Source organism: Rhodamnia argentea, chromosome 8 (assembly GCF_020921035.1).
Source record: "Rhodamnia argentea isolate NSW1041297 chromosome 8, ASM2092103v1, whole genome shotgun sequence".
Classification (NCBI taxonomy): Eukaryota; Viridiplantae; Streptophyta; class Magnoliopsida; order Myrtales; family Myrtaceae; genus Rhodamnia; species Rhodamnia argentea.
In genome coordinates, this window is record NC_063157.1 from 21520958 (window position 1) to 21782865 (window position 261908).

Below are 261908 nucleotides of genomic sequence, written 5' to 3' on the forward strand. Positions count from 1 at the left end.
GAGATGAGGTTGGAAAGTCGTTCTCTATCCCTACCTTTCTAATTCTTTTCATAACGAACTCATGTTCATAAAGCCCCTTGTTTAGGACACACTCAAAAAGACATGAGACCAACCATCTTACCATATCTTTTTCCGAATCACCTTTGTTTTGACACTTTTGTCCCCCCACCAAGAATTATATATCATGTTTAAAACTTTTCGTAAACCTCAGTTTTCGACCAAAAAAAAAAAAAGATAAATAGGGAGCCGAATAATTCTATTTAAAGCCCTATTTCTTTCAGAAGTTAATATATAAATTTTGTCCGAGCCGATCTTTTGTTAAAAAAAAAAAAAAAGCGAGAATGATTACTAGTTTAGCAATACTAATATGAAAGAATGAGGGAGAAACCCAATGAGGAAGAAACCCTCAAGGGCAGGACGGTCAATTCCCGTGAACCCAGAAATATGCCGCCTTGCCACGATTGGCAAGCAACAGAAGCTTCGTCAAAGCAAATGACATATATGAGGATCCGGGAAGAGAAGGGACAAGATGCGAGCTCCAATCAAACAGTGAACGAGAACCCGGTTCTCTCTGCTAATCTCTCCGGCCTGGTTTTCGGGGCGGACCTTCTGTAAGTCTCTTGGCTTCTGATCAGATTGTGGAAGACGAAAGAGATAGGAGGAGGAGATGGACTGCTCAATATGCAGCTCATACCCGGTGATCATAAGGCCGCCGAGGAACACAATCTGCGGGAGTTGCTCGGAAGGGATCAAGACCGCGTTTAGCTTGATGGGCTCTTTCGAAGGCGGCGATGATCATGAAGCGGAGACGGCCGGATTGGAGAGCAACCACCGCAATCCCAAGTCTATGGTCTCTCCCACCACCAAAAGCAAGGCAAGTTCTTTTCTGCTCCGTTTCTAACAGCTTCAAATTATGCGGCAAATAGCTTGGCCCTCTTGTCTTGATCATGTTGCGTCTGCAGCGATTCACTGATTAAACTCTATTTAAGAAAGCTATAATTCATCCACAGTTATAGCTCAGTTATTTTCCTGTCAGGATGATAATTGCCCCCAGGCTTAAACTTCCTCTGTCTTTCCGCAAGCTCCATGAGACTTGTTTTGTTATGAAGTCTCTTTCATGGGTTCAAATATCGCTACTTAGTTATATTTTAATGAATAGAACGTCTTTTTCAACCCAAAGAAATTAATTTTTTTCCACGAATACCATTTCAATCACATGTCGAAGTTCAGCGGAAAAAAGGGTCAATTCGGTTTGGAGTTAGTTCCAAAAGTACATGCCCAATAGTCAGGCCCTGTGCATATCCTAATGGGATTAAGCCTAACGTTTTGTTTGAGCCTCCCTGGAGCTGCCGAACTAGGCAGGCGTCAAATTTATTCATAGCCCGTCCATTCATCAAGTTGAGATTTTGATGCCCTTCCATCAATAACAACATCTGCCATAAGAAATTGCGATTTAGTACTCTGTTTCTGAAACGAACTCTAACTTGATGATCTAAATCAACAGGGACTAGCAGATCTTATTGAATGGATGAAGCGCACAAAGAAGGTGGAGGATGAACTCTCCCAGAAGATCTCTTTCTTGGCCGGCTCTCTCGTTTCTGCTTTCCAAGAACAAATTCACACTGACCTCAAGATTAAGCCTTCCAATGGTCCTCCAATTTCTGCTCATAGAGCCATCTTGGTAGACTCTCTCTCTCTCAAAGAAGCAAACATGTGTGAAGTGTTCTGCAATTTTCAAAGATGTGGTCTTGAGTTCTCAACTGTAATTCTTGCCAAACTTAGGGGGTTTTCAATGCTTGACAAATAGTATTGTTCTACTTATAGGCAGCTAGATCACAAATCTTCAAGAACATGCTGGACTCGGACTCGTGCAAGTCCTCGCCGAGCGACACCGTGACCATCCCCGAGCTGACCCACGAAGAGCTTGAATCGCTCCTGGAGTTCCTCTACAGAGGTAGCCTCGCCCCCGAAAAGATGGACAAGCACATCTACTCGTTGATGCTCGCGAGCCACAAGTACGAGATCCCGTACCTGCAAGAGTCTTGCCAACGGCGCATGCTCGAGAACCTGAACGCTTCCAACGCGCTTGTCATCCTGGAGATCTTGGACGTTTGCTCCCACCAGAAGTTGAAGGACATCGCTTTGGGCTTCGTTGTCAAGAACATCGATGACATAGCTTTCTCAGCGAAGTACGAGGCCTTTTGCTCCAAGAACCCGCATTTGAGTGTACAGATCACGAGGGCATCTTTGATTGATGCAAGGGATAGGAGGAGAACTTGAGATCATTGTTGAATCAAATCTAGTTGGATGGAATTGTATTTGTCCATATGCTAATCTTTCTGTGATTTTGTACAGTGATTTATTCGCACATAGAGTGAATTGCGCGTGTAAAACATGAAGATCGCCCCATGTTAACAGGCACATAGCATAACGGAGTGTGCTAATGGAAAGACCTTCGGAAAATCAAGCAAGTTAAACTCCACAATTAAATCAAGAGAAGTTTGTTCATTGAATTTAGGAAACCGCACAAATTAACAAACATTCTTGTTTCTTTCTATTCAAACATGTTTAGGGGCGGCAAGTCAAGGCCGTTTAGTGTCACAGTAAGATATGATTGTATTGTCAAATAACATTCTTGCTTTGTCCAACAATCCATCGTCATTCCCCATCACCATGAAAGAGTACAAAGCTCCGGTTCTTCTGCTCTGACGAAACCTTGGAATCCCAGAAACAAATGGAGCTGAAACCTCTGTTGCTCCTGTGCGATTGTGTGCCTGTGAGAGAGATGGGAGGGAGTGACTTATGTCACAGGGGAGGCGGTTCCATTTTCAGCTGTGATCCCCATGGATAGCATCACTGTGGGCGTGACCACACTGTTCAAAGCGGCGAACTTGAGAGGGATGAGCTACCATTGTATATATACAAAGTGGAGAAACGAGAAGAAGATCATGTATCATGGTGGAGATTTGGCTAATTTTATTGCGTGCCTGTGCGATTGTTCTGCTTTTTTGTTGTCTCTCATTAGTCTTTTGCTCCGATTTTTTTTCTTATCCTCTTTTTAATGGGAGAGCAGGGGTTTTTCGCAGATTTTGGGCTATGCCGAGATTAGCATGAGTTCTCCAACTCTGGATTCAGCTCTCACTTTCATATTTGCCATCCTTTTCCGGTCCCGAAACAAAACTTCTCTATCAATACTCCTTGTCTTTGGTTCATCGAATGACATTTTCCCATCCCAATATTTTTCCTTGTAAATTGATCTGTGTTCTGGTCGTTCGTCATGATTCTCCCGATTTTGTGATCTCATGACTTTGCTCATTTTGTCTTTCCCCAAGCTTATGCTTTTAACTGGCTCCATTTTTGCAAATCCTGATTAAAATCTGGTCAACCATCGAATTTGGACGACTAAGGCATGTGGCAAGTGTCAATGGTTGTTTGTTCATTCTCTTCTAATGTAGTTTACGTTGTAACTGACTTGTTGGACAAAGTGTTAATAGTTGTGCAAAACAGCTCAGGGTGCGCATGAAATCACTTCTGTCCAGGAAATCAACTTGTGATCAGAAATTGATTTCTCTACTTCTCCTCAAAAGTAGAAGTTGATTTTTCTACTTCTATTCCGGATTGACTTCTGATCGGAAAAATTCGTTTAGTAACGGTTGAAAATTTCTATTTTTGAAACATTATTAACAAAATTTTCGGCGACGATGGTCGACGGCGGCGGTGGTGGTTGGCGGCAATGGCGGTCGGCGGCGGCGGCGATGGTTGGTGGCGACGGCTACGGCGGCGGTCGGTGGCCGGCGGCCGCGGCGGAGGTGGTCGGTGGCCGGCGACGGTGGGTAGCCAGCCGGTTGGGCGGTGGTGGGCGGCCGGCTGTCCCGACGGCGGTGGAGGTCGCGGTGGTGGTGGGCGACGGTGGGTAGCGGCGGCGACGGCGGTGGGTGGCGGCGGTGGTAGTGGGCGGTGGCGGCAGCCGGTGGTGGTAGTGGGCGGTAGCGGCGGCCGGCGGCGGCCTGCGACGGCGACGGTCGGCGGCGGCAATCGGCGGTGGGTGGGCGGTGACCGACGAAGGCGGGTGAGGTCCAAGAAGTGATTCTAGAGCCGAGAAGTTAAAATTTTTTACTTCTCAAAATTGGCCGAAAATCTTGTCAGAAGTAGAAAATCTTGCCATAAGTGAAAAATTCTATCAGAAGTTAATTTTTTTACCAAACGGATTTCTACTTCGATCGGGTTTTTATCAAACACATTTCTCTACCATATGGGCTTACGGCAGAGAAATCAGAAATCAGAAGTGATTTCATGCGCACCCTCAATTGCCTAAAGGCTAAAGATGGAGCTTGTGTTGAGAATTCATATCTTCCCATCCAATTGTTGATTGTTTTTATTGTCTATAAAGGATGGAGAAGGTTTCACTGAGCAGAAGAAGCAGTCAGGCTAAGATCATGGGGACTGTACTGTTGATTTCCAGGTCACATAGCATATAAATAGGAAAAGTCCTAAAAAATAATAATAATATTTGTGTCTGTTTTTAACTACACTTGGCCGAACTTTGACGGGACATAACTTTTATGTCCAACCTTCCATTAACTCGATTTTTGTATTTATGGGCAGCTCATGACAACACTATTATGTTTTTAATTAAATTTGGCCTTTGCATAGTATGATTGGAAGCTTTAAATCTCACGAGGTCAAGTATTTCATAGCATATAAATAGGAAAAATCCTAAAAATAATATTTATATATGTTTTTAATTAAATTTGACCAAACTTTGACGGACATAACTTTTACGTCCGACCTTTCATTGATTCGATTTTTGTATCTACGAGAAGCTCATGACCTGAATGTTTCAAAATTGCAGTTCGATAAAAAAAAAACGTGTGGAGATCACGAATTTTCCAGAGTGGGACCGAATGGAGGATTATGATATTAATAAGCTGTCAGTTCTTGTCTTCAGCTAGCAAGTCGCTCTCTTCTCTTCGACATGTTAATGGGACAAAATCATGTGAAATTCGAGCAACTTGACTAATCATCAAAATTATTTATGGTTAATAGAGGCAATTGAATTTTTACTGAATAAAATATCTTGACCCTCCATTTGTCCAATTATTTAAAATCCGTGATTTTAAAATTTTTTTTAAAGAAATCGAACTGCATTTATTTAAACAATTGAATCACGGCCTTCCCATTGGTAGAAAAATCGAATGTATGGAAGATTTAATGGAAAAGTTCCGTACATGCACATATATACATATATAAATTTCCCCAAATTTGGCCGAATCTTGACCGTTTATAACGTTTCTGTTTAACCTTCCGTTCATTTGATTTTTGTACCAAGGGAAAGGTCATGATCCAATTATTTGAAAAATGCTGTTCAACTTTAAAAAAAAAAAAATTATAAGGATCACGGACCTAATGGAGGGTCAAGATACTTTGGTCGGTAGAAATCCAATTTCCGCTATTAACCCTAAAAAATTTGGACGATTAGATTTCAATGGCAATCAGGCAATCAACAAAAGTTTTATCATAACTAATTGTTCAATTCTAATTTAATGTCTGCAATTTTTAGAATATATATACACACACACACGTGCGGGTCCAACTGGCAATTCGTCTTCGTAAGCCCGAGGAGTGAGGTGGACAAATGACAAAATTGAGGTCCAAATTAGCGATGCCCAAACCACAATCAGCTCAACCCAAAGCTCTCGGCCTCGGCCAGCTGCCTGTCACACATGTAACGCGTGTGAGGACGGGCTGGATTGCCCGTAACAAACATCGGGCGGTAGCTTGAAATTTTTTAGGGACAAGTCTGTTGGAGGTCAGGCGGGCGCGAGGGAGGTCTCATGCGGTGTCGAATTTCGCTCCCAACGGCTGTAGAGATAAAGGGAGAACAGCTCGCGAAGGAGAGATCGCAACCATGAGGGAGAGGCCGGGGAGCTCGCTTTTACCTATCAACGAAAGATTCGAGGAAGAACATTAGGGCCCCAATGGGAAGGTCATAATTGATTCTCGTACGTCGATGCGTGCTCGATGCAAACAACTTAGTCAAAATTGGCCATTTTTATTGGGAACTCGATGGAGCATATCTGTTTTTTTTTTTTTTTTTTTTTGTCAACAACAGTGAACAGAAGGATCAAAAGACTCTGAAATTAGGGTCCTTGTTAGATTAAATCCCAACACTTTATTTTTTTTCCTTGGCCAGAGTTTTGTTTATATTGTAAATGGACCAGATGGTGCAGCCACCATGCTGGTTTTGTTGCTCATTAGATAACATGAAATAAAATGACCGAGATCTCCGATTTTCTCTACCTAGATTACAGACATCAGTGTTCGAATCTTCCAAATGAGGTTGAAGTTCAAAATAATTGTGGGAGGTAGATACTTCTACGATATATACTTTCATGCCAAATATATATGGTATCTTTCAAGTCCAGAGACCAAGTGATGCACGTATTCTTCATACCAAATAATAGTGGTCCAAATCTTATCTTGAAATCTCCATATGGACCATTCGCGTACGTAGGGTTTTCTTTGCTTGATTTGATGTTTGAATATAAAGTTGGAATACAGGCAAGAAAAGAGCAGATATTACATTATGTTCTCTAGATTCCTATCGCACCGAGGACAAACAAGATCGAAAGGAAGTAAAAAAACACCTATCTAAATGCTAAGTAAACATGAACCACCGAAACATCAAGCGGAGCATGTATTTTGTTTCTCCTAAAAGAGAAGGGTAATTGGTGCCATAGCGGATCATGACAAGGTCCCAAAACACTCAACAGTACATCACAATCGAAATCCGCCTGATTTCCAATTCGTGGCTGAACTTGAATTTGGGATTGGAAGAAAAGGAGAAAGCAAAACCACAATAGTCTCTCATTATAGTTGAGAGAGAGAGAGAGAGAGAGAGAGAGAGAGAGAGAGAGTAGTACTGGGATATGGGAAGGATCCAGTTGGGGAAGAGAGAATTTTGAAATTGGAACAAGAAGGAGGTAAGGTCATTATTTTTGACTCCATGATTTTTCAATTAATGAGTGATTTATAAAAAAACACGCAGTGATGGTGTGTAGATCTACGGAAAGAAATAACTGGCAAAACTGTCGGACCGTCGGGGAAGCATTTCTCATGTTCATTTATGCATACATTAGGAAATTCTTAAATTATAAATGAACATATAAGCTTTGCGAAAGGAAGTACCTGTGATCTTAACGTCTTCCTTAATCCACACGGTTACCACTTTTTATTTACCCAAAAGGCATGGATCAAAATTCAGCAAGCTCGAGCAATAATCGGTACATTTCGATTATGATGGGCGTAGTCTTCCCATTTTGGTGAGATTCCATCATGTTTTCCTTCCCGACCGAATCAAGGTTGTTGATTCAGACAGACTCCTTTGTGAGTGGCGGCAGGTTTCTGCTGTATGGTACCGGAATCAAGCTATTGGTTTTGCTTGTCAGCTTCAGGGATATCTCTTCCTAAGCTTCATTTGATGAAACCTTCGGTTAGTTGATACTCTAGGTTTGACTAATGTTCTTACTGGGGAGTGATGATAGTGCTCCTCAATTTCTAATACTGAGGTCGCTCATGGAGTTCGTCTACAAATGGAGCCTTGAAAAATGGACAAGCACATCTACTTGACGACGCTTGCAAGCCACAAGTACAAAATCCCATGTTTGCTTGAGCCTTGCGGACGGCATACGCTCAAGAATCTGAACGTTTCCAGCGCGCTCGGCATCTTGGAGATCTCGGACGTTTGCTCAAACCAGATGTTGAAGGGTGCTGCGCTGAGCTTGTTGTCAAGGACATCGATGATACAGCTTCCTCGGCTAAAGATGTCGTCTTTGATTGATACAAGGGATGGGAGGAGAACAGGAGATAATTGTTGAACCAAAAGTAGTTGGATGGAATTGTATTTCAATCTTTCTTCAATTTTGTGACGTATTTGTAAATTGCGCATGCAGCACGGAAAGAGCGTGTTGGCCTAAAAAATCAAGTAGGTTAAACTGATCAATTATATCGAGAGAAGTTTGTGCACCGAATTTATGAAAGAGCGCAAATTAACTTATTGACAACTAGCACTTCTGTTTCTTTTTTAGGTTAACTAGTACATTCGTGTCACATCTATTTCGAATTAATTTCCGTGCCACATTTACCTACAAGATGCGATACAAATATATCGAATTGGAAATTTTTATGACATAAAAATTAATTAGGAGTAAATTTAACATGGGTGCTGCCCTGAGTCAGTTTGATGTTTTCAGTGACATTAGCCCTTCTTTCTATGGGGAGTAAGTCAGCGCTTTTTTGGTGCGACAGTAAGTGGGGACATTAAGGTAAGACAGATGATCAAGTAACATTGCTCTTCATTTGTCCGACGATCCATCGTCATTCTCCATCAGCATCACCCATTAAAGTACAAGCACGGGTTCTTCTGCTCTGATGGAGACCTTGGGATCTCAGAAATAATTGGGACAGAAACCTCTGTTGCGCTCTGTGTGTTTGTGTGCCTGTGAATGTGGTCTGAGAGAGGTGGGAAGGAGAGACTGGTTGTCACAGGGAGGCCCATTACCCATCACCCATTAAAGTACAAGCCCCGGTTCTTCTGCTCCGATGAAACCTTGGAATCCCAGAAACCATTGGCAACTATAACCTTCGTGGTTTGTGCGTTTGGGTGTCTCGGAGTCTGCGAGTGTGGAGAGACAGAGAGACAGAGAGATGGGAGGGAGAGAGTGGTGTCGAAGGGAGGTGGTTCCATTTTCAGCCGTGATCGCCGCGGACAGCATCTCGGTGGGCGTGACCACACTGTTCAAGTCGGCCAGCTCGAGAGGGATGAGCACCCACGTCTTCCTCGTCTATTCTTACGCATTTGCTTCTCTTCTTCTCCTCCCGGCTCGTTTCTTCTCTCTCAAGTATGCACCCCCCTCTCTCTCTGCTGGATATGTACAAAGTGCAAAACCAAGAAGAATGATCATGAATTGTGGTGAGATTCGGTTGATTTTGGTTGTGTGCCTTTGCAGATCAAGAGAGCTTCCGCCTCTCAGCTTGGCCATACTTGCCAAAATTGGCCTTCTTGGGCTCGTTGGGTATGCACAGTTCAATAACTTTACTCATGCCAAATCTTAGTGCAAAGTTTCTTTTCTCTTTACTTTTGAATAGCTTACTATGTGTTTCAACATCCTGTCTCCGCCGGTGAGCCACGTTTAGGCCTGGGTGGGTCACATACAGTAATCTAGTGTCGCCTTGATTATTGTACATCAGATATGTCTCCGCTTACGCATCGCCCTTGTCTATGCTGTTACTAACACTAGATTAGCGCTAATTTGTTCTAGTAATTGTAGAGAGAAATATGAATTGGTTGTGCTGCTTCACTGCTGTCTCTTATTGTTCTCATGCTGCGGTTTTTTCTTGTTCTCTTTTTATTGGGAAAGCAGAGGTTCTTCACAGATTTTCGGCTATGCTGGGGTTAGCATGAGTTCTCCAGCTCTCGGTTCAGCCATCAGCAACCTCACTCCAGCTCTCACTTTCATATTTGCCATCCTTTTCAGGTCCAAATAGTTCGCTATATTTCAATAGTAATTCTCTGTGGTTCCTTGAATGACATTTTCCCCGATTCTCGTGAGGAGATTGTTGTTCTGGTACGTCCTCATGATTCTCCTGGTTTTGTGATCTCATGACTTTGCTTATTTTGTCCTTCGACAAGCTTCTGTTGTTAATTGGCTCCATATTTTGGAAATCTGCAGTAAACCTTGCTAATGATCGAAGTTGGACGATTAAGGCATGTGGCAAGAGTCACTGGTTGTTTATTAGTCGTATTCTTATATAATTTACGTAGCAATGCTGACTTGTCAGACAAAGTATTAATAGTACTGTAAAACAGCTTAGTTGCGTAAAGGCTAAAGCTGGAGCTTGTGTAACAGAGTTCATGTCTTTCCATTCATCTTTGCTTGTTTTTCTTTCTAAAAAGGATGGAGGAGGTGTCATTGAACAAAAGAAGCAGTCAGGCCAAGATAGTCGGGACCGTACTGTCAATTTGCGGCACATCTGTCATCACTCTTTATAGAGGTCCCCTAGTTATCTTCACTCCAAAACCTTCTCTCTCACTTTATCCACTTATGCAAGGATCGAACTCGAACTGGGTTGTTGGGGGGATTCTCCTCACTGCTGATTATATTTTGCTCACTTTGTGGTACATTCTTCTGGTATAGTATACATGTTTTCATCTTGTTTTGCTAGTGCTGTTATCAGGACTTGAGTTGAAAATGATCGGAAATTCAACAATTGATCCTGCAGAAACAGATAATGAAGGAGTATCCGGCAGAACTGACTGTAATCTTCTTTTACAACGTGGTCGTGAGCTTCATGACTGCCATTGTCTGTTTAGTAATGGAACATGATATGAGTGCATGGAGAGTGCAGGGTATAGAACTGGCCTCGGTAATATGCTCGGTGAGGAAACAAAGCAACAAACTTTATCGCGCTTCATTAATGAAAATTGTGCCGATGCTGATGTTCCCTCCTCTTTGCTTTGCTTTGCTTATAGGGCCTCTTTAATCGATGCTTAACCAACATCGTTCACACATGGGCAATCCGGTTGAAAGGGCCTTTCTATGTGGCGATGTTCAAGCCGTTGTTGATTCCCGTGGCTGTTGCCATGGGTGTCTTCTTTCTTGGAGACAAACTTCATCTCGGAAGGTAAGATACAGCAGGAAAACATCGAGCACTACATTATCTTGAATGCCAAAAGAAAGATTAAACATGATGACCAATCAATGTGGCTTAAGACGTACTGCATGCGTATAATATGCAAAAAAAGCTTTTTTTTATTCTAATTGGACACCGAGATAACCTAATTACGTTCTCATACTATGTATGCCTTGGATGACAATTGCTTTTGTCTTCTATGAATTCGCAGTCTTATAGGAGCGACCATACTGTCCATTGGATTTTATATTGTAATGTGGGGGAAGGCAAAAGAGGAAGTGGTTGAGGAGTCTGTAGAGAGTCGGTTGGAATCACCGTCCTTTGAAAAAGTCCCCCTACTGCAATGACCGCTAACACATATGAAGTGTAGAACAAATTTCTTGAGATGGATTGCAGATAGGTACTGCTTGGAAGCTTTGTGAAAAGGATTCCTCGCCCTCAATAAGCCTGGAGGCGTCCGTGTCGTACTTATCAATCATTGATCTGAGTTAGAGGATCAAACAGTGATTGCTTGTCGATCGCGAAAAACCCAGATTGCTTGTTCAAACCATTGATAGGCGTGTATGAAAGGTGTTGCTCCAAGCACAAAACCGAGCTGTGGCGTGCAAGAATAACACGTCTCTTGCTTTCAATATGGTCCATTTTGATGTCTACGAGTTTCTAGCCGGAAGTCACAGAAATATGTTGCTTTGTCTGAATAAATGCTGCTTTAAATGTATTTCAAGATGAGCTAAGTGCACATACACACAGTTGCCAAAAGTTTTTTTGGTACTGTTAACTCCATTTAACGAAATCTGTTGGGTATGGCTTCCAATGGGTTCAATTTGAACGGTCGACCAAAAAAATAAATAAAAATAGCTGCACATAGATTATCCATGTCAGATATTTTCATCCCAAATAAGACAGAATCATTAGCGTCATCAAATAACAATGGACATAATTACGCCTTAATTTTATTTTCCCTTTTCACAATAGATGGATAAAAAATGGGCATATTAAGTTGTCATTTTAAATACTGAACTTAGCATATAACAATTTACATCAAATTAAGTCTAATTTGTCATTTGAGCAAAATGAAGGACTGTATTGAATAATTTTTTTAATATAAAAGTTTAGAGATGATATTGCATATTTGATCAAAATTCAGGCACTGCTTTTTGTGTCAATTTTTTCTTTAGATTGTTACTCGACAATTGCTCATTCGCAAAAATGTCAATAAAAGAATCTGTGGGATGCACGGGCTTCTTGTCATGAGCTCTTGTCTGGCACGCAGCCATAAGCATAATGACAGCAACATGGGCTCTTGTCCCACTTTTTTTGGTTTTTTTCAATATTTTGAGATTCACGGGCTAAATAATGAACAAAACAACAACGTGATTGCACCGGACATTACTCAGAAAAGGATCTACTATACTAATCAAGTTCAGATTTTGATTCCCTTCCATCAATAATTATGCCTGTACTAAGGGATTTGCGATTTAATATTCTATCTCTGAAATTCTAATTTGAGTATCTAAATCAATGGAGACTAGCGAATTTTATTGAGTGGATGAAAATTGGGTGATCGGTTCTCAATCCGGTCCCATCTCGAAAAATCGAGCTGAGATGTTTTAGAAATGTTACGAAATCCGAAAATCCGAAAATCCGCGTTCCTTTCCAGTGAATTTTCGGGCAATGGGAACAACGACGCTGTCATACACCGGGACCCAGAAGATCACGCTGATGACATCGAATGTGGAGAGGGACGCCGGTGGGATGGTGAAGGAACCGACAGTGGTATCCATCATCATGCCTTGCTCCACGAACATTGTGGACATCTGTGCGTAAACAGCGGAGAACACGATTCCAGTGGCCCAGATGGGGAACATGCGGATTAGAATCTTGAGCTCCTCCACTTGTGTCACCGTACACAGCCTCCACGAGTTGTAATCCCCATTTTTTGCCTCTGCATCTGAGAGTACAGCAGCTTTGTCGAGACATCTGCAAGCGACATCAAGTTTGAGAATCATCCCCATTCTTGTATTCAAGTTGACCACAGTCAAATAGCGAGCATAGTGGTCAGAAATCAACAGAAGCATGCAAAACTTTACCAGGAACAAATCATGCATAACTCATAATACTAGCGGCAGCTACCAAGAGTAAACGCTCAAGTGTCTTCATCATCTACTCAGGCAGCACCAACAGAGTTGACAGACAAGGAGACTTATCCTATCCTAACAATCTCAAATATGTCTCTATGAGATAATGATGAAAAGATCTTCGCAAAAATCAAATTATGTTAAGCTACTCAATTACATCAAGAAAAGTTTGTGCAGCTAATTTAGGAAACTGAACAAACTAGAGGACTCATTGACAACTAATCGTGACCCAATAAGGATAGAGGTGTCAATATGGGTTCAAAACCCATATTTGATCCTATATGGGTTATTCAAATTATACGTGGATTTGGAGAATACTTGGCACGCTGATGTGTCACCCCTGTCTAAAACACACTCTCTCAGCTTGTATAAAGATGAAATGAAAAGGGTAAAGGGATAGTGGACGGTGATTAGACACTTTGAACGCTAAAAGATTGGTAATATGTCTTAATCATATTCCTCACGTGGAAACTTCCCCCTTTTAATATATAAATGTCCTTATCTTCACGAAACAAAAAGGAAAAAGAAAAGAAAAAATCGAGGGTCCATATTGAGTCGATCCTTCGTACCGACCATCTTATAGCGTTCAAAGTGTCTAATCACCGTCCACTGTCCCTTCACCCTTTTCATTTCATCTCGATACAAGCTGAGCTGAGAGAGTGTGTTTGTGTTTTTCAGACAGGGACTGCCACATCCGCGTGCCCAATATTCTCCAAATCTCTTTCAGTTGAAAGAGTAGCAAACACTTTGACCAAAGAAAGAAAGTTCTTGCTTTCCTGTGATCTTTTCCTCGTCTCTTTGTTCTTTGTGATCCTCCTGAACCTTTCGACGATGAGCACTCAACACTCGATTCTGACCACCTCGCGGGAGAGTGTTGAGAAACTTGCGGCGATCCAAAAGCCGAATGCGAGAAATGGCTGCGTTTTAGGACTCGAGACGAAAGGTTCGGTCTTGGTTGAAGCAGGGGAACAGAAGACCCGACCCGACCCGTTGTCACTCCTACGAGCGGCCACACTGTCCATCAGGTTCTATGTTGTAATGTGGAGGAAGGCAAAAGAGGAAATAGTTGAGGAATTTGCAGAGAGCCGGATGGAATCACCGTCCTCTCAAAAAGTTCCCCTGCTGCGATGACCGTCAGCAGAGCACAATTCTACAGATGGATTGAAGATGGGTGCTCCTTGGAAAGTTTGTGAAAAGGATTCCTCACCCTCAGTAAGCCTGCACAAATAGGTGCCGGTGTTGGATCGCATTTACCATTGATCTGAGTCTAAAGGGGTCAAATCACGAATGGCCTGTTAATCCTAGAAACCGGATTGCTTGATCAAACCATGGAGAGGTGTGGATGAAGGGCGTCCGTCCAAGCACAAAACCGAGCCGTGACTGCAAGAATAGTAAGTCCTTTGCTTCCAACATATGATCCAACTTGATGCTTGCAAGTCGGCCTAATATCCAAAAAAACCCTAAACTTTAGTCCCAGTCCTAATTTGGCCGAAAACTTTTTCTTATCTCATGAAAAATCCATAACTTTCACTTTTGTCCCAAATCTACCACCGTTAACTTTTCATCCAAAATGGCCGTTAGCAATCCCACGTAGTGTTTCCACGTCATTACTAAAATTCAACTCAGCAAGCTAACACGGATAAATCTTGTGCAACACGACGTCTTCTTGGATGAGTAATTAGTTTGGCTTTTAATTCCTCTTTCTCTTCGTTTCATCTCGTCTCCCCCTTCAATCGCGCTGGGATTCTCCATGGCGCTCACCCCTCCATCCCTCGCACTTGGTGTCCCTCATCTTTGGCGCTCCTCCACTCGAGAGGCTTAGAGGCCTTCATCTCTCGTGCTCGAAGTCCGTCATCCCTTGCACTCGTAGGCTCGATACGCTCGGACATCTTGCACTCGGAGTCCTCTATCTCTTGCACTCCTAGGCTCGAGATGCTCTAACATCTCGCGCTTGAAGGTTAGGTCTTCCATTATCCTCCTATTTAACGTTTTGTAAATGGGTAAGTGAAAGCCAAATTGTTGGGCATTGTGATCGCTTTTATTTTCAAAGGCAACTTGAAGCTTTTCTATTACTTTGTTGTACTTTTCATCGACTTTTCTATTGAAAGGTGAACCATCAGAAGAAATTTGATTAATGTCTAGTCATTTTCCGGTGTGACTTTGCAAGCTCTAATCCTTGTTGGTCTCACTGGAATTGGACTTGTCCCTTATATAAAGAGCATTAATAAAGCCTTTTTGTTGCTCAAATCAAACTAATTGAACTTTATGAGATGTGAATATGACTCTTTATTGTATTTTTAGTAGATAATGAATTTGTTGGAAAGATAACTATGAGTTGAAGATTATTTTTCATGAAAAGTTCATACCATGCAAAACATGATGAGCTAAGAATACCTTTTCTTTTGTATTCAAATGGAAAATGTGAAGCAATGTCTTGACTTGGATAACATTGGTATTAGGATCTCTATATGGGCCTGTAATGAGGCAATACGTGTGCTTACCTTTCAGTTTTCATGAATTCTTTTTTAATTATTTATTTTTAAATTGAAGTATTACTAGCTTGAATCAAAAGCAATGGTGATTTTTTATTCAATTCTTAACCCTATGTTCATCACTGTGTTTTCAGTTTTCATTTTAACACACTATTTTTTAACAGAATGGAAGAGACGGTGATGATAGTTCATCAAAATGGAGGAATGATAGTCCTTCATCAGTAGAACTAAGAATATCAGATGAAGACTCAGGTTTTGATACCGAACCTGTAAGTGGCCCTGACGATGATAATTTTGAAGAAGCCAATGTCACGACAAGGCCAATGGTTAATAGGTATGATCCTATGTGTGACCATGATGAGAAAATATTAAATCTAGACATGAGATTTGAATCTCGTGAACAGTTCAAGAACGATGTGAAAAAAATATGTAGTGATTAACAGATTCAATATTTCTTGGCAAAAGAGTGAAGAGAAAAGAATGAGAGCGAAGAGCGTAGAAGGATGTGGTTGGAGGTTGTACGGTGTATGGATTCAGAATAGGAAAACTTTTATCATAAGGGGAGTTGGAGACCCACGTAGCTGTAATCGAAACCTAACTAATAAGCAAGCTCTTGCTACATGGCTTGCTCATGAGTACATGCCTAAGATTAGGGCTAGGCTAACTTACTCGGCTGCAAAAATGTGAGCAGATGCAAGAGAAAAGTTTGCTCTAATATTGGATAGAAAAAAATGTTATAGAGCCATATCAAAAGCTCTTAATCTTATAAGGGGCCCGATAGAGGAGCAATATGACATGTTGAAATCATATTTGGCGGAGCTCAAGAGAGTTAGCAAGGATGGAACATTTGAGATAGAAGTTAATCCAACAACTAAAGTATTTGAGAGGTTTTATGTGCGGTTTATCGAGTTGAAACACGGATTTTTAGCGGGATGTGGGTGTGTTATAAGCTTGGATGGGTGCTTTCTTAAGACTGGATTAAAGGGTCTGTTGTTATGTGCTGTTGGACGAGATGAAAACAATCAAATGTTTCCAATAGTTTGGGCAGTTGTGGAAGTTGAATCCGAGGCATCTTGGACTTGGTTTCTCACCCTAGGCACAAGCAAAGGTTGAATTTTTATCAATGATCAACAAAAGATAATATCTCACCTTTTGTCTTTGTTGATTATTAAGTAACATTAGTGCAATCATTGACGATACTCATTTGCTTTTTATTGGCTAATTTTGGTTACAGAGACCAGTGAATGCAGCCTCATGGCTATCTCCACAAGCAGAGCATCGAAATTGTGCAAGACACATATATGCCAATTGGAAAAAATTGCACAAAGGGGATGCTCTTAAGCATCTCTTTTGGAGGGCTGTGAGATGTACATTTGAAGCTGATTTTGACGTCGCAATGGCAGATTTGAAGATGGAGTGCCCTAAAAGTTACGAAGACTTCATGAGGTTCATCAAGATAAGAACCAAATATGATGCGGTTGATAAGAACTTAAGCGAGACCTTCAATGGATACATTTGCATACCAAGAGAAAAACCCATACTTCAAATAAGAATGATGTTAATGGAGTGGATGGCAGAGAGAAGTCAGTTAATGGTTGATCAAATAGATCCTATTTGCCCGAGGATTAGAATAAAGTTGGAGAAGATTAAACTAGAATCCAGGCATTTTATTACTAGAGTAGCAATGAGGAGCAAATTTTAGGTTCAAGTGTATGACAATAACTTTGTGGTTGGCTTGGATAGAAAAACTTATGCTTGTAGGGAATGGGATATCTCCGGAATACCATGTAAACTTTGATGAAGTTAGATATCGATGATTATGTTGATGATTGATTTAAGAAGGATGCTTATCAAAGATGCTACCAATGTCCCTTCCCATACATGAATGGAAAAAGAATGTGGCCCCAAGTCAGTGGTGAGCTAATCAAACCTCCACCTTATAGAAGAAAAAGGGGGAGAGAGAAGAAAAACATAATCAAGGATAAGGATGAACGAAATAGCAATGGTAAGAACTAGCTGAAAGTTGGAATCCAAATGCAATGTATAAACTGCCTTCATTATGGGCATAACAAGAGGACATGCAAGAATCCTTCAACATCAAGGCCACCCAAAATAAGTCTTAGTTGAAGGTTTGTGTAAATTTTAATAAGAATTTTTTTTTTTTTTGAGTTATCATGATTGGTAACATTAGTATTTCTTGTTTTTTTCATTTGCAAGAAAAAGAGGAAGACCAAAGAAGGCTATTGGTGTTCAGACCAATGCACATGCCAATGTACAATCTAATAGCGACTCTGCCATCATTATTAGGAAGGAGATGGCACAAGTTAGTGCCTTTTTTATGCATATATTATTTTCACAATAAGTGTATATTGTGAATAACGTGTCTTTATGTTCATTTTATATCATCAGGTACGACAAGGTTATGGACTTTTTATTTCTGAAGACTCTGAAAATTCATATTTAAGGGTAATCTCTTTGTCTAATGATTTATATGTATGTTGAGAAGAACTGCAAGTTTACTTTTTACATTTTTTTTCCACTTTAGATGCTTGGTAGTGATAAAGTTATTCACATTGGAGGTCCATCAATAGCAAGAGATGTTCAAGTTTCAGCGAGCCTATCTTCAATTGGTATCTCAGAACCTCCACGCACTCAAGAATCTGGAATCGGTGGAGTGTGAAGTTGTGGATCGGGAAATGCTAGTGCTGCTGTTAGATTAGAGGATGTTGAGTTGTAAACTGAAAAGGGCAGTTTTTGTGGTGTTTCTATGTGCATTTGGCTATGTATTATCTGTTTGGAGATTTACCGACATAGTTTTTATTTGGGATGTTTTCTTAATGTACTGTATTGAGTCGTGCACAAGACTGAACTCCTTTTGCTAGATGTTTGGAGTACCTTATGAATGAATTGACCACTATAAGTGGATTTTTGAAACTCCTTTGTGAAACATGGACCACTTTGCAAACACAGGACCAGCAGATGATGAAGCAGACAAAGAAGTTACCAACCTCATTTCATATCTTCATGCCTTCATTTGTTATCTATAAACATTCCGAATTCTGTCTTTTACTTCGATCATCTTAGAGCCCATTGTAATTCAAGTTGCAGTTGTGTTCGACGTGCGAATGTAGTCAGAGAACTACACTCTGATTGACGGCAAAAAAGATGCGTTCTTACATGAGAAGCAAGCTCGAAGCAAGATATTTTTCAGAACGACTATCTATACATACAAAGCATATCCCATTTCGTGGAATTGAGCCGGAAGATTCTACAACGTGCAGTGGGTTGGGTTCGATGAGGCATCAAGATATTGGTCAAATAGTTTCTATTGAAATGACAAATATTGAATCATCACAGCTTACTAATGCTATAGCTGATCCTATCGACCATACACATCATTAACACAATCAAAGCTGCTATTAGTACAAGTATAACTCTAACATATGTCTTCTCCTGCGCTTGCATTCTGATAGTTTTAATCTGTAAGCCGTTGTCTAACTAATTCTCCACAATTTGCAACCTCTCCTTCAAGACCTCATTATCATTCATCACTTGGCAAATGACTTCTTTCTCTTGCAATGTCAGATAAGGACCGATCCATTAAAAAAAACCAACAATCATCAACCTCTGAAAACAAGGTAATACTTTTTAACAGGTTTAGATTCAACATTTTTCAAATTGCTTAAGTAATAACTAAGAATGTCTTTACCTCTGATGTATATCACTGCATCAAGCAGTTATAAATTACTTTTCCATGTTGAATAGCGAAATGGCCTCCTGGCAAGATTTCTTGGGGTCTACGAGTGCGAGGTAGACGGTTGTTTGTCGTTGTTGCATGCATGGAACGTCACATTCGTCGCTTACAAATTGACTCGATGCTCCGCCGCCACTGTTAGAACCTCCATTCTACATTAAAATAGAAGCAAACTAAAAATATAAGACCCAATCATCACAGAAATGCTTATTTCAGAGCTGAACCTTAATTTTAACAGATTTACAACCTCTTAACTTGAATCTAACATCATTTGCATGAGATCCACTTCGCACAAAGCTCTCAATGCTGACTAGCATTGGTTTTCTCCATAAAGTCACTCTTTGCCTGCACATCTGGACGATTAACCTCGAGTGCCAGACAGTAAAAGCATGGATTTTGATATCCACCTCCACCGCAAAGCCTCAATACTTACAGTATACTTAATTATCTTTTTTAGGACAAAGACAAATAAGAATTAAGTCAAATACATTCAAACAAGCATTAATCGTATATCATAACACTAACAATCAATCTTGTGTAGTTTTCGCAGGTACTGGTAGTTTTCGAGAATCAAATGGGGAGTTTTCAAGAATTAATCTCGATTAATTGCAACCAACGATGCCACAAATTCCAAGGATTTCAGGGAATCAACCTGGTATTTTTGACAGTATTTAAAGTCTCTGACCAACAAATTTCAAAATCTCCCATTAACAAATGGGAAATGTCTGAGCGCGAGATTGAAGACTACCCATCTACAAAACGTTAAATAGGAGGATAATGGAAGACCTGACCTTCAAGCACGAGATGTTAGAGCATCTCTAGCCTAGGAGCATATAAGATAGAGGACTCCAAGCGCGAGATGTCCGAGCGTGTCGTGCCTACAAGCACAAGAGATGACGAACTTCGAGCGCGAGAGATGGAGGCCTCTAAGCGTCTCAAGCCTAGGATCATAAAAGATGAAGGACGCCAAGCGCAAGAGATCGAGGAGTGAGCACCATGGAGAATCCTAGCGAGATTGAAACGAAGAGAAAGAGGAATTAAAAGTTCAAACCTAATTGATCATCTAAGAAGACATCGTTTTGCACAGGATTTATCCAGGTCAGCTTGCCGAGTTGAATTTTACTAATGACGTGGAAATGCCACGTGGGATCGCTAATGGCCATTTTGGATGAAAAGTTCATGGAGGTAGTTTTGGAATAAAAGTGAAATTTTTGGACTTTTCATGAGACAAGAAAAAGTTTGGAGTAAAATTGGGACTGGACCTAAAATTTAAGATTTTTTTTTGGTATTGTGCCTATGCAAGTCTGTAGTCAGTAGTTACAGGATATGTGGCTTTTCATTTGAATGGATGCCGCCATAAATGTGTTTCGAGGTGACAAAAGATGATGACGATGTGGCATGAATGCACATATAATAGTTTCTGTGAAGATGCTCTCTCACATTATGCTATGAATGATTGATGTGCGGTTCTCCCCTTGAATGAAACGCAAATAAAAAGAAATATGTCTCGCTAACCAAAGAATTCATTTTTTGCTCACAAAATTTTTCTTTTTTTTATTTTTGATTATTCAGAAAAATTTTATTTTTCCTTTAAGTGTAATAATTTCCAAAGTAAAATTGAGAGGCTGACACGTGGCGGCTTCTTCTAGGATTAATCAGTTGTTGTTCTTAAGGAAAAGATGTCGTTAATCAATTTTATTCATTAATGGGTTTTTATTCATTCTCAATCCGTAGCGTTATTACTCTTTTTCCATTTTTTTTCGTGGGCAAAAGTAGTTGAGATCTTCAAGATCTATTAGTCTTAATTTAATATTTAGAGGAGGATGAAATTGCATGTAGAAAACATTTCTTTTCTTACATCTCTCTAAGAACTATTTAATCATGTGTAATCAGCATTATGCAATTTCTTTTCTTAATTAAAACAAATTTTAAATTCCTCGCCTCCACCTTCAATTTGCCTTCTCATCGTGTTTGAATTTTGTAGGTGAAAATGACGAGATCCTTTGTTGCTAGAATCCAGGCGGTCAAAGAATCCAAGCCAATAGGCATGCGACCGTAGTGCCTTCTCATTCATTTTCTGACAATTATTTTGTTATCATTTTTTTTTTCGAGCACTAGTAAAATTAGACGTGAAAAATGTTTTCTAAATCATCCATTTTTCAATAATTTGGGCTTACAACTTATTATCTTCTTGTTTTTTTCCATTTAGAAAACATGGTTGCTGGCGGGCGCCATCACTATTTAGTGTCAGAGTAAGTGCATGATGCATTATTCGCTGAGAATGACAAAAAAAAAACGAGTCTTGGTTTGTCCAGCCATCCATCAATCGTTCACAATCATCTGGTTCTTCTGCTCCTTTGGAAACCTTGAAATCCCAGAAACCATTGGAACTGAAACCTGTGTGTTTTGTGCGTTCGGGCGTCTCTGTGCCTCTGTGAGTGAGAGAGAGAGAGAGAGATGGGGGAGAGATGATGTTACAGATGCAGGTTCCCCAGTTCTCGTTCCCAACCGAGCCAAGAAGCAGAAGAAGGTTTGAAACTTCTAGTGCTCCCAAAGACTAAAAGAAATTGTTTGAAGAGATTTTTGTCGGATACCCAACCAGTAATGAAAGCAGCCCACGAGCTTTTTGTCCCCCGTTTCGCCATTGTGATCAGTCAAATCTCTCCCTGGGCTAAGTGACTAACAGGAACGACAAGGCGATTGTAGACATTCAGAGGAGGAGTAGCATCATGCTCCTCCATGTTGCTTTGTAAATATACCAAAGCGATCCGCCCGTTTCTGTCAGTATTCTTTCGAGGAAATGATGAGAGTTTGATTTTCTTGAAAAGGATGGGCTCCACCAGCAGTGGCCCGTTCAGCCACTCGAGCACTGACTCTCTGATGAGGTGACCTTAGGAAGTAGAAACCTCAGATGCAGAAGACATAACTGAAACTGAAGTGAAGCGTCTCTTTTTGTTTCCTTGTTTGCCGTGCGTGCGTGAGAGAGAGATGGCAAGGAGGAGCTGTGAGTGGTACGTGGAGGTGCTTCCGTTTATAGCAATGGTGGGGATAGACAGCATAGTTGTGGGAGTCTACACGATGTTCAAAGCAGCCACGTTGAGAGGGTTGAGCCACCATGTCTTCCTTGTCTATGCTTATGCTCTCTCTGCTCTTCTTCTTCTTCCTGCTCCCTTCATGTCCTATAGGTATCTCTCTCTCTCTCTCTCCCCTGTCGATTGTATCCAAATCTAATCTTCTTGAGGAGCTATCATCAGCTGAGTTTTTGTTCTTGGTTTCTCTGCTCAGATCAAGAGCACTTCCTCCTCTCAGCTTGGCCATACTAGCCAAAATTGGTCTTCTTGGCCTCATTGGGTAATTGTCTGTACAAGTTTGATATTGATCTTGTGCCAAGTTAGTAGAGGAAAAACGAGGCGAAGCCAACAAATGGGTGTCCCATTTTTCCTTGAGACGACCTTGAATTGGATGCTTTGCTTCTTTGCCTTTTCAGTTGTAAATTTGCTTTCTGGGTGCTTTTCTTTTTTGGGGGCAGAGCAGGGGTTTAGCACAGATCATGGGCTATGCTGGGATTAGTTTGAGTTCTCCAACGCTTGGTTCAGCCCTCAGCAATCTCACTCCAGCTCTCACTTTTATACTCGCCATCCTTTTCAGGTTCTCCTTCTCCCTTGTATTGATTGTGGAATATCTGGTTAATTGTGATTGAGATTTTGCTAATCAATTCAGGACAGTAGTTGATTACGATCATCTAAGATAGACTAGCAGATTAGCAATAGGGCTCTTCATAATTGACATTTTCTCTAACTGCTTGCAACTTTTCTTTTATGCCTTCATTTTGCTTACTTTAAGATCTCCAGTACTGTCGTTAATTAGAAGAGTGTATGTGCAGCATATTTGATACTTCCTGACTGAACCATTTTTTTTTTGTCCATGTTCTACAATTGATACCCGTGACTAGAATACCATTGATTCAGCAATAAGAGCTGTGCAGCATGTTAGCGAATTAGACTTCTGCATTATGCTGCTGCATCCCCCGAGACCATGTAAATTACTCCATGCTGGTAATATTGTCTACTAAGTTAACTTCTCACTTAAACACGATATGTATTTGTTCTTTTCCTTAACAAATAGGATGGAGAAAGTATCACTGAAGAGAAAAGGCAGTCAGGCCAAGATCATTGGGACCGCTCTGTCCATATCTGGTGCATTTGTTGTCACTCTCTATAAGGGTCCTCCAATAATTAGCACGGCTTTGAAATGGCCTCTCTCATTTGATCCGCTTCTGAGCGCGTCAAGCTCGAACTGGCTCCTGGGAGGGATATTTCTCATGGCCGAATACATTCTTGTGCCATTGTACTACATTGTTCTGGTACACACTACGCTACTATACAACGTTAATTTTCCTAGTGCTAGAGAAATGACTTAGGCCAATCAAAATGAGCGCCGAAACATGAACATGCAGGCACAGGTAATGGAGGACTATCCAGCTGAACTGACTGTGACCTTCTTTCATAATATGTGCGGGTGCTTCATTGCTGCAGTCGTTGCTCTAGTTGCAGAACATGACACTAATGCTTGGAGAGTAAGCGATATAGGACTCGCCTCTGTAATATGCTCGGTAAAAGAATGACTATACATGAACTAGCCCCATGTTAACTTGATCGAGAACAGTCAATCTTAACTATTATAGAGTGTTGTATGTCTTTACGCCCCTCGGCCTTGTGCATCTTTAGGGACTTTTCACGCAGTGCTTGCGCAACTGTGTTCACACCTGGGCGATCCGCCTGAAAGGTCCCTTCTATGTTGCGATGTTCAAGCCGGCATCCGTCGTCATCGCCATCATAATGGGCTTCTTCTTTCTTGGTGATGCGATTCATCTTGGAAGGTATTAGATGTACTTTGGAAAAATTTACTCTTCAAGTATGTGTTAATGTTCCATTTTCCCACCAACCAGTCCTTTTACGCCCATTATCGCTTATCATCGACACGCTTAGCTCTGCGTTATGCGAAGCGGTAAGCTAATCCTGCTTCTGTTTTTCATTCACTGTGCTGCCAATGCTTTCAACACGAACATTTTCTTCCATGTGCCGGGAATTCACAGTCTCATCGGAGCGATGGTAATATCCATCGGATTCTATACCGTAATGTGGGGGAAGGCGAAAGAGGAGACAAATGAAGAGCCCCAAGAGGGCGCCACGCAATGCCCGCCATCTCAGAAAGTTCCTCTACTCCCAAAACATCAAAGCCACTGAAGCAGTGTGACTGTACTGATTGTTCTCCATTTTGAGTTTCACTGGTACTAAAGCAGGAAGCTCTGCGTAAATGGTTCACAAGGCTTGCTCACTTGCCTAATTACATTCTTGTGCTATGTACGCCGAGGATGACTATTGCTTTTGTCTGCTATGAATTCGCAGTCTCATAAGTGCGACCATACTGTCCATTGGGTTCTGTATCGTAATGTGGGGGAAGGCAAAAGAGGAAGTGGTTGAGGAGTCTGTAGAGAGTGGGTTCGAATCACCGTCCTTTCAAGAAGTCCCTCTACTGCGATGACCGCTAACACAGATCAAGTGAAGAGCAAATTTCTTGAGATGGATTGAAGATAGGTGCTGCTTGGAAGCTTTGTGGAAAGGATTCCTCGCCCTCAGTAAGCCTGGACAAGTTGGTGTCCGTGTCGTGCTTATCATTGGTCTGAGTCCAAGGATCAAACAGTGATTTCCGGTCGATCCCCGAGAAACCAGATTGCTTGTTCAAACCATTGATAGGTGTGGTTGAAAGGCGTCGCTCCAAGCACTAAACCGAGCTGTGGCGTGCAAGAATAACTAGTATCTTGCTTCCGGTATGGTCCATTTTGAAGCGCAGAAGTCTCTAGCCAGTAGTTACAGAAATATAATGCTTTGCTTTGTCTGATAAATGCTGCTTTAACTGCATTTCAAGATGAACTAAGTGCACATTCGCCTAGTTGCCAAAAGTTTTTTGTTGGTACTGTTACTTCATCTAATGAAATCTGTTGATATGGCTTTCAATCCGTCGGGTTTGAACGGTGGACCAAAAAAAAAAAAAAAAAGAGCTACGCATAAATTATCCATGTAAGATATTTCATCTCAAATCAAAATATAATCATTCACGCCATCAAATAATGATGGGCACGACTACGCCCTAATCTTAGTTTCCTTTTCTAAAATGGATGGACATATTAACTCATTATTTTAAATGTCCAACTTAGCATGTAAGAATTTACGTCATCAGATTACATCTTATTTATTATTTGAACAAAATGAGTGATCACCTTGGACATTCAACTCGCACATCACACTGAATAAATTAAAAGTTTAGAGATGACATTGTATATTTGATAAAAAAAAAATCTGTCAAATATTTAATCAAAATTCAGGGATTACTTTTTTGTTGTCTTTTCTTGGATTATTACTTGACAATTATTTATTCACAAAAATGTCAATAAAAGAATCACTGGCTTCTTGTCAGGAGCTTTTGTCTGGTGCCCATAAGCTTAATGACCTAACAGCATCATGAACTCTTGTCCTACCTTTTTAATATTTTGTGATTCCCGGGGCTAAATAATGAACAAATCAACAACGTGATTGATCTTTATCTGACCAAAAAAAAAAAAAAAAACAACGTGATTGCACCGGATATTGTTCAGAAAAGCACTATCATACTAATCATGTTCAGATTTTGATTCCCTTCCATCAATAGTGACATCTGAGCTAAGGGATTTGCGATTAAATATTCTGCTCCTGAAATTGATATCTAAATCAACGGAGACTAGCAGATCTTATTGAATGGATGAAAGTTGGGTGATCAATTCCTGGTTTGGTCCCACTTCGGAATCGGATCAAAGGGACCGGTTCCTAATTTCCAGAACCGGTTCCTAGTTTTCCGAATCAGAGGTGTGAAACGAGTAGGTCGGGTCCGGTCGGTTTTGGGTCGGTATGAATATGGTCTATCCTATATTGACCCATTTAAGCCGTTTTAACCTATTTGCATACAGTACAAATTTAACAACCCATATCCGATCCAACACATTCTCGATCCGTATTACTTAAATACTTTTATATCTAACCAAATTACAGAATATTTGTTTCTTGTAGTTATTAAGAAAAATGATATTGCTAAAAAAACTCTCATGCAATTAATTTTTTTAATTTTAAAATTTTTTAAAAAATAATTTTTTATTAGTAAAAAATAGTATTTACTTTTTAAAAATAAAAAATTATTATTTATTTTTTACTACGGCGGCCAGAGTTAGAGGCTCGACGACGAGTGACGGTGGTAGTGGGAGGCAACCATTGGCGAGGGAGCGTAGGTGTCGGCGGTCGGTGGTGGCTGGCGGAGGTCACGGCGGGGGCGGCGGTGTTCGACAGTTGGTGGCGACGGTGGAGGCATGATTGGGAATGAGTATAGAAAGCAATTCGCAATGGAGAGAGAGAGAGAGAGAGAGGCGGCGAGAACGAAAAATTGCTAAAGTGAGAAAGATATTGATGTCGAGAAATTTCTAATTCTAAAAGAGAAGTAATTTTTTATTTTTTTACTTCTAAAAGTGGGTCGAAAATAACTTATGAAGTAAAAGATTACTTCATAAATAGAAAAATGAAGTTATGTAACCAAACGAATTTCAGCTTTAGAAATTACGTTACTAAATGAATTTCCGCTCTATAAGTGTTATCATACACGCCATTACTTTGCCTTCACTATTTACATTGCCATATGGAGCCATTCAATTGACTCGAAAAGACAATAAAAGGGCCATTCAGCCTTTTCTCATTATTTTCTAGATATTGGAACATTTCATGGGAGTCCTTAAATCTATTTAAGGCTCCATTTATTTCATGAAAAATATTTTTCTGGAAAACATTTTTCTCAATTTTCGGTGTTTGTGAGGGTAGAAAATGAGTGATCAATGAAAAGTATTTTCCGATCGATAGAAAAAACTTTTTAAAATTAAAGAAAATGATTTCCTCATCTTAAAGAAATGGAAATCATTTTCCCCCTGCATCTTAGCCCGTGGGTGCGTAAGTTACTGACATTGAAAAAAAAAATCTCTCCTCATCCGTATTCTCTCTCTTCAGTCCACGTTCTCTCTCCTCCATCCCAAAACGAAGCAAATACAAGGATGAACGATAGTCCTTGGTTGGAGAAGAGCGTTCTACACGTCCATCCCTAAAGATGACGACGATGCCAAGACCTTCTCCCGCAAGTTCCCGCGGATCAACCATGGCGGCAGCACCGGCAATAGCCCCAAAATCTCCTCCAAATTCGGGTTCTTCTCCGATCCCTCCCCCCTGCGCTCCCGGTCTTAGCCGCAGCCGCAGCCGAGCCCCCTCCTCTGCTGTCGGACCTCTGTGGCCACGCTGGCCTCGTCCGGGCCCAGCAGCCCGAGGCACCGGTGTAAGACGGCTCCGAAGAGGAGCGGTGGCGGCGAGCACCAGAGCAACGGCCCCGACATTGTTCAATTTCGCGAATCCATGGCTGTTGTTGCAGATGAGATGTGAAATTTGCTTGCAGAGCATGAAAACAGGGCAAGGGATCGCCATTTTCATGGCGGAGTGCGCTCACACCTTCCATTGCCCTTAAAAAAAATAAAAAAATTTAACAAAAAAATCGAAAAAAAGTAAAAAGATAATTAAAAAATAAAAAAATTATATATGTGTGGTTTCCTCCGTAGCCATGTAATTATGCCACAAAAAAAATCGAAAAATTAGAAAAATTTGTGTCATGGAAATTGATTTTCCTTATTAAACGACGGAAAATATTTTTCAATTCGTTTTCAGCTTTCGGCCAAACACCAGAAAATATTGTTATTTTCTTAGAAAACGACTTCCTAGAAAACATTTTTCAGAAATACTTCATTTTCCGTGAAACAAACAGAGCTTAAAAGATGTTGTGAATCAAATTTTTTGTCGACTGACATGTTTTATTCTTGATCCAATATTTTGGTACTCTTTCATTTTCTTTTTTCTTTTTTTGGCGGGCGAAAGTAGTTGTGATCTTCAAGATCTGTTCGTCTTAATTTATCAAAGCTGAAAAAATAAATAAATAAATAAACAAAGTGATTGGAAGCACTCAAAACTAAGTAATGAAATTTCCACAAATACAATCACATTGTAACATTATTTGGAGTATTACTTTAACTTCAATCCAAACAGTTTGTTGAGGCAATCCGAGCTTAAGATATGCGAAAAAGGCATTAATACTTACATTTCTTTCCTTACATATCTTTAAGAATCGTTTAATTCATGTGCAATCACCATTCCAATCTACCAGTAAATAAAAGAATTTGTGCCAACATAGGTTCCCAGTTCTTTGTCCCTTCTTGAGATCGAGAAAAAGAACAAGGTTAAACATTCTAGTGAATGTTTTATCGTCCCCGAAGGTCAGACAGTGACGACGCAAATAATTATCCTTCATGAAGAAAAGTCGTCTAACTCAACTTTATTAATATGTGTGAAATAAATGACCAGTCATGGTCAGAAGTGGTTGAAGTTTGAAAAAGTTGTTCTCGGTTGTTGAAAAGTTGATGTAAAAGTTTGAAATTTAACGGTTATGAAAACATATGTCATTGGCTAATTATCGCAAGCGATACAAGTAATTATTTTTAAGAAAATATTTTTTAAATTATTTATTTTTCGTAAAAGAAATGCACCCAGAAAAAAAAATTGTTAAAAAGCTTTTGTCCGATACCCAGTCAATAATGAAAGGAAAGCAACTCTCTCCCCTGGGCTAAGCGACGAACGGAAGCGACGAGGTGATTCATGATTGTAAGTATTCAGAAGAGGAGGTCCATACTAAAAAACGAGGACGAATCCTTCTTGTTATTTTGTAAATAAACCAAAGCGATCTGATCGTTTCTGTCGTTATTCTTTTGAACAATGATGAGAGTTTCATTCTATTGAAAAGAATAGGCTCCACCGCCAACCGTGGCCAGTCCAGCCACACGAGCAATGCCTCTCTGATGAGGAGACCTTAGAAAAGTAGAAACCTCGGATGCAGAGGATATAACTGAAGCTGAAGTGAAGCGTCTCTTTTCGTTTCCTTGTTTGCTGTGCGTGCCTGCGAGAGAGAGAGAGAGAGAGAGAGAGAGATGGCAAGGAGAAGATGTGACTGGTATATGGAGGTGCTTCCATTCATAGCATTGGTTGGGATAGACAGCATGTGTGGGGGTGTACACACTGTTCAAAGCAGCCACCTTGAGAGGGTTGAGCCACCATGTCTTCCTTGTTTATGCTTATGCTCTCTCTGCTCTTCTTCTTCTTCCTGCTCCCTTCATGTCCAATAGGTCTCTCTCTCTCTCTCTCTCTCTCAAGTGGGTACAAGCCTAATCTTCGTGAGGACTGAGGAGCTATCATCAGCTGAGTTTTGTTCTTGGTTTCTCTGTCCAGATCAGGAGCACTTCCTCCTCTCAGCTTGGCCATACTAGCCAAAATTGGTCTTCTTGGCCTCATTGGGTAATTGTCTGTACAAGTTTGGTATTGATCTTGTGGCCGAGTTTGCGCAGGAAAAGACGAGGCAAAGCCAAGAAATGGGTGTCCCATTTTCTCTTGAGACCTTCTTGAATTGGCTGCGCTGATTTGCTTTGTTTTGCTTCTTTGCCTTCTCAGTTGCAAATTTGCTTTTTGGGTGCTTTTCTTTTTGGGGGAAGAGCAGGTGTTTATCACAGATCGTGGGCTATACCGGGATTAGTTTCAGTTCTCCAGCGCTTAGTTCAGCCCTCAGCAATCTCACTCCGGCTTTCACCTTCATACTCACCATCCTTTTCAGGTTCTCCTTCCCCCTTGTGACGATTGTGTAATGCCTGATTAGTTGGGATTGAGATTTTGTTCATCAGTTCAGGATACTAGTCGACTCCGATTATCCAATATAGACCAGCAGATTAGCAATACAGCTCTTCATAATTGGCATTTTCTCTTACTGCTTGCAACTTTTGTTGTAGACAATAACATGTCTGGTCTATGTCATTGGTTCGCTTACTTCGAGATCTCGAGTACTGTTGTTAATTAGAGGAGTGTAAGTGTGACATATTCGATACTTCCTGATTGAACCATGTTTACTGTCAATGTTCCACAATTTGATACCCGTGACTAGACAACCGTTGATTCAGCAATAAGAGCAGTGCAGCATGTTAGTGAATTAGACTTCTGCATTATGCTGCTGCATCCCCCGACCAAGACTATGTAAACTACTTTATACTGGTAATATTTTCTACTAAGTTAATTCTTACCTAAACATGATATGTATTTGTTCATTTCCTTACCGAAAAGGATGGAGAAAGTATCACTGAAGAGAAAAAGCAGTCAGGCCAAGATCATTGGGACCATTCTGTCAATATCCGGTGCATTTGTTGTCACTCTCTATAAGGGTCCTCCAATTATTAGCATGGCTTTGAAATCGCCTCTCTCATTCGTTCCGCTTTTGAGCACATCAAGCTCAAACTGGCTCCTGGGAGGGATATTTCTCATGGCCGAATACATTCTTATTCCATCGTACTACATTGTTCTGGTACACGCTTTGTCACTGCACAACTTTAATTTTTCCCAGTGCTAGAGAAATGACTTTGTCTAATCCAAATGAGCGTCAAGACATGAACATGCAGGCACAGATAATGGAGGACTATCCAGCTGAACTGACCGTGACCTTCTTGCATGGTATAGTTGGGAGCTTCATTGCTGCAATCGTCGCTTTGGTTGCAGAACATGACACTAACGCTTGGAAAGTGAGCGACATAGGACTTGCCTCTGTAATATGCTCGGTAAGAGAATGACCATACATAAACCAGTCCCATGTTAACTTGATCAAGAACAATCAATCTCAACTTTTATAAAGTGTTGTATGTTTTTACGCCCCTCGGCCTTGGGCATCTTTAGGGACTTTTCGCGCAGTGCCTGCGCAACTGTGTTCACACCTGGGTGATCCGCCTGAAAGGTCCCTTCTATGTTGCGATGTTCAAGCCGGCGTCGATCGTCATCGCCGTGTTAATGGGCTTCTTCTTTCTTGGCGATGCGCTTCATCTCGGAAGGTATTAGATGTACTTGGAAAAATTTTACTGTTCAAGCATGCGTTAATGTTCCATTTTCCCACCAACCGTCCTCCTATGCGCATTATCGTTTATCATCGACGCGCTTAGCTCTGCATTACGCGAAACGGTAAGCTAATCCCGCTTCTGTTTTTCATTTCATTGTGCTGCCAATGCTTTCGACACACGAACATTTTCTTCCACGTGCCGGGAATTCAGAGTCTCATCAGAGCGATGATAATATCCGTCGGATTCTACACTGTAATATGGGGGAAGACGAAGGAGGAGACAAATGAAGAGTCCCAAGAGAGAGCCACGCAATCCCCGCCATCTCAGAAAGTTCCTCTACTGCCGAAACATCAAAGCCATTGAAGCAGTGTGACTATACTGCTTGCTCTCCATTTTGATTTTTACTGGTACTAAAGCAGGAAGCTGTGTGTAAACGGTTCACAAGGCTTGCTCACTTGCCTTGACTATTTATGTATCCAGAGTGACTGCAAGTTTTCACTTGATTAACAAAGACAAAACAAAAGGGCAAGTCTGCTTTTTCATTTGTTTTTTAATGTAATGTTTTATGGGAAATTTTCGAGTAATTCCAAAAATCGTTGCAATTCCAAAATAACACGAGACTGTACGTGTAATTCATTGAGATAGAATTTCATGTCGATCGTTCGCCTCGAAATTAAGTGAGGAAAATATTAATCTAGTTTCACCCATTTTTTTTTTCTCACTATTATGATGAACCCCCCCGAATTTGTTCCACTCAGTAAATTAATTTTAGAAAAGTATATGGTTTTATCTCCATGGACAAAATGAAAAATAGTTTCATGGGCTGGGCCTTAAGGTGCAGAAAGATGGGCCTCTTGAGAGTTGAGAGTCTTGGCGGCCCAACGGAAACTCCCTCTACCGCTCTTTCATTTCTTTGTTGTTCACATTTTATTTTACTCGTATCTTTTCGGTGGATTGGGGAAAAACCCTAATTTGGGCTATATAAGCTCAGCTCTGCAGCTGAAGCAGGATCAGAGAGAGCTAAAACCTCCATTGTTACACACGCACGCACAGGGAGAGAGAGAGAGAGAGAGAGAGAAGGGATGGGGAAGGTGTCGAAGGGCTCGAGGAAGGGCAAGAAGGCGTGGAGAGCCAACATTAGCACGGAGGACATCCACGACTTCTTCGAGAAGTCCACGAAGGACGCTCTCTCCGGCGGATCTCTCGCCGCCGTCCCTAGCGAGTCTCTCTTCTTCGTCGATAAGGCCAGAGGTATTGCAACGAGCTCTATCCCTCTCTCTCTGTGTCTCTGTGGTGTTCAGCATGTTTCTGTGCTGTGTCTGCTTTTCTGTCATTTTTGTACGCCTAATGCTTTGCTGATGGTGCTTCGTTGGGTGCCTCCTACGGGGTGATGTGAACTTGGCTTTGGTTTCTTCTTCATGAGCATGAAGAATCCCTTTGCAGTGGCATTGGGTTAATTGCTTCGGCATATACATTTGGTCTATCTGATTTGAGCTACGATTTAACTACGCCCTTGTGTGGATGAGACGGTTATATGGTGATGATTCGTGCATCTCTGGGAGATTATGGTTAGACCATTTGCAGGTCGTCATCGTTTGTGATCTTATTTGGAAAAAGGTGAAGTGCAGGTGTCCTCACAACTTATCTCGAGTGGAGTAAATTCCAGCAGTTTGCCGTGACAGTAGTACACATCTTTCGTTTGATAGCATAATCTCGCTTGGGCTCTGTGCATAATAAGCCGATGCTCTGGATATCTGTTTAATGAAGGAAGCATGGTAATGTGCACGGAGATTGAGAATTTGGGTCCACATGTCTGCTCTCCCTGATGCCTCCAAGGCTCTGATTTGAGGGCCTGGTTACGACCTATATTTTGAAACCATATGATTTATTAAAAAAATCATATCTTGCAACTCAATTATTGATCTAATTTTTTTTTGGGTCAAATTATTGATCTAATTTTATCTTGTCATTTTTTTAGCATATAGTAGAATCATATTGAGTAGAAACCTTGGTAGAGATTTCTCTCTCACATTCCTTTATAATGAAGTGTGATTTGTGCTTTCATTGTGTCACAGCTGTTTGCTCCTGCTGAACTAACAGTGACTTCTTATAATCCGTTGGGTAGATATATCAACTGTGTTATCTGTGTACAATAAGCCGATGCTCTGGATATTTTTCATGAAGGAAGCATGGTAATGTGCACAGAGAATGAATCTTTGGGTCCACATGTCTGCTCTCTCTGATGTCTGATTTGAGGGCCTGGTTGTGACCCACATTCAGATTAATGTTTGGATAATGTAATTGGATGAAAGAGTAATTAAAGTCTTCATCTTGAAAGAGTCACTAAAGAGGGTACTTTGTCCTGTGTTTTTCCTTTAGATCTTTCGGTAAAGCGTAAAATTGAGAAGCAAAGGGAAAAGGTACTTCGGACTGACAGTGTTCTTCAGAAGAACCCCTTTGTCCAAGCAGTCCCCTCTACTGTCAGTAAGAAATCCAGAAAGAAAAGAAAAGAAGTTGTGAACAATGGTGGTCAAGGTGATAACGAGGTGAGCTAATTTTTGGAGATGTTTCATTAACGGTGAATGAGGGCTGACCGTCTTCTTAATTTTACTTTTAATAGGATGCTTCTGTCTCAGTTTCTGGTATGGTTGACTTGTGGGCAGGTATGGTGCTCTGTACTTCTAACTATGGTATTTCCAACAGGTTGTTCATTCAAGACATGTGTGATGTAATGTTCGTTCAATGCTTTTGCAGATAAATTTGATGGCAAGCTCAAGAAGGTAATAACTGAATTTCTTTTGTACCTGCTTTGCTCTTAACTGCTCCTAAAACCTTAAGTAACAATTTCTTGGAATTTTTCATTTTTTTATCCAATCCTGACTGGATTTAATTATGATCTTTACTCCCTTTTAACAGAAACCCAAGCATTCAATTATTCCAGCTGTAGAAGTTGAGCCTCCCGGCTGTTCATTCAATCCATCCTTTGAGAGCCACCAGGTACGTATGTGTGTGGGTATATATTTATATTGCATTCAGCCAATAAATTTGATGTGTGTAGCGTCACCTCTTATTTGGTATGTTACTTTTATCTAGGATTCTCTGGCATGTGCTGTTGCAGACGAGATGCAGAAAGTCTATAAACATGAGTTGGGTCCTGAACCTGTTCCATTAACCGTGCAAGGTGAAGTTATTGATGAGGAAGATGTAAGTTTATTATTTTTGAGATCCAATTGTTTCTCTACTTTAATATGTCATGTTATACCTCTGTGGAACTCTATTAACTTTTTTTTTAATGCCCCAGATGTATTTCTTGGAGGCTGATAATGGGGGTGATGATGATTCAAGCTTGGAAAATCTGGATGGTGATGAGAATAAAGCAACCGAGAATAGGTGATTTTCTTTTCACAATTTATAACTTCTCAGTTGTTGACATCAGAGTGATTGTACAAGGAAATAGCAGATAGGAGTTTTAGAATGAAGTACGCGTCTCTTTACTTGCGTTCTCCGGTTATCTTTATTGTTCATGCTATAGTAATGTCTGCTTCTGTTAGATTGGCATTAGCCAGAAAATTTCATCTTTAGTTGGCTGGTGTGTGGGGTATGAATCGCTCTTAGTTGAAATCATGCAATTGCAGGTCATCCAAATCAAAGCCTGTGACACGTGTTGAACTGAATCGGAGAGCAAGACGTAAGGACTTGCTGAAGAAGGAAGCAGAAACAAAGAAGATTGATCAACTGTCCAAGGAAATAGACAGGTATGATAATACTGCTTTCCAGTACTTTATGCATGAGCCCCAGCAAATTTATGTCTCAGCGAACCTTACTAACAATGGCATCTTTCTTTAGCACAGCTTACCAGATATTATTCAAGAAATTGCGAAAGAGGATGAGGAGAAGCAAAGACGGCATCTCCGACGTGTTGTTGCTCAGCAAGAAAGAGAAAAGTTGCGTCCACCACGCCTGGGAAAGCACAAGTATGTGCATGATTTTCTACACTGAATGTTATCTTATGTGTTTACATGAAGCTCCTGATGACAATTCTCTTTTGCTTTCCCCTTTCAAACTACCAATGGTGGAAATGTTCTAGGAAATGCGTGCTGTCTCAGTAGTTTGTGGAACTTATGTTAATTCAAAGATATGCAATCCAAAGTTTGACTATTTTGATAAATATATCGACTTCTCTTCTTGATCTAGTTGTGGAAATTCTATCTGTTTCAATTGGTGCCAGTTTTTTTATATTTCTTCTCAGAGTATGTAATCAGTTCTTGTTTCTTGGTATCAGATGTGATAACTTTAAACCTTCTCTACAGATTTGAACCAGCACCTATGCAAGTACTGTTGTCTGAAGAAATCACCGGTTCCCTCCGCCAGCTGAAAGTAAGAGAGTTTTCGCCCCTTTTTAACCTTTTAGTGCTTCGTATTTTTCTGTGACAGAGATATGAATATGGATAGCTAAGTTTTCCTCATTCTGGTTGTAATGAAGGGTTGTAGCACTCTAGCAAAGGATCGATTTAAAAGCCTCGAGAAAAGGGGACTGGTTGTTCCAACAGCCAGAAACAGAAGGTTAGTGATTCTTTTTGAGTGGACTGAACGTTTGGTCTGTATTGTCAAATGTAGTTGCAGTCCATTTAAAGTTCTTTCTTTGGGTTACGTGGAGGTTTGCTTAGTTCTTTCTTTGAGTTATAGAGAGGAAGGTTTGCGTGGTTTAATTCATTTGCAATTCTTTCTTGTTCTAATATATGCTGTCAAGGAAATATGCCTTGTGTTATTTTTTCCACATTGTGATATACTGTTTATGTGCATTAACAGTATGAGGCGGTGCCATGATCCAAGCCACAGCATATGATTTAGATACCTGTTAATTTGATTGGCTTTTATTATATATAATTTGTCTTTAGCTTGTATAAAGAGGAAGGAAGAGCAAGGTTTCCCTTGGTAGTGATATACTTTTGATTCCTTATAATTACACTCCTGAAGTGATCATTGATTGTACATGGTGAATGTATTTCTATTGGCAGAAGCCGAAGGTGAGCAGTGAGCCGATCTCCATCTAGCAGGAGAAGCTTCTGTCTTGGGACGGTGGACCAAACCTGAGGACAAAGCCTGCGTCTCGCTTTGAGCTTGAGTACAGAGCCATCACCGATGTTAACCTTCTCTTTTTGGGGTAGGTGAAGATGTTTTAAGTTTCTAATTTTGTTTAGATCAATCTGCATATTGTATAGTAATGTATTTAATATGAATTGAAATCATTATCCATCTTAATAACAAAAAATTTCCCATTAATGCTTCATTTGTGTTCTATTAAGGAAGCACCCCGCTGTCGAGAATAATCAGTATGATTCCGGTGGTTGAGCAATCAACGGTTCGGGTTTTTGTATTCCTATCTTTTGGACAATTAACGGGTCGGGTTGTTGGGTTAGGTATTTGACATCTTATTATCAGAATTTTGATCAATTCAAATTATTCCCGGATGGTCCGGTCGGAAACCAAATCACTTGTGCTTCATAGTAGGCTAGTAGCACGAATAGCTTGGTGTAAATAAAACTAAAATCGGCACCAAAAACAGCAAATGATGCGAGACGAGACGAGACGAGACTGAGCCTGCTTCATCAGATAGATTTAGTGGATTTACGATGACGAAGTTGTCAAAGAAAACCCAAATAAAAAAAAGGAAAAGAAACAATGATATTTGAAAAATTCAGAAAAACTTTCAAAAAATTGCAAAAACTGTGCACTTTAGTATTGATCGCATCACGTAAGGTGATCGACATGCAAATTCGCAATTTTGCGATTCTTTTCGATCAAGAATGACTACATTGACAAAAAAAAAAATTATGATTGAATTCATATCTCTTTAACCCTAAAAAAAAAATCGATGCCCCTGTAATTGATTTGCGGTGCTTTTTGGTAATTTTTTTTTATCGTCCTCTTAGCCTAATGCTGGATGTCATATCTTCATAAAGTATTCTCAATTCTAGAACTTTCAAATTTGGTGTACTGAGTGTTTTTTGTTTTTTGTCGTATTAGTGTACTAAGTTTATTCTCTCTTTTTTCCACCTTTTGTCATCCAAATTTTCCGCCACCATAATTACTAAAAAAAAATTTAGAAAAAAAGGACGATGACTTTATCCAGTTTCGAAGATAAACGGGTCAAATTCATCTTGACGAACCGGCATTTGAATTTTCCACATGTCCGGGTCAATGCGATTAGGTCACTAATAGAGACCAAAACATGAAAGTGATGGAAGTCAATTTCACTAAAATTCCAAAAAAGCAAGCGACTTGTCTAATGTCCTGTTAATCCCCACTATCCCACTTGTGGCTTCATGTTCCCCCCTAGGCTGGTGCTGCTCGGATGCCATGAGAATCTTCCGCAAAACCCCCCAAAAGCTTTCCCTTTCACCCGATCAACAACTTGCTCGACGCTTTTATGTACAACCCTCGGGGTTGGATATTACCGAGTTTATTACAAAACAAGACATATGATCATAAAATAAAAAAAAATAGATTAATATCACGAAAAGCCTAAACTGGAACAATTATGACAAATTTACCCTCAAATTAATTTTTTTGACCATCAAAAATACTAAATTAAGATACATGTGATAAGTTTGCCATCCGTTAATTTTCCGTTACATTTAACCGTCAAAATGTTGAGCTAGAAAACACGTGCCAACTGACTGGTACATCAATTTGGAAATTTTACCCTCTATTTGTCATATATATATATATATATATATATATATATCACTTTGGAGGTTTTCACAGTATTAGCCTAATTTGGTAAAAACTAACAGAGATCGAGGTTTTTAATGATTCAAAAATTAGTTTGAATTAAATTTATCACGATTGTACCAGTTTAAAAAAAATTTATGGTGATAAAATTAATTTAGAATAAATTTATCACATGCGCACGGAGATTTTTCATAATATTAATTAAAGAAAATAGAATCAAAGGGGGGAATTTCAAGAAAACGAGTCAAAATCCAAATGGTGAAAATGCCAGCCCGGCGCATTCCGCCGTATCTGGGGTAGGGATACCCTCAGTTCTTGTCTTCTGTGGGACCCTTTTGATGATTTTGATGTTTTTTGGCTCACCAAGACCTTTCGATCTTGGATGTCGGGACTGGTACAATAACGAGGTATTCCTGTCCCTTATTATTATTATTATTATTATTTCTCTCTTCTTGTTTTTTTTTTTTTTGGCTTATGGTCCACGAGCTACAAATTATGGCACGCTATTCTAAGCACTTTCCTTTGTCCTTTTCTTCTCTAATATTTTATTGAAGTGGTCCAACATTAGGGATAAATCAAATTCACGAGTGGATCAAGACCCATTTGATTCACACCCCCCTCTCGCGTAATTGAAAATCGCCTCGTGTTTTATAGCGTTAGAGCGACTCGATGAAAATTATCGGCGTCTGAATACCCTGTCGATCCGACAACAAAGTATCGTAGGTATCTGCCCGTGTCGATAGCGCAGATCAGATTGGTTGCTTATACCGTAACAATCCGAATAACCTTAACAATAAGATCATCCGGTAGATACGTTACAAAAGGAAGAATTCAATTAACATGGAAGCCTCCCGAAGACCAACCTCGTATGTCATGACGCCACGCGCGGCTGTGGGAGGGGAGTCCAAAAAAGCTGGCTCGACTGGGACCCGCATGAAATAAAAGAAAGGGTCCAACTTTCCACACGTGCCTTTTTCCCAAGGGAGGGGGGGGTCGACACGCGCGTCGAAGGCCACCGCTGCACTGACACGTGTGCCGAGCCTTGCAGTCCAACTGTCTGGTTGACCGAAGTCAAAACAATCTGATCCGCTACTCCCCGAGCGTGCACCCCCGATGCACCTGATAATATCTCATTTAATGGGGAGTGGGGATTGATTTTCTCATCTCGATTGGAGCAATTCCTTTATCGGATGACCAAGTTTCATCCTTTACGCTCAACAAAAATCGATTACTCGCTTACTTCGTCCTACGAAAAATTTCAATATCGCAAAACAGCTCAAATTAATAAATTTTCCCTTAAATATTAAATTAATATCACAAAGAATCCTAAACCGATACATCAATAACAATAGGTTAAACTTATTACGGATATGCTAATTTTGAGTTTTCCGTAATATTAATCCTAAACAAATAAATTCATAATTTTGCTGTTTTGTTATAGCTATGCTATATTAATGATCTTTTTTTATGATGCTAAATGTACACGACTTTTTCAAAACGCTAAGTATTGTGCTATACGGCTCGTTTACGAAGTTAGTAGACTAGCCGATACGAAGAGGTCTTTTTTTTTTTTTTTAATATCAAGTATTGACTGTTTCATAATTGTGAAAGAGTCGCTTTATTTAGGTACTGACTTTGCCAACTGGTAAATACAGTGCGGGGCATCTTCTTCCTATTTAAACTGCCTGCAACTCCAACCCACACCACAGCTTGCCATTTCTCTAGTCTCTCTCAATCTCAAGCTCAAGCTCAAGCTCAAGCTCTTTCTCTCCCCTTTTCACTACTCTCTCTCTCTCTCTCTCTCTCTCTCTCTAGGCTTCGCTTAGTCTAGAACTGGCTCACACTCGACCGCCAGCTCTGGAGGAGATTAAGCCCGCGAACCGGACGGCGGTCCGCGACCTTTACGAGGCCCTTCGACTCCGCGACTGTGACGCCGTCCACCGCATCCTCGCTCCCGACCTCGAGTGGTGGTTCCATGGCCCCCCCTCCCAGCAGTTCTTGATGCGCCTCCTCACTGGCGCCTCCCCCTCCGCCGCTGCATCCGACGACACCTTCCTCTTCGTCCCCGACTCCATCACCCCCTTCGGCCCCACCGTGCTCGCCGAGGGCTTCGACACCGCCCGCTCCATCTTCTGGGTCCACGCCTGGACGGTCTCCGCCGATGGGATAGTCACCCAGGTGAGGGAATACTTCAACACCTCGCTCACCGTCACGCGCTTCGGCGACTCCCCGCCCTCAGATCCTTCGACGGCCAAGATCAACTCGCTGCACTGCCAGTCGCTGTGGGAGAGCAGCGTGTCGAGCCGGGTCGGGAAGTCCGTGCCGGGTCTGGTTCTCGCCATATAACCAATCTCGCTCGCCGTATGTGTGGTGCAGCCGTTACTACAGTAGTGGAATAAAGGTTGCACGCGCTAGTGGTTGGCGACTGGCTCCCGGTGAACGGGCCAAAGTCTGGCCTAGGGCTACGAGGATGTGAGTCCTAAGGTCGTGTTCGTTTGTGTTTCTGTTTTGACTCTGTCGTTTTTTTTTTTAATTTTTTGGGTCAGAAACTCTGTCGTTTTGGTTTGTATTGTTTAGTGTTTGTAAAAAGAAGTGAAATGACGGGTCGACCCAGTTGGCGTTGGTCCCATCCTGTTGATGTGCATGTAATGTGGGGTTGCTCCTTCACAATAATAAGAATCTATTGTGCGTTTGATTGTCCTATGAATTTGACTTTGTCGGCTCATGCACAGTATTCATCATCCCATATTTGTGCGGGAGTGGCCCTCTTCGTTTCAATAATTCATGCTAATATAGCAAAAAACATGTTAATTCAAACTTTCTTTATGAGAAAATAGCATGCATGTAACACAAATTTTATAAAGTAGAATTCACTAGACGATTGATTAAACGTTGGTCATCTCGAGCGCGCAGTGGTCTTTCTTGATTAAGCAGAAAAAGGGACATGTAAAGGATAGTAAAATGCATAAATCGGGGAATTAGGGACCGAAAGCAATCGAATTTTAGATATAAAACTCCGAATTCATCTGAATGGGTACGACCGTCATCTTTTTTTTTTGTCAAAATAACATTTCATTCATTTTCTCGATCGACATACAAGAGAGAAATATCTCAGTTTAAATAGCACAACTTCAAACCCATATAAATTCCAAACAACTTCCAAACAGAACAAGTTTCAAATAATAAGAGAAATCATTAGAAAAACGTTATATGTCACACGCTCAAAAAAACACACCTATAACTTTTTTACACCAAAATCGACAGCCGATCACCGAATTCATTTTCAGTAATGAGCACATATCGAGAACTCCAGGTGATGCTACGGCTTTGCCTTTCGGCAGTGCACACCTATATTTAGCATCCCCAACACTATCATCGAGTAGTGTGAAAAGGTTAAACGACCTTAGATCTAACATCTATAAGAGCGAAACCTTCACGAAACTCCTCTAATCTTCTTCAAAACTGAACTTGTTCACCAACGAAATTCAAGGAAAATGAAACTCCGAAAACATACACACAAAAATCACAAATCTATACTAGATCGGGATAGAAATCTTCTCGAATCGGGAGAAAGAAAATTTCAAATATAGACTAAATCGGAAGAAAAATAGGTCCCAAACAGGAGGAAAACGAGAAAAAGTAGAGAAGCAAAGCACACTGAGAAGAAGGAGAGGGGGGAGGGAGAGGGAGAGAGAGGTCTCTCCCTCAAATATGATTGTGGTAGCTAGGAACCCCCAGGGTGGAGAAGGGGGAGAGAGAGGAATTTTTATTTATTTATTTATTGATGGTCATCTTTGAAAGGTGAGATAATGACATAAATGATTTTTCAACTTTGGATAAATGTACAGTGTGGCCTCTAAACTTTTAATTTATTCAATGTGATCCTCAAATTTTGTTTTAAGGTGCAATACGATCTCTAAACTTATAATTTATTTCATATGATCACTAAACTTTTGGTGCATATTCAATTTGATCCCCGAACTATATAAAACTATACAAAAAATCCAAGGAACACATTGAACAATAAAGACGACATTGCACATTGAGATAAAGTTCAAGAACCATATTGAACAAAATAAAAATTCAAGGACCGCATTGCAGGTTATGTCAAAAATTTAGATACCGTTTATCTCATTTTCCCTGAAAAGGTCTAACGTAAGGTTATGTTGAATTTCAAATGAACTGTATCGTCGGCGCCTATTATTTTGTTCGCATTAATCTTTCGTAGTCGTTTTAATTGCGTTCATTCACATCACAGGAAAGAGCAATTCCTGACCTTAGCTGATATTTAAAAAAAAAAAAAAGAGGTTGAGATGACGTGTAATGTATTCTCATAAGAACACATTTTGCATGGACAAAATCACATCAATTATATAACGAGATAAGAGCGTTGGAGGCATATGTCATTGTCTAACTTGTATTCGAGAAAACAATACATCTGCTTTGGGATGACATTTACTTGTGTCAAGCATATGGGGACCGTAGAGAATCATCCTCATCTTACTAAAATAGAAATTCCCTATTTATAAAAGACGAGAAAAATCATTGTAATGTGGAGAATGATGATATACATGAGCTGAGTCGAGTCGAGTCTAGTCGAATCGAAAATGAAGGCAATTAGTTTCTTTGTGAAGTTTGACGGCCCCCGCAACCTCACAAGAAGTCACGCGGAGATTTTGATTGATCGCAAAAGTTATTTATAAAGATGGTTTTAGATGATGGAGGGATGAACATATGAGTAGTTAAGATCAACATTTGAAATCACCATAAATTTATGAATAGAGGGATCAAGAAGAATCAATATCATGTCACTACAATAAAATCTTTCGATTATAAAGACGTGAAAATCGTTGTGGGGGGCGGCAGCGAGGGCTCACAGCCCTCGCCATTGGTGGTTCCCTTTTTTTTAAATTTTTTATTGTTTTGATTCTTTTTTAAGGCTATTTTCTGTTTAATTTTAATTTTTTTTAAAAAATAATTATTTTTAAGTTGAACAATCCACGTGGACGCCACGTGGGTTGTTTTTTAAAAAAATTGACACGTAACATTAAAAATTTAATAAAAAATACCACGTGTACTATTGGCCGGAATTAGCACATAAATAATCAATTTTGGCCGGAATTGGTACTTCGGTGATTGTTTTTTCTTCGATTTGGCACTTAAGTGATCCGAAAAATATATATATTGCCACTAAAGTGAGCGTCGTACACAAATATTGACACTCTTACTGTACTTTTGCCCTTAAAATATTATTCGCTCATGACTATAGGGACAATGAAGAATCATCCTCATCTTCCTAAAGCATATATTTTCATCTATAAAGGACGAGAAAATCTTTGTCATATGAGAAATGGTAAGGTAGACAAGTGAGTTGAAAACGATAACAGTTAATTTCTTTGAGAAAGTTGACGGCGGCCATAGCCTTACAAGAAATTACACACAAAGTTTTGATTGATCGGATAAATCGCTTACAGAGATGGCTCTAGATGATGCCGTAATGAGCACGCGAGTCAATAAGAACTATCCATGGACTCGCTATCGATTTCTTAGACTCCGGTTTCAAAAATCTAGATCTCAATACCTTGCTTGCCCGCCATGGCACATCTATTTCTTTCTTTCTTTCGCGAACAGTCGATAAAATAGAAATTTCGAAGATTAAATCGACACTTACATGTATAGTGTGAGTGAAATTGGAGACTAAAACAGTGTGAGTGAAAGATCTCCGGTTGGAAGAAAGAAACTGCGTTCTTGGTGGGCATAAGGAGACATCAAGTGTAACAACAAAAGGAAAAGGAAAAGGAAAAGGAAAGAAAAGCTCATGATCTCTGACACTGGGTACGTAGATGAAGCCTTGAATGCGTATTAAGTGATTCTCTTGACACGTCCAACATCGACGTGGAACCTCATGAAGATGATACATTCCAGTTTCTGCATGATTCTTCTAACCCTTTCATCTGAAAAGACAGAGACGTTGCAGAGGTAGATTCTTCGAGGTTTTGAACCCTAGTTGTAGGCACGGAGACCAAGAAGAACGAGACTTACGTTGTCCGACAAGACGAAAAATGTCCTTTAAAGACGAGACTTCTCAGCTGGATTCATGTAATGGCAGATATAAAAGAAGACTCAGAACATGAATTCTTGAATCGTTCTCGTGGAACAGGTAAGGCCCGTAAGGGTTGATGATTGAGAGAGCGACGAGCACGAGAAGAGCACAGCTGGTCCGCCTGCACATGCACAGAGAAAGGTGTACGTGATACGTGCATGTCAAATGAATTATTTGCGGCGTTCGCGACCTAAACACAATTTATGAATGTTAGTTCAGTCCTAAATCTTTACGCGAAGTTCCAATATAGTGCTTTACGGCCCTATTTTTGCTTAAAATCGATGTGAGGATCTAACCATCACTGGCCATCGGCGATTTTTGACAAAAATTAGCCTAAAGTCATGCAAAGGTTTTGTGATTCAATCGGCAGAATTTAAAAATTTTAGGTAAAATTTTGAAAAAGGGCTTCAAGTATCTTTATTTTCTCAAAAAAGGGCTTAAAGTAGACGTCATTTCAAATAAAAACCTAAAGTGCCCTATTTATTTCAAAAAGGGCCTTAGTAGGGGTATTTTCATTTTTTTATATTTTCGAATTTTTTTCCCATTGTCCTTTCCTTTTTCTCTTTTTTTTCCCATTTTCCTTTTCTCGTTTTTCCCTTTCCTCCATTGCAGGACGTCCCCGGCTTCTTCTTCTTGTTCCACCTCCAGCAACTCCAATTCTTATTTTGAGCAACAGAGGAATCCATGGAGTCCGCCATCTCTCTCTACACTCTCTCCTCCTCCTTCTCCTTCCTCCTCCTCCTCTTTCACCAACCTCACCTTCTCCTCTCTGAGCAAGTCTACGTCAACAACAAGCATGACGACACCACCAATGACAACTTCCCCGAGGGCTTCGCCTGCAACGGCCTCCGGAACTCCTGCCGCTCTTACGTCCCCTTCCTCGATCCACCCCCTTCTACGCCTCCCTCCTCTCCATCTGCTACCTCCTCAACTCGCAGCTGACCACAACCTCCACGACAAGAATAAGAAGGCCCTCCAGTTCATCGAGGACGTCACGGCTGCCGATGAGGTCTAGAGGCGGGTCCTCACCAAGATCCTCTGCTGCAATGCTCGCGTCGAGTACGTGCGTCGCTACGGCCTCGAAGGCCAGATCGATCGCGAGTCCTACAAGAAAACCATGCCCGTGATCACCTGACCTCCAGCCAGACATCGCTCGTATCATCCGGCAAGAAGTCTCCGATCCTCTACTCTCACCTCATTTTGGAGTTCCTTGCCGAGCACAGAACATGGCAGTTTTCTTCCCGGATCTTCATTTTTCCAACGGGCATGGGCCACTTTTTCAAGTCAAATGGACAAAAATGGATGATTCTTGCTTCTCGTCGAATGTTTGCCATGTCGTCGCCAAGTTGAGACAATTCTTGATTTGGTGCAGTTCAGGGATGTCCAAAGGAGAGAGCAAGATGATGCCCACCATCGAAGAGAAGCTAAGGCCGGCGATGGGTGGGAGAGGGGAGAGGAAAAAGAAAATAAAAGTAAAACAGAAAAATAAAAAAAAAAAAGAATAAATTTTAAAATGTAAAAGACGAAAGTATTTCTGTCCAGACCCTTCTTTGAAATAAATAAGATATGTTAGACCTTTATTTGAAACAAGATCCACTTCAAATTCTTTTTTTGAGAAATTGAGAATACTTTGAACTCTTTTTTGAAAATTTTTCAAAAGTTTAGAACCGATTGTAATCGTTAGTTTACTAAGCATTATCCTTCTGAAATAAGCATCGTGAGTTCTTGGGTCTACCAGTTCAGCCCAAAATTACTGGCATTTGCGTCCAGCAGTGATGTTTGTAATTCAAAATTCCCAGCAGTTCCATCAAACCATAATAGTAAAGTTTAAGAATTTTCTTAATTAAATTCGCAAAGTGTTTTCCTTCCCGATTGTAATGTCAACATCAACCTTTTTGGGAGCAACTATCCGTCTGCTAAGTGTGTCTCAGCTTCCTTAAAATCTGTTGGAGAGATTGCTGTCGGCTCGTCTAATCAGCCATTAAACGACAAGCAAAGCATGCGTATAATCGGCTGTCGTATTGCCTATATTCAAGCCCGTCATAGCACTTTCCATTTCATCACACTTTCTCGGAAGCATGAAGGAAATTATTCTTTGGGATGTTTTGGTATATCCCCCAGTTTTTTTTTTTCCCGAACAGAAGATGGTTAATTGAAAACTCAAACATGAGAAAGAAATTACAAATATTCAAATGTTTTAGTCTACGCCCTGGACTTGACCTTATGAAAAGATGGAGTCTTGATAATCATATGATTAGCAGCTTAGATGTAATATTACCCCGTGCTAATGATTTGGAGAATTCTAATCTCAGTTAAATATAAAGAGATTTCAGCTTTGTCTAATCGGTTAATCTTGAATTAATTCTTAGACTCTGTTTGTTTTTCGAAAAATGAATGATTTGAAAAGAAAAAATTCGGAAATGATCGCTTGTATAACTTACAGAATTTAAAAAAATAAAAAAAATTCTATTTTCCATGAATATGTTTAAATATAAATTATTGTCGGCGATGGAATTTTTTTTATTTACTAATTGCTCCAAGCTGCATAAACAATCATCTGTAGAAAGCTACTAAGGTTTTCGGCCATTGCCTTCAGTAGCACATAGGAAAGATTCAACTAATTTCACTTTGGTGCCCCTATACGATTTCAAGGTCGTCTTAGGAATAGAGTTCTTAGATATCAAACCAAAGCTGTACTTAATCGGTGGCAGCATTCATAGCAGATGAAATAGCTATCTATTATTTTACAAGAACCATGGCATGAGGTTTTCAAAAGAAAAATTAGTAAGTGAATTGACTGAATGAGCTATAAGTCCTGAGAGAGAGAGAGAGAGAGAGAGAGAGAGAGAGAGAGAGAGAGAGAGAGAGAGAGAGAGAGAGAGAGAGAGAGAGCCTATCTCTCTCCCCCTCTCTCTCCTTATGTACCTCTCGAGTATTATCCTGATAATGAATAGAATCTTTCTTTCGATAATTTTTTTTTTAGAAAACTATTTTCTAAATCATTCATTTTCATTGAAATAAGATGAGCCTTAATGGAGGCGTGGAAATTTTCGTCATTACAAGCTCCTTGTTGCAATGTTGATGTTTATCTGCAATTGTAAGGGTTGAGTCATGTTGTTAAGAGATAAGTGCGGTTTCATCGTGTCGTTAAGAGATAAGTGAGGTTTCGCTTAATCGCGTTACGATGGTCATGGAAGATGTGTCCATTGATGGTTGTCCGAGAAAATGAGTCTCATATGGCATCATTTGCAATGGAGAAATGACCTAGCCAAAAAACGCAATGATTTTGGAGTTTGCACACTTTTGGATATTTCGTTACCATTACTTAGCTAATGCATTCATATCGAGTAAAATCACTTTGTTACGAAATATAATTAGATAATGAAATGAGACTATCGATAAATGTGACTTAATTACTCCAATTCCATAAGATCTTGACATGACCATTCCACACACACCATTGGCAGTACGAGGAGAATGGATGTTAACATAATTGACTTTTTTTCTTTGTAAATTGTAAAGAGTGTTCATATCTGTGTCGGATTAGCCGTGCAATATAGGACATCTAGCGTCCTTGTCGGCAATCTCCGATCAAAATTAGTCGGAATGACTAAATTGATAAATCGTCAAAATGCTTAAAATTAAATTAATCAATTGAAAAGTTTATGATTGAATTGACACAAACACAATAGATGACATCAAAGGAATCCATTCACACATGAGAACTCAAAATTCAAGATTCGATCCATGTCTTGTCTGGGCTTTACTAGCTTGAAAGGGTTCCATTAGGATCTTCTTTGCTCCGAGATTCTCTAAGGAAGGATAATATAATCTAAGGGTGATCGATTTCAAGGTGGGTCGATTTTCACCCTGAAAATGGAAACGGAACGAATCGGCGTTTTTCTTCTTAGCGTCCCGCGCGATCCCATTTTGAAAGAGAAAAAGAAAAGACGATCTGATTTCATGAAGACGGAGATAACTATGGGATCGGGATATGCATAACGACTTCAATTCGGTGCAAGATGTGTCCTTGCTTGGATTTGCAACTTGGTCGTTTGTTATATAATAGGATCTTCGTTTGTTGTATCGACTAGATAGGGTTTTCGGTTTTTTAATGCTATATATATATATATATTGATTTGATTGGATGGCCTGAATAAATAGTCATACCTGGAATCAAAATCGGATTGATATTCATCAAACATTTTAGGAAAACGAAAACTGGATTGGCACTTGCACGAATATCTCAAAATCGACCGGTTCAGTCTGATGCCATCAAGATTCTTTCGCTTGCTCCTAATACAAGTTTTTTTTTGGGTCGAAGCCCCTAATATGAGGTCACTTGCACAAGTGATGACAAGATGAGATTCGAGCAAATCTTGCATGCTCTACTGTGCTGTACCTTCCAGCAGATTTCCTTTCCCATCTCTAGAAAATCAAGTAAAACGGGGATAAAAAAACCAAAAAAGAATGGATTTTTGACGAAATCGATCGCTATTTTCTACTCTATTCCTTCCAATTTGCTTCTATGGGGAAATCAATCCCTTCGGCGACGCGGCTCCAAGGCTTAGCGAGAATCGTCTCATCGTCAGACAAACTCCACCTGCCGAGACAAGCGAAACCCATTTCAAGAATCCGGGTCTCAACCCCAGAAGCGTCGAGACCCGGCGGCGGTGGGGTCCGAACCGACCCGAAGAAGATGGAGAGTCGCGCGAAGAGCTTGGAGCAGGAGGGGAGCGATCGGGTGCCGCTGGGTCAGGTAGTGTACGATTGCGCCAGGAGGTGGTTTCAAGACACATTGAGAGAGGCCAAGGCTGGTGATGGTGCTATGCAGGTCTTAGTTGGCCAGATGTACAACTCTGGCTATGGCGTGCCTAGAGACCCTCGAAAGGTTCCTCTGGATTTTCTGTTTTCATTTCGTATGATCATTTGGTTCTTTTCAATGGTGTGGATACCAGATAGATTGCAACTGTCTGCACTGCAGAATGTGAGCTCTCATTTGTATGCAATTGTTGTCTGGACATGTCATTTTACGTTCTTGAATTCAATGTGTTTATTGAGTGTTTGATTATGCAGTTTGCAAGTTTTGCCTTTTCCTGTCAAAGGTTATGTTTTTCTTTCCACATATGTTTTTACCATAGGATGTATGCTGTCTACATTTTTGCCCGACTGTGTATATGGGGATTGGTGATTACCTAGAGGTCCTACGATAGTTTGAGACCCAATTACTAATTAGCAGGGAGCAACCATTGTTAATGTAGACTTGATCGGGCCTCGTGTTGGTCAATCTCGATCCATATTGTCTTCTTAAAATCTCACGAACTTATTTGAAATTGTGTTTGGCCTTTTGATTTAATCAACAAGGGTCGTGCTTGGATTAATAAAGCATCAAAGGTTCGATCTTCAGTTTGGAAAGTAAGCGATAAACAGCCAGGTACTGATACTTTGGCTCACTCACTCCTTCCTTTTTCTCTGCATATACACATGGCAGGGGCTCGATCATTACTGTTGTTTTTGAACAATTTTTTCAGGTTACAATGCAAGTGACTCTGATTCCAGTGAGATGGACGGCAACAAAAAATAGATTTAGGGTGAGTAACAGTAATCATTTTTCACCTCATATGCCTATTGATTCATAATCATATGCAATTTTGATTCCTATTCATTGCTGATATACATTGGTACTGTTGAAATAGCATTGAATCTTTCATGTGCTGTTGGTCTGCATGAGACAAGACAAGCTTCTTTTTGTCTTCAAATACGTTTTCATAAGCTTTAAGTTTGTTTTTCCTTGCACTGTCCTGAGAATAAGACACATTACACAGTGTTATACCGTTTCTTTTCATGCTTTTGCACTTCCTTATGGTCTAGCTCTGATATTTTACTAAACTAAGGCATATTAATGCATTTCAACTAAATGACTCAAATCAAAATGACTTGATGCATGCTTCCAAATGACAATTTCAGTACTCATTTGAGAACAGGGCTACCACAGATTCAGGGTATTTCATATCTCATATGCCTTTTAATACTAAAGACATCTAACTTAGTCGTATAATACTCCTCTATCTGTCATCTTTTTGACCTCCTCAGAACTAATATGCAAAGGATAGGTGGACGGTTTTGTTAGGAAGTCATGGTAGTTGTACAAGGCAAACAGACAACACCTCTTTTCCTTCGAAATTGTGCACCTTCTTGTTTCCAAGTTGAAAAGGTCCTTTATGCTTATAGACAAAAGGGAAACAGAAAATTGAATGACTAGTTATCCAGAGCATTTCTGTTTTGGATGTGGTGCCCTCCCTTTTTTCTCTTCTTAGTTGCATGGTGCAACAAGCATCAGTTCAATTGATGAAAAATCAAACTTCTTTGTACCTGTATGTAACACATGGTTTCATCATGTCACTGAAGCATTACAGATCGTGTTCGCCAGAAAGAAACTTAGACATCACCTTTGAAACTGCACTTGTTTTGCTTTATCCTTCCCTTGTATTGTTTCCCTAATGACCATTGCATGATCTTTTTGTCGTATCTCTGTTTCTTTATTTCATTTTGCCCACATATGCTGCATCTTGTTCGGTTGCCTTTGCCACATTTTCCTAGTTTCTGGTTTCTTACTCTTGAGCAACACAGACAAAGCAAGACTGTCACTCTTTTTACTATGCGGGCAGACTTGGACTCTCTCCTTCCCGCTACTTAGACATGTCTATTGATCTCAAAGGTCCTTTGACTCCTCTCCTCTTCTGTTTGCATGCAGCCTATGAACTGCATCTGCTTTTTGTGGATACAAGCATCTGTTCGTGCTGCATTGGCTATGTAATCATCCTGTTGATGTTCAACAAAGACCGACCATGAATTGAATAGAATCAATTGCACAATGATTTGTGCTTCCTCTTTAACGTGGTATACTAATGTAGCTGAGGAAGTACGTTTGCTGAGAGAATGCTATCCTCCATCTTCATGTCAATGCGAAGAGCAATGTTTTCAAGGATGCTTCCTTTTTAAGTAAAACTAGGACTTCATTAAACATAGTTAAACATGACATATCCAAAACGGAGCACCATTGTTCACCGAATGACATAAGATAGTATTGCCACCTGAATCAGTATTGTCTTAAAGTAATTTGACAAGGAGGCACATAAAAAACAACAAGATTGTCCGCTAAATCCATGCCCAAGTTTGCCAAAGCATCAGCACAGCAGTTAGCCTCCCTGGACACATCGGACCTCCCTGTCAAACTCCTGCATCAAGGATGCTTTGTTTTTATGAGAACATTAGCTAGATGAGTCTTTAAAACATTCATTCATTTGACAGGATATCATATTCATGAAATTGATGATAATGCTTTAAATTTAATTACGTGGATAATTTGCCAGCACCTTTTTTTATGGTTCGTTCGAGATGCAAGACAGCCTCTCTGGAAAATTCGGGATAGGCTCTGCGCATCAAACGCTCAGCCGCTGCAATGCGGGGAGCCTTATGCATTGGGATGCCATTTTATTAAACGTGGCACATGGGAAAACATAAACCAGAATCACTAGGTCTCTCTTTCTCTTAACATGAGCCCGTCTTCATGTAGCGTATGAAGGACCAGCAAAAGTATAGATAGATTGATTGCATATGCATTTATACTCAAAATTCTGTTCGAAGGTAGCAACACTCTCTTCTGAGTGAATCTCAGGATACGCTACATTTGCCAGGTTTTCTTTTGCTTACGGTTTTGTTGATCATTTTTTATCTTTCCCTTGTCGTGATATACTTTCTCTTACAAGTTTTCTCTTAGTAGAATTTCCCTTAACAAAATTCGAGGCCGGCACCTTGCATGCTTTCACCATGTAATGGTTTCCTTTTCCTTGCGCATTGACTTTGAAGCCCTGTGATTTTCTAAGGATCCATTCTCGCCTTTATCAATGTTTAGTCATAGCTACACCTTCATAACCTCATCGAGCAAATAGAGTTTCATCTATTAGATCTTTCACTAATCCCAGATTTGTCGATTTGGTTAGGCTGTTCTACAATTTGCACTAGTGTTCAAATTAGCGTATATATACAACAGATGAGAAAGCATTTTCTTCTCTATATGAACCGAAAAGCTTTGAATAGATTGTAGTCCCAGTACTTCAACACTTCGCCAGCTGAATTTCCCATGAATGGCAAGAGGTTGAATCAGATTTGGTAAGCATCATCTCCCCTCTCGTCTATTCTTCCTCCATTCCCATGGCTCCTCAGGGTTTGAAGAAGCCCACAAGCCTACGCGCTTTGCCCGTGCATTCTTCTCCCACTGCTCACGCAACATTCAAGCTACAGAATTCATATAACACATAATTGGGTACAGCAATGCGAAGAATCAGTAGGCTACCTTTGCAAACTCTGCACGTTGGTCGTAGGCTGTGTAATGCCACGCCATCCCTTTCTTTAGCATCAACTCCTGTGCTTGGAGATGGAAAAGATTGAGGAATTGTAGAGGAAAAAGTGAAACTGAGAATGGAGTGCAAATACAAAGCGGCTCAACAACATGTAGGTACGTAAGCACTAGAAGCCATTGTCGATATTGTAAATATGCATTGCTATTCCTGCTCAATGGGCGGGCTTTGGCTTGTACAGCCTGAACTGCCCCAAAGCATTAAGCTGTGGTTCAGGTTCAGCTGTCAGCCAAAGTCCAACCATGAAGTGACGTTTCAGTCTAGAAAGCAAAAGAAAAGAGATCGATTGAGTGTAAAGTCAGTTTGATTAATCAGTCTTTGTCCAAGTATATCCAGTTATCTAATTCGTCTTGCTCCCCGCCTTTGCCTGGTCAAAGTTCCTGACTGATTACACGTAGGCTGTTGAACATACTTTTCAAAAAGTCGAGGCGAGGGGGAAGTAGGGTTTACCTGTACAAAGATGCCGTTGCAGTAAATATCTCCAACACACCGGCCATATCGATCTTCTCCATACACGTGAACTCTCAAACACTTACCTTCAACAATCTTTACAAGCTCGTCCTTAGCCTCTTTGCCGTATGGCATCAAACCCTCTGGAGCATCTATCCCCCTGCTTCATAAGGCAATTGTTCTTGGATGAATAAAGAGAAAATTTGCCAATCGGAATGCATCGAATACCTGTCTTTACCTGAGCCGAATTCGGTACTTCCGAGCAAGGACTTCCTCATTCCGAACATTTAATACCCTGCAGATAGACAACTATGATCAACCAGCGAATTACTCATGCAGGGATAGAAGAAACGTGACAGACGATGAGTGTGACTGTTCATAAGCAATCAGGATAACACACCGATATCCTGCGTCCACAATACTTTTGTGCAGTGCATCTGCACGAGTGTAGTCCCTCTGACCACGGGCTTCTGATCTTTCGATGGCCGCGATCTGGACGTCTTGTGGGACCAAGCACGATTCTCTCGGATCAGAAGTGCTAACGTACACGGTAATGGTGTCACCATCTGCCACAGCTCTTGCATCCACCTGGTCAAAGTTTACTGAAGACATTCAGAAGATTGTATGACAGATGTATTTGTTGTGAACTTCACTCTGAGTCTAGAGATCATCTCTTCATGGATCATATGAAAACTAAGGAACATTGGACTGATGCTTATAGGCGACGTGGTGTTATTAGGTCTGTCTAGAGTTGGAATTGGATATCTTGTCTAGCATACAATGTGATGTGTCGTATAGATTTAATGATGTTAAGCTAGCAAATTTTGTGTTGCCTTGATACTTGGAGGTCTGTAGGAACAAGAACTTGTTATAGTTGTAGCATATGATACTGATGTTACACTTATAGCTGCTGGTGCTATGTTGTAGCAGCTCTTCTGCTCTTTCAAGTTTATCAATGAAACGCTTGCTCGCATAGCAGAAAAAGAAGATATTCCGAAGATGCTACAGAGCAAATACATAGCAAGAAATTATGGAGTGTTGAGGAAGTTTTGGATTCATAACTGGAAGGGTGTGAAACTCAAACACCACTCCTTGAGGTAATACCACTGGAACTTCGGCTGTGGTCTCAACCAGGGTATGAGCAAGAGGTAGGCCATAGAAAGCCAACAAACCCTACCAAATCAGATGAAGTACAACAGCCAAAAATTAGGAAAAGGGTTAAAAACAATCAGCTCCTTCATTCCCCTGAGATAAATGGGAGTATAAAGCTAATGAAAAATCCAAGATTTTCACTTATTTTTGGCTGATTTACCTCAACATCAGCCTTCTGGTGTCTCTTCAGGGTCTGGACAACTAGACTTGATGCTTCTTCAGGTGTTCTCGGAGGGGGATTTGATTCTCTCCATGCTACTAGTAGCTTTCTATACCTTCATTTTCATTGAACCATTGCAGCAACAACAATAAAAATTTGAGCTTTGAGATTATGATATCGAAAGCTAATTTCTTCAGGACAGAGCAGAATCGCATTCCGAGAAAGTTAAGTACTGTGGCTGTAAAGTGAATCAATTTACCAATTAGCTTGAGCTTTCCTTGAAGAAGCCACATGGTTGCTTAGCCCCTCAGGAACCTTCAAACGCTCAACAGTATAAAAAGAGGAAAGAGAGAAGGAGAAAAAAAGGGAGAAATTCCACAGATTTCATCTCACTCCAATCTCAACCCCGAAATGACGGCGACCCGTCACCATTATCAGGGAAAAGAACTTGCCTTGGAGGTGATTTCGAAGTTGAACAGATCTTGGGCAAGAGCCGAGACTCCGACGGTCGCGGCGGAGACGCCGTGAGGGCCAAGAGAGTCGGAGTCTCCGGCGGCGGACGGCTTACAACAATGGCCGTATAGGAATCTGAGGGCGTTTCCCATCCGGGGCCTTCAAGCTCTGACAATTTGAAGACTGGCGACGATGGAGAAGGACGAAAGGAGAAGCTCAGAGAGAGGGAGAGAGGTGAATTTTGCAGAGAATAATCTTTTGATTGATGACGTTGGCTTTTCTCCTCCTCCGGGGAGAAAGAAATTACTTTCGAGCTTAATAGACGGGGAAAGAAAAGAGACCAATGAGAAGAAAGTGGACACGTGTCTCTCTCTTATTTGTTGGCGGAGTGCAATGGAGATGACTTCACCCTTTGATGATGGAGTGAAATTGAAAGGAGCCCTCGTGCGATTATGTTTCGGAGCCCGGTTCTCTTGAAAGGCACAAATTTTAGCTCTAAGTTCCATTTTGGTCCGAGTGTTTGTTTTTCATAAAATGATATCAATTTTGAACCGAGTTTCATTTCTGGCCCAAACTTCTTCTTCTTCTTCTTCTTCTTCTTTTAAATCTCGTAAGAAAGCACGAATTTTAACTCTGGTCTCATTTATGGCTTGAGCTTTTTTTGTCTAGTAAAAGAAAAAAACACAAACTTTAAGTCAGTACCAAATTTGGCACTTGTCAAGCTTTCGTCCAATAATGTCGTGAAAATTTGACGTGTTATTTCATGTGTATTTGACAGAAAAAAATTACCAAAAAAGTCATACGCATATTGCAATTGTGCCAATTTGGTTCTAAACCTTTTTTGTGCCAATTCAATTCTAAACATTTTGCATTTTTCCAATTCAATCCTTCCGGTTAACTTTGAACGACCAACGCCGACATGGCAATTTTTAATAATACTTTAATATTCTTTCAAATTTATTTAAATTTTTTTTCCTTCTTGTTCTTCCTCTAATCGATCGGCAACCGGCCAAAAGCGAGAGCCAACGAGGTCGACCTCGCCTAGCCACAACGAGGCTGAGCCTTGCCATGATCTTGCTAGAGTGGACATTAATCCTTGAAATGATCTTGCCACTCATTTGTGTCTTAATCAAGCCTTGGCCGTGTTAATACGTGCAAATTTATTTCGGGCTTAATCTATCGTGAGTAAAATTGGTCCTGTGTTGACAGACATCTCACAGGCGATCTTTGTGGCAATAGACCGCATTTTTGAATAGGAATATGTTTGAAAAGTGTCCCTAGTGAACTTAATAAGCATCATTAAATATGCTTTGAATTTACAAATTTATAATGTTTAAGATAATTAGCCTTCACAAAAGTTTGAAAAGGTTTTTGGGCTCGCCTTTGCATGATGTGGTGACTACAGTCTCATGGGCCGAGTCATGATGTTGGGCCTTGGTTAGAATGTGGGCCCATTTGAATTCTGTTATTTAGATTAAAAATCCCATTGAAGCCGTATTCCATATTATTTTTTTATGGCAAAAGATCATGCAAAGATCCAATGAGCAAGTCCGCCATCGAGATTTAGGTTACGGGGTATTATCGGCTAGTGCGAGCCCAACCGCTCTTCGATGTCTGTATATTCGGTCTCCGAGACCCCCCGGGGGCTCTTCGTTGTCGGTCTATTCACTTGAGTCGTCTAGAAATGATCTAATAGCTTTGATCAATTAAGGTTCGAGTTTACGTGACGATTTTCATGCGTCCTGTTTGGGCACAGGCATGTCTATCAAAGTTTGGAGCAGTGCATTCCATTGCCAATGTAATTCATCTACCCCAGATGCCATTCGTATCCCATGAGAAACCAAAAGAAAAAAAGAAGGCAAGACCTCTGTTGCAAAGCAGAATTAGTCATCCTTCCACATGACACTCGGTTCTCTTTCACTTGCAGTTCTGTTGATCATTGTTAATCTTTCCCTAGCCAATATTTACTCTCTCTTCCATGTTTTCTCTTAGTATATTTACCATCCCCGAAATCCTAGACCGGCACCTTTCACGCTTTCAATATGTGACGGCGCCCTTTCGACGCATTGAGCGGCTTTGGATCCCCGCGATTTTCTTAGGATTCATTTTCAGCATTTTATCAATGTTTAGTCATAGCTACACCTTCCACAACCCCCTGGAACAAGCAGAGCTTAGTACATTAGATCCTTCACTGATCTTATATGATGATTTGGCTAAGGCTGTCCGAGGTTTTGCAGTAGATTTGCATACATTACGACAGATGATAAAGCATATTGATCGTATCATTCGGAAAGATATGAGTATCCCAGTGCATCAATGCTTGGCCAGCTGCATTTCCCCAGGATGGCGAAAGGCTGAATCATATTCGGGTGAAGTCATCTCCCCTCTCGTTTATTCTTCCTCCATTCCCATGGCTCCTCAGGGTTTGGTGAAGCCCACAAGCCTACGCGCTTTGCCCGTGCATTCTTCTCCCACTGCTCATGCAAACGTTCAAGGCACAGACTTCGTATCACATATAATCGGGTGCAGCAATACAAATAATCAGCAGGCTACCTTTGCAAGCTCTGCGCGTTGGTCGTATGCTGCGTAATGCCATGCCATCCCTTTCTTGAGCATCAACTCCTGTGGTTGGAGATGGAAATGAATGACGAATTGTATATGAAAAAGAGGAGCTGACATTAGAGTGTGATTACAGAAGCGGCTCAACAAAATGCTGGTGGTATGTAATCTCTAGAAGCCATTGTTGATATGGTAAATTTGCATTTGCTATTCTAGCTCAATGGGCGGGCTTTGGCTCGTCCAGCCTGACCTCCCCAAAAGCATGAAGCTATGGTTCAGTTTGGCTGTCTGCCCAAGTCCAATGATGAAATGAAGTTTCAGTTTAGAAAACAAAAGAAAATATTGATTGAGCATAAAGCCAGTTTGATCCATTAGTCTTTGTCCAAGCATGTTTGACTCGTCTTTCTCGCCTCAGCCTGATTAAATTTCCTCACTGATGACTCGTAGGCCTTTGAACATACTTGTAAAAAGGTCGAGGCTAGGGAGAACTCGGGTTTACCTGTACAAAGTTGCCATTGCAGTATATATCTCCTACGCTCCGGCTGTATCGATCTTCTCCATACACAAGAACTCTCAAACACTTTCCTTCAACAATCTTTACAAGCTCGTCCTTAGCCTCTTTGCCGTATGGCATCAAACCCTCTGGAGCATCTATCCCCCTGCTTCATAAGGCAATTGTTCTTGGATGAATAAAGAGAAAATTTGCCAATTGGAATGCATCAAATACCTGTCTTTACCTGAGCCGAATTCGGTACTTCCGAGCAAGGACTTCCTCATTTTGAACATTTAATACCCTACAGATAGGCAGCTATGATCAACTAGTGAATTACACTTGCAGGGATAGAAGAAATGTGACAGACGACGAAGGTGACTGTTCATAAGCGAGCAGGATAACACACCGATATCCAGCGTCGACAATACTTTTGTGCAGTGCATCTGCACGATTGTAGTCCCTCTGAGCACGGGCTTCTGATCTTTCGAGGGCCGCAATCTGGACGTCTTGTGGGACCAAGCACGATTCTCTCGGATCAGAAGTGCTAACGTACACGGTAATGGTGTCGCCATCTGCCACAGCCCTTGCATCCACCTGGTCAAAGTTTACTGACGACATTCAGAAGATTGTATGACAGCTGTATTTGTTGTGAACTTCACTCTGAGTCTAGAGATCATTTCTTCATGGACCGTGTGAAAGCTAAGGAACTTTGGGCTGATGCTTATAGGCGACGTGGTGTTATTAGATCTGCCCAGAGTTGGAATTGGATTTCTTGTCTTAGAATACAAAGTGAAGCGTTGTATAGATTTAATGATGTTAAGCTAGCAAATTTTGTGTTGCCTTGATACTTGAAGGTATGTAGGAACTGGGAACTTGTTATAGTTGTTGTACTTGCAGCTGATGATACTGATGCTACACGTGGAGCTGCCGGTGCCATGTAGTAGCATCTCTGCAGCTCTTTTAAGTTAGTCAATGAAATGCTTCCTTGAATAGGAAAAATATTGAAGATATTCAGAAGATGCTACAGAGCAAATGCATAGAAAGAGGTTATGGGGTGTTGAGGAAGTTTTGGGTTCATAACTGGAAGTGTGTGAAACTCAAACATCACTCCTTGAGGCAATGCCACTGGAACTTCGGCTGTGACCTCAACCAGGGTGTGAGGAAGAGGTAGGCCATAGAAAGCCAACAAACCCTACCACATCAGATGAAGTGCAACAGCCAAAAATTAGTAAAGGTCAAAATAAAAAATCAGCTCCTCCATATGGGAGTGAAAAGCTTATGAAAAAATTCAAGATTTTCACTTATTTTTGGTTGATTTACCTCAACATCAGCCTTCTGGTGATTCTTCAGGGTCTGGAGAACAAGCCTTGATGCTTCTTCGGGTGTTTTTGGAGGAGGATGTGATTCCCTCCATGCCACTAGTAGCTTTCTATACCTTCATTTTATTAAACCATTGCAATAACAATCATAAAAATTTGAACTTCAAGATTATGAAATCAAGCTAATTTCTTCAGGACAGAGCAGAATCCCGTTTCAAGAAACTAGTAATGCAAGTGTAAAGTAAAACAGTTTACCAACTAGCCTGAGCTTTCCTGGAAGAAACCACATGGTTGCTTAGCCCCTCAGGAACCTTCATTCAGACACTCAACAGTATAAGTGAAAAAAAAAAACAACAGGAGGAAAAAGTCGCACAAATTTTCATCTTGGTCCAATCTCAACCCCGAAATGAGAGTGACCAATCACCATTATCAGGGAAAAGAGCTTGCCTTGGAGGTGATTTCGAAGTTGAGCAGATCTTGGGCAAGAGCCGAGACGCCGACGGTCGCGGCGGAGACGCCGTGAGGGCCGAGGGAGTCGGAGTCGCCGAAGACGGACGGCTGCCAACAATGGGCGTACAGGAACCTGAGGGCCTTCCCCAAAAGATTCATCTCCGATAGCTTCAAGTGTGACGAGGATGGAGAAGGAAGAAAGAAAGAAGCGGAGAGAGGAGTCGGATTTGGTGGAAGAACTGCTGATCGGCAGCGCGTTGACGTTGACGTTGACTACTCGCTGCTTCGGGATGAAGAAATTTGCGAGCAGAGCGAGGATAAAATATTGGCTACAGACCAGGTATTGCTGATCTGGTCCCCATGTCCACCCATCATGCCACACGTGTCCGGAACGGCCCCACCAGAATGAGAAGAAAGTGGACACGTGTCTCGTTGTTGTTTGCTGGTAATGTGCGACTTTTACCAAAGTTTGTCCAGCTTGACTACGAGGAAGATGCTTCTTTCATGATATTTATCTTATCAGATTGAGTGGAACACAATCATGCCGCCCTCAATTTTGCTCTTCTTTTTAATCCCTTTAGTTTGCGAAAGAGGGTGCAGCTTGTCCGAACGCCAAGGGATAAAGCTGCCCACGAGGAAGAGTCGGGCCGCCCATTCTCCCGTAGTTGTAGTGGCCGAAAGAGGGTGCAGCTTGTCCGAACACCAAGGGAGGAAGATGCCCACGAGGAGGAGTTGGGCTGCCCGTTCTCCCGTAGTTGGGATTGCCGACAGAGGATGCAGCATGTCCGAACGCCATGGGAGGAAGCTGGCGAGAAGAAGCCGATGGCATTGTGGCAACACCCCGATGCATGGACCGCGAAGAGCAGGAATATGGCGAGGCGTCTGGTAGTAGCCATTGGATCGTGAATGATGTGGCGATGGGTCGTGAAGGATGTGGGGATGCTGGAGGTGACGCTGCTTAAATAGTACCAATGTGTTGTTTTTTTTATTCCTATTTTGAACACTTGAGATCATCAACACTTAATTTTCACTTAATTTGACAAAAAAGAACTACCCATATGCTGTGTTTTATAGGAGCAATAAGAAGAAAGGAAAGGAATTCTAAAGCCCCATTCTAGTTTGGATTACAAAAAAAAAAAAAAAACAGAAGACATTGGATTGAAATGTTGTCCAAGCTAGGAAATTTATACAACTTAAGAAAGTTTCTCTTGACATTTATAGAATTAATTCTATGTGCCATTAAAATAAGATAAAATTTCAAAAGGTCCCTAAAATAAGGGTATTTTCTAAAAGGCTCGTGCTTTTTCCACTCCCCTTATGGCTTTAACGCTCCTTTTTGTATATGTTTTGACAATCCTATCATTTGTGTGTCGCCCACCAATCCGATACAGTTTTATATGATTTTTTTTTTCAGTTTATTGTTTTATTTAGTTTATTTTTTTTCTTGCGGGTCCCACCTTGCTCCTTTTCTTCTTCTTCTTCTTCCTCCTTCCCACGTCTCCCACTCGTCTCTTTTTTTTTTTTTTTTTATCCTGCACGATGTTAGCTACAACGCGTCCCTCTCCTTCCCAAAACCCCGAATAGCTTTGCCACTTTACCATGTTGTCCCAAATAGGATAAACGGAAGGAACAAACACACAAAATAACATGTGTTTCACTAATTTGCTTCCAAGTCATGAGATGGCACCCTAAGAGCCATTTGGCGTGGATGCAAAGATCTGAGATAAAAACTGGGACGAAATATCCAATGATGCATCATCATCCGTGTTCAATAGTCAATCCCGACATGTTCGGTGTGGTTCAATGTCACATGCCTTCCTGTAAGTACACAACCTTATGTTCATGAAATAAACAAAGGAGCAAGCAAATGTCAAGTGTTCAACATATTTATAAAGCAAGTAAACATCCCTCACATGATTTTGATATCGGCAAAGACTATAGTGGACAGGATTGATGGCTGTAAGGGTGACAATCTAATGTCCATAGAGTCAGACGAGCGCCGATATGCACAGTGGATGCTAATTACATGTTGAGTTTCTCCAAAAGTAGCATACGTTTGTTTCACTAGTTTTTGAAGTAAGGTTCTTTCTTGGGTGATACAATATGAGGTAGAGTTGATTGTTCCTCTCGCATTTGCGTGTCTTTTGCTTTAAAAATAATGTGGTTTGCTGTGCCGGAACCAACAAGCAAAGGGGGCATCAATTCACTATTGCAGTTCGTACTTACAAGCCTCCCGAAGTTTACAAGGCAAAGATTCTAACGTAAGTTGATGAGGTTATCAAGAAAAAGGCAGGGAAGAAAACAATGTAAGTGTGCTCATCAAATTTACAGTTTGCTACGTTAAGGGAGTTTGGTGGCTTGTGACCATCAAATTTTTTGCAGTTAATCGCCTAGTCCATAATAGAATTGACAATCACATTTCTATTGGGTTTTTGTTGTTTTCTCTAATGTTGTTTTCCCCATTTTCTAGTAGAGAAAAATTGTGCTCCTTTTATAGCTATTAACAACCGAATTCATGGTTGTGGATAGATCCATCTAGTATATATGGGAAAGCTCCAACAAATTGATTCAAGTTGTCCTCTAAATAGAGCATGTTCTTGAGAGGTTTTGTCTCTCATATTTCTTGATTTTCCTGCATCTCCTTTATCTAGATAATAATCATGATTTTGGAACCTTTTTCCATCTTCGAAATCTGAAGATGCTTGTAGCTAAAAGCTGAAGACTGGTGTTTTTTTTTTTTGCTGGTCTTGTTGTCATAGTTGACAATGGGATTTTATTGTAAATGACATAGATATGAAAACCCAAAGTCAGAATTTTTTCTCACAAAACATTCAAATGCATCGATAAGTTGAAAGCCTTCTATGAGTCACCAGAAAAAGCAAGAAAAGAGGAGCCAAATCTTGCACTAAAATATCTAAATACATCAAAATGATATTGCTATTACATACCACAAATTGCAATAGTAATAAATTGCATATGCAATAACATAAAAGAATATTCCATTCAACTGCTCGGCTCCCCTCAAGAAAATCCACCGTGCCTATATTTCATCACCATGAATTCTAATGGTCCTTGAATGCATGTTTGATCCGAGATCTTCGCCTTTTGATTTACATGTGCGACTATTATGACCATAACACCTACAAGTACCACATCTCTTCCCCTTTTCAATAATCTCAAATGCCGAAGGATCACATCTTGTAGAAGTTGCTTCCCCTTTAGTTTTTGAATTAGAAGGATGACCTTTATGAGATGTAACTAGGGGCTCATATAAAATAGCATCACTTGCTCGAACAAAATGCTCAATTTGCTTTCGAACAACTTCCTTTTTGGAAAGTGGCCATTGTTGATACTTCCTTTCCAACTCGTGAAGTAGTTGCTTAAATGAATCTCCTTCATTGTTTTGAGTAATATCACTATCCAAAAAGGACCTTATATCCAGCCTCCATTGTGGATTAATTGCATCAAGAGATAAACCATCGGAAAATCGTAATCTTATCTCGTGGGCACATGGAAGTCGCATGGATTGCACAAAATGCCTGGTACAAGCAGTTAGCAATCACATTTTGCTTGTAAAGCTTGTCTAAAGCAAATACAGCCACACGAGTAATCAAGTTCCTAAAAAGAGGAATATGAAAATGATGAGAAACTCTTACCTTTTTGCTTGATAATTTGCTTCTAATTTCTTGATACTGATTTTCAATTGTAAGGCATATTTTCTTTTCCACCTCAACTAAATCCCTCATTGAAACTTGTACGTAGATATGCTTTCAAAGTCGAATGTGCCCCTTCAGCTCTTGAAGTAACACAGTTTCCAAAATGCATGTGCAAGTCTATCCAAGTGGTCACAAAAAGCTCTTTGAAAGGAAGCCATGTATTTTTTATGTAGTTAATAACCGATGGCTTGTCCTTACATCGATATTCGAATTGCTAAACATTATCCTCATATTCCACTTCAATCTTGGAGTTCAAAACTTTGGAACAATCAGACATAAAAGAATCCCAATGTGTTCCTTCTTCAAACTGAGATTTACATTTTGCCACAATATTTTTCTCAATATGCCAAACACACCATAAGTTCGCACTTCTAGGAAAGAAGAATCAAACCGCATTCATCAATGCCAATTCCCTATCGGTGATAATAGCTTAAGGTTGACAACCACTATCCAAAATGTTACTCAACATTGTCAAAGCTCAAATATAATCTCCTTCTTCCTCCTTTCTCAAAAAGACAAAGCATGAATAGAAAGAAATATTAAAACAGGAAACTCCAATTATATCCAACAAAGGCATTTTGTATCTATTAGTCTTGTAAGTACAATCCATTACGAAGACACTTGATAAACTCTTTGTTAGTGCCATGGAAATAGGATGGGAGAAAAATAAATATATCAAGTGACCCTCAGCATCATGTTTAAAATTGAAGATGAATCCACCTGTACTAAGCTCATTCAATAAGGCTTGGACCATACTGCGACCATTCGGATATTCGGGACGTAACTTCGCTTTCATGTTGTAGACAATTTTAGCTATAACTTGAACATTGGGATTACTTTGTCTCAAGGAAGAACGGATTTGGCGAGGAGGTATACCGGCCTTAGACATCTCTTTCACACGCAAAGCTTCAACCTTAGAAAAGCGACGATAAGTAGGATGTCCCGACATATCATAGGGATCATGATTGTGTGATGCATTCACTATTCTGAGTGACCATGATCCATTCTTCTTTTTATAACGACGGACGTCAAAAGGATAATTAATCAAACGAGATCCAGTCTTTCGTATCTGACGTGCAACATAAATATTACGTTGATCATGATAACTACCTCCCCTATCGCATCATAGAAGAACATATTTGTCTCTCTTTGACCTTTTAATAGAGATGACATAACCTTGAGCAAGAAGATGGCTCCGCACACTACTCAAAAGATCTTCTCGAGTTAGAAAATTACTGGGTAAAGTTTCAAATGAACTTATTGCAATGATCAATTGCTCTTCTCCATTCAAATTTTCATCGTCAATAGATACATTCGAGCAATTTCGATCCTCTTGAATATTACCTGTTTAAAATCAAGTGGATGCCTAATTAAAATAGATACTATTTCCTTTGTATTATAACAGTAAACTATCTACGCCTACTCATAATAACACAACATTTAATTACCAACAAAGCACGAGTGAGTGAAACAATGGGTTAAACAAGTACAAATTAGTCTAACAAAAGTGCGATTACAAAATGGTTGTTGAGAAATCAAGTTCAACTCTACGCACAACTATAATCTAGGGCTAAAAGCAACAATTGCAACACATGGGAAAAAACAAATGTGGCATTATCCTCATAGTGTTCCAAGAAGTTAATCTATAAAAGTACAAATTTTGTTTCAACACTTGCACACGACACTGAAAAATGAAATAAGATTAAACCACTAATTCAAATCCCACTTCTTATTATCTGTCGTAACACAACTTGCCTAATATTACCTTCGTGCTTCTCAATATTACCTTCGTTCGGAGAAAAGGGGGTCGTTGGAGAGGTCATTGGTTAGCCCAATGCCGGTGCCGGCGAAATTGTGGAGGACGGGATTGACATAATAAAGTCGGGGTTTTTGGAAGGAGAGGGAGGTGTCGGAGCGAACGTTGTGCATGAGAAAAAAAAAAGAGACGAGTGGGAGGCGTGGAAAGGAGGAAGAAGAAGAAGAAGAAGAAAAGGAGGAAGGCGGGATCCGCAAGGAAAAAAAAGAAACGAAATAAAAGAATTAATAAAAAAAATCATGTAAAATTGTATCAGATTTGGTGGGTCACACATAAAGGATAGAATGGTCAAAACACACAAAAAAATGAATGTTAAAGCCATAAGGGAAGTGGAAAAGCGTGAGCCTAAATGAAACATCTAAATTTGGAACCGATCTTCTATGCTAAGGGCAAATAGGTGTAAGAGTACATAAACAATTTGCAAGTATAATACTTGAAGAACAAAATAGGAAAGCGGCTATTCAGCTGAAAAAACTACCTCATCTTTTGTTAGTCAAGGTTTGTAAAGCGTTTCCTCTCCAACAGTACTCACCTAAATTCAACACGTTGTTGGTTTAAGCAGCTAGAAACAAAGCGCAACAAGAAAAAAATGTTCCTTTTGTTCTCTTACCGTGAATCCCTTGTCGTCATGAGCTGGATAGATATACGTATCCTTTGGGAGCGAAAAGATCTAGTCAACAATAACAGCCTCCAACTTAGTGTAAAACAAGATGGCCCAAAAAAAAAAAAAAAACAAATGGAGAGAGAGAGAGAGAGAGAGAGAGAGAGAGAGAGAGAGAGAGAGAGAGAGAGAGAGAGAGAGAGAGAGAGAGAGAGAGAGAGAGAGACTTTGGCTTAGTTAAGACATAACCATTTCAAATTAAGACATAACTTGTCTCTACGTTGACAATGAGTGGGATTTTCTATTTCAAGTTTTCTTCCATAAAATATATTTAAAAAGAGAATATCATTTTTGATTTTCTTTTTGCCGTTTCATTCTAGGACGCGAAATCATTTTTCTTAGGTATTACATTTTTTACTTCATGTCAATTTGGGAAGCTTAAAATAATTATTGACTAAGAATTATGAGACTGGGAGAAAAAAATTACATAGCCAGCTCCTCATTTTTAGAAATAAATTTGGCTCTTAGGGAAAAAATATTAATTTGGTGCATAGTGATATATGCGAATTCAATTGCAAGTTAACACGTGTGATAGAAGGTATTTTATTACCTTTGTGCATGATTGCGGTAGGTATTTATATGTTTATCTTCTAAGATCAAAAGATGAAGTGTTTATCACGTTTAAGAAATATAAGGTTGAAGTGGAAAATCCATTAGAAAGAAAAATTAAAGTTCTACGTTTAGATAGAGGTGGAGAATAGTTCCTCAATGGTTTTTCAACCTTTTGTGAAGAACATGGTACTATTTGTTAAGTTTCTGCACCATACGCTTGACAATAAAATGGTTTGACTAAAAGAAAGAATATAATTTTAGGAGAAATGTTTAATTGTATGATTTTGAATTCAAAAATGCCAATTAATCTTTGGGGAGAAACATTACTTACTGCATGTTACATTCATAATAGAATATTATTCAAGAGAAATAACATTAGTCCTTATGAATCATTAAAATGTAGAAAATCAAACTTGTCATACCTTAAAGTGTGGGAGTGTTTGGCATACTATAGAGTATCTAAATTTAAGAGGACAAAACTTGGTCCTAGAGCTATCAAAGGTACTTTTAGTGGATATGCTGAAAATAATAAAGCTTATATGGTTCTTAATTTAGAGTCTCAATGTTATAGTAGAACCGAGATATGTTGCAGTTTTTTAGATTTTGAAATTATTGAGAATAATATTAAGATACAAGATACGAATAATTCAAAACCTATATAAACACAAGGAGATTCTCATGAGAAAGGAATTAATGATTCTAAAGACATGACCGAACCTAGGAGAAGCATTAGAGCAAAAAAATTAAAAGATTTAGGTCTAGACTTTACTACTTAAGTTTTCCTTGTTGAAGGAGACAGAGATAATAACGTGACAAATAAATACTATTCGGTATTGAATCTAGAAGATGATCATAAAAGTTTGGACCTAAATCTTTTATTGGGTATGCTGAAAATAATAAAGCTTATATGGTTCTTGATTTAGAGTCCAGTGTCATAGTAGAACCGAGATATGTTGCATTTTTTTAGAACATATGTTCTACATATTTTGAAATTAATGTGAATAATATCCAAATACAAGATATGAACAATTCAAAACCTGTAGAAACACGAGGAGATTCTCATGAGAAAGGAACTAATTGCCTAAAGACATGACCGAACCTAGGAGAAGCACTAGAGTAAAAAAATTAAAAGATTTAGGTCCAGACTTTACTACTTAAGTTTTCCTTATTGAAGGAAGGAAACAGAGATAATAATGTGTTAAATAAATACCCTTTAGCATTGAATCTAGAAGATGATGCTAAAAGTTTTAGTGATGTTATGTCTTCTAGAGATGCTTCCTTTTGGAAAGAAACTATAAATGATGAAATGGGCTCAATTATGTCCAATCCTACTTGGGAAAGGATCTAAACCTATTGGGTACAAATAGATTTTCAGAAGAAAATGTGATTTTGATGGTTTTGTAGAAATGAGTTTGAGAGGGTAAAACTTGTGAAGCTATCACATTGATAGGAAACGTTTTGGGTTGATATTGACTTGATTCTACATAATTTTTCAAATAATTAAGGAACAAAATTTCTTGAAAATAGAAGGAATTATGCCATTGGAACGAGTTTTTGGTAATTCATCATGATCATTTCAATTTTTTTGAAAGGGAATATCCAAGCTTTTAAGGCTAAATTAGTAGCCAATTGTTATAGGCAAAAAGAAGGAATAAATTATTTTGATACATATGCTCCTGTAGAATGTAACATCTATTCAAATTCTTTTTGCTTTAGCATCAATTTATGATATTTGTATTCATCAAATGGATGTTAAAACTACCTTTTGAAATGGAGATTTAAATAAGGAAATTAACATGAAATAACCAGAGGTTTTTGTTCTTTTTTAAAATAAAGGGAAATCATGTAAATTAGTTAAATCTCTTATGGGCTTAAGCAGGCACCTAACCAGTGGTATGAAAAATTTGATTCGGTCATATTGTCAAACGGTTTCAAACACAATAGCAATGATAAGTGTATTTATTGTAAATTCACTAAAGACTATGGTGTTTTAATTTGGTGATACGTTGATGATATGTTTATCTTTGGAACCAATATGATTGGAATCAATGAGATTAGAAGTATCTAACTTTCATATTTAAAATAAAAGACTTGGGTGAAGTAGATACTATGTTGGAAATTAAAGTTAAAAAAAAAAATAGTGGGGTTATTCTTTGAGCCAAAGTGATTACGTTGAAAAGATGTTAAATACATTTAAATATCTTGATTTAAAAAAAATGAGTACTCCTTTTGATACCAATATTAAATTAAATTATAATACTGGTATAGCAGTGACATAACTTGAATATGCGAGTGCTATAGGGTCTTTAAGGCATGTGATGCATTGTACTAGACCTAATATTGTATTTTCCGTGGGTAAGTTGAGTGGATATACTAGTAATCCAAATATGGAACATTGGAATACTATCGCCATAATTTTTGGTTATCTTAAGAAAGCTAAAATTTTTGGATTGTTCTATAATAATTATCCGGTTATATTAGAAGGATACACTCATTCTAGTTGGTTTACAAGTGTGAGAGATAAACATTTCATTTTTGGATGAATATTCACATTAGGTGGATGTGTTGTATCTTGGGCAAGCAAGAAACAAATATGCATAACTCACTTCACAATGGAATCCAAATTTATTGCTTTAGCAATAACTAGGAAAGAGGCTGAATAGACAATAAATTTGTTGTTGGACATCAAATTATTACTTAGTCCTATGCCTCCTATTTCTATTCAATGTGATAGACAAGCCACTTTGGCAATGACTTCTAATAGCACTTATAATGGTAAGTCTAGACATATCAATCTAAGACATGAGTACGTGAGATAATTGATTCGGGATGGTACCATAACAATTTTCTATATGAGTTCAAGTAAGAATCTGGCCAATCCCTTTACAAAAGTTCCACCAAGAGATGTGGTAAAGATGATCTCAAAAGAAATGGGGCTGAAATTGTTTGACTAAAATCACCAGTAATAGTAACACAACCTAATATTAGTAAATCACTAGTTAAAAGGTTTAATGATAAATTACTAAAAGTTGTTGTTTAATACTAACACTAGCCCGACATGAGAAGTTAGTATCATCTGTTACGTTATTGGAGGCTGAGTTATACTTTTAATGAAATATACGAATTAGTAACGCGTTTATTAGTAATAGGAGCACATGGTAAATGTTTCACTCACATGGGCTTAGAAGTGGTGCCATTTCTTACAAAAGTTAGGGTTGCTTTTTAGAGAGCTCATGAAATCGAAACAAGCATAATGCCACAATGGTGCTAAGTAAATTATAGAACTTCTCATTGAAACAAGAGATTAGTATATATGGAGTATATCCAATTCTATTATGTAAAGTAACAAGTTTAAAGCTACAACTACTTATAACTTTGATAGAGTTTTGAAATACTTGCGCTAAATAAAGGTTAACTCAAAAGAGACCTTTTATGCATGTATATTAATCTCATGGAAATTTTGGCCGTATTCAACTTTTATTTAGAAATCTTCTTCTACAAATAAAGTGGGGGATTGTTGATGTTTGTTTGTCAAACAAACAAAATGTTGCATTTTCCTTATCCCACATAAGAAAGATGAGAGATTGTGAGACACTTTATAAGTGAAAAGTTATTCTAGTCTTTCAAATGAAGAAATGGCCACACCCCACTATACAAGTGAGCGGGTGCATGAATAATTGCGCAATTTCGTGCACTTTGCACGCTTGAGCAGTCATGAGTTAGAATTGGCACTAATCAACTATTAGTTTTTATTTATTAAATTTTAAATTTAATAATTATATAAAAAAAAATAACTGTTGCGTCTAGCAAAATAGTGCGACTCTTCACAAAAGAGTTGTAGTTAATTTCTATTATTATTTTTAATCTAGTATTTTTTTAATAATGTCTAATAGTTATTAGGGGCTCTTACAACCTTCGAAAAGGTATTCGAATTTACAATTTCGGAGGAAATGAAGAGGTGTGTCCAAATTAACAATTTTTGGACATGAAGAGTTGTGTTCGAATTTACCGTTTTTAAAAATGAAGAGTTTTGTTATGTTATATTCATTAGTTTCACCACAGCTTCCATTTTCGTTTCTTTTCATAGATATACACACATCTTTTTCAATTGTTTTTCCTTTGAGTTCTTAGATAAATATTAAAATTGCTATCTAATATTTTCGGTTAAGACTTTGTTGTATCCTAAGATTTTTTCCGATAATCACTAGCAATTTTGTGAGACAAATAATTGAAAGTGAATTCACGCCTCAAAGTCCGATTCCATTCCTTCTCATTTGTTCATCATATTTTCCACCTGAAAATAGGTCTAGCTTTTACAAAGGTGGATGAGGAAGTTGTCCATGAGGTGGGCATACCCGCCAAGGGGTGAGCGAAAGCCGAAGCCGCTGTGGTTGTTGTGACAAGCAACTGTTCTTCAAATGAACCAAGCTTTGCGCCATTAAACCGCTTCAAGCTCTCTCTCTCTCTCTCTCTCTCCCTAGCTCTTATTCGGTGAGGGTGGAATCTTCTACTGGATATAACCCTAGTTTAAGAGTGAGTCAGTATAAACCTTGTATCTCGATTTCTCTTTTTCCCTTTTACGCTCTATCTATATGTGGTTGTGAAAATGCCCTTGATGAGTTTCTGTGAAGGAATGGTCCATTCTTTGATCATGTGTTGCAAGTCTGGAACGAGAGAGAGAGAGAGAGAGAGAGAGAGAGAGAGAGAGAGAGAGAGAGAGAGAGAGAGAGAGAGAGAGAGAGAGAGAGAGAGAGAGAGAAGCAGTAATCTCTTGTTCCTGACATTACAAGGAGCTCAAGAAAGGTCCTCATGGGCATGTGAAAAAAATATCTGAGTTCTTAAATTCAGCATTAAGTTTGTGACGAGGCTGAATTAGTTGTAGAAAAGTGTAGCCCAAAGTTCGGATCGTTCCTTGGTAGAGGAGTGACTGGAGATTGGAAGAACTATTCGACTCCGGAAATGGTGGAACGCTTGGCAAATGGGTCGGAGCTGGTTTTAAAGTCGAGATCACTTGCCGCATACCCGAATTATTATCCGTTGATCGACTTGATGAGGGGGAAATAAAGAATAAAAGGGAAAAGTACACTTTTAGTGTTAAAAGTTGTGTACAAAGATCACTTTAGTACCAAAAGTTTCAATCAGATTACTTTAGTGTCGGGTTTTTTTAAAAACGATCGTTTTAGTGCCAAGTCCGATTTTCGCCGGAAATCTGATGTGCCATTATTTTATTATTATTTGAAGGCGATGTGGCACCGATGATGTCCAGTCAGCAAATTAAAAAAAGGTAAAAATTAAAAAATACTAAAAATAAAAATAAAAAGTTAATTAGCTTACAAAAATAAAAAAAATACAAATTGTTTTTTCAAAATAATTTGAAAAATTAGGTTAAAATTTTTTTAAAAAAAGTAAAAACTCATTAAAAAAAAAAAAGGTGAACGTTTGAAGGTAGCGAGGGCTTACACGGTCCTCACGGGGCTCGGCGACCCTCGGGGGCCATGCCCCACCATAGCCGGCGGCGAGAGCTTAGCCCTCACCGCTTGGTTCTCCACCAGAATTTTTTTTTAAGTTTAAGGTTTTTTTTTTTAAATTTAGCTTATTTTTAATTTTATTTTAAATAAAGTTTGTATTTTAAATGAATTTAATTTTTAGCTAATTCTTAAATTTGAATTTGTTTTATTTTAATTTATTTTAAAGCGCAGAAGTCCACGTGGCAACCCACGTGGATTTATTTATTTTTTAAAATGTCATTTTTTATTAAAAAATAATTATTAATGACACGTGAAAATTTTGGCCGAAAATTCTCGCCGAAGGCACCAAAGTGATCCTTTTATCTCTAACTTGGCACTAAAATGATCCGATTGAAACTTTTGGCACCAAAGTGATCTTCGTGCACAACTTTTGACACTAAAAGTATACTTTTCCCAGAATAAAATTTGCCTACGTCTCTTGATGTTAGTTCATCCTCATCGTCACCAATGAAAAGGACTGACGCAAATCAATAATATGTTTCTGGGGATATCGAGCAGATACATGTGACGCTGACGCAAATTGGTACATATCAACATCTTTCCATGCCAGACGAGGGACAAATCCAAAAGCGAATTTATTATGGACCTCAGATCTCCAGGTAACAAAACTCGTCTGTTTCCAGCAAAAGCACGCAACTGATATCTTAGGATTCTCCAATATACAAAAGGGTCAGAAGAAAGAAAAATCCTCTGCGGTTCTTGCTGGCCTGGTCAAGAACGGCTCCGTAAGGACATACCCACAAAACAAAAATCATCCTTTGCTACCTCCATTGGTTTTTGCTCTCCGCACAATGTCTGGTCCTGCTCCTGTCTCATCTTCCGCAAGCCTCAAGATAGGGATCGTTGGCTTCGGCACTTTCGGCCAGTTCCTGGCGCTGGCCATGATCAAGCAAGGCCACTCCCTGAGAGCGACTTCGAGGACCGATTATTCTCAGCTGTGTGCTGATCTGGGCATCACGTTCTTCAGGTACGTGCTCATGTTTGACGATAATGCACAAATGCAGTACGTCATGCGAGTTTTCAGTTTTCAGATTTCTGCAGATAATGCAAGCGCCTAATGAATTGGGATGTCCTATTGCAGCGACGTGGCTGCATTTCTTGGAGCAGAAAATGATGTGATACTGTTATGCACATCGATCCTGTCTCTCTCCCAAGTTCTAAAGTCAATGCCGTTCCATTCGCTGAAGAAGCCAGCGCTATTCGTCGATGTACTGTCGGTCAAAGAGCATGCAAGAGACACTCTCTTACAAGTAATAAGAGCTAGCCTACACATTTGGTCATGCCTGTTCATACATGACAAATTTCCAGTGTGGAAACACCAAATGCATGCGCATATCACCGTACTCAGTTATATGGCTGCAATTTTGTAGGTACTTCCAGAAGATTCAGATGTGCTGTGCACTCATCCGATGTTCGGGCCAGAGAGTGGTAAAGATGGGTGGAGAGATCTTAACTTCATGTATGAGAGAGTTCGAGTGAGGGACGAGAAAACATGCTCAAGCTTCCTCAAGATTTTCGAAATCGAGGTACCCTCTAAAGCATAACCTCGGCAAGCTGTATACTTGAGCATGAATAAGAAGAATTTCAAACATTGCATCATTGCCTTCACAGTCTTACTGTGAAATACACTCCAGTTAGATAGACTAGTAGTGAACTAAGTTTATTCTCCTCTGTGTCCTTAATACTGCCCAACCAGCAAATTTCTAGAACCGATTGCTTGTCAAACCCTACGGATATTTCGGCAGACCAACGTGAGGCATATCTTCCAATTACAGAATGAATATGTATTCTTTGTGAATGTCAGGGGTGTAGGATGCTTGAAATGTCTTGCACAGAGCATGATGAGCTGGCAGCTAAGAGTCAATTTATCACCCACGCTATTGGCAGGTATTTCCTAATCCCAACTTCCAAGTTATTCCCAAACTCCAACTGACTGATTATCTTACAATAAGAACTGATGTTTTTGTACTTGGATAGAATCTTGTCGGACATGGACATCAAATCGACACCGATAGATACAAAGAGTTTCGAAGCTCTTGTTCAACTGGTAACGTCAACAAGTGAATTCTTGTTGTTGGTTTTTTCCTTTTTTGTCTTTTCAAATGAACCTATCGTAAAAGTGCATCATCTGTAAGGAAATAGAAGATATCCAAAATGAGAGCAGCAGACTGAAAAAGTTTTAAGTTTGGATTTTTGTATTTCCAAGTCCTCTTTTTTCTCTATTAGCTCCACCAATAAAATACAGTTGTCTTTTGATACGACATGCTGACAGTTTTCATAACCGCAGAGGAAGAACATGGAGTGCGATAGTTTTGATCTGTTCAGTGGGTTGTACATCCACAACAGGTTTGCGAAGCAAGAGGTAAGGAGCTGATGCATTTCACTCGGAAATGATTCATCTCAAGTTTCAGTTTGATCCTACTTCTGAAGCAGGAAATTACTTCTTACCTGAGATCATTAACGAAAATAAATTTTCCCAATGCAGCTAAAGAACCTAGAGTTTGCCTTTGAGAAGTTGAAACACAAGCTGCCGAAGAGGAATGATGAGGAACAGGAAGTAAACCAGTAGTGCATGGTGAACAACATCAATATCACCTTTATCCCAAACTAGTTGGGGTCGGCGGAGTGCATGGTGAAGAACAGCCGCTGATAAATTTCTTTTTCACTACAAATTTACTGCTTATCGGAACAGTTTCTTAGCTGTAGAAACTGTCAAAAAGGTGCCCCTCAATTCACTCCAGAGAGAGATTATACTGAGAGATATATTGCCAGATTTCTACTTCTGGAGAAATACCAGCTCCACACTTTTTTCAGTACCAAACATTCTAGGCCTGGTGTCAAAACTGTGTAATGTGTACAGATGCAGTCTTTGCATTATCCTCATATGTGATGAATATTTGAAAGAATATGACTTGGCAATTTACAGTTGGGCAAGAGAAGAAAAATATCAACTATCACTGTAAATGAATGAGCATTTTCTCTTCCACCAGCTTGCAAAATATAAAGTTCAGAAGACGGCAACAGCAGAGCATCAAGTTATCACCTCACTTGTTCTTGATTTCGTCACTGCCCGCCTCTTCTGTTATGTTGCACTGCAGTGTAGCTGTGTTAGGCGAATCAGGTGTCTGATAAGAAGGCTCTGTACTCTTCCTGCTCTGCAGGCCCGTAAAACGAGCAAGATCGACCCATTGCTGCAGTATTCAAGCAAAAACCACACGTTTAACACGGTCTGTAAAAATAAAACAGTCCAATGGCATTATTATATTGATGGTGGAAGTGGCTAAAGAGCAAAGCTAACAGGGAGAACATACGAAGGATAAAAGATGCAACAGTCATGATCGCAGTAAACTGAAGAACCCAATTTTGTGATGGAGAAAACAGAGATCATCTACATCTAAAACCCCTCCTAGGAGTTCCAATAGAGCACAAATTGCTAGGCTTGTTATAAAAACAAGCTTTAGTATGTCTGTGGCTGCCCAATTTTATACCCAGAGAAATAAAAAGGGAAAATTATCCTAGTTACTTGGTTGGCAGCAAATACATTGATAAGATGTGGGTTTGCGCTGAACTAACCTGAGTTCCCCAGTAAGAGTTGATAGTCCGTGCTATAAAAGAGAGCATATTCACAAGCAAAGTTTGGGAAGCAAATTCCTCTGATACCCGATGCTCCACGATCCCAGCAATAATCTGCTTAACATGGGTTTTTATTGTTAAAATCAAAAGAATACGAAGAGAAGCTTATATTGAACGGAATATAGTACATTGCTTTTATTTCACTATTCAAGAGTGCCCGGCACTTGTTGCTATTTGCAGTTGCTTCAGGCTAGATTACCTCTTATTATTGGGAAATGCAGCACAAAGCTAAACAATGACAGAAGTTGAGGACATATGAAGCATGCAAACTAAACTACTGGTTTTGGTCGTAACCTCTCTGTTGAGCATGTCAGCAGCATAACATGCTTCCTGTACTTTACATCACGTAAATGTCAATATCTATCAACGTAAAATGATAGAAATCAGTGTGCCCTCTAAATTAGTTCATAAGTTGTATTTCTCTTCACATTAAAGCACTTGATATTGGATATTCAATTAATATTTAGATTGTCCAGCGTTCGTTTCTACATCACATAACTCTCATGTGCCAAGTGCACTACTCATAATGTCTATTCATGTAAAACAATAATAACAAACGTGTATCTGGATGTGTTATTCAGATACATTATAAGATAATCTGCATACAACTAGTTGCACGGGGGTGGAGTTCATGTTCAGTCAAATAAAGTGGAAATTTCTAGCTGGCAAAGACAACTTTGAAGTTCAAGACATAGCAGTTGCACTTTCAATTATGGTTGAATGCTAAGTGGCAGTGAGATTATTAACCTACATGTCAACCATTTACAGACCAACTAAGAACAGAATATGGAAGCCTGGGCAAACTAAAGGTGTGAACCTTGTGAAGGTTGATAACCAATTAATGCTCCAAAAGCCGATTTTCCCTCTAAGCAGTCCCAAAAAGAAATGAGTGAAAACATGGGTCTATTAGAGTGGTTTTAACCTAGAGCGAGCTACCACTGACCTGATACCGGAGATTTGCTGAGGTTCCAAGAAAGCATCCATAGACAATTGCTGTTTTCAAAATTGGCGATCTTTTGTTTTGATGTCCTGCAGCTAGAGCAGGATTAAGGTATCTCCGGAGTGCATACAAAATGTTTGAGGCTGCCACAGTCCCAATACTTGAAATAAATCCCACTGTGCCAAGTTTTAAACCACCAAAAAGTACTGATGCAATCCGATGGCTCACATTCCAGTCCTTCCCAGCAAGGTCCTTTTGAAATGCATTAGCTGGAATAGACCCCAAGATACCTCGCAAAGGATCCATGCTATCTGGCATATTCATTTCATCGGCAAATGAAAGAAAGGAAATAGTTGGGGCAGGAAGCCACACAGTGAAGAAATCAACAACTGATCCTCTCAAAGTGTCAGTGATAACATAGTCTAGCTCTTCAAAGAAATTCTCTTTCCGTCTCTCATACTGCGCTAAAAGTGTGGTGGTAATTGATATAGCTTCCTCTATAGCTAATCTATGCAAGAACTTGGGGTCCGCCAATAGTCTCTCCCTAAAGCCCTGCATCAAAGTCACCTACCACTATTAACTCATTGTGGTGAAGAATAAGGATAATTGTAACTATTTACGATAGTGACACAGTACAAATGAACAACAAGACAATCATACCATAATGTAAATATATCCACTATAGTGTAAGACCATCACAAATCTTACGTTGTGACACTGGAGAAACAATCTAAGAGAACAGTCTACCTGAAAACGGTGAGTGAGCTCCGCAATTAGAGGATATTGCTCTAAATCGAAAAAGTTCTGCAAGACCTCCGGTGATACTAGACCAAGATCCAGACCTTTCTGAAGATCCTGATGGCAATATCATAGCAACACCATCAGAAAGCAAGGTCTTTCATAATGCTGAGACACTCATGCGCAAACACTTAAGAATTTGAAATTGTCGAAAAATATCTAGTTAAAGCCAATTACTAAGTACCAGTACAACCTTGAAAACATCAGGCATAGTTAAGTCTAAATCATTTTTAGAAAAAAAGTACTAAAACTAGGACTACACCAAAGTTAACCAGTTACTATTCAGTACAGTCAATAAAAAAGTCGAGACAACTAAGTACACTGGGACTATCAATGGTGACAAATTGGCTCAACATTTTATGAGGGAACCATTACCTGGGCATTCTACTTTTACAGAATAGGTTAGAAATTGCAACCGTTTAGCACAATAGCATTAAGCCATCTCATTTGAGTGGGAATTCTATTAGAATGTCATCATCGTCCCCACAACATTCTCGTTCCAGTTTGTCCATCTATTTTACGAGCGTGAAATCATCCATACTTATTCAAATAGTCCCAAGAGGACAAATGATCCTTCTTCCACCTTCTTTTGAGGATAAGGAGAAAAACCCCATGAAGATTCAAATGATGTGCTCCGAAATAGGATATCAAAAACTAGTGCTTGAAAATGATTCCAGTGCTTTGTCTGAAAATTGTACTTAACCTGAAAGCAGCACGCATCTAGAAGACCCCAAAACAATACACATACGCTGCTCAGACAAATTCAAATGCTCATAGAAAAAGCAAACCTGGGGTAAGGCATCTCGCTGCCTGCCTGCCGCATTCATTACTCGGGCAATTTCAGCACGGTCAAAACAATTTCTGCTGCAGGGTCTAGCAGCTGAATACCACAGAAAGTCTGCAAAAGGGACTTCTCCTTCTCTTCGTATGTACTGCCTTTCCGGGTCCAGTAATATAACAACTTGGTTTTTCTTTTGCATCTTCCTCGAAATTCTTGCCGGCAGTCCGGTCCCTCTTGATCCATATGTAACGTGACTTGCCCCAGTCATTACAACCAGAACTCCATTGGATCCCACGTCTCCAATTGCTTGTAAAATTATTTGGGACATGCTATATTCTTCAAGCACTCGTGCCTGAGCAGATAGATAAGAGCTTGGACCAAAAGGGACTCCTTGATTTGGAAAATTCATGTCGATCGATGATCTATGTGAAGTGAAACCTGTAATGAAGCCTGAACCAGCAGGAGGCGCATATAATTTACGCTCAGCCTTAGAAAGTCCGCGAATGCCTTCTGCTTGAACAGTCCTCAAGATCTATTCAAGGAAAAGTCAATAACGAAGCCTTCTGTGAGTGGCCATAACCATCAAAGTAGGCCAGCACATGATAAAACTCTTATTTGAAAGATGGCAGCACCTAGAATGCTCTAAGATGACAAATTTAAGACATGGTTCTCTCTCCCAATCATTTTATCAAGCTGTGAAGCTTAATCCAATGAAAACATCAAGTTTGCTGCAAGTGGAGACTTTCAAAGAACAACACACTCAACTGCTTTGGATTGGCATTGAAAAATTTCCTAAGATTTGATTAGTAATAGCCAATGGTGGCAAAATGGAAGCATAACATAGCATCGCCTCCAGCATAGCACTGTGTGGAAATGCAAGCAGTTCAAGAATCAATTGCCAGCATAAGATTTAATCTAGGAACTGAGCGCATGCAGAAAATTGTTACTTGGCTATATGCAATGGCCAACATAGCTAGCAAGATATGGTACTACCTTTAGTGGAGTACCACAAGCAACAATGCGAATTCCATTGTCCCGGCAATAACTCAATAGAGGCTCATACTCCTGCCATCGTTGGGGCGGCCAATGCTTCATCAGAGACTTCAACTCTTCCCCATCAGTCCTATCATATGGTTTTACCGTCTTCATGATCAGTAAACAAAAGATCACCTCTTGCTAAGTTTTCATGGAAAAGAACACAAGATGAATCATCAAATTTGAATCAAGTATCGACCTTTTCAAAGATTAAACCAGAAAATTACTACAACTGTCGGCTTCAGCTCTGCCAAATACATAATAATGATGATAACATGCGCATAATTTTGATTAGCACGAACCTCTTATCAATGAACTGATTGACCTCCTCCTGCAAATTGCTGGGGAACGCCTCCATTGCCACTGAAATCGACTTTTCACTCTCCAAACACCGCCTCCTCAAATTCTTCACAATCTCAAGCTCCAACACCTTGTCATCGCGAGTTGGCACCTGCTCGGCCTCGCCCAAATACACAATCCGGGCATTAATCAGCTTCTCCCACACCTTGCTCTTATCCTTCCCCACGGCCATCGGCTCCCCAATCGCCGTCGCATCGTATATCCTCGAACTTATCACCTCCTCCTCCTCCTTCTCCACCGCCGGAGCCTGCGCAGGCAAATTCTCCGCGGCCGCAGGTGGGGTAGCTACGGAGGATGCGTTCGCCGGAGGTTCGTTGACCGGAGGCCTCTCCTCCGCCCTGGTTACAGCCGACTGGAGAAATGAGGCTCCGGCGGCCAGAAGAGGCGCGACCAACGCGGTGCGCCTCGTGGTGGCCGGAGCCGCGTCTCGATCGCCGGCGAGCTCGGAGGCGTTCCGGCGGCAGGAGACGGCGGACGCGAGGCGGCGGAGAGGGACGGCATGGGGCGGAGCGTACCCGGGGCAGCTGGCGGAGGGGATGTGAGGGACGGGTGGATGGAGGCTGAGGGCTCTATGAAGGTGGTGGTGGGGCTTCATTTTTGGCGGCGAGGGAGTCGTGGGGTACTTCATACTCGCTCGCTCGTAGTACTACATGGCTAGCGAGAGAGAGAGAGTGACAGAGAGAGCGTGGACGTTGGTTGTCGAGAGGCTTGAGATTCGACCAAAAATAAAACAGAGGCTTGAGAAATTTTGGATATGAGCTGCTGACTAATGGAGAAATGGATAATTTTTTTTTTCTTTTTCTATTTTCGAGTGGACGTAATTCTAATTTCTTTTTGTTTTCACGTGACGTGGGAGGGCTATCTGCTTGAGGTGTCATTTTGGGCAACTTGTTTGCACGTGGAACACAAGAATTTATGCATTCGCTTGCTATGCAATAGTGTCTTTTTCGTGGGAAAAGGATTTTTTTTTTTTTGTGTGGTCGAAGAGAGATTGTTTTTTTTTTTTTTTTTGGGTCCAAGAAGTGGGAAGTTTGATTCCTGAGCGATGGTGCATTTTCAGACAAAAGTGAAAAACCACGGACCTTTAGGCTGCATATGGTAAAGTTTCTGCTTTTGAAAACATATTTAAAACGGAAATATTTTTTTGGGTTTCTGTTCCGGCTATGATTTTCAAGAATAGAAACTCGTTTGGCAAGTATAAAAAAAAATACTTTTTTTCACCAAAAAGAAGAATCTGCAACCGACGTAAGGCGGCGGCGGAGGCCGGGGACCGGTGGCGGCAATGGTGGCCACCGCTTCAACTCCTCACCGGTGACTTGCACAAGCTCACCCTCGTGATTGTTTTTAAAAGGTGTTCCAAAATCCAAAAAAAAAAAATTTTTTTTTTTTTCTTCAAAAGTGTTTCTTTTTTCAAAAGTGTTCTCCGAAACACTTTTGGAACATTTTTCAACCATATGCGTTTCTGTTCCGAAAGTGTTCTGAAAACACTTTCGAAATAGAAATACTTTCCAAAGAGTGTTACAATGCAGGCACTTGATGAACTCCCAAATTCAGGGAAGGGGAAAATGGTCATTTCTTCGCGTGTTCTGGGGGCTGAGAGTGAAGGTTTTGCAGCCTAGGTTCCCGTCGTGAACATTTGTCGGATGTTTCAATGCTCGTGGAAGCTTTTGAATTGGCCTACATCTGAAACACAATCTTATTTGCAAACAAATACTGCTGACAGTTTCAGGGCATTGCTTCGGTGAATGGCTATGCCGGCACCCGAAAGTGATCTTGGATTTGTCATACTTCATTTTGAATCTGGCTAAACCAGCAGCCGCGATTGCCATGAGAAACATCGACAGCTAGCCTAACGTACCAAAACGACATTTACCAACTCAAATTCATAAGGCCTAGTGATTATTTCTGCATCTTTAATAAGCATATGGAGAAAGAAAAAATTACATCTCGCCAGCTAAATCATTAAACTGAAATTATGCAAAGAATAATGGGTCCAGAGAGAAAAGAAACTGCAATCCTTAAACCTCTTCGAAAAAGGGTGTGAAGCTCAACAGCGGATTGCGCGCCGGCTCACTTGATACTATGAAATGCTGGCAGGACAGCAATGAGAGGATCTCCATAACCAACTGGTTCTGTAAAATCACAAATTCACCACGGGGAATGACATCAGGTACTCACGCCACAGAACACCCAAAAGCATGCATCATTTCTTGGTACATCTGTGAACTCCTAAAAATAGTCCCCGGAATACTCATAACCCTGATAATCACTAGTACGGTTCATTTTTCCACCAAGTTCAGTTCCCATTGTTCTCAACCAACTCTCCCATCCAAACACATGCAAGAAACTTCATGTTCTTGACGTCCTTCACCAAGTCAATTTCTAGCAAAATTCTATCTTCTAGAAATGGCATATAAAGCAGGTGGAAAGAGTATTCACTGTACATATTTTGTTTTGGATGTATTACTATCTCAAGTTTGTATTCTGAAGTTTATCATATCATCTCTGCTTTTCAAAAGGCATCTAAATGTCACTAAGTATATTGTATAGGTCATACGTACTTTTGACCTCAGAAAGTAGCAAAACAAGGCACAGGCAATTTGGAAATAAGGAGAATTCACCATACATAAATTCCACATAACGCTTATGAGAGGAGACCCTGGCCTACTTGAATTAATCAGTATCAGAATGTGTACTGCCAATCCTAGAATTGCTCACTACTTGCAGATGAAACAGCCAAACAGAAGTACAATTGTGGCATATTAGTCGAGTAGGCACAGAAAATTGTTGAAACCAAGATAACAGAAATTCATACCTCCATCATTAACTAAGAGCTTGAGAACTTCTCCAGACACATCTGACTGCTCAAAGTACAACACAAAGAGTTAACAGGAGAAAATATTGTGGATACCGACGACAGCATTTAAATAGATAGGTTTTGCCAGGAGTTACCTTAACCGGAAGTTCAGTTCCAAACTGATCCAACCATCCTATCACCTGTCCTTCCTTAATTACATCACCCTGTGATAAGACACAGGTTAACTTTTAAAAATTGACGCAAAGGCGACTGAACATATGGGCAACAAGTGACAAAAGTATCTTGGATATGCCACGCTGTCTTTATTTGATGATTTTTGACATTTCACTGCGAGAGTAAACTTCACAATATTGTCTGAAAAAGGGATTTATAGCTAGCACTAGCTCAAACTGCAGAGATTGGATCCCTAAAACGCCACAAGTTTTCTTTCCCAAGGCAAGATGACTGGAGGATACTAACTCTCTGTATTGCAGGTCAGTAACAAAATGCCAAGATTGGTGACATGGATCTCATCACTTGCTGCACCTGCATCTTGGTCGTGCAATAAATAATTTTTGAAAGGGTGTTCAAAGTTTTGAGGAAATTACAACAGATTTTTCAGCCCCAAACAAAAGCTAAAAGTGAGCAGTACAGGGTCAGAATTTAATTGCTAATCAGTTATATTAGCTTTTGGTCAAACCAACAATAAGGCAGCCCATCAAGAAATGTAAGTTTGTCCAGCCATTATTAAACTTAATAACCCCAAAGAAAATAAAGCTACACTACTTTTATTGCAAATAGTACCTCTTTACAACTAGGAGGCTGCTTTTTTCCTTTCAATGTTCTCCCCCGTCGGAATGAACCAACCTGCAACTAGTAGCATGAGACACAGCAAATCCCATGTTATCATAGACAATCTCTATGGTGCAGACAAACCACCCACCGTTGGAGAAGATACTAGAACATATCCACTTGATCCTGATGCTTCCAAAGATGCCAACTTTGTAGATTTTCCGAATGAGACATTTGTAAATGGATTTGTCTTCTCTGGAGAAGGTTTTGGTGGTGGAACAACTGCACCTGATTTCTCCATTGGTTCAGTTGGGATAGGCGGTGGTGTTGTGGGCGATGGGATGGAAGTGAATGCTTTTGTGGCCCCTAAGTTCCGCTTCACTTGCATTTCAAAGTCCCCAATCTAAAATGGAGGACAAAGTAAAGTCACAGATTTATTTATTAACCACGTGCGAAAGGCTGTCCTCTGAATTAACTGATATTATTAAGATTCACAGGACTACTCTTCTGCAATTACTGTCGTCGTAAGTTTGAGGAATGCAAGGATTTTATTCTGGATTACAGAACAGATGATATCTGAAAGCAAGAATGCTTTCTTTTACTTCGCTACCCAACACCCCCGCTAAAAGAAATAGCAATATCCATGTTTTGTCTGGTGAGTTAACTATTTTCCCTTTATCATTTGAGATATCTGCTGTCAATTAGGCAGACTGAACATCGTCTTTTTCTTTTCAACATCATTTTATCTTTTCCCCTTGTGATCTCTTTTCCCCTGCTTCCCCATCCCCCAATTTTTGGCATAGTTGATTATACATGTCAGGCTCAATAGCAATCCCAAATACATGCTATGATAGCAAAATACTGCCCGCCATCAAAATAGGCATGTGAATTTTACATAAACCTTCTCTGGGAGTACCTAACAAAATGTCTATGCCTGAAATGAATTATATTGCTACATCCGTGGATCTCCCAGAACACAACCTACTGTCCCAGTTTCAGTATCGAAGGCAAAATTCAGTAGCATCCTACCAAAGAATGTCAGCATTCAAGGTCATTATAACTATAGACGACACATCCTATATGCATTATTTCTACATGCATAGTACTGCATACAACATTGTGTGTCGTGAAGAGAACCTTCATGACGATATTTGATCTCAGCATTAAGGCAAGCGTCATGCTACCATCTAGCCAAGCAATAATGAAGTGTTACCTTCAGTTTTAGTTCAGCAATCTCAGTCTCGTCACAAACCTCCAGTAGCAATTCCTGAAATCAAATTGATAAGCATGATGGGTGTGGTTATATACTTTTCAGTGATGGTTAGTTTGAAAAATGCACTTCACTTGCAGTTTGTAATAGGGCTTCAAGTCCAAATATGAATTGCAAGACACTCTTTTTATTCTCAATGCCAAGCGACTCTTTCAAAGGCATTAAAGGGACCATATAGAGAAGACAAAGCAGTTGAAAATGATACCAAAAATACAAAATGGAAACGTATGCTTCTATTAGACCCACCTCAAAACCACTAGGAAAAGTTGCCCTTGGCAAAGTAGTCGTGTCCTTTGAGTCTTGAGTGTTGCCTTCTGAGGGGGAAAAAGCATCATGCATCATTATCACTTTGTTGGGAAGGCAATCAAATGCTCTGATATTTATGGAGGGAGTTGTTTGCATTAAATACACAACAGACAGTCGAGAGTTTTAAAAAAATCAGAATGCCTTTCAGGTGGAGTTTCCCAGTTCAAACGGGTTAATTCAGAGACATGGCAGCATATTCAATATAAGCAGCAGAACGAAAACTTAGTACAAGTTCAGCCACACAACAAGTCCATGCTACACTTGGTCAACTCAATTGGTCTTCCAGCATAGTAAATCTACCCTATTTGGCATGCATATTTTCGAGAGCAACAAAATTTTCTACTAGCAAAAGGTAGATCTCGCTGTTACATGGTAAGTAAAGTTTCTTACCCAAAGTAGAAACCCATTAATTCAAAATTGGTAAGGGAGGATATTACAAGAAATAGCGAATGAAGATATCCCTGCAGATAGCAGGATGAGCAGAGACCCACACATATGGTTCGGAGGGCAGGAATGTCCCAATCATATGAGTAACACAATATTCGCAGTTAACACAGCTAATTTCACACCAATAACACAAATAGGACATGTCATATCGAGGGAACAGATTCAAATGATGCTGCTCAAGTTCCCAATCAGATAACTATAAAAGGCAAGTCAACTTAAAACAGATATATCTAACCACTGGACTTGGCCATGCCAGTAGCTTCCGAAGTCTTCACACAGGATAAAATAGCTGCATTTCTTGTCCTTGAGGGAGCAATCCCATGCGCAGCGAAACCTTGGACGTACAATTTGTTTGAAGGGACCAAATATGATTGCACAGGAATCACTCCAGGCTTATGAGGTAGCGTCTCCACGTGAGATAGAGACCCCGCAAAATCTGTGATTCCAAATAATAAACAAAATTGATACCTGATATTATCAACTTCTCACAATGCTCGATCCCTATTCCAACTTAATTTTGCAAATAGCTCCCTATTATTCTGTGCACATAAGCAATAAACACACACCCATTAAATGGAAAATGCGAACTGGCATATGCGAAATGGCGCTATCTATTAATATTCACAGATGGATCACGAAATCAGATTCGCCAACGCCACGGAGATTCTAACCGAAACAAACACTACTGCAAATCATAGCTTCACCAAGCTACCATTAGACGAACATGCAAAATCCCTACAGGTGCCCGATGCTTCAAGCTCGCCAAAGGACATCAATGACAACTAAATCAGGGCCACAAAGTGATCGAGCAAAGAGCTTAGATCACGCGATCCGAGCTACGAGCTCCATTTCAACTTCGGACCGACGAAACCAAAACAAAACGAACACTCTAGAGTCCGATGCGAATGCGTTGAAGCAGAAAACAACAAAAATGAGAGCTCAAATCATCCAAGCAAGAGAATGCCTCAGAGATACGTACTGTGGAAGGAGCGCAGAGCAGAGGAGGACTCCATGGAAGCAACGATTGAATGTACCGAGCCGAACGCGAAATCAAATCCAGGCCCAGCAGCGGAAATGTCGGAGATGAGGCGAGAGAGGAATTTATTAGCTTCGATTTCTTCCTTTCTTTTTTTTTTTTTTTTTAAGGTGTGTGGGGACTGGGGAGTGGGTTGGTTTGCGCAGGTGGAGACTACAGAGCTGTTATTAGCTTCGAAATGTCCGCCCTCTCTCTCTCTCCCGTCTGTTTCTCCCGTTCCGACTCAGTTATAGATCAACCATCGCTAACTTGCGCCGGAGGTGCCACGTTACGCTTGTTCTTCCAATTTGGGAAAATAACACAAACACGAGTACCTGAGCTTTGACTCGACGTGCCACGTCATTTCTAAATTTTTAATTTTTTTAACGTAGTCTCTGAATTTTAACGTCACGTGCAATATCGTCTCAGTCCATGTTCAATTTAGATAATGTATCATATGAAAATGTTCAATATTTTCCGAATCAATAAAATGTTAATATCAGATTGAACTTGAATATTTATTGAAAGTCCAGGGAGTATATTGCATATTAGCCAAAAGTTCGAGGACCGTATGGAACGGACTAAAAATTTATAGATGACATTACACGTTGAGTTAAAATTTAAGGGTCATTTATGTCTTTATTCCTTGTCAGTGATATTATATTTCTCTAGAAAATGAGTGGGTTTGGGCTTAAGCGGTCGGGCTTCAACTTTTCCCGGGCCCACAGCATTACTTACGGACGGTACTCTCTCTTAAAAGTCCAAGGATTCCCTTTGAAATGTTTATACTTCCGTTGTTCTTTTCAAAAAGATCTTATTCCTGACTTAATCCCGCCAAACTTATATGCGTAAGTGATTTGAAAAGCAAAATGATTTCCCGACTGTATTGTTATTAACAATATAATCTCAATCATAAATTTACACATTATCATGGCGTGTTTTGTATAGAGCACTCATTGATTGGGAGATTGTGCAATTAGAAATAACCGACGGTATTATCAAGCTTGCAACTCCCATTCGAAAATATCTGTTAAATATTAAGCACTCAAAGATTACAAAATAGTAAAAAAAATTTACTACTGTTTCAGTTTAGTAAAAAAAAAAAAGGCACATTGTAAGCACATTTTTATAGTATACAGCCGAAAAAATTCCATCATATATTATTTTGGTGCTGCTACAAATTGTCTAAGCAATCGTAAGGTGAAGGGTCTCCCTAAATTCCAACCTCCTAGTCTCAGAATAGAATGTCCTATGCTTATTTGGCCAATAACTTAACCAAATCCAGCCTCTTATTTCCCACTCCATTGTCTTTCCCATGGCGCTTTTGCACAGCTTCCACTTCACACCCTCGCCGTACTCATCGCCGGCGAAGACGACTCCTCCCTGCCGAGTGAATGGCCGGTACGCACTCGAGTATCGGTCTTTGAACCATGACTTTGGATTGAGCAAAGCAAGTCTCGAGGGCTTAGAAGAGGAGACCTCTCTTCCATCAATTGGGTCATGGAGAAACCAATTCAAGTTTGCGCTGTAGCCAAGGACAGATTCCTCAAACTTCCATGGCTTTAAGCTCGTGGTCATGGTCTCTCCAGCCGAAATCTTGAGACCCAAGAAAGAGTTCGGAGGTTCGAATCCCGCTTCTATGACTTTCTCCGAGCCGATCTCTCTCGTCGGGTTCTCCGAAGATTTGCCTCTTGAAACACTCGGGATGTTGTTTTGAAGAACTGGAGTTAGCCGCAATGATATTCTCGAAGGGAAGTGCTTTTCAGATGCTCCTACCCCTTGTTCATTCATGAGAGTTTTGGATGCAAGTCGAACGATGTTAAACCTAAAAGAAAGCACCATGAGCATTATTTCCAATCTTCTATAGAATCAAAATTGCGTGTAGTGGGGCGCTAACATGGTCATCGAATAGTGTTATGAAAGGAATACCTTATGTTGTCCGTGTTCACGAACACATCGATCCAATTCTCTTGTATCGTCAGTTTGTAATTGCACTGGATTACTCCTTCAAGTTGGTTATAGTTTAGAGAGAAAGCAAGGCGTTCATCGGTAGAGGGATTGCTTGTGTCCACCATGTCCATCGCGATTATCGGACAATAGAGATGAACTTTCCATATCCCGAAAGCCGAACGCACGTAGGAGAAAAGCGGGGACGGTATTTTGATCGTATGGTTGCTAGAACGACCCTCTAGAATCCAGTTCGTGATAGCTAGGTTGATGGATCGCATCCACTGCTCCTCTAGGTTCGGTCCGATCATATTCATGAGCAGTTTCGACGCATTCTGCGATCGGCAGTTGATCAAGTGACCCTTGAGGCTGTCAAGACACGGGGAACGAAGATCCGCGGGCGCCTCGTAGATGCAAATCAAGAGGGAGAGAGTGAGGAAGGCGAGGTTAAAGATGTCGCTGAAGTTGGAAAATGAATAGGGTTTGGGGATTCTGAGCGAGGAGGCAGAAGATTCACTCCCGTACAAGCCGTAGCGTAGGATGTCTTCGATGAAGTTGACGAGAAGGCTGAACATGGCGGCCTCATCAAGTAATCTGGGAGAGCTAGGGTTGATCTTGTACAGCCTCGAGGTCCACAGAGATATGCGGAGGTCGAGCTCGAAGGCGATCGAGAAGGAGATGGCGGGCGAGTCGACGTCTCTGGAAATGTAGAGATTGAGGGACGGCTGGGCTTGGGAGGAAGACGAAGAACACAGGCACAAGGACAGCGACTTCGTCCTCCACTGAGATAGTGGTGGAAGGCCATGGATCCAAGCATATGTTTCTGGGAAGTTGCAAGAAGCCATTGATGAAGAGAAATAAACTTGTGTGGTGCGGGAGTGAGTCCTTGCTTGACGGCGATGATAGGTATATATAGAGGGAGAGTTCTGTCGTGTTAGAAATCGTGAAATGTTCGAAAGAGATAGTTGGTTTGGTAGCACAAACCTTTTTGGTATTCTTAGATTAGAGAAATGATTATGTGGCTGTCATTAATCCACTTGTACGATTAACATCTGAACAAAAAAAAAAAGAAAATAAATAAAAATTATTGTATGGTCCACTATTTAAAAAATTTGTGGTCCACAAGTTATTCACACGGCCACCTAAAAATTATTATGCTAATTGCTCATGCAAAAATAAACTATACACCATGTTATAATTACTCTCATTACATTATCGAGGGGAAAAACACAAGAGGGAATGAAGAAAAATTAACAATGTTGATTAATAACCTTATGAATTTGAGAGGATTGCGGATTTATTCGGAAGAACTTACGTGGTTATATAAGGTTTTATAATTAGCACGAAACGATGAGATTATTCCAATAAAATGCGTCCTCTATTAAATAAGTTCCTTGGGATTTCTTTTGAGCTAACTTTTTAATATTCCTCAAAAGAGCATCGTATTCCCTCGCCCTTTCGTCTGCCTAACTTTGGGGTTCGCCTCGTGGGGAAACCCCACAATAGGCCCTATGCTCCTTTTCTGTTAGCGTCCATGACCAATTTGACAAAGTTGGGGACAATCCAATCCATCTAAAGAAGGAAATCGATTGGACAAGGACGAGAGGGATGGTTGATTCTCTCCTTTGTTATCTAATGCACTGCAATGAGAACGTGGAGGTTTAAGCTTCTAATTTATTATCGTTATCGATCTCCCTCGAACAATGTATTGCTTGTCAAATTCCTTTCCCATTGTCAGAGAAACATGAGGACCTCATCTTAAAAAAGTTCGGTACAAAGCACCGACCTTGCTTGATCGGATTTTTAAGGAAAGTTTTTGGAGAAATACAAATGATTTTAGATGAAAGAATGTTTGCGAAATGCAAATTGCATTTAGTAAAAAGCACCTCGAGACTCGATTTTGATTAAGTGGTATTTGAAAGAAAAAAAAACTAAAGATTTGAATACAATATATAAATAGATAAATAAAATTTATTTATGACCATCGGTGACGACTAGACGACGACAAGCCATATTTGGCATTGTCGGCCATCGATTGAGGTCGCACTACCTCAAGCGACCCTAATGAGGGCCACCTAGGGTAGTGCGACCTCATGCGACCCTTGTTGAGGTCACGCCACCTGTTGCGACCTGCTTTTCCCTTTCTTGAGCGTCCAGCGAGTTTAGAGATATTGCCATCGATCAATGGCGCAGACCCTCCCAAGTCCCAACTTGCATGACGTTGAATTTCATTTTCATTATTAGTAACCTCAAAAATGTTATTAGGAGTCGCCACTAGTCTATTGAGATTGGCTTGAAACCAATCAAGACATGGGAATGTCGTCTCGATTCCTATGCAATCAAAGTATCTAGGTTTAGGGATTTGTTTACGCCAATTAAATTATCAGTACCTAACCAATCGATATATCCTAAGTGATCACACATTACGCTTATCATTCAAAGCCTACCAGGAATCTAACCATTCTAGATGATCATGCATAATGGTTTTCTGTCATTTTCGTGTGATTACCTAATCAATTCTTAACCCGATGTCTAGGAAAGCGATTAACGGGCAATATTAGATTGGAATGTAAACCATGCAAACCATATCAATATTGATAATAAGTAACAATAGTCAATTTTGATATGAACAATGGGTCCATAGGAATTGGATCGGACAAGACATCGACCTACAACCAGCACCGATCGGGAGCCTAAAAATTCAAATTAGGCTAAAAAGGCAATAAAAATTATTTTTCTAATTTTTTATTTATTCAACATGGTGTCTGAACTTTAGTCTCATGGGCAATGTCGTCCCTAAATATTTATACTGTTTGATGTGATCCCTTAATTTTTTTTATACATGTTCAATTTAGTCCATGCATAGTATGAAAATGTTCAATATCACTCTGAACTTAAATTAGTAGAACGTTAACATTAGATATTATCGTATAGTCTAGAGACTAACTTGAATATTTACTAAAAATTCAAGGACTCTATTGGATATTAGCCAATGGTTTAAGGATCACATCGAGCAAATTAAAATATATGAATGATATTACATATTAAGTTAAAATTTGGAGACCATTTATGTCAATATCCTTCGCTAGTTCTATCATATATCTCTGGAATATGAGTGGGTTTGGACTTAACTGGATTGGGCTTCATTTTTTGCCGGGCCTAAACCATTTCTTACCAATGGTACTCCCTTAAAGTCCAAGCATTCCTTTTAAGATTTTTATACTTATATGCTCTTCAAAAAAAGCATATTCCTTATTTAATTTTGCCAAACTTTGATTTTAAATGCAATATCGTCCTTGAACTTTTAATTTGTTTAATATAATCTCTAAACTATAGCTTCATGTGCACCGTCATTCCTAAATATTTAACTCGTTCAATGTGGTCCATGTTCAATTTAGACCATGTATCATATGAAAATGTCCAAATTGTCCCCGAACTTAAATAAGTAAAATGTTAACATTAGATATTTTCGTGTTGTCTAGGGACTAGCTTAAGTATTTATCGAAAATTCAAGGTCTATATTGAGCAAGTTAAAAGTGCGGGGACTGCATTGTACATTAGCAAAAAGTTTAAAGAAAACATCGAACGGACTAAAAATTTATAAATAATATTACATATTGAGTCAAAATTTAAGAACCATTTGTGTCATTCCCTTTCAAATTTTATCATATTTCTATGGAAAATGAGTGGGTTTGGGCTTAAGCGGATCTATGCCCACAACATTACGTACCAACGTTACTCTCCCTCAAAAGTCCAAGGATTCCTTTTGAAATGTTTATACTGTCGATATTCTTTTAAAAAAGATCATATTCCTTATTTAACCTTGCCAAACTTACATGCGCTAGTGATTCGAAAATATATGTTAAATATTAAGCACTCAAAGATTGTAAAATAGTAAAAAAAAAAAATTACTATTGCTTCAGCTGAGTAAAAAAAAGGCACATTGTAAGCACATTTTTTATCATGCAGCCAAAAAATTCCATCATACATTACTTTGGTGCTGCTACAAATTGTCTAAGCAATCGTAATGTGAAGGGTCTCCCTAAATTCCAACCTCCTAGTCTCAGAATAGAATGTCCTATGCTTATTTGGCCAATAACTTAACCAAATCCAGCCTCTTATTTCCCACTCCATTGTCTTTCCCATGGCGCTTTTGCACAGCTTCCACTTCACACCCTTGCCGTACTCATCGCCGGCGAAGACGACTCCTCCCTGCCGAGTGAACGGCCGGTACCCGCTCGAGTATCGGTCTTTGAACCACGACTTTGGATTGAGCAAAGCAAGTCTCGAGGGCTTAGAAGAGGAGACCTCTCTTCCATCAATTGGGTCATGGAGAAACCAATTCAAGTTTGCGCTGTAGCCCAAGACAGATTCCTCAAACTTCCATGGCTTTAAGCTCGTGGTCATGGTCTCTCTGGCCGAAATCTTGAGACCCAAGTAAGAGTTCGGAGGTTCGAATCCCGCTTCTATGACTTTTTCCGAGCCGATCTCTCTCATCGGGTTCTCTGAAGATTTGCCCACTGAAACACTCAGGATGTTGTTTTGAATAACTGGAGTTAGCCGTAGCGATATTCTTGAAGGGAAGTGCTTTTCAGATGCTCCTACCCCTTGTTCACTCATGAGGGTTTCGGATGCAAGTCGAACGATGTCAAACCTAAAAGAAAGCACCATGAGCATAATTTCCTATCTTCTATAGAATCAAAACTGCGTGTAGTAGCACACTAACATGGTCATCGAACAGTGTTATGAAAGGAATACCTTATGTTGTCCGTGTCCACGAACACATCAATCCAATTCTCTTGTATCGTTAGTTTGTAATTGAATTGGATTACTCCTTCAAGTTGGTTATAGTTTAGAGAGAAAGCAAGGCGTTCTTCGGTAGAGGGATTGCTCGTGTCCACCACATCCATCGCGATTATCGGACAATAGAGATGAACTTTCCATACCCCAAAAGCTGAACGCGCGTAGGAGAAAAGCGGGGACGGTGTTTTGATCGTGTGGTTGCTAGAGCGACGCTCTAGAATCCAATTTGTGATCGCTAGGTTGAGGGATCGCATCCACTGCTCCTCTAGGTTCGGTCCGATCATATTCATGAGCAGTTTCGACGCGTTCCGCGATCGACAGTTGATCAAGTGACCCTTGAGACTGTCGAGACACGGGGAACGAAGATCCGCGGGCGCCTCGTAGATGCAAATCAAGAGGGAGAGAGTGAGGAAGGCGAGGTTAAAGATGTCGCTGAAGTTGGAAAATGAATAGGGTTTGGGGATTCTGAGCGAGGAGGTAGAAGATTCACTCCCGTACGAGCCGTAGCGGAGGACGTCTTCGATGAAGTTGACGAGGAGGCTGAACATGGCGTCCTCATCAAGTAATCTGGGAGAGCTAGGGTTGATCTTGTACAGCCTCGAGGTCCACAGAGATATGCGGAGGTCGAGCTCGCAGGCGATCGAGAAGGAGATGGCGGGCGAGTCGACGTCTCTGGAAATGTAGAGATTGAGGGACGGCCGGGCTTGGGAGGAAGACGAAGAACACAGGCACAAGGACAGCGACTTCGTCCTCCACTGAGATAGTGGTGGAAGGCCATGGATCCAAGCATATATTTCTGGGAAGTTGCAAGAAGCCATTGATGAAGAAAAATAAACTTGTGTGGTGCGCGAGCGAGTCCTTGCTTGACGGCGATGATAGGTATATATAGAGGGAGAGTTGTGTCGTGTTAGAAGTCGTGAAATGTTCGAAAGAGATAGTTGGCTTGGTATAGGGGTGAGCATGGTTCCAGGGTAGAACCTAGAACCTGGAACCGGAATCTGTAGGATCCGGTCCGGTTCCAGGTTCCAAGGTATGTAGGGTAGGTTCTAGGTTCCAAAAATTGAGGAACTTGTTTCAACATGTAGATTCTAGGTTCCACTACCCGGAACCTAGAACCCGGATCCTAGATCCCGAAATAAATTTTTATATTTTTCTTGCTATATGTTTTTGCACGATCCTACAATATTCTATATCGTCTGATAATGAGTGTCTAATCTAGAGCCTAACAAATTTTTAGGTTTTAGGTTTCAAAAAATGATAAACGTGTTCTAATGGATTAGTTTCGGGTTCTAAATGTAATCAGTACGGAACCTAAAATCACTCACATCTACTTTCTCTTAGATATTGTAGCGTTCACTCTTATTTTGCTTAACTAAAAATGAAAAAAAAATGAAAATAAAAGAAATTGATAGGTTCTCGGGTATCCTGGAACCGACCTTAGAACCTGCGATATGGTAGGTTCCATGTTCCAAGATATGACGGGTAGGTTCTAGGTTCCAAAAAATAAGGAATGCTTTCCAACGGATAGGTTCCAGTGGAACCCTGTAAGAAAATTGGAACCGCTCACCCACGGTTTGGTAGCACAAGCCTTTTCCGTGTTCTTGAATTAGAGATATTATGTGGCTGTTATTGATTCATTATAAGATTAACATTTGGACCGAAAAAAAAAAAAAAGCTAAACAAAAAAAAATTATTGTGGGGCCTATTATTTAAAAAATTTGTGGTCTACAAATTATTCACACAGTCTCCATAAACTATTATGCTAATTGCTCATGCAAAAATAAATTGTACACCAACAATGTGTGTTATAACCCTTATGAATTTGAGATGATTGGGGATTTATTCGGAAGAACTTACGTGGTTTTATAAGGTTCTATGATTAGCACAAAACAATGGGATTATTCTAACCAAATGCATCCTCTATTAAACAAGTTCCTTGGGATTTCTTTTGAGCTAACTTTTTAATAGTCCTCTAAAGAGCATCGTATTCCCTCGCCCCTTTCTTCTGCCTAACTCGGGGGCTCGCCTCGTGCGAAACCCCTCAATAGGCCCTATGCTCTTTTTCTGTTAGCGTCTATGACCAATTGACAAAGTTGTGGACAATCCATCTAAGAAAGAGATCGATTGGACAAGGGTGAGAGAGGACGATTGATTCTCTGCTTTATCAGCTAATGAAGTATAAAGAGAACGTGGAGGTTTAAGCTTCTAACTTGTTATCATTATTGACCTCTTTCGAAGAATATATTGCTTGTCCAATTCCTTTCCCATCATAAGAGAAATATGAGGACCTCATCTTAAAAAAGGTTCGATACAAGGCACCGACGCTATTCAATTGGACTTTTGAGGAAAGCTTTTTTTGGAGAAATACAAAGATTTTTAGATGAAATTACTTTTTCAAAATGTAAATAGCCTTCGGTAAAAAAGGTGCCTCGATAATCGATTTTAAAAAAAAAGATATTTGCAAAAAAAAAAATTACAAATTTGAATGAATAAATAAATGAAATTTATTTACGACGATTAGCGACGACTAGATGTTCGAGAGGCTAGATATGGCACTTTCGGCCATCGGTTGAGGTCGCACTACCTCAAGTGACCCCGACGAGGGTCATTTGGGGTAGCGTGACCTCAAGCAACCCTTGCCTGACGTCGCACCATCACCTTAGGAGATTGCTGCCAGCGATCGCGTGGCCCGAGGGTTCCCTCGCAAGCGTCAAATTTGGCTCACCGGTGACATCGTGCAAGGTGGAAAATGATGATGGCATTTTTTATATTCGTAAATTTAGCGAGGGTAAAGTTGAAAGAAAAATGTATATTAGTATTCCGAAAATGCTAAAATTTCAAAGTTGGAGAAGGCCAAAGGGTTTTAGAGGATTTTGAAAATGCAACGCATTTTTCCGAAAGGAGCCATAATAGTGACATTGCAAAACGCCACTGTAAATCATTGGAACCGGTCGGTGTCGCCGCGTCGGTGACTCGGTGGCATTGTTTACGACGAGTCGCCGAAACGACATCGCAGCACAGGACTTTTGCTTCTCGCTATTATCAGATCTCTCTCTCTCTCTCTCTCTCTCTCTTCTTGCGCGCTTCGCTGAAGATCTCCGTCAATCGTCGTCGCAAGCCCTCCTCCACGCGCGGCCATTGCCGTCGACGCCCCCACGCGCCGCAATGGCCTCACCTCCGACCCTCCCGATCTCCTCCCAATCCACCACCGCGGGGGCTCAGTCTCAGCCCCAGCCGCCCATCGCCACGCACGCCCTCCGCGCGTTCGTCTCCCGCCTCTCCTCCTCCCTCCGGCAGGGCCTTTCCCAGCGCCGTCCCTGGTCCGAGCTCCTCGACCGGACCGCCATGGCCCGGCCTGACAACCTCACCGAAGCCGCCTCACGGATCCGCAAGAACGCCTCCTATTTCAAGGTCAACTACATCGCCCTCCTCGCCGTCGTGCTTGCCCTCTCGCTTGTCACCCACCCGTTCTCCCTCCTTGTGCTGCTCTCCCTCCTCGCCGCCTGGATCTTCCTCTACCTGTTCCGATCGTCCGATCAACCGCTGGTCGTCTACGGCCGCACGTTCTCCGACCGCGAGGTGCTGGGGATTCTCGTTCTTCTGACAATCGTCGTGGTGTTCTTGACGAGCGTTGGTTCACTGTTGATCTCCGCGTCGATGATTGGAGTCGCTATCGTGTGCGCTCACGGTGCGTTCAGGGTTCCTGAAGATCTGTTCTTGGATGATGAGCAACCTGCAAATGCCGGATTGCTGTCATTCCTCAGTGGTGCCGCCTCGTCCGCTGCCGCAGCGGCTGCACCGGCGGTTGCCGCACGTGTGTAGAGCTGGGTGGTATAATTCGATCTATGGGGTTGGTCAGGTTAATTTGACCTCCCTATCTTTTTAGTATGATAAAGTGATGATTCGTTTGTTATTAGGGTTTTGGAGTTGTTTTGGTTTAGGTTGGTTGTTGATGGGGGTGGCATGTTGATTCTTGTGTCAGAATGCGGTGTAAGATCTTGCGACTCTACTTTGATGAAGTTAGATCTGTGAATTTTCCAAATGAGAGATCTTAATTTCTTTTCGAATATGAATTCTTTGGTCCTGATATCTTGAGTTTCTTGATCTCTTATTCTGTCTTTGAATACTCGAAATCCGATTTGTTTATGGTGCATTTCTGCTTGGACTCGCATATTATGCAACAATTGGGAATTGGCTTGGATGTTGAAATTTGATCTAGATGCATGTTTATTTTAGGTTGATGAGTGAAGAGAACTGTTGGAGAGAAATACATTTGATGAGCTCTGAGGTTTTTCTATATAGTTTGATGAGTTCTGGAAGTTCCTCTAATCAGAGACTAATTTAAATTGGATATTAGCGACCTATAAGTTATGAAAAGCTTCCCAAATCAATTCTTTTGATTCTGGAACTGCACATGTGGCTCCTTTTGCAGTTTGAGTTTTGATAAATTTCTGTATTCGTGATTGCAATGGAAGATCTGGATTATATTGTCTATCGAACAATTATGAGGATGAAGGGAGCTGCCAACACAGCAAGATACACCTGATTGGGTTGGATGATGTTCTGTGAACTGGAGTTTGCTTTAGTGAAGGCCTAGTTAGCTCTTTTGGCATATACTTGCTTATGTCTTGTCGGCCCAAAGTTGTTGCAGGGTGCTGACAATAGTGATAGGGTTTTTTCTTGGTCTTCTCTCCATTAGACCTCAAGTGAGAGTGCCCATGCATATCCATGTACGTTCTTGGTGTTTATCAAATCAGGATGGAACTACGATGAAGGGTAAAAATTAAAATGGCTCAGGAATTGCCAGTCCTTAATGTGTCAGTCCTGCCAACTCAGTGTTAATGCTGTTCCGGCATCAATTCATTTGGCTTTAGAATTGTTTCAAGGCAAATTATGACAATCTCAGGTTATTAACATATATAGCACTATGGTTAGGCTGGTATTGAGATTGAATTGGAGTTTGGAGGTTGACTTGAGCTTTGTGAAGAAAGGGTTTGTTACGTTTTTTTTTTTTTTTTTTGGTGGCGGCCAGTGGGGTTGGGGATATGTGTTTAGTCATTCATGTTCAATTTAGGAAGCGTGGTTAATGATGAACTAGGTTTATCGCGAATTCACTTCGAAGAATTCTCCAATAATTTTGACAGAATGAATACAGGAAGTGGGTAGGGTCATGTTTCAGCAAAAATGTGTCTTAACAGTAGTCTAGAAATGCATCATTTATGTATGAGTAATGTGACTATATCCTGGTCCTGGTGGTGGTGGCTGCCTTCATAAAGGATGTGTGCTCTAATGTGCATTCAGATGTGGATTCTACCATAATCAGTTGTAGTTATTGTTGATTCAACAAGGAGTCATCACTTGGTGGTGGTTCAGTGAGTTTATGCTTCTAGTTAGTAAGCTACCATCTGTGTGTTATATAGTTCATTTGTCTTGCTAGATCAGGACCTGTCTGGGAAACAGAATTACCACCTACTACCATTTTCAAGAGGCTTTCAATGTTTGCCAACAAATGGAAGATCCTGCTGAATTTCTTTATGTTTTCATATCACATTGCTAAAGTCGTGGAGATTTAGGAGGTCTTAGATGTATATGTTTTGTTGAGGTAGTATTTCTTGTAGAATCACGCCGTCTGTTGTAATGGTTTATATGCCTATTCAAATTCTTTCAACTTAAGTCGAGGCCGAAGGTTGACATGAAATGGGGTATATTTCCAGCATCACTTGTGGTTGGGTTCAGAAGGAGAGGACATGCAGAACTGCAGATCGATGTTGTTAAAATTGTCGAATTTCGAAAGGTCATATCTGTTGCATTGAGGGGTGTGGAAACATGTCTCTTGCAAACCATGTCTCCTCTCTGGCGGTTGAGAGCATTTTATGGTTCATGCACACTAATTCATATATCGTAGAGGCTCCAAAAGTTGTTGCCTCACTATTGGCAGTAGGGGCATGATGATTGTTTTTGCAATTTCTTTTATGAGAGACAATAGGAAATCGGTATTGAGTTCTGGATTTGCTGTAATCTTAGAACTCCGATGTACTGTGTATTCTTCTCAAGTGATGACTAAATATTTTGTCGACCGTCGCGTACTATGTGCTAGGAGAACATTTGTTCGTACTGTAGCGTCATAATCTCGACTACATTGGAGAAAAATTGTTGTCCGCAGTTGTTTCTGACCATGGCTTGCCCATGGCTCTGCACCTATGCAGGAAATTTAACCTTAAAAAAGGGATTCACTTGGATGGACTTCCAATCGGTTTCCTAATTCTTGAAAGCGAGAAATTGTATATATATATATATATATATATATATATATATATATATATATATAGGCACCTATGCAGGAAATTTAACCTTAAAAAAGGGATTCACTTGGATGGACTTCCAATCGGTTTCCTAATTCTTGAAAGCGAGAAATTGTATATATATATATATATAGGCGACAAATTGCGCCATGGATGGGAGGCAAATCGGAGGCCGGAATTAGGGAGGAGAAGTCAATAGCTGGGCAAAAATTGGATTGCCAAGCTAATTAAGGAGAAGTTTAGGAACTTGGCCTGAATTTTGTTTAAAAGCTTGCTCGTGTTACCAGCAGTAGCTAGCCTCTGGATTGAATTGGTCAAAGGTGTACTCAGACTGCCAAGTCTTATGGTTGTCAGTAACTTGCATCTCATATCCCTTCTGTTCTGGCCGACAGGAGAAAATGAAACTTGCTTGAGAAAATTGTCTAGAAACTTAGAAAGTCCTAGACATATTATTGTATTTTTTCCAATTCTATTTTAGACCTTTTAATTATACCAATTAAGTTCTAAACATTTTCATGTTTTGCTCATTGAGTTCATTTGGCCTACTGTAGCCGAAAATTGCTGAAGTGGATTCCGACCATCGTACGTGGCACAATGGACGCCTTTGCTCGGTTTGGGCAAGGGCCATGATGTTCTTGCCAGCTAATGGGAGAGGGTGGTAGCCCTCGCCTATGGCTTCGGCTGCGACAATTTCAAAATAAAATAAAATAAATCCAAAAAATATTGGCATATAATTAAAAACTTTCTATAACGGTGCCGGTTATGCCACATGGGACGGTTAACTTTGACATAGCAATTTTTCGGCCAAAAAAGTGGCCAAATACACTCAATTGGCAAAACGTGTAAATGTTAAGGACTCAATTAGCACAATTAAAAAGTTTAAAACCAAATTGATAAAAATGTAATAAGTTTTACGACTTTTTAGATAGTTTTTTCAAACTTGCTTAGTTCGTTACCCTACCAAGAGTTTCCAACGCCCGCATTTCACGAAAACGATGTCCCGAAGTTAAATTCCAACAACGATGGTGTCCTCCATATCCTGGATTCTCAATCATCTCATTCCCGTAGGAACTTCTCACCCACCATAACCAACATGTGACAGCAAAATTGAATAACTGTAACGAATATTAGTAAAATAGAATTGCACAACTTTCTCTCAAACCGCTGTGTTTCTAATCTAGCATTTTCCTTGCGACTAAGTACAACTGGTTATGGAAGCTTTTCTTTGTCATCTCACATGTTCTCAGAAAGTCAATGGCCAACTTTGCGTGCTTCTTTAATGGCTCTTTCCCGTTCTTTCTTCTTCACCAATCTAATCTCTCAGTCATTGCCTTTTATCACAAGACTGAAACATTGTTCTCACCACGTGCTCACACCATATTTCTTGCGTTCTTGCCCCTTCCGCTTGCTATGATTCTCAGATAAAGCAAAACTTGTTAGGAAATACCTCGTCTCGACGTTATTCTGTTTCCGGAAGCCGCGTAGAAGACGAAATGCGAGGAAGATTTGAGAAAATATAGATGAAGCCTTATTCTATCCACCTTCGGAAAGAATCCCTCGTAAGAAATATTACGCGCGGCGATTACTGTCGCTTCATAGAAAACCTACCGTGATGCAACAGTCGCATACATATTTGCATGTGCCGCACTTGAGGACTATTAAGCCGCTGTCCGAATTCTGAAGTCAGATCTTTCGTTTTTACGGCGCATTTTCAGCGAATTAGGACAATGTTTCGTCGTCGAGACGATGATTAAAGTCCTTTTCTAAACTTGTTGGGTCAAAGGATGCATGGAGCATTATACTTGCTCACTTCTTCTTTTTCTTTCTGGTAAGACTCTTGTATTACTTGTCAAACCTCGCGAAAAACCTCAATGGGAAAATGACAAATTGGGAAGAGATTTTTCCCTTGCCGCGTAAACCCTTCAGCATAAAGATATATGCTTTGTGGAAATTCAATCCTTCAGGGTCACTAGCTTTGCTCATTGGTGCAAGAAACTCAGCTCGCTTTCTGATAGGCTGATTGGGTGCAACAGATTGGACCGTAGGTTTGAAGTATAAGGTGACCCCTTTACATCACCCTGTGTTATGAATCAAAACCTAATCTGCCAACCCCTCCAAACAAATCTCTCTTTCTCTCTCTGCAGCATCAAAACTGTGACTAAAGAACAAGTTAGGTTAGCTTATAGATCCAGAAAAAGGAAAGGAGAAAGCTTTATATAAAGAAGAGCCTGCTTTCGATGTAGAATTCCTTCCACATTCACCCGCTTGTACATACTCGGCCGGAACATGAGAGTTCTCAAGAAGGGCCTAAGCTATCTCGTTCTTCTCTTTGCTTCGATAATGGTGTCAACAGCGGTTGCGAGAATCCAATACCATGATTTCGTAGTATGGCTTCGAAGCATACGTTTTCTCTTTTAAATTCTTCACTGGTTATGTGGAATGATGTGCCTAAGCACGCGTTTGAGGAACTAAATATCGGTTTCTACTTCGTAACATCGCCAAATCGCTACTAATTTTAGGTCCAAGCGACGTCTGTGAAGAGGCTATGCAGGACGCGAAGAACTATAACTGTGAACGGGCAATACCCCGGGCCTACCTTAGAAGTTAATGACGGAGATACTCTTGTGGTCAGTGTGGTTAATAGGGCTCGTTACAATGTCACCATCCACTGGTAATTGCAAATTTTGCTCGCTATTTTCGGCGCTTGCTTTTGTTTGAATGGCAAAAAAAAGAAAGTATTTTCATTTATGTATAGTTGGTTATGATAGTACTTAATTGTCATTTGAATGTGATCTTCCTCGATCCTATTCTAGGCATGGGATAAGGCAGATGAGAACAGGATGGGCCGATGGACCGGAATTTATAACGCAGTGTCCCATTCGACCGGGAGGAAGTTACACCTACAGGTTCACCATTGAAGGACAGGAGGGTACGCTTTGGTGGCATGCGCACAGTTCTTGGCTTAGAGCCACCGTCTATGGTGCTTTGATCATCTATCCAAGACAAGGATCTACCTATCCTTTCACAGAGCCTAAGCGCGAGACCCCCATTCTGCTTGGTAAGAGCTTGAACCTCTCTCATTCTGTTTTCAGAGTGATCTTCTTGATGATGATGATGATTGGTCTGATAAGCTAATATCTGTGTATCATGGGAACAGGTGAATGGTGGAATGCGAATCCCATCGATGTAGTAAACGAGGCGGCTCGAACAGGAGGAGCTCCAAATGTATCAGATGCTTATACTATCAACGGTCAGCCTGGAGATCTTTACAGCTGCTCTAGTTCAGGTTTGTTCTGATAATCAAAGATATCTGTCAGAATTTTGGATCGCATGTGGATGCACTCTCCGAAGTTGCTTTTAGTTTCAAGTACATGACCATGCATTTTTTTGGGTCTAATTGCTATGCAGAAACCATTGTAGTCCCAATAGATAAAGGTGAGACGAGCCTCCTCCGGGTCATCAATGCTGCGCTCAATCAAGAGCTCTTCTTTGCCGTGGCCAACCACCGGCTCACTGTGGTTGGCGCTGACGCGTCCTACTTGAAGCCCTTCACCTCATCTGTGATCATGCTCGGACCGGGCCAGACCACTGATGTTCTGATCACTGGAGACCAACCCCCGGCTCTTTACTACATGGCTGCGCGGCCCTACCAAAGCGCTCAAGGTGCTCCCTTCGACAATACGACGACCACGGCCATTCTCGAGTACTTATCCGCCCCTTGCCCGTCTAGGGGCATGCCGAGTACACCTATGATGCCCACTCTCCCAGCTTTCAATGACACGGCCGCGGCCGCGGCCTTCACTCAAAACTTGAGAAGCCCCAATAGCGTTCCTGTACCCACCGATATTGATGAGAGCCTCTTCTTCACCATCGGTCTAGGGCTCTTCAATTGCCCGTCGAATTTCAGAACCGACCAATGTCAAGGCCCGAACGGAACCCGCTTCACATCTAGCATGAACAACGTGTCGTTCGTTCTTCCTTCCAGCTACTCCATCCTACAGGCTTACCATCAGAAAATACCTGGGGTGTTCACGACGGATTTCCCCGCGGTCCCGCCCGTGCAGTTCGATTACACAGGTAACGTCAGCCAGTCACTCTGGCAACCCGTTCCTGGAACCAAAGTGTACAAGTTGGAGTACGGGTCGAACGTGCAGCTAGTGTTACAAGATACCAGTATAGTGTCGGGCGAAAATCACCCAATCCACATTCATGGCTACAACTTCTACGTGGTGGCCGAAGGGTTCGGAAACTTCAATCCCGCGACCAACACCGCCAAGTTTAACCTTGTCGACCCTCCCATGAGGAACACGGTAGGAGTACCGGTGAATGGGTGGGCAGTCATCAGATTCGTCGCCGATAATCCCGGTAAGAACAGAAGAGTGTAGTTCATTTTTGAGCAAGTATTATCTATAGTAGTGGCATGACTAACTTGGATCAAAAACACAATTGTGGATGGCAAAAAACAGGAGTGTGGATAATGCATTGTCACTTGGATGTGCACATCACATGGGGTCTTGCAATGGCATTCCTGGTAGAGAATGGAATTGGAGAGTTGCAATCCATAGAGTCTCCGCCAGAGGATCTACCTCCTTGTTGAAGAACAATATCCCCAGAGGAACAAAATTGCCCGAGTCGAGAAACTTGTTCGTAATTTCTCCCTTTTTTTTGGGCTATTGCTAGTCTTTTTTTTTTTTTCTTTTTCTTTTTGATTTGGCTAAATTACTAATTTTCCTGAGATTAGGGATTAGATTTTTTTTTTCCCATAGATAGATTTGGCTTCATTTTCTGAGTTTGTTTTTATAGTATTTTTTTAGCTAATTGATAAAAACTAATATAATTGAATTTGTATATGTGTCGGAATATATAAATATTAAACCAGTTAGCTATGATCCCATTAAATTTTTCAATATGTGTCTTGTCATCGACTAAATCCCCTATTCACAATGACATTTGCCTTTTCCAAGCGGAGTCTCTAATTGTATTCCTTGCTAAAAAGTGAACCCAAAAAAAAAAAAAGATGCCAATCTGGTGGAAAACGAATGGTATTGCAATAGTGGTGACTTACCAGGTCAATGCACGTTCCAATGAATTCTTGTTTGCTTCTCAATATCCTACACAGAACATCAAAATCTTCCCATAAATGTGTGTCTCTGTATGTACATACAGAATCTTATTGAATAATCTTACTGCGTGATAGGTACGGGTTAGGAATCCTTAGCTGTTGTGCCTGCCTTCATTCTGCGTGCACTTGTATTTTACCCCATGCGCCATTATACTACGTAATATCATATTAAAACAGAGCGCGCGGTTAATAAGCAGGTGGCGCACGAAACCCGGACTATAAGTTCCTAAAATTTGTTTCTCGGATTGCATCATTCTCCGCATCAGCTTGTGCTCTCCAATCATGGCGCTCCCATCCTTATCAAAACTAAAGTCCAAACTCCAAAGACCAGATGGTGCAAAGAAGTTAGATTTGTAAAACGAGATTGAAAGTATAGGATGAATCTTACCATGGGCTATCGGTTTCCCATCCATCGGCTTCCCCTCATAGTTAGTACTTCTGGCAGGGCGGGCGAGAACCGCCGGCACTGCAATCACCAGAACAATGAACAGTAGTAGTCTGGCCATGGGTTTTGACTGGGCTGTTTAAATGAGATTTGAGAATGGGGGATGAAGTCTTTACCATGGGCCGCTTAAATAGGAGTTAAAAGGTTGGTGGTGGAGGTGGAAGATCCAATTTAATAGCAGATTTACCACACCACCCACATTTTACGGCCTAATACCCGAAAAAAATATCAAATTTTAACATATGTCCTAATTATATCCAAAAAAAAAATTTATGTCTCATAAAATACCCGAAACTTTTACTTTTGTTCAGGTTCTCTCTCATGATGAGGATTACTATGACGATTGGCTCTCGGTTGTTTCTATGTTTGTCCGCGTCTTTGCTGTTGGTTTTGGGGGCTAACTACGTGCCCACCGATAAAATCCTGCTGAATTGCAGGGCGGATCCGCACACCACCGTTCCCAATGGCCAGTTTTGAACTTGGACATTGGTTCCAAACTGCAGGGCGGATCCGCACACCATCGATACAATTCTTTTTTTTTAATTTTTTTCCCAGAGGGTTGCAAACAATGATCGTCACGATAAACACCTATGTAATATTGCACCTCACTCATAGCTTTTGGGTCTCGAATGAAAGTATAAATAACACAGTACTACAAGCCATTGAAATCTAGCTTATTCCACCCACAATTGCAATCCTCCGAAAACGACAGGAGGAATAACATGGTAATGTATAGACCATTGCAAATATCATTTAAATTTATATCAAATCGGGCACGTGCATAATATATGCGTAGCACGTGCGAATGAAAGAATTGGTACTACGTTAATGCCTTTATTCACAGATAACTTATTACGAAGCCACCACTTTGCACGGATATTGCACCATTTTTGTGATTAGTGCCTTTGATTTCTTGATGTCCATGATCCCTCATCTTACTGCTCCTCTTTCGCTCATCCCTGTAAGTCGTAATCTAATTATCTTCTTGCCAATGCAGGTGGGTCTGGCTGGCGCCAGAGGCGCCTCCACGTTCCTACTCTCCAAGGCCTTGCCGCTCGACGCCGCGGCCTTCGCCGAGCTCGCCGCCAAGGGCTCCCTTGCCGAACACCTTCCAGCCTTTTATGCCGCCGCCCGGTTGCTCAGCTTCCCAGACCTCGAGAAGCACCCGACCGACTCCGGCAAGAATGGCATCACCTTCGCCCAGCAGGCGAATAGGTGGGTGGAGCTAGGTAAATTCTTCAGGGAATCGATGCTGAAGAAAGGCACGGTGATGGCAATGCCGAAACTTAGGGATAAAATGCCTGAAAGGTCCTTCTTGCCCTGTACGATCTCGTCTAATTTACCCTTTTCAACCTCGAAGCTCGTGGAGCTGAAGCGGATCTTCCACGCACAAGACAACTCGTCGATGGAGGCGATGATGGCCTACGGGCTTGAAGTGTGCGAGTGGGCACCCAGCGTTGGGGAGACCAAGCAGTGCGTGGGTTCTATAGAGGACATGATCGATTTTACCACGTCCATCCTAGGCCGCAACGTCGCAGCCCGGTCGACGAAGAGCACGGCTGGGTCGAGGCACGACGTCATGGCTGGGAAAGTCGAGGGGATCAACGGCGGGAGGTTGACCCAGTCCGTGTCGTGCCACCAGATCCTCTTCCCATACCTGCTCTATTACCGTCATTCGGTCCCCCAAGTCCGGATCTACGAGGCAGATCTACTGGATCCGAAGACCAAGGAGAAGATCGACCACGGCGTGGCCATCTTCCACATCGACACATCGGAGTGGAGCGCTAACCACGGTGCATTCCTGGTGCTAGGGTCGCGGCAAAGGTCTGATCGATGTCTGTCATTGGATTTGCGAGAATGACTTGGCTTGGACAATAACTAATTCAAGATTGGGAAATTATTGATGGGTATTGTGGTGTTAAATAAGACCTCCTAGATTTGGCTTTGGTTGGGTTGTGTTGTGTTGGTGTTCATATTTGTTATATGAGGATTTGCCATTTAAGGTTGGATTTGGGATAGTGTTCAGATGCTTGTTGATGTAAGTATTTGCCGCCAATATATTACTACAGTTTCGTGTTAAATCAAAATGTGCTCACAGTTCGCGACCGCTAACTTTCCTTGTCCGCCGTCCCCTCCACTCTTGCTTTGTGGAGTCGAGCCAAAATGACAAGCGAAGGCAGCGCGTGGGAGTGGGATGGAAATGACTTTCTCTCTCTCTCTCTCTCTCTCTCTCTCGTAGCGTGAGGGAATCTCGAAATGACTCGTCATTGTGATGATCAATTACGGTAAATTTCTTGCGGGAAAATTCACCAGCACAGACATTTTAGCACGGCAATGGGAGGCATCTTTTTTTTTTGTTGGGGATCGAAATTAAACTTTATTTAGATTTAAAGAGTTCCAAGAAAACAAGCCCAAAGACGGGGCACGAAAGGGGGAGTGAATTTTGACAAATTGCTTTAGCTACGAAGTCAGCAACTTGATTTTCTGACCTTCCATGGTGGGCTATGCTCAACTGCTCAAAATCGGATAACTGGGCTTGGGCTTCCACCAAAAATAGCTTCAACCTCCCTCCCACGTGGACTTACCTTCCTCCAGCAGGGCATCTACCACCACCGCAGAAGAGTCGGAGAACTAAGTACAGAGCTTTTCGTGTCTCTCTTCTAGATCTGAAAAAATCTCAAAACTTCAAACATAGCCGACGCTTCCGCTTGGATCGGCCACGACGCTCTGACTTTTTTCGCTAGGTTTTCGAAAAATAAGAAGCGAAATTCTATGCATTATTTTTCGTAAAACACAAATCGCTTTTAATTGTTTTTTCGGAAACTTCAATCCTGGGACCGACATTGCCAAGTTTAATCTTATTGACCCCTCCCATGAGGAACACGGTAGGACAGTCATCAGATTCCTCTCTGATAATCCCGATAACTCGGTCCCGATCATGGCTTCGGTGCTTGTGTTCTACCGTACCGCCACCTCTCAGTGACTAGCGGAAGAGCTGTTGATAACTTTTGCCGTTTGAATTCGTCAACTAGAAATCGATCAAGATGCTTCTCCAACGTCGAAAACTTTTGCTTTTCTCTTCTCCGGGGGGTGAATCCGCATGACCATCACGTCGATTCCAGCACGCCTCGAGATGCGCATCCCGAACACCAGTGATTTGGGAACCGCCACATTGCACGAGAACTTAGGCGAGCCTTGTGCACATAGGGAACGGCTCGTAGTGCCTTGGGCCAAATCTTATATCGTGAGGATCTCACGGCAACAACAACATGCGAATCGAGTTGGGATTGTGCACAGCTTGACGATCCGAACCCGTGGAGTTCATCGATTCGATAAGTTTGGACATGGGGAACCCATGGAGTTCGACGATCAGAAGCCGCAACAACTAGGGGCGGATGGAATTTGTATGAACCCGATTAGGAGTTTCATGTTTGATTTCAGGCGGTACGGTTAACATGTCTTATAGAGCCATGGAGGGAAAATGTGTTTTCTCACAACTTAGGTGCTATTCAAATTTCACTGTCAAGATTATTGATATTTAGGAAAATTTCAAATAAAAATATGAAGTACTTTCATTTTTTCAAACATAAAATTTGAAGTGATCATGTCAATCTCGGAAAAATGGTCTGACCTCACCAGCTATTCAATGGTATTTTCGACCTTAATTTTTTCTATTTTTTAATTTTTTTTTCTGTTTTTTTTTTTTTTTGCCTTTTAAAAGTTCAAAAAAAAAAAAAGACAAAAGCTCAAGCCCTCCGCCTATGGCCGCCACCCCCTCGCCCAAGTCCGGGGGACGGTTGTGGCGCTCTCTTGGTTCTTTTTTAAAAATCGTTAGCTTTTTAATTATTAATTTTGATTTAACTAAAATTTAGATCAAAATTATTTTTGGGTGAAAATACGCTTGATCGGCTGAAATATTTAGTTAGCCAGCAATGTCAGACCTTTATTTGAAACAGACATAGCTACCTCAGGCTTTTATTTGAAACTGTCATGGCTACTTTTGGTCCTTATTTGAAACATCCACTTCATGCTTTATTTAAAAAAAATAAGAATTTCAAACCCTTATTTGGAATTTCCTATGATAAATGAAACAAGAACATAAAATAAAATGTAAGGTTAAAACCATAGAGGTTGTGAAAGCTGAAAGCATTGTTGAGTTAATTGCTCTTTGATGTTTGACGTTCATTTCAAAGGCATATCGCGGCGAAAACCACTTCGGGAGATTTGGATTTTGCATCTACTTCGTCAAGCATTTCGAAATTAACCCGAATGTTGTGTACACCTCGTCTTAAACAAAGTCTTTCAATCCCGCAAAACGGAGGCATTTCCTCGAACAATTAACGTGCGACGTGCGTTCCACGAACTCCGTGTGATCCGCGCGTTTGTCCTATCCCAGCTTGCTTGTACGCGAATGTCTGATCGACCCCACGAAGATGTATCTAAGCCACGTCTGGAAAATTCCCATGGGGATCGTGGAAGAACGTCCACAGAAGAAACAGCGAAGCCGTAGCACGTACTGATTGGGAATTGATTGCCAGGAAAGTTCAAATCTTTCTCACAACTGTGAGTCCTCTTGCATTCCTTTGCGACCAAGTTTGCACCTTGATTACGCGTTTGATCTCCTACCTCGTTTGCCGTGTACGCTTATTTTTATGGGGAACGCTATCTGGTCCTCACCCACATCGTAGCTTTGTTCTTCTGGTTCTTGCTCAAGTTCATCGAGAAAGTGTCAAGGTTCGTGATTTTTTCCAACACTGCCATTGAATTGAAGCGCGTATTCGCAACTGTGTTTTACTTGGTTTGGTATACGATGTACTCTGCCTTGTCTCTGTTTGCTGGTATTTTTCTGCGTCCGAGAATGCCGGAAGGGCGGCTGTTTTATTTTGCATCGTTCATCTGCCTTTGTTTTTTTTTTTTTTCCGAATTCTTTCGAGAGGTTTGATTCTCAACATGATGCAATTTATCTATATGTTGGTTCTGGTTTGAAACCGCTGTAAATTCCACGGTTTCAATTTTTTTTTTGTAAAATCCGAGTACTTTGGTATTTGCTCTTGGTGCTCGTTAGTTAGATTCAAGCATCGAAGCTTCACATTTTAGACAGTGGCTGAATTTGTACTCTCAAAGTCAGCATTTTTTCAACTTTTTTTTTTTGTTAAATTGCTAGTCTGCTTTGATATGAGGAATGCACAAGGAGTTTTCCCTTTAATTTCTCTCTGGTGTTTCTCTTGATATTTGACCCTTCGTCGATCTGGCACGCTGAAATGGATCTATGAAGGGTTATGCACAAGATTATAAATGATGGCTATTTCTTCACTTCTAAAGCTGGTCTTTTTGTACATTTAGGTTGACTAGAGTATTTTTGTGATGATTTAATACTTACCCTTTACTTTCATTGCGACCATGTTTGTGGAAAATGTGAAGTGATATATCGAATATAAGCATTCTTGTGTGGTACTGTTCTTGTTAGGTAGCATGTGGCATTAATTCTAGACTATCTTTAGAGTGTCCAATAATACTGGGAAGGGTTCAAGTAACACGTATTGGCAATACATAGAAAAGATGGATTGCAAAACCCAACCTGAGTTCAACTTTATTTTGTTGATGAACTTTGAATCCACCCAAGTTTGGTGCCCCTAAATTAGGTTCTTTGGGCACATCTTGGTGTACTAGCTTAGCTTAGAGATATCAGAACTGTTTCTAGAAGTCCTATGACTCTGTAGCCTTTCATGGCTTTCTCGTTGTGGCCTTCTTTATCCTCACAAAGTTCATTCATGAATTTCTTTATGGAACTATAGTAGATGAGAAGTAAATCCTGCCAAGCTTAATCAGATTTTGATTTCAGTAGACGATTAATGCCTGTGCTGTTGAGATTGATCGTTATCAAACTAAGTTGCCAATCTTCTCAATCATTTGATCCAAAATTTCTATCCAAAAGTAGTTCCGTTGCAATTTCAAACTGGGAAGAGCTACTGCATGATAGCCTGACTCTGAAAACAGATGCATCATGATCCAGAAGGACATGTTCTTATGCAACACCACTTTCCCCTATCAACAATGTGAAGTTTAGCTGTGAGATTGTATCATGAGCACGGACAAGCTTTCCTTTAGAGCTTTACTAGTCACAATAAGATTGTTCTGACCATTAAGGATGAAAATCCGACTTCGAGCTCCAGTTATAACATCTGCTGAAAGTTTAGATTTGCTAAGGTGAACTCTTTTAGCAATCTTGACATCCTTTGATTTTTTCTATTATAAAATACATCCTTTTTAATGTTAGTAGCTGAATATTAACTGTAGGATTGTCTAGCTTAGCTGCTGCTTTGTGTTAATAAGCTGAGTGGTATTCTTTAATTTGTTTTGTGCCTTGCACAGAGGGCATGGAAGTAGCAGAGTCCAATGAAATGACGCTTGAAACGGTCAGAGACTCCTTGATCAGACAAGAAGATACGATCATATTCTCTCTCATCGAGAGAACTAAATACCCCATTAATGTTGGTGCTTACGATAAAACCAAAACTGCAGTTTCTGAGTGCTCTGATTCACTAGTAGAGTTCATGGTTAAGGAAACAGAAGCTGCTTATGCTAAGGTAAGATGCACTGTGTTATTGTTGTCCCATCAATTGTATGCCTTTGAGCCATTGATATCGTGATTTCTCATTGGATGTCTTCTCTTTGGCAGTTTGCCTTTTCGTTTTGTTTCTCCTTTAAAAAGAAAAAATGGCATATGTGTTCTTTTTCAGATCAATGAAAGTTCTATAATGGGCTAGTTGGGATTTCCTTTTCCCAATTAACTTTCCTAAAATGGATTTTGCTTTAGTAAATTTTTTATTAGTGAAATAGCCTTTTCCGACATAGCATTTGCTTTGATTGTTAGTAAAATATGCTGTAAAAGAGATATTCCCTTTGGCTTCTATTTTGAAATCGTGGAACAGGACTTGTTGCATTTCTTGTTTGTTTTCATGTGGAAGTTTTCTATTTTGGGGACAGAGCAGTCCTTTCTGCTTAGGGACTTGGTGTCAGTAGACAACCAAATGTCCAAACAATAAAATTGATTCTATCTATCAGCAACCGCTTATATCCTTTATTAGTGCCATGTCCATCAAAAGAGAAATTAAAGCGCGTGTCTCCTCGAGGCCTGTTTAAGGATCTTTTGTTGATTGCCATGTCTATTATAAGGATCATATTTCGCCTGCAAACATTTTACATAGAGGAAGTACTTGGAAAATGGCATATGTCACATGTGATACCTATACATCCTACTGTCATATGACTTCTGTATATATGATTATTGCATGATTGCAAATGAAATCTCCTTTTCCAGTTTTCTGAACGTAAAATTACCTTTTGTTTTTTGGTCGAAAATTTAAAATTGCTTGACTGGCTAGTTATGTATATCCTTGTCTAGAATCTTGATGCTTGTTTTAATGAACATGGCCCGGTATGAAACAGTGTGGTCGGTATGAAAACCCAGAAGAACATCCTTTCTTCCCTGATGGCTTGCCCACCTCACTTGTGCCGGCTTTCAACTATCCGAAGGCAATTCTCTATTCCAGCTTTTTGTTTTTCCCTCTCCATCAGACAGCTCTGGATATATGTATTGCTTATCTATTGTCTTTAGATGTGTTTGACTGATTCCAATTACAGATTTTGCATCCTGCAGCTGCTTCGATTAATGTAAACAGTACTATATGGGAAGTGTATTTTTCTCAACTGCTTCCACTGATTACTGTCCCTGGTGATGATGGCAACTATGCCACTTCAGCTGTCAGTGATCTTGCATGTTTGCAGGTAAGAGCACCGATGAAATTATCACTAGTGATTGGAGTACTATACATATTACATGTAGTAAAGGGGACTTTTTTCTGTTTTTGATGAGAAACATAAGTTCTTGAAAGGCTGGAATTTTAAGCTCTCTTTGGGAGGTCCAGAGTTCTTGTTAGAGTAACGAAAAGGGCTCTGCAGGGCACTTACAGTCTCCATCCCTCCATAAGTACTTCAATCTACAACATTTGAATACACCCAATTGGAAGTGGTTAAAATATTGACCAACATGAGACTAAATTACATGATATTGATTATCCTATTTTGTTTAGGCCAAGGTGTTTCAATTAATTGGTGAAGTAATAATGCAACATCTTGGAAGGCATAATTATCTTATGTGTCCTTTGTAGTAGATAATGACTAAATGCCTGGAATGTAAAAAGGTCAATCTTTGATTGATCCAACTACGTGAAAGATGCAACTACTTGTGCCCAAGAACATGATCACAGGCGAAGCTGATCTTCCCTAATGATATTTGGACTTCAATGCTGCTGGGATTATGTGAACTGGTGTTAACAACTGGTTTGCAGGCCCTCTCTAGAAGGATTCATTATGGAAAATTCGTGGCTGAGGTTAAATTTAAGGATGCTCCTAAAAAGTATGAGTCTGCAATTTGTTCCCAGGTATGTCGATCTTCCATGTTTAATTGTTGAGTAAAATTCTACTGTCTTTTCTGTGACGAAATACGTTACAGAAAGAAAACTACTGGCTGCCGATGTTGTGACGGAATACCTAGTTCCTGTCAAGTTCGGTTATGTTTGAAGGGAACCAAACAATACACAATTGGCCAGTTTTGGTATGGTTTGGGTTTCAGCTTTAAACAAGCAGCGAACAACCATGGAACTACAGATTCAATTGCTTTTGGAGTTACCCTAACCTGCAAATGAGGCCGCCTGAACTTACTTTCTCTAAACAACTGACTCGATGGATGGGGTCTTGCTCTTTCCAGGATAGAGATGCTCTGATGAAGCTGCTGACCTTTGAGACCGTGGAGGAGAGGGTGAAGAAGAGGGTAGCCAAGAAGGCAATGTTGTTTGGGCAGGAGGTGAGCCTCGATGACAATTACGATGAGAAGAAGCTGAAGATCGATCCTGCCATTGTTTCTCGCCTCTACGAAGAATGGGTGATGCCTTTGACCAAGCTAGTGGAAGTTGAGTACCTCCTACGCCGCCTAGACTAATGCATACTACATACTGCAGCTCTGCGTTATGGATCGAATGTGTAAGCAGTCGTGGTGGAGAAAGCATTTATCAGATCATGATTAGAGATCATGTGTCTTTGGCAGTTTACGATTCGGCATCTGTGAACGAATAAAATCGGGTTCTTTTTTCATCCTCCATGTATACAATCCAAGTTACGCAGAGTTTCTCTGATCCTTTTGTTATCTGCGAACCAGGAAGTACTAATTTTAAGGTGTATGATACTCTCTCTCTCTCTCTCTCTCATGTAAGATGAAGACAATGCTGAAAAATGGCTTCAAGCACAGAAATCCTGAGCTTTGTTGACATGCAGGGAGCAACAGCCCGGGTCTCCTGAGGATGTCTGGTCAACTGAGGTAGCAATAATTAGAATCCAATGACATCGTTAAGACCGTTATATTCTTAAGCAAAGAAAGAAAAAAAGACCAAAAATAAACAAAAACCATTACATTTTATTTCCAAGGCTTTCTTCTTTATCCAGTATACAGGCGAAATTGATGCGGTCGAATTAAAGAAATTGCATTTGAGCCTACTATCACATTGGACGCCAGAAACATGGTTAAAGTTCATTTACAAGAGTTCTGGATTGGGTGCTACTGGATCCGACCATCTTCTTGTTTGGAGATGACGAAATCAATTTTCTCTCAAACAATCGAATTACCTAGGCATTGACGAATCGAGAAGTGGGAGGGTGATGCTGCCGCCGTGCAATTTTCTTTTCATGTGGCAAAAATGTATTGTAATTCAGAAAAAGGTTTTCTTGTATTTCGCCTTTTTCGTATCGAAATTTGTTATTCGACACAGCTCCTAAATCTAAATTTGCGATTCCACCGACGGCTGCTGTGCTTTTCTTCTGAGTTTTCTTGATTCCCTTCTTATTGTTGTTTACATTAGTCTGGTCGTTTGCTGTTATGTTCATCCAAGTTAAGATCCGGCGACATCTTTGCCTGAAGGACGTTTCATGCGAGGATGAAAATTCCGTTAATACATTCTCCCCACCTTTTCCGGGAAAAAGGAAAGAAAAAAAGTTCAACAGAGAAAAAAAGAAATTTGACAGAAGAAACCAATACGGCCTCTGACTTGGTCTGCACAAAGTCAGTCAGTCTCGCTTGCATTTCATCGTTCACACGAGCCTCTCCTTCTTCACCCAGCTACCCAACGGCAATTACACTTGGGTTCTTTCTCTCTCTCTCTCAGAACAGTGTTGACATTACATCACAATTTTTCCAGACCAACGAAGATTTTACGGACAAATCTTAATCTGCCAAAAAAGCAAAAAACACCCCCACAAACCCTGAAAGCACTTCTCTCTCTTCGCTCCATCGTTTTCGTTGATTGCCCAGAAAACAGAGACAGCGAGCAAGAGCATTTACTTTCTTTACCAGAAACAAGAAAAAAGCAAAGACCCTTTAAAGCTTTGTTTTTTAGCAGTCAGAAAAAGAAAGATAAAGTTTTGCACCCTGCACAGAATCCAATACTCACTGAGTGCATAGATTTCTCCGTTTCTCCGTCCCTGTCTCCCTCTCTCTCTCTCTCTCTCTCTCTCGGTTTCCGCAATTCTTCTTTACTCTCTCTGCAGCTGCTCTGAACCCATCAACATTTCAAGACTCTTCTTCTCTCTCTCTATCTTCACTTTTGAGGGGGTCAAACGATCGCCGGAAATCTGCCACAGTCGCCCGTTAAAGTAATTACAGCTCTCAGCTGTTCTTTCATTATCCAATTTTCATGAATTAAAGGTCGCGACTCCTGCATTGCATTTTCTTGGGTGTGTCATATGTGTTATCAAGATCAAGCTTCTGAAAGGTACTTCATTTTTTTTATCTGACGATCTCGTTGATGTCATCTGCATTATTGTGATCAAGTTGTCTCCTTACTTTTGTGGGTTGAAGCCAGATTTTTTTTTCTTTCTTTTTCGGATACCTGTTTTTCCATATGTTCAGCTTCTGTATGACATGATTTTTGCTTTAATTTGCTTTTCCGAGTAAGTTTTTCTTTGCCTTTCTTTCAGGCCCCGATATGGATCGCATGGCCATGGAAAGAAGGAAATGGAATGTCATACCATTTTTGCTAGGTTAGAAAGTTAATGCTCCTCTTTGCAGGTACAGAGCATCATCTTCCTTATAAGAGGGAAACGAAAATGGTAAGTGAAAAAGTGGCATGAAGATTTTCTTTAGTTGAAAAATGGAGTTTCAATATGCATATTCTTTTTGTTTTTGACTTTCGTTATCATCTTCGCAGAATACATTTTGCTGGATGCTCTTGAAAGGTGAGAAATTCATGACTTGGTATACAGAAAATTCAGAGTGGCCTGCTTTAGTAATTAGGAAGAAGCTATGCAAGCCAGTGCCTAATTGAGTTTTACAGTAATTCTTTGTTAATGTTCTCCATTTCTTTTAGTATTATGTATTGTTCTGATCTAGCCTCACCTTGATAATGAAAGTTCATTTGTCAGTACGATCTGATTAATCTAGTTTGGCGTCCTGGGGTCGAAACAGAATTGACAAAGGCAGTGTCAACATATACTTTTGACATATGCCATGGATCCATTTCTTGAGAGTTCCAATTTTTCGTTCAGATGGTTCTAACATGTCTCAAGTCCATAGTGTGACGTTTTCTCTCCTGATTAATCTTCACAAACAATTATAGCAGTTAAAGAGAAGAGAAAGGAAAATTTATACCACATGGTGGATCTACTGTTATAATGGCAGTGGTTGGCCTAGGGATGATGATGTCCCGATAAATAACGCACACAAGTTCTACTCTCTGACGGGCAATCTTTGGCAATACTTCTCAGGTAAATGATTCTTGATCAGCATTTCGTTGAAAGCTAAAGAAAGCATTTTACTGCTGGAGAGTTATGGGAAAGAGAAGGGATTTATATCAGTCCAAGCATCCATTTAATGCATACCGTAAGCATGGGCTCTCACTCTCATTTGCTTCTTTCTTTTTGACAAATCTCCTGATTCAAGATTAATAGCAGACTTGTCGGGCTTCATCCATGCATGATAAATAGTTACCGCTGAAGTGCCATAATTGGATCAACTGATTTAACCAACTTTTGATACTGCTATAATTGAAAGGGACATATATGTGATTTCATGGCAACATGACGAGGCTGATATGATTAGTTTCCTTATAGTCCTAGACTTTCTTTTAGAATATTATAGGCAGTAAATTGCCAACGTTTAACTTCTAGTATCCCATGCTTTTCCCGATGTCAGCTTTTGAGGCTTTGTGTGTGGGATCATGGCAACCTGTGGAGTCAATAAGATTTAGCCATGGAAGAATGACCACATGCACTGTCGATGACCGGTACACAATCGAGGAAAGTGGACCTTTCACTAACGTACGGATAAAGTCACGTCAAGCAACATTATCTGATTGTACCTGCTTTTTGAGGCCTGGGGTGGACATATGCGTGCTTTCTCCTAGCGAAATATTTGATGGCTTTGGAGAACTTCAAGAGCCTGTAAGTTTGCCTGCTTGTTTGGTAGTGTTCTCTCTTGAAGCATTATTGCTTGAAGCTTGTTCTCGCTGTGTTTGTACAGTGAGCTTAATGCGTTCTTTGCGCATTAGTGCTGTCTCTTTCACTCAAGCAACTAAAAAGGTTTCCTTTTCAATGCTACTACTATTCAGTACTCCTTTCCCCAGAACATAACTTGATTCATATTGGACATGATGACCTTCATCCAGATGCAGGGTAGACTAATTGTACTTTGTTTCTGCATTAGTCGATTTCATATCTGCTCGATATTGGAGGGGAAATTGTTATTTCCTATTTGTAAGCGGTGACTTGTTGAATCTGAAGTTAAAAAATACTCATTTTTGTCGCCTTTTTCCTCATGGTTGAGCTGTTTTTTTAATTTTTGTGCTATTTCTGCTGTTTGAATGCCTACGTACAAAAAAGGCTCGGGACTCGACAAAGCGTCCTATTTGAGAAGATTCATACGGGTGACACCACTTAAATGGCTTAATTTCGTTGTTGCTGTTGTTACTGTTGTTGTTGCCCCTACGTCCCTCTAATCAAGAAGAAAATGTGAATCAAGTTATGCGGCTCCTCTGCCTCTTGGTCAAGCAGCTTCTCCTTATCATCAAGAAAATTGGAAATAATGTTTTCCTGACTGGTTTAGTGCTTTCATAGAAGTTTTATTTCGGACTAAGTCTTACAGCACCACATTGTCCAACCCATGATACAATGAAATATATCCCCTAATTATGCTCATTCACATTGCAAAATTTTCGATCTTGCTTAACTCGGAAATTCAGAATTTCCAGTGAAAAGATTCCTTCTTTAAATCTTAACCATTGTACTTTCTTTTTCAGGGGTGGGTTGATGCACGAATAAGTTCGATTGAGAGGAAGCCTCATGAATCTAGATGCTGCTGTCAGTTCTATGTGAAATTGTACACTTCCAAATGTCCTCTTGGCTCAGAAAAAGGAGTACTTAGTAAAAAGATTACTTCAGTAGGAATAGATGACATCTCCATTCTCCAAAGACTTGATTCTAAACATTTTGAAAGCCAGCTATATCGATGGACGTACGCTGAGGACTGCTCTTTTTTGCAGAGAAGTAAATTGCTACTAGGAAGATTCTTGGCTGACATTTCTTGGTTTCTTGTCACATCAGCCCTGAAACAGATCATTTTCAATGTAAGGTCACTGCACAATAAGATTGTCTATGAAATAGCTGGTCATGATGGAAGAGTCTCTTTCAATTCTGACAATAACTTGAGAACCCTGAACTTCAAAGTCGAAGATGAAGTTATGCTTCCTGTTGTAGTCCAGCATGTTCCAACAAAAGCAAGTGAGTCCAGTGTTGCTTTAGAAGAACATGAATCTGCGCTTGTGCCCTTCTCAGACTTCATGGACTTGAGACGCTCCAAACGTAGAAACATTCAGCCAGAGCGTTTCCTTGGATGTGATGTATCCCAGTTAAACATTTCCTTTCATACTACGGGGCTATACAAGGTTGATAAATGGAACAGTATTGAAGAAGATGAAGAAATGTCTCTACCGCTCTCTAAGCTATTTGGTTTGCGTACGAAAAGTTCAGTTGAACATGCAGGGTGTAAGAGAAGGAAGTGGTCCCGCAAAAGGAAAATCACGAGAGATCTTGTTGTGCATGAGAAGTCATTTGAATCAAGGGAGGAAAAACAGGCTGTTGGTAAGCGAAAAGACTATCCCGCTGAATCAAGCACCAGTAGCCGAAAGGATTACCAAAATCGACTTGCTATTGTTCCTCTGGGTACTGAAAGTGATCTTATTGCTCTCAATCAATATCATCCACGAGCCAAGATCCCAAGAAATCGTTCACGGGTGAACGATGAAGATCCGTCGTATAATTCTATGCAAAGTTCATTGGTTGAGCAGGGTAGGGGTTTTCCTGATCTAGAAGATATGGAGTTTGAAACAAGATGGGTCGGAAGTTCTCCAGGCAAGAAAATTCAACGGAAAAAGTACCACCAACTACAAACCAAAAGGGAGTGTCTGACTGAGGAGAGAATCTACGGCCAAAGAACCTTAAGTGCTGGCATGTACAAGGATCTCATAAAGTCTTACATGAAGAGCATTGATTCCACTGTAGTAAACAATGAAGAGCCTCTTTTGGTAGATCAGTGGAACAGGTTGGCCAGCAGAAATCATGTGGACCGCCGATTTGAGGTGGAAATACCGTCACCCGTAGAGGAAGTTGAAGACCCCGAATTAGAGATGTTGTGGAGAGAGATGGAGCTGTCCATGACATCATCATACCTTTTCGAGGAGAACGAGGTATGTATCTTTCAGTTCTTATCTGGCATCTCTGCCCTTCAATGAGGGAATAGTAGGAATAAAGGAAGCTTTATCTCTTGAGAACTAAAAACTTCACAGTTTCTTTAGCATTTTATGCTAGATGCATTGTCAATACATTTGAGCCTTATTTAGTAAATATCTTTTCAGGGATCAAAAGCTGAGTGCAATGAGTATGTGGAAAGAACAATTAATCCCTGCCACCACGAGAATATTCTGGATGAGGAAATCGGGATTGTATGCAGATTGTGTGGTGCTGTGATCTCTGAAATAAGGGATATTTCACCAGCATTTGTAAGTCATCGACACTTCATTTCATGTACAGTTTCTTTATCTGCGGCTCCACATTTGGCAGTGCCTTGTCCAAAATTCTTCTAAATGTATCAACTGGTGGCTGTTGCCTTCTATATGGGGCATTTTAGTGAATTCTTGCACCTCAATCCGTCATTGCATGTGATCTGTCTACAGTTCCACATTCGCCCGTTGTCTCTGATTATTTTTCTCCACTATATGTACCTCTAGCTGCCATCGGCAACCTGGACAACAGACCACAAGACAAACAACGAACAGAAGGCCGAACACGATCAAGCTGAAGACGATGGTCTAGATACCTTCTGCAAGAATGATGCTTCGGACCCAAAAGTAGCAGAAGAAAACGAGAACGTATGGACCCTAATTCCTGAACTTAGGAAAAAATTGCATATCCATCAGAAAAAGGCTTTCGAGTTTCTATGGCAAAATGTGACGGGATCGCTGCTACCAGCTAAAATGCAAACGTCGGGCAAGAAGACCGGTGGTTGTGTCATATCTCATACCCCTGGAGCTGGAAAGACTTTTCTTATAATCGCATTCCTTGTCAGCTACTTGAAATTGTTTCCGGGCAAACGACCATTGGTTCTTGCTCCGAAGACCACGCTGTATACCTGGCATAAAGAATTTGTCAAGTGGGAAATCCCAATACCTGTCTATCTTATCCATGGTCGTCGGAGCTACAGAGTATTCAGGCAGAAAAGTATGTCATTTGCAGGGATGCCAAAACCTGGCCAAGATGTTATGCATGTTTTGGATTGCTTAGAGAAGATACAGAAGTGGCACGCTCATCCCAGCGTGCTTGTCATGGGATATACCTCCTTTTTAACTCTAATGCGAGAAGACTCAAAATTCGCACACAGAAAACACATGGCTAAAGTATTGAGAGAAAGCCCCGGTATCCTCATTCTAGACGAGGGTCACAACCCCAGAAGTACCAAATCCAGGCTGCGGAAAGTTCTGATGAAAGTCAAGACGGACTTGAGAATATTGCTCTCTGGGACGCTCTTTCAGAATAATTTCTGTGAGTACTTCAATACTCTTTGCTTGGCAAGACCGAAGTTTATCCATGAAGTGTTGAGTGAACTGGATCCAAAGTACAAAAAGAAAAAGAAGAAGAAAGCGCGCAACTTGTTGGAATCTCGAGCGAGGAAGTTCTTCATTGATAATATCGGAAACAAAATCAATTCCAGCAACGGTGAAGAAAGGATACAGGGCCTAAACATGCTGAGGAATATGACAAGTGGATTCATTGATAATTATGAAGCCGGAAATTCAGATACTCTTCCCGGTTTACAAAGCTATACTCTATTGATGAACCCAACAGACATTCAACAACATGTTCTGTTGAAGCTTCACAGAATTATGTCTAAGTACCATGGATATCCTCTTGAGCTAGAGCTTTTGATTACGCTTGGCTCCATACATCCTTGGCTGGTGAAAACTGCTTGCTGTGCCAGCAAATTTTTTAACAGGGAGGAACTGATGCAGCTGGAAAAGCACAAGTTCGATATTAAGAAAGGGTCAAAAGTGAAGTTTGTCCTTAGCCTCGTGTATCGCGTTTTTCAGAAGGAGAAGGTTTTGATATTTTGCCACAACATTGCCCCCATAAATTTATTTCTCGAACTTTTCGAGAACCTTTTTGGCTGGCGGAAGGGAAAAGAAGTTATGGTCCTCACAGGGGACCTGGAGCTTTTCGAGCGAGGAAGAGTGATGGATCAGTTTGAGGAGCCCGGTCATCCCTCGAGAATACTTCTTGCCTCTATAACGGCCTGCGCTGAAGGTATCAGTCTGACCGCAGCTTCCCGGGTGATCTTACTGGATTCTGAGTGGAACCCGTCAAAAACCAAGCAGGCCATTGCACGGGCCTTTCGTCCCGGTCAGCAGAAGATGGTTTATGTGTACCAGCTTCTGGCGGCGAACACACTGGAGGAAGATAAGTATCGGAGGACCACATGGAAAGAATGGGTGTCCAGCATGATTTTTAGTGAGGCATTTGTGGAGGACCCGTCTTGTTGGCAAAGAAACAAGCTTGAGGACGAGATATTGAGAGAAATGGTGGAGGAAGACAAATCAAAATCCATTCATATGATTATGAAGAATGAGAAGGCTTCAACAAACTAATGAAAGGTGAGGTGCTGTTTGGCTGCTCAAGGCACATTTTCTTGTGCAAACTCGGACTTGCATTCGCATCCTTTTATTTCTTACCTTTGAGGAAAAGTGTTTCCTTATGAATGGCTTTGAGAAGTAAATCTGTTCACGACGTTGAACTTGATCTACCATTTAAAACACCCAAACTAGCTTAGCGAGTAAGAAGCTAAACTTCGCCGGACGAACACGGCAGGTCTCATGGTAACAGAGCATATGAATTTAGGAGTTCAAGCATTCAAAGCCATCAATTCTCTTTGGTTCAGCATTATCTTTATTTCTCCAATCTTTGAGTTTCTACCTTTCCTTTGCTTTCATCATGGCAACCGAGAGAAAAGGGAAATATAACTTATGTGTGGTGACCTCCTGTTGTAGTTCTACAATGACATAATCGGTTACCGTATGTATATCTATATTTAATTCATCGGCCGTTCACGTTTTCCTTTTGGTAGCATGATGAATTTTATCATGATTTCCCGCTTAGAGTGGTTAGTGGCATTACCATTTCCTCCCTTTCTGTCATTAGCTACTGCTTTGGTTTCCTCATACATTCTCATTACTGCAGTGAACAAGTGGGAATAATTACAAATAGATGCTGTTGCTTCTAAAATATAGTAACCCGCATCAATCATGTATGGATAATCCAGAAGAAGAAGAGGAGGAAAACCAAGAGAAGACAATCAAGGGGTTGCTCGATGAGGAGCTAAGCCTGTGCTTTTATTATATCGCAAAAGCATCCTTTTGGCTGCATTGGAGGGACTTGTTGACTGGGATAATGACAATATTGTGCAGTGTAGGAGAAACTTATAAAAAACTCTGGCAAAACGTGGAGAGGAGCCTTTCTAGGCCCGAGTTTGGCATCGAACATTGTCGATCAATCGTGTGACTATGGTAGCTTTTAGACTTATCTGTGAGTAACTCGGCCTGTCGAGCGTATTCTATGACGACGAAAGAGATCTTGAACCTCGGCTCATTAAATAAATGAGCATGCTGAAAAGGAAATGTTTGCTCATGCAGCCGCTCTTCCAGGTAGCATTCACAAGGTAGGCTTGTCCTCTTTCTGAAGAAGGATTAGGGATTCGTGTTCGCATTGTGCTTTTAACTAGTGCAAATTCTTGTTAGCGTAAGCCATGACGTTATCTCCATTCTGCATATTGGATAATCGAACTCGTGTTACTCAAACGGACAGGGTTGCTTAGGCGTCGCATCTTCCATTCTCCTCAGAATTTGGTGATACAGATTGCGTTCTCGTGTCCAACTTTGTCAACCCTGATCGACATGCTAAGTTATGGTTTCCCTATAGTGATGCCCTTCCTAGTTAATGGATACCCTATGCTTCTTCTCTTTACTATCTGGGTTAGGAATTCGGTACTTTCTTTCCCCACACCCTTTCTCTAGCTTTCCAAACATAGTGCTGGTGTGTCTGTATAAATGCAGCTGTTTCATCTCTTTACTACAGTTCATCAGAGCTTTCATTTCCTCAGTCATGGCCAGAGCTTCCCTTTGTATCAGATATCAGTCAAACCGCAGACTAAAGAGTATCATACTTAGAATTCATTGGGACGAAGCAACATTAGGCCAAAGAAAAGAACCGGATGAAGAAGGCCCGCCATAAGCAATTGGAGGATGTATCTCCATCTGATTCTGACCCCACAAAAATTGATCTTTAGCTGTAATTTTGGAGGATCTTCTCCACTTTGTCACGTCAAGTTTTAGGGGGGGTTTCAACAACTATGTTGACTGCGGGTAGGGTTGGGAATGAAATGTCTGTATCAAAGATCATCTGAAGATTGGACCAGCAAAGCTGACCATTCCATCAACTAAAAACCATATTAGAAATAAAGAATAAAATGGTATAATTAGTTCCATTCCACTTGTTGTATGATATCCCCCTTAGAAGCTTCTTTAACCAAACCCTAACTCCAAGTTTTCTTTATAAATATAGGTCTGTAAACCCTAATTGCAAGTTGACAAGTTAGAATTGATTTATTCCACCATGAATCTATCCAAGGATTCTCTTCTTTCTTTGGCTCACAACCACATTAATTTCCTTGACTTCAGTTGGTTTTTTCTTTTTTTTACTTGGAATATTAGGTAAAAGGGTCAACATGCCCATTTTTCTATGACATATTAACCACAAGATCTTAATGAGTTGATGATACTTTAATTACAGAATCTGACTGAAAATAATTTTTTTAGATTTTGGGTCTAATTATTTTACCATTTTTCCCAGTCTATTTAGATCACGCATGAAGAGAGATGTATCGCTATGACCACCTTCAATGTATATGTGTTTCGACAGAAATTTGAGTCACCATTATGAAGTTGATGTACGTGAGTTTTTTTTTTTAATCATGGTTAGGCCTAAAATCATGCTAATACTCTCAAAAGTAGTTGCGAAGCATCTTTATGTTTCATTACCAGGCAAGTGTTGATAAAGATCTGTCGCCAAAAATTCATTTGGCTGGAGTAATTAAGAAGGAATCAATCGTTACTCCAATGTGATACATCTTACACAATTTTCAGCCTTCGAAAGACTGATTAATTAACTAACTGGATGCGAGAATGTAGCTATCCTAGATTACTGTATTTGTCTTTTATTCCAACTTGAAAATAACTTCTCCAAAATGTCATGAATTAGATGTGGTTCATACGTGGTGTACGTCATAAAAGACGGCAACGGACAACGGATACGGCGCCATTGACATATGGCTAAATGGAAAGGAAATTTCAGACACATAACGGGAGAGTAAATAAAACTTCACATTCAAACGGTCGAATCCACTATTGACTTGTGGGTTTAACTATTAACCGTCTCATTAACCATCAAATCAAGGGTAGGGCGGCTCGGGGAAAATTGCCCTAGGAAACCAAACGATTTCTAGGGCAATTTTGGAATATTCATGGACCACGAGAGGCTCTTTGCAAGTCGCAACTAGCAAAGATAGACCCCAAAGGAAGTTAACTGTCTTAATGTCTGGTCAAAATCAACAAGAATAGGGTACCTGCTGCCCATACGGCTAAATTATGAACTTGTCTATGCTAGTATTCTTTGGTGGGGGCCAAACCAGCCCCTCTACTGATATGTTTTGCCTCGTACATATATGAACCTCAAAAATTACATATAGGAAGAAAAATGTTAAATGTTATCGTACCATTTAATCAATATAATAATAGAGACGTCCACCTCTTTCCGTCTCTCGTAATTCCTTTTAACAATACATCGGACGCCGAAAACCAATTAGCGATACGCTTAATTGTGTTTGGTCCCTTATATAAGCTATTGAATGAACTAGGGCTATTTCAACTCTTAGAGTTTTCTTATGCTGTCTATAAATATTAACTTTTTATAATTGGGAGTTGTAATAGAGATGCGAAGTGTTCTAATTTAGTTGAGTCTTCTGCTAGATATAACCCTAGTTTAAGGGTGAATTGTAATAAATTTTTCTGTCTTATTTTTTTTTTTCGCATTTACTCTCTATTTCGTTATGTTTGTGCGCTTAATTCTATCAAATCGTTTCCCGCATGCCGATTGCTAGTGAGTCATTCGAGAGAAGATGAAAGGATACGATGCGGGTCAAGAGGGAATGAGAGGGTTTCGACGGCAATACGTTGGAAGCGGCCTACGAAAGATGAGATTGATGATGGACATGGTCATGACTCGCGGGGGGAGGGAGGTATCATGTGAAGAAGTAGGTTCCAATCAGTAAAGAACTCATCAAGTTGCCTCACCAAACGGAAAAAGGAGAACGAAAGAGGGGGAAAAAGAACCGAGCAAGTTGATCGAAGTTGGTGGGGATAGAAATTCGAGGGAAAGGACAAATGATAAGGGTTCACCCGAATGGAATCATTTATGTTAAAAAGCTGTGGAGGAGTTGATTAAACGGCAAAGCCAACTACTGCTTGAGGGAGATGGGTAGAAGGTGAAGTGACCAAACTGGACATTGCAAACTGAGTCTAACCAAAGACATGGGAAAAGCTTTCGGAAGAAACAATGGCAAGTTTCGGCATTAAATTTCATGTATTGGTACTATGGTCCCGTTGCGTGAATGCACGCTCGTTTGCACTGAAAGATATTGCATGCGGCTACAATTAAGCGATCCTAACCCTAAAAACTCGATGGAGAAATGTAACTCCGTGCATCACAACCTCTTGACCGACGACTAATTACGACTGTTCCATTGTCGAATAAGAAAACTACAGTTTTTTTTTTTTTTTTGGGGGTGGGGGGAGGAGGACATAGCTTGTTCTGTCATCATCAACTTGTTACATTATTTCAGCGGGAAACAATGGGCTAATTTTCGCTTAGGGTTCCTCGCACGCTCAAAGATTAGCCCCACTTGCGAATTTTTCTTTTTTGGAATTCGGGCTAACTTTGGATGGATCAGGAGACACGCAGAAATCAAATCAGCATCTTTTTCTTTTATTTGAGTTGTTAAATTATACCAAATTGGTCTATGAACCAGAGGTACAGTCGGTCGATAAACTTCAGCACCCAATAAAGTGACGCTGACTAGAAAAATAAAAGTACATAAATATATAGCCTTATGGACAATTGGGTACGCATCCACCATTCCAGTTGCTAACCAGTTGGAGCTGGATGTGCCTTTTTGAGCTCTAATTTAGGCTGCACTAAGCTCAAGTCTACATATTAATCAAACTCTAGACTTCAAAAATGCCGGATTGATTTTGGTTTTTCGTTTATCTCTTATTGCGTAATTTATTAATCCAAATCTTGATATTTTACGTACTTTGAGGTTTTCTCCCAAAATTTCACAACAGTTGGCCGGTCGACAAGTAGTTTTCTTTTCAATTCTTTGAAATCTGAAAAATGATTTCAATTTCAGCGGAGCACGTTTGTTTAACTATAAATAAACAGGTCCAATTTGGAGGGTTAAATAAGATTACGGCGTTTTTATCACGGCCGCAGAAGGTCGTGATTGCAAGTTGCATGGTTGAACTCTGCACTCAATTCATTATCATTAGCAAACAATAAGCAAAAAGAACTCGTTCTCGCAAGACTATGCCAACATGAAGATTTTTCACAGAGTTATACTCTTCCAACCTTGTCACGGTTTTCTTCAAATAAAACATTGTTAAATTAACTTAGCATTGCAATTATATTTGATTATTAGGAATATTATGTGCACATGTTTTACTTTTGCCAAATTTTAGGAGAAAGGGTCACTCAGTCTTCCGAGTACTATCAGACACGATGGCGGATGGCTTGACCGAGGAAAATTAGGTTTTGTTGACCCGGACATAAACTTCTCTCGTATGTAAAATGAAAAATAATGGCTTTCTTGCCGGCGTAAGTTGCCAAAACGAATGTAAATACTGGAACATCATCTGGGAAAGTGCAGGACCACAAGACAAAATTTCCTCATGCGACACGGTCAAACCCCAAAACCTTAATTAGCGCCCGAAAGCACCATATTCAAAGCTTAGACTATTCCCGACCAAAAAAAAGGCTTAGACTATAATTTTTTACAATTAATTTGCATAACGCTCACGTAAGAGATGATCTTTCCCTCTCTCCCGCTCTGTGATATCACTTCACATCAAGAAATTCCTACATGACCCGTAAAAGTAGATAGATCAACGTGATAATAATGTCTCCAATGTCACATTTCTCCTAGACTTGTAAATATTGTCTTAGAGTTTTGTTACTTCGGTCCATTGTCGAAAAGAGGGAGCATCGACAACCGAAGAGGGCGCGGTTAACATGCGAATACACCAGTAGCACACCCTGATCTTTACTTAGGTTTCTTCCACCATGCCGAAAAAAAAATTGCATTTGAATAAGAACATATGGTCTTGAATAATGAACGGGGGGTGGCAATATGGTAGTTTCGAATAGAGACGTGGATAATAATTCACATGAAGTAAAGTCCAAAAAGCGATATGCAAGTTGGGCATCAACTTGCTTGGTCCGTCGTAAGCTGGTTGATAAGATAAACACCACACAACATTAATCTCCCAGCCCCAAAAGCTTTTAATTTCGTATTCTTGTTTTATATTATTTCTCTCTCTTATATTTCCAGTTGAAGAGCTAAACTAGTGCAAGTGGAGAAGAAAAAATGAAAGTTGAAACCCTTCTTTTTCTTGCTTTTCCTCTTTACTAACTCCCCATGAATTCACCTACATGCATATAAACCCTAGCTTTCTTCTCCGTTCAGATACAGAGAGGAAGCCCAGAAAGATCGAAGAAATCCCAAAAAGAATGCCTTCATCACTGCAACTACATCGAATCAACCCCTCCCATCCCACCACTGTAACCACCGCCGCCATCGCCACGAACTTCCACAAGCAAATAAAGATAGTTGATGTCGCCAGCCGAGCCGACGGGCTACCTCGCTTCGAGCTGGTGCCGGAATCCGTGGCCCAGTGCCACAGCCACGCGGTAGCCCCGAACCGGTGCTGCTCCGCCGTGGTCCAGACCGTCGACGCGCCCGTCTCCGCCGTGTGGTCCGTGGTCCGCCGCTTCGACAACCCGCAGGCCTACAAGCACTTCCTCAAGAGCTGCCACGTGATCGATGGCAACGGCGATGTGGGGAGCCTCAGGGAGGTGCACGTGGTGTCGGGCCTCCCGGCAGTTTCAAGCATGGAGAGGCTCGAGATCCTCGACGATGAGCAGCACGTGATGAGTTTTAGCATTGTCGGGGGCGACCACCGGCTCGCGAACTACCGGTCGGTGACCACGCTCCACTCCACGTCGGATGGGTCGGGTACGGTGGTGATCGAGTCCTACGTGGTCGATGTCCCTGACGGTAACACTAAGGAAGACACCTGCGTTTTTGCGGATACGATTGTTAGGTGCAATTTGCAGTCTTTGGCGCAGATCTTCGAGAGCTCAGCCAAGAGAAGCCAGCTAAAATAAGCATGCTCATCATCATCGTCAGATCATCATCATCGTCATTTGAAGTTTTAATTGGTGGTTCGCTTTGTTTTTGTTTCTGATGCGGGTCAGGTGCGCAGACCTCGGGTACCCGGCAGGCATTGGGAATTCATTTAGCTTTTCAAGCTATCTCATCTCAGGTTGCACATGGTAGAAGATGATAGAATATTACCACTGGTTCCTTTTCTTTCTTCTGGTCCTGTGTCAATTTGTTGCTTCTCTCTCTCGTTCTCTTTCTCTTTGTAGAGTGTTTCTTCTATATAATTTTGCCCAAAGAAGAAAAGTCAAGAATTCATCCTTTTGCTTTTTTGTGCACATTATCTGTCTCCCTGCTTTTAATTTTAACATTTGGATAGTTACTAGGTAGTCCTACTTTTGTAGTTTGTTTATGGATTTTAGCTGGACATTGTGAATTTTCTTGCTGTTCGTAAGTTTACACTTGGGAAAATCAATAAATCCTTAGTTCTTGCATGAGGCACTAGTCAGGGAGCCAAAGCACTTGCTACTATTGCATAATTTCTTATGCCGATACATTCAATAACGTCGGCAGCAAGAAATGAAGCTATGAGCCCAGGCCCCAGAATAAAGATCAAAACAATTCAGCAATACATCAACCCATAAGTACACTTCATTATGTAATAACCTAACCACTCTTATTTCCTAGATAGCATTCGGAGAGATTAATATATGCATCCTGCTCCTACGGTAGCTAGCTAGAAGTAGGAGAGACAAATGAACAAACTCTTTCTAGAATCGAGAAGAAGATCGATGTTTTCATTCAGCTATTATTCTATACCTTACACAGTGGATATATATGATATAAACCTATCAATATTTTAAAAAGTTAAATATACGCTATCGGTTTCAGACATTTCATTCAAATAAAAAGAATCAAGAAGCTGATGCAGATAAGAAAATCAAAAGCCGTACGTCCTGTATAAGTTTTTTCTTAGCATTAATGAAAGAGCAAAGCCATGATGGCGAGATATTTTCATGGAGTCGGCAATGATATTTGTGCGGCCAAACCTGTGAAACACAGTCATCAACAGCTGTGGGAGTAGAGAGAAAGAGCTAAAAGCAGAGAGAGAGAGAGGGGGGGGTGGTGGGGGGGGAGGGGGACCCAAAGGAAAACCCTAGTCGGAACTTTCTGTGCAAGTGCACACGAGGCCATGTTGGGGTTTCATTAATGGTGTAAGAACGAGTACCGATCTTTTTAAAAACTGAATCGACAAGAACAAGTTGGTGCAACTTGACCTGTTTATGATAACCCCAAGTTGATGTACGAAACAAGAACAAGTTGTTTGATTTCGCTTTGCCCTTTTTTCAATATTCTCTTTCTCTTGTCTTGGTTTTTTTTTTTTTCTTTTTGTTGCAAGTGGGGCAACGAGGCCTCCCATCGAATTCGAGTGGTTCCTCGTTTTTCTCCCTCGAGAATGTGACCGATTCCGACCCATATTTTTCATATGCTTCACGAACGAGTTGACGACTGAAAAGGATTTTTTTTTTTTTAATCGAGAGAAAGGAAAAATATTAACTCATGAATTCCTACCGAGAGTGATGGTCGGATTCTAATGAAATCTTGTCATTAGTTGGTGAGTACTTGGTTGTAGTTTCACCGTGTATTAGAGCATGTTGCGGGATCGATTAGGGAGGAAAATTAAGAAAGCGGCTAGTATGACGGTGGAATGAGAAATGATAGTATAACCATAAAATTCTAATCGCAAAATTCAAAGGAGGGCCCAACTTTGACTCCCATCTTTTCTGTTTCATCTTTTCAATTTGTTGTTGAGATATGACTGTGTCACGTTCTAATCAAACGACACAGTTACGCAAGCATGTCCCAAAAATTAATTAGATGAGAGATGCCTGCCATTCCCAATTTAGATAGTTTCCAAATTTACCTCATTTATTGCGTGCTTCACTAGAAAAGAAAATTGTTATGGCGCTTTGAAATTACTCTTCATGCATTCATACTATTGAATCTCGAAAAATCTAAGGTTGTCATAATTGGTGTCTTAATTGGTTAGGGCATGAGGGATTTCCAACCCAGGAAGTTGGATTCATCCATACGAGGCTCACCAACTCGTACAAACTGGTGACGGTCAAGACCAAAAGTTTCGACTTAACCAGATCAAGAATAATTGCCCGAAATACCCTAAACCTATTGTAATGCCCAATTCACTTCTAAACTTTTTTTAGTTTCACTAATTTAGTTCTAAATCTTTTGATAATTTGTCAATATAGACCTCCCGATTAATTTTAGCTAGAAATAGATAATGTGGATGATAACCATCCTATGTAGCAAAACCAACTGACGTGATGCAATTTTTTAGAAAATTTATGATTTTTGTATATATTTTTTCATCTATTTTTTCACATTCATCTTCTCGAAAGGGCTGGCAGAAGTTACCGGGGCCTTAGTGAGGGACATGAAGCCCTCGCCAATCATAGGCAAGGGTCGCGATGGCCTTCACACCTCGCCTTACCAATGGCCCTCACCGTGGCCGATAGCGATCAATCGGTCGCCGGCCATGTATATCCCCTAATTGTTTTAGGAAAAAAACGGAAAATATAAAATTCAAGCAATGTAAATATGTTATAAAAATTGTTAACGTCAGCACCGACCGTGCCATGTAAGAGTAGTAGTCAGACCTGATTGGACCATGACATCAACTATCTCCGGCCAAAATTGACTAGAAGAACTAAATTAGCAAATTGACATAAAGTTTAGGACAAAATTGCCAAAATTGAAAAGTTTAGGACTGCAGTGGCAATCGTATAACAGGTTTATAATTTTTTGGATAATTTTCCTATCAATTCATGAGACTTGTAGGGTGTTCCATGCTCTTTGAAGTAGCGAGGTCTCAATTAACGTGTCCTTGTATTATAGAAGAAGAATCTTGAAAATTAATAATCATTCCATTACTTGGTACCAATAGCACAAACTCAAACACCAATCCCCGAGTGCCACTTGAGGCAATTACCCTTTTCACTCGGACAGAAACAAAAGAAGCTGACAATAAGTGCATTTTTTTTTTTTGCCATATTGGGAATATTTTGTATGTCAAACAGATTGAGTTAGTCTACATAATATTAGCAAATGTCTACATGCATTGTGTGTATATGAGTAACTGACAATTAAAACATGAAGAGATGTTTCAATTATTGAACAGTTGAACGAAATTAGTGATGAAAATACATGATGTGAAGAGATTGTATGAATATAAGTGGAAAGAGGAAAACGTTTCACAATTCAAGATCTTTGTAGGGATCTTGTCGTAGGATAGGAAAACCTTCCTATCTTGACATCGCTACACCTGATGATAAAATGAAATCGTGTATTCACGCAGTTTCATTGGACACAATAGTTATAAAATAAGTAATTAGGGACAATTAGGTAAAGAAAAAAGCGATTGAGATCCATTAAAAATAAGATAGTTGTTTTTTAAATTTTAAATTTTTTGCTTTATATAATAATTAGACTATTCAGCCAATGAGGCATTTGATGAGTTGGTGAGACGTCCGGGCCTTAAACAGTTAAACCGATGATGTCTCGGGTTCGACTCCCAGCGATTACGTCTTGAGGGACTTACCTGGTGGTATTGATAAAAATCCCCCACCATCCCGAGAAATAGTCCATTGCACGTAAAAAACTTCGAATATCCAAAAAAAAAAAAAGACTATTGAAGCATTGTAAAAGGAAGCACTTTGGGAGCATTTCGTGGAAAGTAGCCGCAAATATCTAATTTCAAACGTGGACTTTTTTTTTTTTGGTCGAAGGACGTGGACTTCGTTCCTTCGCTTTTTCTCTATCCCCCTTTTTTTCTCTTTTTTTTTTTTTGTGTGTTTATTCACATTTCTTACTTCCCAAATGTATATCTTGAGAAACTTAGGGCCTGTATGGTAACCATTCTCATTCTCTGATTCTGATTCTGGAAACAAAAAAGGATGAGAATCACGTTTGGTAACGCAAATAAATTTGGTTATGATTCTGTTTCCAGAATCATTTTTAGAGAATCGAATCGAGTTTTAGAGCAAAATCCAAAACCAAAAAAAAGTTGGTTCTGAAAAAAGAATCACTTTTGAAAATCACAAAACAAAATGAAGTCTCACATCTCTCACTTTTCCCTTTCGGTTCTCTCGTCACTTTCCCTCAACCTGATAAAAATAAAATAAAATAAAATTTTAAAAAATTTATAAAAAAATTGGAAATTTTTTAAAAAATCACAAAAAATTTAGAAAATCCCTAAAAATAGAATAAGCTTATATTAGGCTAGTTTGACCTCATTTTCATAAATTTGGGCCTAAATTTTCAAGATTTCATAGATTTCACTCTTCTATAAAAAATGTTACAGAAGATGATAGAATCCAACATATGGATGATAACATATATACTCATAGCCGCGCGACACAAAGTGTAATTATCTGCACGTGGAGCTAAAGCTAAACACCCACTTGGATTTGGGATAGAAGCTGCAAAATGATAGTGAAGGACTTGTACTTGTATCAAGGAGGATAATTTATTTTTATTTTTTGTTAGTGGATAATTTGATTATTCAGCTACTATGTTTGTATGTATTTTGGACAACGCAACATTTAAAGAAAAAAAATGAGTTCTTAATATGGGAAATGTCCCATACTTCAATCGAACTTCAAACGTAATGTATTAAAATTTGTGTTTCATTTATGACATGCTAAAAAAAATTATGTATTTTAAATTATTTTAGTGTGGATTGAAAATTAGTCTTCAATTTAGGATGGAATTTTACAAAGTAAGTACATAGTTATTTGACTTAAATGAAAAAAATTAGGAAGAGAAACAGTTTTTTGAAATAGAAATTTTGTGTAGTTATCAAACGCGTTTCTATTCCAGGAACATAAATTTTGGACGGTTATCAAACGCGTTCTGATTCTCTAAAACTCATCCGGAAACGGAATCAGAAAAAAAGTCATTTTAATCGGAATCGGTTTTCCGGAACGGAATGGTTACCATGCACAGCCTTACTTTCCAGTCGGGATTGATGATGTTTTCAAATCAGCCGCTTGAGATCATGTTTTCTTTTTTATCGAAAGAAAGAATACATTCATATATCATAATAATAGTCGGGAGTTATATTTTTCAAGTCTAGAAAATCCCGGATAGATGCATAACAAAGCAAAACTCAGAAATCAACTAACAAAGCACGATCCGCAACTAGAAAAATACTCTAATCCCTCAATACTTTACCAAAAAAAAAATATACTCTAATCCCTCAATAACGGATCTGTCACCCGTAAAACTTCAGCGGCTGATTACCAGATTCATTGACAAGCACATGTCGAGATCTTTCACTCCATTTGCAACAGCTTGCGGTGTGCATCTACGTTCAACGTCCCCATTACAATCGCCTTGTACAAACACCAATATCAATATTGAAAGGACGTAGATCAAATGTCTATAGGGAACTCCCATATCTATATCTAGATTTAGTTTCAGAGAGTGAATTTTGACCTAAATCTAAATCGGGAGATGAGAGCGATCTAATCTCGGAGAGATTGTGGAGCCACGTCAAAAATAACTTCCTTGGGAGCCGTCGCCTGGACAAATAGCCAAACCGATCTCCACGTTCACTCAAAACCAGTTGCAGAAATTTATTCGAGCCCATAAAAGGGAAGCTGTGTGTGAGAGAGAGAGAGAGAGAGAGAGAGAGAGAGAGAGAGAGAGAGGTTCCTCTCTCACTCAAGGACAACTTCCGCGTTGGCCTTCTTAGGGAAAGGAGGAAACCCTAGATCATGTCGCTTTAACTGTTAGGATTTTGCACCATCCATATATCGGAAGGATAATCTATTTATATTATCTTAGACATGGTGAATGTTTCTGTAATTTATCATGTAAGTGAGAACTTCATTTACCTGCATAGTGTTGTATACACAAATATACAAATTCGACCACTTGAAGAGTTACTTAGAATATATCTACATGCCTCGAGGTGTTAACTTATGTAGATCTAGCCGCACAATCCTACGTGACCATATTTCCAAAAACAGGATGATATATGTAATCTCTAACAATATGCTTGTATTGGAAATTCTTTCAATAACATCGTGATGATTTAAATAAAAGTTTGGACTCGCGATTTCCGTGCTAGTATATACGTGACCCGTAGAAACATCTATCTCTTAGCAATCTCTAGCATTCGAAATTTTCAATTGGTAGCATGAGAAGGAAGTGACCGACTTGCAATCTCTTAGCAAAGTCGACTTCAATCACCCAATTGAACGGTGGGATGGACCAAAAGGTACGTGCAACAAAAGCACATTAGATTGGACCTCATGTTTTGGTCTATGAGGCCGAGCAAGGCCCATTCTCAAAAAACTAATAGTACCCATAAAAATTAAAAAATTAAAAACTTCTTTTGGAACCTACCATATCTTAAAAATAAATTCAATACTTTTTAAAAAAATTCGAAATTACTATACATGAAAGCCAATTGCCAGCCCTTGCATTCCTTTGGTCTATAGTGTTTCCTGAAAGAAGAGGAGGAAGGAAGGAGGTCATGTTCATTTGATGACAAAACCCCCCATTTTTCTAGGCACTCTCACATGATCATCAATCAAGGATAAAAGAGCTTTGTGAAGAGAAGCTCATTCCAAGTATCCTGAAGGCCGGGCAAGCACCAATGCACGCAGTCGGCGTAGCTTGCCGGGTTGGCCAGTTGCTCGGCCGTGAGCTTACTCCACTGCTTCTTGTAGATGGAGGTGTGCGCATCTTTGCGATAGCTCGAGAGCTGGGTGATGTTGAGGAGTGTGATGGGGACTTTGGTCTTGCCGAACACCTCCCCGATCACCCGCATCACGCTCTTCCGGCAATCCGAGCCCCAGTAGTTTGGGTCTTCGATCATCGCCGTCTCGTTGTAGCAGTTGCCGCCCGGTTCCCCGCCCCAGTCGATGCTCCTGCATACCATGCCACGGTGTTTCCAGCAATCATCATCTAGGCCTTGTTTAACAGATCCATCGTACGAAGTTCGCATTTATAGTGAATCAAAACTCAGATTAGCTAAATGAAATTGACGAAGATAGGGAATTAGTACTCACTTTCCATGCGTAGGTGACATGCTAACAAAGAAGACCCGGGTCTTGCTCGGGTCCATGTTCCTTTGAGCCCATCTCAACATGCTCTTCATTCCCATTCTGTAAGCGTCCTCTGTTGAAAGCTCCACCACATCCTTCGCCTCATCATCGAATGAACCTTTCCTACAGAAAAAGTAAAAAGTAAAACCGCAATTAGCTATCCCATTTCAATTTGATTGGGGTCACAAGTAAAGTTAGAATAATAAAAAGCAAAGTCAGAGACGCGCTAGCCAGTAGATGGTAGAGAAATTACAAGACTTTCATCTTCAAACCGGTCATCCACCATAGGTAGGTATTGAACACCATTATATCGGTTCCTTTCCAGTGCTTCCCATGCTTGTTGATCGACCCTTTTCTCACGATCCGATCGGATATCCTGTGAACTATCGCGTCGTCCGAATTCGACTCCAAAAGAAATGGCGCCCAGTAGAACTCGATCGTCGCATTGTAATCCTAGAACCGGTAGCGGAAACTATGTCGCAAATAAGAATATGCATAATGCGAGAACATTAGTGATTTTATACTGGAAATTGGCCAAACCGGTTTCTCACCTTGGCAGTGAAAACAGTGAGCGAACCGAACGTTTCCATTGATTTGGCGCCTTCGGGGATGGCTGATTGGAGAAGACAAACCATGGACACAAACTGTCCCCTATTTAGCGAATCTCCGACGAACATCATCCTCTTCCCTCTCAGTGTCTCGAGCATTAGTGTAGCATTAAAGCTGCAATTTTTTTTTTTTTTTTTTTGGGTGACAAAGTCATGAAATTTGATCAGGGGAATTATAAGATGATACTGAAGAATTCTATTCATGAATCGAGTGATCTCAATCGTCGCATGATGTAGTGCACCACTAGACACGTGCAATCAATGAGTAAGACCTTGGCCCGGACTGCAATCGATCGAGTTTATGCAGGAAAACTCCAGGGCCAAGGCTTCCCAAAAAAGAAAAAGTCAAGGCCTCAAAAAAGTCAAGACTTCCTTTCCTTGTAAGCGAGGACTTTGACCCCCACAAACAGATCGAAACAAAAAAAGCAAAAAGTGCAAATATCGTAAGGAAAATATAAAACAAGAGATGCCTAGACGTGCGATGTGCTCAGCCTGCAGATCGCCAATGTTCTCTCGGGTCGAATGCGCAAATTAATTAAAAACAATAACTTCATCGCGCTACGCACGCATGTTCGATGCTACGTACGCATGTTCGATGATTCTCAAAATATGGTAAGTGGAATTTTTGCAAAATTTTCTCGCCATATCTAGATGATTATCAGAAAAATTCAAACAACAAGGAAAGTGGAAAGTATGTGAAAGGCAAGAAGAAACTGGAATCTAGATATGTTAAGTGAAGGGAAATGGTCGATTTCGTGAGAGACCACTCCTCACATCTTTCCTTTTAGAGAAGTATACATAGGCAGAGTAGAACAAAGCAAAGTCATGAACTTTTTAGGCACGTATCTCTTGAGTAATGGAGTCTACCTGGGAAGATTACAGCCGTGAGGTTGCCATCTCCAGAACTGATACTTCTTATCAGGCCTTCCCTGTGCTTGGCAAGTCAGCTGAGGCTGGATGTACGGACAGTCCGATTCTTCGTAATGCGGCCGAGTCGACTCATCCCTCACCCACCTCCCTCTGAATATGTCGCAACCTTCCTCCAGGGTCCCAATGGCGAATGGCAATGAACCCGCCTCACCACTCTTCCTCTCTAGTTAGGGGGAGAAACAAAAAAAGTTGCCAATACAATTTGGTGAACAACTTTTTGAATTTAAAATGACGGTTAATGCGAGATGTATGTTAACCCCGGCATCTAAAAGTTGTAATCCGATGGCCCCGAGACATCACATGCTGCAAATAGAGTTCCTAACAATGCCACGGTTATAGTCAATATGATTCGACAACCGAATCTTCGGCGATTGAAATGAACGCGGCCGATGGCAAACGAGGTTTTGTATTCCAGCTATACTCAAATTCTAACGAACCTTTTGATTTTCGCAACTACGGGAATCAATATATTGACGAAGGTGATGGAGTAGTCGAATTCGGTCAGCAAATGTGTGAACTCACCGGTGGTGGACAGAAGCCAGGTCGAGACGGAGCTGAGCTGGAGCTCTCGGTCGAACATGCACATGAAGTCTTCGCCATAAAGGACCGCGACGAAGAGGGTGAAGGCTAATAACGTGAAGATGTACGGGGAGAGGCGTGATTTTCTCAGAACAGAAGGAGAAGAAGATGGAGATATCGCGATGAGTGGCTTCATTATCTTGGTCGTGTCTCTCTCAGACTTGTGTGAGGAAAGCTTCTGTTCAAATAGAGCTATGGAGGATGAGCTGTCACAGGTTTATGACTTGGCGTTCTTGAACGAGTATTGGAATGATACGAGCAATGTCTGCCCTGGAAATTCATGAGATAGTGTCCAAGGGGAGTGTTGACCAGGCGTGGATAGAGCTAAATCTCTAGGTTGATTATTTGGGAATTGAACTAGGGTCAGAGGTGTTTTTAGTTATCAAGAGTTATGATGAAGAGGTTAAGTAAATCTCAACATCAAGTTCACATTTTCTCGCTAGAAGAAATCTTTCCACTTAACTATACTTTCTTATAGACCCGTCAAATTGGTGGGTCAAGTCATAAACAGTTCGACCCAAATAGACTCATTTCACTCGTCTATGACCTGTTTATTGCAATACAAATCTAGTGACTCGGACACGACCCGACCCTATGCCTAAAACACTTCCATATTTAATCTAATTTAGAAAGACTTATACTCAAACTGATGCGAGAATACAAAGTGAGTGAGCGTGAGATCGAGTGAAGGCAATAGAGAATCACGAGAGTGTCATAGATGTGGGTTAGATCTAAGTAAGTTGTAAACCCATTTATGACTCATTTAACACTCATACGAAGCTTACACCCATTTTGTGACCCATTTACAACTCGAGCCATTATATATGAGTTAAGAAATGGGTTTATGACTCATTTTGACAGGTCTACTCTCATTCAATGATTAGCCTACTTTTATTCCATAGCTTATATTATATTATTAAAGAGTTAAGTAGATTTCAGGTGAAGTGGAATGAATAGGTGCCATCAAAAAGAGGAGGGCGTGAAGAAGAAGAATGTGGTACTGACTCTCGATCCAAAAGGGAAACTATGATGTCGCTTGGCTGCTAAGGCAAGGTCGCCGTGAAAGATTGGACATCATTATCGTCACTTTATATTGCAAATACGTAAAATACAAACGTGCGGGGTTTTGATTAAAGATGAAAGTCTTAGGGACAAGTTAGGGTTTCTATTTAATTCAATCTTCTTTCTGGAGGTTTTAGGTGAAGAAAGACCAAAGCATTTGGTGATGTTTCAGCATTAAAATTGGTTGGCCCCCCTTGACTTGCTTCCTCACTCCAATGGTCGTATTCCCGTTGGTCAATGTTCAGATCTCAAGCCACGTATATATAAGTAAGCTCAATAGCGAAGTATCACCCAAAATCATAGTTTAGAATTCATTGATGTCGACATTAGTAATGCCCCCTTGAATCTTCAATTGATGCATGGAATCATTAGAAGCTCTTTTAAATCTTTAATTGATTCACAGAATCATTAGAAGCTCTTTTAAATATTTTTTTATGGTGCCTCGTTTGTTTTGCTAATGAGTGGTTGCACCTTCATGATTGACGAGTTCTAGTGATGGGGCTCGAGGTTCAGGCTGATTTTTATTTCTCTTTGATTTGCATAATCTTCTGGGTCGTTGGGTTATCATGGTGCTCAACCACAAATGCATATCAAAGTGTTTAAATTAGCAGAATCGCTTTCGCGAAGATTTACGATGTGGTCATTGTAATCTAGCAAAGCAAAAATTGGACATCCACCTCGTGGCCATTGGAAAGGTTACCATTAGCTAGAATGCTATGTAATGAACAACAAACCTTACAATATATAGCATCCTAATCTAGGTTAAAATCTCTCATTTGTTGGTCCTTGGTGTTAATATATTATTCTCTACTGTCCGGGGTCATAAAATATTTATAACATGCGTACCCCAATCAATTATCTAATGTCATGGAATTAAATAGTAATATATATTGCCAACGGTTACCAAGAAATAAAAAAGAGGCAACAGACGACGCTCAGTCAGATCCATTAAGCTATGAGAGAAATATAAGCATCCTTATCTGTCATCCAATGTTTCGGATGTTGAACGGGGATGGGAAAATTACTAAAAAAATCATAAACCTATTGCATTTATGCCAATTCAGTCCCAAAATTTTCAATTATGCCAATTCAGTCCTAAATCTTTCGACAATTTACAAATTCAGTCCTAAACTTTTCAATTATACAAATTTGGTCATAAAACTTTTAATGATTTGTCAAACTAGTTCTAAACCTTTTTCACGAATTATCAATTTAGTCCTTTCGACAAATTACTCAAATAATATATTTAGGACTAAATTGGCGAAATTTCAAAAGATTTAGGACTAGATTGACATAATTAAAAGGTTTATGATTAAATTGGTAAGTTGTCAAAAAGTTTAGGACTGAATTGGCACAATTGAAAGGTTTAGGACTAAATTGGCACAAATGCAATAGGTTTAGGACTTTTTTGGTAATTTTCCCAACGGGACCAATCCGATCAAAATGTGTTGTTAGGGTGGTCTCAAATAGGTGATTCCATTTTGGTCGGGCTCGCTATGATGAGCGATGATGTTCAATTATGTACGGGCCTCAATCCATAAATATGCCATAAGTGATCATTTTCTATAATTAAAAAAAAAAATCTGACAAGTCATTCATTTTTCGTAAAATAATTGGAACTCTTGTAAATGATGGTAAATTTGCCCCTCTGCACAAGGGTGAAGGACTGATTATTTAAGCCCCACAAGTATCCATTGGACGAACGTGCTTGGATATATTTGGTGCAGAGTCAAAAGGACACAGTTGCCGTGACCGGAGCCTCCAGATCTGGGGCGATGAAAAGGAGGGGATGCCCATTTATAGGAATAATATAAGTGTGTAATGCATTTTCCTCTTGAAATAGAAAAAATTTGAATAAAAAGAAAATGAGAAATTTCGAGCATGGAATTGGATTCCCAAGATTCAGTTAATCTTGTTGGGCTCACGTGAGACTCATAAAATTAATAGTTATGATTCACTTGGCTCGATAAACCCGGATCCAGGGAAGAAGTTCCCGGAAGAAATGAGGTCCAACCTAAACAAGCAATACCTCCAGCCTCTAATATCCAATTGCATGTACTAATATGAGTTTAAGGAACATGCAATTCAGACCTAAGTCTTAGGTAAGCCAACATTAAATCGAATTTTTTCCAAAACTAACATGGGAAACACCTCCCCCCCAAAAAAAAAAAAAAAAGGAACTTATATACTTCACATCAAATCTCCCCAAAACTCGAACTATACATGAAAACCCATTTCACTCCTCGTTTTCTAGTACTTGGCATCATCAAGGATGAAAGAGCTTTGTGAAGAGAAGCTCGTTCCAAGTGTCTTGAAGGCCGGGCAAGCACCAATGCACGCAATCGGCATAGCTCACTGGGTTGGCCAGCTGCTCGGGGGTGGGAGGATGCCACTGCTTCTTGTGGATGGAGGTGTGCGCGTCTTTCCGGTAGCTCGAGAGCTGGGTGATGTTGAGGAGCGTGACGGGGACTTCGGTCTTGCCGAGTACTTCTCCGATCACCCGCATGATGCTTTTCGAGCAATCCGGCCCCCAGTAGTTTGGATCCTCGATCATCGTTGTCTCGTTGTAGCAGTTGCCGCCTGGTGCCCCGCCCCACTCGATGCTCCTACGATTAGTACATGTCGTTTCGCGAAATCATATGTTTATACGACGACTTAAGGGAAATTATGGTTTTAATTATCACTTCGGTTTCGCAGATCCAATGGGCATGTGCGGGATAGAATGTGCAGAGTCATGAAAATGTGGACAGAAAATCAATTGGACATAGAGCAAGACCCAAAACTTGTCACGACGATAAACTTGAATCCTCAAACTTTAATCTCGTGTATTTTAAGTCTTAAAACTCACAATTTTGATGAACTTGAATCCTTCCATATTTAAGTGGCTAGAAAATGCCATGTGACTTTTTTCAACCCTTCATGGGTTTAATGAAAAAAAAGAATGCTATTTATTTTTTCTGTTTACAGAAACCTAACAAAAGTAAACTAAGGTGGACAACCGTGACAACTTTTATGACTTAAATGCATCTCACCTAAATGTTAGGATTCAAGCGCATTATAGTGACAATCAATGTAGCACCGACACTCTCTGGAGGCATCCATGTCGTATCCGACACTTTTCGATATGCAATTGACACGTGGTCAGCACTCTAGATAAGCCAGTAACATACAAGTCTAGCATCCCGACACACCATTACGATACACACGGGTCAATTTTGAGCATTTTCAATAAATTATGGATCAAAATATAAATTCATCAAAAATACATGTACTTAAGTTATATGTCCAGCCACCCTAAAATTAATATACTCAACCAATCCAAAAAAAATCAAATTATGAATTCCTAATAGAAGAAGAAGAAGAAGAAGAAACTCACCGCTGATTTTTTTATATATACATGATAATATATGAAAATATACATTTAGTATACGTGTCCTAATGTGCCGGAATTCTCTAATTTTTGAGAAATAACGTGTAGGCCTATTGCGTCGTGTCGTATTGTATTGTGTTGCGTATCGCGTGTCGTGCCGGTGCTACATAGGTGACAATGACAAGTTTTGAGACTCCTAATATAATTGTACTGAAATTGAAACAATTAAGAGAAAGTACAAATACCCACTGCATTTTTCACCCAACGATGATATATTTGTAAGCAAACTCATTTTAGCATCTTGCTTACGTTTAATATGATTTAGTTTTTCTGGCAAAAAAAAAATGATTTAGTTCTTTTTATTCTGAGTATTTTGGGCGGGTGGGAATTTACAATTTTGGGGATTTTTTATTTAAAAAATTGGATTTTTATTTTTATTTTTAAATAGGGACGCAAGGATAATAGCCCTGAACGTGGGACTTTCAAAAGTAGAGGAATCTAGTAGTCCTTGGGATAAGGTATATTCTAGTCAATTTTGAAAGAATTAACGGAGACACATAGGGGGAAATAGAACTCACTTTGTATGCAAAGGTGACATGGTAACAAAGAAGACCCTCGTTTTCTTGGGGTCCATGTTCTTTTGAGCCCATCTCACCATGCTTTTCATCGCCATTCTATAAGCATCCTCAGTCGGCAGCTCCACAAAATCTTTCACCTCATCATCAAATGAACCTCTCCTACAAAAATGAGGGCACAAAAGAAAAAAAAAAACCACACCAATTACATCACTTTTATGTATAGAGACATGTCGAAAGCAGCAGAAACAAATGAAAGATTTTGATGCAAAAGAAAGGGAAATTACAAGACTTTCATCTTCATTCCAGTCATCCACCATAGGTAGGTATTGAACACTATTATATCGACTCCTCTCCAGTGCTTCCCATGCTTGTTGATCGAACCCTTTCGCACCATCCTATCCGATACTCGGTGCACTATCGCATTATCTGAATTCGACTCGAGAAGAAATGGCGCCCAATAGAACTCAATCGTCGCATTATAGTCCTACACATATAAGCGAAATGAAAAGGGGATTGAGCAAACGCTTTATGCATCAATATCACTTGAATTCCTTCTTTTTACCAAAATATAGACCTGAATGGATCAGCAGGTCTTATTGCCGAAGTGCTTATCTATGTTTAAGATGAAAATTTACCATCACATACTTGAGATTGAAGCATCCCAAGATCACTTCGGAAAGTTCGATCGACTGTTTTGCGTACACCATATCGCGATCGACAGCCTTCAATTTAAAAGTAATTCCTCACTGTAGTCTACTGATTCCATCTTAAGTAAGTTCTCAGCACTAAACCGCTCCAATTTCCATCGTTAATCAACCTGTGTGGCAGGACAGGGAGGGCGTCGCTTCTTACCTTGGCAGTGAAAACGGTGAGTGAACCAAAAGTTTCCATTGATTTGGCACCTTCAGGAATGACTGTTTGGAGAAGACACACCATTGACACGAATTGTCCCCTGTTTAATGAATCTCCAATAAACATCATCCTCTTCCCTCTCAGTGTCTCGAGCATTAGTGTGGCGTTAAAGCTGCACCATGAAAATTCCATTCTATCATAAGATCAGTGGCCATGAGGTCATGTTAAAGATTCAATTGAAAGGGATAATGACACAAACGGCCACCAAACTTTGATCCGATATTCAATGTGATCTCTGAATGTTTAATTTGTTCAATGTGGTCCTTGAACTTTAGGTACAAGTTCAATTTAATCCGTGAACTATATGAAATGTTCAATATTGTCCTTTCATTAATTCAAGTTCATGGACTATATTGAACATTTGCATATAGTTCATGTACTAAACCGAACACGTACCCGAAACTTTAAAGTTGTACACTATGATCCCTAAGCTTTTAATCCGTCCGATGTGATCCTTGGATTTTTTATACATGTTAAATTTAGTCCCTGGACTATATGAAATGTTCAATGTTATCATTTCATTAATTAAAGTTTAGGGATAATATTGAACATTTTCATATAACTCATGGACTAAACTGAACATGTACCAAAACTTTTAAAGTTGTACAATTTGGTCTCCGAACTTTAGCCCAATGTGGTCCTCTGAACTTTTAATTTGTTCAATGTAGTCATTGGACTTTTGGAACATATACAATTTAATCTATGAACTATATTAAATGTTCAATATCGTCATTCCATTAATTCAAGTTCGGAGGAAATTTTGAATATTTGCATATAGTTCAGGGACTAAATTGAATACGTACCAAAAGTCCAGAGACCACATTGAACAAACTAAAAATTCATGGACTATTTGTGCCATTTTCTCCTCTCTTTTTCCAGTCATCTTCTCCAATTGAAAAAGTAACAATTTAACATGGATAACTCGCTTGAAGTTGAAGCTCCAATCTTACAGGATGAAATTTGGATAGACATTAGATTCCTCCTGTCAAATGGTGAAACTTGCATATGCAAGAGATAGTATTCGTTTTTTAAAATATTATCGATGCAGCTAGGTCAAATGCACATGCATGGATATGATCCTTCTCAATCGTTTAGACTAAAAAATTGAATTTGGTGATGTGGTCTGGATGAGACCCTTTTGCATGTTCAGGCCAAGTTAGTGTTATAAAGGACTTTGACCCACGTAAACAGATCTTGGCATCCAATTTAAAAGTTCTCAAGAAACATATGTAACAAATCATGCCTAGACGTGCAATGTGGCCAACTTGGCATGCATAACCCTCCTTTCTGAGGTCAGAACAACAATTTAACGACTAAATAAGATCCAATGGCCAAATAATGTAAACCAATTATACATCTGCATGGAAAATTAGGTAATTAGCTATAATGCGCACACGTCACAACTGACTCAATCATAGATAGTTGTTTATGAATTAATGATTAACTTAGATAAAAATGTATCTTTCTCCAAGAGAGACTGACAAGAAACTTCGACAGCCTTATGCAATGTATAATGTATTGGTGTGACAAAAGTATTTAAAGTTACCTGGGAAGAGAGCAACCATGAGGCTGCCATCTCCAGAGCTGATACTCCTTATCCGGCCTTCCATGAGCTTGGCAAGTCAACTGGGGCTGAATGTACGGACACTGCGACTCCAAGTAATGCGGCCGAGTCGATTCGTCCCTCACCCACCTTCCTCCGAATATGTCGCAACCTTCTTCCTCCTTCCCGATCGCGAAGGGCAACGCCTCATTACACTCCTTCTCTATTTAAATGGCATAAGAGGAAAGAAGTCATGAATAGTTTGCCGAAAGCTTCTCGCAAAAGCTTAAACCGTCCGGTGGACAAGTATTAACGTGAAGTAGGAGTGAATCCCACAAGCAAGAGCAATATTGAGAAAAAATACATAGGCATGTGTAATTGAGGAACGCAGGATAAAGTAAGATGAATGAAAATATGCTACATAAGCGGACTCATTGAAGAAAACTCGAAAATTCTCATGCTTAGCCGGGACGGTTTAACGATGGGAACCCCATGCCCCGAGCCACAAAAACACGCCGCCAGCATTGAGATGACCCTGGAACAAGTGTTTTGTTCTGGGAAAGAAGTCTACTATCTTTCTCTGTTCTATGGCTAAGATAAGAGTGACGTGTGACAAAGTGACAGAGACGATGGAGAGGTTGAATTAGGTCAACCAAAGGGTATGAAAACTCACCAGCTCTCGATAGTGGTCGGGTCGGTTGGAGTTGTTGGCCGAACATGCACAAGTTCTCGCCGTAGAGAACTGCGACGAACAGAATGAAGGCCAGCGAGGGGAAGAGATATGGGGGAAGAGGAGCTTTTCTCAGAAGAGAAGAAGGTGAAGAAGATGATGCTGTGATCAGTGGCTTCATTCTTGTCCTCTCTCTCTCTCTCTCTCTCTCTCTCTCTCTCTCTGCTTACAATTGACAGAGAGGGAGAGAGAGTTTATTGCAAGTTAGTTTCATGGTGAGTTGTAATAACATGTGACGTGTGTGTTTGAATAAACACAGCAATAGTATGTACTGGCGAATGAGGTGGAGGAAATAAAATTAGCAAGACAAACAAATTTTATATTACGGGAAAAGGTGGTTGGTTTCATTTTCTGCGCCTACTCAAAGAGAGTAGTACATTGAATTGAATTGATGTGAGAGTTGTCGACCCGAGGGAATTTTACTCATTAAGCTTATCAGCTATGAGGCAATTAGGAGAAAAGTTATATAAAAAAGTCATAAATTTATTGTACGATTACCAATATAATTTTTGACAAATTTAGTGTTAGACCTTTTGACAATTTGCTAATAGTCCTTCTGGCCAATTTTTAATGGAAAAATAGCTGATGTGAATGTCGGCCGTTAACATGATACATCCAACGCTAACGCGAATAATTTTAACAAAATTTTTAATTTTTTTGAGTTTTTATTCTTTCTTTTTTTTTTTCGTGGCCATCAAGGGTCACCTGTGAACTTCACCAGTCATCACAAAGGCCTAGCGAATGTGGAGGGAAAAAGAAAAAGGAAAGAAAAAAAACACAAAAGACACAAAATTTGGAAAAAAAAATGCAAATATCATCCACATCAGCGTCGATCGTACCATGTAGGGCGGTCAATATCCACGTCAGCGATTTCCGACTAAAATAGGTCTGAAGGACTATATTGACAATTGTCAAAAGATTATATGACTAAATTAATACAATTAAAAGGTTTAAGATTGAATTGATTACTGTATAATATATTTAGGATTTTTTAAATAATTTTCGCAGCAATTAGGAGGTAAGCCTATAGTCTCGCACGAGTCTCCTGTCCGTTTGCTAAGAACCAAATGAAGATGCGTGACGGTAAGTTTTAAGTAGAGTTAGTAAATCTTCAATTTCCATAGTAATTAAAATTGACTAGAGATTTTTTATTTTCCAATAAACCAACTGTAGCTTACTAACAAAAAAAAAATGATTTGATCACTCTCAAATCTAGTGTCTTGTCGTATGTTACCAAGTGCTTTTAGTTACGAAAATTGGACCTGTCGATGAGTTAGTTACCTCTCATATAATGATTATACAATATTCGCATCCAATAGCAGATTATCATGTGTAGGGGTGAGCAAGGTTCCAAAGTTGAACCGAGAACCTAAAACTGAAATCTGTGGGAGCCAAGACGGTTCTAAGTTCCAAGGTATGTAGAGTAGGTTTCGGGTTCCAAAAATTGAGAAATCTGTTCCAATGGGTAAATTCTAGGTTCCACTACCTAGAACTTGGAACCTGGACTCTAGATCCTAAAATAAATTTTTGTGTTTTTCTTGGTATATATTTTCGCACGATCCTATAATATTTTATGGCGTTCGATGATAAGTGTACAATCTGAAGCCAAATAAATTTTTAGGTTCCTGGTTCCAAAAAATGATAAACTTGTTCTAGCGGATTAGTAAGGGTTCTAAATATAACATGTACGTAACCTAAAACCGTTTACCTCTACTTTCTCTTAGCGGTTATAGCGTTTACTCTGATTTCGCTTATCTAAAAATGAAAAAAGAAAATAAAAGAAAATAAATTAGCATGTTTTCGGATGTCCTAAAACCGACCTTAGAACCTGTGAAAAGGTAGATTCCAGGTTCCAGAGTATGATGGGCAGGTTCCGAGTTTCAAAAAATAAGGAACCTATTCTGACGGATAGGTTCCACTTCTAAGTTCTAGGTGGAACTTGTAAAGAACCTAGAGCCGCTTACCCCTAATCATATGCCCTAAAATTTATGAATGAGCTCCATCATTTAATTAACAACTTATCAAGTAAATGAAGCGTTTAAAAATTTTCCGGTGCGTCCATCAACTAAGTGGCAAAATTTTAAAGAAGTTGATAGCTAACGGACTAAAAGCGTGCATTCATTGGTATCACTACTTTCAATGGTAAGTTCTTAAATCCACTGGTAAGTGAATGGCAAAAGACTAAACATAAAACGTCACATTTTAGCAGTAGCATCAATAATTAGATATCCATGGTTAAACATTCATAATCACTAATCAGCTCCTTATATATCATTTTTGTCAGGGGGACTGTCCACCTGTGCAGACAAGTTGGAATTATGAAATGAGTAACGTGGCCAATTTATTAATGAATCCCACGAGGCTGCCAACAGAAAAGACGGGTCTTAACTGGGGATCATGATGTTACTTAACATACTCTTATCTCCACCATTATTAAATCGATTTTTGACAGTTGCGGCGAATTTCAATGCATGTGCAATTTCTGTCATTGAAATTTATTTTATGCAATCAAACTGTTTATCAATTTGGATTTGTACAAACAGCCCTCTTAGTTTTTCTTAATTTATTCGAGTCCTTCGACGTTCTTGACTTGTGTAATCGAGGGCTTTCTTTACTCGTTGTACCTAATTTTATCAAATTAGGGCCTCTGTTTTCCGCTAATTTGGCACTCATTTGACACCACCTTAGCATCGTGTGACGTTTTTTTTTTTTTCCATAATAAGAATGCCGCGTCCTTAATTAATCTGACGGTTTAAAATAGCAAGCGACCAAAGGATTCATTTACACAAATGAAGAAAGCTAGAGGACTTGATTGTGCAAAATAAAACTTAGAGGACCAAATTGCACAAATCAAGGAGTTTAGAGAACGTGATTGAAAACATAAAAGACTAGATGCCCAAATTACACAAACGCCGAAATTTAGAGGACTAAAATCCTAATTAACCCTGTTTGAGAAAAAGAAATTATAAATCACCATGTTTATATCCTAACATCTGGAGGAAGACCACTATGGATCGTTCATGTTGCAGACATGAATATAAATCAGCATGACCTGTGGAGGCAAGCTATAATGAAAAAAAAAAAAATTTCCAACGTAGCGCAGATATGAAGTGTATATCTTAATTGGGATATTAGATTGGATCCGATAATCAAAAGCTTAATCCAATGAGTCAACTATCGGGTATGGTTGCATTTGCATATCTTCTTTGAAAGAGAAGTTATCAATGATTTTCATCTAGTAATGAGTATTTAGCATCATTGTTGAGAGGTTCGATACATTTGCGATCGCCAGGAGGGTGTCCACGTCCGAGCCTGTTAATATATTCGATTAGACTTACATTTACTCAAAAGCTTAAGCCTATGAGATACGGGCTGTGCCAACTAAGATATATTAACTGCTCTACACCACATCGATTCTTCAATTTGGGATCACTCACGCATGCATCGTAACAATCGTGAATATGCAATGACACTTCAACCTTGTCTTTCAATTCCCCTTCAACAGACAACAAACAAGACAGTAGAATTTTTGTATAACAAGTACATGCTCAGAGGTCAATAAGCAAGAAAATGCACCTCAGTTTGACTCTTAGAAGCCTAGAAAAGTGGAAGCTAGTCCCTAAATTTTCTTTAGTTCGTTGAAATGTGAGATTGGAATGTGAGGTAGAACATCCACCACACCTGAAAAGAACACTGTCGGCAACGAATTTTTTCCATCTCCTGCACATGTTCTTGACTTCATCTGAAAGCAATTTCTTCACTTTTCACTGATCAAATTCCCAAAGGAAGCTCTTACTGATAACGTGACAACAGCAACTACCCTGTTTGAGGGGCAAATTGTTCAAGAAGCACATGATTCCTCTTCTTCCGAATGTGATTCCCAGCTGATTTGATTGACACAGCGTTCATACTTTTTTCCCTTTTGGTGCTTCTGTATTGAATTTTGTGATTGCTATGGAAATTTGATCTTTTCTGGATGCTTCGCGTGATGATCAACGTTCATATGACGTGCACTTGTAGCTTTTTTGGTGGTATTTGTTGGTGTGATCAACCTGATAACAATAATGTAATAATGGGCATCGCTAGTAGTACTGGGGGGAGAGCAGCATATCTAGCATGACCCAGGTGGTCCCTTCTCCGTTTAGCTAAAGTTGTCTTGTCACTTTGTTAGCATCGCTTCATGTTATGGAAGAAAAGCGCCATGTCCTAAGGAAAGAATCGTGTCCTGACCCTTTTCTCTCACCGTTACAATTACTGCGATAAATTCATTCGTTAGATCGTATCGTTGTACGTTTCAGCTCCCAAAGTAAGCAGAGGTTTAAAATTTTCGAACTGAAACAGAATGTATTACGTCGACGGCTGAATTGTGAGATATTTCGTCGATGAATCCCCTCCATTGCAATGGAAAATTGCCGACAATAGCGCATGACTTTGTATTGCGCCGACTTTTGACGCGGTCTTTTACTAGACATTTTAGAATTTCTGCGAGAAGAGAGAGGAAAGGAAATTTTCAAGTCTTCTTTTTTGGGTATTTTGTACTCTCATTTTGCTCGCCTAGACCTCCCAGACAAAGCCCCAGTTATTTAGGATACTTCACATTCTTACTGGTTAAGTATTTCTATTATGCCATTGTCGTGCGAATGGCATGTGACTAAGGCTGAACTGTTAAGAGCATATAAGCTCACCCCACTTTAATTAATGATTCAACAACTATGGCAGAAAATATCTCAATTCTCAGATTCTGTGTAATCCAGAAAATGAAACGACCAAGCAAAACCTATTCTAATTGAAAGGTTTCGTAGAAGTTAAGGCTGTAAATGATGGAAAAACCAGAAATTCGAGGTGGGGAACAAAAATTTTTAGGGGAGAAGCAGAGGTGGATTCGCACCGTAAAGGGACAAAGCCACGATACCTTGCGTGACTTGCGAATGGTGAAGTCAAGTCTTTGTCCCCAGCAAACAGCCTTCTAAGTCGATCCTTAAAAATATCCAACGACCCATTTCACCAAAGTCAAGAAACTGTGAAAGCAACACAGAGCAAGAGCATCCAAAGACGACAAGGCAGTGAAGGCACACCACTCGCTTATCAATTTCCCATGTTCCCTCTTCATTTATTGCTCAACTTCCTCTCCACCATCGTCCAAAGGATCAAGATCTTCGCTTTCTCTCTCATCATGTCAGAAAACCTCAAGAACCACGAAGAACAAGAAGAGCCACTGTCCCCTCGACAGGACCCTGATCCTTTCAACCCGGTCTCGCCGTCGACCCCCATATCCTACCCAATCAAGACCCTTGAAGAGCTGGAATCCCGCTCCTACTTCGAATCTTTTCACTACCTATATAACAGGGCTACTGTTTCTCTCCAGACAAAGCAAGGTGATTTGCCCAACAGGCCGAGGATCCTGGTTTGCCATGATATGCAAGGTGGGTATCTGGATGATAAGTGGGTGCAAGGTGGGGACAACGCAGAGGCTTATGCAATATGGCATTGGTACCTCATGGACGTCTTCGTCTACTTCTCTCATAATCTCGTCACTCTGCCTCCTCCTTGTTGGACTAATGCTGCTCACAGACATGGCGTTCGGGTAATAATACTTCGTGAATTGCTGATGTTGAGAACATGGTTTTGATTTTCCCTTTCGATGGATTAACCTTTCTTTCTGGTGGGGGTCCCAAAAAAAGTCTATGTGATGAGGTTGTAAAGAGCTGCCTGTTTCAGTGTCTGTGGTAAGTTTGGGTAATGAATGATGGCGATTTGCAAAGGGTCGGACCAATTTGTGCTTCTTGGTGCTTTGTTGTATGAGGCCCATAAAGGGGAAATTTTTAAGAGATTTCCACAAAGCTTCGCAGTAGTAGATGAGTGGATATCCAATCCAGCTAACTTCCACTGTTAATTTCTTCATTTTGTGACTAGTGTGAATAGGAAGACTCTGCCCCTTCTTAGTCTAGTGCTTTTATATCTAGGCTCTTCCATTGATGAATCCCATGGCACTTGGTTTTCCTTTTTACATGAGGAGGCTTTGGCTAATGTTGGTTGTGCTATCCTAGTTATTGCCACCGTCACAACAATCTATTCAAGACTACACTTGTGTTGATGGATATTTTCCTTTTCTTGCCTTGACATTAGCTTGATGTGGGTAAAGAACTAGGTAAGTGGGAAACCTGCTCATGATGTTTTCGACAAGTGTATGTACTTTCTTACATTGTATGTGTTGAGTAAGGTGGTGGTAATTTAACTACAAATTCTGCCAATGGCATTAGGTTTTGGGGACGTTCATTGCTGAATGGGAAGAGGGACGACTTGCTTGCAACAAGCTGCTTTCAACAAAGGATTCTGCTCGGATGTATGCTGAGCGCTTGGCACAACTTGCTGCTGCATTGGGCTTTGATGGATGGCTGGTATGTTGCCCATAGAATGATATGTCTGGGACCAAACACGTCTTTCTTTGCCAGTTTATGTACTTTAGTCTCCTATATTGAAGGTTAGATGATAGTGCCATAGCATTCAGCAAATCTATAAGGTAAATGCATGTGAATTTGATAGAATCGTGAAATCTCACTTTGGGAGCACACAATCTTGGCTTTAATCTGCACTGAGGGTGTGTGTGTGTGTGTGTGTGTGTGTGTGTGTGTGGAGTTTCAGCTTTGAGGAGATCGGAGCAGTATAACTGACATTAGAACGATAATCACCGCTTTCTCCCAAATATTCTGCCAGGTATTCTGCTACTCGGACGGGACTTGTCTTTAGATATCTTTTAGGGAAATATACCTTTTAAGAGATATCATATCATGTCAATGAGAAAGCGAGGGATAAATGAGTGTCATTGTAGCTTCTTATTTATGGTCGAGGGCCAAGAATGGCCTTTCCTCTTCGAAGCTGACTAAGTGACCTTTGTTTACAGATCAACATGGAGGTCGACCTGAAATTGGAACAAATCCCCATTATGCTCGAATTTGTCAGCCATTTGACCCAGACAATGCACTCCTCGGTGCCTGGGTCTTTAGTTATTTGGTCGGTTATGGAAATCCCTTTTTGGCTTACCTTATAGTCCTTTTTTGTTAGTTATATTTATTGTTTTTATGCAGGTACGACAGTGTAACCATCCATGGCCATCTTAAGTGGCAAGATCAATTGAACAACTACAATAAACCTTTCTTTGATCTTTGCGATGGCATTTTCGTAAATTACACATGGCGGGTACACCTAATCCCTTTCTTTTAATTAGGGACTATGCTTTGTTTTCGGTTTTTTTTTTTTTTAAACTCTCATATGCATTATGCAGGAAAACTATCCGAGGCTTTCAGCTGCTGTTGCAGGTGATAGGAAGTATGATGTTTACATGGGCATTGATGTATTTGGAAGGAACACTTACGGTGGCGGACAATGGAAGGTCTGTAATATATCAGTCTCTCCATAAACATTTTTTTCCTCCTTGTGCCATAGCTTTTGCGATGCTTACAGTTCTCTAGTTTAGAAGGCGGAAGATAGTCAAATATATGTTGCACCCCATGCACATATTCTACACTTTTAACATTTTCTGTTGGATTCTAAGCTTTAAATAATTGATCTCCTCTGAAAATTGTAAGGTTCCCTTTAATCTGATTTTTGATCTGATCATGGAGAAGGAACTGGTCTGTGTAGCGAAAACGAGCTATAAAATTTTAGGGCCTCCTGGCCTCATGATTTCTGGAAGGATGAATGAACAGATCAAGCAGTTCAGAAGGACCAAAGGAGATCGAGTAATGCTATAAGAGAAACTGTGGACCGTATTAAGTAGGTAATCTTTGAACAGAAGAAAACGACGAGTGTCATCATGGTATTCAAATGGAATACATAATGCTGACAAAGAATTCTATAGCATCTTCCACTTCCTTTTCTGTCCCCTACTGCATTGTCACTGCTAACTCATGAATACGGTAAATTAAAAATGTTTATGACGCTCAGCTTACAAGACTTGAACTTATACTTGTGGAATGTCGGGGACCTTAGTCTTGTTAAAGCCGTTTTGATTCTTTTAGTCCTTGATTCTTCAGTTATCTCATGGGCATTTTCTTGTCTTTTATGAGCTCGACCTCTAAAGACCAGATGCATTCTAAATAGTGGAGCAACAGTATGAGCTTGTCATTCAAATAAAAGTTAGATCATATTCTGATTTATACAATACAATTTGATGTATTAGATTTAAGTTTTTCAGATTTAATCTCTTTGCATGTCTTGTAACCATTGGCTGTGGAAGCATCTGACTACTTAGGGCTCGTTTGCTTTATAGGCAAGTGTTGCACTAGATGTGCTGAAGAAGGACGAAGTTTCAGCAGCTATATTTGCTCCAGGATGGGTCTATGAGACTAAGCAGCCACCTAATTTTGAGACTGCTCAAAATCAGTATGCTTTCTTCTTCGTAATTTCCTTCTATGCCCTCATAAACTTGCATCGAGCTCAAATTGCATCAGTTTGTCAATTACACCTTTAGATGCTAAGTTCTCTCCCAGTTTATATGAGTAAATGTGGCTACATCATAGATTAGAAGCTTCTAATCATAGGTTGGACTTTTCATGTATACAGCAAGTTTCATTATCTTTGCTTTCCGTTTCTTTGTCATACTTTGCAATTGGCAGTTGGTGGAGTCTTGTTGAAAACTCATGGGGAGTACTGCAAAGATATCCAAAATCACTACCATTTCACTCCAATTTTGATCAGGTTCTGACTGCATTTGACTTATATCTAGTTTATACATTATCTTGTTACTATTATGCAAATCTCGTTCTGCAATGTCATCTAGAACACTCTGTGAGATCTAGCTACATTTCTCCAACGTTAGTAATTGATAAGGGTGCTTTTTTTCTGCTCTTTCTTCAACCTCGGATCATTGCAAGTCATTGGATTATTGTGGGTTCTGGAAAAGATGCTGTCATGTGATTTCAGTTTCCTTCTAGTCTAATCAAAGTTGAGGCATACTTGTTGATACAACATACCAGCATCCAGCAGGATCCTGGGTTTCATAGCTGACTTATTTTTCTAAAAAAGTTTTCTTTACTTTTTGGTGATGCAGGGTCGTGGCTATCATTATTCTGTTGATGGAAATCAGATATCTGAGGCATCTTGGTGTAACATATCTTGCCAAAGTTTTCAGGTACTCCTATGATCTCAGGAGAAGTTTTAACGTATATGAGTTTTCTTTCATGTGAAACTAAAAATAGTTCTGCCCTTATCTAATGGAGAAAAGCGAGATCTTAGATTACTTAGAAGTTCTGGGTGCTTTAATTGGTGTGCTAATCAGCTACTAATTGGTATTAGAAGTGATCCCAAGATTCGATTAGGGCAGCAATAAGCAACTCCATTGACGATGCCCTTTGTGTTCGATTCTAAGAGCAAAAACTCAATATATTCTGAATATTTGGAGACTGTAATATCACAAGTATGATATATATTCAGTGAGCTGAAATATCTGGATCCTGATATTCTTTCTGGATTCTACTACCCTTGGTCACCATAAGAAGATTGGTTTAGTTCAATTGTCCTTTTTATGGCATTGTGGAATCAGTGTAACATGGTGTTGTGCCCACTAGGCTAAAATGCCTAAACCAGTTACATCACATGAAAAGTAGCAAGAAAATCTCTTTTGCACAGTTGCCTTAGAGGTCCACAGAAGTTTGGTCAAAGCTTGATGACCTCATGAAAATTGTAGGACATAACTCCTTTGGAATTGGAATGTCCATGCTTGATACAAGCTCTCAGCATTGACTGATGCATCTGTCTTAATGGCTTGACTAATGCATGCCAGAGCAATCTCGTATTATTGTCTTGGAGTCAGGAGATGAATTAGAAAATAGCTGTGAAGTTTTTTAATTCAACTTGTAAGATATGATGTATGTTTCTACACATTAACGTAAGCTTGATCGATTTGACCCAAAAAAAATAAAACGTAAGCTCGATCTGAAGAACTTGGTGACAACCAGAAAATTTGGAACTAGTCAATTGCTAATAATCTGAGTCTGAACTTGATATCGATTCTACTCTTTCCACTGTAGGTCATTGAATAAATATGCTTATTTGAGTTGAGTCCTTAGGCCACAATTTACTGAATTAAACTTGTCCTTTCTTCCTTCTCATGTTCATTTATGTGATTGATATTTGGCAGCCTTTCCTTGAGTTCCATGGAGATGGTACCGACAATCCCATTGTTGTCAGTGTGAAGTAAGTTTTAATGGTCTTAACAAATGTGTGCCAATAATTTCTGCATGGTCAATTGCTTTGAATGCAAGGGTAGGTCAAATGACAAATATGCACTTGCAGTTAGGGGGTTGTTAACTTTGTGAGTTGCTCTTTGTATAGGAAACCACTAGTTTACATAAGCAGTTAAGGCTTCATTTATTGATCAAAATAGGTGAATATCAGGCAAAAGGGGGTCTGGGTATTGAATTGTTATGATGTCCGGGCTGAAATCGAGGATGAGATCTGGACATGTGAAAATAACTCGAAATCCGCATGTATGCAAGCTTTTGAACATTCCATGTATCTTTCTTCTTTCTCATTACTTTTCTTTTTCTAAATTTTTGTAGTAACTTCTGTTTCACACAATAGTTATTGCTTTGTCGTCCCAGAGCATTATGTTGCAGAAAGCAGACATCTGTAGAATAATATAAGAGGATCATGAGACCTTGAAAGAAGTGATTGGACAAATACAAAGAGAGCTGATCTCTAAAAGAATAATTAAAGATCTTTCTTCTGTTTCCCTTTCTTGCTCATCTGTCGCTATCAGGTCTGCGGTCTTACTATAGCTAGAATTTCAGTATATTATGTATTAAGAGGGACCTTTAATCGAACAAATTGTGCAAATGTTAAGTCTTAAGGAAGCGTCCTTCAGCGGAGGAGGGAATATCACGTTTAAAGGAACTCTCAAAGGCAATGCTTATTTCACAGCCAGGCTTTTTGAGGCAGACCTTCCTTTAGGAAATTCACCGATGTACTTCACTTACTCGGTAAGCCATCCCTCTCGTCGAAACTCTAGTGCTCGAAGAAGTTTTGCAGCTTTCATCCCCCAAAGGAGGTCCAGATAACATTGTGATGTTGGTAGTGATTGTAGCTGAAATGCAAAGACCACTCGGATCTTTTAGTGCCTGAAGCAGCTAAAATTATGAGCAAGGTCCTCTTCATGTTACAATTGTTTCTGCTTTCACAGGTAAAATCGGAGGGCAGTTCCCTTGTGGGCCTTTCCCTGGAATTTTCCTCGGAAAAGAATGAGAGGAACACTGTACTTCTCGCATCCCACGGAAACGCTCTAGATACGATGAATCAGTTTGTCCGTAGATTCAGTGAAGTGATTATGCCACGTCGGGTTACGAAGCTGGAGAGCTCCCCGGAATGGGTCATACTGGAGAGTAGCATATCGATGGACGGCTACACCTTGAAAGGAATCCGCGCTTTATGCTACAGGCCACTGAGTACGACATCTGGATCAGGTGACCGATCAGTGGAGTTTTATGCAGTTCTCGGTCACATTACTATCAAGACTGAGGAGCGGAACTCGTTCCTTCCACCCTCTAGCTCGTGGCTAGTTGAGGGTCGAGATATCAAGTGGGCCTCTGATTCTCATGGTTCGAAGACCGTCAGTCTCAAGATTACATGGGAATGGAGAGACGGTAATTCTCCATACTTCAGTTATAATGTGTATGTAGAGGAAATAATCAAAATGGAAGGTACAGGCCAAGACGAGCTCATGTCAAAGGGTGCGCGGAAATACCTCGGGGCAGCGCAAGTAAGGTCCTTCTATGTGTCTGACCATGTTGTGCAGCTGAGCGTCACGAGTCTCAAATTCATCATCCAAGTATGCACCCTCGACGGGGCTTGTCAGAAGCTGGACGAGTCCCCACGTTTTGCTCTCAACAGTTGAGGCTCTTTTCGCTTGCATCAGACGGGATATTCATTCTTGATCTCCTCTTCGTTGCGGGAAGGACGAGTTAATTCGTTACTATTGATATCAGCCAACCACAAATCGACTGTTTATGACGATGGAGCGTCCACGTCGGGCGCGCTTTCCAGCGTCATAACGACTCATTATCGATGCGTTGTATCCAGTTGCATATTCATTAGTGATATGTACAATACAATAAGGATGATACGCGAAGCTCTTACAGTATGGATCAATTCCGCCGATGTGAACGATCATCAGAGGAGAGAATGGAAGTGCAAATTCGACTGTTTTCCGACTTTATTCTATGAGAGTCAGACATTATTTTCACCTTCGAATTTAAGAAGTGCTCATCTTTTTCCGCCATGTCCAAGGCACAAAACATGATGCCTATCACAATAATAACGCTAATGGTACTTGGAATGATGTAATGGTTCGAGAAAAGCAGTAATCCTAATTAAACCAAGAAAGGTTGACATTGTGCAACCGGTTCGGTTTCAAGAGTTAGACTAATGAGAAGACTTTATGGTCCACGAACATTGAATCGTCTCGATTACTTTCTGTTTTTAAGTCTTTCGATCTGACATATGATTTTGACTGTTGCCTCTAGTTTTTGTTTTGTGGTTTACATACTGTGTTCGTTTTTTTAGTTGGCAAGAAAGAGAATTCTCGATATCACAAATCAAAATTAGAGGAGCCGGAAGAAGAAGAATTTAAAGTGGGTGGGTGGGGTCTAAAAGGGACAAAAAATTATGTTTTCTATGTGCTAAAAACCAATAGCAGCCGCAGTTATGGAGATCAGTGTCAAGACTTTTTCATCTTACTTATGCTTTAATCTGAGCGTATATTAACAATTTAAATGGCACAATATCAAAGATAGCAACATGACAATGTCCTTATGGATGGTCAAAAATTGAAACTAGCATGTCCTGTGGTGGCCTCGTGATGAAGAAGATTCAAAGTAGAGTTGTTTTGAGACTTCGTTATGTGATTAATCATACGCCTTAGCACTCTCATAATCGAACTCCCCCTGTTGGAATTACTACGACTATTATGTTGTAATACTATTAAATCCTCCGAATAAGACGGCATGTTATATGCCCAATCGGATTTGCGGAAAATTGAGATTCTGTTGTGCTATTAGGCAATCATTTTTCTAAACATCAAGCGGGCAAGAGATAATTGAGGGGATATGATTTCAAGGTTGGGAAAATTATCAAAAAAAAATCTCAAATCTATCGTAATTGTGACAATTCAGTCATTTCACCAATTGAGTCATAAACCTTTTGCATTTGTGTCAATTCGGTCCATCTAACCAACCTTGACTGGCCGGAGCTAACGTGGCAATTTTACATAATTTTTAATTCTATTTTAGATTTTAATTTTTTTTTCCATTTTTTTCTTCTCCTTCTTCCTCCCGGCGATAGGCCTAAGGAGAGCGAAGGTGAGGCCTTCACTGGGCGAGCTTGACCTAGACAGATCCGATGTGGCTCGACTAACCTTGCCATGGCTAGGTGACTCGACCTCGCCTAGACTCACCTAGACATGGCGAGGCTCAACCTAGTCCAGCAACGAGATGGACAGCAAGGCTCGATTGACTACCTGGAGGAAGAAGGAAAACAAAAAAAAAAAAGAATGAAAAATAAAAAATATAAGAAAAATTATATCAAAATATTACTAAAAATTGTCACGTCCGCTCCCGCCGGCTAATGTTGGCTAAATTAACTAAATTAGCATACATGCAAAATGTTTAGGACTTAATTGAAAAAAAAAATGGAATTGAACCGAATTGATACAATTACAATAAGATCAGAACTTTTTTGATATTTTTTCCTTCGAAAGTTATATACATCTAGTGAAGTCAAACAAGATCACGGGCTTCGTTTAAATTAAGTACATGAACACTTTGTTAGGACGACAAAAGTGAATGTAGACATCAATGCTCATTTAGAAAACGACTCGAGGAAGAAGGGGAAAGGAAGAACGACAAGAAAGGGGAACAAGGAAAATTAAGTGAAGCCGACTAAACTATACATGTTAAGACAAACCAAGATTTTCCTTTGGAAGTATTACATTCGACCTCGAGCACTCAAGAGCTAGAGATATATAATAAAGAGTCAAAAAAAGAAGAAAGAAGAAAGAAGAAAGGCAAAATCCCCAGGTCAATAAAGAAGCAACATCGAGGTTGATTGCTGAAAAAGAGAGGCCGCATGCCTTTGTCGTCTTATGCGACTTTCCATATGATTTTCTCCCTCTCTTTTTTTTTTAGGTCACCTATTTTTCAACTCCCTTTGACACTTGCGCTTAACCTCTCCCCAATCACTTAACCTGATAATTCCATGTACAAGAGGATGCATTTGGTGTGTCCACATGAGCACGTGAACCTTGAAAAGGAAGCTACTTGAGCTTGTCTTTTCTTTTTCTTTTTTGCTTTTGGACACTTGAGATTGTCTTTGGGATGTCACAATTATAACCCTAGCTAACCCCAATATCGAAAGCCAAAGACTCGAGATCATTAGTCTATGCCAATGACTGAAAACATGATATGAGATTGGACAATGTCTTGTTGATCATTTACCTAGGGTTCTTCAACTTGATAGGAGACAATCCAGGTTTAGAAGAGAAGTAAGGGTATCGTGGTCCGAGGTTTTTATGGGAGATGCGATCATGCACCGATTGCGGGTCGTATTTTCCTTTAGTAAAAATAGTCCAAAAAGTTCTAAACCTATTGCAATATGATCAATTCAATCATATACATTTTAATTTTGTTAATTGAGTTTCAAACCTTTGGACAGTTTCCTTTAGGGATCATTCTCTCTCTCCCTAACCCCTAATCCTCTTCCTTACCTTTTTGTTTTTCTATTTCTCATGTCCTCAACTTCTCTTTGAAGATTTTTTCGTTAATTTCGGACAATCCCGTCAACTTCATCCTCATGAAGAGTTTTGCCCGGTGAGCTCAAAAGTTAGAAGCGTGAGCGTCTTGGAAAAATCAGCTAGTCCGGATCCGCTTGCTCGCTTTGGCTTTTGTGCTTCAATAGTCGGCATATGTGAAAGTAATTTTGGAATCACCTGGTATCTCTTTTATAGGTCTTCTCTCCCGATCTAGAGTTATATTTAAATTTGGATGCTCTTCTACTTCGATATAGAAATAGATCAGGAATTTACAAGGCATTTTTTGTACCCTTTCAACTTGTTGATGTCGTTATTGTTTCTTTTTTGTGATAGTGCTGGGAACGCCGAACTTAGGTGCGCACCGCCTTTTGGCAAAGACGTAAGTGGAGAAGATATCTCTGGGTGTGCTCATCATTGGTGCGAGATTCAGTGATCGGCAACCATTTGAGCTTTGATGCTATGACAAACCCATCTTTGTGGTGAAATAAGTTAGTCTTTATAGGCCGTGCCAAGTTGATTTATTTTTTAAATTTACTTGCTTTGTTTGATTTTTATATTTATCTTGAAACAATGCATCTCTCTTTCAAGTAAAATGAAAATATTGCTTTTGACCCAAAAAAAAAAATCGTAGTTACGCATAGGGGTGTGCAACTGGACCGGGTTTACCCCGAAAATCGGATCGGATCGTTCGAAAAACAACTCTGGGAACCAGTTCATGTTCAAACCGATCTAGGTACAGTTTCTAATTTTTGGGAACCGAATGAAACTAGTACGGCTTCCGATTCCAAGTGAAGACCCACCCGGGAACTAGACCAATTTTGAAATCGATTTTGAGCTATTATATAAAATAATTCTTTATTTTTGGTAGATTGTAATTTCAATTGCTCATATTAGGAATTGATTGTTTTTTGCGGATAGTGAGCTTTATTATTCAATCTTGTACTTTGAATTGTTTCATTGCTATTCATATTTTTTTAGAAAAAGAAACAAAAGAAAAACGGGTTTTCGAGTAAATCTTGGAGCAGGATCGAAAAAACAGGGCGGGCTCCAAATCAGCTTTCATGATAAAAAGAGTAGATTTCAGATTTCAAAAGTTGAAAATCAATCATAATAGAGTAAGTTCCAGATTCTAGGAATGAAACCTACTCCCGCGGACTATGCTCACTTCTAATTACGCGTCACATTGGCTAGACGTTTTACTTTCAATTTCTCTTATACGTGGGTACTTTGAAGTGGAATGATCATTGCCCAATGAATTTCTTTAACGTGTTGACATTTTGACCACAGCTTCACCGGCGTCTGATCAAATCGATTGTGGATGCTACGCTTTTGTCTTGATTCGAACGAAGTGTTTCACTGCCTCGGGAAAAGTATAAAAAAAAAGTCATAAATCTATTATATTGATACTAATTCAATTATAAACATTTTAATTGAATCAATTTAGTTCTAAATATTTTTTACATTGATATCAATTCAATTCATCCGATCAATTCTGGCTTGAAATCACTAACGTGAACGTCGATAATGTCAAATATGATAATTGGCGTCGACGTGAATATTTTTTTAATAATAATTTATATAAGAATATATATTTTTAATCATTTTTTCCTTTTTTTTCCCTAAACTTTGCCCCGTTCCTTCACTGTTTCTCTGCAACTCTCTCTCTCTCTCTCTCTCCAACCATTCTTCACCTCCATCTCTGTTTCTCTTCTTTTATGTCTCATCTCTTGATCCCGAATTCGAGCGTTTACTTTCTTTGAAAATCACCGAAGTTAAGGCTAAGATTCAGCCGTGGTATCACAGTATGGCTGCGAAGATTGTTGTGGGCTCGTGCTCACTAGAAACACCAAAGAAAACCTGCAAAAGAAATCGTCTTTGAAAGAATCCAGATCTGGTTTGGGTTATAAACTTATAACATCTGTGAAAGAATCCAGCCACGATGAAGATGTGAAAGCGTAAGGGGCGGACTGTTGGTGTGTCGGTGAAGCCTGAAGAGGTGCACCGGCGGGAAAGGCAAGCACAGGAGCTTGCGCGTCACTAGAAATCGTCGACGCTGGACCGACCGTTGCGGAGGCCTCGCCGTGGATTGAACTGATCTGGGCTCGTACAGTCAGTAGCTATGGAGGTCGCCGGAGGTTGTAGCTGAACAGCGGCGCTCCCAACGGCGGCCGATAGAGAGAGAGAGAGAGAGAAAGAGTTGCAGAGGAACAGAGAGAAGGAAAGGGGCACAAGTTTAGGGGACAAAAAAGGAAAAAATAATTTAAAAAATGATTTTGTTAATAAGCGGAAACTCTCTTTCGTGGAACCATCAGTTTTCACGTTAGTAATTTCCGATCAAATTTGATGGATGGACTGAAATGGTATTAATGCATAAAGGTTTAGGACTAAATTGATTTAATTAAAAGATTTAGGATTGAATTGATATCAATGTAATAAGTTTAAGACTTTTTTGATCTCTACTCATCACCTGTTCTCTTCTTGTCAAATCACTCCAAAGCACCACCATCTCTCTTTTTTAAAACGTCTTATGATCTCATCGTCTGCGTTTCTCCTGTACTTAGGAAGACTAATAACATTGTCTGCGTTGAAATCCCAGATTTCTTCGACTGCTCTCTGATCTCTTCCCACTGTTCTCAGCTTGCTGCAAAAAATAATGCAGCTCCATTGTATTGACTTGTCCAGATGCTTGAGTCAAAATTCAAAAAGCATTGGTAGATAATGTCAAAAGTGACAAAATGAATCTAAAATTCATATTTGATCCATATTTAATGATGGTGGGTCATAAACGAATTATTAAATTAAGCTAAGTAGGTCAAAGATAGATTACTTAGAAACTTAATGGATTGTTAAATAGGTCATAAATGAGTTAGCTAATATAACTATCTTAATTGAGTTGGAATTATTTTTTAAATTACAAAAAAGTATTTGTTGATATATATAAATATATAAGAAATAATTTCCTCTAAATTAGAATTTATTGAAGTGTCTCAATAATGTGGGTTGAATCGAGATGCTTATGAATAGCTAAATTTGTATAACATGAAAATAAGTCAATATAAGTCGAACCGTTTCGACCCCATCCAAACTCGATCCGACTCGCTCATTTGACGGCTCTAGATAATGCTTTAAATTTATAGTTTCTTATATAATTTTACCAACCTTTATTTACGAGAGTTACTGGTAAGTTACCGACTAGTTTAGAATTACCATGGTAACCAGAGAGTTTCCTATAAAAGTAGATCGAAGGTTGCTTTGCGCATAGCCTTGCCCACTATATTTCACGGTTTTCACCCATCCAAGAGGAGGATTCTACTGTTCCTTTTACTAAAACAACATATCTTTTTAAGACATGCTGGTAAATTTCTAGAAGGCTGTATAAGTGGGGCTACCTCATAGGAGACAAAATAGGTTTGGTTGGTGACTCATCGGTACTTTTACATATTAACTTTTCTTATAACTTTTACGAACTTTTTTTATATTCTTACCAGCACCTTAATGTTATAACTGCTACATTAATTCACCAATTTCGTTTGAGTGACCTATAATTTTCTCCGATTAAATTACCAACTAATTTTGGGTGAGTAGCTCTCATTTGATTTCTGACCAAAAAAAAAAAACTCTCATTTGAGTTACTTATCAATATTTATTTGATTTTTCTTGAATTTACCGACTCATATTATCGTTTATCATGTTATATTTGTCTCTTTCACAAATGCCTTAAATTTATCTACTCCTATATAATTTTACCAACCTTTATTTATGAGAGTTACCGGTAAGTTACCAACTAGTTTAGATTTACCAAGTCTCGTTTTAGTTTCTTAACAATCTTTCTTGTATTTGCTCTTTGTTTAAAATTTACCAACTTTTCAAACCAACTTAAGTTGTCCTGATTACGGACCTCTTAACCAGCTCTTTTTAAAAGTTATCTAACCTTAATTGGAGTAATTATCAATTGAGATCATATTAACTTACTAACAAGTTTTACGTCACCAATTCTTATTGAAGTTGGTTACCGATATTTGATTTTTCTTAAAACTACCAATTCTTATTGGAGCTAGTTACCAATATTTATTTGATATCTAATTATATTGAAATTACCCACCTTTATTTGATTGACTTATCCATTTTCTCTAATTCAATTGATAATTAGTGGCAATAATAAAATATTTTTATTGACTAATTATTTTAAGCAATACAAAAATCATTTTAAGGAAAATATTTTCTAAATTATTAATTTTTCGCCAAACAAATAGAGCCAAGATTTATAGTGATTCAGCTTTCCTTGCGCTTATTTCACTCTTTTAGCTCTTCCAGTCCAATCAGGCTTTATCACTACCATCTTCTACAATAATAAAGTAAAGCGTCTTGCTATCTTGACCGTCCACTGTCAAAATGACAGTGGACGGTGCATTGCCAGCCACGAATTGTTTTGTGGCTGGCGCATAAAAGCAAAAAAAAAAAATCTGTAACTTTTGGTGATAAGCATAGCACGGTCATATTATCATGCACAGTGTGACTGTGACCGTCGCCTAATCATTTTCCTAAAGTAAAACAAATAAGAAAGGAGCTTAAACATGATTTTGTCGAGATTTGTTTGAGATGGTGGTAGAAACATGAATGACTCTCATATGTTGACTGACAAAATGCTTCCACACTAAACCAATAATGCTAATCTGGAATCTCTGAGTCACTTTATTTAAATCTTTTCTTCATGTAATTTTCTTTCACCTTCTAAAACTATTCTACTTGGATACCGACACAGAACTGTACTGGGTGATGGCCTTGCTATGAAAAAGATCATCGCGACGATTTTTTTTTTCTAGAAAAAAATATGAATTTTGCATTTTTGTTTGTGTTACATGAACCGAGCACTTTCTTGTACTGCCTCCCACGTGAATAAAGTATAGCAAGGAAGATGTCGCGATCTGCATGTTGACTTGTGACATAGAAAAATGGCTTTGCCTTTTCCTAGAAAGTTCCATATAGTACAAGTGCTTTACAAAACTCATTCACGATGGAGATAGAAAGTTAAGCTAGCAAACAATCCAAATTGGCGTGCGCATTGTTAATATGAAGGAAAGAGAGATTGGTATACTTGGTAAAGCCCCATTATTAGCATAAAATACCAAAGAAAATATAGTACCGTCAAGCTCTCGAGTATTTAGTGATCATTTCGTAATCAGATAACACGCCCCCTAATACGAGTAACAAAACTATGTTAGTTTGCATGATCAAATATCAATATCTGGGTTCACATTGCTGGCAATGATTTTATTCCGGTTCACTCTTAAATTAGAGCTACGTCTAGCAGATAATTCTACTATAATTAGCATCTCGCACCTCTCGTTACATCACTCAATTACAAGCGGAAAAGAAAAAATATAACTGTAACTATTCATGGACATAAGTCCAAATTACTAATAAAAAAATTATGGGCTCAAACTATAAAAACCCACTAGTATCCAAGGAGCATTGCCCCTTAAGACCCCCGCCAAGGCGGCTCTCCCGGACACCCCTCCTCCCCTTCGCTCATCGTGGAGCAGGATTCACGTCCTTTCCGATCGTTGAGAGTATGCACAACACCCCAATAGATACCAAAATTTCGAGATGAGATTTTACCCTACTTTTTTCCCGGATCCCCCACCTAAGGAGTCTTGATATATGCTTATCTCGCTTATGTGGAGAAGAGAGGGAGAGCGAGGAGGTAGGGGCCATCTTCTTGCCTTCCAAGAATTGACAGTTCGAGTCTTGAATACATCATGTACTTTGCCATTTAAATTCCTGGGGGATTCACAGGTGTAGGGGCCTTCCTCAAACTATGGCGGAGTCTGAAGCTTTGCTCGAGTGGTGGAGACGTGGCACCATCAACTTGTCTTCCAGAAACTGACAGTTCAACCAGTCTCGTCTCGAGTACATTACACTATCTCTTGCCATTTATGCTTATGGAGATAGACTGATGTAAGGTGGGGGCCTTTCCTAATTTGCTCGAGTGGTGAGAGGTGGCAACCATCTTCTTTCTTCACTTATACTTTTTGAGTACCGGGGTGGACAACTTCTATTATCAGATCGAATAGCACCACCACCAATGTCTCCTCATGGATGATCTGTACGTTTTCCCTTCTATTTGCGGTTGTACATTCATTGGCTAAGCCTCTTCTTAGACGCAATTATGATTTCGAAGTCGTTTTCATTCAAGACTAAATGAACATAATGAGATATGATCGTCTTGCTTAGGGGATAATCTTTCAAAAAGTCCTAAACATATTATACGACGGCTAATTCAGTCTTTAACATTATAATTGTGTCAACTTAGTCCTAAACTTTTCGATAATTTGTCTAAGATAATTCTTCTGTCAATTTTGGCTGGAAATCAATGACGCGGATGTCGGCCATATGATCATCGAAGTGGACGTCGACCGTTCGACGTGGTGTGGTTGAGAATGACAAGGATAACTTTTGGAATCTGTTCTTAATTTTTCTGAAATTTTTCCCTTTTTTTTTCTATTTGATTTTCCTTTCACTTGTGGCTGATACTAGGCTATGGTTGGCAAGGGCTGCCCTCACTGCCATTGCAGAGATCCGCGAGAATGAAAGAAAAGGATAAAAAATTAAAAAAGGAAAAACATTAAAAAAAAAATTGCAAAAAAAGTCTACGTCAGCACGAGTCAAATCATATAGGATGGTCAGCACACATCATGGATTTCCAGCTAAAATTGACCTAAAGAACTGCATTAGCAAATTCATAAAAATTTTGGGATTAAGTTAATACGATTGAAAGGTTTAGAACCGAATTAACCGTCGTACAATAGGTTTAGGACTTTCTAGACAATTTTCCATTTGAAGCAGTGAGGTTATGTTTTGTAACTTCGCGAATTGTGACGCATCGGGTAGGTGTATTTGCATAAAGGCCCCCATTGTTTACGGAAACACACTATTTAGTCCTTCAAAATCAAAACTTTCATGGCAAAGAATTTTTCATCCTAAATTGAAAGCTTTAGGACTGAATTGACGGTCGTATAATAGGTTTAGAACTTTCTAGACAATTTTCCAATTGAAGCGGTGAGGTTATGTTTTGTAACTTCGCGAATTGTGACGCATCAGGTAGGTGTATTTGCATAAAGGCCCCCATTGTTTACGGAAACACACTATTTAGTCCTTCAAAATCAAAACTTTCATGGCAAAGAATTTTTCATCCTAAATTGAAAGCTTTAGGACTGAATTGACGGTCGTATAATAGGTTTAGAACTTTCTAGACAATTTTCCCATTGAAGCGGTGAGGTTATGTTTTGTAACTTCGCAAATTGTGACGCATCAGATAGGTATATTTGCATAAAGGCCCCCCTTGTTTACGGAAACACGCTAATTAGTCCTTCGAAATCAAAACTTTCATGGCAAAGAATTTCCTTTCCCGAAATGTTGAGCTTAACTTCCCCCGTCTCCAAACGCCAAGAGCTTCTATGACTGCGTCGACAGCGCGTACCAAATATATTTGGACTGTTCAGTTCACTTGGGTTCGCTGAGATTTGCTCTGAAATATTAATTTCCTTACCTAATTTCTCCCAACCACCACCGACATAGACTAAGATATTTGCTCTGAAAGCACCACCAAACCATTTGCCATTATTCACACGTCGTTTTATATATATACGCATACACACACGTACATACACTAGGGTTAGTTTTTTTTGGGAGTGAATAACTTGACTTGAGAATTTTATTTGATACATTTAGCAATTTAAATAAGGAATACCCCCCCTAATAAGGGAATGAATACACCTATACTCATATCGACGCCTGGACAATGAACACGGCTCGTGTAGTTTTTGATTTTACACCGTCGGTTGGCCGTACTATTTGGAAGTATCGATGTGTTTATGTTAGTATTCTATGCCAAAACATAGTTACTGAGAGGCTCTTATAATTTGGGATCCGCATAACTGCTTGCTTGCTTTCTTTCTTCCCTCGTGCTATCGTCGACGCACTCTCCGTTTGATTATACTTGTTTCATGAACGTCAAAGGAAATGAAAGTTGGGATTTTGATGCCGAGTAAAGTGAGTTGAATGTGAAAAGGACTGCTGAACCGTTTTATATCAGCGTGGATCCTTCCTGCTGCTTGTAATCATGCGTATAAACAGTTGACCACAGAAGACTCGCTAGTGAGAGAACAGTAAAGAAATACTTCATTCTTCTTCATATTTAATATCTCGATATCACATGCTAAGAGACCACGCCATGCCCAAGAATGCTTCCTCGCTCTCGAGAGAGTGATCATGGGTTACATTGCCTTAGGAGGCCGGGGACAAGTTAAGGAAGTGGGCGAGGTTGTTCGGCAGAAGGAACGGCGGGGACGACGGCTTGTCGTCGTCGCTGGGGACGTCCACCATGCGGGGGAGCTGCATCGCCGACGAGTCTTGCTGCATTTGGATGCACAGGACCTCCGCTTGAGCCACCGCGAGCTGCATCTGCAGCTGGGACACCTGGTTCTGCAAGTAGGAGATGGCCCCCACGCATCCATAGACCGGGTCTCGGACCCTCGCGCTTGCTTCATACACCAGGCTGCTCACCGCGTCGGCTCTCTGATGAGCCGGAAGCTCCTGCTTTTCGTTCCGCGGATCAAACGGGAAATCTTGGTTACATCGCAAGAATCGATCCAAAAGACTAAATACGGCTCGAAGTCGTGTCAAACATGTCGATAGACGCGTGCTGCCAAGCGTTAGTTACAGAAAGGAGACTTTTGACTGTGACAAATGTTCCTAGAGGAGCCGAAGTGCAACAAGATGAGATAGAGGGAGAGAGAGAGAGAGAGAGACCTGCAGCATCTTGCTAATGTTGCTAGCACCGAAGACCTTGTGAACGATGGCGAACTTGTGGGGGTCCTCGGAAGGGAAGTAAGGAGCGAAGATACAGTCCCTCGCGCACCGACGCCGCAGCAACTTGCACGACGCGCATGGCGAATGGCCCCCCATTTCCTTACCTCCTTCTCTTTGTGAAGAAGATAGTAGACAGATAGAAGGGGAGGGGAGCTAGTGGTGTGGAGATCTTGTCTTTTTGCTCAAAAAGAGGCACGCGCACGTTGATACGCAGTCTTGTTAATTCAGGAACGAGGTAGAGGGAAAGAGCAAACATAGATTTATAGAAAAATGCCCCCAGGCCCAAGTAAAAAAAAACAAGATTTGCATGTGGAGGGGCGGGACGCGGGAGAGCCTAAAGCTTCCACTAGTGATGTTGATTGTTGACAATGATGTGAGTGAAAGACCGACTGCATACGGTGTGTATGACTCGAGAGCACCATAGCAATGCCAACTCTCTAAACATTCTTGAATCCGCCGGAGGGATCCCCGACAAATTACCCGACTCGATGTATCCATACCGGGCTCCGATACTGCTACAAATGTAGCATGAATCGACTTTGGTATCGCCTTGACCTTGCGTGTTCACGTTCTTCTTTCTTCTTTTGTACACAACTATTTCATGAGATATTTATTTATAATCTTATCGTTTCGATCAAAGGAGTTTTTACGTAGGTAGCGACATTCATGTGCCGCTCAAAAATTAGTGTGTAAGCGCCCTTGTGCTTTACTAATTAATCAAAGAAATCACTTTGTTATTGATAAAGAGAGAAGAAAACTTGGTTCTTGGAAGGATTGGAAAGAAAAAATTCTTGTGGCAAAAACATCATAGGTTTGAAAGCGGCCGCATGGCTACGCAAAAAGACAAAACCTAAGTCGTCCGCCTACGATCTTCCTCAACGGGAAGCATCGTCGTAAAAGCCAGTGTCGCATATAATCTTGATATTATTAGTATATCTGTCTTGTTGGGTCAAAAAAACAAAAGTTATAAAAAAGGAGGAAAAACTCAACTTCGAATTTGAGAAGAATCCGAACTGAAGTGGCTCCGGGCGCGAGTTGGACCGCCCTGTGGCGGCTACCCGACACTGCCACCTCTGAACGGCTACCTTTGACTGAGGTCTCGGCTAGTGAGTTGTGATGGACTGATTTTTTAATTCGAAGAAAACGACACAAATAGCCCTTAAATTTTAATTAAATATATAATGTAATCTTTGAATTTTTAATTTGTTTAATATAACCCTTAAAATTTCGATGCATGTTCAAACTAACTCCCGAACTATATAAAGATGTAAATATTGTCACCGAACTTGAATTAATTGTATGATAATATTAGATATTTTCATATAACTTAGGGACTAATTTAAATATTTTCCAAAAGTTCAAAGATCGTATTGAATAAATTAAAACTTTAAGGACGACATTGCACATTGGACTAAAGTTCAAGGACCATATTGAATAAATTAAAAATTCATGAACCACATTGCACATTAATTTTTGCTCCTTTTGTTTTATTTTTCATTTTTTTTGCTCCTATTTAGTCACTCGGTTCCAACGTCTCTCTCCTCAATTGTCGCATTGGGCCCCTTCTATCGAATCAATGGTGCATTTTTTTTTAGTGAAAAGATTTTTCGGCAAACTGGTTTTCTGCACATTCACGCATTTGGTTTGCCAAACACGATGAGTCAACGAAAAATTATTTACGATTAAAGAAACTATGCATGCTTAAAGTTAGAAAAACGAATCCTCTAACCCGAGAGCAAACATTTTCCTTTCAAAAAAATATTTTCCTTTATCACAAAAATTTCCCCAAAACAAGCACACACTCGAAGTATCAGAAGCTCTAGATCGTTCTTACATAGGAGCACTTGATTCCACCAAAAAAGGAATTCGTGAGAACATTTATCTAGAATTTTACCAGCCATTGGATTTAGACAATGTCTTGTTCATATAAACGAGACCTTCGAAAACTATAGAATAAACTAAAATCGGGCCTAGGGCTAAGAAACAAAACAGAAAATTGAATAAGGTCATAGAAGAAGTTTAAGGACGACATCGTATCACGGTACTTAAAACAGGCTTTCTAACGAGCTCTTAAACATCCCATGACTCGATCCTAATCAAAATTTACAACATGCGGGATTTCGGTGCATTATTCGAATATGCTGAATTTTTAATCCCTTTCTTTACCTTTGGCTAAATGATACACACTCATGGATTTTCGATAAGATTTTGATAATCGCTTTGTCCCGCTTGACTAGCCCCGTGCCGTTGTCGATGGGTTTGTCAAGATTGGATCCCGACAACGTGCAAGTTGTGTGATTAGATTGGTGATGAACTAAGAAAAGTTTAGAATGACGTCTCGGTAGATACCAAGAAAGAAACCCTCCATGGCAATAATTAGACCCCGACAGGAAATTATGTTTTGAGAGCATTTGAAATATAGTATTCAAAGCAATGAAAATGTCAATCTTACCCCTCTCTTTTTTCATCGAAATCCGAGAATTACATCTTGCAAAAACCCATGCCCTAGCTGAAACCCTTGGCATTTATGGCCAAGTCACATGATTCCAAGCTTATCCTGTGGTCCTCCAAAAGGAAACGGCACCTTGGGACTTGAGAGCGTGTTTGTCAAAATTAGTATAACCGTACAATAGCTCTATAAATTCATTTCCAACTGGTCGCATCAAAACAAAACCATATCAATCGGCATAAAAAAAAAAAAAAACAAACGTTGCATCTTTTGAATGTTTAAGGCGATACCGTAGCTTCTCGCTGATCGGATAAACATACTTTGAGATAATTACGTTATTATGAACCGTTTGTATTCGTGCCGTATGTGTGAACCGGATAATTAGCTTCGTCAATTCTTCCTCAAGTGAGAAGAACCGCGCATGCATCAACGAATCGATTTGATAGACTAATCTTTTTTTTTTTTTCCTTTTTGATAGACCAATCTTAACGGGCAAGCGTTTCTCTTCCGAATGCTATTACGAACGGTGACCAATTTGGTCCAACTGATGGCCCAAGGCCTTGTTGAAATGGGCTCCTGCTGATGCTGATTGAGGCCCATTTTTAGTTTAACGAATGGGAGGTGGATGGATGAATGCCTCACGTGATTCGTGTTTCCATCTGGCATGCAAAGCAAGAAATTTTCATCTGGCTCCGTTTATTTTATAAAAAATAAACGATTTAAAACACATTTATTTTATAAAAATGACAGTTTATATCATTTATAATAATAAAATAAATGAAAAATATTTTTGTTATTCACAAAAACATTTAGACATAAATTGTTATGAGTAATGAAAATATATTTTATTGACTAATTATTTTGATCGATACGAGCGATCCATTTTAGAAAAATATTTTAAATATCATTCGTTTTTTTTGCAAAACTTGTGCAAAACAAACGGACCCTTAGTATGTAATCTATATTCAAAACGACATTATAACAAGATAACGTGTAATGAGAGAATAAGTATTGAACTTCTTCCCCTTCATTGGTAGGTGAATCATGTTTGATGCGCTTCTTCTAGACAAGCAGTCAAAGTAAAAGACAAGTATCAATGATAGGATAGGTCGAACGTCTAGCAATTGTTGTTATATAAGCTCATTTGGAATCGATCGACATTCCACATGCCCAAAAGAAAGACGAAATATCTATTATTGACTAATTATTTTGATCGATACAAGCGATCATTTTTAGAAAAATATTTTAAAAATCATTCATTTTTTACGAAACTTCCGCAAAACAAACGGACCCTTAGTATGTAATCTATACTCAAAACAAGATTATAACAAGATAGCGTGCGATGAGAGAATGAGTATTGAACTTCTTCCCCTTCATTGGTAGGTGAATCATGTTTGATGCGCTTTTTCTAAACAAGTAGTCAAAGTAATAGACAAGTATCAATGATAGGATAGGTCTAACATCTAGCGATTGTTGTTATATAAGCTCGCTGGAATCCGGTCGACATTCCATATGCCCAAAAAGAAAGATGAAATGAACTTTTATTGCAGCATTTTTCTAAATTTTTAGCATGTTAAAGATATTTTATGAAAAATTACCCATAAAAGTCCTAAAATTGTTAGTCTTTGGCCAATTTAATTATAAACCTTTCATTTTCACTAGTTGAGTCCTCAATCTTTGTCACTTTGCTAATTGAGTCTATCCGAACAATTTTAATCTAAAATCTCTTACTTGGACACCGGTGATGCCATTTAGGATAGTCGACGCTGACGTTGATAATTTTTTATAATTTTATAATTTGCACCTTGTCTTTTCTTTTTATTTCTTTTTTATTTTATTTTTCTATGAAGTGCAACGAGGGTCGGTCATCCCTCGCCCTTTACTGGCGAGGTTGGCCAAGGACACTCACCGGGCTTGGTAGGAAAAAAGAAAAAAGAAAGAAAGAAAAATAAAAAAAATAAAAAAAGAGAAACAAATACAAAAAAACTCAAAAAAAAAATTTAGTATGAAAATTGTTCACGCTAGCGTCGATTATACCACGTAAGGCGTGACGTCCAGGTTTGCAATTTGCAGCCAAAATTAGCCAGATAGACTCAATTGACAAAGTGTTAAAAAGTTTAGAACATAATTAACAAAATCGAAAGGTTTATGACTGAATTGTTCAAAGTACAATAAATTTATAATTATTTGGATAATTTTCTCATATGATTTATGATCTAAACTTGCTCAATATGGCCGAGCATCTCGGTTATAAAGATGTATATGTTTTGATTTCTTCACCCTCCGAACGAGTATACCCCATGATTTTGTTTTCGGGCTTTTTGTTATTTCTCTTGAGTACTTTTTTGGCCAACACAGTTTGACTCATAACAAATAATGACATCTTGATTTGCATACATTGCACATCACGTAATCCTAGATTTTGAAAAATCTAAATGCTTCTTTTGGTATTCGAATATAAGTGGCTGAATACCTAAAAAAAATTCGAGTTCGGTCTCAATTCCACCAAAAAAAATTTATTACAAAAAAATCCTCCATTTTAAATCTAATCTTAATATTACCCTAGATTTTTTTGTCCCATAAAAAATCATTAATTTTTACTTGAGTCTCACCCTGTTAATCCTCAGTTTGATTTTTTTTTTTTTAATGATAGAGAGATGCAAAACTCCCGACCGCGAGCTGTTCAAGTGTCCCGAGCTCTCCAACAACGTGAGATGGAAAACTCTTAAGCACGGGAGATTGAAGACTGAGCACAAAATCGAAAATCTCCGAGCGAAATGGAAGGAAAACTCTTCGAGAGCGAGAGCAATTGAAGAAAAGTAAACCTAATTGCTCTAGTTTTTACCCAAATTACATATCCAAGCAAACGCCCTTCGGATTGTCGTGAAAATTCATCTTCGAAGACGTACTCTTAGATATGAAATGTGAGAAAAAAAACTCAAACAACGACTTGGAAAATGTCATATCACTAAAGGCAATTTTTAATTCAGAGGATTAAAGGACCCAAATATGAGACTCTAGTAAAAGCTTGTAGTTTTTTAAGAAACAAGAAGAAGTTTAGGATAGAATATAGAATAGACCTAAAGTTAACGGTTTTCTTATGAAACAAAAAAAAAAGGATAGAATTAAGACTTAATCAAAAGTTGGGGGGTTTTTGAAAGACGAAAAATTGTTTAAGATAGAATTTGATTGAACTTAAAAGTTGGAGTTTTTAAAGTTTATTAGGCCAAAAAAAATTCCTAAAAAAAAAAAAGAGGGTAGGATTCGCAAGAAAAAGCAAAAGGCACAACGGCCTAATTTTTTTTTAATTTTTGACCAAAAATTTTTTTAATTTGTCCAGTTGTGATTTGGATATTTCCCCACAAGATGCCACCAGAAGCACCCGCTCACCACGAGATCGCCACGCGCCCGTCCCCACCACGCAATCCCATCCGTCCACGTTCCGTTCATCCAATGGCCTAAAACACCTCTCTCCCCATCTTTATCTCCTCCTCCTCCACCACCACAAAATACACAGTCACTCTTTCTCCTCCTCACTCCGTTTCTCTCCTCTCCCCTCGCAAAGTTTCCAGCTTTTACTGTCTCGATCGTCGATCCTCCCCTTCGAGATTTCTCGACCATGTTGCTCCGAGCAGCCCCTGCTTTCTCTCTCCTCAGCTCTCCCGGAGACGCCCTCTCTCCGCCGTTGCCGTCTTTTTCTTCCTCTTCTTCTCCGGCGAGCCCGCCGGCGCTTCGATTCTCGAGCGGCAGAAATGGAGGCTCGCTGGTGGTCTGTGCGAGCAAAGAGCAGAACAGCCGGCCGCTCACCGGCGTCGTGTTCCAGCCCTTCGAAGAGGTGAAGAAAGAGCTCGATCTCGTGCCCACCGTGCCTCAGGCCTCGCTCGCGCGCCAAAAGTTCGCGGACGAGTGCGAGGCTGCCATCAATGAACAGATCAAGTATGTTTCTTTTCGTATACGAACTTCTGTTAGGCTAATTTGGCTTTTGTTTCCGACTGTTCGACCTTGATGCCCGTCTTTCTTGTGTCATTTCAGTGTGGAGTACAATGTCTCGTACGTTTACCATGCCATGTATGCCTACTTTGATCGGGATAATGTTGCGCTCAAGGGACTTGCCAAGTAAATCTTTATCTCCTCTAATGATTTGAGCATTTCATTCGGGATTTGTCCGTATGGATTCCTTCTGATTCATGGTGTGGTATTACCCTTGATTAGATTTTTCAAGGAGTCGAGCGAGGAGGAGAGAGAGCATGCTGAGAAGCTGATGGAATACCAGGTATTGAACAGTTTTTAATTTTTGACGCTTCTTTACTTGGTTATGTGGTTTTGGATAACCTGGTCTTTATGACGGTGTGGAATAACATTAGAAAGATGACTTTTTGGGTTGCTTTTAATGGTCTAATTGTATAGAACAAACGAGGTGGAAAGGTAAAGCTGCAATCCATCCTGATGCCCCTTTCTGAGTTTGATCATGTGGAGAAGGGTGATGCACTTTATGGTGAGTTTGATGGCCCTCTTCCATCTTTAATGGTGTGAACTACGATGTAGGATGATCATCTTGTTACTATGATTTTCTTGCGATAGTTCTCGACTTTTATGATTCGTTATCATTTTCTCTTTGATTTTCTTGCAAAGGAATTTTGCTTTTATATAGCTTGCGTGATACTTTTTGGGAATTGGGCCGTTCTTTTTGCAATTTTTCGTGCAAGTTGCAATGAATTGGAAAAATGGAAGTGACATTGCAAAGCTCAGACTCCCACATAGATAACCATCTCTTGACAGCATTTGTACAATTTGACTTGCTCAGCTTGTGAAATGAAGGGCTACTGATGGATGAGAATCTGTTGACTTCTTTGCCGAATTCATGTAATTTTCACTGTGAATGTTTAGCTAGAAAGCGGCAACTTATAAGATATTGTCTAGACACGTCATCATATATACATCGATGTAATGCTTATTTTTCCCGCAGCAAAGCCTTTTTATCAAATGTGTTTGGTGTCCTTGCTTTTCACCTTTGGTTTGCATCTGGTGCAAATTGATTGCCATATGTACCTGACCAGTTCATTCTTTTGATTCAGCAATGGAGCTCTCATTGTCTCTGGAGAAGCTAAATAATGAAAAGCTTCTGAATTTACACAGCGTACGAACCTTGATTTAGTTGGCATTTTATCAGCTCATAAAAATCAACGATGAGTCTTTTCTTTCAATTGGCTGATTAAAATTTCAACTCCATGTATATTTTCCTTGTACAAACAGGTGGCTGAGCGTAACCATGATGTGCAATTGACAGATTATGTTGAAAGTGAATTCTTGGCTGAGCAAGTAAGCGAGAACAAATTTCCAAATTCCATCCACATCTAAGTTGTGAACGTGTTTGTTATTTGAGACTATATATGACTAATTTGGCCCCATCTTATGTTGCCGGAAGGTGGAAGCCATAAAAAGGATTTCAGAATATGTTGCTCAACTCAGAAGAGTGGGCAAAGGACATGGTACAATCTCAGATACTGCTTTTTATTTCTCATCGAGTCATTTGTTTCCCATTTTCTCCTGTCCTAGTTTCACTGATGTCTTCCAAAATTGGGAAATATTCAGGAGTTTGGCACTTCGACCAAATGCTCCTCCGCGAGGAAGAAGCAGTGGCGTGATGAGGTTGCTTTCTCAATGCGGCCTGGGAGAAGGGCGAATGCAGGGTCCTTTTGTGCCCGTAGATCTTCGGTTGACATTTCTGGGTGGTTTATGAATGGTGTGATTTCTCAGATAGTTCTCATGTTAAAGATAGACGCAGTGCAGCTTTTCTTAAAAAACAGTGGATACGAATAAGAACAATTTTGTTTGTGGTTTTTTGAGCGTCGCTGGCCCTTCTTCATTGGAAATTTTTAGGTGGATCCCAGTACAAGTCTTAAAGACATAATAACGAATGACAAAAACCCGTGAGATTTCCATTTCCTTTCGAAATGGAGAATGCAGAGTGGGTTTTCGGTACAGATGGGGTGTCGTTAGTGTAGCCTTTTCAATTCGAGGGACCACGACATATTGGTGGCTAACGATTTGCCTGGATATCATATCATGGTTTCAAGAACCTCAATATGGCTATTATTAAACATGTCCTGTTGGGTATGCTTCATGGGGCCAATGTGGGGTTGCTGCTGCCTCTTTGGTTGTGGCTGCGGATGTCGATCGTGTCCTGAGATATGCCGTTCTGTGGATGAGAACCTTCGGATGTCGCTGTTTGTTACTTTCTGGGTCATGCTTCTTTTGAATTCTAACGAGGCAGGGTGCGAAATCGACCCATTTCCTAGGGCCATAACTCGAGTCGGCCTTTCAATTCTAAAAGCATGGTGAAGCAGCGATTGTCTCATGTGCATCGCCTGTGATCTTCCAGTGAAATAATAAGCCAACAGTGACTTGTGGCACACTGGTTGCTGCTGTGGTGCATTGCATGAGCTGCTAGTGAAACATGTCGCCCGTCACTTGCTTCTGCTTCTCAAATAACTACTTGGGAGAATTCTAAATAAGAGCTCGAACTATATTCATTTTTTCAATTTTCAAAGAAAATTGAAAAAGAAAAACATTTAAAAATATCCTTCAATCAGGCCTTTCTTTGAAATAATTTAAGCATTTCAAGTCCTTATTTAACAAAAGGTCTAATTCGGACTCTTATTTAAGAAAATGAATGTATTTCGGGTATTTATTTGAAATTCTCTCTAACTACTTCGCAAACCAGCTAAACTGGCATATGATGATATGAATGGCCTCTTTGCGTGCCTCTCTTACACATTAAGCGAAAAACCTTTTCCCCATCTAAGAGAAAACTAACGTTGACTGCACAATCCATCATATTAGCTAGCCATTTAAGGCTTCATTTATTTCGTGAAAAATAAATAATATAAAAAATTTTCAAAAAAATTTACTCACTTGTATTGCGAAAATGTTTAGACATACATTATTAATAATGAATATCTTTTTTATTAATTAATTATTTTAAGCGATTAATTTTAAGAAAATATAATTTTTCTGTCAATAGAAAAATGCTTTCTAAATTATTTATTTCTCACGAAATAAACTAAGCCCAATTAAACAGTCGAACAAGCAATTGCAAGTTGTGCAAATGAAGAGTCACGACCAACAATTGGTAAAATGTGGTCGAGTGAAGCCCAATTAATACATTTATATTTTCTAGAGAATGCAACAAGAAGCCCGTCTAGCTCAGTCGGTAGAGCGCAAGGCTCTTAACCTTGTGGTCGTGGGTTCGAGCCCCACGGTGGGCGATTTTGCGCGGTTTTTCCTTCTTGTCTCTGTCTTTTTTTTTTTTTGCCCCTTTTCCCACCTATTATTTACATGTTTTAGTCAAGAGTGGAAGAGGAGTCGATTCAGACTTGTTCCGACAGTGGCAGCGGATCGTTAGACAAAACATGCCGGTTTGGCTTGGTTTGGTTTCGCAGGATGCCAGAGAAAGCTGAAGCTGCTGAAAACGAAGTACTTCCCGTCAAAAGATCAAACGAGTTGCACCTCCACTTTATGTCCTCTCGACGCATAGTCTTGACAAGGCTCACCATCGATTGGCGAGCATCCGACTACCCAGAGTTCAACCCAAATGGCTTTGATTTATATACAACCCAATCTCAAACATGCAATGCAAACACCCCCCCGGGTCAGAGTCCTAAATACATATTTGAACTATCATCGTAATCTCCAAAAACTACAGAGAACAGACATAACAGTGGGAACGACAAGCATAGTCACAATGAGCCCGCACAAGCGAACGTCGAATGGTCTCCGATGAGCTTGCCGTCGGCGGCTTCCGCCTTCCTCGAGTAGCAAAAGAATTCATCTCTGAAGCTGTAGCTCTGCTTAGTGCCGGCTGTACCCGAGAGGACATTGTGATCCTTCACCTCCATCCAACCCCTAGAGTCCTGCACATTGCGAACCGAGCTCCGTAAATCCCCGTCGGAGTACCTCTGCATCAGCGCGTGCGAAAGGTTGGTCACCAGCACGTAAGTGTCTTTCTTAGACCCCGGTAGGGTCGAGGTGATCACGCGAAGCGGGTAGCTCCTCCTGACGACCGCGCGGGAGAGCGTGACTCCGGCTCCCTTCCTGATCCTGACTTCTCGCTTGGCCTTCATCTTCTGCTTAACAAGCTTATAGGTCCCATTACCAGTGAAGCTGATCGAGTTCTTGACTCTGTACTCCGTCGACACTATCGTGGTCAGATTCCCGGCGCTCGACTCGACCCAACCTGCAAACTGCGCCTTCCTCTTTGCCTTCACCTTGAAGGATCCATCGAGCTCTTTGAACTGCGATTCGCGCTCCACATTATGTGCGGGAGGGGTGTACGCCACGGACTTCGCTTGGACCCTCTTCGACCCGTGATCTAGCCACAGGTGCAAATTCGCATTAACGAGCCAATACGAAATCCCATTAGCGACCCCGATCGCCAATTCGTGTGCCTTACGATCTAAAAGCCTCCCGAGGAAAGGCGTCAACTCCATGTCGTAGGAAGGGAGGATGAATGCGCCGATCGCGACAATGGGCTCCCAGAACAAGGGGTTGATGCCTCCTGTGAACACGACCGGAAACGGAACCTCCGAGCCGACCAAATTCCCATCGATCATCACCAAGACCTCCCTGTAAGCTCCATTGCCGCGACCCGTCGTCAAGTTGTTCTCCCTGATGTACGAATCCGGAGGGTTCGAGTACCAGAACTCGTCGTTCCCGTGGAACGACACGCACAGCTCGAGAACCGCGCGAACCGTGTTCGCGGGAATCCGAATCGTCTTCGAATGCAAGTCCGACGCCCTCTCGATCCTGTACCAAGAACCTCGATCTCCATCATCCGACACAGGAAGGATCAGATCGGGCGGTGGCGAATTGTAATTCCACGTGGCAGCACCTAGAGTAGCTAAATTGACGCTATCTTCAGTTGCAGCTCCACTGTTCCCTCCGAATTCCTCCAATCCAAGCCCTGATTTCGAGCTCAATCCTCGATCGGAGAGCTGATTTGTCGAAACCCTCGGTCTATTGCCACCGTCCGAGGAGTAGAACAAAAGAGTGACGTTGACGTGGTAGATTCCGGTGAATTCGTCGTTGATGATGTTCTCCAACATCATGGTGACCTCGATGTTTGACCGGGACAGGAGAGAGGAGAACCTCGTTACGTCCTTCCGGACCCTCCAGAAGATGCCGTCCTCGTTGGGCTCGGCGGTGCTGGTGCGGAGGAGCTCGACGCCGCCGAGCCAGACGGCGGCGATGCGGTCGTACTGGTCGCCGCGGGAGGAGACGGAGAGCTCGAGGGCGACGGAGGACCAGGGCGGAGTGGGGCAGAGGGAGGGCGGGGGTGGGGAGTAGGGGGCGGAGAAGGGAGGGGAGTCGATGGTATTGGCAAAGGAATGGGCGACGATGCGGTGGGTGCAGGCGGGAGCGAGGAGGGAGGAAGGGAGGGGGTGGGTGAGCTCGATGTATTGCTGGGGCGAGTGGGAGTGGGAGTGGGAGTGGGCGGAGAGACAGGGCGGCTTGTGGTAGCGGTCGGGGAATGATCCGGCTCCGGCTCCGGCGGCGGCGGTGAGGAGGAGGAGGAGGGGGAGGATGGCGGCTGTGGTGGTGGGCAGCTGCATTGTAGTTCGGCTTACTTTTCCGGACGTCGTTTCTGTGGGCTAATAAATGGAAGTCCTTACGAGACAAGTACACTACGAATACGGTAATTTTTGTATGGCGCTCTCACGAGTATTATAACTTGTTTTTTCGATTACTTGAATGCCACATCGAAAAAAAATTATTCACTTAAATGTTATTTTTGGCAAAAATCGTTCATTTAAGTGACACTTCGGATAAATCATCCTTCGTAGATTTTTTTTATAAATAAATCACTTTCGACGAATCATCATATGTGGATATTTTATTAATATTTTATTTATTTTTCAGCTACATGTGAATTTTTTTAAATAAAAATAAAAAATTTTGAATTTTTTCTTATTATTTATTTATTTTGATAATTTTTCTTTTTATTTTTTTTGGTTCCTTTTTTAGCCTTGGTCGGCAAGAATCACTGGCGACCCTTGTCGGCCTCGACCGGCCGGCCCATCGGTGAGGGTCGCCTCGCCCGGGGCCGGCAGGCCACAACGGCCTTGGATGACGGTCGCCGCGACCTCGCCGGTCCCGGGCGAGGCAACCCTCGCCTCTAGGGTCGTTGATCGAGGTCGCCGGGGCCATCGCCTACCGTCGTCGAGGCCGCAACTGCCCTTGCTCCTGGGGTCGCCGATTGTGGGCGGCGAAGGTTGTCGATCGTAGCCGGCGAAGGTCGCCGGTGACCCTCGGCGGCCAAGGGAGCAAAAAACCAAAAGAAAAAAAAATTGCAAAATAAATAAAAAGAATTAGGAAAAAAATTTCACATGTACATTAAAATATTCAATAAAATCATTTTATCGGTGCCACGTCAACTTTTCCGGCGTCCATATCAACGATATCACTTGAGTGATCTGTTTTTTAAAGTTATGGCACTCAAGTAATAGAAAAAAAGGTTATGACACTCGAGTGAGCGCCGTACAAAAGTTATGGCACTCATAATATACTTATCATGGTCCTTTCAACTTTGTTAACGAGGAAGATGAGTTGGTACGGACAGAAACTTCGTGTTCCGTTTACCTTTGGGCTCAACTTTCGAATACTTCGTCTCGCCTACTTTTTTTTTTTTTTTCCTTTTAAGTTTCACTTTTTAGTTGCTGGAGAGTTAGAAATTTCGTCAATTTCTCAAATCAAAGATAAATCACTCACTTAGATTCTTCCTCTTCTCCGAATTAGAAGGATTAAGTTGAGTTGAATCAATGAAGCACGCATCCACAAACATGTTATACGTTTTGTTCGCACTTTATTTACTTATAAGTGAGGAGCTTAAACCCGACTAAACAAGTGAGTACCAATTTTGATAAGTAGGTTGAATTTGTAATGTATTTTAGTAATATGGTATGAACGGGTATGAGTACGAGTCAAAATGGGTTAAGTGTACTAATTTGGGAAAGACCATTTTCGATCCGACTTGATTCATCTATTTGATGGCCCTAGATATTAGTATATAGTTTTGATTAATAATGTAGCTTGAAATTCATTAGAAAAAGATCAACACGGGTACGTTTAGTCCAAGGCATGGACTGCCCACGCGACTTCCTTCTGCCGAACTTCAAGTAAACTTTAGCTGATTACTTGATTTTACATGTGTAACTTCCATCTGTCGCGTTGGTTTTGGTCTAATGTTCTGACATGGTTTACCAAAATGATTACAGGAGCAAATGCTTTCCTACTTCGTTGATGTGGAAGGAGCACCGACAACTTCTGAAGAAATGGCTCCTCTCCTCAAAAGCAGCTCCACAATCTCCTGGTATCCCATGACTCTAGCTATGTACAGCGGGGTCGCCCCGCTGTCGCTCGCGGCGTTCACGTTCGCCCCCTTGTCGATCAATGCCTCCGTCGTCTCGACGCTCCCGCACTCCACCGCCAGATGCATGGGGGTGTGCCCTTCATTGTCCCGACACTCGACGTCCGACCCGAAATCGAGGAGCAGGCCCACGGCTTCAGTGTGGCCTCTGATGGCCGCTGCATGGACCGGCGCGAGACCGTACTGGTCACGGTAGTCTGCGGTCGCCCCACCGTGCAACAGTGACGACAGTCCCGCTATGTCTCCGCGTCTCGCCGCCATTAACACCGCTTCTCCCTGATTTTGAAGTTCTTGTTTCTGCAAAGGCGAGATGAGAAAAAAAAGAGATGGAATTCTGAGATACCGCAAAGGTGGTGAATTTGATCGATTACTCTTTCCCAGTTACGTTGTGTCTCTCCTTATGAGAATTGATGATTGTATGATTGAATGGGTCAAATATTCAACTTCCAGGTGCACTCACATGTTGTCCCTTATCGTGAGCCAATTGAATGGCTGAACGGCCACGATCATCTTTGGTTGTTCCCCCGTTCTGACTCAGCAGCTCCAACGGCGCGTGATTCTCCTCACCCCGAGGACCTCTCCCATACCCCGTCCGATCATCAGACTCCACCGGCGAGTCAACTTTAATCCCCGCTCCCACCAGCAAACTGACCATCCTCGCCGAGTTCTCCGACGCCGCTGCGTCTCGGAGCAGCGACTCCGCATCCTTAAGCGGCAACTCAGCGGCAATTCCCTTCTGCCGCTTGATCAAGCTCCTCACGGCGTCCACATCCCCGCACTCCACGGCGTGACGGAGAAGCAACCGTCCCCCGAAAGCGACCTTGAGCTTCACGTCCCGAGTCGGCCGGGATGACAGCCACGGGCCGACCGAGTCGGGGTGAGCGGACTCGACTGAGTCAGGGTCGAGCTCCGCGGTCCTAATGAGGAAGCGGTCGGCGGGCGAGCGGGGGAAAGAGGAGGGGAGGTGCATTTGCGGCTTGAGGACGATCTGGAGGGCGAGGGAGGACGAGGGAGGGATGAGCCCGCTCGGCGGGTTGACCAGGAACTTGTGAGGGGACGAGGTTTGGACTTTGAAGGCGACGGGGAAGGTGGCGGAGAGGGACGTGAGGAGGACGTCGGCACGGCACTTGCGGCCGAGCGCGAAGTCGATGACGACCTCGTGGACCGACACATCGACTAATTTTTCCAACATCAGTGTCCCGGAAGAATAGAAAGGAACCTGTAATTGGCAAGGACAGAATGACAAAAGTTGAAACTTCGCGCGTTACAAAAAAGTAGAACGATGATGGTGTTTGGACACGACGATCCGATCCGGGGCGGCCGGGCGTCCTTGGTGGGATAGCACGTGAAATTCTCTTGTCTCGCTGTGGGGAAGGTGGGCTATCCTTGGAATGGCAATTCTATCTTTAATTTTTATTTGTTTGATTCCCCGTGGGGTGCAACTTCGTTTTTTGATTGGTGCAAATGGATTTCGAAAAGATGAAACAATGTCGTGGTCGGATGATGTGGGACTTAGGAAGATGAAAAAATGTGCAAGCGATTTTTCATTGCGCGATCGTGTATGTCAATAATTCTTGGAAACCTGATTTGACAATGCGGCCGACAAAATCGATCACATTATAGTAATTACATCGGAATTCACAATTCTTTTGTTGAAAGATAGTATAATGGTTGTCTTATTATCTCGCTAAATTGGTCCGAAAGATCAAGTCCAAGCAACATCTTCTCAATTGCAATCCCGTCGTGACGAACTTGTGATGAGGGTTTGATTCTCGATTACTTTGAAGACACACGATGGACGGAAAAAAAAAAATGTCCCGCGAAAAATACTTTCAAACATTTTTAAATCAGTTTATGCACTTTGCCCGGAAAAAAAAACTGTCATCAAATGTTAACATGGCTTTTTAACAACTTTTTTTTTTCCCCTTTTGGCATGTTACATTTGCGAAGCTTTTGCTCCTCTGGCTTTTAATTTTGCAATGTGTGTATATATATATTCAAAAAGTTTTCAAGAATGTCACGATTGATTTTCGATTTAGAAAAGTAAAAGTCTTACATTCACCCTTTCAAATTAGCACATGATAAAGCTCTACACCAACTCAGTTCATGAGGGCTGAAGTATAAATCGGATCTTCACGTTCACATCTTAAATTATAATAAGAGATGATCGATTTTAAGGTCGGTTACTTGAAATTTGAAATATTTGAAACCTAAAACTCATCCTGCATATCACAACATTTGGAATCGGACCGATCGATCTGGTTATTAACAGCTCATCTCGCACTCATTAACAGCTCAACTACACATGCAATGGACCTGTAAACTAATCCAAATCTTGAAATCTTCCTCACGTGCTTTGACTTGGTCAAATCAGCCCATCAGGGTTCCTCTCTCTGACAATCAAGCGCAGTGGCCTTTTTGTTCTTGGGTTTCGCACTCAATTTGTCCCCGGTCACTTGAATTTGAAACGGCTCCGAATAGTAATTACTCATATCATTAAAACTTTGATCATTTACGAGGAAAATAACATAAACGATTCATAAATTTTTGTCCAATATAAATATTTTTTTTATATTTTAATTTGCTTAATGTGAATTTTAAACTTTAATTTAATGTATGATGTCGTTCATAAACTTTTAATTTGTTCAAATGTGGTCTCTGAATTTTTTTGTATACGTTTAATTCGGATCATTAAGTATATGGAAATGTTCAATATTGTCTCTGGACTTAAATTAATGGAATGATATCATTGGATATTTTCATATAATCTAAGGATTAGTTTGAGCATTTACAAAAAATCAAGGACTATGTTGAGCAAATCAAAAAGTTCAAAAAGGACATTGCACGTTGAATTAAAATTTAAAGACTACATCGAACAAATTCAAAGTTCAGAAATTATTTTTATCGTCATCCCATTATTCATTGAAGCATTTCACACACAAAGCAAAAAACGTTAATCGAATGTAGAAAATAAAAATCATCTCAAACAGGCCTTTCAATCTTGCCAAATCTCGTCGGTCGTAGAGCTCCATTTCACACACAAAGCACAAGTCGTTAGTCAAATGTTTGAAGTACATATATCACGGTGGGCATAATTTACGATTTTCGGTGATTTTTGCCCTAAATTAATTCAGGCAAAGAACGTTCAAACCCCAATTTAAAACAGGGTGATGGACGGTTATCTTTGGGAAGTAACCGGAAAAGGAATCTCTAGGCAGCCTTCGCTGGGGAAAGATAATGTTCCAACTCCGATTACATTATTTGCTAACCCCTTTTTATCTATTTAATTACCCACTTAATCGCCCTCCTAATCTCACTTGCTGTAATAGCCACTCCCTCTTCGAACTGCCGCCGTAACCATCCTCTCCTCCCCTCCTCCCTCCTCCTCCCTCAAGGTCCTCTCCCCTTCTCTCTCTACTCTACTCTACTCTCTCTCTCTCTCCCCTCCGCGACATTCATGTGGCCACCGTCGTGGTTGAGCTCCCCTCGAACTCGAAGAATCGCCACCGCGCCCAGATCCCCGAGTTCCCGGAGCTTCTCCTGCTCATCCTTCAAGGACATCCAAACCCTCCTCTCCGACGACCAACCCGAACCCAGATCCGGATCCACGCCCCGCAGCCCCTCCATCTTCCACCGGGTCAGGGTCTCCGCCTCCGTCCTCCGCGCCTGGGCCCAAGCCCAAGCCCACCGCGGCGTCGACGTCCAGCCGCCGCCCGGCAAGCACCCCTGCGGCTCCGATCTGACCGTCGTCCTCTACTTCACCAGCCTCCGCGTCGTCCGCAAGACCTTCGAGGACTGCAGGTAGAGCTGCTAATTTTCATGTTGCAGTCGCGGGTGCATTAACCGCTAATGTCAAGTTCTGTATTTCCCTAGTAAGATTGTTCATTTCGATTTTGGCTTGCATTTATGAGGTGAAAAATAATAGTTCATGAACTCAGCTTACCGATTTAGGTGCTCTGTTGTCGTAGAAAGTTAAATCTCTATCGAAAACCGGTCGAAGCATCGACTGTAGTTCACGCTACGTGTTGATTAACTGACACGGCGAACTGCAGAGCTGTGCGATCGATCCTCCGCGGGTTCCGCGTCGCGATCGACGAGCGAGATCTGTCCATGGACGCGTCCTACCTGGGCGAGCTGCAGGGGATCGTCGGGCGCAAGAAGGTGAGCCTCCCCTGCGTCTTCGTCGGCGGGAGGCTCGTGGGCGGGCTCGAGGAGGTGAGGCAGCTCCACGAGAGCGGCGAGCTGAAGCGGATGATCGCGGGGATGCCGGCGGCAGCGTCTGCGGCGTGCGACGCCTGCGGGGGGCTGAGGTTTGCGGTGTGCGAGGAGTGCAGCGGGAGCCACAAGATCTACAGCGAGAAGACGACCGGGTTCAGGACTTGCCCGGCTTGCAATGCGAACGGCCTCATCAGGTGCCCCTCCTGCACACCCCCATGCTTCCGAAGCTTCAAGCCATAGCCGATGAAGGTTGCATTTTTATCTTTTGGGTTAATGACACGATACTCCAAATTGGTATACTTGTAATAAATTTATCTTAAATGATTTTTTTAATCATAAAAATTTTAAATTGATATATTTGTGATAAATTTTCCTTAAATTGATACATCTATAACAAATTTACCCTCCGTTATTTTTCGTTAAATTTAACTGTCAAATTACCGAATTGAATCAATTTAGATTTTTTACCCTCTGTTTGTTACAAGTTTATCAATTTGAAATTTTCGTGATATCAACTCAATGTTATAGGTATATCAGTTTGGGGTATTTTGTGGCAAAAAAAAATTAATGTAAGGTAAATTTATCATAGATATATATATTAATTTAAGATTTTTTATGATTAAAAAATAGTTTGAGGTAAATTTATTACATATGTATTAGTTTGGAGTTTTTTGTAATTAAAAAAATAATTTAGAGTAATTTTATTATAGAAGGAAAGGAGCTTAAATTGTAATTATGAAAGCTTTTTTTCAAGATGACGTGTATAACTTTATAGATAGGGACTCTTCTGAATATTCGGATCAACGAAGAGGCAATCAAGTCAGTCGACGTCTGATCTTTAGTATTCTGGTCTTTTGGTTGCAATCGTGCGTCCGAAATGGTAAATTGAATTCTGTTGGCTCGGTCAATGGTGACCAAGACGCAAAACTGCGTGCGTCAACGGCCCAAATTGCACTTGTCCAAATGACTCAGATGGAGGCGTAAAAAATAGACCGAGCCGAATCGAAATTTTCGAATTTTTGGGGTTGAGTATCCTTTCGTTTCGGGTAATAAGCTTAGAAAAAAAAAAGGGGGATTTTGAAACATTAAACCACTCTCTTGCTCGCGGACAACGCAAAGCCCTCCACGAAAGTCGCACCTCGATCACCAAGAGTACGCCCTGGACTCCGTCCTCCTCCTCGTGTGCACCTCGATGGGAATACAGATCTCCCTCTTTGTCTTGCCGCCGCCACCCCTCCTCCGGCCCTCGCGCTATGTCGTTGCCGTGAAGCTGGCCCTTGATCTTGTCAATGAGGGCCTTCCTTGTGCTCATCCTTCTTGTGCTCGTCCTGCTTGTGGCCTCCTCGTCCGTGTGGAAGGTCTCTTTGATCTTGTGGATGATTCCTACCATTTTCTTTGTTGTCTCTCTCTCTATCAATTCATTACTGTCGGTGTTTTTATTAGGATTGGCGTCCTGACTCGAGAAAATTACCAAAAAAGTCATAAATCTATTACAATTATGCCAATTCAATTCTAAATTTTTTTTTTTACCAATTCAATCTTAAACCTTTTTGCAATTATGTAATTTCAGTTCATTCGGCGAATTTTAGCTAGTCAAAGCTAACGTCGACGCCGGCCGGCCGGCAATATAATATTTTAATATTTTATGATTTTTTTTATAAATTTTTTTATTTTCTTTTCTCTCTTTTTTTTTATTTATTTTTTATTTTTTATATCTTCCCCCTCCTCTCCCCTTCCCACCTCCAGTAGGTTGCCATAGTCCGGCAACCGGCCAGAGGGGCGGCCGAAGAGGTCGACTCGCCACGACAAACAAGTTTTGCTTGTCGTAACTCCAAACCCATTAAACGACCTCATATTGATTTAGAAATTTTTAACATAACGGTCATATTGAATACAAAAATTTTTTTTTTTGAGAATTAATCGAAAATTCAAGGATAACATTACTCACTTAATAAAAGAGTGAGCGACCTCATTAAACTAATTCAAATTTTAGAGACGAAATTGTACGTTGAACAAAAGTTTGAAAATTATAAGTATCATTATCGGTCAAGATTAAGACAGAAGCTTGTTCAATTAATGAGATAGGACATAGGCCATCGCTGGACATTGTTGGGCTATTATAGCCCACATGAAAATTTGGGTTAGATGGGTTTATTGATCTGGGTAGCCAGTTGAAGTTAAAGATTTTCTAGCCCATTTGGAGGATCGAACTCTGCATCTATTACCAAAGTGCAATATATTGAGGAAATTAGTGCACCGAATAAGAATTATGTAGAGGAAGAAGCAATCAATAGCATTATGATACCAACATCAGCGAAGACGACGAAGAATCTCAAAGTGATGAAGACTCGGAAGTCCAGCAATGGCGTCACGCCACCCCTATCCTCTTCTTCCACCGCTGTGTTCCGGACCAGAGTGAGACAGAGCGCTAAAGCAAAACCGGCTCAACTAAGCTCGGCAACTCAACATTAAGGGCCAAAGCACTCCTGGCCTTTTGCAAGAACGCCTCCGCAGCTCTCTCTTTCGCCACCACCTTGTCTTGGCCATCCTCACCCGCGTCCCCAGCGGCCACTGCCTCGCACTCCTAATTTCTCCGACCACCGAATTCTATGGCGCCTCCGACGATGGGTAACTCGGCCTATTCAGCGCCAGCGACAACGGTGACTCAACTCGTCGAACCACGCGTTTGGCATCAAGTTCAACACCGTCCAGTTGCTCGGGCTCACGGGGGACTCTGATGATAACCACGTCGGAATTGACGTCAACAGCGCGAGGTGCGTCATGTCGTGGGCTGCCTCCTATTAGCAGCAGGTCGCCCGGTCGTTCAGGGACTCGCAGCTCTAGAGCGGCGGCCAAACCCAAGCATGGATCGAGCACGATGGGCCGAGAATGTTATGAGCGTGACCATTGGTCCGGTGAACCTCAGCCTGCAGAACCAAGAGCGCCGCTCTTGTCCAAAGCTCTCGACTTGTCGCAGTTCGTGGGCTTCTCTGCATCGACCGAGAAAGTCGCCAGCGCTCACTACATCTTGGGTTGGAGCTTCGAGATGGGTCGGAGTCGGACTCAACCGCTTGATCCCAGAAACGCTCCTGACCCACCAAAGAGAAGGTGGTGGGGGTGTGGTTTTTGTTTGGGGGGCGGCGCGGGGGGGTGGGGGTGTGGTTGAGGGGGGCGCTCGCTCAGAACTTCAAGAAGTGAGGGGAAGCAATCGGGTTGGGCTTGGCCCTCGGCACTTCAGTGCTCTTCGTACAGGAGAGGGGAAAATTCTAAATAAGAACATAAAATGTCATAATTTTTCTAAATAAGAGTTTGAAATAAATTTTATTTCAGATAAGGGCTCGGAGTTCGCTTATTATTTTAAAAAATGGCCCATTCGAAAGTTATTTTCGTCATTTACAATTTTATAATATTTTCTGTTTTTCTTTTTCTTTCTTTTTTATTTCTTTCTTTTTTTCCCCTCTTTCCTCCTCAACCATTGCTGGCAATGGTCGAGGGTCGAGTTGGTCGTACGAGGGTAGCCCTCACCTGGCCAGGGCTTCCCTCACCCACGCGAGGGCAAGGGCTGGCAAGTATTGCCCTCGCTTGACGCCGGAGAGGGCGGTCGTCGCCCGAGGCGGGTGATGGCGAGGGAAGGGGAGTGGAAAAAGGAAAAAAAAAACAAAAAAAGTAAAGGATGAAAATGCTTTTCGATCAGGCTTTTTTTTTTTTTGAAATAGTGATGATGGCACTTTATACATTTATTTGAAATAATATCTATTTTGATCTCTTATTTGAAAAAATAAAAATACTTCATATTGTAATTTGAAAATTTTCTTTAGGGGGGCAGGTATCTGAATTGATTGAGGATTGGGGATTAGACTTGCCTCGGAGGTTCAAGTACAGAGACCTGTACGTGGCCAATGGAGGAAGTCGAGGTGAAGCGAATTTTGCAAAATCCCAAACAGGGCATTACGGCGTTCGTGGCCGAGGCCGCGAGCTTGGGAGCTTGGGGAAGCTGAGGCATTTGAACTTGGTGCCCCACCTGGGATGGTGCTAGAGGGAGGACGATGACCTCCTCCTTGTCCATGACTACATATCCAATGGGAGTCTGGATAGGTTCCTGTTCAAAGACCGTTGTTGTTATCGATAAGTATCAGACTTAACTAATAAGAGCAGAGTTTAGTCAATAACGAATAGAGTTATTGATAACTCGAAGAGAATCGACAACTCTCCAATGAAATCATCGACAACACAATATAAAGTGAAGGGTCTTTAAGTTTCTTTTAAAGTCGTTGGTATTGATGGCGAGTAACTAACACGAAAATAACCATCGACGCGAAGATAACTGTTGATCGGTTATGGCTTATCTATTCGTGCAAGCACTTCCAATAACCACCAAAAGAGAGTTATTTGCGAGCAACCTACATGAAAATAACTGCTAAACGGTTATAGCTTGTCCGTTCGTGAAGTGACGTCCGATAACTACTGAAAAGAAGTTGTTTGTTCTCTCGCATTTTGTAGCTCATATGTAATTGCTGTTTGTAAGGGTTATAAATATCGATAAATATGACGAATGAATAAGAATAAATGAAATCAGAGTTTGAGACGTGATAACATTCAGCGAAAACTCTCTAGGACACTACATAATCTCCGTCGAGAATATTATATAACAACCAAATATGTTTCCAAGAACTCTCAAAGGGAAATAATTAGAAAAGAATGATGTATCTCTTCTAGAAGTTAAAGCATGTCTTCAATGAATAGAATCGTGGTGTATACATGTTAGAGAAGAGAGTAGAACTCTTCAGTTGGACAATCTGTAAATTCAGACACAACAATTCATGTAGTAAAAAAAAAAACAATTAATTCGAGCACACCTCTTTATGTCAAAATATCTGCAAATTCGAACACACCTCTTCATGTCCCAATATCTGTAAATTCGGTCACACCTATTCATGTCCGAATATTTGTAAATTCGAACACACCTATTCATATTCAAATAACCGTAAATTCGGACGCACTTTTTTAAAACCCTAATAACCATAAGGCATGATTAAATGAGTACGAATTCAAAATCGAAGTTAACAAAAAATAACTACAACTCCTACGTGAACAGTCACGCTCTTTCGCCATGACATAAGAGTTAATTTATTGTCATACTTTTAGAAATAAAAAACAATCGTTGATTAATACCAATTGCATGAAAATATGAATTTAAAAATTATTTTAAAAAGGAAAAGACGTAGTATTCTTGAGCATGTTACGGGTAATTTGGAGAAAAATAAGAAGGAAAATTAATTTTTATAATAACTTTCTTCGGTCCCATATTTTTAATTTTATTTTTTTCCTTCTTTGACCCTGCCTCCTCGCGCACGTCACTAGGACTTGGGTTCGCTTGAGGTCAGTCACCGAAGAAACGACAGCACCGCCTACCTCCGCCGCTCGTTCGCCGCTCGTCCGCCGCATTTCGCTTTGAACTTCACTCTCAAATGGCAAATCCCGACTCCCACTCACCAAACTCCATCTCTCAAGCCCCTAGCGATGCATATCGTCCCCAACGTCGGGTCGAAGAAGAAGAAGAACGCGAAGGCGAAGACGAAATGGACGAATCTGACGACGACGGCGACGACGAGGACGACGAGTTCGAGCCCCGCACACCGCAGCCTCTGTCGCAGGAGGACAGATTGCGCCAGCACAGGGCCAGGCTCAACAACCTCTCTCACAAGCTCTCCTCGGAGAGTGTCCCAATCCGAGTGCACGACGTCCTGATCAAGGGCAACTCGAAGACTAGGGATTGGGTGATCGAGGCCGAGCTGGCGGACCTGAAGAAGGTGGCGTCGCTGCAGGAGCTGTTGCAGGTCGCGAGCATCGCGAATTTCAGGCTGCAGCAGCTGGGGATCTTTCAGTCTGTTAACATCGTGCTCGATTCGGGGCCGAAGGAGTTGCCTGGCACCGCCAACGTGATCGTCAACGTCGTCGAGGCGACGAACCCGCTCTCTGGTGAAATTGGTTACTACACTAAGCCCGAGGTGATCTTTACTTTTCATTTTGGTCTTGGTTTCACATTTTGTGTATCAATGTGCGGGGGTGTTTTGCCGGAGCGGTCTGCTTTTGTGTTCTCTGCCGTAGTTATTGGGATTGTGCTTACTGGTGCGAGCTCGGGTTTAATCGATTAAGGCTTCAAAATGGGTTGGGACTTCTCATCATCCCTGAACAGTGTAGTTCTGTTTATTGGACAGGTATTTATCGTTTTCTTGTTGCTGGGGTAGTGAAGGTCATGGAATTCTGGATAAAGCTGGTGAAGTTAGCCACCTACTCATTGGCATTTTCGCACATTGCTGTGCTGTTGTATTGAACTCGCAGGGAGATTGGAATGGCTTGGATATCTTTTAGCTTTCCTTCTCTTTAAAAGGAGGAAGAGGTTGTTAGACAATTAACAGACACGAATTTCAAGATATTTGTGACTATTTTAGTGTCAATGCACATTGCAATGTTGCAATTTCTGCATTTGCACTGGTACCGAACTGGTTTTATTGGGTTCTTATCCAGTTTTGTGTTGCATACTACGACAAAAATAGCAATGCAGCTTTCCTACTAATGCCAGTCTAGTTTGCATATGCTTTACGCCAGTGCATTCCTCTTAGTTGTAAGTTTGATATAGCTCGAACAAATTTGCTAGCTACCGTCTGAATATACTTTATGGTTTAGCTGACTTAGATGTCCTAATCAAGGAATTTTCCTTTTCTTTTGATTTATTTATGAACAGTTTTTGTAGTAGAGGTGTGTACAGCAGTAATCTTCTTCCTTTAGATTGAGGTACGTCCCCTAAAATTACTGATTTTCCGGGCCATCCTAAAATTATTGGCTAAATTACGAAATTCGAGCAAAATTTTCATTCATGGACAGTTCCAGTCGTTAACTCAAGCTTTTCAAGGCTCTCTTTCTTTAACTCTAAGCAACAATAAAGCATTCTTCTTCTCTTGACTAGCCGCAAGAACCAACCCTCTCTTTTCATTATCTTTACTCAACTCTTTGACTGCTGAATTGAACTTCTCATTAGATTGTTCAAGTATGTGCAGACCGGAAATTTATGTTGTGTTCAAACTAATTTTCTCGAGGATAATCATCTTGACCATGTGATTCTCTAATATATTACAATTGCTTGTCATCATCCATGGGGAATTCATTTCCTGCAATCACCTATTTGAATGGAAGGACTGATGCTTGTCGCTACTTTGATGCCTTTAATGTGCTGTGTGACATGACACATGCTTTCAATTATGCTTTAGTGCTTACTGCTCACTTTTTTTCTTCAGCCTAGTAGTCCAGTTCTGGTTGAATACTTGAATGAGGAAGAAATATTTCTTCTTTTCTGTTCTCTTGCTTCACCTTGATTTTATTCTTCTTGAGATTCATCCTTACAGTTGAATGATTGTGGCCTGTTGGAACTGTTGGCCTGTTGCTCATTCGTCTTATGATGCTTTTATAGGCTAGATCTTCAACACTTGAAGGAGTTTTGAAACTCAAAAATTTGCTTGGATATGGTGATCTTTGGGATGGTTCTTTTGCATATGGATGGAATCAAACTTCAGAGCTAAGTGCCGGTGTCTATCTCCCTAGAATGAAAAACTTGTTAGCTCCTTTGAATGCTCGAGTATTCTTGGTATCCCAAGACTGGTTAAAGTACTCTTCATACAATGAACAATCATTAGGCCTTTCCCTTGGCCTAGTTTCAACGAGGAATCATGACTTGGCTTACAACTTGACTTGGCGTACAATGACAGACCCTTCCCAGATGTCATCTAGACCAATAAGGAGGCAGCTGGGGCATGGGTTAATCTCTTCCCTGAAATACTCTTTCAGGTTTGACAGGAGAAACTCACACATCAGACCAACGCGAGGATATGCTTTTCTTTCTACTACTCAAATTGGTGGCCTTACCCCTGATCCCCGAAGTGCACGTTTTCTCCGCCAGGTCAGCATTCTCCCTTTCTTTCTCATTTGTGATGTCTCTTCATTTGAGATGCATCAAATAAAGCACTGGTGGGTCTTTAATATTTCTTGAGAAGACTCTATACATGGAATGCGCCTGCAGTTACCTTCTTTTCATACTGCCAAAAATCCAACTTGAGGTCCAGTTGCTGTGGTTGACTGTGAATTGTTGTCATTTGTCCACTAGTGCTGTAGAGCTGAACAGCCCAACTCATTCTTTAATAGAAGTCTGGTTGGTGATTTGGGGATAATTATCTGGACCATCTTATCTGAGTATGCCGTGCGCTCAATACAATTGAACTGCAGCTCAATCCTGGACCTTTTTTCTCTCTTGACAAGTTCAAATTTTGTTCTGTGGACAGCTCCATTCTGAACAAGCTATAATAAGAGGAAAAATGAATTGCAGTTTATGCTGCAACCTGCCTTTCAAAGTTCAATAATCTATAAAACTTAGGAAGTTTGGCTCTCATAGTTGATCAAACTTGTTCTTTGTTAATTTCAGTCTCCGTGCTTGATTAGACTTCTTGGCTTCTTGTCGAGAATGCTCTTGTGGAGGTGACAAAGTTCTGTGGATCTCTCAAGTCTCATATACTTTTGCAAGACATACAACAGTAGATGAGGACTCATGCCCATGGAGAGATATTTGTTATGAATCTTTCGATCTACCTTTTTCTCTCCCGCAAAATTTTGAGAACAGAAAATATGTCAAGAATTATGAAAGAATCCTAAATGACTCCACATGTAAATATTTTTATATATCAGATAAAGTCAAATTTCCATTGGCACAAGGAAAAGGTAAAATAAGAAGTAACTCATAAGAGTTATTCTAACCATACCAAGTTTTAACTCTTATGAGTTAACTCACTTTGTGGTCCCTCATAGTTGCGCAACATCAGCAGCTTCTTGGGAGTTGCTCGTAGGATTTTATTGTTCAGGTCCTTCATTTGTTTTGTCAACTTTTTCATGCAAGCCATCAGCACTTGCTCTCTGATCTAACATTTTGGAATCTGGTGATGGTAATGCCCATCCTATTTCATCTTGGTTTTCTCTAATTTATGTGATTTCAGGCTTTCAGGTCTTGCGAGAGATCTTTAATGTCTCGTATGGTGGTAGGGAACTCTTATTCACCGTTGTCCGATCCCAAAAGAACATGGATATTTGTAAGAGGATAAATTGAAAAAGTTATGCACTGAAAAAGTCTATTCTGCCCAAGCCATTGAATCTAAAAGAAAGGCCACTTGCGTGCATGCGTGCAGAAGCTAAGGTTGGGAGGGAGGGATAAATGAAAAATGAGGCCTGGATATTTAAGCCGTTTGACCTGCATGTGACGACTGTTTGCTCTCTTCTTCGCTCATGCAATTGTTGGTTGAGTTGGTCATCACTTGATGGTCGTGGGCTTAATAACAAAGTATTGTTGACTACTTTTCTTTCCTATGAACGTACTAATGATTTATTTTGATATGAGGCCTAAAACTGATGCAGAAAGTGGGAATTGCACCAAGTGATATCGATGCTTTGCTAGAATCTTTGTAAACCTTAATAAAAAATCAGAATTTATTTGTTTATGATGTTATAACTTTATTTGAGCTAGTGCTAATTGTTACACATCCACTCCTCTGGATGTAACCTTGTTACTCAAATAATCAAGCTATTGGATAATGAATGACTATGTCTTTATTCCCTCATGTTACTTAGAGAACCTCATTTCCATTTTCATAGGAGCTCGATCTTCGTTATGCTTTGCCTCTTGGATTTTATCATGCTGCTATCAATGTTGGAGTCTCTGGTGGAGTTATCTTTCCCTGGGGATGTGGATTTCTGCAAAAGCCTTCACCGTTGCCAGAAAGATTCTTCATGGGTGGCAATACCTCTCCGTTTTACTCTTTAGGAGGACCTACTTCACTGTTAGGGTTTCGGACAAGGGGAATGGGCCCCACTGAACCTAGGCGGCAAAGTGGCAATGATGATCCTGAGAGGGATTATGTTGGTGGTGATCTTGCAGTTACCACTTTTGCTGACCTTTCTTTTGATCTTCCATTCAGTTGGTGCCAAAAAAGTGGAATCTATGGACATGTGTTTGCATGCGCTGGAAACCTGGCCAAGTTGACACAGAACGAGTTTCGGAACTTTTCGTTTCCTAGTTTCCTAAAATCCTGCAGAAGCTCTGTTGGAGTCGGAATTGTTGTGCCCACGAGTATCGTGCGAGTGGAGGTCTGTCTGTTCTTTTACCAATGCTTTCAGATTAATAAATAGAGAATCATGCTACTCTTTATTGGTGATGTTGGATTACGCATGATTGTCCTCTGGACACTGGACAGTGCTTAATAGCAAATCCAGAAATGAAAATGATAGACCAATGTTTTTATCAATATGCTTCCGCGTTTTGTTGGTTATTTGAAAATATCAACTTCTGTTGTATTCGATCTATCTAGCAGATCTAATTTTGTGGTCAATTCCATGCTCTGTCAAAATGAGGAGTAACAGTAACAAACTCCCAGATCATTATTCCTAATGAATCTTAGGAAGAAAGCATTTAATACATATCAGTCTTATTCATCCAACAGCTGAGATGCTTTGCTAGCAATGTTTCCGAAGCATCCGATAAAAATCCTGTAATGAGGGTGATTTGGCAAATACGGCGTTAGCTCACATCTCAAATTCTCAGTTGCACAAGCTAATCATTCTAGTTTAGAGTTTGCTCACTGTTTTTTTCCCTTTTTCTTTCTTCCTTTTTCAGGTTAACTACTGTTATGTGTTGAAGCAATACGACTTTGATCGAGGGAAGACTGGGCTACGAGTTAGCTTTTCTTCTACATGATAATTTGGACTTCTTTCCTGATGTATGATTGATGACATAGCAGAGGAGAAGCACAACGCGTTTTTCAGGTATTTGAACAATTTGATCATCTGAAAATGGTGCTGCTTTGTACGCACTGCAGTTTTTGGCATTGTTCACCATTTTTGTAGTTTCAAAACGAAATTGAGAAATTGGACCAGCAGTATTCGTGACCTCTGAATGGAGGAAAAAATAAGTCTGATACTTCTTGTGCTTTACTGGATGTTGCTCATGTTGAGTGGAATTCAAGTATTACTGAACTTTCTTCACAATGTTTCTAACAGCCATTGAGGATTTTCTTTTGTTTTTTCTTCCCTCTCCTGGGGTTGGGAGATAGTTCAACTTATTAGAAAATCATATGAATTTGCTGAGAACGTTTATTAACTCCCTTGTCAGCGCCGGATGGAAAGTAGATAATGGGGCTAATATTAGATTAGCGCTTGAAATATTATTCTTACTCATACTATTTAAAGGAAATATCCATATTCCTAGTGGGGTGATAAACAGTGGCCATCTCACAGAGAAATCCTATATATGCATATTGAGTCATTGACTGGTAACTGTTCCGTCTTGGGGGCCATAGGAATATGCTTTAGGCAAACTATACTTTTGGTCATCTTTGGATTAGAATGTTGTTATTGACTCTTCAATCGAGTATCTTTGTAGTATGATATACTTGCACATGTTTAGCTGTGAGTGATATTATTTAGATGGTGTCCCTTTTATTAACTACCTGAATTTTCAAAGCCCTTTTGGTACGATTTCGATTCGATTGATCGGATCACAACTTGATGCGGTTTTTTTGGTTACCTGTGCTTCATTAATGCTTTTGCTGCAAATGCTTGTGGTTGCTTGGGAAGTGGCAATAATACTTTCGAAGAACCGTCGTCTTGGTTTTTTCCTTCAGATCGAATGATTCCGACTGCACAAGTAACACCAATAATGTGTTGATGTGAAAATTGAGATACAAAGAAGGTATATCCAAGGGAAAGTGTTGTTTATTCTGTGGTGTGAAGCTTTGCTTAAACGTTTGAAAGTGCCCAAGTGATGGAAGGGAGAAGAAAGATCAAGAAACATGCATGATGATGATGATGTATTGGATGTATGTGCCGTGGATGGCATGTAACATGGGCGGGCATGTAATGCATGGCATAGTAAGATAATGATGGTTAGGTGAAGGGAGATAGGGACAGACATCCTCATTCTCAAGGGATTCGGATCCGCATTAATAGGTTTCACGTAATTTCATGCAACATTAACAAACACTTTTCATGACACACTGAGATATTATAAAAAACCCCGAAAAAAGAAAAGAAAAGAAAAGAAATACACGCACAGCAAGAGAAGACAACAAAGAGGCTCTGGTAGGAGTTGACTTTACAGACTGGTTCCTTGATGTGAATCTCTCTCCCTCAGTCCCCCATCTCTCTTTTTCAATTGGATTCACAGGCTTGATTGCCAAAAAAACCAGTCCATTTACTCAGAAAGTTGCTTCCTCTGTCGAAGTGCTGTTGCTCTGTCTCTCTTTGGCATCTGAAAAAACAATTTTGGCTGATCATCGAAAGGGGGTCCGTCGGTTTAGATCTTAAACCTGGCGGGTCGAAGGATTGGGCCTCGGGCCGTTCTTGGTATCGTGATTTAGCCGGGCTGTGCTTCAATTGCACGTCTTGGAAGCGCGACGTTTCCCATTCGGAAATTCGCGCTCCGATTTCTTCGAAGATGACGTTTACTTGAACGCCAGGTCCATCTCTCAGGATGCCCGTGAGGGGGGCAGGTTGTTGCCCTCTCTTTTGACATTTCACCTGTAATAGAACAGTTGGCACATGAATTCGTGAAACGCTGCGACATCAACACACGTTCAAGGAATTTTCAACGCATGACCGCCACCAATTTCTCTTTCTTTCTTTCTCGAGGTTGGGGATGAAATGCCACCTCGAAAGCTATTTTGCACGGGTCAATTTTTGATCATGTGCATAAAGTTACGATTCGATTCGATTGGTCACAATCATCTCGAAGCCGAGTTCTCTTCCTCTCCCCCTTTTCGAAGCGTGAACGGTCGAGCTGGGACGAGGTTTTGTATGCGATCGTGAGGATATGTTCATCGTGACATTTTGGCACGAAAGGAGTGAATTATTCATGTGTGACCACCATATCTAACAAATGGACTCTATGGTCCGAGAAATGCATAGAAAATGCTTTGTTCACGAACTTCTGAGGATTTATCGCGGATGGTACGAACAAATGGATGCGAAATGGGGGAAACTATCAAAAGAAAGTCCTAAATCTATTATACAACGGTCGATTCAATTTCAAATCTTTCAATTTGATCAATTTAGTTTTAAACCTTCTGACGATTTGCCAATGTGCTTTTCAATGGATATGCAGTTTTTTTCCTTTGTTCTTTTCTTTTCCTACTATGAGCTGGTGAGAGTTGAAAAAGAAAAAAGAAAGAAAGGAAAGACAACATGTAAGATACAAAAAAATTCACAAAATTCATAAAAATTGCTCACATCAATGTTGACCGTGACACGTAGGACGGCCATCATCTGCATCGGCAATACTCAATCAAAATTGGTTGGAATGATTGCATTGACAAGTTATTAAATCGGCCAAATCGAAAGATTTAGGACTGCATTCGTCGTCGTACAATAGGTTTTAGGCTATTTTTTGATATTTATCCCATATGAAATCTGTGTGACGAAAAAACATTTGCTCTCAACTTGGATAGGAACTATCTAGGTTTAATTCCTCCAAATGTGATTGCCTATCGTGAATTCCAAATCGCGGAGGCCCTAGTGAATCGAGCCTGCGAAAGGTGGAAAAAGAAGAAGAAAAGATGGAAATGTAAAAAATGTCTTTTAAAAAAAGAAAAATCAGAAAAGCTTTTGAAAAAAAAATTGAAAAATTGTTCATTTCAACCCTTGCCTATCAAAAAATAAAAGTAAAAAAAGGGGGCTTGCCTATGTAATTGGACATGAGGAAGGGTTAGTTTAGCTAGAGCCAAATTAGCTTTTTAAGACAAGGAAGTCAAACAATCAAATCGGTTGATTTCTGGCCATACATAAATATGCAAAGACTTACCTAGCCCTGCATTTATTATGTCTCAGATTCATCCCCTATACTGACCCCAATCGTCTGCTGTCCTAACGTGGGTTCCACAAGATGAGAACAATTGCTATGCCTGTGTCAAATTCCGAAGCCGAATCGAAGACTAATTTGCACAAAAAGCCGTGGTTTTTGCGCAATGGGCCGTGTATCCGGAAGAAAATTCCCAAATGAGTTTTTGTTTTCCCCGACATGCGCAACTATTTCAACATTCCTCAGCTGTATATATTCCGAGAGAAAATGACATAAATGGTCCATAAATTTTAATCTAATATACAATATAGTCTCTTAATTTTTAATTTGACCGATATGATATCCGAACTTTAGCCCAATGTGTAATGTGATCTCCGAACTTTAAAACATGTTTAATTTAGTCCCCGAACTATAGGAATATGTCCAATGTTGTCCTTCCAATGCTATAAAAATTCATGGATTATATTGGTCAAATTAAAATTTCGGGGATCGTATTGTATATTAGGTTAAAGTTTAGAGACCATATTGATCAAACAAAAAGTTTAGGGATCACATTACATACCGAGTCAAAGTTCAAAGACTATTTGTGTTATTATTCCGTCTCCCAAAGTGAACGGGAAAGACTTTGGGTTCTGATAGCCGTATCGACAATTTGACATGTCTTTTACTTATTTTCTTAGTTAAGAGAACCATTATGTCGGTGACCCCGTTATTATTAGACATGGCGTGAATAGAGAGCAGTATTTTGAAAGTTCCTCGATTGATGATTTTGAGTGGCTTGTTTGGTACGTCGGAATGGAAAGGAATGAAACCACCTTTCCCGACTTTCCATTCTAACTTCTAGTAGTTGGTACACTCTTTGAAAATGGAACGAGCATCCCCACAGGAAATAAAGATTCTTTCCCACGAGGAAGGAAATGCATGTTCCCAGCTACATTGTTTTTTTTTTTTTTTTTTCGGCATAATAATTTTATTTAAACTTTTGGATTGGACTCCTTACATGATATCAGAGTTAGGTTCTAACCCAGTGTGTCCACCCATTAGTCATATCAAATGTCACATGCCATTCCTGGTCCGGCTTGTACGTGCGTGAGGATGTAAAATACCCCATGTCATGGTCTCTCTTTACCAACCAGTTTTTAAGGCTTTGGGTTGGATTTTCTATCAATATTAGAATAACGAGGAAATGTAATTTTTGTACTTTTCTGTGTGTATTTCGATGAAGCCTACGTGATAGACTTTATTCAATGACTATCTGAGGTGAATATCAATCAAGAATATGCACAATTGAAAGAAACATGTGCACCATTGCGAGAGATATGACGAATCAATGGAAACATTCTAAGTATTTCTAACAATTCTCAAGTACGTTCTTAAGTATTTTCCTCCTCTCATGTTTTGTCTTTTTTTTTCCTTTTCGCTGGCGGGTTGGCACAGTATTCGGGTTAATCTATTAGGATCCGAAATGACCAGTTTCATTCTATTGCTCTTTCCCATTTTATCCATTTCTCCATTTCATTTACATATCATTTCGTTTTCATCACAACGAACATGGAGTTTAATACTTTAAGAGTGCTTTTGGTGACACTTCAATTCTTGGAAACAATTTATGTTCAGAAATAATTCTTTCGATTTCTATTCCTTGCACGGGTTTCTGAGCAAAAAAAAATGTGTTTGGTGACTACACAAAATTTCTATCCTCGGAATAAAAAAAAGAATATAAATGCATTTGGTTCGACCCCAAAAGTTTTCATCCTCAATTTTTTGTTTAATTATATGGATGTCAGTGGAGACTTAATAATTTATGTTTAATTTGGATGAAATTGGACTTTTATAAGAACTTAACTGATCAAGATATTCTTAGATGGCTTTAAAAAATCCATCGCAATAGTTACCAAGGGTGTCAAAAATACCGTAATCGTCTCTACCCAACCCAAATTTTTTAGCATTTTTTGGTTTGGGTCGGGCCAAGTAATGAGTAAATGATTTCCAGTAGTTTGACGATTCAGGTCGAGTTTTGGCCTTTTTTTGTTTTTTTCACTTCTTCTTTTTCTTCCATTCTCATATGCGTTCCCAACAATTATGAAAAAGCACTATAATTAATCAAAAGATAATATATGAGAATTCAATTACAAATTGATAATATATAACTCCGCCCTCCTCGTCCGCTCCCACCACACCCGCCTTCGATAAAAAAAGAGAGAGGACATAATAAAAAAATAATAACATAATTGATATATAGATATATATATATATATATATATATATATATGGACAAAGCATTCGAATACAAATTTAAATGTTCTTCCATTGTTGTCAATTCTTTTATGTTGCATAAAACAATTTTTTGATGCATATTATGTAACATGCTGGAAGAAAAATCTTAACATATAAATTACAAAGAAATCAAATCGACTATTTTGATTTTATCTTGACATTATTTTGATGATAAATATACTAAGGAAGCCAAAAGTATAAATGGTCTTGCAAATAAATAAATAAATAAACCCGACCCGAAACCAGCCCTACCCCACTCGACGATTTAGGCATGTGCGAGTCGGGCTATACAGAACTTGGTTTTATTTTTGTTCTCGGGAACAAAAAGCTAGATTTTTTTTTACTTCTTGTTTCTGTTCCAAATTTATTCCCTGGCACTAAGCAATTCTAGGGAATAGAAAAGTTGATTGATTTACACAAATAGATTTATGTTCTTTTTCTGTTATGAGAAATAAAAGAACAAGAAAAAAAAAAGTATGAATGTTACCAAACATGTCTTAATGGATAGATAAAAGGGAAAAAGCCACCAAAAACCCCAAACTATATCCATTGTTACACATTTACACTAATTTTTTTTTTGTGTTACAAAAAACCCCAAACTTTTATCCATGTGACACATTTACCCCAAACTTATACGAGCATGACACATTTACCCCTAACTTTTATTTGTGACGCTAAAAATCCTAAATTTATATCCGCGTGACACGTTTACCTCAAAATTTAGAGCAAATATGTCATAAGCCTATAAGTTTGGGATTTTTTGTGTCACAAAGAGATAATTTGGGGTAAATATGTCACATTGATATAAGTTTGAAATTTTTTGTGTCATAAAAAAATATTTAGGGTAAATATGTCACACGAGTACAAGTTTAGAGTTTTTGATATCACAAGAAAAAGTTTATGATAAATATATTATAATGAGCATAATTTAGAGTTTTTTATGGTATTTTCCCTACATAGAATCACTATTGACTAGGAGCTTGCAGTCAGCCAAAGACGCCTGTCTCAGTGCCCTGATCAGAGAGAGCAACGCGTTGAACGGAGATCCCCCATCTTCCGATAATCCCATTGGTCGTGTCTCTGATCTGACACCTCGTTTTTCAAGGTCAAACGGATTCAAACGACAGAAAAAAATGGTTTCCACGTTCCTTAAATTCGAGCTCTGACGATGATGATGCATTGACTAAGTGCGGAGGATGTCTGGTCTGTAATGTCATTGAACAATTGATTGCGGATCACAGCTCTCAGAGACTAACAGGCTCTTCCATGCGATCCAACCAGGACGAAATCTCCAACTTCCGAACTCCCCTCCCTCCGATAGAAGAAACCCTCGCATTTTCCATGAGACATATGCTCAGTTTCTCCCTTTGTTTGTGGCCAGTAACCGACTCTATTGTTCGATATGTATTCGCGGGTCGCGATGGTCGTGACGGGTCGCTCGTCTGATCGAAGTTGGGCTAATTATCAACGGTATTGTATCCGTGGGCACCATCATCGAGTAATTTGTGAGGAATTATTTTTCGGCATGTCCTAATTGGATTCTCTGGTGAGGTTAATTACATGGGTAAAACTTGATTAAAACAGCCGGCTTGGGATTTGCTTTCTTGGACAATGAGCTCAACGATAAAGACACTGGTCTGTCGGTACTACTTATTTCATGTCTTGAAAATTCTCGACGGTCGTAATTACGTCAAAAAGTCGCTCGCGGGGTTTGTTCGTGAACCGTTAGTTAAAAAAAACTAGCTCGAGCGTACGACTTACATAGCTTGATCCCAAAGATTCAAAGTGAAATAGACATGTAACTAACTATTCTAAGCTAGATAATCAACCCACCATAAGCTCCCGACTGAAATATATTTGCTGCTACGCACGAAATCGACCCCGTGTGTGTGTGTGTGTTTTTTTTTAAGTGTGGCTAGTTAACCCCTTTGGACTTTATTGCCATTGATTCGAGCTTTGGTTTTCCTCGGACATCACATCAAGCGACTCTGCTAACAACTCCGTTCGAAGACCACCCAATTCCATCATCCACACTACGATTATCGTATAATTTTATATTATAGATGTGGTGGAGATGAATTTTGCACGAGAAGGTTGGACGGGAGAGATTCCAATTAACTACCGCTGCCACCAAATTTGAGATATGTTTTTGAAATGTTGCTGGATGCCACTAGAGATGGAGAATGTAATTTGGGAAATGAGGACGAGACTTGAACCTAAATATGGTCCCTCAAGAAGAAGAAGAAGAAAACGCAATAAATTGCGGAGGCGAATTTGTGTACCAACCAATTTGAATGATGAATTGCTTGGCCTTTGGCTCTCACTCATTTGAATACTCGATTTGATTTTGCCAAGTTTTACTTTCAATGAGCAGGTTTTTGTACATTAAACACCTTAATAGCTCTAGATTTTTGAATGGCCACACGATTTACACGATGGTTAAGGGTCCGTTCGCTTGTTGGAGATTGAACGAATTGGAAAGCATTTGCCTAAAAAATGATCGGTTGGGTATCGCCTTCAAAAAAACGAGTGAACGAAACATATTGTCAATGTCCGTGAAAATGTTTAGACGTAAATTGGTGTCAATAATGATAATATTTCATTAACTAATTATTTCAAGCGATACAATCGATTAATTTTTTAGGAAAATGTTTGGAAATCATTCATATGTCGCAAAAGTTCGGATTTGAGCCTAAGTATCCCATCATTTTTCACTAAAGTGCCCGATGCCTGCAATTTGGGTGCGGCCCACATTTGAAATTTCGCAAAATATACAAACCTTGGAAAGCTCACCATTCTTTCCTTTCTGGCGAAACATGAGAGAACGGTTACCGGATACTCTTAGAGTGTCGCGTGCCGATACTCCTGAACTTGTTGAGAGGTTAATCGATTAAACGGGCGACTGCTGAATTACAATTAATCCACAAGTTTTCACGCGCGAAACTTAAAAACGTAGTGATTAAAAAGAGAGAAAAAAAAATTGAGGATAATTGCCGAGAGTTCTAAGCTATAGGGCTGCAAGTAATGAAGAAATATCTTCCTCGCACAGACGACAAATGCGTGATTCTCGACGAGAATGCGGGCCAAGGCGTAGAACCATGCAAAGATGAAAATGGGGTCATTATTGTTTAGGGGACAACCGGTTTAAGAAAAAAAAAGTGGGATTATTTTTAACGAAACTAATCTAAGTGAATAATGTTCAATCGAAAGGTAATTTATAAAGGATGCTAATGCAACTTTTAGAATAGTGGGTATTATTCTCCGATCGAAAAGAAAAGAAAAATTGGTGGATATTGCTCTGAAATAATAATAAAAATGACAAAATGAAGAAGAACTTCCAAAAAAGTAGGAAAGCGAATATCTAGTATAAACTTTCTATTAATTTTTGGATTTTGAGATCGAACAGCACATGTAAGCGTGGAGAAAGGTTCATTAATCTCCGCTTCTTTTAATTGCAGAAAAGTAAGAAATATAAGTACACGTTGAATTTCAGTTGGTATCTGTCATGTGTGTGTATATATGTATATAAATATTGATATATATTAGACATGCAATGCTTAATTTTTCTTTCCAATTTTAGTTCAAAAAGCAATATTGATGCAAAATACAAAACTAACTACAAAAATCTCGACATGTATGCACTGAAATTCTGTGAGGGTTCTCTTTCTTTGCCCTTGATGCGATTACGAAATATATATGAAAAAACATGAATTAGTTAAAAGCTTTTCTTCTAGTTACGGATTAATCGGGACTAATCAGAAATATTTAACACGGGAAAAATAGTTCTACCAGCTTTTTTCATGATTGATCCAAGGAAACCAAAATAAAAAATCAAGAGTTTAGTACCTGAACTCTAAAACACGAGTCGATTTTAATACGACAAAAATGGCTACACAAACCTATAGATGCATCTTATACGTTAGTAAAGAGTAGTTTATTGAATGGAGTCTTTAATAGGAAAATAGAGAAAATGAAGATTTTAACAGGAAAATAGAGAAACTAAAGTTAGTCTCCTTTTCTCGTGCATGTGTCTCCGCCAGTCATCATGCATGGACTCATTCATTCATGAATGCAATCCACATCTTGCGCCATGCATGCAAATTCGGACAAGCAAAATGCTATTAAATTAAACAAATCAGAAAGACCTAGAGAGAGAGAGAGAGAGAGAGAGAGAGAGAGAGAGAGAGAGAGAGAGAGAGGTGTTTATTCTTCCACATGTCAAAGACTAGGGTTCATTTGTCATGTATTTTCCCTACCATTTCTGCAAATTCTCATCTCTCTCTCTCTCTCTCTCTCTCTCTCTCTCTCTGTTCTAAGAAAGGACTACTTGCCTGAGGTAAGAGAGAATGAACAAGACCCCAAGAGTCCTCTCTTGAACACAAACCCAAAAAGCCCCTTCAAAAAGAGAGATTGAAAAGATGAGAAGCAGTGAGAGTACTCAGCTCACCCTCTCAAGCCCGTGTAACAAGAACGAGAAACAAGAAGATGAAGATTCTTATGCAGAAGAAGAAGAAGAAGAAGAGGTGGAGATGTTCAGAAATGGCCGGAGAAGCTCGAGCAACAGCACGGTCGACGAGAGCGAGAAGAACGATAATGGCAAGGTCAAAGCTTGTGGATCTGTGCGCAGATACGTGCGCTCGAAGATGCCTCGGCTTCGATGGACACCTGATCTCCATCTTTGCTTTGTCCATGCTGTTGAAAGACTTGGAGGACATGAGAGTGAGCACTTCCGTAATCTGAGTTTCTCGTTCCGGTCTATTTTCTTGGTTATGAAAGAAGAATTATAATTACTATTTGATTGGTTCAGGAGCGACTCCCAAGTTGGTTCTTCAGTTGATGAACGTCAGGGGCCTTAGCATAGCCCATGTCAAGAGCCACCTTCAGGTAATTAATTTCAGCTGGATCTTTTAATTTGTCTTCTTTTTCATGGCAAAGTACTGGATCAACTACCATCAATTTTTCTGTAATTAAGGTCGTAAATTTGAATTTGTTTTTTTTGCTTCAGATGTATAGGAGCAAGAAGATAGACGACCCCAATCAAGGTGATTTTTCAATTTTCGTGATCTCTCTAACAAAACATTACGGTTTGCCATTGTTTATGGTTTGAAGAGATAAATCTACCAAAACCTCTTTTTGGTCCCTTTTCGTTCTGACAGCTATAAAGGACCATGGTCTTTTCGGTGATGGTGGTGATCATCGTGTTTACAATCTCAGCCAACTTCCCCTCCTACAAACATTCAACCAAAGACCACCTTCTCTGAGGTACTAGTTAATTTTACAAGTAATACATACTCCCTTCAATAAGTAATTTCTTTCATGAACAAGAATTTCTTGAGCAAATTTGTATTATGATCAAAACCTCCTTCTCTTAACTGCGAAGGTACATGGATGCTTCTTGGAGAGGCTTGTACAACCCCAATCACCTCCAAGGTTCACCAATGTTCGAAAGATTCAAGATTGGACATATTGTAGCTTCTGCAGCAGAAAATATAAATTGTGGGATCAACAAAAGATTAGGAGGGCCTAATCGCGATTATGTCCATGTGGGTCATTCATCTTTTGATGGAGAAGCTGCTAGGAACACTATCGCTACTGCTTGTGATCATTATCAAGAAGGTCACTCCAAATTATCATCAATTCACGACTCTTGGCCAAAAATAAGTCAAGCCCGAGTTGCAGCACCAAGCTCAACGACGAGGGAACCCGATCTCCTAAGGACAATCAAAGACATCAGGGGACGCGAACAAGTGATCAGAACAGACGATGCGTGCGGGTCATCATCAGTTCCAGAAGAGAGATCAAGAAGCGTCCCGAAAAGGAAGGGTTTGGACCTAAATGGAGCCATAGACTTGGACTTATCTCTGAGAGTGGTGAGACCCAAGAAGGAATATTTGGAAAATGGCAACAATGAGGTGGATAGCGATCTGTCTCTTTCTCTGTCTCCTTCTTCGTGTTCATTGCTCTCGAAGCTCAGCAGATTGAAGGAGGATAATGGTGACAGTGGTGGGGATTCGAAGAAGCAGAGCGCGAGTACCCTAGATCTGACTTTGTGAATGAGACAAATTTCTGAGTGAGATCTTGAGGTACTTTTTCTCTAGTGTTCTTTATCAGAACTGAAACATTCATAAATAGGAAATTGTTTTCGTGTCCGAACATCACTCAAGGTAATTACCCTTTTCATGTCATCTTGTCTTGTCTGTAATTCTCGTTTGGCTAAGTTTCATCTTGCTCTTAATCGTCGCGCAGAGATTAAACAATATAGAAGCATTTCTGAAATAAAACTATCATGAAAACCTTGTGTGTTTCGAGGTGTCTTTGAAAGGAGAACTGGCCAAGAAAGAACGAATAAAAATTTCATTACACTGAACTGAACCGAAGTAGGTTGAACTAAGATCAGATCTTGCCTGCATTTGCTTCTTGAACTGCGCAGAGACAGAAGGGTTTTCTTTTTATTGTTAGTTTCTGCAATTCGTCAGTATAAGACGACAGCATCTCACTTTTCCTGGAACCTAATTTTGTTTTTGTTTTTGTTTTTCGCTCTCCTTCTTTGCCATTGAGGAAACAGAAGCAGCAGCCAAAAGAAAAAAGGAAGTACGAGGTTTTTTTGTCATCATGTCATGGCGTTTGATCAGCATACATACCCTCACGCTAGCGACATCTATGTGCTGTCTTTTAGCCCAAAAAAGAGCCCTACTTACTATTTAGGCTTCGTTTGTTTCGCTTAAAATAAAAGATTAGAAATACATTTTTTTTTCAAAAATGACTATCTCCATAGAAATTAATAAGTAGTCAATGAAATTTTCACTATGGGCAATAATTTATGTCATTCGTTTTTTTGTAAGCGATATAGATAATCATTTTTAGGATGTCAAAATATTTATCCTTTGACAAGCATGAATGTTCGAATATTGAATAATTCTATACCCACACGTGTCAGGATACTATCAAACTTGTTACTTATTCACGACATAATCCATGTATGATACAATAACTCATTTCTAATCGCTTGCAATATGGCGAACTTTAAGGAATGACCGAATATTTATAAGAACAAAGACAGACTTTATTTGACCATTGATTGTTAGAGATTGCTAGAAGCTTTCTTTTATTTGTATAATCTACTGCTGTCAGTTTAGACAAAATTAAGCACTAGTGGAAACTACATTAGTAGGGATATGATATTTATGTAGAACCTTTGGCTTAATCTATATCTTAGGACCATACAAGTATTACTTTTGGAGTGACGCTACGTATATTTAAATGAATTGAGTAACTTCGTACGCAAAATAACATGACATGATGTAACAAGGCTTTCGAATAAGTAGACCATATTCAACATCTAATAAATACCCGTGAGTGAGGACAAAGCTATCACATTTTCACAGCGGGGCATTAACAACATAAGGATTAATATTAATTTTAGCTTTCTTATTAGTATTGTACTTTTATTTATTGCTTGGACTACAAATAATGTTAGGATAATCGTCTTCTGTTTTTTTTTATTTTTACCGAGGATGACTTCAACCTAGATAAATCACAAAGATATTTTGCAAATAATAGAGTACTCTTTTGATTGTTATTTCGTATAACAAGTCAGGTAGTGTCCGGGACAGCTTTCACGTATCTTGACTAGCCCACTTTGACGGGCAATCTTTCACAGTAAAAGGTTGCCTTTCATTTCACAATGCATGTTTAATATGCATCAAAATAGCACTTCACCGATTGCATTTGTTGGTGATTCAATTCGTTTCTGAACTCAGTTTTTCCTCAGTTTCTAGTTTCTTCATTTGCTTCTCTTTTCCTTTTGATTTTCCGAGGAGAAAGTGTTAGGCCAATCTCCAAATGGAAGAGAACATTTTAGGCAGATCTTCCGTCAAACCGAATGCATCTTCATTGAGTTTTGCCTTCTTTCTGTCGTTTCCTCGCAATTTAATCAGAAGAGAAAATGTTCTCCCAAATATCCGAGTTCATTATCTACGCAAATCTCCTTCACGGCGATCCCCATGTTGTCGCAGTCGATTCAGGAGCCGGGGAATTTGTAGTTCAAGGAACAGATGTTGTCTAATCGAGATCCCACCAACTACGTACAATATGTGTTCCGGATCAGGGCTACCCCTATGATGAACTTGACTCGTATGTGACGCTTGTAGGATATTCTACGAGCCTCTTGGTTGTTGAGCTTCTGCGCTCGTACTTTTGGATTATCAAAAGAAAATGAATGAAATCCTCTTCGTATATACACGAGGCCGAGTCATTAATCTTCGTGAATGGGACAATATCACCTCATTTCACACAAACCTAAAGGTGATACTTGTGATGTTCATGTTGACAACGATTCACCAAAAATACTATTCTCCTAGTGCTTAAGCAAAGAAAAAAACAATCGTTGCCTACATGATCACCGTTGTTCTCGTACGATGTCGGTGAGAGACGGATCTTATACCCGGCCCGCTCGATACCTTCGTTGGGCGTTTCGACATCTAGGCCGTCGATACATTCGTGGTAAGTATGGCCCAATTGTTTGGATTGGATTGGGCACAGATTGTAAATTCCACATCACATGACCCGAGTGGCCAAATTAGGCCTGGCCCATGTTCCTGCAAAAAACAAGCTAAAGCTTCTATTCATGGGCCCAATTCATCCTCTTGTACCGCGGGTTTGATCAGTTCTTCGAGTTAGATTCTGATCATACAAATTGGAAAGAGAGAGGGAGAGAGAAATTCACATCATGTGATGTTGCATAATATCAACACTCACGCACTTCCTTACCGTAGAATTGAAATCCACGGTGGAATATCTTTCGCGTTATTTGTCCTCACTTGTTATTGTCCTCTTTTCCCGTTTTCCGTCACGAATCCGCACGAACGATGCTTTCGCTTCGAGCTTTGATTCGGAAAGAATTGGAGCTCTCGGTTCATTATCCAAATGATTGACGCTTTCGAATTTTTAATCTATTCAATGTGATCCATGAGCTTTTGGTACATATTTAATTAAGATAATATCGAACATTTTCATATAGTTCATAAGCTAACATATATGAAAAGTTTATGAACTATTTATGCTGTGTTCCCTAAATTGAAATGACCAAAAAAAAAAAAAAAAACATATGGACGTCTTTTCATCCTCTAATTCCAAATGTTGTAATATTGTTATTTTCTTGCTCACCAAAAAAGAACGTTCGTGCAAAAGAAAAAAAAAAAGTACCATTTACGAAGATCATCGACCTTGATGTGTTGTCTTGTCAAGCTAAAAGATCAACATTCAAAACTTATTGTAGCATCAACATATCTCCATCTATTTTTGCAATGTAATTGAATTCATGTTTCCCTTTTTATTTTTTAAAGAATACACTTGGCTCTCCATCGTCTCACTTCTACAATTACTTACATTTCAAAAAGGGAAATGCACGTTTTAAAGATCTTCGGAAGTTGGGAGTTTTTCAATACCCGTGATATATAAGATTCCTTGCGAATCTTCCGGTAAGTTCCGACATGAGTGATCTGTCTTTAAGAGTCTAATCTATACGTATAATGTTTCTTGAGCCGTGCTCGTGCGCACTACACGGACCAAGGATTATAAGAAGTCGAATCTTGTCATTTTCCCGCTCAATTGGAAATATAAGGATTTTAATAGTTTCATTAAAATAATATATAAATATAAAATCTTTTTGTAAGGATTTTTAATAATTTCAGCAAAATAATATATAAATAAATTTTTTTTTTTTTTTGGTTTGGTCGGACAGGAAATGACAGTTAGCGGCAATCCCATCCTTGGTATATCCTCCTCGCATCTCCCCTTTGTGCCTTGTCCCTCGCTCTTCTTCTTCCTCAATAGCATCGTCACCCCAAACCTCCACTACCCTGACTCTCTCTCTCTCTCTCTCTCTCTCTCTCTCATGTCCCGCTCTGCTCCTCCGTCGCTCAGCCAAAGCAGCAGCAGCAGCAGCAGCAGCAGCAATGTCCTCTTCTCATTCACCCCCAAGGCCTCCTCCCTCGCTCGCCCTCTCTCCAGACCCCACTCTCTCCTCCTCCGGAGGCCGCCTCTCTCCTTCTCCCTCTCCCTCCTGACTCCGCCCCCGCCATGCTGCCGCCTCACCCGCGTCTCCACCGCGCCCGTCGAGTACGTGCCCCCCGCTCCGGAGTTCGACTTCCACTCTGAAATCGAGCGCCTCACCGCTCTCCGGTCTCGCCTCGCCGGTGCGAGTTCCATCGGGCAGAAGCTCAGCGTGATAAGCTCCGATTCTAGGGTCAGGGAGTTGTTCGGTTCTCGGTCCAGCGGTGCTTTAGCTGGGGCTTTAGGCGCCGTCGATTTGGACGAGAATGAGCTGTTTCTGATCAAGTGCTTGGTTGCCGCCGGGCAGGAGCACGTGCTTGGCGCGGGGGTTGGGGTTCGGGAGGGCGAATTTCGCGAGTCTGCCAAGAGTTCGCTGAAGAGCGCGCTCTATGCTTTGGTGGAGATGATAGAGGGGCTGGATGTGAATGGCGGAGAGAGGAAGATGGGCGTGCGCTCTGAGGACGAGGACATTGGTGACTTGAAGAGGCTGTTGAGGACTCTAGGGGAGATCGAGCAGTTCTATGATTGCATTGGAGGTATTATTGGGTGAGTTCTTCTTCTGTGACCTAATTCTGTTCAATTGTCCGATTAGGAAATAGGATTCTCAGAAGATATGGTTGACTTTGGTTTGACTTGATTGTCTTTTTAAAATTAATTCCAGGGAGTGGCTTTTACTGAAAGCCTCGGGGAATGAACTTTAGGCACTAATTGTGATGGTCGGTTAGGGGATACGTTCTCGTAGTTGATACGTAAATGTTTGACAGATTATGTAATAAGTAAAATAAGAGTTCTTCTAATGCCTTTTGCATTCAGTGATATTGAAGTTGTCAGTTGACTGCTGGCGATGGAAACTCTCCCATTTTATTTGAACTGCCTTAATTTCTGAGATGTGATTTTTAGGATTCAACCGATGAATGACTACTGTGGTATGGGCAGTGAAATTGTAATTTTGCACAAACTTTTACCTGCCATAACTTGACAACTTCGGAGAGTATCTCAAGTTGAAATCTTTGATTGGATTCATGTATAGCGAGGATACCTGCTATGGAATTTTGGCATGCAGCCTTCAAGAATCTGGTGAAGATTCTTAGGGGTTGTTCTCATGCTTTTTTGTCGCTCTTTCTTTTACTTATTAATTGACATAACCTCTGTAGTTATCAGATAATGGTGCTTGAGCTCCTTACGGAATCAGTATCAGAAAGGCAGTCGACCAGCTGGTTGCAGAATTCAAAGGGATCAACGGAATCTCAGATCTTGGAAATTCACTCTCCCGCTGGACTTGACCTTTCTCAGAATACAGAGTACGCATCTCAAGCAGCTCTCTGGGGCATCGAGGTTTGTCTTCTGAGAATAATAGAGTTCTCTTGGCAGCATATATATGCGGTGGATGATCTTGAACTTAAGGTCTTATCCCTTTAGGGTTTGCCCAACCTAGGTGAAATTTATCCTCTTGGAGGCTCAGCCGACAGACTTGGTTTGGTGGATCCTGACACTGGTGAATGTCTTCCTGCTGCCATGCTTCCTTACTGTGGACGCACCCTTTTGGAAGGCCTCGTGAGAGATCTACAGGTGCATGGCCTGCTTGTGACGCGATGTTTCTTTTATTGCTTTTTCTTTGCCCTTTTTCTTTGGCATGCTCGGCAAGAATGTTAATGAGCAGAAAAATCTTTAAGAGAATGGTAACCTTGTCCTATGCACCAATAACGTGCTTGTTGGTTCTCTCATAACTGCTAGGCTCGGGAGTACCTGTACTTCAAGTTGTATGGAAAGCAATGTATCACTCCTATTGCGATTATGACAAGCGCAGCCAAAAACAACCATGAGCGCATTACATCCCTCTGCAAGAAACTCGAGTGGTTTGGAAGAGGTCAATCCAGCTTTCGATTTTTTGAACAGGTATTAGTTGGCAGTTTCTTTTACCTTTCTTGCTATTTAGTGGAAAAGCTCAAGTTAGTGTCAGCATTTGGTGCTTACCTGAAATGTGCCATGTGTTTGGCAGCCTCTTGTACCAGCTGTAAGTGCAGAACATGGACAGTGGATCACCACAAAATCATTCATGCCTGTATGCAAACCTGGTGGTCATGGTGTTATATGGAAACTGGCTTATGACAGAGGCGTCTTTGAATGGTTCTACAAACATGGAAGGAAAGGCGCCACTATTAGACAAGTCAGGTTACCTCTTATTAGTCTGTTCTGGTTCATGTGCGTTTCTTTTATTGGTCGTGAGCCAGAACATCATCTATAGTTATTTTTCTGCAGTAATGTCGTTGCTGCCACAGATTTGACACTCTTGGCATTGTCAGGGATTGGGTTACGTCATGAGAAGGTACGCATACATATCGAGTACCATTCTTTCTTAGGACTTCTAAAGAAACTTCTGAGTGACTTCCACATTTTGTGGCAATAATTTTCTTGTGTGTGTCATGGAATTCATTTATATTCCTTTGAGAAGTCAAGCTATCCTATTGGGAATTAGAAACATGCTTTCTCCCGGAGAGTTAGTAGTCCTGCTACACAGTTTGCTGGTATCACTGCTGAAGACTGCAAAGACAGTGAATCTCATGCTCTTCATTGAATCAATGGTCTCATGCCAATTGTGCCAACAGTGGAGTTCCGAGCAACCTAATCATCTTTCAACTAGTCACTCATCTCAATAAGCTAAATTAATTTTAGGAGATTCCTGGTTAGGGATTGGAATAAGACTGTGAGCGGTACTTTTTGTAGCTTATTGGTTTATGGTCACATTAAGCTGAAAATTACTCGATATTAAATAAGAGGAGCAGAACATAGGGGAAGCTGGCGGTAGTCATGAGCTCAAAACCTTGATGAAAAAGATTTGCAAAATAGGTTGCTTTCTTTTCCGTTAAATGGTTAACTGTGAATTGCGCAGAGCCAAGAGACTCAAGATATGTAGTAATTGTGTGGAATGATAGTTCTTCCTCTCTCTGGATGTCGATCTTTTGAGCTTCTTCTATTGATCCCAGAATATGAAAAGTTTGAATTCTCTTTTTTTTTTTTTTTTTGGGCTGAATGGTGAGATCTATATAATATGGAGGATGAAGGAAGGAACCTGGCTCGATTTATAATGACGCTTGGGAACAGCGATCATTTATGAGCTATCTGTGCACAGCTTAATGACTTTTTGCTTGGTATGAACACATGTAAAGGCGGATGAATGCATTCCATGACATTAATTCTAACGCCTCGCAGAAATCGACATGATAACTATATTTAGCATGCATCTGATATATTTTTCCATGGTGATAAGTGGAGTTGTCCACTAATTGGAGAAACTGCTCGTTCTCTTCTCTGATTTCTTGTGAAGCAGAAATTAGGGTTTGCTTCATGTAAGCGCAACGCGGGCGCTACAGAAGGAATCGATGTTCTCATTGAGAGAAAGAATCATGATGGGAAGTGGGCATATGGTTTATCATGCATTGAGTATACTGAGTTTGACAAGTTTGGGATAGCTACTGGATCTTCTAATAGGTAAATTTGATATGGGGCTCCAATTGTTCAATCTATCCATTTTCCGATAGGAAGTACTTCTACTATCAATAATCAATTCACTTTTCTTCTCTGTTCTAGTTTGCAGGCAGAATTCCCTGCCAATACAAACATCTTATATGTGGATTTACGATCTGCTGAGCTGGTTGCATCATCTAAAGACAAGAAGAGTTTGCCAGGCATGGTGCTTAATATAAAAAAGCCAATTGAATACGTGGACGACTTTGGAAACAGGCATAGGCATGTATTCCCATCTACAATTGCATTCTATCTTCCTTAATTTTACTAGTTGTAATCGTTGGTTCCTTTTATGAGGCAATGTTGCTTGAATGGTATTGTGGGGAATAGGCTTGTAATTTTTAGAGAAATTTAGCTAGCTAGTAATTATATAAGCAGTCAATTCTGTACAGATTACATGCTACACTCAACTTGCTTGCTCTTGCAATGTGGTTGGACATTTGCTTAATAACGGCTTAGATAAACAATCCGAGGTTGCGTTGCTTTTTGATGCCAGTATTATGGTGTGAACAAAACTTATGGTGCTCTTACTACGTATTTGGAAATTAATTTAGTCTTCTAATGCCCTCGATGTTGTATCTCTTTTAGAATTCTGATTGTAATAATATGAACACCCTCCATTCTTCCTCTCTCTTGCTCTCTCTCTGGACGATTGAAATAATCACACTAACTGGCAATTCTTTATATATGACAGTGTTAGTGGTGGAAGGCTGGAATGCACCATGCAGAATATTGCAGATGGCTTCCTTAATACCTATTCATCTCGTTGTTATAAGGGTGTGGAAGGTAGGCCCCTCTAACATTGTTCATAAATGGCTATTGAAGTGACTTGATATATCCTTCTATTCCATCCATGACATCTATTTGGATTGATTACTAGATGAGCTGGACACTTTTTTAGTCTACAATGAAAGGAGAAGGGTCACCTCCTCTGCCAAGAAGAAACGGAAACCTTCAGACAAGTCTTTACATCAGGTGCTTAATGTTTTAAAAACATGCTTCTTTTCTTATTCTGAACTCTCCTTGAGTTGCCCACGACCAAAGATTAATAAACATCCAATGCCAGCTCTCACATAATATAGATAGTGAGCTTTCTGGCGTTTTTTTTTTTTTCCATACTTTTCTTTTGATGGACCTAGTGGACACTCTTCACGCACGTGACCCATTATGTACTCTTGTGCAGACCCCAGATGGTTCACTGTTGGATATAATGCGAAATGCTTATGACATTCTTTCCCAATGTAACATTAATCTTCCTGAGGTATGGCACATGGTCTTGCTGGAGATTGGTCATGTCAGTTGATGCCATAAAAATCGTTTCGTGCATTATTTGTCCAGTTGTATTTTCCTTGTTCCTCAGTTGCTTGTTTATAATTTCTTCCTTTTGTTAAAACAAAACACATCACTATTCGGTAGTGACACAAAATACATTATTCTTTGGTGCATGTTTGATAAATCCTACTTTCTTTTCTTTGCTGCAGATAGAAGGTAATGAGAAGTACATCGATTCTGGGCCACCATTTCTTATTCTTCTTCACCCAGCACTTGGCCCACTTTGGGAGGTCTCACGGCAAAAGGTAAACATTCAATCTTATGGTCTGTCATGAGAATTATTTATTTGGCATGTCAAGTTAGACTTTGTCTAGCTTATTCTAATTGCATAATATGACAATCCCAGGAGTTTTTCAAACTGCTTTGGTTTAGTTTTTTCCTAAATGAATGAATTAGGGGATCTGGATTTTATGCCTTGTGATGTTGAAAATAATCTGACTTCCTTTGGCTTATTTCTCACAGTTTTGTGGAGGTTCCATAAGCAAAGGATCTGAGTTAATAGTCGAGGTTGCAGAGTTTTTATGGAGAGATGTTCAGGTGCATATTGATACTTACTGGACTCGATGTATGTAGTGCCTTATTTTCTGAGCTAATTGGGTACCTGTATTCCAGCTCGAGGGAAGCCTGATTATTGAGGCTGATAATGTCATGGGCTCAACTAGAATGGGTAAAAATGGTGATCTGATACTACAATATGGCTACAGGTGATATATTTTTCTCTCTTCTGGTTCCCTTGCTTCTTTTAGAGTTGTGGAAATATTGTTTTGAGTCTTTTTTTAATTTTGTAGGTGTGGTAGATGTAAGTTACAGAATGTCAAGATTTTAAATGAAGGAATCGACTGGAAATTCTCGGGCAATGTATTCTGGAAACGTGATGTGCAGCGGTCAGAGTCCCTGAAGGTGATACTGCATGGGAATGCGGAATTTGAGGCAACAGATGTCTCTTTTCAGGTTTGCACCAGTTGAACATAAATTACAGGATTAGGTTAATATTGACACATCTAGGCACAGCTACAAGTTTATTCAACCTCAATAAGAGCCACACTGCCACACATTATTTCTCTGTAGGATGAGAAAATAGTGGGCCAATTCTATTTGTTATGGCAGGAAAGTGTTATGATGCGGGGCTCCAACTTCAGAAGCACATGATTGTCAACAATTAATTTAGGAAAATTTTGCGAGTCATGCATTTTTTATGTTGTAATTATGCATTGACTTGATTACTGATAGTTCTGTTCCCGCGGCAGGGAAATCATGTTTTTGAAGTTCCTGATGGCCATAAGATGAAGATTACTCCTGGAATCTCAGGTTTGTAGTGTAAATAGTTTCCCTTACATGATGTGCTGTCTATTTTGGGTTTTGTTAAAAAAGTCTGCTCTCAGAATCAAGGGGAATACAACAATCCTTTAGTGACGTGTGTGGATCAGCATACATCATCACTTTTACCATCTTGATCCTGTTAGAAGCAATGCAAAATTTTTGTAGCTTATCATCGTCTTCTCTCGTAAGCCCTCGCCAATTGCCCCACCGACACCCAAAATCCTCACTGTTGGTTTGTTTCTTGCTTTCTTTTGGCAATTTTCTGAGGGTTAAGTACAGTTTAGTCTGCTAAGTTTCAACCTTTGTGCAATTTAGTTGTCAGACTTTTTTTGTATTCAATCAAGTCCTCTAACTTTCTTGTTTTGTGCAATTTAGTCGTCTGAGTTTTATTTTGAACAGATAGGTCCTCTAACTTTCTTGATTTGTGCAATCAAATTGTTCAGTCAGTGGCTTCTGGTAAACTGTTGAGGTGGCATTGTCATTGTGGGTGTCACCAAATTTGTGAAAAACAAGAAACCCTAATTTGATTGTGTTAGTTACAAGAAGCAAATGAAGAACCATATTGCACAAATCGTTGGAGGACTTGAATGAACAAAATGAAATTAGAGGGCCCAATCGCACAAATCGAGAACGATAGAGGACTTGATTGCATATGGACCAAATTGTACGTCCACTGAAATTTAGACGGCTAAATTTGTACTTAGCCCATTTTCTGGCTATGCATAAGATGTTCACCTTTTCTTCTATCTACATCTCAGGTTTTTCAGTTCAATTAGTAACACTCGCACCGAGCATGGTTGATAGTGGAAGCTGGTACTGGAGATACAAGATAAACGGGAAACACATTGGATTGGAATTGGTAGAATTGTGAGCACAGATTTGGTTCTCGGACTTTCCCTGATGTGAATCATGGTTCACTGCTGGTCTTCGAGCTTAGCTTGTCCCTGCATCGGCTCACCTCCTATTGGTTAAACAGAAGTTGAACCTTCTCAAAGATGGATTATTTTTTTCCCACCCACTCATTCATTTAGTTTAAATCCTTGTAACCCCATAGAGAGAGAGAGAGAGAGAGAGAGAGAGAGAGAGACCGTGTAATTTCTTAAGGGCCTACCTTTTCGTGGCTGCTCATGTAATAGGAGTTTGTAACGATGGACCAGTTTCACCTATCGAATCTTCAATGCTGTAACTTATCTTGTTGATAACAGCAATGACAATTGTCGATGAGTCTTTTCTGAGTGCAATAGTTGTGCTTTCATATTTTAGATGCATTTTGTGTATGATAAGAGACAGCGATGTACCAAAATTCTTCTGCAGATTGACATTGAAATGCCTTTTGCTTTCAAAGAATGTCTCCGAGACCTGAGATTTATCCACTCTCTGAGTATTTGATTACACTGGACAAATGAAAATTAACTTCTCTTTAATGTGTTATTCACACATTTACACCCACTTACTCAACTGCTCTGACTCATCCAACAGGATTGCGAGAGTGAGAACAGCATCTGTTCAATAATCTGAGCAACGCATCTGCTTTTCTTCTTGCTCTCAAAGATCCATCGGCTGCCAAGCTCTGAAGAGAAGGTATGCTTCTTGGATTCATCAGCAATCTCCCAGCAACTTCCTCTCCTCCATCTTTGCACAGACCTAACAGGAGAGTGATAGCATTTTCTTTTCCTTTCAGAGACCCAAATCTTAGCAGATCGATGAGAAGAGGCACAAGTACTCTGCTCTTCCTTATTTCCTCCAAACCTTCGTGACACCCCAAGAGCAAAGCGAGCAGTGCAAGCGCATCATCTGTAATCCCTGCCTTATCATCCATCAACAGATCAATGAGCAGGGGAACCGCTCCAGCGGCCAACACGCTCGCCTTGTTGACATTATAAACTGCGAGATTGATTAAGGCAGTCGCAGCATCTCTCTTTCCAGTTGAAGTGCCTTCTCTTAAGAGCCTGACCAACCCCGCAATCGCTCTCGGGTGCGCGCCAATGCTGACCTTGCAGTCATCGATCATCGACAGGCTAAAGATTGCTGCCGCTGCATTTTCTCTTGCCTCCATGGTCTTCCCAGACTCGAGGACATCAACGATCTTCTCAATTGCTCCTGCTGCCATTATCAGGATCTTGTTGTTGTCGAAGATTGAGAGGTTGAGGAGTGCAGTTACTGCATTTTCCTGTATTTTCGGGTCCTGAGAGCTCAGCAATGTGACGAGGAAAGGAATAGCTCCAGCCTCGGCGATTATCCGACGGTTGTCCATCCCAGTCTTCGCCAGCAGCCGGAGCTCATATGCTGCTTGCCGCTGTATATCTGATGATCCAGTGGCTAGCTTCCCGACCAGAAACTCAGCTGTCATTTTAACAGCATCTACGGCAGCTTTTGCGGCGGAGAGGTGATCTATGGCATTCTCAGATGAGTTTCTCTGGCTGCTGCTACCTCTCTCCAATTCAGACGAAGAAGATGATGGGTGTTCTAGGAGAGGGATGTTGTTTTCTTGACACCATTGGTGCACTAGACTCTTCAGTGCGTAATTGGGAATAAGGGCCATGTGGATGAGCCTCTGCCCGCTTTTAGGGCATGTATGGTGCCCCGAATTGATCCACTGGGCAATTGAAGTACGGTCATACGTGTGACCTGATGATACTATCACAGGATCCCTCATTAGATCCAGCGATATTGGGCAACGGAACTCATCGGGGACATTGGTAACAATCATTTGTGAGGACGAAGAAATATCAAAATTCCTTAATGCAGTCACGGAGTACTGCGCTGAACTTCCTTTGACTTTCTCAATCTCTTCATTGCTGCTGAAGATCAATGACTTGGCATGCGAAACAAGAGAGATGAGGTTGTTGATGTTGGAAACCACAATCAGTCCGCCTGTCCCGGCTTGCCTCTGCACTTCGGCCTCTAGCTTCGATATCTCTTCCTCATAATCCAGTGGATCTCTCGACCCAATGTTGCTCAAAATGTCCTTCACCTTGTCAAAATCGACAAAGCCCTTGCTCTTGCTGTTCTTCTCATTGTTGGAAGCCATCAGTCTCAGGAGATCATCTCTCCTTTGAAGCTCTCTGTTGTCGGCGAAGAGCTCGGCCCGTTTCGCTTGCTTGTGAAGGAGCTCAACCTGCTCTCTGATGTCAGTCGTTATGTGAAGCAAGCTCAGAGGCAAGATATCAAGTGCTCGTCCCATTTCCTTCACCAATACATAGAACTGTTTGGAGATGTACTCTGTTTGCATCAGGTTCCAGAGACAGCTGCCGTCTCTGCAACCTTGGATGACAACCTTCACTCTCTGTATCACAGAGAACAACTCGGTCAGGCACAGTATTGAAGAAGGCGGGATCTTTGCGTTCGTCTCTCGAATCTCTTCGAACAAGGACGAGAGAAGCTTGATCCTCCTGATCATGGTCGATGTGTTCCTGACCTGGACAAAAGGGAACTTTTCCATGGAAGAGACTTCATTGGATATGTGAATGAGTGAGTCCAGTAGGGCCCCAGTTGGCAAGAAGCCAGAGAAAGCCATTGGAGGAAGCAAAGGAAGAGGAGGGGAAACATTCATTGGTGTTGCTCCTTCAACAGGGCTTTATGTCCCCAGTCATCGTTAATATCATGGTTGGTTCTTCCTTTTATTGTTCTTTATTTAATTTGCTTGAGGAGAATTCCATTCTTCAGGATTAATTTAATTGCAGAGACTCTTGACTGCTTCTGCTTGTACAGTATGTCACTAAAGACAATCAGATGGGTGTTAGGAAGGAGTGGAGGCCTTCTGGCTTGCCGCCACCTGGCGCGATGTCCGGCCTCGGTGGGTTAGTTACGATCGCAGTGAGTTTTCTAACCAGAAAAGTTCGATTTTTTAAGCATTTCCAGAATATGAATATGCCTCGTCAAACTCTGGCTTTGGACCTGTGGTGGCTTTGAGAGCTGTCCAGCGAAATGTTTATGAAAAACTATTTGGAGTGTCGTATTAGGCAACGTTGAGGCTAAGGTGGTGTACTGACTGGAAAAGCTAACCCAGTTCTTGACCTATGCAGCAACTTGAAATCTTCCAGGATTAGCATACGTCTTCCAATACATACATGTAAAATCTGGGCAAGTAGCGTTTATTATATTCGAGAGCATGCTGACAGTCGAAAAAGTCTAGATGGGGTTCAATTATTCTAGTGTTAAAGTCGCCGTTCGCAGCGGGAGATGGTATGATATTCTTTGTTTAATATGGAAACCAAGATTGCAGATAACAGTAGGAATACGTTTACCAGCTACAACACCCCAGAAGAGCCTACCTTATAAGTTCTTTCTAATTCTATTTATGGAGAGAACAAGATAAAGGACCAAAACACAAAATGAGAATGGCTTGGAGTCTTAGACTGTGCAGCCTTTAACGCATCTCATGATCCCTAGTGTTTGTCCGGGCTTTTCTTTTTCCATCTTTACCTATATAGATTACCACAAAAAAAAAAAAAAAAAAAAGAATTGAGAAAGAAAGAAATTCATTTGAGTTAGCTGCTACAAAATGAAATCGAATCTCGCGGTTGGCCGATCGACAAATTTCTGAACCAGTCCAAAACTTGCTTTTCCTTCTCTTCGTTTTTGTATTGGCTGATTCAATCCGATGCAAATCTTTTTAAGTAGCGCATGAAGCCAAACTTGTGTTTCTCGTGCGATCTATTTTATTGAATACTCTTTAAGGATTATGTTCGACAGGCCATCATTCTTTACTCTCTCATCTCATCTCATCTCATCATCGGGCAATCAAAATCGGGGTGGTCGTTGGAATGCCTTGCTCGAAAATTTGAGTTGATAGGTGGATAACTACGATATATGTAAGCCAACCTTCTCACGTGTAAGCCGACTATGAATGGCGAGTAAAATTTGACAAAGGGGGACGCATATAGGAAATAAATTGAGGGAGACCTTAGCTATAATATCCAGAGAGAAAAAGTAATCGGTTGCTCTAGCGATTCATGAATCAACCTGAGTTCGTCTTTTCGTTCGCAATGCGCATCTGGTCACCTCCGACCATGTTGGCTAGTCATCTCGAGTCAGCACTATGCTTGACGAGGAAGGATCAATCACATTCTCGGCACATTCTTGGTGGATGCTTCCTCAGCCACGGCAGAAATTGGTCGAGGTCGAGATCTGAGGAAAGATCTGATTCGAGGAGACACATCGGACTCCATGACGAACGCCGAATCGGACTCGCTCTTCATGCCACCACTCTCGACCGCTGGGCCGTCTGATCAACATTCCTTACTGACGAAGTTGGCCCCGAAAACAGAAGGCAGAACTTCAGAAGACTTAGCTCGGTAAATTGGCTATAAAACATGATCATAAAAAGGGTAAATTTACACACTGACGATTGGCTCGCCACAACACGAATTGCTCATCGGATCAAAAAGACATTCCGAGATTTTAATTAGTAGCACTCGAATTGGACCTGTAAAACTCCCGGAGCTTCTCCCCCATGATCAGCCCCTTCTCCGCCATCTCCTCCACCACCCTCTTCGCTTCTCCCACCTTCTTCATCCTTATCAGCTCGCTCGCCACTACTCCGTAGTTCTCTCTATCCAGAGCCCTGTCCCTCCCTCCGTACACCCTCACCAGCTCCGCCGCCTGCTCCCCCCACCCCCTCTTCACCATCGCCTTTATCGCGTGCACGTGCGTGCTGTACAGCGGCGACACCCCCTCCTCCTCCATCCGCCCCAGCAGCCCCACCGCCGCCCCTACCTTCCCCGCCCTGCACGCCCCCAGCACCAGCGCGTCGTACGTCCTCGTGTCCGCCCCTAGCCCCTCCCTCTCGATCTCCTCCATCGCGCGCGCGGCGGAGGCCAGGTCGCCTCGGAAGCAGTGCGCCGTCAGGAAGTGGTTGTGCGCCGTCAGGTCCAGGGGGACCCCGTGGTCCCTCATCAGACCCACCACGCGCCGCGCCTCCTCGAAGTCGCCCCGACGGGTCAGGAGGTTGAGGATCGGGTGGAAGGTGACGGCGTTGAGGCCGAAGCCGGCGCTCGCCATCGTCTCGACAGCGCGCAGGGCATCCTCGAGGCGGCCGAGACGGCAAAGGCGGGCGATGAGCGCGTCGAAGGCGCTCTTGCCGGGGAAGCCGCGGTCGAGGCGGGAGAGGGCGCGGAGGAGGTCGTGGAGGGCGGACAGGGAGGTCTCTGTGTGGGTCAGGAACTTGAAGGTGTCGCCGGTGTTGAAGCAGCCGTCGCGGACGCGCTTGTTGAGGAGGTTGCGGACCGTGGCGAAGTCGCCGTGGCGGCCAGCGGCGTTGACGAGGTCGTCGTAGTAAGCGCTGGTAGGCTCGTCGCAGATGACGATGGGCGTGGGGTTGGGGTTCGTGGAGGCGCGTGGGCGAGCAGCGGCGACGGCAGGGGCAGACCGGGGATTACGCGCGACTTTGCGAAGGAAGGCCATTGTGGTGCGGTGGTTGAGGCCAGGGTTTAGCGGGTGAGAGAAGAAACAAAGCAGAGAAAACTCAAGGACTGATCTTGTCTGGGCCGAACCTGGGCTTCAATGGGCTTTTCAGCTTTTCACTTCATGAAGCCCATTTTCTTCAATGTTTTTGTATATTCATGTTAGGTATACGAGATTGATTTTCCTATTTTTCGAAAAGAAAAAAATACTACTTAGCTCGTGTCACACAAATTAGAGAAATGTGTATAAATACATGATGAGTCAATGGGATCGGGCAAGTGCGAGCCGGGTCCATGTAGGAACATTAGGCTAGGCAATCGGGTCTAAAGAGAGCCTCGTCCGAGCACGGTCGAGCCCATCAAGTCAAACCCTTCAAATCCTTTTGACATTATCAGATTGCATCCTCCTTTTCTTCGGCGACAAAAAGAAATGCCAAATTTTGCGTTTGAAAGCATGGTTTTACACTTACGGTGGAGAGGAAGCAAGGAATCATTAATATGACCATGTATCGAAAGATTACCTAAAAGTATTTGACCTTTAGGTTTGAGGGTCGCTGCCAAATAATCTGAAAATCGAACTTAGGACCTCTTGCTCTTGTGAAATCTTGTGGGACCACTGCTAATTGTGCTAACTATTTTATAAGTTTAAAGTGTAAAATAAATGTGTAATTTAATATTGAAATATTTTAATACATACCCAAGCCAATAAATTGGCAAGTAACGAAAGGACCCATGATTTTGAACGAAACCAGCTTCTGGGATGGACTGACTCTCACATTCAAAGTTGGGCCTCCCTTTTGGAGGACATATTTGGTCACTGCCTCAAGTTAAAAGAGGTGCTACTTTGAGCTAATTTTAATCAACGCGCAAAGTTTAGACACACTTAATAAGAAATTTTTTTTCATTTGAATTCCACACATCACATAAGAATCAATGAGATTAAAGTCCCATCTTCCTTAAACCCCGAGAATCGCCTTAACAAATAAGGATGTGTATCTTCCTTTTTGTATGGATATAAACGATGTAAAAAACCATAGAACGTCACCGCATCGTCCTCGATTTAATCTATAAAATAATCATCGAATGGCGATGCTAATCACAGGGTACATTGGGCGGTGAACTTTAGGAGGATATTAGATGTACACAACCGAACATTCATCTTCTTAAAGTTGAGTACGAAAATGATCTTATCTTTTTGCCAATAAAGCGAGGGAGAGAGAGATAGTCAAACTACAAATCTACTGCCTGGGTTTTGCTTTTGTGAAAAGACGCGATGGGAGTTTTAGGGAAACCAATAAGGAAGAAACCTAGAAAGGAGCACGAGCGCGCATGCATGTCTATCAAGAAAAAAGAAGGAATTATTGTTTGATTTTTGCCATCTTATCGACATCCTCTTGCATCTTTTTCAAACAACTTTAGATGCTTTCGAGAAATTTATCAACTTTTTTTTTTTGGCATCTGGAGGACCTACTTTGACCTAAAATTCCCCACTTTTAAATCTTCTTTTTTTTTTTTGTTAAATTTTATTTTTGTGAGCCAACAGGTATTGTGCGTAAAATGCAAGATTTCTATATAGTCCAAGTTCCTGAATTTTCACTAGGGAGCTACTGTCCTGACAGTTTGAGAGTCTTGTCATTATTTCTAATCTCACAATTTTTTTAATTAATGAGTATTTTGTGCAAAATATACGGTGATGGTGTATGGATATACGATAAAAAATCACCGACAAGACTGTCGGGGAAGTATTTCCCTTTTCACTACTCCACAAATCATCTCGAGGCATGTTAAATGTTGCCAGAACTTTGTTATTCCGTAAAAAAAAAAAAAAAGAAGAAGAAAATACGGACATTTTTTCTCGTTGGTAAATTTGAGTAATTGTAGCTAAGTGTTAAAAGATTGCTCAAAGAAAATGTGACTGATGACTACTTTTCACATAAAATATTGGAAACTTACGAACGCGTTAATAGAATTACCAATTCTTGTTGATAATAACTTTTCAATAACATTTCGACCGAAAATCTTTTCAATATGTTAACACTAGTATGAAATTACTAGTGCAAATTAGAGTAACTTATTCACATTTCAATAGTTTAAATCACCAACATTACCAAAGAAGTCATAAACATATTTCAATTATGTCAATTCAGTCTTAAACATTTTGCATTTGAGTTAATTCGGTCTATCCAACCAATTTTGGCTGAAAATCACTAAAGTGGATGCCAACAATCCTATATGGAGCCATTGGCATTGATGTAGATAATTTTTATAATTATTTTAGGTATGAGTGCATTGGAAGTTCTAAAACTTGTCATGAAATATAATTGAGTCCTAAAACTTTTAAAAAGTACAATTTAGTTCTAAAATTTGTCAAAAAACGCAATTAAGTCCCAAAACTTTCAAAAAAGTGCCTTCAAATACTGAAACTTATCAAATTAGTGAAATCAAGTCCTTCCGTTAATTGCACTTTTTGAAAATTTTAGGACTCGATTACACTTTCATGATAAGTTTTAGGACTTCATTAATAATTTTAAAAGTTTTAGGACTTAACTATACTTTTGTGACAACTTTAGGATTTGATTGTTTTTTTTTTTGAAAGTTTTAGGACTTAGTTGCACTTTCCTAACAAGTTTTAAGACTTTCAACACACTTATCCAATTTTTTTTTTAAATTATGATTTTATGATATTTTTCTCTTTTTATTTTATTTTATGTTTTTTCATTCTAGCTGGCGAGGTCGACCTTGCCAGGGCTAGGCTATTTCAGGGGAAAATTGTCCAAAATATCTTAAATCTATTGCACTTTTGTCAATTAAGTCCTAAACTTTTTAATTTTTTCAATTGAGTCTTAAACATTTTTACATCTTGTCAATTGAGCTCATTTGGATGAAATTGGCCAAAACTCGTTGGCGTCGATGCCAACCTTCCTACATAACACGGTTGGCGCTAACGTGAACAATTTTTAGTAATGTTTTAATTTTTATTATATTTTTTCTTTTCCCTTACTTTTCTTTTATTTGTTTATTTTGCATATTTGGTCGGAGACCCTTGCCTAGATTTGAGCAAGGGCCTGATGCCCTCACTGTGGCTATCGAGGATCGTGAGACCCTCGTCCGGACTAGGCGATCACAACTGTACAAAAAATAAAGAAAAGAAAAGAAAAAATAAAGAATTGCAATAATTATTAAAATATGATTATAAGTTATTCATGTCAATGTCGGCCGTATCGCGCAGGAAGACCGGCGTCCATGTTAGAAGTTTCCAGCTAAAATTAACCGGATGGACTCAATTAGCAAAACGTGAAAGAGGTTTATAACACAATTGTTAAAATTAAAAGGTTTGAGATTGCATAGGCAAAAGTACAGCTTAAAATTTTTTGGACAATTTTCCCACTATTTTAGACTTTTAGTGATAAGCTCTTGAGTTTTGACCAACCACCTAATGTTACAACTACTCTTACATTTACTATGGAAGTTGCTAGTTTGACAGCACTGTCGGTTATTATAATTTTTCAATCAATGAGTGCTTTATGCAAAACACGCGGTAATAATATTTGAATTTATGATTGAAATTGTACCGTCCTCAACAATAGTGTTAGAGAAGCATTTTTCATTCACGATTATCAAAGAAGTTCAATGTTTCCATCATGATGCAAAAACGTGTTCGAATAATGTCTCAATTCAGTTGAAAAGACACCTCTCTCTCTCTCTCTCTCTCTCTCTCTCTCTCTCTCTTGCAGAACATCCCAAAAGAAATTTAATAGGACGGTGGCAAGCGATCGGTAGGAATAGACAAGGGCATCTTTGGAGTAGCATTCTGTGGATTGCATCCAGTTGACAAAATCCCTACCCGGCATCATCTTTTCCTGTTAAGCATGATCTATTGGCTAGCCTCGTGATTCTATTTCTAAGAGTCATTCTCGAGCTTGAAAGCTTTCCAAATCCTTCATTGAAATTGCCCATTTACGAGCTGTACACTGACTTGAAGGTCATCGAATGCGCCAAGTCGGTCCACCTTCTTCGGTTGGAAACAAATGATTTCGACTCTTTACCGACCTTTTTTTTTCTGTTGTCTTTTTATCTCGGACCAACTCGACTATATTCTATTCAGACCCTAAAAACATGTTCTCTCTATTCTCATACGTTGTTATTGAGTTCGATTGATTGCTATGGGAACGAAATTATTTCATTACCCTCAAGACCAAGTAAAAGTTGAAGAGAGGAGAGCCAGAGCCCGCCTCTTCCTTGGAGTCACATGCATGCCCAATAAATGCACATCCATTCAATTTGAAATGTGGTTGGCCTTGTCGCCAAAAAGTTCAATATACCTCCAAATGTTTTTCAATATAGATGGGTCCACGAGGAGAAAACCGTAGCTAAGATGGTTTTTTTCCCCGCTTATTGAGAAAAGCATTTATATACCCCCAAGATTTGCTTTCTTCTTTTGCTTTTTATGGAAACTATTTAATTGTACGGTACATGTAAATATGTGCGAAAAATCTTAGATTCTTGACATAGCTCGGTGCATGTGGAAGTGGAAGAATGTACTAGTTTTTTGTTCGATTCGAAATTATACCAAACTTTCATGTTAAAACGATAAAAAGACAGTCTTTTTAAGTCGAGTGACTTGAAAGGGGAATTTATAATGCAAATTTTCTTTTTAAGATATATAAAGAAAAGGGAAAAATTCAAAAAAGGGCCCGAAGTGACCTGATTTTCTCAAATAAGGCCCCAGAGTGAACTTTGTTTCAAATAAGGGTCCGAAGTCTTAAAATTGTTTCAAAAAAGGGCCTAATCGAAGGGTATTTATGTCCTTTACTCTTTGTTTTTTTTATAATGTTCTTTTTACCTTTTCTTTTCTGTTTTTCCCCTCCCCTCCCTCCTGTTCATCATCTCCCCCAGCACGTCTACTTCGAGGGGGGCTCGTTGACGCACACATCAATTTTTTTTTTCAACAAAGATTAGCATATTTTCGAGACAAAAATGACCAAACGGAGAAGGCACCAACCGGACGATTAAGAGTAGATTCCAACCACCAGTCATGAAATCAGCCGACCCATTAATAAAACCTTCCTGTTCAAGAATCCTAATGTCCTCGCCGTTACCATTTCCACTCCTAGAAGAAGCAGTTCTTGCGATCTCAGCCATGTGCCTCCGGTTCAAGACCCTGTTTTTCCCATGAGCGAGCGCGCTCGAGTCGGACCCACCATGGCCGATCGACTTCAAGCGGTGAGAATCGAATGCCAAAATGGGATTCAGCCACAAAGATTTGATGTTTGAAGAAGAAGAAGGGGGAAACGCATTAAAACTTGGTTGGTGAATGACAGTCGCGGAGCTGGGCATTTTGGGTAACGTGGGAACAAAGAGAGCGAAAGCTCTAGATTTGGTCGCGATGCAAGGATCGCAGATGGAGGTGGCGTTGTCATTGGGCAGCAAGTAGCGTCATGGCTCATACGGGTCACCGAGAGCCATCAAGCTTAGTCAACATAGAGCAACCAACAAAGCCCAACGTTGAGGACGACAACCGCCGCGAAGTGAATGGAGTTTCACGGCACCCATGCAGCGACTAGGAGGTGTCGGTCTAGCTGGATATGATCAAGATGTTGGCGGCTGCACGGACGACCCACTAGTTTGTGGACGTGGTGATCGGTGTCCACGACGAGAGAGGAGGCTCCGACTAGTGGAGGCGTAGGTGCGGGTCTTTCGATGACATTCCCGGGAAGAAGACGTGCTGGGGGAGATGATGAACAAGAGGGAGGGGAGGGGAAAAACAGAAGAGAAAAGGTAAAAAGAAAAATATAAAAAAATCAAAGGGTAAAGGACATAAATGCCCTTTGATTAGGCCCTTTTTTGAAACAATTTTAACACTTCAGGCCCTTATTTGAAACGAAATTCACTATAGACCCTTATTTGAGAAAACGTGACCACTTCGGGCCCTTTTTTGAATTTTTCCCTAAAGAAAATGCAAATTATGTGTACGGAGATCAAATATAAATTAGCATATGATGAGGAAGAAAAGGAGCGAATGACAAGGTTGATGTTACTTCTCTTGCATTTATTCTCCACAAGGAATTTTGAGCCGCTTTGATTAGATTGATAAGACAGCTTTTCTCACTTTGACAAGGGAAGATCGAGACCAAGGCTATCGATGCACAGCCTCGCCATTAAAGGAAAAAAATATTGGTTTAATTCCGGATCCACTAAAGATTTTCCAACAGATCCTCGCACAGTAGCAACCGTGATTCAAGATAACATTTTATATGGGACATCTATAGAATCTAATGCAGACCATATGAGGCCTAGATATTACAGTTAAATTGCACCATGTTTGATAGAATCTAAGGTAGATATTGGTTGTTCATGGAAAACTTGAAAACAGATTCTATTGGTTAGTTAAACGACTGACTTGTAAAGAACCGAGATGATTTTAGGGCGACTACTGAGGAAATAAATGAGATAGATTCATATGACTGATGGATATAATTGTTAAAGTCAATACCCTAACAAGTAAGATCCATCTCCTTTTGTTTGGATTATTGAGATTTGGTTTGCACCGATTAATTGGAATTGAGACTCCATATATTGAGATGGTTCCAAATGAATCTTTCATTTGTTGAGATTAACGTATTTTTTAGGTCTTTTAGTAATTGCAAAATGGAAAATTTTCGGAATTATATAGTGAAAAACGAAATATACATGCATATATGTGTATGTACGAAACTTTGAAAATTATTGGTAGAACGTATAGAGAGTGGCCTTTTGTTTCCATTGCTACTTGCTAGCAACCATCGCCAATCAACGTCAAGGGAAGTGAAAGGGACAACCAGCAACTTTTTGGCATTAAATTGGGCGGTATCATATCACCACAGAATTCAATTTCGTGCATCATGTGATCGTAGTCCATATCTACAAGAATAAAGTGAAACTTGACAAACCTTAGCTGATCACTTTTTTCATGAAGTCAGCAACAGGACAATGCAAATATCTCGGTTCAATGTAAAGGCAAAAGGGACGTACGAGACATAGTTCCCAAAACTCTGCTACTCTCGTATCTACGATAAAGTGACGTTCCCTTGTACATTTTTATATTGTAATTGGTTATGTCTATCGTACGATGTACAGAATGGGATCGTATAATCATTCTTTTCATGAAATATGCGACATTCCTCGTGGATAGCGGAGCTAAAAGCATATATGAATAGGATTGGAAAGCGAACCTTGGAAAGAGGGGTTAATCTTTCTATGCTCTTTAGGGTCTCGTGCCCTAGGAGCAAAAGAGATTTCAATGCTTTATTATGTGAGCTAAGGATATCTGCTTGGCCCTGGGTATATCTTGGTTTGCTCAATTATTTTTGGCATCTCAAGGCATTTGCTTTTTCCATGTATTGAGGGTAGGGGTGTCAAAACTAACCAAAAAACTGACCTGATCTATTAACCGAACTGAACCGAACCAAAAATTTGTGTATTTTTGGTTCAGTTCGGTTTTGGTTCGATTAATTGAAATATAACCATTTATTTCTTTTGGTTCGGTTTATTTTGGTTTGGTTCGGTTAACCGAACCGAACCAAAAATCTTTTTTTTTTCTTTTAGTTTAGCCTCCCCACCGGCGCTTCGCAAGCCTCGAGCTCCCTCGCTTGCCTCCGCTCGACTACGAAATCTTCTTCTTCCTGGAGTCGTCGTCGTCGTCGTCCTCTCCGTCACCGGGGCCGTCCTCGTACTCCACCACCGGCTCGGCTTTCACCTTCTCCTCGAAGTTCGCTCTCTGCTTTCCCTTCCCCATCATCGCGGAGGCTCTGCAAGGCGCTTCCGGGGAGCCGATGATGCAGGGGATTGTGGGTTTGGGGGAGGGAGAGAGGCGGAGGGAAGAGATGGTGATGGAATGGTGGTGGAGTGGGAGACCGGGTTCTCGTCGCTCCCGCTGTTGCCGGAGCCGCCGTCGCTTGCTCGGCTCTCGCAGCCCCACCGTGGCGTCCAATCCACTGCGCGGGCGAAGACAATTACGGGAATGTCTAAGTTCGAAACGCACCGCAAATCGCATCACCTTCTCTCGGCTAAAGATGGAACTTTTCAAAGCATGGATTACGTAACGATCACAATGGATGAGAGAGAGAGAGAGAGAGAGAGAGACCTTGGGAGGGAGAAGAGGAAGATGGGGCGAGAAGGCATGGCGGAGGGAGAGGAACCATGGAAGAGATAGAGAGAGAGGGAAATGGTCGAACCGGTCGAGCGGGCGGTGGGGGTGCATATGACAGAGAGGGAAAATTAAAACCAAAAATCAAAAAAGAAAAACCGAAAACCGAACCGAACCGAACCGAACTGAATTGAATATTTGGTTCGGTTCATATTCGGTTCAGGGCGGGTTCGGTTCGGTTCAAGCTTTTCACCTTAATGGTTCAGTTCGGTTTAGTTATTGGAAAAACTAAACCGAACTGAACTATTGACACCCCTAATTGAGGGCAACTCATAATCCCTTTTTGGAAGGAGAAAGAGCGTACGTATTTACAATGTATTGTTTAAAAGATATAAAGTACAAATCATGCAAATCTTCATGATAAAGCTTTTAATGTAACCGTCTTCTTGTTTAATCTAAAATGATATGACAATCAAGAGAACATGTATATTCGACATTAACCCTTTTATGATATTTTAGGTCTTCTTTCAACTATTCGTTTGCCTTGATATATGATGTGTCTGTTCACATCACTTGGACTGTCAAATAAAGATATATAACAAGACAAAAATATCCATGCCGAATTTCGCTATGCACCGTAGTAATCTAACAATAGCAATACATCGTTATCATTATTGGAAGCTCGATACGTGCGGAAGCTTGTTAAGTGATTAATTGTCAAAATGCTTATATCCATCGGTCAACGGTGATAGTGATGTAAAGCTTTTATGTATTGTTATCATACCGAATAAACGTTTCCTATAAGGTAAAGTGCATTGTTTTGTGCTGGCTTTGGCTTGAATATTGGGGGTTACAAGGCTATTTGGAAGATCATATCCTCCCATTCCATGAAAAGACTGCGGAGGATACGATATGAAATGAAATTTTTAGTTCTAGCAACCCAATGGTTACTTAGAATGTGGAATTTCAAGAAAAGCACACATAGGGAAAAGCACAGGTTATTTTAAGACACGTATACTTTAATTAATCTGAACCTACTCTAATCACTCTATTAAGTATCTAGCTTATACTAATAGGCCCCATTTGCCCCCGACAGACAGGAGTGTGCCTCACCACAAGTTGTTTCTTGATGCTCTCTCTCTCTCTCTCTCTCTCTCTCTCTCTCTCTCTTTTAAGTCTTGAAAACTTGTTCAAATATCTTGATGAAACCCTATTTATTGAGTGACCCTTGTGGACATCTGTACCTTATGTTTGGCCGACGAAAAACAAAAAGAAAAAAAGAACTCTATATTATAATCAACAACATCAAATTTCTCCCTTCATATACAAAGATGATTCAAATTTCCACAAATTCCCTTGAACATGATACCCAAATTAGAGAATAAACATAAGATCATGATAGTTTTTATATTCAAATGTCCTTTACTCTTTCAGTGCGAGAATCAAAGTTTGTGCATGATTATCGTCTTTCCATATTAATCTGTTCCCTCTTGCTTTTGCCAAATTGCTTTCTCGTCTTAAATTTAAGGTCGGAGGAATTGTTGGGTCCACGGAATGTCCGTTGGAGGGGACAAACGAAATACAAGAGCTGATTTTTATTGTAATTTTGACGTCGTCCCCACCCCAAAAGGTCGTCATCATCTCGTTTCATTAACATCGAGGTTTTTATTCATGTCTGCACTGAAAAGTGAAGGCCTTAGATCCGGAAATCGATAAATTTGGCACTAATCTTTTGGAGAAACTGCCGACACAAGGTAGACAGGTCCCGGCATCCACGTCCATCAACTCCCATTCCAAATTTTTACTATGATACACGATGGTTTTGCCGGACGAGAGACATTGACGTTGGAGCACTTCTGCGGACAGCACCGCCTTGGCCACGGTGATGGTCGTGCGGTTGGTGGTTCGATCATTCATCATGTCGGTGGGGCCTTGAAGATTTCTGTAGTAGAAGTATTGCCAGGCGCGCTCTAAACGCCTAAAAAAGGTTGCTGTTAGTAAGTGCACATAAGTAATTTTTTTTTTTCATACTCTCGTTTTAAAAGAGAAATATATTTATGTATCTTGCAGTAAGAAACAAATCAAGTCAAGCACTTTAAATATTCCCTGCATGACCTAATACGTTGTCGAGAAAAGAGCGAGGGATAGGCATAGCTATCACTCTACTCCGCCGAAGAGACAGACAAAGCAAACTGTTAACATTTGTATTTTTGTTTATTTCGTTCTTCCCATAAAGTGATGCCCGCAGAATCCTGGCATAAATCTTCCAAAGAGAGGCAAAGACAACCTTATGTTATGTAAATGAATAATGTTAGAATAATCACAACTACGAACTACATATTACAGAGGCTTCGCTAAGCAAAGACGACAGAGCAAACCTTAAGTAAAACCAGCTCCACAAACATATATATCTCCACATCCTCTTCTTCCAGTTCTAAACACTGCCGTTCAGTATGGGGAGTAGCGTTCCCGTCAAGGACGCCGTTTTGGTCCTTCCCTCTGAGCCCACTCCTTCTAAGATCCTCCCTCTCTCGGCCCTCGATTCGCAGCTCTTCCTTGGCTTCACCATCGAGTACCTCCTCCTCTACAAGCCTCGCCCCGGGTTGGATCGCGGTCAAGTGACGGCCCGCCTGAAGGGCGCCCTCGCCAAAGCCTTGGTTCCCTATTATCCGCTCGCGGGCCGGGTCAAGGCCAAGCCAGACTGCTCGAGGCTCGAAGTGCTGTGTCAGCCGCAAGGCGCGCTTTTCATCGAGGCCGTGGCTGAGCACGTTGTGATTGGCGACTTCGAGCGGCCCCCGAAGCACGTTATGGAGTGGCAGGGTCTCTTGTCGCTCCAAGCGGCCGACGTGCTCAAGGAGGCTCCACCACTCGTTGTCCAGCTAACGTGGCTCGGGGATGGCGCTGCGGCGCTAGCTGTTGGGATCAAGCACTGCCTGTGCGACGGCATCGGGAGTGCCGAGTTCCTCAACTCGTTTGCCGAGTTGGCCAAACTCGGAAGAGTCGCCCTCAAGCTCAGGCCCAAGGTTAAGACTGTTTGGGATCGCCACCTCATGGACCCGCCAATGCCGCGGCGTCTTCCTTCTGGCGGCGTGCACAGCTCGGGAGGGCAAGCTCACCCCGAGTTCAAGCGAGTTCCGGACCTCTGCAGCTTCACATCTCGCTTCACCAACGAAAGGCTCATCCCGACCTCAATCACCTTCAACCGAGCCTCTCTCGTAGAGCTCAAAAGACTTGCGTCATCCACGGGTCGAAGCAGCGACTCAGCATTCACGTCGTTCGAAGTGGTCACGGCTCATATATGGAGAAGCTGGGCAAGATCGCTAAACCTGCCTCCGAATCAGACCCTAAAGCTCCTTTTCAGCGTGAATGTTCGAAACCGAGTGAAGCCGAGCCTTCCAAGTGGGTACTACGGCAACGCGTTCGTTCTCGCATGCGCGCAGGCCAGCTCCAAAGACGTCGCAGAGAAGGGTCTAGGGTTCGCGACGATGCTGGTGAAGAAAGCGAAAGACAGGGTGGACGACGAGTACGTGAGGACGGTGGTGGAGACGGTGAGCGAGTCGAGGGCATGTCCCGACTCAGTGGGGGTCCTCATAGTGTCGCAGTGGTCGAGGCTCGGACTGGATAGGGTTGACTTCGGGATGGGGAGACCGGTCAACGTGGGCCCCGTCTGCTGCGACCGGTACTGCTTGCTCCTCCCGGTGCACGACAGGAGCGATGCCGTGAAGGTGATGGTGGCGCTTCCGGCGAGCGCCGCAGAGAGATATGAATGCTTGGTCAAGAGTCCATGCACGTGAACGCATGGTCCATTCTGGCCCGGCCCGTTGACTTTTCAAAGATTAGGCTAATACGAATTTCTTTTCTCCATATCTTATTTTTAACATTGTCGGCTCAGAAAACATCTCAGGCTTAAGCCTTTTTTATGTGTTGGATGTCTTGATCCTCAATTTCAGTAACTTTCAATCTATTTGTCAATAGGCACGCACACGGTGATTAAGGCCATTATCGCCGTATACAATTCAACGGAATCAATTGCCTAATAGAATGGCTCAATTATAAAACATTCAAAATAATGTACAGCTTTACCTAACACAATTAAAACGGGTGGTATATAAGTCGCGAAACGTTATCGATTAAAAGTGATGGGACTACTGGATCCGTGCAAATAATATCGCGACATGGCGACACGCGGTGGAAGGTGACATCGGAAATTCCTTACCGTCGACTTGGATCCAAAAGGGACGAGCACTTTTGCTCTTTTATCTTTTGGAGGAATGTGGTGGTCGGCCTCCAATCACACTGCTCTCTTTTAGTCCCCTTAACCAACACTCCTTTTTATCGACAGACGTGGAATCCACTGAGGCGGATTAAATGTTCGATGGGATCGACGATCACGGAGCATGTCCAAGGATCGAAAACCCTTCAGAGGATGTTGATGAAGCCCTAAGATTGGATCTGCAGTGGCTGTTCAGCATCAAACGCCAGAGATGCGACGTGGCTTGGGCATTCGAGCGTTGATTCTAGGGCATGATCTTCTAATCTAACCACTGTTTATTCACAAGGTCAAAGCACATCGATTGGACAAGAGTGGTTGCATTACTTGCTCATTGGGAATGGCTGTTCGTGAATGTCCTAGTCTCAATCTTCGATGCCCTTAATCTCTGTCGGACTAGGTGGAGATTCTGATGCACAAATAGTTGACTACGACTCTCCCCAACAGGGAAAGAACACTAATTTTCTTCACTACCCAAAGTCAACGCCCATTAGTGGCCCGAAGAGTTTGACTCGGAGTTGGACCAGGGCCTCGGGCCTTTCAGAACTTATTTTGCGCGGATTTGAGCCCATGTCCGTTTAGAATCATTCATAATTCTTAGGTTGAAGTTTCGCGTGTGGTCTGAACTCTCAATAGAAGAGCTCATTTGCTCGGATTACGTGCAATAGGAGAGAAAAGTAGGAATGAGCATGGTTCCATGTTCCAAGGTATGCAGAGTAGATTTCAGGTTTAAAAAATTGAAGAACCTGTGCTGACGGGTTTGTTCTCTTCTCCGTATGTGGAACTCAAAACCCGTAACAAATTTTTGTATTTCTCTTGATATATGTGTTCACGTGATCCTACGGTATGCTATGGCATCCGATGAAAAGCGTGTAATTTGGAAACACCAATATGAGCTTCCACTTTGGTGATATTTATGATCAAAACTTTTTACTTTATTAATGTTTCATATTTATTCATGTGTATAAATATGAGTTGTAATAAGTGGTTCTAGCAACAAATGATGGTCATTAAATGTGATGATTCACTGTAATTGTTCAATTAGGAATACATGTGGAAACCGACCCTGGAACCTATGAACAGAGTAGGTTCCAAGTTGCAGAGTATGCAAGGTAGGTTTCAAGTTCCAAAAAATAAGAAACATGTTACGATAGGTAGGTTTGACGTTTTAGGTGGAACCTAAAACCGCTTACCCCTAGGGAAAAGTACCGAAAATTTTCTAAACCTATTACATTTGTGTCAATGCAATTTTAAACATTTTAATTGTGTCAATTTAGTCTTAAACCTTTTCCCGTTTTGCCAATTCAGTCTATCCAATCAATATATGTCGAAAATCATTACGTGGATGCCAAAGGTCCTGCGTGGCATGGCTAGTCCGGACGTGGACATTTTTTTTTAATTCAATTGACAAAACATAAAAAGGTTTTGAATTAAATTGGTGTAATTGAAATTTATGACTGAGTAGGCATAAGTGCAATGGGTTCACTTTTTTTGTGCTTTTCCTTGCAAGAAGTTTCACCGAGTTCTCATTAAATAATGTTAGACCACCGGTAATTCTCAACTCTTTCATCAACTACAGAAATATCCAATGTATCACATTCTCCCTCTTTCGCATATTTTTACTACCCGCCCATGACTCTGCTTGCCTCCGACTCCCTATAAGCTGTTTCAAATCATTAAGGTCTTATGACGGAAATGAAAAGAGATTGGGAGAGTAAAAAATAATTGTATTCAGTTGATTCTTTCTTACATGGATACAAACATATATTACAAGAAGAGGAAATGGAAAAAGGAAACAAGATGATTCTTTTCCATCTTCTACCGATTCATCAAATATTCGTTGAATCAATCTAAAATACACATAATCAAATCATATCTTCAACACTTCCTCTCAAGCTAGTGGCTTCTAAATATCAAAGACGCCCAGCTTGCTCAATAGATATATGTATTGTCTTTGACATGACTTCTTGGTAAAGATATCTGCAGGCTGTTCAACAGTTCCAATTTCTCTTGTTGAAACAATTTCTTCTTGGATTTTATCTCGAGTAAAATGACAATTAACCTCTATATGTTTTGTCGTTCATGAAAAACTGGATTTGCTGCTAGTTTAAGTGTCGCATCATTGTGACAGAATAATATGCTTGGTCCATCGATTCATACACCCAGGTCAAAAAGTAAACCCCGTATCCAGATTATTTCACAAACGGTTTTTGCCATAGCTCGATATTCTGATTCAGCTGATGATAATGAAACGATCGATTGTTTCTTTGTTTTCCATGAAATCAAAGATCTTCCCAATTTAATGCAAAAATCAGTGATGGATCTTTGGGTCATTGGACAAGTAGCATAATCCGTATTGCAATAGGCTATCATCTTCATGTCAGAATCACGAGATAAAAGTATTCCAAGTCCTGGACACCCTTTTAAATACTTACAACCTTCGGAGCTGCATTCATATGCAACTGTTTCGGGTTGTGCGTGAATTGACCGAGTATTTGTACTGCATAATAAATATCAGGCCTAGTCATGGTGAGGTATATCAATTTTCCAACGAGCCACCTATAGCCCGATGGATCTTTAAGTGATGGGTCTTCATTAGATGATGATGAGCCCGCATCATAATCAAGTGTCGTCGGTTTGACATTTTATTCAATCGGAATGATAGTTGGCTTACATCTAGACAATCCCGCTTCTGATATCATTTCCAAGATAAATTTCGCTGACTAAGGCATATTCCCTTGTCTAACCGAGCTATCTCAATCCTAAGAAAAAATTTGGGAGGTCCCAAGTCTTTAATGTGGAAGGTAGAGTGTAGATATTATTTAAACTTGTTGATTGCAGATTCATCGTTTCCCATAATAAGGATATCATCAAAATATATCAATAAATAGATTGATGATATACCTTTGGCCCATGTAAATAGAGCATAATCATGTTTAGAATGCTGAAATCCTGCATTTGTAAGTGCAGTAGTGAACTTGGCATACCATTACCGAGAAGCTTGTTTAAGTCCATAGAGGGATTTACGGAGACAACATACCCTTTGTAAACCTTGTGGAAGATCCATATATATTTCTTCTTCCAAATCACCATGAAGAAATGCATTATGGACATCCATTTGATGCAATGACCAATTGTGAAAAGCAGCAATGAAAAAAAAGGAATGAACGGCTACCTCCTTGGCAATAAGAGAGAAAGTCTCATGGTAATCAAAACCTTCCCGTTGAGCAAATCCCTTAGCTACTCATTGAGCCTTGTAGCGTTCAATGGAACCATCTGCTTTGTACTTGATTTTGTATACCCACTTGCAACCAATCGGTCTTCGATGTGAAGGTAATGAAACAATATCCCATGTATGATTCTCTATTAGGGCATTTAATTTAGCTTCCATAGCCCTTTGCCATCATGGGTTGTTAACCACTTTTGTGGAAGAAAAGGGTTCCTGTTCCTCGAATATTCAACTAACACAACACATGTGTTCTAGTAATGATCAACTAAATGAGACATAAGAGCATACGGGATCCTGTGTACTTGGAAAAGATAACATAGGACATATATAATCTTTCGTCCATGTGGGAGGGCGAAGATGCCGATGAGAGCATCAAGGCTGCTGCTCAGTAGGTACCTATTCATGAACAAGTGAACGAGATTCATCGAGAAGCGGCTATGGAGGTGCAATTGATGAGGTAGATGAATCGCTCTCCTTAGACGATAATATTGGAGATTCTATCTCTTGGTCCGAAGAGTTGTTATTGCCCGGATTTGATGCAATGAAGATACATTGTTGAGGCAAAGATAAATCCTCCTTCGATAAGAATTGATGATGATATGATGATAAATCCTCTTCCGAAGTCATCACCTCATTAAATGGAAATATATCTTCATGGAAAAAAATATCACGGCTTACCAAGAAGCGACCTGTAGATATCTCCATAACTCTATAACCTTTAAGTATAGAAGGATATCCCATGAAGATACCCTGGATGGCATGGGGACCCATTTTGTCCCGAGGGTCTACAGTTGTTACATAACATAAGTATCCAAAAACCCTTAAATGATCAATTTACGGCCGTTTCCCAAAAAGCATTTCAAAGTAGTTTTACCATCAAGTACTCGAGTTGGCATGCGATTAATTAAATAGGTAGTCATGATCACACAATCTCCCCAAAAATTTTCATAACATATGCTTGATATTTGAGAGCTCGAGCTACTTGGAAGAGATGACAATGTTTACGCTCAACAATCCATTTTGTTGGGGGGTGTAAGTGCAAGAGCTTTCATGGAGAATTCCATGAGAAGAAAGAAAATTCGTACATTCGGTAGTGAGAAATTCATGCCCATTATCTATACAAATGTGTTGGACAGATTTGTCGAATTGATTTTTAATCATGGCGAAAAAGTTCAACAGATGGGAAAAAGTTTGACTCTTGGATTGTATGAGAAAAATTCATGCAGCGCGAGTATAATTATCCACAATAATGAGAAAAAAACAGAAGATCTGTCGTGACGTGGGGTATGATAAGAACCCCATATATTGATGTGAATCAACGAAAAGGACTAGTAGCTCGAGATGAACTAGTAGGACATAACACGTGGGATTGTTTAGCCAACGACGCATTGGACATTTTGGGTGAGGAAAATGAGCACTATGACGTTGATGGAAAAGAAAGGTGTCATTAATTGTGGTGAAATTATAGGAAGCTAATTGATCATAGATCGAAATCCTTTGGAAAACTAGTCCAAAAATATAGTTCCTCCGCGACACTACCCAAGCACATCAGTTTGCCGGTCGAAAGGTCTTGAAAGAGACAGTTTTTAGAATTGAAAATGACTTGACAAAAATTGCCCTCACAAGTTTTGGAGACAGATATAAGATTGAATTCAAAATCAGGAACATATAAGACATTCCTAAGGACAATATTAGACTAAGACAAACGGTGCCGATTTTAGTGACATGAGTGATATTTCCATTTGTAAGGCGCACTGATGTGGAAAAGTAGGGCCTTTTCTGAATATGAGAGAATAATTGCTCATTGCATATTATGTGATCACTAGCATTTGAATAAATTATCCATGCTTCAGCTGAAAAAGAATTCTTCTTGCAAAATGTACCTGACAAACTCATAGCCTTGTCGGTAGTACTCAATTGACTCAAAGCCTTCATGATATTCTGGGAGAAACGAAAAGAGATTGGGAGAGGAAAAAATAATTGTATTCAGTTGATTCTTTCTTACATGTACATGAACATATATTACAAGAAGAGGAAATGGAAAAAGAAAACAAGATGATTCTTTTCCATCTTCTACGGATTCATCAAATATTTGTTGAATCAATCTAAGATATACTGAATCAATCAATTTAAGATACGCATAATCAAATCATATCTTCAACATTTTATAATTGCTGTTATCTTTAATATGTACATGATCATACCGTAATGATAGAATGAACAAAAGAGACGTATGCATACTTGCCCTTAAGGTAAGGTAAGGTAAAGAAACATCTTCTTCATCAAGTAACGTTAAAGTAACGTCATCTTATCGGGGATTGGTCGAGTGGTACAACCAACAATGGCGGTTTCACACCTCAAATCAAGAAACTCGAGATCTCGAGTTGGATCTCTACTCAGTAATATATTTCGAACCCGTTGCTAGAACTCAGGTCAAGCAAGCAACAGGGCCATGGTTATGCTTGTCAATGGCAACTCTGGTCGGTCCAGAATTGAGGAAATACATGAATACTATGAAAGAAGAACATCAATAAATTTTCTTTTCTTTTTTTTTCCTTTGGGCCATGATGGATCTTGTCCCACTTACATAATAAGATATTGTTTCATGATATTCTGCCTACTACCTTGGAATTTTAAGGACGTGGTTTTGTGATCACGGGATTGTCATTTTTTTTCCCCAAGGTAATTAAAATGAAATATAATACTAAATCAAGCACTTCACACGCATACAAGTTAATATAAAATAGATGTTAGAGGAAGTTAATATAGTTTAGTGAGGTGGGATATGTGGCTCCCCTCTAACCCTACGCATCTTCCCTCTACTGGTTTTTTTTATTCCACAATACAAAAAGGACGAAAAATGAAAGAAGAGAAGCTTACATAAACAACAAAATTTCTCTCGCCAGTCCCCAACATGTAGATCGACTATATATATATAAAGCTGCTCTAGTGGTCCGAATATATACATAAAGTTGCTCTAGTGGTCCGATTTTGCTGCATGCATTAGGTGTTTGCGAGTTCCGAGGAGCAGGCTGCATGTCCGCGGCTTTTCATCCCCACACATGTACAGGGCCATCATCATACGTGCAAGAACCAATAGATAATATAGCAAATTATATCCGTATAGGTAACACGGGAAAATTACCAAAAATATCATCAACTTACTGCAATTATGTCAATTTAATTTTAATTTTTTTTAATTTAGCCCTAAACTTTTTATATTTATGCTTATTCATTCCATCATGTCAATTCTACCAAGAAATTACCAATGTGGGCGTTGACAATCCTACGTAGTGCCACGACACTGACGTGGATAAAATTTTAAAATTTTTATGATATTTTAAAGATATTGTTTTCTTTTTTTTCTTTTTAATTTATGTTTTTTTTTCCTTATGACCGGTAAGATTGTCTGTGATCCTCACCGGCCATGCGAGGCTCAACCTCTCCATCGCTAGGGCTGGGTTAGCAAGGCTCGGCCTTGCTGGATCTGGCAAGGGTTGAACCTCGCCCAACAACGACAGCAAGGTGATACAATTAATCCATCGCATATATATTTGAAGTTGAGAAACAAATTAGAGTCATACTCGGACGTCGATCCTCTACCCGATCCGTTGCTCTCTTAGTCGCTTGAACGATCTCAATAATTGAGAATGATCGCCCTTTTTTTCTTCACATACACAGCGATGTTTGCGAGTAATGTTTTAAGACCATGGTGAGTAAAAGTTCAGGGGTTACAACCCAGTTATCGGCAAAAGTAGGACAAATCTCCTTCTCTGTCTCCGGCTGTTTTCGCACCTGCGCGTGGATGAGAGAGCCCTTTTGCATTCTCGAAAGGCCAACCGCCTCAAAACACAGACGAAAAGGGGGAACAGGACGAAATTTGGCTTTCACCGCCGCTTGTGCCTTGGCGAGATATTCAGTTTGGACATTATCGTTTAAGAGTCTTGCGATAACTTCGATCGTGTACGATGAACTCGCGGTAGCTGTTTCAAACTTTTCGGACTCTCGATATGATACATGTGAGTGATTACTCTTGGAAAGGAACAAAGGAAAATTCAATCTCATAGAGTTTAATACCCGTTCTCAACTCATAACCAATATGAGCCCATTGATATTGAAAAATCTAAAAGATTCTTCCAGTATATTCATTTTTGGGTCTAATGGAATTCATAGATATAGGAAGAAGCTCTCGATCTCATAGAGTTCAACTCTCATTCTTAACTCATAACCAATATGAGCTCGAAGTTTCCTTCGTAACTCCTGAAACTTCTTCGTAGGCTTCGTTACATGCCTCAAGAAGAAAATCGGTGTTTTACTACCAATCACAAATTTTATGTTGGACTCGGTACTCGTATTGGAAATTATAACCAAGGATTACACTATCAATTACCATCTACTTCGGAGATACCTCCTGAAACATTTTTCAAACACAAAAGTTGGATGATCCGATCTGCAAGGATCATGATTGGGAATTTTTGGATCATCTTTCTTCGAGTAAGAGGCGAAACATAATTAACTTGAATTCGCAACAGCTATTCGAAATCTTAGTTAAAGACTGGACATATGATTGGTTTGTTTTTTTCGGACATAATGACTTCGCCCGGAGAGGTTATCAAGGGAGATGGAGATGGGGCCTGAACGTGATAATCTTCGTGATCATCATGTTCCACCTTGCATCTTCGATGCGAGTCTTCTTCCCATAACACTCTCATAGGTAGACCTCAATAAATATTTTAATAGATTCATATGGAATTCATAATCTCGTAACGATATATTTAAAGTCTATATGGTAGGTTGTGTTGAGAAAATCTTCCTTCTGAATATTTTGATTTTGACAAAACTATCCTTATTGAGAAATAATCTGTTTAATGCATATGAATATTTTATTGTAGGGTGAACATGTGAACGAAAGCTTGTATTATTCCAAACCCGATGTTTAGACTCAAGTGGTAGTCGTCATATATTTACTTATGAGATAGTCAAAGTTTTTTTATTCGGATAGAGGAAGAGGTTGCCTCCGAAGACCTCTTGAGAAGACTTATGTGACACGTCGGCAAGGACTATACTAGAGCTCAGAGTCACTATTCTAGTCTATTCAAATTCAGAGTGTCTTTACTTATGAAGACTGTTTTTGAATAATGTTCGGATTCCGTAATATCTTTCAGAAAGATTCTAAAAATCCACGTTTGGCAGATTTTCGATATTAGTGGTATTATTTATGGAACTCTGTAATCTTTGATTGACAAGATTATTTTTCAATCAGATTAGGATAATATTTATGATTGGATATTGCCTTCCAAGAATAAGGTTTGCTAAATATTTGAATTAACTCTACTTATGGAAATTGAAGATTTAGTTGTATGGGCGATTGAATCTGAAGAGTTCAAACTCAACTCTAATGGCTATCATATCTTACTAGATACAATCTTGTTCAATCACGATTGATGGCGTTCAATCAACGGTTGAAGAACGATCCTTTGAAGACCCGTCCAACGACTAGTTTGCAGGTAAAAGAGTATAAAAGGAAGATCCATCGTGACCAACAGAGACGGATCAAAACTTACAATTCCAAAGTGCTTGAGTTGTTCAGATTCATATACTTATTCTCGAGAGCTATAAGCTATATCTTTGAGAGGTTCTTGTAAGAGTGATTGAGAATGATATCTCTTGTAACCTTCATTGATTCATCTAGTGAAATCCAACTAATTATCTGTCGGCGTAGGAGAGTGGACGTAGGCTTGCTAAACCGACCTCATTTTCCAAATTATATATGTTTGTGTTTTGAACTTATATATATTTCGCAATAAAGTTTCAAAACAGTTCGGAATCACCTGTTTACCTCCTTCTAGGTGATATTGCTGGATACAACAAGTTGTGTCGATGTTATTTACCGAGAAAAGAACATAAATGGTAGAAATTTAAATACGACAATCACGTGAACTCTATGATGTTTGGATTTGGATGCAAGAACTGAAGATAAGCTGAAAACATGATTTTATTCCTTTTTTTTAATGTCTTTTATCAATTACATTTTTGGTAAGATGAAACGATGCGTTCCCAATGAAGGAAAAATTGGAAAATTTATCCGATCCAATTGCGGCGCCCGCCAAATGATGATTCCTGACTTGTTCTGCCTAGACCAACACCCGAGGACGTGTACGACTATTATGTCCTTGCTCGACATATTTTCCCTCAATACACATGCGATGCACTCGATATATTCTATCTACCTTATATTCATTTTGCTTACTAATAACTCGAATTTTAATTTGCATTTTTACGATATTGATTTCATGGTGGCTTGTTCATTTTCCCGCTCGAGTAGGGTTTTGGGAATTTGCCCCTATTTGAAACATTGGTTCGCTTATTTGTTTGCTAATTCGATAAGATAATATCTTGTCAAATCAACAATGCCTTCTTATAATGATTATATGGTTGTATCACATGTACGTGAAGTGCTGCAGCTTTAAGGAAATCCAATGGACCAACTCCACGTGCTTATTCACGAAATTGCGGCGCAATCATAAAAATCAAATTTAATAGTTCGATACTTCCCTTAAGAATTGAACTAATTCTCTCAAATTCTAACAGGAACGGCCCTTGCGGTGCAACATGTTCGTGAGCGGATAGTGTCCCTAATTGATTTGAATCGAATCGGGTATGCAACGAAGGAAAAAAATAAACAAGTTGGGCATGCATAAACATTGCTCCTTGTAATTAATTTAAGGGCTTTGTTAATATAACAGTTGATTGTCAGAATAATAACATGTCCTGGCCTACAAATTTTTGAAGAATTATATTTCACGATAATTTTTAATTATATATTATTTATCTTTTTACTTAAAATAGGTTGTTAATCTCGGTGACATAATCATTTCTCTTAGTTTAATTTTTCATTCGATTATTTTGGCTGGTCCCACTCCAATATGGTGGCTGAAACGCGCCTTTGCCTCGGGAAGACGCATGGAAAGTTATCATTGAATGCCCTCAGCGGCTCAGCCTATTCATTGGTCCAATCATTCATTAGCAAGCATTCAACTAATATTATAACTTCGGACCAAAACAAAATAAAAAGAAAATTATATTACATCTCATATAATCTCCTGAAAGGTTACTCGATGAACAAAAGCTTTGTTCTCCTGTCCGAGGAGAAACAAACCATGTTTCTCATCCCATCGCCATGATCAATAGGAAGAAGCGTTAAAAAAGTCATAAACCTATTATATTAGTGTCAATTCAATCTTAAACATTTTATTAATATCAAGTCAGCATTAAACATTTTGTATTTGTACCTATTCAGTTCTAAACTTTTTATTAGTATTAATTTAGTCCTAAATTTTTTACATTTATGCCAATTCGGAACTAAAATTTTTGCATTTGTGCTAATTCAATTGGCCGATTTAGGGTTGAATTGACACAAATGCAAAAGATTTAGGATCAAATTGATGCCAATAAAACTTTAAGACTAAATTGGCATCAATGCAAAAGATTTAGGATTGAATTGACACTAATACAATATGTTTATGACTTTTTTTTTACACTTTTCCCATGTTTGTTTATCCACTCTCATCTTTTTGAGGCTTTATGTCCATTCAATGACTAAATTTTAGTCTCATGTTAAGTATACCTGACAACATTCTATTTCCGAATGATTTATCAGAAATAAACCGACAAATTTACCACTAGTTTGTGTCTTCTAGTTTCCCTCCCCTTTCTTGAAATTATGCAGGAGGATAATATCAGAGTGGGGAAAACCTAGGAGAAGACTGAAAAAAGCCTGTCCTAATAGCCAAGTTGGTGGACCGTGATTCTCAAGGAATTTTCACATGTATACCTATTCATAATGTCCTTAATTCAGCTCTTGAGCAAACTAGGTTTGCCTATTCAGACTAATGAAAGTTCATCACAGCCAAGCATCTATTTTCTAAGTTTACAAAGTATCATTCGTTACATTGTAAATGTTACATTTGACTCTTAACAGGCAACCCGCATCCGCATTAATTTGAAGAACAAATTGTGTATCCATCATTTTACTGGTTAATCTATAAGAAGCAAAATGCAGCTGGTTTGCTGATTCTTGGTGGCAGCCAACGTGACACTTGAACACCAAACAACCAAAGAATAGCAAAAAAAAAATGACCATGAAACCCAAAGCATGAAATGAAACCAGCAGGACAAGGCAGAATTCAATTTGGACTGAAGGAAGAACAACTCTAAGGAGAGATATGCAGCATTATCACAGAGATGTAAATGCCAAAATACAAAATCAAAGAATGGAAACTACAGAATATTGTCCTAAATAAATTCTGGAAAAATCAAGAACAGAGGGAGAACCTCAAATTACATCTTCCTCGACATGGGTTGAATCCCACCCAAAAAAAAAAAAAAAAAAAAAAAAAAAAAAAAAAACTTTATCCCAGTGCCTCAACTTGATGTAAATGCAATTAGCACTCACTTACCTCTTCAATAGAAATGTGGAATCTTTTTACCTGATTGAGACTCCAAGTGCTTAGAACTAACAGATCCTGAAATCTCTCAAAAACCTCTCTACCATAACCTAATTAAAATGGATTAATCTCAAGAATATATAGAAGATCAAAATAAAACATGCAGATGCAGTTCATTGCAGATCATCCTTCGCTGATATATGGCCAGAGAGTTCCGCCGCTCAGTGCAAATGCAGTCGAACCCTCGAAAGCGAGCCATCACCGGCCTTGAAAGCACCAGCATGCAACCATCTTGACGAACGCCGAAGGAGCACTTCAGCGTGTTCGTGCTCTGATTAGCATATATCATGCTACTATAATCAGATCCAACACTTCTCCTCAAAAATCAAACAAGAAAGGGTCTCCGTAATCCCAAATTCCATGGTGAATGTAATCATCCTCGCTCCCCAGCGGCCACATCGATGGCAAACCCTGCCCCACCTCGGTAGCGGTCGTCTCTGGAGGCACTGGTTGGGCCACCTCCGCCTCCGCCTCCGAGACCAAGGAAAGGCTCGCGCCCACCGACCCCACGAGTGCGTTGATGTCTACGTAGCTGTAATTTGAGTGACCGAGCTGATGATGTTGCTGCTGATTATGGCGATCTGGATCTTCTCGTAGTTGTTGTTCTTGGTGTCCATAGTTAGGGTTTCCATCCGAGGTGGTGGTAGTCGCCATGGTGGGGACATTCTCGATCCCGTCGGGCCGTGCACACAGATATTGTTCTTGAGGATGTTGTCCGGCCTGAGGATGAAAATTATGCTGATTCGGAATCTGAAGATTCTGTAGTACGACGTTGCTCGGGCGCTGTACGGACGGGACAACGACGCTGTTGCTATTAATTGCACCGCTAGGGACGTACACCCCGTACGGGGCCGAACAGAACGGCGCCGGGGAAGAAGAAGAAGATGAAGAAGGGAAGGCGAACGCGTAGCCCGAGGGACGTGGAAGCAGAGGCCGGAGATTTTGGGTGGACGAGGAGGAGGAGGTTGAGGAGGACGAAGAGCCGCGAGAGGAGGCGGCGGAAGAGGAGGAGGAGGATGGCTGGAGGTTGAGCTGAGCCCTAGAGCCGTAGAGGATGACGGCGGCGCGGTCGTAGGCTCGGGCAGCGTCCTCGGCGGTGGCGAAGGTGCCGAGCCACTTCCGGGTCCGCTTCCGGGGCTCCCGGATCTCGGCGACCCACTTGCCCCAGCTCCGCTGCCGCACCCCCCTGTAACGGAACTTGTTGTTGTCGGGGCCTCCTTTTCCCTTGCACTTCCGTGTGGTGGTGGTGGTGGTGCTGCTGCTGGTGGCAGAGGAGGAGTTGCCGCTGGCGGTGGAAATGGTAGTGGCGGGGTTTTCTTGGGTTGTGATGGTGGTGGTGGTGGTGGTGGTGGTGGTGGTTGGGGAGTGAGTGATGTTGTCCATTGAAAAACTAACACTGCTATATTTAAGAGAGAGAGAGAGAGAGAGAGAGCACCTCGGAGAGTGGTGGCGGAGGGAGGAGTCTGATGGGGTTTGGGTTTGAATGTCACCTCTGCTAATGGTGGACTAGGGCGGCGATTCCATTTATATATAAAATTTGGAGAAGCAACCACATGCAGGAGAGAGACAGAGAAAGATTGCTGCGCTGTGAAGGAACAGACCTATGAACGGATCTATACAAAGCCAATTCATTATTCTTTATTGAATTTTAATTAGCAGGCTCTTTTCTTTTTCTTTTTTTTTCTGCAGACTGATTAATTGGTTTTTGCTGCTTTGCTTCCCGGGGAGAAACCCTAGAGAAGAGAGAAAAGCCCCTGCCAAGTGCCAGCCCTAGCTCTGTCCAATAGAGCATCCATGGTCCTTTCGACAAACTACGGGACGCCTGCGAAGTATTTTGCCGCAACACTTTCGTTTTTATGAACATATATTTGTGCCTGCTTTTAGGATAATAACACAGTAGAGATTACCACCTTGGAGACATAAAAAACCAAGACAGATGTTGCTCCTCATTCTTACTTTATATGGGATTTTTTTTCCTTTTTTTTTAGCCTTTTCTCTCTATGGAAAACGACTCGTTACTTCATTGTGAAGTTAGAAAGATCCTCATAACTGAACCGAGCAAAGTCCTCAGCCCGCCAGCAATAGCCGCGAACTCAGTAGGGTTCATTGAGATTTTAATCATACGAGCTTCCTCCATTTCGATGGTGAATTATAAGCCAATCGACCTAAGTTTTGAGATGGGTTAAGGGCAATTTATGTAGTTTATAATTTCGCGTCAAGCGAAGAAATAAGTTATATTTTCGTGCTATATATGTAGAGTGGGTCACGTGTTCAAAGCAAACGGAGCATTAATCTACCATTTTAGAATATTCTAATGGGCTTTATAGTAACCATATTATGGTACTCTCGTATGATCATAGCCGAAAAGGTGAGGAAATGTCTATAGTTATGTTATATCACATGCTTACTTGATATCTATTCATGTGTATAATGTGGTTCCGACCCGAGAATAAATGCTCGAAGCCTCGAACTATATCAATGTCAGTACCACAAATTCATAAGGAAGAAATTTATACGTCCGATAATTTTGCATATGCAACAGAGTTGGGCCACTTGCCAATTTTTAAAGCGCGTCATAAAAAGTTGTCGAACCTAAAAGAAAATTACCAAAAGAAGAGAATTCTCATTTTCACTTCTTTCACAGAAAACAAAGTAAAAATATGAGCAATGGAGTTTTAATCTCCCGAAAATGTTGCCATATTATTGCTCTAACACCCAGTATGTTGAATGAAAGTCCCCTATACGTAATACCCTTTATTAGAGTGCCTATATAGGGGCATCAAGCTGGTTAAATGGTCATTAGTTTTAAAGTTAAAAATAAAAATCTTACGAAAAAAAGTAAGAACGACACTATTTTCACCTTCATTTTGGCTAAGATACCCATTTTTTCAATTAATCGACCGAAGCGCCGTTCTCTCTCTTCAATTTGTTTTTCTTATTTTATTAGGCCAACCAACAAATCCATCTTTATTTCTATCGTCTTTCTTATCATTTTATAATACGAATGCTCCATTACAACCAACAAGATATCATCTTATCATGCATCCTGTTCTCACTTTGCATAGAGAAAGTTCTTAATTTTAATTTAGGGTCTCATATTCCTAATTACAAAAGCTATTGAGATGCACATGTGAGTTGTGTGAGAGTAGTCATCATATTGGAGAATTGATGTAGTGTTGAGCAAATAATGTATCCTTGGCCCATAACTCATTGGCTTAAGCTTTTGAGTGAAGGCGAGTCCAATTGGATATATTGATAGGTTAGGACTTGGGCTCTCTCTTGGAGATCTCCTCGAGTGAAGCTTATAAGCACACAATTAATTACATTTTTTATCAAATTGTTTGAGCGAAGCTATATTTCGAATCTATGTAGCATTTGTAATTAGAAATATGAGACCATATAATAAGATTAACACATTTTCCTGGCAGAGTGATGACAAGATGCGTGGAAAATTGATATGTTGTTTAGTGTAATTGAGCATTTATATTGTTAAGTCGATGAGAGAGGTCATAGAAATAAAATAAGTTTTGTTGATAAGCACGGTGAAAAAAGAAATTATAAATTAAGGAGAAAGAGGGCATTTCGATAAGCTAATCGAAAAAAGTAGCGTCTTAACCGGAATAAGGGTGAAAATGGCGTCGCTCTAAAAGTAATAAGGGTGACGCAACTTCTTCGTATTCATCAAATATGCTCGTCCAAGTGAAAAGAGAATCACAAATGAAACTTACGAGTATTGGAAGTAAACTAGTTGTGATATGGCTTCCACGTTAATTGAATTAGCGCTTGGTGGAGTTAAAGCTTGAGATCAAATTGATGAATTATCGGAAACCCTGTGTTAAGGGATTCGTGCTGCTGCGGGTAAAAGATCCTTCGACTAGGCCCAAACAGATTCTCAGGCCTTGGCCCAAATGAGGTTGAGGTCCAAAGGGATTATCCACGCGGAAATCTTTTATCGAACTTAATCCGTTCGTTTTCCAATAAGGAGTTAAGGGTCAGTTTTGGATAGAAAGAGTCAAATGCGAAACATAAGCGTGTTGATGCAAGAGACGTGATATAGACTCTTATCGATTCGACGGCCCACTCGTTCGACAATAAAACGAACTTCAACGCACTAGGACTTGGGATTTGGCTCCGGAATTTAATCAACGAGGCCAAACCAAAATTATAGGACACAATGCCGGAATCTAATCAACGACACTGGACGGTGGATGTAGGACACAATATCGGAATTTAATTAACGGCATTGGACGGGACGGGTGATGGGAACAACACCGGAATTGAATCGACGGTATTTGACCTAATGAGTAGACGTCGGAATGCAATCAACGACACCTAACTCTAAATATGAACCTCACCGGAATTGAATCGACGATGAGAATATGAAGGTTATAACTAAACTAAAGGCTAAACGTTAATTATAGAGACGAGTGTTTGTATGTTTTTTGGGTGTCCTTTTGCCTGTTGTGGTCGCGGGGTATTTATAGACCCAATCTGGTAACCGTCGAGCGGTTATTTTCTTTGACTTCACGTTTTATCCTTCTCGATAAGCCATGCGAGTGGCCCCTTTAGCGGTTTCTTGGTTTTCGCGCTCTTTCTTTTTTGCCCGATGGGGATTACCGCCAACCTTTTGCTAACCGCCCCGATCGTGGCTCCTTTCGCATGCTTCTTCTTCCGTCTTTCAAGGAAGATGCCGCCAAAACTTTCTCTGACACGTAGCATTCCCGAGGCTCTTCTGAGTCCGTCTTCGGTGCTATTATCCGTAGGTGATCAAAGCTCTTGCTCGTCACGTGGCCCTCACCCAGGGGGTAACCTTAGGTGTTAACAAATGCCCTCTTTAAAAGATATAAATCGAAGATTTATCTTTTTTAAAAGATCTTTCGATTTGTGAGCTACCAGCTGTGATTTGCCCTTTTTCCTCCTCGATTTCTTTTCTCAAAGTGCAATCATTCCTTCATACGGCGCTTCTATCCCTTTTGTCCTCCTGTGTAAAGGTTTCCATCGTCGTCTTCTTCCTTTCGAGGCTTTTCCTAAACCCTAAACCCTTCCCGGCTTCCCGAGTTTCCTTCCTATGGCGACCGAGATTTCTAAGTTCACCCCATGTCGGTTTATTGACCACTTCGACGAAATGTCTAACCCTAAACCCTTCCCGGCTTCCCGAGTTTCCTTCCTATGGCGACCGAGATTTCTAAGTTCACCCTATATTAGTTTATTGACCACTTCGACGAAATGTCTAACAGTAGGGATGCCGACCACTGTTTTCTCCGGCTTCCGAATACCCAACGGGAATATGCTAGATTTATTCTTGGGCCCGGTCTCTTCAATCATCATCGTGTTCCAACACTTCTTCGATCTTGTTTCCCGATGCGGAAAGACGAAAAGCTTCCTATTCAAACCACCCCTCTAAGAGATATTTGGTCGTCTCCGGCCCGGCGGTTCATAAGCTTTCCCTTGTATGACGACAAATTCTACGCCGGGTTCTGTCGGCTTCGAGAGGATGCACGGTCTGTTTCCTCTTGGACTACTACGAGCATACAGACGGCACTCGAAGTCGGCTTATTGTCTCATGACCTAAATAGGGGTTTGCTGGGCTCCATCATAAGTTTCTGGTCCTCTTCGACCAACTAATTCTTTTTCCCATGGGGCCCTATGTCCGTTACCCTTTTGGATGTTTTCTCTATTGCTGGCATTTCTCCTTATGGGACCCCCGTCAATGATCTCGAAAAGGTAACAGACATCTCCATTCCCGACAACTTTCTTGCATATGGTAAGTTTCTTGAGACCTACTGCAAAACTTCCGTAATCGTTATTCTGGTCGAGCGGACGGCTTTCCTTCTTTTCTGGTTGTCAAGTATTTATTTTTCAGCCCAACTGTCAAGGTGTCGAAGGACTACCTCGCACCGGCCTCCGGTGCGGCTAAGGGAAAGAAGATTGCCCTTGGTCCTCTAGTTCTTGCGTCTTTGTATAGGGGGTCACCCATGCTGCTTCTTTAATGGCGTCGTCTGAGGAGGATGGTGTATTGGCTAGTCCGCTTTGGATTCTCCAGGCTTGGGCGGCGCTTTATCTTCCTTTCATGTTTGAAAATGTTCCTAATTTTGAGGCAACTGGTGTGCCTTCCCTTCTAGGCACGCGATCGCTTCGAGCTATTCCATTGAAGGTCCCCGTCGATGTCTTATCTCTGCGTTTTTATCTTCGGAAAGTAGTGTCCCAAGAGAAAGGTCGGATAGACTTCTTCCCTTACCATTCGAGCGAGCTCAACTTCCTATTTAACTCCGTAACGATAAAACGGTTCAACCATCGCGATTTTTGGACCTCTATCCTCTTCCCCCGAGACCTTCCGATTCTCCTTTGCTTAAAAGGCAGATTTTTCCTTGGGTTTGAACCATATCTTCCCGAGTCTTGCGCCCGACGGTTTGGTCTTCGACAAGCGGTGCCTACGCCCATCCCTTATATGATGGATTTTCCTTTGATGAACAAGAAAGTGTACAACATCAAGGACGACGAACCTTTTACTTGTTGTGCTCAAATTACTACCTAGATATACCGGCGATTTTCTGAGGATATTCCTGTTGTTATTTTGCCGAATCCCGAGGTGTCTTTTGCATTCAAAGCCTGGTGGTCGTCCTTTGCCTTCGATGACCCTTTTGAAGAAGCTACTTCGTCACTTCTCGGGCTTTGGCCCAAATGAGGTTGAGGTCCAAAGAGATTATCCACGGAAATCTTTTATCGAACTTAATTCGTTCGTTTTCCAATAAGGAGTTCTGGGTCAACTTTCGACGGAGAGTGTCAAATGCGAAACATAACCGTATCGATGCAAGAGGTGTGATACAGACTCTTATCGATTCGACAGCCCACTTGTTCGACAATAAAACGAACTTCGACGCACTATGACTTAGGATGTGGCTCCGAAATTTAATCAACGAGGCCAAACCAAAATTGTAGGACATAATGCCGGAATCTAATCAACGACATTGAACGGTGGATGTAGGACATAATACCGAAATTTAATCAACGATATTGGACGGGACGAGTGATGGGAACAACACCGGAATTGAATCGACGGTATTGGATCTAATGAGCAAACGCCGGAATTCAATCGACGACACCTAACTCTGAATATGAACCTCACCGGAATTGAATCGACGATGAGAATCTGAAGGTTATAACTAAACTAAAGGCTAAAAGTTAATTATAGAGACGAGTGTTTGTATGTTTTTTGGGTGTCCTTTTGCTTGTTGTGGTCACGGGGTATTTATAGACCCGGTCTGGTAACCGTCGAACGGTTATTTTCTTTGACTCCACGTTTTATCCCTCTCGATAAGCCATGCGAGTGGCCCCTTTGGCGGTTTCTTAATTTTCGCGCTCTTTCCTTTTTGCCTTGTGGGGATTACCGCCAACCTTTTGCTAACCGCCCCGATCGTGGCTCCTTTCGCGCGCTTCTTCCGTCTTTCAAGGAAGATGCCGCCAAAACTTTCTCTGACACGTAGCATCCCTGAAGCTCTTCCGAGTCCGTCTTCGGTGCTCTTACCCGTATGTGATCAAAACTCTTGCTCGTCATGTGGCCCTCACCTAGGGGGTAACCTTAGGTGTTAACACGTGCATAATGGACATATTCATAAACCGAATTATTTTTATTAAGTATGGTTAACAAGCGTGCCGTCGGATTAGCCAATATAAGAGGGGGGAAAATTGAAAGAGAAAATTGACTATCAAGGGCCGAGATATCTGGTTATAGTACACTACAATCTACATGTAGCCTAGTTAGACCCAAAATCGTCAATGATGTCCTCGGTCTTGTCAAGTAGAACTACGTCTAATTTCAATAAGGAAAGCAACGAAAGTCAAAGATTGAAATTGTATGTAGTTCGAGTTGGAGAAGCGAGGGCATATATTACGTAGCTCATATTGAATTATACATTGCAAACTACCATTGAAAGTCTTTTACGTTGTCATATTGGACTAGTAGCTGGCAATCTATAGCACCATCTAGTTTTTTTTTTTTGGGGGTGGAAATTGTAGCATCTAGTTTAGGGAGTATTTTATTAGAGTTCCTCTCGATTTAAGTCTCAGTAAAAACAAAATCGCAAGAAAATGACAGCTGGCGAATTTACACGACATACTAGTGATATCCAATCATTTCAGTCAGATTTGATTTAAGATTAAAAGTTACGGTTACAAATAGTTTTAAATAGGATGAGCAAGTTGGACTAATCAAACCCGAAATCGCTCGGGATGGACTGAACCGGCGGTCCCGTTCCCAATCCTTAAAATTGGAACCGGTTTTCGATTCTAGAGGGCACAAGACCGGACCGGATCGAAAGATTTGTTTATTTTCCACTGTGTTGTTCTTGTCTCGTAGAATTTCTTGAGACTCGGGGGGAGTTCGTTGGCTGTTGCTAGTCTCACTAAGCACGAGGTGTTGTAGAGCCCTAGAAAATTATTCAAGAAAGGGATGCCCCAGCGGATGATCCTCTTCTCAGCCCGAAGTTTCAGCAGAAGGTTTCAATTGCTACAAGTTTGGTTTTGCGGCGTATGCCCTTCGTCAAGAACCACTACACCGGGCAAATCGAGAAGAATCTTTCTCTTGAATCTCTTCCTTCTTCGCCGGATCTTTCGTGCCTTTCCTTTTCCGTACAACAAGCTTCTCAAACAGATCGTAACTTATGCCTAGGATGCTGGTGCTCTTACTCCAAGAATAGACCTTGATCATCGGCATTACATCGCTACATTGCTTGAGGTGCCTATTTGCTTCCACCATTCTCACAACTTTCGAATTTTTTGCCGTGGACAACTTTGGGTTATTCAAGTTGTGGAATGAAATGCCGATGTCTTGATTTGTTGTTCCACTTCCCGGACTGGTTCCATGCGACCTCTCAGGAACCGATCACTCCTAGTTTTAAATGTACATTTAGGAGGGATAAAGGGTAGATATATAATGAATTCATGCTTTTTTGATTTTTTTTCTTGCAAATTTTGGTACTTTGAATAAGCTATCATTAAGATTTACATACTTATTGTCATTATTAACCAGAGAAGTGGATATACATTGAGCATATATTCAGTTTCTTTGACCTTTTGATAAAAAAAAAATCTAACATTTGATAAATGGAAAAGATAAAAAAAGAGAAGTTCAAAACACTGCCTATTTAAAATGATAATCTACAAATCGGATGGGGAAAATTATCCAAAAAGTGATAAATTTAGTATAATTGTACTAATTCTGTCTTAAATAATTTTTTTTGCCAAATCAGTCCTAAAATTTTTGCATTTGTGTCAATTTAGTCTATTTGGCCGATCGGTCTTGATTTGACCAATTTTTTAAAATTTTTTAGTCAATTAATTTATTTCCTTTTTTCTTTTCATTCTCTTTCTTTTCTCTCTTCCTTCTTCCTCCAGTCGGCTATTGAGCCTGGCGACTAGCTAAAGGCGTAGGTCGGCGAGGGTCGACCTCACCTCTGGCCGGTCGTCGGGCTTGACAACCGACTGGAGAAAGAAGGAAGGAAAAAACAAAAGAAAGAGAAATACAACGAAAAAGAAAATAAGCAACTAAGTAAATTCAAAAAATCTTAAAATATTAAAATTAGCCATGTCGGCGTTGGACGCCCATATGAACCGAATTGGCACAAATGCAAAAGGTTGATGACTAAATTGGCAAAGAAAAAAATGATTTAAGATTGAATTGGCATAACATCAATAGGTTTATAACTGTTTTAGTAATTGTTCCCATAAGAAGTAACTGGCCAATGACCTACTTTTCATTTAAAAATTACTTCTTTGCGTAATACGTTTGGAAGCACTTAGATGACTTGAATGACACAGGTGAACATAAGATAAGTCATTACGATTTTGCTACTGATCCAATTATTTTGGAGCACACTTCGTTAGTTTTTTTTTTTTTTTTTTGGGGGGTCCAAAACACAGTTTGTTAGTTACACGTCGAGAAATTAATGACATAATCACATGTGGTAAAAGTCAAATTATATAAACCTGATTAACGTGAATTCAAATTCATCAATCTTTTCTTAAATTGAGCTGTATTTTCTCATACACATAGTGCACTGCAATGGGCATAACAAACGAAATTTTTAGACAATTGCATAAAAATGATAGAAAAATACACAAAGAAAATCGAAATTTTGTCATATTGCGGTAAAATCAGTCGATATTGAAAAATTCACGAACGGCCTCCCCATAGATTCCCCCAACATTAGACAGTTGACTCTCGGTGGCTCCAACCCACACGGCCCACTATAGGTTTGGGCTGGGTCAAGGCCCAGAGAATCAGGGCCCATAGCCTGCTCATTGTTATTACTCTTGGCCCCAAAACAAATAGCCAGCCCGTCACCAAATTAATTCACGAAATCATAGCATGATGCATGACCATGAATGACGAGGCAGTCCCCCATTGGCCCGTGGCATGCTCGTTCATGACATGTAAATGCCTTTATCTAATAGTTTAAACTAAATATACCAATCAGTTGAATGCTCAATTTCAATATGGTACGGACATTCGACAATTAATTATATGCCAATTATAACGTCACGCCGATCTATAACTATATAGCCGAAGTATGGATATTGCATGGGCTAGGAAGAAATAGGATTTTGACCGAATTTGTGATTGAGGCCAGGCATCACTGCCCCCCCCAAAAGAAACTAAGTTAAGCCCCGGTATGCTTAACACCATGCGTGCTTTCGGATTAAAAGCATATGATAATCGAAGTGATATTGAGTAGAAAAATGATTATCTGATTGTCTTATTTCGTTATGAGATTAACAGCATGTATTGGGTTACAAAAAAAATAAAAATAACAAATACTAGAAATTATTGTAGGGTTCACTTGTTCAAAAGTTTGTGATCCACATGTCACTCTCAGAGTTACCGAAAAACTACTATGGTAACAAAATCCTATAAGAATTATCCTTCTTTTCATTCTACCAAAGAGCTGTATCTTTCAAGATTTTAGATCAAACAGGTTAAAAAGTGATGTATGGAATCCTACCAATGCTTTTTTTTGTGTGTGTGTGTGTGTAATAACAACGTTGTATTACCCAAAAATTAAAATAAAATAAGGTGAATTTTGGGGTCTAGAATATTGGAACACGTGGCTTTAACCCATGTAGTGGACCCCATCAATACTCAGTAGTCCCGTGAAATTCAGTGAATTAA

At 40.4% G+C, this 261908-nt stretch overlaps 35 protein-coding genes, 3 long non-coding RNA genes, 3 other non-coding genes and 2 pseudogenes across 56 annotated transcripts; 27 read left to right on the forward strand and 16 right to left on the reverse strand.

Moving 5' to 3' along the window:
• The first annotated feature begins 483 nt into the window (after positions 1–483).
• On the forward strand, positions 484–2529 carry LOC115748077 (BTB/POZ domain-containing protein At3g56230-like). The gene is made up of 3 exons (XM_030684473.2): positions 484–874; positions 1505–1681; positions 1825–2529. The coding sequence occupies exons 1-3, from the start codon at positions 668–670 to the stop codon at positions 2278–2280; spliced, it is 840 nt and encodes a 279-aa protein (XP_030540333.1). The 5' UTR covers positions 484–667; the 3' UTR covers positions 2281–2529.
• A 4355-nt stretch (positions 2530–6884) lies between these two features.
• On the forward strand, positions 6885–11100 carry LOC115748163 (WAT1-related protein At3g28050-like). Of its 2 annotated transcripts, XM_048283668.1 has the most exons (8): positions 6885–6919; positions 8705–8900; positions 9009–9074; positions 9423–9536; positions 9956–10190; positions 10282–10437; positions 10532–10683; positions 10904–11100. In XM_048283668.1, the coding sequence occupies exons 2-8, from the start codon at positions 8707–8709 to the stop codon at positions 11037–11039; spliced, it is 1053 nt and encodes a 350-aa protein (XP_048139625.1). In that variant the 5' UTR covers positions 6885–6919; positions 8705–8706; the 3' UTR covers positions 11040–11100. The 2 variants fall into 2 exon arrangements, with proteins under 2 accessions (XP_048139625.1, XP_048139624.1); XM_048283667.1 differs by lacking the exon at positions 6885–6919 and having other exon boundaries at positions 8296–8900; positions 9436–9536.
• Positions 11101–12311: 1211 nt separating this feature from the next.
• On the reverse strand, positions 12312–12707 carry LOC115748096 (protein NRT1/ PTR FAMILY 8.3-like). Its single transcript, XM_030684497.1, has one exon. It carries the CDS (start codon positions 12705–12707, stop codon positions 12312–12314), a length of 396 nt encoding a protein of 131 aa, XP_030540357.1.
• A 4148-nt stretch (positions 12708–16855) lies between these two features.
• Positions 16856–18196, forward strand: LOC125316173. The gene is made up of 4 exons (XM_048283672.1): positions 16856–17434; positions 17535–17645; positions 17732–17788; positions 17868–18196. Exons 1-4 carry the CDS (start codon positions 17357–17359, stop codon positions 18000–18002), a joined length of 381 nt encoding a protein of 126 aa, XP_048139629.1. The 5' UTR covers positions 16856–17356; the 3' UTR covers positions 18003–18196.
• Positions 18197–22064: 3868 nt separating this feature from the next.
• Positions 22065–24936, forward strand: LOC115748164 (WAT1-related protein At3g28050-like). Its single transcript, XM_048283670.1, has 7 exons — positions 22065–22261; positions 22362–22427; positions 22611–22724; positions 23202–23439; positions 23533–23688; positions 23804–23955; positions 24485–24936. The coding sequence occupies exons 1-7, from the start codon at positions 22065–22067 to the stop codon at positions 24618–24620; spliced, it is 1059 nt and encodes a 352-aa protein (XP_048139627.1). The 3' UTR covers positions 24621–24936.
• A 1562-nt stretch (positions 24937–26498) lies between these two features.
• On the forward strand, positions 26499–36390 carry LOC115748082 (ribosome biogenesis protein NOP53). Of its 2 annotated transcripts, XM_048283669.1 has the most exons (13): positions 26499–26529; positions 32165–32358; positions 33487–33653; positions 33728–33770; positions 33862–33887; positions 34024–34104; positions 34201–34311; positions 34409–34497; positions 34743–34862; positions 34959–35081; positions 35418–35484; positions 35591–35670; positions 36126–36390. In XM_048283669.1, exons 2-13 carry the CDS (start codon positions 32190–32192, stop codon positions 36136–36138), a joined length of 1089 nt encoding a protein of 362 aa, XP_048139626.1. In that variant the 5' UTR covers positions 26499–26529; positions 32165–32189; the 3' UTR covers positions 36139–36390. The 2 variants fall into 2 exon arrangements, with proteins under 2 accessions (XP_048139626.1, XP_030540338.1); XM_030684478.2 differs by lacking the exon at positions 26499–26529 and having other exon boundaries at positions 32115–32358.
• Positions 29170–31470, forward strand: LOC115748165 (annotated as a pseudogene).
• On the forward strand, positions 32867–32978 carry LOC115748237. Its single transcript, XR_004016204.1, has one exon. It is a non-coding gene; the product is annotated as a small nucleolar RNA snoR100 (small nucleolar RNA).
• LOC115748238 lies at positions 33284–33385 on the forward strand. Its single transcript, XR_004016205.1, has one exon. It is a non-coding gene; the product is annotated as a small nucleolar RNA snoR100 (small nucleolar RNA).
• A 434-nt stretch (positions 36391–36824) lies between the features above and the next one.
• Positions 36825–54117, forward strand: LOC125316147. Its single transcript, XR_007199467.1, has 3 exons — positions 36825–36836; positions 44058–44060; positions 53801–54117. It is a non-coding gene; the product is annotated as an uncharacterized LOC125316147 (long non-coding RNA).
• LOC115748086 (wound-induced protein 1-like) lies at positions 39541–40538 on the forward strand. Its single transcript, XM_030684488.2, has one exon. The coding sequence runs from the start codon at positions 39844–39846 to the stop codon at positions 40186–40188; it is 345 nt and encodes a 114-aa protein (XP_030540348.2). The 5' UTR covers positions 39541–39843; the 3' UTR covers positions 40189–40538.
• On the forward strand, positions 48421–50927 carry LOC115748085. Of its 3 annotated transcripts, none has more exons than XM_030684487.2 (4): positions 48421–48836; positions 49310–49379; positions 49477–49536; positions 50610–50927. In XM_030684487.2, exons 1-3 carry the CDS (start codon positions 48474–48476, stop codon positions 49527–49529), a joined length of 486 nt encoding a protein of 161 aa, XP_030540347.1. In that variant the 5' UTR covers positions 48421–48473; the 3' UTR covers positions 49530–49536; positions 50610–50927. The 3 variants fall into 3 exon arrangements, with proteins under 3 accessions (XP_030540347.1, XP_030540346.1, XP_048139515.1); XM_030684486.2 differs by having other exon boundaries at positions 48422–48836; positions 50700–50927; XM_048283558.1 differs by having other exon boundaries at positions 48422–48836; positions 49477–49532; positions 50697–50927.
• Positions 50093–50704, reverse strand: LOC125316146. Its single transcript, XR_007199466.1, has 2 exons — positions 50395–50704; positions 50093–50317 (listed from the first exon to the last, which is right to left on the reverse strand). It is a non-coding gene; the product is annotated as an uncharacterized LOC125316146 (long non-coding RNA).
• Positions 51932–54828, reverse strand: LOC115748084 (staphylococcal-like nuclease CAN2). The gene is made up of 9 exons (XM_030684483.2): positions 54580–54828; positions 54387–54442; positions 54128–54242; positions 53878–53988; positions 53216–53403; positions 53054–53110; positions 52816–52975; positions 52302–52370; positions 51932–52223 (listed from the first exon to the last, which is right to left on the reverse strand). Exons 1-9 carry the CDS (start codon positions 54730–54732, stop codon positions 52125–52127), a joined length of 1008 nt encoding a protein of 335 aa, XP_030540343.1. The 5' UTR covers positions 54733–54828; the 3' UTR covers positions 51932–52124.
• A 1911-nt stretch (positions 54829–56739) lies between these two features.
• Positions 56740–59621, reverse strand: LOC115748083 (staphylococcal-like nuclease CAN2). 3 transcript variants are annotated; one of them, XM_030684482.2, is made up of 9 exons: positions 59399–59621; positions 59207–59262; positions 58953–59067; positions 58714–58824; positions 58039–58226; positions 57877–57933; positions 57639–57798; positions 57134–57202; positions 56740–57054 (listed from the first exon to the last, which is right to left on the reverse strand). In XM_030684482.2, the coding sequence occupies exons 1-9, from the start codon at positions 59558–59560 to the stop codon at positions 56956–56958; spliced, it is 1017 nt and encodes a 338-aa protein (XP_030540342.1). In that variant the 5' UTR covers positions 59561–59621; the 3' UTR covers positions 56740–56955. The 3 variants fall into 3 exon arrangements, 1 of the variants encoding a protein (XP_030540342.1); XR_007199465.1 differs by having other exon boundaries at positions 56975–57054; positions 57134–57392; XR_007199464.1 differs by having other exon boundaries at positions 56975–57054; positions 57134–57407.
• Positions 59622–72177: 12556 nt separating this feature from the next.
• Positions 72178–74638, forward strand: LOC115748168 (arogenate dehydrogenase 1, chloroplastic-like). The gene is made up of 8 exons (XM_030684611.2): positions 72178–72641; positions 72756–72924; positions 73045–73200; positions 73479–73561; positions 73652–73721; positions 73962–74036; positions 74160–74239; positions 74297–74638. Exons 1-8 carry the CDS (start codon positions 72466–72468, stop codon positions 74322–74324), a joined length of 837 nt encoding a protein of 278 aa, XP_030540471.1. The 5' UTR covers positions 72178–72465; the 3' UTR covers positions 74325–74638.
• Positions 74540–79882, reverse strand: LOC115748167 (protein RETICULATA-RELATED 5, chloroplastic). Its single transcript, XM_030684608.2, has 7 exons — positions 79164–79882; positions 78820–78949; positions 77834–78358; positions 76995–77102; positions 76251–76799; positions 75248–75361; positions 74540–74865 (listed from the first exon to the last, which is right to left on the reverse strand). The coding sequence occupies exons 1-7, from the start codon at positions 79847–79849 to the stop codon at positions 74719–74721; spliced, it is 2259 nt and encodes a 752-aa protein (XP_030540468.1). The 5' UTR covers positions 79850–79882; the 3' UTR covers positions 74540–74718.
• A 1103-nt stretch (positions 79883–80985) lies between these two features.
• On the reverse strand, positions 80986–85947 carry LOC115748157 (biotin carboxyl carrier protein of acetyl-CoA carboxylase-like). 2 transcript variants are annotated; one of them, XM_030684598.2, is made up of 9 exons: positions 85813–85947; positions 85069–85269; positions 84327–84394; positions 84024–84077; positions 82962–83213; positions 82823–82885; positions 82174–82242; positions 82037–82082; positions 80986–81353 (listed from the first exon to the last, which is right to left on the reverse strand). In XM_030684598.2, the coding sequence occupies exons 1-9, from the start codon at positions 85844–85846 to the stop codon at positions 81292–81294; spliced, it is 849 nt and encodes a 282-aa protein (XP_030540458.1). In that variant the 5' UTR covers positions 85847–85947; the 3' UTR covers positions 80986–81291. The 2 variants fall into 2 exon arrangements, with proteins under 2 accessions (XP_030540458.1, XP_030540459.1); XM_030684599.2 differs by lacking the exon at positions 85813–85947 and adding an exon at positions 85538–85772.
• On the forward strand, positions 85817–96685 carry LOC115748155 (PRA1 family protein B3-like). 2 transcript variants are annotated; one of them, XM_048283501.1, is made up of 2 exons: positions 85817–85953; positions 95646–96685. In XM_048283501.1, the coding sequence occupies exons 1-2, from the start codon at positions 85862–85864 to the stop codon at positions 96418–96420; spliced, it is 867 nt and encodes a 288-aa protein (XP_048139458.1). In that variant the 5' UTR covers positions 85817–85861; the 3' UTR covers positions 96421–96685. The 2 variants fall into 2 exon arrangements, with proteins under 2 accessions (XP_048139458.1, XP_030540457.1); XM_030684597.2 differs by lacking the exon at positions 85817–85953 and having other exon boundaries at positions 95548–96685.
• LOC125316152 lies at positions 87031–88657 on the reverse strand. The gene is made up of 2 exons (XM_048283604.1): positions 87778–88657; positions 87031–87673 (listed from the first exon to the last, which is right to left on the reverse strand). Exons 1-2 carry the CDS (start codon positions 88638–88640, stop codon positions 87034–87036), a joined length of 1503 nt encoding a protein of 500 aa, XP_048139561.1. The 5' UTR covers positions 88641–88657; the 3' UTR covers positions 87031–87033.
• Positions 91699–93486, reverse strand: LOC115748153. The gene is made up of 2 exons (XM_030684593.2): positions 92554–93486; positions 91699–92449 (listed from the first exon to the last, which is right to left on the reverse strand). The coding sequence occupies exons 1-2, from the start codon at positions 93414–93416 to the stop codon at positions 91810–91812; spliced, it is 1503 nt and encodes a 500-aa protein (XP_030540453.1). The 5' UTR covers positions 93417–93486; the 3' UTR covers positions 91699–91809.
• A 4432-nt stretch (positions 96686–101117) lies between the features above and the next one.
• Positions 101118–103546, forward strand: LOC115748152 (laccase-12-like). Its single transcript, XM_030684591.2, has 6 exons — positions 101118–101285; positions 101420–101571; positions 101714–101958; positions 102058–102186; positions 102309–103265; positions 103367–103546. Exons 1-6 carry the CDS (start codon positions 101187–101189, stop codon positions 103495–103497), a joined length of 1713 nt encoding a protein of 570 aa, XP_030540451.1. The 5' UTR covers positions 101118–101186; the 3' UTR covers positions 103498–103546.
• Positions 103547–104411: 865 nt separating this feature from the next.
• Positions 104412–106371, forward strand: LOC115748095 (annotated as a pseudogene).
• Positions 106372–108949: 2578 nt separating this feature from the next.
• LOC115748158 (chorismate mutase 2) lies at positions 108950–113706 on the forward strand. 3 transcript variants are annotated; one of them, XM_030684600.2, is made up of 6 exons: positions 108953–109201; positions 110833–111054; positions 111917–112003; positions 112112–112255; positions 112819–112911; positions 113238–113706. In XM_030684600.2, exons 2-6 carry the CDS (start codon positions 110845–110847, stop codon positions 113466–113468), a joined length of 765 nt encoding a protein of 254 aa, XP_030540460.1. In that variant the 5' UTR covers positions 108953–109201; positions 110833–110844; the 3' UTR covers positions 113469–113706. The 3 variants fall into 3 exon arrangements, with proteins under 3 accessions (XP_048139906.1, XP_030540460.1, XP_048139905.1); XM_048283948.1 differs by lacking the exon at positions 108953–109201 and adding an exon at positions 109572–109590; XM_048283949.1 differs by lacking the exon at positions 111917–112003 and having other exon boundaries at positions 108950–109201.
• A 939-nt stretch (positions 113707–114645) lies between these two features.
• On the forward strand, positions 114646–122740 carry LOC115748151 (SNF2 domain-containing protein CLASSY 1-like). Of its 4 annotated transcripts, none has more exons than XM_048283508.1 (9): positions 114646–115290; positions 115496–115627; positions 115726–115850; positions 116282–116396; positions 116709–116956; positions 117811–119256; positions 119425–119568; positions 119797–121713; positions 122297–122740. In XM_048283508.1, exons 4-8 carry the CDS (start codon positions 116345–116347, stop codon positions 121705–121707), a joined length of 3801 nt encoding a protein of 1266 aa, XP_048139465.1. In that variant the 5' UTR covers positions 114646–115290; positions 115496–115627; positions 115726–115850; positions 116282–116344; the 3' UTR covers positions 121708–121713; positions 122297–122740. The 4 variants fall into 4 exon arrangements, with proteins under 4 accessions (XP_048139465.1, XP_030540446.2, XP_030540447.2 ...); XM_030684586.2 differs by having other exon boundaries at positions 115726–115753; XM_030684587.2 differs by having other exon boundaries at positions 114646–115171; positions 115726–115753.
• Positions 122741–127781: 5041 nt separating this feature from the next.
• LOC115748159 (abscisic acid receptor PYL4-like) lies at positions 127782–129105 on the forward strand. Its single transcript, XM_030684603.2, has one exon. It carries the CDS (start codon positions 127877–127879, stop codon positions 128609–128611), a length of 735 nt encoding a protein of 244 aa, XP_030540463.1. The 5' UTR covers positions 127782–127876; the 3' UTR covers positions 128612–129105.
• A 5721-nt stretch (positions 129106–134826) lies between these two features.
• Positions 134827–138111, reverse strand: LOC115748154 (protein trichome birefringence-like 33). The gene is made up of 6 exons (XM_030684595.2): positions 137800–138111; positions 137215–137440; positions 136291–136462; positions 135993–136192; positions 135704–135862; positions 134827–135562 (listed from the first exon to the last, which is right to left on the reverse strand). The coding sequence occupies exons 1-6, from the start codon at positions 137990–137992 to the stop codon at positions 135223–135225; spliced, it is 1290 nt and encodes a 429-aa protein (XP_030540455.1). The 5' UTR covers positions 137993–138111; the 3' UTR covers positions 134827–135222.
• A 2993-nt stretch (positions 138112–141104) lies between these two features.
• On the reverse strand, positions 141105–146178 carry LOC115748093 (protein trichome birefringence-like 33). Its single transcript, XM_030684495.2, has 6 exons — positions 145995–146178; positions 145325–145544; positions 143719–143890; positions 143151–143350; positions 142867–143025; positions 141105–141524 (listed from the first exon to the last, which is right to left on the reverse strand). Exons 1-6 carry the CDS (start codon positions 146170–146172, stop codon positions 141185–141187), a joined length of 1269 nt encoding a protein of 422 aa, XP_030540355.2. The 5' UTR covers positions 146173–146178; the 3' UTR covers positions 141105–141184.
• LOC125316101 lies at positions 144080–158293 on the forward strand. Its single transcript, XR_007199422.1, has 3 exons — positions 144080–144089; positions 149664–149666; positions 158066–158293. It is a non-coding gene; the product is annotated as an uncharacterized LOC125316101 (long non-coding RNA).
• LOC115748129 (cytosolic endo-beta-N-acetylglucosaminidase 1) lies at positions 151066–158229 on the forward strand. Its single transcript, XM_030684549.2, has 12 exons — positions 151066–151081; positions 151142–151635; positions 152312–152449; positions 152953–153062; positions 153137–153248; positions 153334–153441; positions 154321–154433; positions 154667–154748; positions 155101–155181; positions 156190–156245; positions 156895–157030; positions 157231–158229. Exons 2-12 carry the CDS (start codon positions 151147–151149, stop codon positions 157939–157941), a joined length of 2136 nt encoding a protein of 711 aa, XP_030540409.1. The 5' UTR covers positions 151066–151081; positions 151142–151146; the 3' UTR covers positions 157942–158229.
• Positions 158294–165304: 7011 nt separating the features above from the next.
• LOC115748092 (peptide-N4-(N-acetyl-beta-glucosaminyl)asparagine amidase A) lies at positions 165305–181782 on the reverse strand. The gene is made up of 2 exons (XM_030684494.2): positions 179882–181782; positions 165305–165320 (listed from the first exon to the last, which is right to left on the reverse strand). Exon 1 carries the CDS (start codon positions 181780–181782, stop codon positions 179911–179913), a length of 1872 nt encoding a protein of 623 aa, XP_030540354.1. The 3' UTR covers positions 165305–165320; positions 179882–179910.
• LOC115748131 (LOB domain-containing protein 12-like) lies at positions 169018–169857 on the reverse strand. Its single transcript, XM_030684552.2, has 2 exons — positions 169663–169857; positions 169018–169446 (listed from the first exon to the last, which is right to left on the reverse strand). The coding sequence occupies exons 1-2, from the start codon at positions 169816–169818 to the stop codon at positions 169138–169140; spliced, it is 465 nt and encodes a 154-aa protein (XP_030540412.1). The 5' UTR covers positions 169819–169857; the 3' UTR covers positions 169018–169137.
• Positions 173224–185108, reverse strand: LOC115748173 (ankyrin repeat domain-containing protein 65-like). Of its 3 annotated transcripts, XM_048283291.1 has the most exons (4): positions 184057–185104; positions 183443–183893; positions 182833–182837; positions 173224–173233 (listed from the first exon to the last, which is right to left on the reverse strand). In XM_048283291.1, exons 1-2 carry the CDS (start codon positions 184786–184788, stop codon positions 183459–183461), a joined length of 1167 nt encoding a protein of 388 aa, XP_048139248.1. In that variant the 5' UTR covers positions 184789–185104; the 3' UTR covers positions 173224–173233; positions 182833–182837; positions 183443–183458. The 3 variants fall into 3 exon arrangements, with proteins under 3 accessions (XP_048139248.1, XP_030540480.1, XP_030540479.1); XM_030684620.2 differs by lacking the exons at positions 173224–173233; positions 182833–182837 and having other exon boundaries at positions 183439–183887; positions 184057–185108; XM_030684619.2 differs by lacking the exons at positions 173224–173233; positions 182833–182837 and having other exon boundaries at positions 183439–183893.
• On the forward strand, positions 175673–178017 carry LOC115748130 (ferritin-3, chloroplastic-like). The gene is made up of 8 exons (XM_030684551.2): positions 175673–176107; positions 176204–176287; positions 176384–176444; positions 176579–176666; positions 177247–177308; positions 177425–177490; positions 177597–177660; positions 177764–178017. Exons 1-8 carry the CDS (start codon positions 175791–175793, stop codon positions 177814–177816), a joined length of 795 nt encoding a protein of 264 aa, XP_030540411.1. The 5' UTR covers positions 175673–175790; the 3' UTR covers positions 177817–178017.
• On the forward strand, positions 179367–179439 carry TRNAK-CUU. Its single transcript has one exon. It is a non-coding gene; the product is annotated as a tRNA-Lys (tRNA).
• Positions 185109–186853: 1745 nt separating the features above from the next.
• On the forward strand, positions 186854–188081 carry LOC115748142 (uncharacterized protein At5g39865-like). Its single transcript, XM_030684571.2, has 2 exons — positions 186854–187397; positions 187649–188081. The coding sequence occupies exons 1-2, from the start codon at positions 187054–187056 to the stop codon at positions 188052–188054; spliced, it is 750 nt and encodes a 249-aa protein (XP_030540431.1). The 5' UTR covers positions 186854–187053; the 3' UTR covers positions 188055–188081.
• A 5085-nt stretch (positions 188082–193166) lies between these two features.
• On the forward strand, positions 193167–199093 carry LOC115748141. Its single transcript, XM_030684570.2, has 4 exons — positions 193167–193822; positions 195283–195768; positions 197505–197996; positions 198523–199093. The coding sequence occupies exons 1-4, from the start codon at positions 193283–193285 to the stop codon at positions 198601–198603; spliced, it is 1599 nt and encodes a 532-aa protein (XP_030540430.1). The 5' UTR covers positions 193167–193282; the 3' UTR covers positions 198604–199093.
• A 9301-nt stretch (positions 199094–208394) lies between these two features.
• On the forward strand, positions 208395–210633 carry LOC115748091. Its single transcript, XM_030684493.2, has 5 exons — positions 208395–208695; positions 208784–208860; positions 208982–209018; positions 209133–209238; positions 209357–210633. Exons 1-5 carry the CDS (start codon positions 208395–208397, stop codon positions 210027–210029), a joined length of 1194 nt encoding a protein of 397 aa, XP_030540353.2. The 3' UTR covers positions 210030–210633.
• Positions 210634–213797: 3164 nt separating this feature from the next.
• On the forward strand, positions 213798–221447 carry LOC115748161 (UTP--glucose-1-phosphate uridylyltransferase 3, chloroplastic). Its single transcript, XM_030684604.2, has 17 exons — positions 213798–214575; positions 215184–215364; positions 215449–215598; positions 215764–215925; positions 216029–216201; positions 216289–216355; positions 217358–217518; positions 217618–217776; positions 218249–218340; positions 218435–218529; positions 218738–218815; positions 219036–219131; positions 219349–219423; positions 219499–219590; positions 219675–219837; positions 220134–220194; positions 220965–221447. The coding sequence occupies exons 1-17, from the start codon at positions 213872–213874 to the stop codon at positions 221075–221077; spliced, it is 2622 nt and encodes an 873-aa protein (XP_030540464.2). The 5' UTR covers positions 213798–213871; the 3' UTR covers positions 221078–221447.
• Positions 221448–221555: 108 nt separating this feature from the next.
• Positions 221556–223775, reverse strand: LOC115748162 (U-box domain-containing protein 1-like). Its single transcript, XM_030684605.2, has one exon. It carries the CDS (start codon positions 223757–223759, stop codon positions 221675–221677), a length of 2085 nt encoding a protein of 694 aa, XP_030540465.1. The 5' UTR covers positions 223760–223775; the 3' UTR covers positions 221556–221674.
• Positions 223776–225517: 1742 nt separating this feature from the next.
• Positions 225518–226920, reverse strand: LOC115748171 (pentatricopeptide repeat-containing protein At3g56030, mitochondrial). The gene has a single exon (XM_030684617.2). It carries the CDS (start codon positions 226609–226611, stop codon positions 225610–225612), a length of 1002 nt encoding a protein of 333 aa, XP_030540477.2. The 5' UTR covers positions 226612–226920; the 3' UTR covers positions 225518–225609.
• Positions 226921–237014: 10094 nt separating this feature from the next.
• On the forward strand, positions 237015–238688 carry LOC115748169 (alcohol acyltransferase 9). Its single transcript, XM_030684615.2, has one exon. It carries the CDS (start codon positions 237189–237191, stop codon positions 238527–238529), a length of 1341 nt encoding a protein of 446 aa, XP_030540475.1. The 5' UTR covers positions 237015–237188; the 3' UTR covers positions 238530–238688.
• A 12182-nt stretch (positions 238689–250870) lies between these two features.
• LOC115748090 (ethylene-responsive transcription factor ABI4) lies at positions 250871–252167 on the reverse strand. The gene has a single exon (XM_030684491.2). It carries the CDS (start codon positions 252122–252124, stop codon positions 251060–251062), a length of 1065 nt encoding a protein of 354 aa, XP_030540351.2. The 5' UTR covers positions 252125–252167; the 3' UTR covers positions 250871–251059.
• Positions 252168–261908: the final 9741 nt, after the last annotated feature.

What these genes read in the sequence shown, in the direction of transcription:
- LOC115748096 (XM_030684497.1), bottom strand. Translation starts at nt 12,707, where the DNA reads ATGGGGATGATTCTCAAACTTGATGTCGCTTGCAGATGTCTCGACAAA.
- LOC115748173 (XM_048283291.1), bottom strand. Translation starts at nt 184,788, where the DNA reads ATGTTGGAAAAATTAGTCGATGTGTCGGTCCACGAGGTCGTCATCGAC. An exon ending in CTCACGATAAGGGACAACAT is followed by an intron (nt 183,894 to 184,056) that starts GTGAGTGCACCT and finishes TCGCCTTTGCAG; the next exon opens with AAACAAGAACTTCAAAATCA.
- LOC115748090 (XM_030684491.2), bottom strand. Translation starts at nt 252,124, where the DNA reads ATGGACAACATCACTCACTCCCCAACCACCACCACCACCACCACCACC.
- LOC115748157 (XM_030684598.2), bottom strand. Translation starts at nt 85,846, where the DNA reads ATGGAGTCCTCCTCTGCTCTGCGCTCCTTCCACA. An exon ending in TTGCTGAACTAAAACTGAAG is followed by an intron (nt 83,214 to 84,023) that starts GTAACACTTCAT and finishes CCTCCATTTTAG; the next exon opens with ATTGGGGACTTTGAAATGCA. An exon ending in GCTCTTAGTTAATGATGGAG is followed by an intron (nt 81,354 to 82,036) that starts GTATGAATTTCT and finishes GTGATTTTACAG; the next exon opens with AACCAGTTGGTTATGGAGAT.
- LOC115748131 (XM_030684552.2), bottom strand. Translation starts at nt 169,818, where the DNA reads ATGGGGGGCCATTCGCCATGCGCGTCGTGCAAGTTGCTGCGGCGTCGG. An exon ending in ACATTAGCAAGATGCTGCAG is followed by an intron (nt 169,447 to 169,662) that starts GTCTCTCTCTCT and finishes AACGAAAAGCAG; the next exon opens with GAGCTTCCGGCTCATCAGAG.
- LOC115748164 (XM_048283670.1), top strand. Translation starts at nt 22,065, where the DNA reads ATGGCAAGGAGGAGCTGTGAGTGGTACGTGGAGGTGCTTCCGTTTATA. An exon ending in GCTCCCTTCATGTCCTATAG is followed by an intron (nt 22,262 to 22,361) that starts GTATCTCTCTCT and finishes TTCTCTGCTCAG; the next exon opens with ATCAAGAGCACTTCCTCCTC. An exon ending in GATGCGATTCATCTTGGAAG is followed by an intron (nt 23,956 to 24,484) that starts GTATTAGATGTA and finishes ATGAATTCGCAG; the next exon opens with TCTCATAAGTGCGACCATAC.
- LOC115748084 (XM_030684483.2), bottom strand. Translation starts at nt 54,732, where the DNA reads ATGGGAAACGCCCTCAGATTCCTATACGGCCATTGTTGTAAGCCGTCC. An exon ending in AAGTACCGAATTCGGCTCAG is followed by an intron (nt 52,976 to 53,053) that starts GTAAAGACAGGT and finishes CTTATGAAGCAG; the next exon opens with GGGGATAGATGCTCCAGAGG. An exon ending in AACGTGCAGAGTTTGCAAAG is followed by an intron (nt 52,224 to 52,301) that starts GTAGCCTACTGA and finishes TTGCGTGAGCAG; the next exon opens with TGGGAGAAGAATGCACGGGC.
- LOC115748083 (XM_030684482.2), bottom strand. Translation starts at nt 59,560, where the DNA reads ATGAATCTTTTGGGGAAGGCCCTCAGGTTCCTGTACGCCCATTGTTGG. An exon ending in AAGTACCGAATTCGGCTCAG is followed by an intron (nt 57,799 to 57,876) that starts GTAAAGACAGGT and finishes CTTATGAAGCAG; the next exon opens with GGGGATAGATGCTCCAGAGG. An exon ending in AACGCGCAGAGCTTGCAAAG is followed by an intron (nt 57,055 to 57,133) that starts GTAGCCTGCTGA and finishes TTGCATGAGCAG; the next exon opens with TGGGAGAAGAATGCACGGGC.
- LOC115748167 (XM_030684608.2), bottom strand. Translation starts at nt 79,849, where the DNA reads ATGAAGTACCCCACGACTCCCTCGCCGCCAAAAATGAAGCCCCACCAC. An exon ending in CTTGTGGTACTCCACTAAAG is followed by an intron (nt 78,359 to 78,819) that starts GTAGTACCATAT and finishes TTCCTTGAATAG; the next exon opens with ATCTTGAGGACTGTTCAAGC. An exon ending in AGCGAGATGCCTTACCCCAG is followed by an intron (nt 77,103 to 77,833) that starts GTTTGCTTTTTC and finishes TATTGCCATCAG; the next exon opens with GATCTTCAGAAAGGTCTGGA.
- LOC115748092 (XM_030684494.2), bottom strand. Translation starts at nt 181,782, where the DNA reads ATGCAGCTGCCCACCACCACAGCCGCCATCCTCCCCCTCCTCCTCCTC.
- LOC115748152 (XM_030684591.2), top strand. Translation starts at nt 101,187, where the DNA reads ATGAGAGTTCTCAAGAAGGGCCTAAGCTATCTCGTTCTTCTCTTTGCT. An exon ending in TACAATGTCACCATCCACTG is followed by an intron (nt 101,572 to 101,713) that starts GTAATTGCAAAT and finishes ATCCTATTCTAG; the next exon opens with GCATGGGATAAGGCAGATGA. An exon ending in TTACAGCTGCTCTAGTTCAG is followed by an intron (nt 102,187 to 102,308) that starts GTTTGTTCTGAT and finishes ATTGCTATGCAG; the next exon opens with AAACCATTGTAGTCCCAATA.
- LOC115748158 (XM_030684600.2), top strand. Translation starts at nt 110,845, where the DNA reads ATGGAAGTAGCAGAGTCCAATGAAATGACGCTTGAAACGGTCAGAGAC. An exon ending in CAGAAGCTGCTTATGCTAAG is followed by an intron (nt 111,055 to 111,916) that starts GTAAGATGCACT and finishes GGTATGAAACAG; the next exon opens with TGTGGTCGGTATGAAAACCC. An exon ending in AGTCTGCAATTTGTTCCCAG is followed by an intron (nt 112,912 to 113,237) that starts GTATGTCGATCT and finishes TGCTCTTTCCAG; the next exon opens with GATAGAGATGCTCTGATGAA.
- LOC115748163 (XM_048283667.1), top strand. Translation starts at nt 8,505, where the DNA reads ATGTGGTCTGAGAGAGGTGGGAAGGAGAGACTGGTTGTCACAGGGAGG. An exon ending in GCTCGTTTCTTCTCTCTCAA is followed by an intron (nt 8,901 to 9,008) that starts GTATGCACCCCC and finishes GTGCCTTTGCAG; the next exon opens with ATCAAGAGAGCTTCCGCCTC. An exon ending in TGGCCTCGGTAATATGCTCG is followed by an intron (nt 10,438 to 10,531) that starts GTGAGGAAACAA and finishes CTTTGCTTATAG; the next exon opens with GGCCTCTTTAATCGATGCTT.
- LOC115748082 (XM_048283669.1), top strand. Translation starts at nt 32,190, where the DNA reads ATGGGGAAGGTGTCGAAGGGCTCGAGGAAGGGCAAGAAGGCGTGGAGA. An exon ending in AATAAAGCAACCGAGAATAG is followed by an intron (nt 34,498 to 34,742) that starts GTGATTTTCTTT and finishes ATGCAATTGCAG; the next exon opens with GTCATCCAAATCAAAGCCTG. An exon ending in CTGTCCAAGGAAATAGACAG is followed by an intron (nt 34,863 to 34,958) that starts GTATGATAATAC and finishes TCTTTAGCACAG; the next exon opens with CTTACCAGATATTATTCAAG.
- LOC115748171 (XM_030684617.2), bottom strand. Translation starts at nt 226,611, where the DNA reads ATGGCCTTCCTTCGCAAAGTCGCGCGTAATCCCCGGTCTGCCCCTGCC.
- LOC125316152 (XM_048283604.1), bottom strand. Translation starts at nt 88,640, where the DNA reads ATGGCTTCTTGCAACTTCCCAGAAACATATGCTTGGATCCATGGCCTT. An exon ending in GTGAACACGGACAACATAAG is followed by an intron (nt 87,674 to 87,777) that starts GTATTCCTTTCA and finishes GCTTTCTTTTAG; the next exon opens with GTTTAACATCGTTCGACTTG.
- LOC115748085 (XM_030684487.2), top strand. Translation starts at nt 48,474, where the DNA reads ATGGGGAAATCAATCCCTTCGGCGACGCGGCTCCAAGGCTTAGCGAGA. An exon ending in TGCCTAGAGACCCTCGAAAG is followed by an intron (nt 48,837 to 49,309) that starts GTTCCTCTGGAT and finishes TTAATCAACAAG; the next exon opens with GGTCGTGCTTGGATTAATAA. An exon ending in AGTAAGCGATAAACAGCCAG is followed by an intron (nt 49,380 to 49,476) that starts GTACTGATACTT and finishes CAATTTTTTCAG; the next exon opens with GTTACAATGCAAGTGACTCT.
- LOC115748077 (XM_030684473.2), top strand. Translation starts at nt 668, where the DNA reads ATGGACTGCTCAATATGCAGCTCATACCCGGTGATCATAAGGCCGCCG. An exon ending in CTCCCACCACCAAAAGCAAG is followed by an intron (nt 875 to 1,504) that starts GCAAGTTCTTTT and finishes CTAAATCAACAG; the next exon opens with GGACTAGCAGATCTTATTGA. An exon ending in CTGCTCATAGAGCCATCTTG is followed by an intron (nt 1,682 to 1,824) that starts GTAGACTCTCTC and finishes TTCTACTTATAG; the next exon opens with GCAGCTAGATCACAAATCTT.
- LOC115748091 (XM_030684493.2), top strand. Translation starts at nt 208,395, where the DNA reads ATGAGAAGCAGTGAGAGTACTCAGCTCACCCTCTCAAGCCCGTGTAAC. An exon ending in GATAGACGACCCCAATCAAG is followed by an intron (nt 209,019 to 209,132) that starts GTGATTTTTCAA and finishes TCGTTCTGACAG; the next exon opens with CTATAAAGGACCATGGTCTT. An exon ending in CAAAGACCACCTTCTCTGAG is followed by an intron (nt 209,239 to 209,356) that starts GTACTAGTTAAT and finishes TTAACTGCGAAG; the next exon opens with GTACATGGATGCTTCTTGGA.
- LOC115748142 (XM_030684571.2), top strand. Translation starts at nt 187,054, where the DNA reads ATGTGGCCACCGTCGTGGTTGAGCTCCCCTCGAACTCGAAGAATCGCC. An exon ending in AAGACCTTCGAGGACTGCAG is followed by an intron (nt 187,398 to 187,648) that starts GTAGAGCTGCTA and finishes GGCGAACTGCAG; the next exon opens with AGCTGTGCGATCGATCCTCC.
- LOC115748153 (XM_030684593.2), bottom strand. Translation starts at nt 93,416, where the DNA reads ATGGCTTCTTGCAACTTCCCAGAAATATATGCTTGGATCCATGGCCTT. An exon ending in GTGGACACGGACAACATAAG is followed by an intron (nt 92,450 to 92,553) that starts GTATTCCTTTCA and finishes GCTTTCTTTTAG; the next exon opens with GTTTGACATCGTTCGACTTG.
- LOC115748168 (XM_030684611.2), top strand. Translation starts at nt 72,466, where the DNA reads ATGTCTGGTCCTGCTCCTGTCTCATCTTCCGCAAGCCTCAAGATAGGG. An exon ending in CAAGAGACACTCTCTTACAA is followed by an intron (nt 72,925 to 73,044) that starts GTAATAAGAGCT and finishes GCAATTTTGTAG; the next exon opens with GTACTTCCAGAAGATTCAGA. An exon ending in TCAAGATTTTCGAAATCGAG is followed by an intron (nt 73,201 to 73,478) that starts GTACCCTCTAAA and finishes TGTGAATGTCAG; the next exon opens with GGGTGTAGGATGCTTGAAAT.
- LOC115748161 (XM_030684604.2), top strand. Translation starts at nt 213,872, where the DNA reads ATGTCCCGCTCTGCTCCTCCGTCGCTCAGCCAAAGCAGCAGCAGCAGC. An exon ending in GCTACTGGATCTTCTAATAG is followed by an intron (nt 217,519 to 217,617) that starts GTAAATTTGATA and finishes TCTCTGTTCTAG; the next exon opens with TTTGCAGGCAGAATTCCCTG. An exon ending in GACTTTGGAAACAGGCATAG is followed by an intron (nt 217,777 to 218,248) that starts GCATGTATTCCC and finishes TATATATGACAG; the next exon opens with TGTTAGTGGTGGAAGGCTGG.
- LOC115748159 (XM_030684603.2), top strand. Translation starts at nt 127,877, where the DNA reads ATGCATATAAACCCTAGCTTTCTTCTCCGTTCAGATACAGAGAGGAAG.
- LOC115748154 (XM_030684595.2), bottom strand. Translation starts at nt 137,992, where the DNA reads ATGAAGCCACTCATCGCGATATCTCCATCTTCTTCTCCTTCTGTTCTG. An exon ending in CTGGCTTCTGTCCACCACCG is followed by an intron (nt 137,441 to 137,799) that starts GTGAGTTCACAC and finishes CCCCCTAACTAG; the next exon opens with AGAGGAAGAGTGGTGAGGCG. An exon ending in GGTTTGAAGATGAAAGTCTT is followed by an intron (nt 135,863 to 135,992) that starts GTAATTTCTCTA and finishes CTTTTTCTGTAG; the next exon opens with GAAAGGTTCATTCGATGATG.
- LOC115748169 (XM_030684615.2), top strand. Translation starts at nt 237,189, where the DNA reads ATGGGGAGTAGCGTTCCCGTCAAGGACGCCGTTTTGGTCCTTCCCTCT.
- LOC125316173 (XM_048283672.1), top strand. Translation starts at nt 17,357, where the DNA reads ATGCAATGTATAAACTGCCTTCATTATGGGCATAACAAGAGGACATGC. An exon ending in CAACATCAAGGCCACCCAAA is followed by an intron (nt 17,435 to 17,534) that starts ATAAGTCTTAGT and finishes TTTTTTTCATTT; the next exon opens with GCAAGAAAAAGAGGAAGACC. An exon ending in TTAGGAAGGAGATGGCACAA is followed by an intron (nt 17,646 to 17,731) that starts GTTAGTGCCTTT and finishes TTATATCATCAG; the next exon opens with GTACGACAAGGTTATGGACT.
- LOC115748162 (XM_030684605.2), bottom strand. Translation starts at nt 223,759, where the DNA reads ATGAATGTTTCCCCTCCTCTTCCTTTGCTTCCTCCAATGGCTTTCTCT.
- LOC115748155 (XM_048283501.1), top strand. Translation starts at nt 85,862, where the DNA reads ATGTACCGAGCCGAACGCGAAATCAAATCCAGGCCCAGCAGCGGAAAT. An exon ending in TTTATTAGCTTCGATTTCTT is followed by an intron (nt 85,954 to 95,645) that starts CCTTTCTTTTTT and finishes GCTATTATCAGA; the next exon opens with TCTCTCTCTCTCTCTCTCTC.
- LOC115748093 (XM_030684495.2), bottom strand. Translation starts at nt 146,172, where the DNA reads ATGAAGCCACTGATCACAGCATCATCTTCTTCACCTTCTTCTCTTCTG. An exon ending in CATGGTTGCTCTCTTCCCAG is followed by an intron (nt 143,891 to 145,324) that starts GTAACTTTAAAT and finishes TTCATGGTGCAG; the next exon opens with CTTTAACGCCACACTAATGC. An exon ending in ATGTCACCTTTGCATACAAA is followed by an intron (nt 141,525 to 142,866) that starts GTGAGTTCTATT and finishes TACTAATCGTAG; the next exon opens with GAGCATCGAGTGGGGCGGGG.
- LOC115748151 (XM_048283508.1), top strand. Translation starts at nt 116,345, where the DNA reads ATGGGAAAGAGAAGGGATTTATATCAGTCCAAGCATCCATTTAATGCA. An exon ending in GCATCCATTTAATGCATACC is followed by an intron (nt 116,397 to 116,708) that starts GTAAGCATGGGC and finishes TCCCGATGTCAG; the next exon opens with CTTTTGAGGCTTTGTGTGTG. An exon ending in TTGGAGAACTTCAAGAGCCT is followed by an intron (nt 116,957 to 117,810) that starts GTAAGTTTGCCT and finishes TTTCTTTTTCAG; the next exon opens with GGGTGGGTTGATGCACGAAT.
- LOC115748086 (XM_030684488.2), top strand. Translation starts at nt 39,844, where the DNA reads ATGCGCCTCCTCACTGGCGCCTCCCCCTCCGCCGCTGCATCCGACGAC.
- LOC115748129 (XM_030684549.2), top strand. Translation starts at nt 151,147, where the DNA reads ATGTTCCCTCTTCATTTATTGCTCAACTTCCTCTCCACCATCGTCCAA. An exon ending in CCTGGGTCTTTAGTTATTTG is followed by an intron (nt 153,063 to 153,136) that starts GTCGGTTATGGA and finishes GTTTTTATGCAG; the next exon opens with GTACGACAGTGTAACCATCC. An exon ending in TCGTAAATTACACATGGCGG is followed by an intron (nt 153,249 to 153,333) that starts GTACACCTAATC and finishes TGCATTATGCAG; the next exon opens with GAAAACTATCCGAGGCTTTC.
- LOC115748130 (XM_030684551.2), top strand. Translation starts at nt 175,791, where the DNA reads ATGTTGCTCCGAGCAGCCCCTGCTTTCTCTCTCCTCAGCTCTCCCGGA. An exon ending in AGAAGCTGATGGAATACCAG is followed by an intron (nt 176,445 to 176,578) that starts GTATTGAACAGT and finishes CTAATTGTATAG; the next exon opens with AACAAACGAGGTGGAAAGGT. An exon ending in GAAGGGTGATGCACTTTATG is followed by an intron (nt 176,667 to 177,246) that starts GTGAGTTTGATG and finishes CTTTTGATTCAG; the next exon opens with CAATGGAGCTCTCATTGTCT.
- LOC115748141 (XM_030684570.2), top strand. Translation starts at nt 193,283, where the DNA reads ATGGCAAATCCCGACTCCCACTCACCAAACTCCATCTCTCAAGCCCCT. An exon ending in GTTACTACACTAAGCCCGAG is followed by an intron (nt 193,823 to 195,282) that starts GTGATCTTTACT and finishes ATGCTTTTATAG; the next exon opens with GCTAGATCTTCAACACTTGA. An exon ending in CGAGTATCGTGCGAGTGGAG is followed by an intron (nt 197,997 to 198,522) that starts GTCTGTCTGTTC and finishes TTCCTTTTTCAG; the next exon opens with GTTAACTACTGTTATGTGTT.